The sequence below is a fragment of the Rattus norvegicus genome, chromosome 13 (genome assembly GCF_021556685.1).
Source record: "Rattus norvegicus strain SHRSP/BbbUtx chromosome 13, alternate assembly SHRSP_T2T, whole genome shotgun sequence".
Taxonomy (NCBI): Eukaryota; Metazoa; Chordata; class Mammalia; order Rodentia; family Muridae; genus Rattus; species Rattus norvegicus.
In genome coordinates this window covers 105,216,965-105,492,387 of record NC_141546.1, presented here as the reverse complement: position 1 = coordinate 105,492,387, position 275,423 = coordinate 105,216,965, and the positions used below count along the sequence as shown (strand labels likewise).

Below are 275,423 nucleotides of genomic sequence, written 5' to 3'. Positions count from 1 at the left end.
GGGAGCCCCACACCGGTCCAGGTTAGTTGACTCTGTTAGCTTTCCTGTGGAGTCCCTGTTCTCTTTGGGTCCCTCCATCTTTCTCCCAACTCTTCTGTAAGACGAGGACGACTTTCTGTAGTCTGTCCCAGGGGTTGAACTCCCGTGAACAAGGCAAGCCCTGGGCCACTGAGCCATCTCTCTACTGCGCTTCTTACTCTCTACTCTCTGCTGCACTGGGCCCAGCCTCCATTCCCCAGGACACACTTTTAGTCCTGGCTCTCAGGACCCCTTACTTCTACCCCCTTCTCTCCCAGCCTTGTGCTCTGTCTCCTCCTCCTGGTCCTACAAAACCCTTTTCAAAGCTAGCTTCTCTGTCATTTGTTCCCTAGGGGCCAGGGAAGTGGCCATCTCTGTCTCCTGGCTTTAACTACTGTCTCTGTGATGAGAGGCCGAACCTTTTAAGTTCAGACTCTATTTTGGAGAACCTGACCTAAGTTTGAATTCAGGTGAACTAACAGGCAGGTACCTAGCATTAGTTTCCAAGTTGCCCCCCAACAAAAACCCGACTGAGCCTAGCACCAATCTCTAGGCTAATCCCCAACAAGACCAGCATTTCCAGGTTATTCCCCCAACAAACCTGCATCCCCAGGTTACAAGCCCAACCCCTGCCTGATGACCACCAGTGCAGAGGGGAGCAGAAATTAAGTTTATGATGTGACTCCCAGCAGCAGCCACAGTAGCTTTCCAATGAGATGTTTGCACACATATGCCCTGCTTGTTGTTTACCATACAGCCTTGCCCCATAGACATTCGGGGCTACCACCACCACCAAAACCATCCTGTGTGATGGCAGTGCATTGGGGGGAGGGGGGAAAGCTAACTCAAGACCCTGCTATGAGTAGCATCAGATTGGCTCCTGTTTTTTTTTGGGGGGGGGGCACTAATATTTTCCTGGCACTACAAACCTCGAAAGTCATGTAATGAGTTTATGTCCCCTCAAACTATTTGGAACTATCTCAAAAGGTGACACTGTTGGAAATAGAGTCATTGAGGATTTAATTGGGTGTAAGTAGAATGGGGTAGGTCTTAATCTGATGTGATCTGTGTCTTTATAAAAAGACGGACGGTGTCTTCGGTTGCTGTGATAGAACAACATGAACAAGGCAATTTATAAAAAGAAGCATTTAATTTGGTTTTCAGTTTCAGACTTTAGCGTCCATGATGGTGGGGGGAAGCTCGCATCTTGATCTGCAGCCAAGAGGCAGAGAGAAAGTTCTGAGGGTTCATGAGCCTTCAGAAACCTCAAAGCTCACTCTCAGTGACACACCCCCAGCAAGGACACACATTTTAATCCTTTCCAAACAGCTCTACAAACCGGGGACAAAGCATTCAAACGTATGACCCTGTGGCAGACATTCTCATTCAAACCACCATAAACACGAACATGATCTCAAGACCGGAGGACACCCTGGAGTGGCACATCAGCAAAGCCAAAGTGGCTCTCCAGTCACTCAGGATGGCTGCAGGTCTCCCTTCCATCGTGGGCCCTGTGTGCCCCAGGCCAGCTATGATCCCCATACAAAATCACAAACTTACTTAAAACATTATGAGATTGTTTTTGTAACCAGGTTGCATATATCTCAAAAATGAACTTTGTAGATGACAACATCCTGTCATGATCCAAGAGATCAGACACATCCCTAAAGTTTCCCATTTGTGCTCCTTCAGTTCAGTGGCCCTAGGAAAGTAACCCTACTTCCGAATACAGGGAGCACATCACTGCCAGCTCTCTGAGGCCCTGGCTTGTGTCTTAGTGAGGGTTGTGTTATGCTGTGAAGAGACACCATGACCACAGCAACTCTTATAAAGGAAAGAATTTAATTGGCACTGGCTTACAGTTCAGAGGTTTAGTCCATTGTCATCAAGACAGGAAGTATGGCAGCCTGCAGGCAGACATGGTGCTAGAGAGGTAGCAGAGAGTTCTACATCTGGATTCATAGGCAGCAGGAAGGGACAGCGAGCCACTAGGTGTAACTTTAATTTTTTCAAACATAATCTTAAATGCTTTAACCTCCCTTTAAGCCCACTACCCACCAGGGGTATTGGAAAAGAAAGGATACGGGGAAGTGGACCTGTTTAGGAAGGTTCTTTGGAGCAAATCCTGTCTGCATCGTCTGGAAATCAGCAGTTCAGTTCACCGGTCAGCAGCGGCAGCTCGATCCACTTGCAAACACTTCACAAACACACCAGTAGTCTAGTTCAGTAGTGTCAGGATAGCAAACACAAATCAGCAGCTGTGACACTACCTAGCAGAAACAGCCAGGCCTCAGCCTCAGCACAAGTCAGCAGGAGGGACCAGGAGGAACAGCAGAGAGCACCAGTTCTCAGCTACGCCTCTTTCAGCGAAGTGAAGATCAGTGAAGATTCAAGACCAACAAGCATTGCACAGCTGACTCCATACACAAGCCAAGCTCAGCCTCTGTCACTGTCCATCGAGTCCTACTTATACCCTCCAAACACCACACGTCCTCCATGGGTCTTGTCTCAGCACATGTCTTGCCTTAGTCTATAAGTCTGTCTCAGCTGACATCACTCTGTCAATCAGCCCACGAAAACGACAAGAAGCCATACCACACCAGACCACCATAGTTTCTCTCTATGGAGTCCCAACAATTGGAGCTCAAATACACTGTAAGGCAGACCTATATATGTGTGTCCTTATAAAGAATCCTTTATCACGTGTCCTTTTATGTGTTTGTTTGAACAGAACATCCTTTCTCCTGTATCTGCTTCAGTTAAACGTTCCCTCACCAGTCATTTAGCGTCTCACTTGTGTCCGCTTCAGGAAAACACTCCTTCACGTGTTTGCCCCAGCAAAACACCATCCAACACAACTGACTTCCCTTAAAGAACCCTTAAGTTTCCACTTCAACTAAGCCGGGCTTGAACTCCTGAAACCTCAAGACCGGCCCCCAGGAACGCGCTTCCTCCAATAAAGCCACACCAGCTCCAGCAGGACTCACCTCCTAATAGCGCTACTCCCTAAGGGTCGATGGGAAACACTTTTATTCAGACCACAACTTGTATGCCTGGCTGTCTAGGCCATTTCTCCACACAGAATCCATCTAGGAGCACCAGGGGGCAGCTAGTGAGGTTGAGAACCTGGTACCCTGACACCCAGTTCTATCTCGGCTCTGCGCTGCGCCCGTTATCTTCGTAAGGTCGTTTAACCTTCCTGTGCCTCAGTTACCGTATGAGCAACATGAAACTATTGGTACCTGTTTGTGGCGGTTGATTTTGATTGTCAACTTGATTGAATATGGAACCCGAGGGCATTGGCGAGCACTCCTTTAGGTGTGTCTGTGGTGCTTTTCCAGACAGGAGAATACCTGTCCCAGATGTGGATGGCACCATTGCACAGGTTGGGGTCCAGGGATGAAGAGAAATGGTGAAAGAAAAAGTGAGCTGAACACCAGCATTTTCTTCTCCCTTCCTGATTGCTGAGGTGTGGACAAACAGCCTGGTCCTCACTCCCGGGTGTTCCCCTGCTGTGGGATGATATCTCCAAAACCGTGAGCCAAAATAAACCTTTATTTCCTTGTTAAGTCTCGTAAAGCATTGTTTGTGAATATGGCATTTGTTACTAGTACTAATTAGTTATCAATTAGCATGTCTGTTACTAATTATCAATTAGTTACTAATTGACATATTGGGTACTACTACGCTGTTCACAGAGCTCAGGGGATAAAATGAGCCATCAGAAAGTATTTAGAGCAGAGTTTCCACTGCATTCAGTCAAGGGGAAGTACTGTCTGAGATTGACAGATCCAAGGAAAGGGAAGGGCCAGGAGCCTCTGCGAGTCTCCGTTCTCTGCCTTACATCACCTACATCACTGCAGCTATCAAACTCCAGCTTCCCTCCCAAGATTCCAGCCTTGATTCCAAAGGCCTCTTATTTCATAGCTCCAGCCAGGTGAGCCATGCCTCCCCCTCCTGTGGCTGGTCTTCTCTGGGTGGCCTCAGCCTCTCTGTCACCTGTGTGGCCAGCAATCTGTATTGTGGCCCTTCTGCTTTACTGTCGGATACAGCTAAGAAGTAAGTACTAGTAAACATTATTGGAAAACAGCTTCTATTTTCTTTTTAAATTTTATTGAGTGTTTTGTATATGAGTGTATACAGTGTTTTGCCTGTGCACCATGTTCATGCCTGGTGCCTGCAGAAGTCAGAAAGTTTGTCAGGGCCCCTGGGACTGGAGTTACAGATGTTTGCAAGCTACCATGTAAATGCAGAGAACCCAGGCCCTCTGGAAGAACAGGCAGTGCAGTTGGTGGGTGTGGTCAGTAGAAATTGCAGGAAGAATCTTGGCTTCAAGAGGGTCCGGACACACAGGCCTGCGGGGGTGGGGATGGGGGGGGGGGCTGGAGCGGCCAGAGTGCTCAAGGCCAGAGATATTGTCGAGATGTGTGAGGCCTCAAGGAGGCAGTAATATTTCACCCTGCGAGTTAGAAGGGCCTCTTTAACCTTCAGATTCTGTGACTTGGTGTAAAACAGATAATGTGTTGTGAATTTGGCACAGGCTTCAAAGCCATAATCTTGTTAGTTGAAACACAGTTCTATAAAAGATCCAGCCTAGGAGGATCTCTGTGAGAATGGCCTTGGGACAGAGTCAGCCTGAAATACAAAATGAAAACCTGGAAGGACAGGAGGGGGAGGGGAGGAGGAGAAGAAAGGGAGGGAGGAGGGGAAGGAGAGGAGGAGGGGGAGGGGAGAGGAGGGAAAGGCAGTGGAGAGGGGGAGGGGGAAGGGAGAGGAGAGGGGAGGGAGGGGGAAGGGGAAGGGAGGGGAAAGGAAAGGGGTAGGGGAGTGAGAAGGGGGAAAGGAAGAGGGGAGAAAAAAGGAAAGGGAAAAAGAAAAGAAAGAAAGGGGAGAAAAACAGATGGGGAAGTGGGAGGGAAGGAAGGAAGGAAAAAAGGAAGGAGAGAAAGATGGGGGAAGAGGGAAGGAAGGAAGGAGAGGGAAGGAGGGAGGGAGGAAGAGAGGGAGGAAGGGAGAAAGGGGGAGGGGAGAAAGTTACTCCACTAATCTATAATTCCAATTCTCTGGAGGCTGAGGCAGGAGGATCGCTGCCAGTTCAAGAACATCAAAGGCTACGTAGTAGGACTTAGCCTTAGAGAGAAAGGAGGAGAGAGAAGACATTGATAAGGCTGGATCCTGTCTTACATGGCCCCTCCCAGGTGCCGGCCGCGCTCCGCCCCGCCGTCCTCCCGCCTGCTCCTCGCTGTCCATGGCGCGCCCCGCGCCCTGGTGGTGGCTGCGGCCGCTGGCGGCGCTCGCCCTGGCGCTGGCGCTGGTCCGGGTGCCCTCAGCCCGGGCCGGGCAGATGCCGCGCCCCGCAGAGCGCGGGCCCCCAGTACGGCTCTTCACCGAGGAGGAGCTGGCCCGCTACAGCGGCGAGGAGGTAGGCGGCGCGGCCTGGGCCGGTGGTTGTCCCGGGCCGGCTGGTGGCGGGAACCCACGCGAGGCCCAGTGGAGGCTGGGCGTCGCCCTCATGCCCCACCCCGCGTTTCCGTCGCCCCGCCTTGTTGCTGTGGGTCTGATTTTAGTGTGAGTGTGACCTGGGGCCACATGGCTGACGGTTTGTGCAAAGTGACCTGCCTGAGCGCGCGCACTGAGCTAGGGGGCCTGGGCCCGACGATCCAGGCCTTCTCAGCCCTCACTTTTCCTGCTCTGGTGTCCCAGGCCTACTGAAGCTCACCCTTCAGACCCCATTTAGTGTCTGGGCCAGTGGGGATGAATGCAGAGGGGGAAGCAGTGCTCCCCAATACGGGAGCTTTAGACGAGGAGGATGCTGGGATCTAGTTTGGAAGAATCGGTTCCATGCCATTGCAGTGATTCCAGGAATTAACCCCCTGCCTATACAGAGAGGGAAACTGAGGCACGCGCCCAGTGATACAGGAGGGAAGGACGTTGCTTTGCTGAATCTATGTGTCCTGTGCTCTCTAGCCTCTGTGTTAGCGAATCTTACATAGACTTTACATACATGCGAGGGTCTGTCCAAGCAGATCATTAGGGATGAAAGCTTAGGCCAGTGGGTCTCAGCCTGTGGGTCCTAAAGATGAGGTAGCAACAGAAATAATTTTATGATATGGTTGGGGAATACTATGGCACGAGATACTGTATCAAAGTGTTGCAGCATTAGGAAGGCTGAGAACTACTGGTTTTGACCCACAGGTCCATAAGAACACAGGGATAGGAACATGACAGGATGTGACAGGGCTGTTAAGGGACAGTGGAGGGAACTCCTGGTGTAGACCACACTTAGCAAGGCAGGCCTGCAAGGCCATTCATTCCTTACTGATGCAGGCTTCTCACTGCCTGCACTGGGTGTGCAGTGTGCTTTATGTGGAGTACTCTGCGTGGGGACACCCAGACGAGCTGAGGGAGAACCCAGGGTTTCTAGTGGGTAGAGAACCAGCTCTTGATCGTTTACTGTTGGGGAAAGAGATGGTGAGAATAAACTGGGAGTGGATTCTCCTCTCCTATGCGTGAGTACAGCCCTCTGCAGAGCTGTTTGCTTTCATCCATATATGAGGGGGGGGTCAAGGCCCCCCCCAGCACAGAATTCAAGGAAAGGCACTCGCAGAGCCTGCAGAATTAGGACGGAGAAAAGACCCTAATTTTCATATTTCATATTGTAGATGGAGACTTAAGGATGAAGAGCCATAGGGGTTGGGGATTTAGCTCAGTGGTAGAGCGCTTGCCTAGGAAGCGCAAGGCCCTGGGTTCGGTCCCCAGCTCCGGAAAAAAAGAACCAAAAAAAAAAAAAAGGATGAAGAGCCATAAACTTGAGGTGGGAAGAACCGGGGAAGGAGATATCTGGGGCAGAGGAGTGCTGTGGGCAGAGTTACTAGAGTGTAGCGTTCTAGAAATAAGTCTGGTATGACTTCAGTCCTGGGAAATCACCCCCACCCCCGCCCAGTTAGCATCGTGGTTTGTGTGATGTGATATTTGGTCACTCTTAAGCTTATACCTTTGAATGGTACCCCACTTGGATTGATTCCTGCTGTGCTGTGTGGTTTGGGCCAAAGTTACTAAGCACCATGGTGGCCATCTTTTCAACTGTATGGTGTTGGCATCAGAGAGAGGGAGATATTATTACAACAGTTTGCAGATGGTGGGGCTGCCTGACTAGGCAGGCTGTACCAGCCAGGAAGGAGGCTGGAATTCTCCCACAGAAGGGCTGGCTGGCTTGCTTTCTCTCTTTTTTTCTTCCTTCCTTCCTCCCTCCCTCCCTCCCTCCCTCCCTCCCTCCCTTCCTTCCTTCCTTCCTTCCTATCTACCTGAGTGGTATTGAGACAGTGTCCCACTATGTCGTTCTGGCTGTCTTGGATTCACTATGTAGACCAGGGTGGTCGAAGAACTCACAGAGATCTCAAAGCAAGCACCCTGTGCCCTGCTAGGGAGTTTCTTTTTCCTCAGGGAACCTCTTGGCCTTTCAATGGATTGGGGCGGGTCACACCCACCCAGACTGTGATAAGTTCCTTCATGTCAAGTCACCTGGCTGCAGATCTCAGCCTCGTCTGTCACACCTGGCTGAGTACTGATAAATTCTGGCTTGGTACTCCCCCTCCCACGGTTACAGGGAGTACCTCCTCTACACAGGCGTCTTGTAAAGACGGATGGGGGACACACAAAGTGCTTGGCACAGCGACCCTGAACCAGCATCAGTGCCTGCTGACCTTATTATAAAAAATTAATTGAGAGTGTGTTGAGGAAAACCTCCCACTCAGGCACTCCCATTTTCTTTCGAGTTCTTTATTTTCTCCCATCCCTTTAAGTCTGTTGATAAATCCCTGTCCCATGACCCTGAAATAAGTCAAGAGTGCCACCTGCAGTTAGAACAGGCCCTCAGAGCAAAACAAAACAACAAACAAACAAAAACCTAAGCCAAAACCAAACCAAAACACCCACAGCAGGTTTCAGGCGGGCACAGAGAAGTGGTCAGGCGTGGCCCTGGGCCTGCTGGTGACGGACAAGAGGGCTGGCCAATGTCTAAGCCCTCCTGCCGGCTGTGCCCATGCTCCACCTACTTCCTCTCTGCCCACTGCTTCCATGGTCCTGCATTAGAGTTGCTGGAGCACTTAGCATTGACCACTGCTCGGCCAGAGGCAGGCAGGCAGGGCAGATGTCGAGGCCACTGCATGTCCCGGGTGAAGGACAGTGAAGGTTTTTGTCCTTTCCTGCCGCGCATATGCATTCCTGGACCCCTCAAGTTGAGTGACTTTGGGGCCCTACTCACTCCTCTACATCCCGGGAAGTTCTCTCTGTGCTAAGGGCGTCCTCTGGTGGGCAAGGGAGAGAAGACGAGCGGAGCCTTAGGTTCCAAAGCTCCGAGTTTGGTCCTGCCCCCTTACCCTACCCCACCCCACCCCCGCCCCCATTCAGTCTATGACATTCAACCTCCTTGGGTCCAAATAGTCTTACTCTGCAGGGTATGGTGGGGCAAGCCTGGAATCCCAGCCCTCGGGAAGACATTCAGGAGAATCAATCTCTGTCTCTCTGTCTCTGTCTCTGTCTCTCTCTGTCTCTGTCTCTGTCTGTCTCTCTCTGTCTCTCTCTCTCTCTCTCTCTCTCTCTCTCTCTCTCACACACACACACACACACACACACACACACACACACACACACACACACACACACACACACACACAATGACAGGGCATCTGATCTCATTACAGATGGTTGTGAGCCACCATGTGGTTGCTGAGAATTGAACTCAGGACCTCTGGAAGAGCAGTCTGTGCTCTTAACCATTGAGCCATCTCTCCAGCCTGATTTTACAAGTCTTAAAACTTTTATTAGGCTCTTCCGTTTTGTGGTCATCTCTCTTGAGTGGCAGCTGCCAAAATGATGTTCAATTCCTTTGTAGCTTCTGACCAAAGCCTGAACTGGAAAAGGGATTCCAAGGTCTCTTCCTAGATGTGGAGGGAGGCCATGTCTTTCCCTCTTTCTGGAGGGCAGACAGAGAAGTATAATGTTCCATTGACGTCCTTTGAGAGGGTGGCAAAGGGTGTGTGAGGCCACCACAAAGGTCCAGGTTCACAGGAAAAAGGACACTACAGTCCAGTGTTTTGTGATATAAGCTGCCCTCTGCACCAGTGACTTCCTCAGTACCTCAGGCCTCTCCCCTGCTTTCCAGGAGGATCAACCCATCTACTTGGCAGTGAAGGGAGTGGTGTTCGATGTCACCTCTGGGAAGGGTAAGTGGCTTGTCACTTCTGGGGAACTCGGGGCCAGAGCAGGTGCCTGGAGGGGCACGGGTACTGTCAGGCAAGGCCTTTCCTTCCCTCTGAAAGGCCGGGTGGAGCTAGTCCTTATCAATGTTTCACCAAAACATGTCTACATGCTTAGTATTTCCTACTGATGCCTCGTTTCTACTTGAAGGGCTGTGGAATTCAGTTCAAACCCCGTGGGCATGCTGTTGGAAGCCAGAAGTGTGTCCTTTAGCTAAAAATTGCTGTTATAAAAGTTACAGAACATTTCAATACCATGTCATAGCTTCCCTGCCTGTATCTACTGTACATCATTAATCCTAAGTCCATGTAGAAGACTTGGCTTCATAAGATGTTTAAGGCCAGAGGCTCTTCTTGTCTATGTTTGTTCATCTACATGCATGCATACATACATACATATATACACACACACACACATACACATATATATGGAGAGAGAGAACACAGACACACACACACACAGAGAAAGAGATTGAGAGAGAACACACACACAAACACAACACACAAACATACTACACAGACACATACACACACACAACAGACATACATACACTCTATAGACACACAGACACACTACACACATACACACACACAGCAGACATACAGACACACACACACACACACACACACACACACAAAGGATTCAACCCAGGACTTTATGTACCGATGACCCACATCCGTAGTCTCCCTCCCCCTTTAAGAACACTTTTTTTGAGTCAGGTGCAGAACTCACAATCCTCCTGCATCAGCTTCCTTTCTAGCTGTGACTACAAGCCTGCATCATTAGGCATAACTTACCTTTTAATTTTTTAAAAAAAGATTTATTTATTTATTTATTTATTTATTATATATGAGTACACTGTTGCTTTCTTCAGACACACCAGAAGAAGGCATCACATCCCATTACAGATGGTTGTAAGTCACCATGCGGTTGCTGGGAATTGAACTCAGGGCCTCTGGAAGAGCAGTCAGTGCTCTTAACTGCTGAGCCATCTCTCCAGCCCCCTATATTTTAATTTTTAAAGAGACTTCACTGTGTGTTTTCTGCAAACAATCTCTCAGATGACAGGTGCAGCACCATGTGTGTACCTGGGCCTCCCATCTGCCCTGTTGAGTCCATCCTCAGAACTACAGCCTTTCTAAGAACTGGGGTGTCTGGATAACCCTCAACTCCTGGCTTCTGTCCATGCACACCCACACTCTTCCTTCCTTCCTGCTTCAGAGTTTTATGGACGTGGAGCCCCCTACAACGCCTTGGCCGGGAAGGACTCGAGCAGAGGTGTGGCCAAGATGTCGCTGGATCCTGCAGACCTCACTCATGACATTGTAAGCCAGATAAGCCTTTGTCAAAACACTCCGTTCCCACTCTGTGGGTTTTGTTCTTGGGTTTTGAGTCACGGTGTTACTATGAAGCCCTGTCTAGACTGGAACTCTCTAGGTAAGCCAGGCTGGCCTCAAACTCACAGGACAGCTGGAGACCAAGGCAGTTTGGAACTTCCTGATGTGGGTGCTGGGAACGAAACCTGGGTCCACCAAGCCATGACTCCAGACTTCTAAGTAAGATCTAAAGAGAAAGGGTTTACTCTGGGAGCTTCAGTCCATGACTGACTGATATTGTGGCTAGAGTACGCAGCAGAGACAGCCCTTGCTCCTTATGACCAGGAAGCAGAAGAGAAAATGAAGTGGCCTGCCCCACAGTTCCTCTAGAGGGCACACTCTCAACGGAAGGACCTCTTCCTAGGCCACACCCCTTAAAGGCGCCGTCACCTCCCAGTAACTTCGCCCTGGAGACCAAACCTTTGACACGTGGACCTTTCACAAAGAGGCATCCTCAATCCAAATTACAGCAGATGGTGTACTTACGTGTTTAATGACAGAGAGGTGGACAGGCTGCAGTGCCGCCCACCCAAGATATCTCCTGTATCAGCTGACCGGCAAAACCCATGAAGCCATTGCTCCCCTGCACCCACACCCAGCTACACCCTGCTCTCACAGGGCACACGCAGACTCTGCTCACACACCCTGCATACACTTTGCTCACACACCTCACACACACATCCTGCACTCACGTCCTGTAAACACCCCTCCCTTACCCTCTGTGTACATACCCTGCAGACCTAAAGCTGCTTCTTTAAAAGTCCATTGTTCATTCTTTGATTTAAGATGGAGGGTTTTTCCCCCCCATACTTTTCTGGCAAGAATGGATATCATGAACACAAAAGCAGTTTCCCAGGGTGAGCCTCATGTGTTTCACTCCAGACGTGCTGACCCTGCAACTTAATTGCATAATCTGTGATGGGGAGGACTGTGCTCTCCTAAAGAAAGTTTTCGTTTTGTTTTATTTTAGTCTGTTTTTCTCTTGCCCTTGAAGTCTGGGGCTGGAAAGGCAGGGGCAGAGAGAGGACAGTGTCAGACACAACGTGTCACATTCAATCTGCTCATCTCTCTCTCTCCCATTTCTTCTGCCCAAGTCTGGTCTCACTGCCAAGGAGCTGGAAGCCCTCGATGACATCTTCAGCAAGGTGTACAAAGCCAAATACCCCATTGTTGGCTACACGGCCCGCAGGATCCTCAACGAGGATGGCAGCCCCAACCTGGACTTCAAGCCTGAAGACCAGCCCCATTTTGACATAAAGGACGAGTTCTAATGTCTAGCTGAGAAGCTGGTTCTAGGGAGAGGTGAGGGGACAGGAGTTAAATGTCCCACGGAACAAGCAGGGGAAGCCTCTGAGTGCTCTGCATCTGAATAAAACTGATATTTAACTGGGAGACTCTTTGTATTGTCCTTGGTCCCTGCTGGCCAGCACACGGGGTGGTGCTCAGCTATGACTAAAGGCCAACATGGCCATGTGGGCAGTGGGCTGGGAAGGGCTGGGAAGGACTCCTGATGCTACATTTGCTTCTATATTCCCCACACTCCCTACCCACAACCATGTTTCCTTAAAACAAAAAACAAATACCCCGGGGGTTGGGGATTTAGCTCAGTGGTAGAGCGCTTGCCTAGCAAGCGTAAGGCCCTGGGTTTGGTCCCCAGCTCCGAAAAAAAGAAAAGAAAACAAAACGAAACAAAAAAAACCCAAATACCCCATTGCAGCAAAAGCGTTTTCCTGTCTGCTTCCTACGCACGACTTGCAGGGGTGAAGTTCCTATCTTGGTCCTGATGCCCATGTAAGCAGTGGCAGGGACCGACTGCAGCCAGGATGACTCAGGGGACTGGAGTCTACCGTGGCAGAGCCTGGTCAGGGGCCACAGGGGACTTGGATGTCCTTCCCAGCACACACATGGTGGCTCACAGATTTACTAGTCCCAGAGAATCTGATGCCCTCTCCTGGCCTCTGTGGGCACCAGTATGTACACAGTGCACAAACTTACATGTAGACAAAACACCCACAAACGCTAGATAGATGGATGGATGGACAGACAGATAAGAATATGGGCTGGAGAGATGGCTCGGTGGTTAAGAGCACTGACTGCTCTTCCGGAGTTCAAATCCCAGCAACCACATGGTGGCTCACAACCATCTGTAATGGATCTGATGTCCTCTCATGGTGTGTCTGCAGACAGCTACAGTGTACAGTGAAACAAAAGAATCCTGTCTCGAAAAAACAAACAAGTTATATGCGTATGTGCATGCATATGTATGAGCGTGTCTGTCTGTCTGTCTGTCTGTCTGTCTGTCTGTGAGAGTGTGTGCATGTTTCAGTGCTTGCAGAGGAGCAAGTGGAGCAGAGGCCTGACTAGCAAACTCAGGTCCCTAGAGGTGACGGTCATGAGAGGTCACCCAACCCAGCCCCCAGCCTGACTCCTGGCTATAGACTGGAGAGGCCAGTGATCCTGCAGGGAGGGGGGAAGGATGTAGCAAGTTGGCACCATCTCTCTGGTGGGCGTCTGAACCCACAGGGCTGGGGAAAGTGCAGTCTCTGTCCAGGACATCAGATGTCACCGTTGCCCGGACACGTTTGATTCCCTGTATCTGTCTGTTCTCTGACTTTCCACCCCACACTAAGCAGTCTGTCTAGTTGACTGTCACACATGTAGCTTCTGCATCTGATTCTGCTTTCCTCTCTGGGCTCCTGAACCATGCCAGGGCATTTGCAGCAGGCACAAGGCATTAACATTCGGGGGAGTGTGCAACCCTCAGTACTGTGGGGTTGGAAAGACAAATCCCCCACCCTCGAGAGGCTCCTTCCTGTGGTTTCTGGGAAGATCTCTGTGTCCAGGCTCAACAGCTCCCTGGACAGCGGCAATACCCAACTTCAAAGAATGAAAATGTCTCTGCCCATTATTTCAGTTTGCAGCCCACAGTTCCCATTCTATTGCCTGTGGGCCAACAGCAAGGCAGGTGGTGGCAGGTAGGGTGGAGTGGAGCAAACTGTTCACCTTGTGGTAGCCAGGAAGCAAAGCCTGTGGAAGGAAAGGCCCCTTCAAGGGTTCCCCTCAGACCTAACTTCCTCCTGCTTGGCCCCACCCCTTCCCATGGTTCCACAGCCTGACACACGAGCTTTTCACACATGCACTTTTCAGGGACAACCTGGACCCAAACTACAGGGAGCCCCAGTTGCTCACTGTGGTACCCGCTAAACAGTACAGCCCTGTGCTGGCTGAGCCTCTGAGTTCTGGGACTGCAGGGGCATCTCTCTGCTTCTCCCCACTTTACACACTTCCGGTTCAAGTTAGTAAACCAACTGCCCCACATCCACCTCCACCGCCAAACTCGGTGTTGTGAACCTGCCATGCTCAGAGTCTCTGTGAGCTAATAACAATGGAATCTGTGAGTCTGTCCCACGAGTGTGTGTGTGTGAGAGAGAGAGAGACAGAGAGACAGAGACAGAGAGACAGAGAGAGAGAGACAGAGAGAGACAGAGAGAGAGACAGAGAGAGACAGAGAGACAGAGAGAGAGACAGAGACAGAGAGAGAGACAGAGAGACAGAGAGAGAGAGACAGAGAGAGAGAGACAGAGACAGAGAGAGAGAGACAGAGAGAGACAGAGAGAGAGAGACAGAGAGAGAGAGACAGAGAGAGAGACAGAGAGAGAGAGACAGAGAGAGAGACAGAGACAGAGAGACAGAGAGAGACAGAGAGACAGAGAGACAGAGAGAGACAGAGAGAGAGACAGAGAGACAGAGAGAGACAGAGACAGAGAGAGAGACAGAGAGACAGAGAGAGACAGAGAGAGACAGAGACAGAGAGAGACAGAGAGGGAGAGAGAGAATGAGAATATGAAGGAGCCTTCCTCCCTCACAGGCTCACTCACTTTTCTGGCTGGCGATGTCACTGGCTGACTTTTCTTTTCTGTGGATGACTTTTTCTTTCATGATCTGGAGACAGGCGCCATCATTTCTACTCTTCATGGGCCCCACAAAGTCTCTCCCAAGGTCAAGGGGCATAGGTTTAGGACAAGCCCAGCTCTCTGTGGTCTCCTCCCTCGTGTCTCCTTAGCTCTCCTGAGATGGTACCTTGTTGTCTTGGCCTCAGGAGCACCTGACAGGCAGTGGGTGTTTGTGGCCTTGTAGAGCTGGGTTTCAGAGTCACACCTGTGTCTGACCTCTGACTGCATCACCGCAGGTCTGGTGAGGCTGGTTAGGGTCTAGGAACTTCAGTCTCTTAATGTTCCTAATGAGGGTAAAACAGCCATGTCACAAAGCTGGCCTGGGACTGGGGGAGGCAGGTGTGTGCCTAGCTGGTTACTGGCACCTGTGGGTGCTGTGTTTATCTACGTTTTTCCTCCCTCTGTTGCATACCACTCCACCTTCGAGGCCAGGAAGCAGGGGAATGGCCACAGGCAGGCAGAAGACATCTAGGTACATGCCTGGAGTTGAGGCAGTAGGATGTGATTTGGAGAAAGGGTGGATGGCAGTGACTGGGCCAGAGCTCTAGCTTGGCTCTCCTAGTGTCATCTCCAGGCCCTCAGATGCCTGTGGAGCCCCCAAACCCCCATGTCTCACTGGTAGTGGGGAAGCCTGACTCTCTCCAGGGAAGACCTGAGCTGCATTTTGCTACCTGGGACCTCATCACAACTGTTTCGGTGGTCCCACATCATCTCATTCCCCAATCCCTCCCCCTGCCCTCTGCACCCCATTTACTGGTTCTTGGTGAGGCTCCCACTTCACCCAGGATTGGGCATACATTCTGGAAGTGCTCTACTCAGTCTCCTCTGGAAGTGCTCTACTCAGTCTCCTCTGGAAGTGCTCTACTCAGTCTCCTCTGGAAGTGCTCTACTCAGTCTCCTCTGGAAGTGCTCTACTCAGTCTCCTCTGGAAGTGCTCTACTCAGTCTCCTCTGGAAGTGCTCTACTCAGTCTCCTCTGGAAGTGCTATACTTAGTGTTGCTGTAAGTTATAAAAAGGGGGCTGTCTTTTACCCCCACTAGATCCAGCACTGCAGTGCCCTAAGATGTCTGGTAGATTTCTTGCCAGAAGCACACATCCCGATTCTGTGGCAGCCCAGTGTCTCTGCTGCCACACGCTCTACCAAACTAAATTCTCCACAAGAAAGAACACACAACACAATAACCTCTGATCCAGTTGATAAGATATAATTGCCCACATAAACATACAAAGCCCTATACACATCCATCCCTTAAGAATATTCATAACAGGGGTTGGGGATTTAGCTCAGTGGTAGAGCGCTTGCCTAGCAAGCACAAGGCCCTGGGTTCGGTCCCCAGCTCCGAAAAAAAAAAAAAGAAAAGAAAAGAAAAAAAAAGAACATTCATAACAACCTGTAAACACACAGAGTGGAATCTTAACATCAGCCTCCATGTTCTCTCTGTAGCTTCCTCCTCTAGTCTCTTCCAGTCTGCCCTTTTTTCCATTCCAGTCTCCTCTTCCCTCAGACTTTTCTCCTGCCCATCCTTCCTTCTCATCCAATGATAGGTCTCATTCTATCTTGTACCTGCCTCACCTGTATGACACCATCCCACAACACAGTCTGTTCTGGAAGTGCTATACTCAGTCTCCTCTGGAAGTGCTATACTCAGTCTCCTCTGGAAGTGCTATACTCAGTCTCCTCTGGAAGTGCTATACTCAGTCTCCTCTGGACCATGTACATGCTGCTCTCCCCTTGTCCACTCTGCCTTCAATAATCTATTTATTCTTAGATACTTCATCAGGGAAGTTGTTCAGTTACCTTTCCTGCCAAGATGGGAACACGATACCCATGTGGTTCTGCGATGGCCTGGAACCCGCAGAACTGTACCTGTATTTTATGCTAGCTTCTGGGGCTGGGACACCCTCATTCGGTTTGCCATATCCACGCAGTTAGCACAAAGTCATAAGCCTTGAATGTTTGATCCTATGTACACAAGGCAAAGAACATGTGAGAATGAATGAACAAGGAATGAACTGGTACTCCTGTCTCTGGGCACAGCCTCTCCCAGCCACCCTCTCCTGTCCCACACTCAGGGCTGTGTGGGTGAAATGTTGAACCTCCCTCTTGCTGACAAACTCTCCTCTCTGGCAGAGCCTATTGGAGTATCACCTGTCAGACCAACCTTGCCACAGTGTTTCCACAGCTCATCACGTGGGGCCTACATGAAAATAGCAATCGGTCCCCAGGCAACCACAGCAGCAAGTGGTAACCAGCCTGGGTGGTGTGCAAGGAAAACAAACACTGCCCTTGCTGCTGATCTTGGCTGCCCAGGGAGCCAGCTGGGCTGCCCTTTGTCTCGGACCACCTGCTCCAGAGTCCCAAGGGAAAACCAGGCAGGAAAAGACTTCCTGGAGCCAGAACATCCATCAGTCCTGGGGTTGCTGCCCTGTCCTCTCCCTGTGGGGTCATCAAGGGTGGTGGCTTCTAGATACCCTGCTGTCCAGGGATCTAGCTAGGGAATCAGGATGTTAGCCATTACGAGCAGAGGACAGACACATCTTGTTGCTCGAGTCTCCTGATGCTTTAGTTTCGGCTCAAGCCTTCAGTTCCCTGGTTCTAGACCACCGTCCCTGCTCTCCAGCAAGGCAGACAGCCTGGTTCTGGCCTTCTCTTATGTAGGATGTGGAGAGAGGGTGTGGGGGTATTGTCCAAGGTGCTGGAGGTCCTGGGGCAGGTTGCGAACTGAGGCAGTTATTAGAAAAGAAAGGTTAGAGTAAAGCAGTGGTGGCCAGGAGGCAGGGCTCTCGTTAGCACTGCCGGTCCCAGGGTCTGTTTCTGCCCTCGGGGTACCCAGGCACAGTCGAGCATGGGGCTGGACCAGAAGGAATGGGGCTTAGCCAGGTGGGTGGGTTAGACAGGAAATTGGTTAGTATGAGTGTGGGACAAACAGCCTTCTCTGGAGACAGTTGTCAGTGAAACAGCTCTCTTTATTGGGAAGGGGGGTGCACAGGGGCTACATAAATCTTGGGGAGTGGGTAGGGGTTTTCCGGGTGAGTATACAAGTTGGCTGAGGCTGAGGTGCTGGGAATGCTTCCTTTGCAGGAGGAATTTCAGGTACTTGTCCTTATAGGGAGAGAGGAAGTTTAACCTGTAATTTGGCCACCAGGTTCCCTGACTATCTTAACGGTGGCAGAGGTGGGGGTGGCAGAGGTGGGGGTGGCAGAGGTGGGGGTGGCAGAGGTGGGAGTGGCAGAGGTGGGGGGCATAAGGCTTATGTGCCCTGGGGCACGTAGGCTCAGAGCAGGGAAGAAGCAGTCCTACTCCTGCTGGTCTCAGGACAAGGTTTTGGGTGGTTTGGGCACGCCTCACTCTTGCTGGGGAATGGCTCCCCCAGTCCCACAGCTTCCCAACCTCATGTACCACGGGGGCGGGGGGTGGGCGGGAGAGCATCTGATATCTAAGCTGATCTGGAGCCTGGTGCTCACCCTGGGCTTGTGGATCTTGGCTCTGGTTATCTCTTCCCCTCAGGTAAGATCAGGCTCATTCAGGATGCTATAGCTGTCAGCACTTCTGTAATTTCCAGTTGTGCTCTGGCCTCAGCTCGTCCTGTTAAGCCTGTCTGAGTCTGCAGCATGGCTGGATGGTGGTTACAATGATGCCTGGCGGTGGAGCTGTGTGGGTCTCTGTATTTGCTACTTTGTATAGGAAGGTGCAGCTTCCACTGCAGTCCTGGCTCAAGCAATGACCCAGAGGACATAGCTTGGGGTGGGGGTCCTGGTGGCAGAGACTCTGGATCCTGGGCAGGAAGATGTCTTGAGACCCTGCTCCCCGACCTCCTTCCCATAGTTTAATCCTTAATCCTTTAGTCAACAAATATTTGCAGTGCTCTGGGCTGCCTAAGAATTCTGTAGTGAATTCAGTGGATGGTGTCCTCTGAGAGACTCCTTGAACCAAATCTGTGATACAGACTTGGACTACTGGGCCCCATGGCATCTTCAAAGGAAGTCTGTGGGGGCCAGACCCGCCAGGAGGAGCTCCTAGCTGATGGTGGCAACCAGAAGCCACCACAAAGACATAAGACAAGGCCTTGGGGACCAGTGGAAGCCAGGTGGGAAGTATCTGGGGCTCCTGGACCTCATCTTCCCCAGGCTCCTGGTTCTGTGCTTGGGGGCCTGAAATGGAGGGTTTGGTCTCAGTGTTAGGGAGACTCCTAAGGAGTCCCCAAACACTCACCCAGTGTCCCCCTGCCTGATCCTGCCTCTGCCGTCCCCTTTCTGCTTATCCATGGTCCTGTTCACCCTCAGCCATAACTGTTTCTCTGATTCAATGTGTTTGATTTCCCCACCACTCCATCAAAATGCAGGCAGCTTTTTGTTAAATGAAATGTGGGGCTGGGGAGGTGGGAAGGTAACAGTACCCGCTGACAACTTGGCAACCAAGTTGGATCCCTGAGCCTCGGAACCCACGTAAAAGCTAGACTTGGCATACATCTACAGTTCTAGCACTCCTGTTCCACTTGGGAGGTGGAGATAGGAGAATATCCTGGAAGCTCATGGCCAGCTACCCTGGAGTGTGCAGAACAGCGGGCAAACAAGAGATCCTGCCTCAAAAGGGAGGCAGAAGGTGAGAAACAATACCCCAGGTTGTCCTCTGACCTGTGTACTATGGCATACATCCGTGTCATACACAAACACGTATCCTGCACACATGTACCTCGTACACAAAACATGTACCCTACACTCATGCACCTCATACACAAACATGAATCCTACACACATGCTCCTCACACATAGACATGTGTCCTATACACACGCTCTTCACACACAGATACGTGTCCTACACACATGTGCCTCATACACAAACACATATCCTACACACATGCACCTCATACACAAACAGGTATCCTACACACATGCACCTCATACACAAACAGGTATCCTACACACATGTTCCTCACACACAGACATGTGTCCTACACACATGTGCCTCATATACAAACACATATTTTACACACATACACAAACATAACTAAGTATTTTTAAATGAACTAAAATACATGGAAGGCTATTAATCTATTAACCTGCATGGAGCTCCTGTGCTGAGTTCCCAACAGGACAAACCAAGGTAGAACCAACCCCACATGCTAACTCCACACCACCAAACCAAAGCCCAAGATCCACTTTCACAGAAGCAGGAGAAACGATAGACCAATCCCACCGAGCAAGAAGGAAGGGAAGAACTCCCTAGAAGGAAGGGAAGTTTAAGAAGCCTGGGACCAGCACCTTCTTTTTCTCTCAGCCTTCTCTGCCTGTGAAAGCAGTTCTCTGACAGGCCCACGGGAACCTTCCATCTTCTAGGTTCTGGTGGAAGCCAGTTAGATGTTTACAACTGTTAACATTTTGTTCTTTGGAGCTGCTCCCGATTTGTTAACTACACATTGTGCATATCCACCTGTTGAACACCTAGATGTGTATTTCAGATTTCCTAGGCAGTCAGGCCTGGGATCGGTTCTGAAAAAATCTAGGACAAGAAGATACAGGAACCAATCTCTGAGGGGTCCCCAGGGAAAAGAACAGTAGGCTGAATTGCGAAGTGGTTTTCCTAGGTCCTGTAGTTGGTGGTCTGTGGGGGCCCCTGCACAGAACCAGGAAGCTGGGGTGGCAGGTTGCTTACTGGTCTGGGTTTTCCTAGGAAACCGCAGGCCCACTGTGGGTCATGTTCCAGCACCTGCACAGGCAACAGTGCCCTCTGGTGGTCAGGTCGCAACCTCTCCAGCTGCTGTCTTGAAAGCCAGGAGGATTAAGCTTTGCTCAAGAACTTCTATTTTTGGTTCCCAGTATTTCCAAAATGTAACACTAACAGGAGGGGCTGGACGGCTCCATGCTGCCGGGTCCTTGTTCTCTGTTCCCAGGGTTTGATCTGCTCTTGGATCCACAGGCTTTGATGAAAGGGTCCCAAGGGTGGTGGCTTTGCTGGTCGCAATCTGGCTGCAGAGGCTGTGTGCACTCTGGGAGTGACGTGTTGGAAAGAACACCAGATCCTGGGTCAGGAGGCCTGGGTGAGCAGCACACGTCAGCAGCTGCGAAGTGGTGAGATAGAAATTACAATAATAGCCAGCACGACTCACTAGTCACTGTAGGCCAGCTCAGCGTGGGAGTCTGACACTGCCGCCATTTTCTCAGTGAAGAATCAAGGCTGAGGAAGGCTCAGTGTGCAGCAGAGGCAGGGCCTGGCCTCCTGTGTTGGACCTAATGGTGCTAAAACTCAGCGCATGGACCGACACAACCATGTTTAGGGTGTCCTTCAGCCTCAGTTACCCCATAGAATCACCCAGAGGTCTGTCTCCAGGATGACTGCAGGTCCTGTCAGTCGACAGCGCTAACCGTCACACCTACGATACTGTTTCCACAATCCACTTGTCAACTCCTCAAACATGTTTGTGGCCTTTTGTGGGTCTCTGTGTGTGACGCACAGCGTGGAAACTGTCACCAGAAAGAACAGCATGGTGCTGAGTTGTTTTGGGTTTTGATATGAGGTCTCGGGTAGCCCAGGCTGGCCTTGAAATCAGTACGTAGCCAACGGTGGCCCTGAGCTCCTGATCCTCCTGTCTCCACTCCCCCAGCACACATGGCAGAGTTCATGGCATGCGCTGCTCTGCACAGCAGATCTCAGCATTTATCTCCTTTTCGTGACAAGAACCCTTTATTCCTGTCTTTTTCCCATTTCTCATCCCCACCCCAGCAAACGCTGTTCTGCTACATGCTTCTTGGTGCATGCCCTTGATGGGTCCCAGGGAGTCAAGTGTTGGAGAGGATCACAGGTAACTTTTGACGGGTAAACATATAGCTGTGGCGTCTGTGTACCAAGGGTGGCTGTATGTCAGCGGTCCGTGTGCCTGGGGTGCGTTGGCCTCACAGCAGCTGGCAGTGGATATAGCCAGGGTGTGCAAGGTGCCAAGGGTATGCAAGGTGCCAAGGAGTGTGAGTGTGGCACTTCTGGGGATTCCAGACAGCTGGTACCACCGATGCCTTGGATCCAGGCAGGCTGCACAGACACCATGGGCTCTGGGCGGGGATCCTGCCTCAGCTCCCCCGTCAACTCTGATCTTGGAAATCCTCCTTCTCCAGGCCCTGCTTCAGGATTTAGACCTGGTTTTCTCACAGGAGTTGATTTCTGAGCAATAGGTTGGCTCTCAGCCTCGGGCACAGTGGCCTCTGCCATACCTAGGTAGATACATGGGCAACAGGTACAGCATCAGCCCCCTTTATTCCAGCAAACCTCCTCTAGAGCCCTCCCTGGGAAAGCTGAGGAACAGCCTCCAGAGTCTCTGCTGTGGCCCAGAGAGCCCAGCTGGGGGTAGGTGGGGGGGCTTTTGAGAGGTGGCTGCTTTTAGGGCTCAGAGCTGATGCATTGGATGCTTGGGTCACAGCCTTGGGAACCACTGGGGAGTTGTGGAATGTTTAGGTCATTGAGTCATGCCCTGAAGGGACTGTAAGATATTTTCCCCATTGCCAGCCTAAGAGAGTGGATCTGCTCCATCACGAATCCCTGCCATGGTGTATGCCTACCCTGGGCCCCCGGGGTGCTCACTTTTACAAGCTCCAGCTTATCAGTAAAGTTACAGTTCAAAAAGAAAAACTCTGGGGCTGGAGAAATGCTCAGTGGACAAAAAACTTGCTGTGCAAACACAAGGACCTGAGTTGGAGCCTCAGCCCCCACACAACCAGCATACGAATATATGTAGCCCTGTATACACACATACATACACATACATACATACACATGCACACACACACATACACACACTTACATATACATACACATGCATACATATACTCACATACATCCACACACATACATATACACAACCAGCATATGAATATATGTAGCCCTGTATACACACACACACATACACACACAGAGACACACACACACATACACACACATATACACACATACACATATACACACACACATATACATACATATACACAACAGAATCTGGGGGCCCACTGGCTATCGAGTTTAGTCGATCAGTGAGCTCTGGGTCTGTCAGGGAGGCCAACCCAAGTAGCCTTTGAAGGACTGCCAGGCCTAGACAAGCCTCCCCAAGGCAGGGGTGTGTGTCCAACCAGGAGAACCGGGGCACGGGTCTCAACCTGCAGTGAGCAGAAGTCTCTCAGGTGACTCAGGCCTGTAGGTGCGAGGCTACCTTGAAGACCCAGCCTGGCACCAAAACCTATGTCTGAGTAGCTCTGTTGACTAGATCAGGCTGTGACCTCTGGGAGAAAGAAACCTTGTGCTAACAGAACCTGAAGCTGTGTGTGTGTGTGTGTGTGTGTGTGTGTGTGTGTGTGTGTGTGTGTCTGTCTGTCTGTCTGTCTGTCTGTCTGTCTGTCTGTTTGTCTGTCTGTCTGTCAGTGTCTTGTACCTGGGGCAGGAGCCACACTTGCCTTCAAGGGTCTGTGGTCTGAGCCCTTTGCCTACTCACTGACAGTGGGCAGTGGGGAAGGCAGTGCTCAGGGTTGTCAGTTCTTGAGGGAGTCACATGGGCAGGCTGAGACTAGAGACTCTGACGATGCCCTGTCCTGCCTAAGAAACACAGGGATCCAGGTGGCCCATACACGCCAGGCACAATCTGTGACCTGCTGGGACCCTTGAGGAAGGACTCAGTCTTTGCCTCCACAAACATGGAGGCACCACCCCGACACTCCATTGGGGTTCTGCTCTGAAACTGTCAGTGTGCTTTGAAAATGCCCCATGCCGTGGACACCCGGTGCTTCCCCAGCCCTGGTGCTGTGGCAGGAAACTGGAGAGCTGTCCGTCAGCTGTGGTTGGGATTCACTCAGCGGTCAGCTTCCCCCTGCTCTGAGTAGGTGTCTAGGGTTTGTGGGAATGCAATGGGTGACCTGGATACCTGGCTCTGAGAAAGGCTGGGCTTTTCTGCTGGACACAACCCACATTCTTCTGCCAAGCCCGGGGCTTGATCCAGTTTCTTCCAGTGGAGCAGAGCCAGCATGGCCTGTTTAGACCAGAATGGTCAGCAGAGCACGAGGCTCAGAATAGGGTGCCTTCCATACCTGGGAACTCAGTAGTGCTAGGTCGGAAAATGTCCCCCAAGGGGCTGAAAAGAGGCAGGTGGCAAGTAGGGAGCTGGACATGGTGTGTGAGTGGCCTGCTAAGGTGTGTAAAAGAACAGGTTTGCAGCACCATGGCGGGAGCTTGGAACAGGCAGTTCTGTTCTCCACTGTTCTTCTGACTGCCCCACCGGATCTCACCAGTCCCTCTCTCCCACTCTCCCTTCCACCAGGGCCAGAAGGAAGGCCTCTAGCTCAGGGGAAGGTGAAGAAGTGGCCCATGTCCCTTCTACCAGCAGGCGCGTCTGTGCAATTCCTCAGGGCAGTTCCAGTCTCCAACTCTAAGTACATAAAAGTATTTGTTGCACGTGGGCTCCAGTGACTGAGATTCTGAAATAATCCTCAGCCAGGAGCAACATCAAGTCTTGGAGCACAACTGTACTACCTGGTTTTATAATCGTGTGTTCAGAACAGAGTTGTCTTCCTAGATAAGCAAGGCTGTGGATTGACATGGAGCTGAGCTGGATTGACAGATCCTAGTGTCCTAGCGCCGTCAGTGGGGTTGGGAGGGTGTTTACAGGGAGGCAGGAGAGTATAGAAAGGGTGTGGAGAAGTGAGCTGGCACTGGGCTGAGTGAAAAGGAATGATCTGAAGGGCAGGAGCCAAGCCATTGTCTCCTTTGGATAGAAGTCTTTTTCTCTGGGTTAATAAAAACCTATTTGAAGGGCTGTGGATGTGTAGGAAGGGCTAGGGCTCTCTCTCTCTCTCTCTCTCTCTCTCTCTCTCTCTCTCTCTCTCTCTCTGTGTGTGTGTGTGTGTGTGTGTGTGTGTGTGTGTGTGTGTGAGTCAGTCAGGAAGAAAAGGAATTCATACACACTTATGCCTCAGCTCACATCCTCCAGGGCCCCTGCCTAGTGTTCCCACAGTAGACCCACCTTTCCACCTCCATTAAGGTAATCAAGACAGTCCTACCTCCCACCAAGGCCAACCGGATCTAGAAAACCGTTCACAGAGATTCTTGCCAAGTTAGACTACCTTGTATCATTTTGACATTTAAAAAAGTATCACAGGGCTCAGAGATAGCTCAGCTGTTAAAGGCTAGGCTCACCTCTGTGTTTGTTCTTCTTGGTCTCATTAATGTGTGAACACTAACATCCTCCCTACTGTGCTGCTCTGTGTATGTGAAGGGCAGTGCTGGGCTGGTATGGAACATTGTATCCATCAGCACAGCTGGCCCACACAAGTGGGGTAGGGTTCTCACTAGTGGCAGTCACCTGCAGCATCCTGCTTTATATCTCTGGTTAAGATTTCCTCATATATAAAATGGGACCATCACACTGTCACCGACGGGAATGAGGCAGGGTCTCACTTGTCCTGGGTGCCCTGCCCTCTCTGCACTTGGCCTTGAAAAGAACTGTGTGAGCAGTTGCTCATATTGGTGGGCTGTGTCTCCTCTGTGCTGGAGACCCCGGGTGTGATGTAGAATTTAGAGCATAGGACCACATTCAGCCTCCACCTGTCAACCTCTTCTCCAAATTCTCCCACCCTGATTCTTGACCTGATTACCTATGTCCCCAGAGCTGCCCTATAACCTCCTTGGTCACCTGTCAGCCACTTGGGACAGAGGCAGAGGGCCCCTTGTTCCTCCTAGGAGGAGCTGGGTCTGCCCTGGGAGGGGGATACCCCATGCGTCACTTAAGTGCTGGGCTGCCCAGCTTCAGGCCAGTGTATGCGAGTGCCCATGCCAGGCAGGCTCAGATGAATCACTTCTGTTCCATGTGGTCACCCTGGCTGGCAACAGAGGCCCTGTGTGCTTCTGTGTGTGGTTTCTTTCCATTCCGTGAGTCAGAAGGCACCAGTCACTGGCCATGTGATGCCGTAGTCTCCTGCCAAGGAACAGTGGCAAAGAATTTCTGGAAAACCCTGGAAGGATGGGGAGGGCAGCTCTGGTTGCCAGAAAGGAGCCTGAGCTGAGAGGGCTGGATGCAATCTCGTGAGGCCAAAGGCCCTCGCAGTTGGCAGTAGCTGCTGGGTGAAGGGTCAAACCAGGTTTCCCTGTGGTGGGCTAGCATGACCATTTGGTCTAATTATAAGCAGAAAGCTTTTTTTAAAATGTAAAAACCTTGGTAATTTAAGAACTATAAAAAGGAAGAATTGTCCTCAGAAGACACTTTTTATTTATTAATTTCTTTAGTATTGGCCTTTATAAAAAAGGATAAAGAAAAAGGAGGAGGAGTGGGAGGAGGAAGGGGAGAAGAAGAAGGAGGAGGAGGAGGAAGAGGAGGAGGAGGAAGAGGAAGGGGAAGAAGGGGAAGTGGAAGAAGAAAAGAAAGAGGAGGAAGAAGAGGAGGAGGAAGAGGAGGAGGAGGAGGAGGAGGAGATAATGATTAGACTGTCTTGTTCTGGAACTCACTGTGTAGACCAGGCTGACCTCAAGCTCACAGAGATCTGCCTACCTCTGCCTCCTGAGTGCTAGGATTAAAAGCATGGGCCACTACACCTGGCTGATTTATTATTTCTTTAATTGCGTGTATATGTATGGGTATATGCACATGTGTACAGGTGATTGCAGAAGTCAGAAGCATCAGGTACCCCAGAAAACTGAAGTTACAGCCGGCTGTGGGCCACCTGGCATAGGTGCTTGGAGTTGATCTGTAGTCCTCTTCAAGAGCAATGTTTTCTTGCCAACAAGCCAGCTCTCCAGCCTCTAGTTTTTTGGCATTTTGAAATAGGTCTTACTGTGAGCCAGGCTGGTCTCAAGGCTACTACGTAGCTCGAGCTGCATGTCCCTACTGAGAGTGGGTATGGAGAGCTTCTAGACTCCGTTTATGGAGTGCTGGGATTACAGACCTGCACAACCACAGACACTGTTCCGGCTTACCAAGATGTTTCCTGTGCATACTGAGTGTCACCTGCTTGCCTCTGGACCATCATACTGCTGGACACTGCCCGAGTCTGGTCTTGATCCTGCCTGAAGCCTGGGATACTGTGACTCTAGGTCCCTAGGATGGCAGTCAGCAAGTCAGGGCCTCGGTTCCTGTGCTCCCTGGTCCCTGGAGGTATTTAAAAGGCTAAACGAGGGGTTGGGGATTTAGCTCAGTGGTAGAGCGCTTGCCTAGGAAGCGCAAGGCCCTGGGTTCGGTCCCCAGCTCCAAAAAAAAAAAGAACAACAACAACAAAAAAAGGCTAAATGAGTCTCAACCAAATAAGAGAAGACCCTTTGCTCAGAGCCCCAGGATTTACCACACCATCCCTGAGAGTCTATAGGTGTCTGGTTCCACATAAGGACTGATGGTGAGGACTCACATTCTGGCATTCTGGCCTGGGGGTGGTATTCCTTAGGGAGTTATGATAAATGAACTACCCAGTCTATTCCTTATTTAACTGTAACTGTGGCCATGTATGTATGTGTGTGCATATGTAAGTGTGTGTGTAGTATCTTGTGTGTGGTGTGTGATAAGTATACGTGGCTTTGTTCATGTGTATACCTGTGGAGTACGTGTATCTTTGTGGTATGTGGTATGTATGTGGAACGTGGTGGTTTGAGGTAGAATGTGTGGGTGAGGCAGGTATTTGGGGGTTTGGTCCCCGGTTGGTTGAGCTGCTTGGGGCGGCTCTGGAGCCTGTGGGTGGGTGGCAGAGGACTTCTGGGGGACGTCCATTACTGAGTGGGCACTGGGAGTTTCTAGCCTCACTGGCTCTTCTTGCCTTGTAGCTACTGTTGAAGATGTGATCTCTCCACTTCCTGTTCCTGTGGCCATGCCTGCTGCTTGCTGCTGCCCCTCCCTGCCAGGCTGGACTCCAGCCCTCTGGGATCGCAGGCTTAAACAAACCCTTGGTCATGCTTCTATCCCAACAACTAAAGGTTTTGATAACAGGGTTACAGTACAGAACAGTATTCAGTCCTTAGCGGGGTTTTCTTCTTGTTGTTTGTTTTACAAGATAAGGTTTTTCCACGTAGCCCTGGATGCCCTGGAACTCACTCCATAGACCAGGCTAGCCTCGAACTTCAGAGATCTGCCTGCCTCTGTTTCCTGAGTTGTGGGATAAAGATGTGCACCACCAGGCCTGGCCAGTCTTTAGTGATTAATTAATCAATCCGTTGGCCAGTTCAACAAGAAAGCTGCCCACACAATGAGGCTTCAGCCATGGCTGATGATGTGGTTTAAGGTTCAGGATGGCAACAAGTAAGAGGGGGACAAGGGTGACATGGGTGACAAGGGTGACAAGGGTGGGTTTGTATTGTCAATTTGGCCGGATTTAGAATCACCTAAGAGACGTGCCTCTGGGTATGGGTGGTATTTCCAGAGTTAAGAGTGGACTGAAGAGACCCTGAATGTGGGTGGCACCCTCCATGGGTTGAGGTCCTAGACTGAAAAAGGGAGGGAGGGCTGGGGGTCATTCTGATGCCTCCTGATGGTCGGAGGGAAGTAAACAGCTGCCCCTGCCTCACTGGTATGTCTTCCCACCACAATGGATGGATCATTTCTTAAGCCACAGGGACAAAAACAACTCCTGCTTCCCCTACGTTGCCTTTTCAGGTATTTTACAGAGGACCTAACAAAGGTGCACAAGGAGAGTGAGTGTTGAGATCCCAGATCTGCTGTTGGTGTCCTAGAGCAAAGAGGACTCCACAACTCAGACAGCAAAGTGGAATTGCAAACACTCCCTCCCGAAGTCAAAGGGTCTCCTGGCTGCACAGTGCCCATAAGTGAAACTTGAGACCCATCATCATCTGCATCCTATCTGCTAATACATGTGCTCTCTGGGATTGCAGCGGTCAGGGCAAAGGGTCTCACAGCTGGTTCATCATCCTTCACCCACGACCCTCCATCCTGCCTGGTACAATGGCACCTCCTGCAGGTGCCAGGGAGAGAGAACACTGTGGTCGGGTGAGTGGAGAGCAAAGGTCCTCTCAGGACAAATCCCTTGTTTGCAGGGTTCTTCAGGCCTCTCACAGGATGCAGTAAAGCTTGATGTTACCAACCCTGTCTAAGTCCTCCCTATCTCTGCAAATGACCATCAAGAGTTTGGGGTAGCAATACTTGGGCAGGTCAGTAGCTTCCTCCCACGTGGTTCACAAGGGTCAGGCTGGGGCCAGGGCACAGACTCACAATCCCAGCATTCCATACGGTGTTGTTATGTGTAAAGGAGGAAAGAACAAACCGCAGAGTGGACGTGTCCTCTCTTTCCCCGCTGCTACAGCTCAGGCAAGGCCTGTCCTCCCTACCCCCTGTCCTGCCTGTCCAGTCCAGCTCCCACAGAGTAAAAAGGCTTTGCTCCAGGAGGACAGGCAGCACTGCTGCCCAGGACTTAACACCTTTGCTCGACCCCAGAGGGCTTCCCACTGGCTGCTGCGCACTGCACACTCCTGTCCTGTCATTTTGCACTTGCTCTGCCAGAAGCCACTCTACATTCTCAGAGTGAGTCTCCAGTTCCAAGTAAAAAGCCCAGCTTTTCACCCTGTTGTTTTGCTGCCCATCCCTGCCCAACAGGGACGCTGGCCATGCCTTCCTAGAGAGCTCTTCCCAACCTCCTGTTGTTGACTGTGCTGAATGTTTGACAGCCATCCTAGATATCTGGCCACTAGGGGGCAGTGGAGTATGGGGTGCTCAGGTGATTCCAGAAACACTCCACACATCACTGGCAGGACGAGAGCCTATTCTCTTTCTGCTCGCTCCACATCACTCATAGTAACCCAGCTATTTCTTTTTTTTTTTTTTTTTTTTTTGGTTCTTTTTTTCGGAGCTGGGGACCGAACCCAGGGCCTTGCGCTTCCTAGGTAAGCGCTCTACCACTGAGCTAAATCCCCAGCCCCTTAACCCAGCTATTTCTATTTTCAGTATCTGGTTTACTAAGCAATGCTACAACTTCAGTAGGAACTTAAAAAACAAGCTTACGAATCCACTCCTAATTTTCTCTTTGCTTATGTTTGCTTGTGTGTGCAGGCGGGTGTGTGTACACACCCACCCACACACACGCACACGCACACATACATACACACCCACACACACACGCACACACACACACACATGCATACCCATATGCATTTGTATATTTGTTGGTGAGCTCAAGTCATAAATACAATTAGGACTGTGTTGGGACCATGGACTCTTTTCAAGTTGCCATTCTGGATGTACGACTACCAATATTAAGTAAAGTTGGTTTGGTTTTCAAGGGCTCATGGCCCACCTATCCCATCAAACCCTGCTCCCCTGGCTCCCAGATCTGCTACTCTTTGAGGCTGGAGTAGTGGCCAGGTCCCCCTCCTTTTGTCTGAATGCACAGTGCTTCTCTAGATGCCCTACACTGCCTTTTTCCTCCCTTGTAATATGGTTCCCTCCAGACAGCTGCCCACACTTCGTTCCACTAGAGCCTGAGCCCCACACTCAGTGGCTTTCTTTTCTCTATATCCAGTGGCTCCCTTTTCTCTATACCGTAGCACCTGCTGCTCTCTGGAAGTGGGGAGCTCAGGGAGGGTCAGGAAGATTACCAGCAACAGCAAACTTAGGGACTTAACACAACAGGAACTATTCTGGTTCCAGAAACCAGAAGTGTGAAATGAAGGTATCACGGGCTATGTGGACGGCAGTGTACCTAGGCCCTTGGCTTCCTTCTATTTCCCTGGGCTCCTCTGAAGTTTGATGGTATGGTCTGCCTGTGTGACATCCCACCAGACCCTTTGTGTCCATCGGCCTTCTCCTGGGTACGATGACATCACCTCCTGAGTCACTCTTGTTTGTAAGTGCTCAGGCTTGTTAGCAACTGCTCTACCATTTTTTTTTTTTTTTGGTTCTTTTTTTCGGAGCTGGGGACCGAACCCAGGGCCTTGCGCTTCCTAGGTAAGCGCTCTACCACTGAGCTAAATCCCCAGCCCCGAAACTGCTCTACCATTAAGTTAAACCCTGGCCTCCCTGCTTCATACCTAAAAGCACATCTGTCTCTGGGCCACTAAGACCCACATTGCTAATCTAGGCTCATCTTCTGCTTCAGGCTCTTAACTTAATTACATCTACAGAGACCCCTCCAGGCACCCAGTCCAGGTCTTTCTGAAGGGTGCCACTCAGCTCACTACAGTCTCCTGTATGAAGCTGCTCAGAACTGGTCCTCAGATCCACATGAAGGCCTCCCAAACCCAGCAAACCATCTGTACTGGCTGGTTTTATATGTCAACTTGACATAGGCTGGAGTTATCACAGAGAAAGGAGCCTCGGTTGAGGAAATGCCTTCATGAGACTCAGCTGTAAGGCATTTTCTCAACTAGTGATCAAGGGAGGAGAACCCTGTCTATTGTGGGTGGTACCATCCATGGGCTGGTGGTCTTGGGTTCTATAAGAAAGCAAGCTGAGCAAGCCAAGGGAAGCAAGCCAGTAAGCAGCATCCCTCCATGGCCTCTGCATCAGCTCCTGCTTCCTGACCTGCTTGAGTTCCTGTCCTGACTTCCTTTGGTGATGAACAGCAATGTGGAAGTGTAAGCTGAATAAACCCTTTCCTCCCCAACTTGCTTCTCGGTCATGATGTTTGTGCAGGAATAGAGACCCTGACTAAGACACAATCAAATCATGGGCGGGAATGGCATTTAAGAAAACACCTCAGCTCAGACCACATGGGAATTCTGGAGATCTGGGCTTGTTCAGGGTTATTAATCAGGGCTGGGTGGGTCATGCTGCAGTAGCAGCAATCCCAACACCTCAGTGGCCTAAATCAATACATGTGATCAATTCCGGGCTGATCATCCGGGCTGTGATTGTTCCTCCTTCCAGGGGCTGGCTGATCAAGCAGCCACTTTCTCAGAAACTCTCTGGCCTTTGTGGTAAAGGAAACAACAGCAACAAGAAAGCACAACTGTGGTGACTTAGAAACCGGTGACGGTTTTCATTTTGTTCTTTTTGTTTGTCCATAGTGCACACCTGTTGGGGACCGCTGTCTATTCACATCAGGAGAACGTGAAAGGATCGCAATCCCTTTGGGTTGGATGACCTTTCACAGGGGTCACACGTCAGATACCCTAACAGACATTACATCACCACTTACAACACTAGGGAAGTTACAGCTATGAAGTAGCAACAAAGTAAGTTGCCAAAGCACAGACTTGGGAGTCGCCACAACCTGAGCAGCTTAGGGCTGCAGGGTGAGGAAGGGTGAGAACCACTGCTCCAGAAGGACAGATGCATAAATGTACATTTTTCAGAAAGCAACACAGGTTTAGGAAGCACAGGATCAGATAACTTTGTGATGACATCATCTGATGATGTCACCTGGGTCAGTTCACTAACCAGGACGCTGGCTGAAAAAAAATTTTTTCAACAAATGTACTTGACAGACTATCTTAGTTAGGGTTTTACTGGTGTGAAGAGACACCATGACCAACGTAACTTATAAAGGACAACGTTTAACTGGGCTGGCTTACCCCAGTTCTGAGGTTCAGTCCATTATCATCATGGCAGGAAGCATGGCAGTGTCAGGCATAGTGCAGGAGGGGCTGAGAGTTCTACATCTTGTTCTGAAGGGCAAACAGAAGACTGGCTTCCAGGCAGCTAGGAGGAGGGTCTCAAAGCCTACTCCCATAATGACACACTTCCTCCAACAAGGCCACACCCACTCCAGCAAGTCACTCCTCCTAACACTGCCCCTCCCTGGGCCAAGCATATACAAACCACCACACAGACCTGATTGGCTTTAATAATGCTGTATCAACCAGGCAGCATCCCGCTCAAATTGAGGATGCCCCACTTTATAGTGGGGCTTTGTAGCACAGCTCAAGCAGGAATGGGAGACAGAGTAACAGCAAGGCAACTGCCTAAATCAGTCCAGGGTAAACAAAGCAACGGACTGCTTATCACCCCAGCTCAGAGGGACCCTCTCTGGTGAGCTGCTCTGGCACTCCGCTGTGGGACGATCTGGTCTGTGGGGGATTCTTTGCTTGCTTGGTTTCTGTTCAGTTGGGTGGCTTTTCATACAAGTGACTCCATTTTGGTTTGCTTGGTGTGGTATAGAAACCCCATATCCCTCTACACATCTTATTCAATAACAACACTGGCTGGAGGCCAGGCAGCTGGAAACTCATAGCCACTCTGTTTGGCCAGGGGACCCATGTCATGGCTGCTGTGACATTAGCGATTATTTGCTGAAGGAAGCTGGACCAGAGCCACAGCTTGAAACATAAGCAGCCGTGGGTTAAGCCTGGGACATGCATGAGCCCAAGAGGACCATCTGCATCCTGTGAGAAGGTGCCCTTGGGGACACTCCACACAGGGAGTAACCCAACACGAGCAGTCAAAAGTCAGCACACACCCTCTCCTGAGGCTCTCCCTCTGTCACCAGGGATCACCTATCAGGAAGCCACTTGACCCTTGATGCTTTTCTGGGGAGAGAGAGTAAAGCCAGGAAGGTGTGGTTTTGACTGATCACCTAATCAGCACTGATCTCCTGGACCCACTGGGATCTGGGGCAGGAGGGAGAAGGAAAAGCAACTACAGGAAGTCTCCACAGGAACAGGATAATGGCAATCGCAGTGAGGAAAGAGTGAGGGTATCTGCATTTAGCCCTTAATCCATGGGCTCTCCATAATTCTAGGTAGTATCACACAAATTAAGATAATCTTGGTGGTACAGGCCTGTAATCCCAGCTACTCTGGATCTTGAGGCAGGAGGATTACCAAGTACAAATTTACCTGGGCCACTTGGGTGAAACCTGGAGAGTTGGCTCAGAGGTTAAGAGCATTTGCTGCTCTTGCAAGAGGAACTGAGTTCAGTTCCCAACACCCATGCTAAGACAGCTCACAACTGCCCGTAACCCCAGTTCTGGAGGATCCAGCACTTACCTCTGGCCTCAGGTACTGCACATAGAGGTGACACATACAAACGTACAAACAAAACACCCAGGCACACAAAAATAGAATCTTTTAAAAACAAGCAAAGAGGGCTTAGCGTGTATCTCTGCAGTAGAGCGCTTGCCTAGTGTGCAAACCCTGAGTTCAATCCCTAGAACGGAAAAAAGAACCCTAAAGAACACACAGCCGCTGTGGAAGTTGCATGAAACCCCTCACACTTGGCTTTAGAGTAATTTGTAAGTAAAGAAACCTGCCAAGGCCCAGTCTCGGCTGGGCTAGGGGTCCTGAGGGAGGGGTGTTTGGGAGTGGCGAAGGGACTTGAAGTCAGTGAGGTGGGGGTGCAGGCTGACAGCCTTGTGTTCTGCTCTCCAGAGATTTCCAGTTTTGTTCTTGCTAGAAAAAAAATATTCTAAAAATGCTGTGTTCGCTCTCCAAGCAGATCTCTCTCTGGGCAACTCTCTCTTGCTTACCAAAGCCCAGTCTTTTGCCTACCAATTCAACTGTTCGCCCCAGATTCCCTTTTGACTATCCCATAAATTAGCATTTTATGATCTTAGCCCCTTGATGCTTAGAGACAGCAAGTACATAATTTTTAGAACATAGCAATGAATTCAGAGAGCTGCCTGCCTTTGTAAGTAAGACCATAAGTTAGCTGGGTGGGATCCGGCTCTGAGGTCACTACTCCCACCCTGCCTGGGCCTAAACTAGCTCTGTCCCAGGCTGGTCTTGAACTCAGGAATCTGCCTGCCTCTGTAAGCACAAACAATAAACTTAGCTGGGTGGGATCTTGCCCTGAGATCACCGCTCTCCAAATCTCCTTATCTCCTTAATATCTTTCTGACAAGCTGGTTCACAGTGCAGCTGCCTCTATTCTTTAAGGGCTGTGAAGCCCTCATATAATTCATACTGCATCCTTATATTTTGCGTAGTTGAGAGATGGCTCTCCAGTTAAGAGCTTGTGTGGTTTGCAGAGACCTTGGTTGGCTCCCGGTACCCACTTGGTGGCTCACACCATCAGTAATTCCAGATCCGAGCAGGGTGCCTCACCAAACACTGACCGGTGTGGGACACGACTGGTGGCGTGTGGCTTCACGTCCTACAGCATGCCTCAGAGCTGGCTGCTCGAGGTATCCAAGGACCAGTGTGCACTCACGTTCATTAGGAGGAAGTGGGAAGAGCTGGGCATATACATATGTCACACGGTGCTACACGTGCCACGGTGTGCACGTTTGGGAGTTGGTTCTCTTCTACCATCCGGGCCTCCAGGATCAAACCCAGCTGGCCAGGCTTGTTCACAAGCAGCTTTGATTCCACAGGCCAATCCTCACGACTTTTACAGAGCCCCCAGTGGTGGCTTGGACACTGTTTCAGACTGAGGGGGTTAAACTAGGGGAACCATCCATTCCCCGGGGCACTCTTCCTCTTCCTCTTCCTTTCCCCTTCCCCTCCCTCTCTCCTTCCCCCTCCCTCTCTCCTTCCCCCTCCCTCTCTTCTTCCCCCTCTCCTGCCCCGCCCCTGCCCCTGCCCCGCCCCGCCCCCTCCACGCCATGCCCCTCCCCTCCCCGCCCCTGCCCCTCCCCTCCCCGTTCCTTCCCCTCCCCCTCCCCCGTTTCTTTCTTCACGTATATTTGAGGAGGAGATGGAGTCAGCATGGTCCACAGGTGGTGGTGGCACAAGAGGTGGGAGTGAGTCAATGATTCAGGCCCCTGGGCAGAGCATAGAGCATCAACAGTGAGCACAGCTCTGCAGAACCAAGGCCGACCAGATCTGGCTTTGACCGGATCACTGTCATGCACCGGGGTGCAGCAGCCAGCACTGGCTTGCCCGAGCTGTCTTTTCTTTCTCTTACTTTGATAAGGTGAGCTGGCAAGTCAAGTCCCTGAGCCTGGGATGTTAGGGGGGTTTGGGTGGAGGGGAGAGCAAGGTCCAGGAGCCACCTTCGGCAAGGTGCTCTACACTATGCCCCAATCACAGCCAGTGACAGGAGCACGGCAGACAGAAGGCAAAGGAGCTCGAAGAAGGAAAAGGAAGTCCAAAGGGCAACGTGCAGTCCTCCTTAGCAACTCCCAGATAATCACCTAGCAGGACACTGGAGGAGCTCCAAGGTGGGGTGGGGCTGTCAACCGAGGAAACAGGAGGACTAAGATGACATTTCTCCTCTCACAGGGGCTGGCTTATTGTCCCCTTGTCCTTTCTGAATCATCTGAAGAGATGAATTTCCTTTCGGGGAGAGTCTGTTCTGAGAACTGAGTCTGGCTGTCAGGGAGCGCTGTGGACCGGCCCCCTGATGAAGGAGACAGTCATAGGTTCTTTACCAGGCGTAGAGTGGGGCCCAGCCATGGTCACACTGTGTTCAGGAGCGTGAGTGTGACCAAGCCATGATGGGCTCAGACATTAGTCCTGTGGGCTGTGAGCATGAGGTTAAGACAGTTTCGTGGGAACCCAGATCAGGCCCAACACCGGGGATGAACAAGCCCACCACAAGTGTGAGGAAAACAAGAACATGGCTTCTCCTGCTCCCACTGGGAGCCCAAATTAGAACTCTGCCCTTTGTCCCTGAGGAGTCCAGGCAACTGTATGTGGGCGTCGTGACCACAGGCCTTTGTTCCTCTCACCCACACAGGCCCCTCTGTCACTGTGCTCTGGCCTGCAGCCCACATCCTGGCAGACCAGGGCAGCTGGTGAGGTTGACCGTCAGCCTTGTCAAAGGACCATGTCAAGAGCACACAGTGCCATGCTGGCCGGGGGACCTGCATTCACCACCAAGCCCAGCTGGGATGCAGGTTTTTAAGTGTCGCTAACCAAGGTTCGGGGTGGAAACCCGGGTACCATGTGTGTGTCAGATGCTCTCCCCTCGGACCTTGGCTCTGGCTCACTAGCCTTCTTTGGGTTTAGCTATGGGTGGCCTGGTGGGACTCAGGAAGGAAGGAGAGGCAGGCAGGATGTATTTCCTCACTGGATGCTCAGGTTGTCTTAGGTTGACAGCTAATTGTCAAAATACTCTTTCAGCACTCTGACTCTGACATGTAGTCTGCTCACCTGTGAGATGGGATAATATAGCCCCAGCCACAGCTATGTAACGGGTGATGCTAAATGCTCAGATCACAATGTGCTACCTGGAGGCTCAGAGGACCACTAAGGGGGTCCAGGTTTGACTCTCGAAACCTAAATGGCAGTTCACAAACACCCTCTTCTGGCTTCCTTGGGCACTGCATATATATTGTACACACACATATAAAACCAAAATCTGATTTGTATCCATGTAGCATGTCTATGTGTATATACATATGACACATATACAGCAGAGAGAGAGACAGAGAGACAGAGACAGAGAGACAGAGACAGAGAGAGATAGAAGAGAGATAGAGAGGGAGAGAGACAGAGACAGATAGAGAGGCAGAGACAGAGAGATAGAAGAGAGATAGAGAGGGAGAGAGAGACAGAGATGGAGAGAGAGACAGAGACAGACAGAGAGGCAGAGACAGAGAGAGACAGAGAGATAGAGAGGGAGAGAGACAGAGACAGATAGAGAGGCAGAGACAGAGAGAGACAGAGAGATAGAAGAGAGATAGAGAGGGAGAGAGAGACAGAGATGGAGAGAGAGACAGAGACAGACAGAGAGGCAGAGACAGAGAGAGAGAGAGAGAGAAGACACTGAGGAACTAATATGTGGCTACCCTACAAAGCCTTCTGGGCCCTGTTCTTTGTGGTGTTTACAGATAAACACATCTCACCCACTGAATTAGTCTATGACCACCTTTCATGGTCTTCATGCACAGGGAAGAGATCTCTGCTTCTTGGCCAGCTCTGTAGGGGACAAAAGCGCACACAGGGGTCAGCACAGGAAATGGCCTGGGTCCCTCTGTGAAGGGGCTGAAGGATGTGGGTCCCCTTGGTGTCCCATCTGGACTTCCCAGAGAAGATACCAGGATGGGTGGGTTCCTCTGCAGTCACTTATCCCCAAGGTCCCAGAAACCCAGCCTGGTTAGATGTACGGGCTCACTGAAACCCAGCGTGCATGTGACACAGTTGTCTTGACCTCTCCTGGTGAGCACCCACTAATGCAGGGCCAGAGAACCTTTCTCTGGTAGGGAAAGCCAGCGGCCAGCACAGCCAGAGAGCTATTGTTAGCAGAACTAGCAAGTAGCTGTGCCCAGCACCAACCTGGGTGTTCTGCCTCATGGTCACCTCTTGCCGACACCACCCCGTGTCGACCCATGGAATCTCTTGCACTATTCTCTCATGTCTGTGGAGCGAGGCCTCTTTATTCTATGCAGTGACAGAAGGAGACGGCTGTGGTCTGAATGTCCCTCCACCCCAGGAGAAAATGTGTTGGAAACTTAATCCCATGTCCATGTTTCAGTGGTGTCTGGAGGTGGCCCCTGGTCTGAAGCTGAGGCAGAATGGTATGGCCAAGGTCAGGCAGGCAGAGTGAAGGAGGCCCTGGAAACCGTCTGGGACCACATGCTGCAAGGACAGAGTCTGTACCTGCCTGCCAGCTCTTACACCTGTCACTAATGTCCTTCCCCACTCTGCTAGCCAGCCATAGGGCTGAGGGCTCTGCTCAGTATGTGAGTACCGGGTACATGTGCCTGTTGACTACCATGGGCAGAGGACTAGCTCTCGCTGAGGAGGAGAAGCCAGTGGGAGCCTCAGTCTATAGGGAAGTGACTCTATGGTAGCGCCAGACCATGGCAGGGTGACTCAGCTGCCCACTGGCAGAAGGACGTCAGTCTCAAACTCGGCCCTTCCCTTTTCTTCCAGGGACAATTACAAACCCTGCTTTGGTTTCCATAGGAACTAGAAAACACTGGGTAACAGAGAGCCTCCAGACAGGTGGGCTATCACAGCAATCTTTCCCTGTCCCATTACCCAGAATTCCAGGTATCTCACAGGCTTGGAGCAGGGTAGGTGAACAGCCAGAGCTTATCTGAACTCGGAAGGACGGGGAGTCACATGTCTGCCCATCACATCTAACCTGAAGTCCACTAGGAAGGAGTGGGATTTCTTACAAGAAATGGGAGCTTAAGAATCCGGTCCAGGGGACCCGAGGACCCAGTGGGTGCACCTGTGTGGATCCTGTCCTGCACTCTATGGAGAGTGGACAGGAAAGGGCACGGCTGCTGGACCCCATGCTCAGGAAGCCCCAGGGCAGGGCATTCATGGAAAAGTCCTGTCAGGGAGTCAGGGAAATGTCAGAGCAGAGTGATGCGCTTTCTGGGAGGAGGCAGGGTGCTGTGTAGTGGATCGGAACTCTCCACTCCCCAACCAGCCTGAACTGAGTGTGGTGCCACTCTTGCCCGCACATGTGGGGCTGCGGGCTTGCCCGGTGACAGCTAGGGCCGTCCTGGCGTGACCTTCTCTGCCTGATGCTTTCTGGTCCTAAATCTTCACCCTCAGCCTTCTCTTGTCTTCATCCTAGGCTTCGACCAGACATCATGACCAGAAGCAGATCAGGGGAGAAATGTTTACTGGGATTACAATTCAGGTGACAGACAGTCTGTTGTTTCTGGGAAGTCAGGGCAGACACTGACACCCACAGTGCAGAGCACAGAGAACATTGCTTGCCTGCTGTCCCTCTTCTAGCTTAATATTTTGTTACTATGAGAGTCTGTTTTGCCTGTATGTGTTTCTCTGTAGCCTTTCAAGCCTGGCTTCCTCTGGAAGAGCAGTCGGTGCTCTCAACTGCTGAGCCGTCTCTCCAGCCCACTCTTGGATCATTCTGTCTCACATAGCGCAGGGTCCAACCCGTGAAATGGTGCTGCCCGCACGTGGGCAGATCTTCCCGCCTCACCTAACAATCAAGACCATCTCCAACAAATGTCCCACGGGCCAACCTGATCTAGAAAATTCCTCGCTCAAGACTCTCTTCCTAGGTGACTCTAGGTTGGGCCAAGTTGACATTTAAAACGAACCATCCTGGGGCTGGAAAGAAGCTCGGTGGCTAAGAGCACTGGCTGCTCTTGCAGAGGACCTGAGTTCAGTTGGCAGCACCCACATGCAGGTGCACAACCATTCCCAATTCTAGCTCCAGGGGATTTGAGATCCTTTTCTGAATTCCGCAGGCACCAGGCATGGACACGGTGCACATACACACCGTGCATCCTAAGATGCTCTGAAGGCAATGGCTCGCACATCTTTTATCACTACTAATTGGAAAATAACAACTGTGCACATGTATTATACAGTGTAGCGGCCCAGTGCACAGCACACTGTGGAATGTTCCACAGCAACCTCACGTGATGTCTGAGACTTCTCTAGCTAATCAGGTGCATATCCAAACTCCTCACCGAGGTACACACTCGCCAAATACCTCCTCTTCCCTAAAATATCAACATTATTCCACATTTAAACGCCATCCTTAACATCCAAACTACTGCCAGCACAGGAGGAACATCGAGTGACAGCTCACACCTTTCCCATGCTTTCCCACAGCCACCATCCTGGGTCTCTTGCCATGACCACTGAAGCTACCTTCTGGATGTTCTCATACCACCCACCTTCCACATACCCCTCCCCCACCCTCCACACAAACCCCCTCACCCTCCACACACCCTTCCCCCACACTCCCCCATCCTCCCACAACCCTCCCCACCTCTCAGTCCCTTTGCCTCCATCCTAAGACCTCTGGCTAGTGACAGTCCCCTCCTGTCACTTTGCAGGCACACTGTGGCCTTTAAGCCCCTCTTCTCCTCCCATGGACTCTTCCCATCCTGCAGGATGGTTTTGCCCTCCTTCTCCATGTTCAGCGACACAAATCTATATCACACTTGTGTTGCAAACAGTGAGCTTATCACATCGAATGATTCTAATCGTGTATGTGCGCATGTGGTGTGTGTGTCTGTTTACATGTGTGTGCAGGCCCGAGGACGTTAACCTTGGCTGTCTTCCTCCTTGGGGTCCACCTTATATATGTATTGAGGAAGGGTCTCTTGGTGGAGCTCAGAGCTCACTGATACAGCCGCTCTAGCTGCCAGCTTGATGGGGGGGTAGGGGGAGGTCCCCCCATTTCCACATCCTGAGTGCTGGGATTGTTTGTGTGAGTGCCAGAGACCCAAACTCTGCTTCTCACGCTTGCACTGAGCCATCTGCCAACACTTGGATGATGTTGTTGTTGTTATTATTGTATGAGTTGCACAATGGGGAGGAGGCCATGTGCCAGGGAGCACTGAGAAACGCCACAGGTGAGTACAAGGGAGAGGGGCCAGGGGAAGGCCCTGTAGCCCTCAGACCATGCAAAGAACCAGACTGAAGGCCATAGCAGGGAGTTGCTGGAGTGGGTAAGGCAGAGAATGTAAGAGTATTGAGCAACTGGTGCTGGAAGCGTTCATTCCTATTCCTGTGATGGTTCACTTTAGAGGGAAGGTTGGCAGCTGCCCAAGTTCATATGCAATGAGCAGGTTGAAAAGGAGAGTTCTAGACCGGAAGACCCGTGGCAGATTCGAGCCTCACCGGAGGCCACGCCTCCTCCTTTGCTCCGCCCATCACAAGTACAGGCCATCAGGGAGGGGGAGGGAGGGCACCCAGACAGCCATGGGCAAGTTGAACTCACAGGTTACATCACCTGAGAAACTGCTAGACACGTGACCTCTCTGACCCCACTTCAGACCTACCAAACCGTAAACTCAGGCGCCATAGGGGTCCCCAAGCTGTGTCTTCTTGAGCTCTCTAGGGAGTTTTGTGCAAACAGAGGTTTGAGACTCTCCGGAGCCTCTGTCACAGGCCTACCTGGGCTGTCTGTGACTTAGAGAATCAGTCTCTTGTCTGCCTCTCCTTGGGCTAAGAAAGGAGGAGGCCATGCAGTAAGGCAGGTTAACTGGCCAATTCAGGTGCTTAGGGTGGGGGTGGGGGTCACTGCACCAGACTCAGCCTCTTCTACATGGAGGTGGGGGGGTGGGGGGTGGGCAGGGAGGGGGTGTGTTTCTCTGCTGACCCAGCCCAGCCCAGCCCTGTCCTGCAGGCCTATGAAATGATTCACCCGAGGGCTATAGCAAGTGTATTTGCTGTCTGGTTGCCTTGACAACTTTTCCTGACCCCATTCCAGCTTAATATTAACCAAAGACAAACAACTTAAAAGCCAAGTAACAGAAGTGATGCAACTTCCGTGTGAGCCCCGGGAGGCCACGGAGCACCTGGGCAAGCCTCAGTGGCAGTGTGATGTCACACAGAGAAATGCCTGCTCGTGGGCAAAGGTAACCACATGACCTGGCTTGAGTGCCTCAATCATATGAGGGGAGGGGCTCTCCACTGAGCTGGGATTCCTACCAGAGCCGAGCACAGACAGGAACTGTGGCATCTTGAGGAAACCCTTCACTCATGTGACTGACAGGACCTTTTCTCTCGGCAAAGTTTTTGTTTTAGACCAAAAGCTCAGAACAAGTCCTGGGATCTGAACCAGGACGTGGGCCTGCCCTTTGCTGGGTGGCTTCAGACAGGTTGTCCAACTCTCTGAGCCTCAGTCCCTGATTTATAAATAGAGACGGAAATGTCTGTCTCTCAGAATGGCTGAGAAAATGAAATGGTAGTTTTGAAAGAGACGGTGAAAGCCTCCATATTGTGACAGCTCCCTTTGTTCCTGAGATGGGACACACGCTTTTCTGCGTTTGGTCTCAACCCCAGAGCAGATTAAAGTGGTAAAGCAGCAGGCATCATGGCACGCGCCTCAATCTTGGGAGTCAGAGGCAGGTGCATCTCTGTGAGTTCGAGGACAGCCTGATCTACGTAGTGAGTTCAGGGACAGCCAAAACTATGTGGAGAAATCCTGCCTCAAAAACCCAAAACAAAACGAAACAGAAGTGTCCGGGTGAGAAGTTCTCAGGGAACGTTCAACATAAACATCTGAGTGTGAGGAAGACAAACAGACAGAAACAAACAAACAGAAAACCAATGGGTAGGTGTGGGAGCGGAGGAGATGATGGCAGAAACACAGCTGCAGGAGAGGCAGGAAGGAGCCACGCACCGAGAAACACCTCTGAGCCGACAGCTAGAGACTGTCGTCGTTGTTACTGTGGAGACGGGGTCTTACCTGGCGTGGAACTTAGAGAGACCCTCCTGCCTCTGGCAGAGTGCCGGGATAAAACCCCTGGACCCCACACCCAGCTAAGCTCAGCACTTTACAAAGTGAGTTTGTAAATTTAAAAAGTGGATTTTCAGTTGTCCAGGAAACTCCCATGTGACACTTCTAATGGATCCTCTAGAGATTTTTTCTTTAAAAAAAAAATTACGTGTGTGTGTGTGTGTGTGTGTGTGTGTGTGTGTTATGCATGCGTGTATGAAGGTAGGAGGACATCCTACAAAAGCTGCACCTCTCTTTCCCCCATGTGAGCCCCGGGATTGAACTCAGGTCACCAGGCTTGGCAGCAAGCACCTTTACCCGCTGAGCTGCTTCGCTGGCCCCTGGCTGTGTTGTTTCCACTTCTCATCTGTCAAAGCGAGGTGCAGGGTTTGGAGCTCCACACCCGATCGGACAGCACTGGAGCGCAGGTCCTTCCATTCCATGGTTTAACATTCTGAGCATCACCTGAGGTCAAAGATGGGTCCAATTCATCCTGAAACAGAAAGGATGTCCAGCCCTCCTCCCTGCCAACCCACTCCTTCTGTATTTATTGCGACACACCATTAATAATGACTTCATTATCCACCGCAAACATTCACAGTGAAATTAGTGTGGTGGGGAATCACACGTTTCGTTTTCTGAAACAGGCTCTGCCTATATGGCCCAAGCTCTACATGGCTTTAAGCTTCCTACATAGTCTAGACTGACTTTGAACTCACAGCAATCCTACTGCCTCAGTGTCCCGAGTGCTGGCATTGCTGGCATATGTCACCACACCAGTTATTAGGACCCAGAAGTCGGGGCTTACATGCAGTCCCTGACTCAGGTCACCAGCCAGGCGTCATCAACCTTTTGATACCGCAGTGTGGTGTTGTTATCTACAAAGTTTATGCTCAGAACTACACAGTCGAGTCATAGAGAAGGACTCATAAGTCCCTCATAAGGTCTTAAAGTAAGTCTGTGGTCCTGTGTTGGGCCACATTCTTCGCTGTGTCACATTGGATACGGGGCTGCAGCCTGGGCTCGACGGGAATGTGGAGTGAGTGGAGATGCCTCAGTCCCTCTGCATGCAGTACCAGATGCTGCCCCGAGGGGGCGCTCAGTCACAGCCGCTGTCCGGCCACAGACAGAGCGGTCCAATCCCTGTGACTTTACGCTTTCCTTTACTCTCACACTTGTGTGGTAGTGAGCCGGGGATACACTTTCTTACGATGGACCCTTCGGTAAGGATGTGACCGCAGGGTACACCAATAGCCGCAGGACAACCAGAGTCTGTTGTTGGCTACCGGCCCTGGGCAAGGACGTACCCAGGACTCGATCCTCATGGCTCTTAAGCAATGGCCCGTTTTGCTGCCTTGCCCTCGGGTTCCCTGCCTTGCCCTGAGTCTGGGGTCTCAGTAAAAAGGCTCTCAACCTCTGAAAATGTCCCCTTCCATTTTTTTAGCTTGACATGTGATTTTTTTTTAAGGTATAAAATAGATTAAGTTCTTTTCAAAATGAATCCTTAAGTAAGCTCTTTGTTTATAAATTCCAAGTCTGAGCAACTGAGACTGTCCCGAGGAGACCTGGGACAGGTCAGGAGAGTGTTCTGAGAACCCCTGAGAGCTGTCTTCGAAGCGGCCGAGCTGGGCAGGTGAGGCCTGCAGGCAAGAGGAAGCCGGGTAGATTTGAGATAATGAAATCTGGACTCCACTGGGAGATCCCAGGTGAGTCACTGGGTGGCTTTAGGTTTCATTTTTTTTTTCTCTAAACTGGAAATTGGAATTACTCCCTTAATTAATTAGCTGCCCCTTCCCGGATTGCACAGCACGTAATTAAGGCCTGTGGTAAGTGAATTCCACGGGCACCTGCCTCATCCACAAACTCCATTATTTCAACTGTGATAGTCTGCAGCCGTACTACTCTAGACACGCTCCATCTCATGACCGCCCTTGCCTACTCAGCCCTTCTCTTTATTAGACACATCCATTATTTTCTCTAGGGAGCGATGCTCCAAGGCAAGAAACTACATTTCCCAGACTCACTTGCAGGCAGGATGCTCCTCGATCACTGGTGTGGTCACTGAGATGGAAGCCGACGTTGCTCAGGGGGCTCCTGAGGGAGCACTTCAAGGAAGTTCAGCTGACAGGCAGCTTTGCCACTACTTTCCTTTCCTTTTTCGGGTCTATAATGAGGACATGATGAGTGATGGTGGCCATGCCATAACCATATGGCAACCTTGACGATGGAAGACACACCACACCCTAAGTGTGACAGTAAAGAAAGCTAGTAGTGTCCTGGGAAAGGGAACCCATGGTGGAGGGCCACTACACAAGCCCTGGCCCATCCACTTCAGGCTTTAGTGTCTCCGCATGTGGTAAAGCCTTGCTCCCTAGAGTGGTGCCCATGGAAGGCTATGGAGCCTTTAAGAGGCAGGGCCTAGAGAGAGGTCTTCTTTTTTTCTTTTTTTCAGAGCTGGGGACCGAACCCAGGGCCTTGCAAGCGCTCTACCGCTGAGCTAAATCCCCAACCCCCCAAGAGAGAGGTCTTCTTGTCACTGGGGGCATGTCTTTGGGTGGGGTATTGGGAACTCAGCTCCTCTCTCCTTTTCTATTCCAGGCAGGCCCTGCCACCTGATCCTACCACACTGCCCCTCTGTCCAAGACCCTAAAGCGAAGGGCACCAGCCATGGACTGGAGCCTCTATAAATACAGGAGGGGATTAGACAGTTTGAGTGACCACGCCAGCAAACAATCACAGTACACCGTTCTAACGGCACAGATAAAACAATTCACATCACTGATACAGGTAAGCAGCACCAGTCTCTACCTGTGGGTCCCACAACTGCAAACCGAAGCTCCTTCCAAATCCCATCTGTCCTGAACGGGCTCCATTCCGTACACAGTGGATTCAGTAACATTTACACAGTGTCTAGGCTGCACTAGGCATGAGTTGTAACTGCGAGCTTTTCTGCCCGACCTCTTCGTTCCCAGAACAACAACTCTGAGACCCAATTGTTTATGAATGAATGCCTAGGCTTTGGCTCATTCCCCAACTAGCTTGTAATGTACACAACCTGTGTGTTCTAGCCGATGTCGGGCACAGGCTGGTTACCTCGCCTCGTTTTCTTGAATCCGACTTCCTCAGAGTTGGGGCAAATCTCTCCACCTCTCACTCTCTCCCAGAGTTCCTGCTGGATGACCGTCCCACCTTCTAATCCTGCCTCACCTCGGAAGCTTTTTGTTGTCAGGTGATTGACAGGTGATGCTTCCCTGCAGTGCACAAGAGAGTCTCTCTGCAGTAAGTGCCCCAGAGAGGCCCTGCAGTGTAGGACACGTGGGCTATATTCAAATGCCAAACCATTTCATATAAGGAATCTGGAGTCTTCAGGGACTTTAGTATTCTCTCTGGGTCCTGGGACACCTCTCTTTCCTGTAGACATCAGAGATGACAGTATGTGAATTAATGAGTGCGTGGGTGAATGAATGAGTGAATGAGATGGAATGGGCCTTGCTGTGGAGACACAGATCCATCTCTTGACAAGCACAGCAGTGACTATTTTTAGCAAGAGACGTCAAAAGAAACAAATATCTGTGGGAAGAAGTATGATGAGAAGAAGGAAGTTTGCATAATGTCGGTGTCTCCTCATGAGACACTTAATATAGCAAGGGGAAGGTGGTGACCTTAGAGTGGAAAGGCTTGGTGGACCCCACCTGAACCAGGTGGCCAGTTACCATAGCAGTAACCTGACACACAATCTCTTGCCTTGACACTCTGGGATGGATCGACATAAACCATGATGCTCCAGCCAAAAGTATCTAATGTGAGCAGACAATAGCCAAACACAAATTCAGCGACGTTCAGCGAGCCAGGCATGGTGGCACATACCTTTATTTCCAGCACGTCGGAGGCAGAGGCAGGCAGATCTCTGAGTTCAAGACCACCCTGGTCTACATAGTGAGTTGCAGGACAGCCAGGGCTACACAGAGAAACTCTGCCTTGAGAAAACAAAACCAACCAAACAAACCCAATGGACCAAACAAAACCAGCAACGAAAAGGACATTCTAGAAACGAATGGCACTTTCCAGAAGTATCAAGGTCTCAAGAGTCAGCTGTGGAGTCCTCTCAGTCCAGAGACCACGGAGACATAGAGGCTGAATGCCCTGGTGATGTCTGCTGGGCTCCCAGGCCAGACCCAGACACCAGTGGGGCAATCTGACAGAACTGGGATGTAAGTACGGGGTACAAAGTATGATATAAGCTGGCAGCTTATGTTAATCCTGGTATTGATGACTGTACAGTGTTGTGGAAAGAGAAGAAAACTATCTGGGAATTGTTCACACTGTTCATGCAACATTTGCCTAGGCCTGTGTCCTAGTTAGGGCTATTACTGCTGTGACCAAACACCATGACCAAAAGCAAGCTGGGAAGGAAAGGGTTTATTCAGCTCACACTTCCACAGCACCGTTCATCACTGAAGGAAGCAAGATTGGAACTCACACAGGGCAGGACCCTGGAGGCAGGAGCTGACGTAGAGGCCATGGAGGGTGCTGCTGACTGGCTTGCTCCTCATGGCTTGCCCAGACTGCTTTCTTACAGAACCCAGGACCACCAGTCCAGGGATGGCACCACTTACAATGGGCTGGGCCCGACTCCATCAATAATTAATAATTAATTAAGAATTAAGAATTAAGAAAATGCCCCACAGGCTTTCCTACAACCTGATCTTTTCTTGATTTAGGTTCCCCTCTCTCAGGTGACTGGAGCTCGCGTTAAGTCAATGTACAACTGGCCAACGTAGTCTGAAATCATTTTGAAAAACAGAACAAAATTCGCCCACAGCCCACTTCACTTCTCGCCATAGTTACAGATCGCCGCTTACTGAGTTGGTCTCCTGAATCCCAGAAGCCGCCACGGATACCTCACTTTCTCCTTTGGCGGCCCCACTAGCGAGTCTTGTGAGCTTCATTTTCTCTGTTTTCTGTCGCTGCAACGGCACGCCAGAGTCTGGTTATTCTACAGCTCTGAAGGCTGGGAAGCTCATGGCTGGCTCGCCCCATCTTCTGAGGTTCTCATTGCTGGTAAGGCCCTCACTAGAGCAGTGGACCTCAACCTAATACAGTACCTCATGCTGTGGTGACCCCCAACCATAAAATCATTTCTGTTGCTACTTTATAACTGTGACTTTGCTACTGTTTTGAATTGTAATGTAACAACGTGTGCTTTCCAATGGCCTTAGGTGACCCCAAAGGGGTCACAGCCCACAGGTTGAGAAACACTGCTCTTTAGCATTCTAGATGGCATAGGGGATCACATGGCAAAACGGGGCATCCTACAGTGCACCAAACTGGCTTTCAAACGGACCTGTTGTGAGGGGAACTCATTGTTATGATCTAGGTAAGTGTCCCCCGAAAGCCTGTGCCTAAAAAGCTGGGTCCCCAGCTCACGGGGCTCTTGGGAAGGGGTATGTCCTTTAAGAGGTGGGACCTAATGGGAGGTCATTTGGTCACTCTGGGAACCCTCTCAAAGGGGATGTTAGCAGCCCTTCGCTCTGCCTTCTGCTTCTCGGCTGCCATGAGGTGTGCTGCTCTGCCCCGCCCTTCTCTCCCCCAGATGCTCTGCCTTGTCACAGGCTGGAAGGCAACGGTGTCTCAGAGACCATGAACCCAGAGAGATGGAAGGAAGCTGACGGACACTTGAGCCCATGGATGGGCTAATCTATTCATGAGGACCAAGCTATCATGACCCAGCTCTGCGTGCTCCCTCAGAACACTTTATGGAGGAGTTTTAGTGGGGACATTGGGTCCACAGCAGCCATGTTCTCCTGGAATGCATTACCAACCAGGCTGCTTCCCACCACTCCTCCGTGGTACACACATCGAGCCGTCATTTCTAGGTGACTATGACCCTTGCCCTCCTGCGTGTTCGCTTCTTCTGTACCTTCAACTTCCAAAGGGGAAGGAAGGCCTCATGTCACTGTCACAGGCAGCTCGCATCTGTTCCCCCCAAACCCCACTCCCGCCCCTGGGAGCTTGCATGGCAGTCCCCATTGTCAGAACTTTGAGTCCCACCTTCCCTCACTGAGAGTCTGACTGCCCACAGCCTGTCTGGGTGGCCCTTCTAACCGGTGGACCGAATGCTCTTACTGCTGAGCCTTGGATGACTCTGCAGAGACGCTTCCTGGGAACTTGCTGTGGCCTAATCCTGTGTGGCAATGGGCTCACGCAGCCATCTCCAGAGAAGCCACTCAGTCCTCTTACTTCCTGATTTCATACTAAAACCGGAGCTTTCTTTAGACACTTGTGCTGAGAAACCAAACCAGCAGGGCTAAAAATACCCCCTCCTCACACCTCATTCCCTTTCCTAGACGTAGAACTCTGGAGACTAACCTCTGACTGTGAGCAACAAGAGGATTACGAGGCAGACTGAGAGCTAGGAGTCCACGTCAGTGTGCTGTGCTGTTTGGGATGCTTTTCCTGTCGCTAGGCCTGGGTATCAGTCAAGGGACCAGCAGCTGAACTTGATGGTCTGAAGCACATTTTCTCTAACTATTCCCTGGCATCCAGTTTGATACAGGACAAACACACCCCTCCTCCTAGGAAAGCTGACTCAGGGACATCTGAACCATTCTCTCCCGTCCATCCCTTCACTTAAACATAGTTACTGGGCACCCACAATGTGTCAGATTAAAAACCTATCCTCTCAGGAGCTTCCACTCTATCAGAAAGACAATGGAATAAAAAGTATATAGTATGTTCATCTGGGGTAAGTGTCACAGACAAAAAGAAAGGACAAAGAAAGGGTGGGGATGCTAGGAAGAACTGAATAAACCCAAAGGTGCACCTGTGCCAAGCAGCTGTGCTGTGCACCTGTGCCGTGCACCTGTGCTGTGCAGGTACTTAGAAACATGTTCCAAGCAGAGAGGAGGCTATTGTCCAGGCCTGGAACTGGGGTACACCTGAAGTACCACAGTGCTAGGAACTACACAGGCCATTGAGAGGACACCAGTTCTTACTTAGAATTAGGACATGATACCATCAGAAGGCTCTGGGCTGAGGAGAGGCCACTGCTGACTTCCCAGGAGAATGGGGCTGCTGAGTTAGCTGTCTGAATTACAGAGGAAGCCAGCGTATACCAGGAAGCAGGGAGACATTAATGTCAACTGGACAAAGCAGGCAAGGGCTGTGTGGTTCACAGCAGAATGGCAAGAGGAGCAAGTGTCCAAATCTGTTGGCAGGTCGAAGGGGATGCAGGCATGAGGAACAGAAGTCAGCTGTGTCTCCGGTGCGGCCTAAGCAAGGACAGCACAGCCGTCACTGGCTGTAGGAGCCAGAGGGTACTGGAGGTTGAGTGATCTGATCACTCAGGAGGGGCTTGCGCTGCTGCAGCCCATGCTGGCATAGAGCTAGACTTGGTGAATTCACCAAGATGGTGGGGGAGAGGGAAGGCTAACTAAGCACTGGGACACAGCTGCATTCAGAGACAGAGGCACAAGGGCCAGCCAGGAAGCTGCCCTCTGTGGCTGTGCTCAGAGCTCCGTGCACAGATTTGCAGTTTCTGTGCTGATGTGTGACACTCTTAATTTACAGCCCTGGAATTATGACACAGGGCAATGTGGCCAAGGAGAATGTCAAGAATTCACAAGGGCAAAGGTTACTGAGGAGAGCCGGAATCCTGTGATGTTTTGAGCAGAGAGGGAGAGCACACATCCATGAAAACAGCAGAGATGACATTTAGAAAGAGGAAGCAGCCCGCACAGAGCCTGGAGACGAAATTCCAAGGAGGAGGAAACTGAAGGGTGGGGTGTAGAAGACAGCAAGCCATTCTTTCTGGCTGATCCCTAAAGGAGAAAGCAGGCATGAAGCTGACCAGAAGACGCTTTGCTGTTGGGGATTGATTCTAATGCTTTGCATTAATCCAGTCTCCCTAATCAGGAATCTGCCCATCCAAATGCTGAAGGTCCTTGTCTCCATTTGGTTTTTGATTGAAGAGCCAATGACCAATGTCTGGTCAGGTAGACTGAGGCGGGATCTTTGGATTTGTACAGGCCAGGAACTAGAAGAAAAGAGAGGAGAATCACCATGATTTGGAGGGAGACAGATCAGTTAGAGCTGCAGAAGGAAACTCATCTGAAATGTAGGTGAGAAGGAATACAGGGGTCCCCCCCAGAAGGGTTGCCCAGAAACGTCTTGGGCAGCAAAGACTAGGGAGCCACCCAGACAGAGCCAGGACAACAAAGATAAAGTATAGAATTAGAGGTCGTTAAGCCAGGAGTACCAGAGGAGAAGTGTGCACGCTGGGGAAGGGTTAGGAATGTCCAGCCTTTGAGTTAGTCCCAGCATGTCAAAAATGAACTAGCGTGCGTGTCTTTCTTTCAAGAATCTAAAGAGCTCCAGGGCAGGTGTGCATGTGCGACTCACCAGGAGCCAGAGCGGTTTGCAAGCTACCGCTACACTTTACCAGAACAAACTTATAGCGCTGAGGGTCTTCATGGGGTGGCCTCACATTTGGGGAGCCATAGGATGGAGGGCATCTTACCCAGGCCTTGGTGCTCCCGAGAACAGGCTACAGGTTGTAACTGACTGGGAGGAAGTGGCTGGAATTGGTGGTGCTGTGACCTGGAAATGCAGGAGTGTAAGTGGAGGGGCAGTAGCAATGGGCTATACTGAGACGAAAGGGGTCAGAGGGCACCATGATGGAGAGGTGGAACCAGAAGAAGGGAGCAAAGACAGGGCCAGGCTCTGGAGCTTCAGCAGGGGCTAAAAGAACTACTAAGGAACTGCTCTTCCTGGAACCCCTCTCAGCTACACTCTTCTCCCCAAAGCGAACCCAGGCCCTGGTGCAAAGCACTTGTGAAAATGCTGTGAGCAGAAAGGAACACGCAGTGTTTAACCACAGGGCCAGTGGGAAAGATTCCAGGCTGCCTCTGGGCATAGCCAGATGTGTTTCCATGTCTCTCCACATACCCGCCCCAAACAGGACCTTGTGGTGTTGGTCCACAGCATGGTTCTCTTTCTAAAGGGGACATATCCTGAGCCATGTATGGGTGGCCACAGCCCAGGAACATGGATTCAGTTTGTCCTAAATGACCTGTTTTACCATGGATGTGGTTACACAAACTTGTTTTGTTTGTTTGGTGGAGGCTGCCCTCCATCCTATGGCTCCCCAAATGTGAGGTCACCCAGTGAAGATCCTCAGTGCTGTAGGTTTATCCTGGTGCTTGTAAGTTCAGGCTGTCTTTGAACTCAGTACGTAGCTGAGGATAACTTTAACTCCTCCAGGCTCCACCTCTCGTGTGCTGGGTGTGCATGTGGGAAGTTTTATGTGGTGGTGGGGACTGAAGCCAGGGCTTCATGCACGTTAGGTGAACACTTTACCAACTGAGCCATATCCCAGCCCTACATGAACCTTTATTATCACAGATAAACACATTTAACGGGGATAGTGGGTTCCGGCCAGGGCAGGTATGGGGTGTGGGGTGTGGGGTGTGGAGTGTGGGGTGTGGGGTGTGGGGTGTGGGGTGTTTCACTCTGCTAAGGTTTCAGTGTCATTGGATGTCATGCTTAGCTTTGGGCTTGGTGGAAGCTAGTGTCTTGCTAACACGTCTCAGAGGTTTATGGTATGACAGTCAGACTCAGGCAGCTGACAGATGAGTGTTAGGGGAACTAAAGAGCCCCGAAATGATTTTGGCTTTGGAGTCACAGCATCTCCACTCTCCACAACCGGAATATTCTGACCAGTGAGTGAGTCTGCAATCCTTATGGATGCTGCTTCTCTTAGGAACTTCGGTTCATGGTGGGGAGGGGCATTCGGGGAACATCTCTGTTTTCACAGCAGCAACTTCTCATCCACTAAGCCTGTTTCCCTTTCTTCAATGTCTTAATTCCTGGGCCCTGGCTCTAGACCTTCCAAACCGTGGGATAGGCTGGAGGGAGTGGCCACTCCCAGGGCTGCCCAACCCGGGCTTCTCTGCAGCTCTAGTGTCTTGGTCTGCTAGTTCGATGTTAGTTCCCAGAGCGGGTGACCTGAACTTCCTACACGCAGAGCAGCCCATCAGGACCTGAGTGGCAGGGTCTGTCTGTGACTGTCCTCGACAGCCAATGAGATGAATTAAGTTAAGCCACTTCAATCTAACGGTCTGAGCACTGGCCTTCCTCATAGAAGGTTTCTGAGAACCAACACAGCAGGGGGCTGTAATGTATTTCATCCTGTTTGAAGGTTTAAAACCTGATGTTTCTGGTGCTGAAGGACCATTTGGAAGGCCCAGTAGGGACAGCTGACACTGAGCAGGGTTCTAGGACCAAGGAAGGTTCCCTTCCCACTTTTCCTATCGGTGACTGTACAATCAGAACCCCCTACTCTGTGTCTGGGCCTCACAGAGCCAAGCCAAACCTGGGGCCACTAAGAACCCTTTCCACACTGTGCAAATGACAACCCACAGGGTCCTGAAGGACGTTTCTGTGCACTGTGCATTCAGATGCTGACGACTGTACCTGGACCCGGTGGTGGTGCTGACTTTGGTGCTGTCGTTATTCTGAAGCATCTCCTGACTTAGCGTTTTGTAGACGTTGTTCTCCATTGCCATCTTATTGGTCAAATAAAGAGCTGAACAGCCTATTGCTAGGTAGGAGAGGAAAAGGCGGGACTTCTGGGCCCAGAAGACAGGGAGAGGGGATTAGGTAGGGACCAGGGGAGTCACCACATGGACATGAATGACTAAGATGGCAGGTCTGGGCCATGTGTCTGGAAAGTAGTCCAGGCTAGCATTGTCAGGTTAGAATAGCTGAGTATCTGTCCCACTGTAGTGCCCAAGCTTACAATAAAAAGGTCTCCGTGTTGTTATTCAGGAACAAGGGAGGGCACAGAGAAGTCCTGTGCTTTTACAAAGGGTATCAGCTTGCGGTAGCTCTGTCCTCCTGGTCCCTGTGCACACTGGCCATGATGACCACTGGCAGGAGAGACAGTGATGTGTCCCAGTGGTACATCTCCCTACCCACGGTTCTGGGCTTGACCGTGTGGTCTGAGTCTTATGCCTTCTTGCTGCTAAGACCCTGTCTGGTCTATGAGAAGACCGGACCACTGATAACAATGACAGGTCACCCCTGCAGTGTTCCCTATATCCCAGCTGTCTTCGAAGGGCAGTACGTCCCTGGGGGAACACTTGGCCACAGTGGAGAGACCTTTGGATTTGCTGTTGAGAGCTTGTGGGTGGAAGTTAGGGATAGAGGTTCCGTGTCTGACAATGGCTAGTCCTCCACAGGGACTTGCCTCACCCTAAAGGTCAGTAAGGCTGGAGTGAAGAAAGCCTGCCTTAGAGAACGGCCCCAGCTGGCTTCCCCATAAGCACAGCACAGTGAGCGAAGCTCTGTGGTACCAACAGGAGAGCAGCCCCCTGACACCAGGCTGAATTGTGAGGAATGGTGACTGTCGCACACCATCATGTTTGGGGGGAACTTTATGCAACAAAGTCTGGAACTGTATGCTTGGCTGGGGTAGTCATGGCTGGATATGTACACACATCTGCACCTACTCTATGTGGCCAGGAATGCAGGGGTGGCTGGTCATATGTCACACAGTCTGAGCTGCACAGAGGGAATTTCTTAGTATGATTTACAGACATATGCACACACATACATATGTTTACATATATACACATTTATTCACATATACAGACATACAAACACATGCACACACATACACATGTGTATGTGTATACACACACATGCACACACACACGTACAGACACACATGCACACAGCATGTGCCTGTGTGACCATGCATGCACTGACATACTACAGACTAATAGCTCCTCTAAGTTCTCCAAAAGTCTTAGTTCAGTTAACCCTTATGAAAACCCCGTGAGATATCATTCCCATTTTACAGAGGAGAAACTGAGGCTCAGAGTGATTAACTTGCCCAAGATCTCATGGTCACTAATCGGGATTGGAACTTTGCTATTAGGCCTGGAGTCAACATACGTGTCCTCTTCTTTGTCCCCATGGCCTGCCAGAGCTCTTGGCTCTGTGTGTGCTTAGTCCTCACCAGGCTCAGCTACCCTTCCTGTCCCATTGTCCTCCTTATTTGGACTGTTGTGGCTGGTCCTTGTGTGCCTCTCTCATGACACAAATGCTTTAAAAATGACTCTTCAGGATTGTGACCATGGCTGGGGTTAGCAGCCCACTCAGAACCCAGATCAGATGCTCATCCGGAGTGAGACCTTGAACAAGTTCCTTAGTTTCTAGGGATCCAAGTTTCCTTTCTGGCAAACAGAAGCAGATCGCCAGTGTCCAGGAGCAAGAGAAATCCGGGGCAAAGTCCTTGAAGTCAGTGACACGGCAGTGGGTGCCCAGGGTCACTGGTCTCTCAGAAATCACAGTACACAGGGAAGGGAGACAGGACAAGCATGGAAGAGAGGGGGCCAAGTTTCACTGCCATGGCGTGACTTTGCACTCTCCTTCCAGATCCCAGTGGTGGGTGAAAGACAGGGATTGTCGGTAAGGTATGGGCAACCTTGAAGGCCTCCAGAAATAAAATGCAGCTCTTTAGAAGTTTGGCATTTCAGCCACGGGTGTGCCCAGTCAGGGGAGGGTGGAGGGCATGGGGGGAGCTGAGCTCTAGTGGGCCCCCATCCTTCTCTCTGAAGACAGCTACAATGCTGTTTCTGCCATCGCTGTGTAGTGGCTGCTAACCCTCGGCCAGAGGCCTGGATTCAAGCTCCTTGGACCTCCTCTTCCTCAGGGATAAGAACTGACTGACCCTGTCTCACAAGTTCTCTCTGAGAACTGAGTTAACACTGTCATAGAGGACTGGAGAGATGGCTCAGCGGTTAAGATTGCTGACTGCTCTTCCAGAGGTCCTGAGTTCAATTTTTGGTAAGCACATGGTGGCTCACGACCATCTGTAATGGGATCCGATACCTCTTCTGGTGGGTTTGAAGACAGCTACAGTGTACTCACATACATAAAAAATATTTATATATATATGTGTGTGTTCATATATTATTTAAATATATTTTAAATATAAAATATAAATATTAGTATATACATTATATTATATATACATTTTCTACGTCTGAGAGTACATTGTCACTGTCTTCAGACACACTAGAAGAGGGCATTGGATACCATTACAAATGGTTGTGAGCCGTGTGTGTGTGTGTGTGTGTGTGTGTGTGTGTGTATGTGTGTGAGTATGTGTGTCTGTGTATGTGAGTGTGTGGGTGTGAGTGTGTATATCTGTGTCTGTGTGTCTATGTGTGTGTCTGTGTGTGTGAGTGTGTGTGTGTCTGTGTATGTGAGTGTGTGTATGTGTGTGTGAGTGTGTGTCTGTGTGTGTGAGTGTGAGTGAGTGTGTGTCTGTGTGTGTATTTATGTGTGTGAGTGTGTGTGTCTGTGTGTGTGAGTGTGAGTGTGAGTGTCTATGTGTGAGTGTGTGTGTGTGTGAGTGTGTGTGTGTCTGTGTGTGTGTCTGTGTGTGTGTGTGTAAGTGTCTATATGTGTGTCTGTGTATGTGTGAGTGTGTGTGTGTGTCTGTGTCTGTGTGTGTGTGTGTGTGTGTGTGTGTATTATGGAAGTGCCCTCTGCCTTTATTTATTGATTTTTAACTTTATATAGTTAAGTATAGATGGGTATCTTTTGCGACAAGGACTCACAGACCCAGACTCTGGTTGCCAACAGCCTCAAGCATCCTTCTAAGAATTCTAGGAGACAAAGGGACAAACCTTGACGCTGAAGGCAGCTTCTCTCTTAGGAGTCCTGGAATTTCCTGTCTTTGGATTCTGTACCTTTGGGCATCGAATTATGCTGCTGAGGAGGAGGAAGAGGAAGAGAAGGAGAAAGAAGATGAGGAAGAGGAGGCGGCAGAGGCGGAGGAAGAGGGGGAGGATGAGACAAAATTTCTCAACACAGCCCTGGCTGTCCTGGAACTCACGAAATACACCAGGCTGGCCTGGAACTCATAGAAATCTGCTTTGCTCTACCTCCTCCCTAATGCTGGGATTAAAGGCGTGCCCCACCATACACGGCTACATTGTTGCTCTTAACCCAAACTACAAAGGGAACATGTGTCACTGTGGACAACTGGAAACATACTGAAAAGACAAAATCAAGCTCAGTTTAAGTCACATTCTAAGAACTGTGGCTAACATCTTTGAGTACATCCCCTACAGATTCCCAGGTTCAGTTGAGGAAAATACTTGAGAGATACCTATGCACACATATTTAAGCCAGCTCAGCACTCAGCCTCTGGCCCCAGAGCGGCTGAATGGGGCTCAGAATCACAGTGGGCTGCTCAGAGCCCAGGCCTCCAGGAGGTCAGGATCCGACCCCTCTGCCTGATTCTAGCCCTCAGCTTGGCCTGAGGCAGAACTCTGCACGCGATGTCCATGCTTGGGCTGCTCCCAGTCCGCATGCATGGGGCAGCTTGTTGTGTGGGGTGATTGTGTCGGAAAGAAAACCTGCAGGGGATGAATTGGGCTTTTGTGTGAAAGCCACTCCACTGTGACCCAGCTTCTGGTAACCCACGATGAAAGCTGAGAAATAACCAGGAGGGGCTAGCAGCACTGGAACTTATGACCACATCGCGCCGGTGGCGCCTAACCAGGCTTTCAACCCCTTCTTCCCCCTTTCTTCAGGCTTCTTGGATTCTTCTAACCCTAAGACAGTAGAATACGTTGTGACTCTCCCACTGAATTCCCCGCAAATCCCGACAGTCAGAACGCCTATGATTTTCTGGGTACATATTCTGTCCCCGCCCCTGTACAGAAATTACATGTAATCCTCACCTTGCTTGGTGAGACAGATAAAAGTGCTGCTCAGCCAGTGACTTACTCAGGCCCTGCTGTCACTGAGGGGTAGATGCTGAGCCCAGCAATCTAGCTCCGGATACCATGCACTTTACCTTGGCGCGTGCGTGTGTGCGTGCGTGTGTGTGTCCTTTTGATTTTGAGGCAAGGTCTCATGTGTCTCTGGCTGGTGTTAAACTCACTATGTAGTCCAGGATGGTAGTGTACCTGCAGGAAGATTTCCCATTCTGCTCCTCTTGAATGCAGAGACTGCAGGCATGCACCGTCACACCGGGTCTAAGGGGCGCCACGGGTCAATCTACTCCGGGGCCTCTCATCATTTCCCTTCTCTCAGAAGCACTGGACTATAACTTCCTCAGCCATGGTCAGCAGCGTGTTCCCTTACCCACCTGTTTATCAGAAGTCTTTCCTGTTCAGCGGTTAGCACGCTTACTTTTCCTCATCTTCTCAGCTCACTGGCTTTGTAGTTTCGTGATTAGTGGGCAGGATGGAGTTTGGGAAGTCCTATGGCTTTCGGATAATGGAATCCATCATTTCCCTCGATGGCATGGCTGTTGACAGGGCTCACCTGCACACGCTGTATAGCTGGCGATGGGAGGGAGCCTCTCTGGCATCTGGTGATTGCTGTTGTCCAGGAAGTCTCAGGTCTTCTCGTTGCAGCCTACCGCCACCCATCAGCTCTGATAGCTTCTGTAAGGGGTGCTTACGGAGCAACGTGACAAAAGTTAAACACACCATCACATCCAATAAACTCCACTGCTAAGAGCAAAGTGTTTCAGACTGAAGACTTTCCTCTTGACGGTGGGTGAGTACTGTAAAGGGTCACGTGGGACACTGGGGTGTTTCTGCAGCTTTCACCACAGAAAGCCTATGGGAGAGATGTGGAAGACCAACCCCAGGAAAATCAGCTAAGTTTGTCATCTCCCTGTGCTCTTACCCTTCTCCACTAGAGTCTGTGTCCTAAACACTAACATGGTTTTAGAATTTTGCTCATCAGGGCTGGAGAGATGGCTCAATGATTTAGAGCAGTGGCCGCTTGTGTAGAGGACCCAGGTTCTGCTCCCAGCATCCACACTGTGCATAACTCGAGTTCCAGTGCATCTGATGTCCTTTTCTGACCTCTTCATTCAGCAGGCATACATTTGGGGCACACACATTACACACAGGCAAATATCCATCCACATGAGATAAAAATAAATAAACGCTGAGACCTGTGCTAACCCAATCCCCTAGTCCTAGGCAGTAGTAAGTGTATACACGGTGAGAGTGTGCCAGGGACAACAGCACGCTGCTGTTCATCGAATGGTTGGAACTGAGAAACTTGGGTTAGTCAACCATGGATAAATATATTCTCATTCCTCAATTTCTTTATTTATAAAATATGGCTTTGTGACCTGAAATCAACACAATGTCTCAGCCCAGGTAAATGACCAACCAATAAATAGTACTACTACTAGGTGATTTCTGTCTAACTGCTGAAGACAAAACTTGAGAACAAGATTCTGAGCAGTTGGCACCGCTGTGAGAGTCGAATGAAGAGTGGCCAACACAGGGCACAGCCCATGTTTGTGTGCTTGCCTGCAACAGGTCACAGCACATCCACGAGGCTTGGCCACAGCCAGGGCTGAGGCGTGAGCCCCCAGTACTGTATCCAGGCTGCAAGCTGTGGGGGTGGGGTGGGGTCTGCTTCACAAGAGGGAAACCGGCAGCAGCAAGGATGAACAGGCACTGAGTTTGCTTTCAATAGCCCCTCTCCCCCTCCCTCCGGTGGCCAGCTCTCAGACGCCCACACCTCTCATTCGATGATACTGCAGGGAACATAGGACAGGTGAGCATGCACTTAAAGTATGTTCATATTTTTAACTAAGCATGTAGGTGCAGGTGCCCATGGAGGCCAGACATGTCGGATCCCTGTGGATCTGGAATTAGAGGTGGTTGTGAGCAACCTGAAGTGGGTGCTGGGAATCACACTTGGGTCCCTTGGAACAGCACTCTGGTAGTTTAAATGAGAAATGTCCTCTGTAGTCCTCAGGTGCTGATGCTATTTGGGGAGGTTGAGCCTGGCTGGAGGAAGTAGTCGCTGAGGGTGAGTTTTGATGTTTTACTTTGATGTTTGATAAGCCTGGCCCCTCATCCTGTTCCCTCAGATTTCTGTGTGATCAGCGGCTTCCTGCTCCTGCTGCCCCGCCTTCCCCGTCATGATCAGTTCCATCCCAGGAGAACCAGATGCCATCACAAAGCCAGCTTCCGCGAGCCCTGAGTTCTTTTGTCAGGACCTCCTACCACAGCCAACAGGAGAGTGGCCAATATGAGTAGGGCGTGGTCTTGGACCGGAAGCCCCCCCCCCCCGCTCCCTGGTGTAGTCCCAGCATGCACTTCTCCCATTCGCAGCTTGCGTTAATCTTCTGAGAGGTCTTCCTCCAAACTCTCCGTTCAGCCTCACAACTCTAGGGCCCTCTCTCTTCTAAGGTGTGGGCTTCTAGTGTGGTTTGGGTTTATAAGTAACATTGTGATAGAATTATGATTACAGCAGGGAGACACTGGGATGTAAGAAAAGTCCAGATGTTTTCCTTGTCTGCTACAGGCGTGAGCTTCACAGAAAGTGGCACGCTACCCCACAGAATGTGCTCAGGGCTTCTTTTGGCTTGCCAGCTTTCACCCAGTCTCTCTTATGTCCGTTTAAAGTATCTGTCTGCTTCCGAAGTCCCTGCCCACGGCTCCCAAAACAAACTGGGGAAACTCTGGCTTGCTTGGAGAGCTGCAGGTATTTCTGAAGGGATGGCTGGCTGTTCCTTGGGATGCTTCCCAAGATGGTTTTTAGTGGCTGCATCTGTGACTAACTCTTCAGGCTACAGCTTTTCCCACAAAGATGGTGTTGTATAATTTTTAAGAGAAAAGAACAATCCCAGAAGAACTGTAGTATCCAACTGGATCTTTCTCAGTTTAATGTGTTTTTTTTTGCTTGTTTGTTTTTTTAACATCTTCTGACTCAAAGGCAGAACAAGACATTTCCCTCAGGCTCTGGAAGATCCATTGACTGGCCCATCCCATGGAGGGCAAGCTCAAGCCTCTTGGGACACAAGGGAGCAAACAAAAAAAAAAAATAATTCTGGACCCCACCTGGCCAATGTGAAATTTTTTTTTTCTTTTTTTCGGAGCTGGGGACCGAACCCAGGGCCTTGCGCTTGCTAGGCAAGTGCTCTACCACTGAGCTAAATCCCCAACCCGCCAATGTGAAATTTAAACAAATCCATTTTCTCCCTAGCTGGCCAGTTTCCCCCTCCTTCTCCTGTTCCCACTTACTCCAGCCATAGGTGGGGAGGAACAGAGTCAGAGCCAGGATGGGGGGGGGGGATCAGCTGAGGGCTGCCCTCATGCATGCTTCTCCACAGTCCGATGGTCTGATGACACACTCAAATGAGGCACCATGGATGTCATCCTCATAGCACATTTATCACAGAGCTGTCCCAACAGTTCAGCAGAAGTGGCAGAGGCATTCCCAGTCCTTAGTCCCCTGCTGAGTTCTGCTGAGTGCGGAGGGCCACCGTAACTGGATTTGGCAATGCTACAGAAGAGGGTGTGGGGTCACAGAAAGGCCACAGGAAGAGGATTTCTGCCTCAGACCCGGGTAAACAGCACCGAGGATTGGGGTCGTAGGGGTGGGACAGGACTTGGTGGCAGGTAATTAGGGTTCAAACCCTGGCTTTGGGCAGCCTTAGGCAGATTTCTTAACCTCTTTAGGCTCCCTCTCCCTCATCTGTGAAGATAATGCCTGTAATTTGGGAGGTTTTGGCTTTGAGCAGACGGCCAGCACAGAGCAAGTGCCCCCGTTGGCCTTGCCAATTCCAGCCAGTGCCACCAGCCTTTTTGGCTCACTGCCTACTTTCTCTCAGCTCCTGTCCTCACCTCCTGACCAACCCCCTTGCTGTTTCTTTTGAGAGGTGGATAACAGCTTATTCTCAGCTAGCACATGAACCTGTCCCTACTTGACATCATAAAAACTAAGGCAAACTGGGCCATTTCTTTCAGGCTCAAGCTGTGGCACTACTGGGCTTTGAGCTTGGGCAGAATCTAAAGTTGGTCCTGGACCAGCTGCCACCAAGGGAGACCTGGATGTGTCCAAGTGTTCCTGTCACCAAACTCTTCCCCAACATTTCACTCCCTGGCCTCTGGACAGCTGCCAAAGGGGAAGGCCGAAGACATCTTTCACAGGGTGCAGACAACACAGTGAGGCCTTGAGCTGTTGCTATGTAACAGCCTCCATGCAGGTCCTGAAGCTATGATATCCAACACTACTAAGCTGCCCCACCCCACCCACCCACACTCTCCAAGCACAAGGGCCCTGCCTTGTTTTCCTGAGTCTCCTTCAGTCACAGCAGGCCCTGTCCCTCAATAACATCTGATTGACCGATTGACCAACAGCCAGGTCAGAAGACCAAGGTCCCAGTGAACACAGCAGGACTTTGCTTGGCTGCTGAAGCCTGAGAGGAACCAGACCCTGGCCCAGGAAGCCTCCTGTGGACAGCTGGGGTGGGCTGCAATTGGCTGATGGGAACAAACCGGTAGCACAGGTTGGATCCTGTGGAAGGCTGCTGTCAACCAGGAAGACCCTCATGAAACTGTTTAGACAAAGGAGCTAGATATTGGGAATATTCCGCTTGGCTCCCCCAGATCCCATCACAGCAGAAGGCACCAGCTCTGCCAAGATGTAGCGTCTCTCAGATGCCTAAACAGACGGCTTAGGAGGACCGAGCCTGTGCAGGAAATGTCCCTGCTCCTCCCTGCTCACCCTCTCAGCAGGAAAAGCCTGGCCTCAGCAGGAAGGATGTGGACGACAAGGGGATTAAAGGATGGGAAGGAGACTGGTGTGGGGACAAGGGCGGAGGCAACTCAAGTGTCAGCCAGAGGAGGAAGGAATGAGGGGCAGGCAAGGCAGCCATCTCTTCCTGCAGTTGTAACAGGACACACCCCCTCTTCCTCTGAGCCTGGGCTCTGTCCTCCTCCCTCCACCTCTCTCCTCCACTGTGCTCTGCTCTCTTCCCACTTCACTTTATCACCGCTAGGCTCCTCTAGCAGGCCACACACTCTGCCAGGCTCTACAGACAATGGGCTCAAGTGGGAGGGAAGGTCTGTACCCAGTTGGCTGTACCCCAAAGCCATGGAGCTGCGGGTCCTGTGCGGCACATCAAGGGGCAGACAGGCCGAAGCGTCGAGAGTTGTCCAGCCTGCTCCAGGAGAGGGAACGCAAATCAGGGGAACACATCCAGAAAAGAACGCAAACGCAGCCAAGGCTCTGGGTGTAAGCTGCACAGTGGTTAGGAAATGGTGGGCAAGTGGGCTCTGCTGGAACAACAGCAGAGAGCTGTGCAATAGAGTGTGGGCGGGGCCGAGCAGCGGATCCCACAGGAGAGCGCGGGCGCTCGGGTGCGCGCGCGCGGGCGGGCGGGCGGGCGGGCCGCAGTCTGGCTCTCCCTGTGCACAGGTAACAAGTGGTATGAACCAATCAGCCACAGAGTGCTTGCCTGGCCACACTGTGCCCTGGGTTCTCAATCCCTAGCGATGCAATAGAACCAGGCATGACACTACACGCCTGTAATCCCTGCTGGGGAGGTGGGGGCAGGAGGATGAGGAGTTCAAGGTTATCTTCAACTATATGAGTTCAAGGCCAGCCTGAGCCATAGGAAAACTCTTCTCGAACAAACAAAATACCAGCACCATCAACAACAAAACCAAATCCAGAGTGCTTCTTGGTCAAAGAAACTGAGTGGCTGAGAAACCAGACATTCTTGGTTGAAAGTGATTCGCCCCAGAGGACATTAGGCAAAGTGATAGGTAGGACTTTCCTATTCTAACCTGGGGTGGGTGCTGCTCCTTGCCCCTCTGACACAGGCACGGGCAGCCAGCTTGTCCTGCTCTGTCTGTGGCTGGCTGCTGTACTGTGCAGTGCAGGCTGGAATGCTGGTTTTACGTGGTCAGGACTAGAGAAACAGAGGAGAAAATTGCTGAGAGAGGACACTCTGGCAGGGAGACAGAGTCTACCTGGGTGAGCTGAACTTTGGCTCACTGGGACACGATTTGGGAGTGAACCCAGGGGGTCTTTCTATATGGTGGTGCTGACCGTGGGTTGCCAGGGTGTGGGAGTCAATCCTGAGGAGTCCGGGCCCCAGCTGGGCGCGGGGTGCTTGCTGTGTGGGGCTGAGGAGTGTTTATGTGTTTTATCATGTTGATAAGGTTAGTGACAAACCCACTCTGAGCACATCAGGATGTCCTCCCTGTGAGGGCCAAGCCTCTCCTCTGTTTTCTTCACTGCCAGGTACCCAGTGGTTGGCACTGACGTGCTCAGCTAGACTTTTGAACGGGGCCTGGAGGGACAGCTTGTGGCTTCTTGGCTCCATTCGCAGCTCACAACTGTCTTTAACTCTTGTTCAAGAGGATCTGATTCCCCCGTCTGCTCTCAGGACGCACCAGGCACATGTGGTGCATACAATTACATACATGCAGGCAAATTCATATACATAAAATAAGAATAAATAAATATTTTAATGGGTTAGATGAGGACCTACTGAGTCATCTCAGCAGGTAAGGGCGTTTGCCAACAAGAATGACGACCTGAGTTCAGTCTCTGGAACTCACGTACAAGAGACCCTGGATTTTACAAGTTCTCTCTTTCTTCTCCCCCCCCCACACAAATTCAATTAATGTAGACTTAAAAATGAGGTTGACTCTGCTCTCCAGCCAAGGGTTCAGGTACTGGGGTCACAGGCTACGGTGACAGCCCCTCCTCTAAACTATCAACAAGACAGATGTTTCCCTACTAAAATGTGCGGTCTTTTTCTCATCCACAGTAGTCATATTGAAATTGCTTTGGGGAAGATTTGTAGAATTCCATCCTCACCCACGATTGTTCCTGAAGGCTATGTATAGCACAATGGAGGGGTCAGGGCAGTGTGAGGCAATGAGGCAGCCATCAGCAGCCAAATGGAATTGCAGTCACCTGATAGGACATGTCGTGAGCAAAGGGCTCGCTGCCTCCAGGAACCGCTGCCCAGCACTGTGACACATGGGCTCATCCAGCAGGACTGCGGTGCAGGCTGAGGCCACGCAGCTGGCAGGGCTTCAGTCACTGCCTGTTTGCCTGAGGAAGCCCATTCATCACAGCACTGGCCACCAGGGCCTGATTACACAAGGGAGCAAGGACTCAGCCAGACAGCAGATGCCGAAAGGGCCCCCTGGAAACAAATGCAAGAAAATACACACGGCAGGAGCATGGGTCCAGGCCCAGCCAGTCTTACCCAGCAATTCTGTGTTGGCAGGGATGGGTGGACAGTGACAGGTGTAAGGTCTGTTTACCCCCAGAGTAGTGGCCCATGAGGCATTAGTGTAAGCTGGGGTTCATGGTTTGGGCTAGGTAGAGCAAAGCTATCAGTCAGACTCTTGGGAAGTCTTAGTTGAGCTGTAAGCTGCCAGCATCAAGGCTGCTGGGGCCAAAGAGAGCTCTTACTGTCTCTCTGAGCTGTGGCAGCAGTTATGTCTGACAAAAATTTAAAGAGCCAGGTGGAGGTGTCAGTCACGTGGGATGACACTGGTCCCAGCACTTGGGATGCAGTCAGTGAGTTCAAGGCCAGCTGGCTCTCTATGGCAAGTTCCATCCCGCCGAGGCCGCATAGTATGGTAGGTTGGGTGGTTACGCAGTGAGTGAACATCCTCACTGTCTAAGCATAAGGACCTGAATTCAGATCTCCAATACTTAAGTTCAAAAGCCAGGCTTCAGGCCAACACATGAGAACACGTGCCACTGACCCTGACAGCCTGGGTTAACTGCTGAAGCCCACAAGATCAAAGGAGAGGACTGACTTCTTGTTCTCTGACCTGCACATGGACCACAGCACGTGTGCTCCCACATGGATGGACGGACAGATGGATGGACAGACAGACGGGCGATAGAGAAACACCAGGGCCCACACCCTGTAACCTCAAAGATGGCAGAGCCAAGGTCTCTAGGGAATAAGGTAGAGAGGATTTCCTCCTCCGGCCTGCACACACACACACACACACACACACACACACACACGCACACGTGCGCGCGTGCACACACACAGAGGCTATTCTGCACCTTGCAGGGCATGGGCGTTCATTCACAGCTCTGGGGAGGCTGAGGGATACATATACCATGTGGTGTTCGAGTCAGGTGAATTCACAACCATTCCATGATCAGGCAGTTTTCTTCTACTTGTAAAATTCTTTAATATAAATGTAATCCTTAAATAGAAGTGAAAATTCAGTATTATTATTCTCATTTTATGGAGGCATGGGAAAGGCTAGGTGAGCTCCCCAGTTGTACTTTGGCCTGTACGCCAGTGGGCTCTGAGGCCAGGCCTCTGTGGCATCTCCTATTAGACACACTGTTCCTCTTCATAGTCTCTGTTCCCTTTGCTTCTGGAGTCCGCTTGGGTCCACCTCTGTGTTGGTGCTGCCAAACACCCTCTCCCGACAAGTCCAAGCAGTTCCCTGTTTCTGAAGTGGGCAGCCTGGGTTATAGAATCTGTCAAAGCTAATTAATGTTCTGGGGTTGGTCTAGACAATTACCCAAGCTGCTGTTACTCCACAGGTAGCTGGAAGACCAAGCATCTTGTCTCCCACACCTGCCCCGGTGGCCTGTGACCCTGAGCAAGGCAGACACTCCAATTCTGAGGTGTGTAAGCTACCTGAAGAGGTGATTTTTGACCTGCCCCTAGGTGCTCATGGATGGAGGGATGAATCCCAGTGCCTTGAAAGAGCTTTACCTACCTCTCTGTGAAGTCTGCATAGGGATTCTGCATGCTGGGAATCAAACGGAAGGAAGATAGCTTTAGTCTATAAAAAGATTAAGATACTCTCTGACTTTTGACAGCTTACATATCACATATTACCGATTAATTTCCTATCTAGTCCACAGTTAATCCTTACAGTTTAAACAACCTCATGAGCTGTTATTATCTAAACTTATTTGTGCATGTAGATATACACATTATATATATATACACATATGTACATATATACCTATATGCACACACACCACACACACACACACACCACACACACTACACACACACACACCACACACACTACACACACACACACACACACACACACACACACAGTTGTGTGCACTTTGTGTGAAGGCCAGAGGAAAGCTTTGGGAAGCCGATTTCACTTTCTGCTGTATACCCTTGAGACAGAGTTTCTCACTGAACATGCAGCTACAGTGGTGGCCACTGAGTCTCAGGATCCATTTGTCTCTGCCCACAATCAAGCGGGGTTACAGGTTTGTGTGGCCACATCTGACTACTTCTATGGTTGCTGAGTATTTGAACAGCAAGTGCTCTTGCCTGCTAAGCCTGCTCTTTATTCCAGTATTAAAACTGGACTGGAAAGATGGCTCAGTGGTTAAGAGCATGCACTGCTCTTCCAAGGAGCCCAGTTCAGCTCCCAGCACCCACATCAGGCAGCTCAAAACTGCCTGTATCTGCTCCATGTGTTCCTACACCATCCCAGAGCTTAATCAATCTGTCTCTGTCTCCCTCTCTCTCTGTCTCTCTGTCTCTGTCTGTCTGTCTCTCTCTAACACACACACACACACACACACACACACACTTAAAAACAAAGTCATCTTTAATGCAGGAAACTGTAGTTAGTACACAGAGTGCATAGCTTGTCTGGTGTCATAGGCTGGCACTCAGTGAAGCAGAACAAAGACTTATTTTATCCGTTAGGCCCAAGTCTTCCCAGATGGCAACAACTCTCCACGGACAAGAAGTTAATTAACAGAAAGATTGATTAGAGCAGGGCCTTTGAATGGGAATCTTCTCTAACTTCCTGTAAAACTGTTACTCATCTCTTCTCCAAAACTCAGAGGCGGGATGGCAGCCTTTGGGCAGCACCGCAGCCCATGAGTCAACATCACCGCACTTGGAGGGAATGAAGCCACTGTTGGCCATTAAGGCCATAGGTGCCCAGGACTCGGACTTCCAGATGCTCGGGCTGGCACTGCTTCGCTGAGCACCACCTGGCAACACTGGGTCTTGGGCCTTGATGCCCAGAGGAACGGAAAAATGAATGAGAATCATTCCCCATCTTCAAGGAGAAGGTGGGATTTATCATGAAATCTTGAGTGGTAACAGACAAAAAGGAACACTGGATTAAGGGTTCATTGACAGATGCTTGTCTAGCACGCACAGCCTCCCGGGTTCAGTCCCTAGAGCCATGTAGAACTGGACATGAGAGCACCTTCATCCCACCATCCCAGAGGCAGAGGCAGGAGGAGTATAAACTCAAGGTTATTTCTGGCTATACAGCAAGTTTCAGGCTAGCCTTGGCTACAGGAGATTGTCTCACAAACAAAAATGGCCCAGAATGAAAACAAATGTCCATTTATTTGGTACAAAGCTCCAAAAGGCTCCACAGAGAAGGCGGCTCTGCTAATAGCATTTGAAGGTTAGAGAAAGTGTTTTCAACTTGGTGAAGAATGAAGGTCCAAGCATCAGGCAAGTGTCGGAGGTGCTCAATTCCCACCCACCTACCCTCCCGGAGATGCACTGTATACACTGTATATAGTGTGCACACTGTATACACAGAGCATGCTGTACCAGGGTCGCTGTGTAAGCCAGCGTTAACACAGCTCAGCCTTTGCACCTGCCCCCTCTTCTGAAATGGCCTACCCTCTCATTTCACTGTCCTCCTATCTCCTGTACCCCGGCTACCTTCTAAACACTTTGCTAGTGTCAGCTCTCCCTCATTTCCTCTCTGACACTGTCTCTGGACCCCTGCAGGGCTTTGCCCTATGCATGGCACTGGCCAAGTGGCATAATGACAGATCTGGGTGCCGGGGTTCTCTAGAGAAACAAAACTGATAAAGTGAGTATCTACCACAGTGAATTAGGCTGGCTAGTGATGACATCTTATATGTCTTAGCCTTATTTCCTTCAAGTCTGTGAGACTGAGGCCTGAAGAAGGGTCAGTAGGAGTTAGATCAGAGCAGGTAGAAATGTCTACAGAACAGCCCTGGTGGGAGGTAAGACAGACGTCCAGGACAGACAAGTTAACAAAGCTAACAGGACACTGGCAGAATCTAGAAAAGGAAAGAGAAGAGGCTTCAGAAGTGGGGGAGGAGGGAGCCAGATCTCAGAATGAAGAACTGTTTCCCTGTGAAACTTACTGGAACCTTCCACTTGAACCAGGCACACTGCGAGAGTTTTGCTTTGTAGATGAGGAGGCCCCAGTGGGAATGGAGAGAGCGGGAAGAGCGAGATGAGAAGCTGGGAGACCAGGCTGTGGCAAGGACTGAGATGGAGGGCGGTGAACATGGATGGGGGCTGCAGATGAGGGGAAGCAGAGCCAGCAAAGAGATGTTGGGACTGGTCATGGAGCTGGGCATGGGGCCCATCTGTGATCTGAGAACCCAGGACCTGATGCAGGAAGACTGCCACAGATTTGAGGCCAGTCTGGGCTAGACAGTGAGTTCCAGGCCAACCAGGCCCACAAGGCAAGACACAGCCTCAAACAAAGGCAAACTAACACACTAACAACAAAAAGGTAACAATTTTTAAAAACTGAGGAACCAGGTGGACCATCACTGAGATGAGGCAGTCTGGGAGAAGGAATGGTGACTTATTCCCAAGGATGGCGGCAGATATGGGCTGTGTCTTGAAGGGCTAGGTTATGTGATCTGCAAACCAAGCTATGCACCCATCTAGATGAAAAGCCCTTCCCAGTGAACACAAAAGCTTGTTAACTATGGACACATCATAAACAAGATGCTGCTGCCTGCCCAGCTTTCCATATGCTCTGGGGAGGTGAGCTCTGTCCTCCTGCTTGGAGCTGGTGCTTTCCCTGCCAAGTCATCTCCACATCTCTAGTCACAAACTCTTTTGTTAATTCTAAAGATTGTTTTACTTTGCGTATGTGTGTGTGTTTGTATATGTGTGTATGTGCATATGTGTTCATGCATGTGCAAGTGTCTGTGTGGTATGTGCATGTGTGTGCAGGCATGCATGCATGCGTGCATGAGTGTATTAAAGTGTAAGTGTGCTTGTGTGTTTGTGTGTGATGTGTGTTGTGCACATGTGTGTTGGTATCTGTGTGTTGTGTGCATGCATATGAGCATGAAAGAGTGTGTGTGTGTATATGTGTGTGTTGGTATGTGTAAGTAGGTGAGTGTATATATATATGTGTGAGTGTTGGTATGTGTGTGTAGTGTGTGTGTGTATGTGTGTGTGTTGGTATGTGTAAGTAGGTGAGTGTATATATATATATGTGTGAGTGTTGGTATGTGTGTGTAGTGTGTGTATGTAGGTATGTGTAAGTATGTGAGTTCATGTGTGTGTATGTGTATGTGAGTGTGTGTTGGCATGTGCACGTGAGTCTGGGGCCTATGGAGGTCAGAGTCTTCATATTCCCCCTAGAGACCCAGGAAAAGGGCAGCCCCAGCCAAGTAGTAGCCATGTGTAGAAAGCTTACAAAAGATCAAGAGTCCTGAAGGGACCTCCTGACACTGGGATGAGGGACAAGTTGAGTAGGGGGAAAGACCTGAGACCAGAAAGGCAGCCTGAAGGAAACTTTCCCAACTGGTTGGGAAGAAAAAGTGAGATTGTATCTTTGAAAGTATGTTGTAATCTCAAAAGCTAAATACCAATTTCCAGGAACACTATCACCCACAGGCAAACTTGAGGCTCAAGAGTCTCCCTGGTCTTTGAAGGAGTGGAAAGGTGACCTTTCACTACAGTCTCTTTGGCGCCAATTGAACTATTTGGTAATGTTTCTTAAATTCTGTAAATCCTAACCAGGCATGGTAGCATACTCTTTAATCCTAGCACCTGGGAGACAGATGCAGGAGGATCTCTGTGAATTCAAGGTCAGCTTGGTCTAGAGTGAGTTCCAGACCAGCCAAGGCTACAAAGTAAGACCCAGTCTCAAAAATAAAAACAAAGTAACAATGATTTTAGAGCATCTATAAACCCACAGGAACCAGCTCTTTCATGCACTCACTCATTAGCAGCAGTGGCAGGAAAGTGAATCTGATTTCTGGAGCTTTCTGTCCAGAGAGAACCAGAGGAAGAAAGGCAGCAAGGAACCTCAGTGACTTTATTCACAAGTACAGAGGGGTGTATCCAATACAGCCGTGTAGCAGTGGGAAGTGCTGTGCTGGCCAAACTTGCCAGAGACCCAAGTGGGTGACAGGACTGATGGATGAGCTAGGTGACAGTAAAAGTGACACATTTCCTAAGGGAGGACAAGCTTAGATGTGAGGATTTAGTGACAATCAGTTCAGAGACAAGGCTCCCTGGTATGAGTAGAAATGCCTGTGTGTGTATGTGCATGTGAGCATGTGTGTATATGCATGTGTGTATATGTGTGAGCATGTATGAGTGTGAGCATGTATGTGTGAGTGTGTGTGTGTGCATGTGTGTATGTGTGAGCATGTGTATGTGAGTGTGAGCATGTGTGTGTATATGTGTGAGCATGTGTATATGCGTGTGAGCATGTGTGTATGCATGTGTACATGTGTGCAGGTATGTGGGTATAAGTGTGGTGTGTATATATATGTGTGTGATTCCCACTCATCCTTGGAAGAGGCCAGGCTCTGGGGACCAGTTGTTGTATAGCACAAACAGTCATGTACAAAAGCATGTGATCCGAGGTCTTGGTGATCTTGGGCCACAGAGAAGACCTCTAAAGACTCCTTGTAGAGATGAGACACCTTATGTGAATGAGATTCCACACCACTCTTGAGGAAAAAGCAAGCTCTACATACAAGCTCTCAGAACCTCTAAAGCTCTGAGTCACTGTTGTCATCGCTATGACAAAATGCCTGGCAAAAGCGACCTGAGGCAGGGCAGGCTTGTTTTAGTTCATGGAAGTGCACAGAGTTCTCTGGCATCCAGAGGGTGAGGTGTCTCCTCACACTGCTATCAGGAGGAAGAAGGATGAATGTTCCTGTGTAACTGGCTTCCTCCTTTTCCCTTTCTTATTTAGTACCACAAGAAAGTCAGACTGGAGAGAGGACAGATTAAATGTCTGAGACTCTCTGGGTGGCTGACAACAGAACCTTCAGGTGTGATGCCAAAGCCTGGCCATCCCCAGGTTGTCTTGATCTCATCTTCTTAAGCATCCTCTGGTGAAGGGTCTTGATGGCTGGAGTGTAAAGCAGCTTCACTTACTAACAAATACTTAACAAACACGAAAGCAGCGAGCGAGTGCCAGGCTCTGTGCCAAAGCCTGGCCATCCCCAGGTTGTCTTGATCTCATCTTCTTAAGCATCCTCTGGTGAAGGGTCTTGATGGCTGGAGTGTAAAGCAGCTTCACTTACTAACAAATACTTAACAAACACGAAAGCAGCGAGCGAGTGCCAGGCTCTGTGCTATACCACTGTGCTGTGTCATTTATTAGTGAACTCCTTGGCCGGGACCCTGGGGCCAAGAGGGGCCAGTGATGAAGCAAGGGGACTGAAATGTGGATCATACCTGCAATCCCAGCACTCAAGGGGTAGAAGCAGGGGAGTTCTCTTAGGCTGACCTGGGCTACACAGCAAACCTTACCTCAAAGAAAACAAAAAAGAAATTAAAAAAATTCTACTTTATTATTCTTTGATTCAGATATCTGAATCCAGTTCTATTAAATCATAATTAATACAAGAAGTCAGGGCTGTTAGCCAGCTGTGGTGGTGATAACCTTAATATCAGCACTCAGGAGGTAGAGACAGGTGGGTTTCTGAGTTTGAGGCCAGCCTGGTCATAGAGCACTTCCAGGACAGCCAGGGCTAACAGAGAAACCCCATCTCAGAAAGAGAAAAAAAAGGGGTTGGGGGTCAGGACAAGAATGCAGCCAGTCCTCAGAAAAACAGGCATACTTCCCACTTTGTCTCCTCTCTTTTCTCCCTGAGGTCAACGGAAACTCCTGCGGGGCTCATTGTAACAACAGCCTCTCGATCTCCTATATCAGAGTTACTGACTGGGAAGATCTGGGGACAGTTAGACTACAGTGTGGTAGGGAGGACATGTCCAAGTGAGAACTTCCCTCCCATCTCGAGCCTGTCTGGTGCACCAAAGGCAGGACATTACACCTTCCTGACCACCTGAGAACTGGGAATTCCTCGTGGTTCTCGAACGTTAGGTCTAGTGTCAGGATATTAAACCAGTTAAGAAGGATTTCCTCCTCTTCCAGTCACTGCCCAGAAGGGCTCCTCCATTCCAGGGAACAAGCAGAGACTCTGGGGAAGTCCTGGTCACCAGAGGCCTCTGCAGGATATGGGAGGCAGTGAGGTTGGGCCCAGCCATGCATTAGGTTGCTCCAAGGGTTATCAGAGAATTCCAAGAGACAGTACAGAGGAGAATGCCCTGTAATGTCCTGGGGGAGTCTCACATCCTCAATAAGTGCTCCAAAGGATTCCTCAACTAAAACTAGGAGACACCAAGTACCTCATGTCCAGCCTTTGATTTAATCTTCTCTAGATGCCTGTGATATAGTGTAAGTACTGTAGATCTATAGCCCAGGTAAAGAAACTGAGGCACAGAGATATGAGACTATTTGCCTATGCGCATTCAAGCTACTAATCACTACCCTGCTCTGAAGAGAAAGCCAAGAAAGGGTAGAGTAGGAGAAAACGATATATACATTCCTCAGGCCAGTCCTTGACTAATGTGATTCCAGGCAAGGATTATTAACCTTGTGTTTTGGGTGACAATTCTAAGATTATGAGAGAAGCTTTCCCAATGTGCAGCTCCAGGTTTGTAGGCCTCCAAACCTGAACTCCCCTGACTCTAACATTCTACTTCCCAAGAATGGTTTGGTCCAAGGACCAACAGGGAAGGCTTTAGCCTAGGAGTAATAAAACTAAACAAGCAAGGATTCAACAACAAAGATGGTGACCAGGTGGGCCAAGGCTAAAGCCTCGGGGTGTGAAAGCACAGGGCCTTGTGACAGACGCACAGGACATGTCTAATAGAGTTCTCATTGGATGGTGGTGTAGATCTGACCACTTTAAGATATAAACTCGGGGTTGGGGATTTAGCTCAGTGGTAGAGCGCTTGCCTAGCAAGTGCAAGGCCCTGGGTTCGGTCCCCAGCTCTGAAGAAAAGAAAAGAAAAAAAAAAGATATAAATGCGATGTCAAAATAAGACACTTTAAGAGCCCAAGAGACAGAGCCATTCACACTCCGACTTAGTCTGGCACATACGTGAGTGTTTGAACATGTGTGTAGGCACCATGTTAACATACATGTGTTGTTTATTTGTTAGAGCTGGGAGAATGAACCACTTTGTTAGGTGGATTTTTGGGACATCAATCTCATGATTTTTATTTTTTCTATTTTTTTTGACTCTTGGTTTTCCAACATAGTAATCTTGTCTTTTATAACCATGGAAAGAAACCTCACTTGCTTATGAAGGTGCAAGGTGCAGCCTCTTCCTTGACACCATCACCAGGGACAGGAGAGAACTCACCTCATCCTGCTCTGGCAACCCTCTTCTATCTCTGTCTCACAGGTGAATTTCCAAGACTTGCCATCTGTGTGCTCTCCTGAGGTTGGCTTTGCCACTCAAAAATAACAACTTTGGTGTGGAATCTGCTCTGAAGACTCTAGCCACACCCGGAACATGTGGAACGTGTACACTGGAGCCCTGTCTTCACAACCCTTCTCCCACACACCAGGACTCCAGCACCTCAAGTCTTGAACAGACTTCTGAGCTCCACCTGATTTCTACCACAGTTCTGCCTTGAAGCACCGCCTGTATAGAGACGGCCCTAAGACCCAAGTCAGCGTTTCTGTGGTCTTAAAGGCTTTTGACCATCAAACCTGGGACTCAATGACATAAATTTTAAATATATTTTCATTTGCATGTATTTCCGGTTGTGTCTTGGAAGAAACTGAACATAGATTGTTGTTTTAAAATTTTAGACTTGGTAAAAGGAAATTGCATTTTAAAAAAAAGGAGAGAGGGGCTGGGGATTTAGCTCAGTGGTAGAGCGCTTACCTAGGAAGCGCAAGGCCCTGGGTTCGGTCCCCAGCTCCGAAAAAAAGAACCAAAAAAAAAAAAAAAAAAAAAAAAAGGAGAGAGAGAGAGAGAGAGAAGAAGAAGAAGAGAGAAGAGAGAGCACCAAAGATCAAAACAACGCAGTTTCCATGTTTCTATTTAAAAAGTAATCCTTGGGCTGGCTTTTTTTAATGGTCACGACAAGGTACCCCTCATTCCCTCCTCTCACTGTTTGAAAGACTTTTGAAATCTAGGGAAGATTTCTTTCTTCCAAGTCCATTTTCAAAGTAAGTTCTGTACTTTTAAAGGTGACACAAATTTAGTAACCAGAAACTGGTCTTGGCTTGAAACATGCCCCAGTTCTCATAAACATTTCACCGCTAGTTCCCTTCATGATGATAAAGTCTATTGATTGGCTCGGATCAGCTTGTGACCCAGCAGAGGTATTAGACATTGGCTATAAAGCATTGCCTCATGAATTTTTCATTGGCTAGAGCATCTGGAGAGCCGGGCAATAGCCTCTCAGAGCGCTCACTCTCCCTCCTCCTCCTCGTGTCTCAGGGCTGATGATGCCACCCTGCAGGGCCACATTATTGGATCAAAACGATTACAGCCTGATTTTCTGAGCACAATCCAATTTCCTTTGCTTGTGCGATGGGCTTACGAGTAGTCACGTGCTTTTTGCTGAGGATGGCATCACAGGATTACTAGCAGATACAGTAAGCTTAGGTCATTTCCCGTTAAGTGTGTTCTTCATGAGACTAGGACAATGTGTCACTCCACTAGCCTCCTCCTGGTCCTCAAGACTTTCCAGGAGATGGGAGTGCTCCCGGCAGCTGGAGCACTGTGGGAGGCACTCCCAAACCCCAACTCGCAGTTCCCATAATGCACTGAGAAGGAACATCAGCCCCTCTTCCACGACAGTAAGACTTGAAGTGGCCAAGTGTCCCCAGACACTCGTGGGCTGGTCCAGCTCAGTGAGGCAGTTGAGAAGATGAACCCCCTGAATTCTGTCCTCATCTTGTAGCAGCAGAAAACCCCAAGACCCACTTTCTTTTAACAAAACAGGGAAAACTTTCCTCAGAGCATATCGAATCTCCAGATTTGGACAACATGAAATAATTCAAGTTTTCCTGCATAGAAATGGTACTTTTTTCCCAACAGGTAAATCATGTTGAAATAAAGTTCAAGTACCAATTGTTTTCATTTTATTAAAGATTTATTTATTTATTTTATGTATGCGAGTACACTGTTGCTGTCTTCAGACACACCAGAAGAGGGCATCGGATCGCATTACAGATGGTTATGAGCCACCATGTGGTTGCTGGGAATTGAACTCAGGACCTCTGGATGAGCACTCGGTGCTCTTAACTGCTGAGCCACCTCTCCAGCCCTTGTTTTCAATTTTTAAAAATTTTATTTACCCCTCCCCATGTGTGTGTGTGTGTGTATGTGTATGTGTGAGTGTGTGTGTGTGTGTGTGTGTGTGTGTGTGTGTGTGTGTGTGTGTATGTGAAGGTACACATGTGGAGGCCAGAGCACAACTTGTGGGAGTTGGTTCTTTTCTACCACATGGGACTCATGGGGGCTGACACTGTCAGGGACACTGGGGACAAATGTCTTTCCCACTGAGCTATCTCACTATCCCTCAAGCTATCTCACTATCTCAATATCTAAAGCAGCAGTGCTCAGAGGGATGGAGAAATGGGCTGTGTGTGCACATGGCCTTGACTTGAATTGTGTTCTTTTTTCTGGTTCTGTTTCCTCCATAACACATGGAGAAGCCAGGAGAAACCCATCGACAGAGAGAGGGAGTTCTGGGTCTCTACACTGTGGCTGGCTATTGCCAAATATTGTGTTGTTTCTCAAAGGAGAAAGAAAAAAGCCACAGAATCAGTAAATTCCATGTTATAAATAAGACAAGAAATCTTCCTGGTTTCTGTCCCTGCTAAAGTAATGGAGACCTCCTGGGAATTGTGGTTCATGTGTATGGTGCACCCTCCATCTTGTCCACAACCTGAGACCGTAGTCCAACAATGAGGGTGGGAGAAATCATCTTTATATCCACAGTGCTTACCACATAGCTCAGCCACAATACAAACTGGCGGAGAACAGAAAGAAGCAGACAGGTGCAGATGCTGGAGTGCCTAAGACTGAGTTTGACTTTGTCTCTGGATGTTGGGATTTTTCTTAGAACTTCCTCCTGGGTTTATGGGTTAAAATTTCCAAAGGAATGTAGAGAACTTACAAGAGTTAGCCACCAAGTCAGAGCAGGCAGTGTGGTGTAGACTGTGATGCTGACCAACCCTTCACTGGAGCAGACACTGTGGTATAGACTGACTCTCACCAACCCTTCACTGGATTGCTTCTCATTTCTAGACAGAAGCTGTGGGTGCGTCCCTTTCCCAGACATGGGGACTACAGGATCCTTTGCCACTCTTTGGCAAATGCTCCACCAGCCCTACAATTCCCAAGCCCATGGCTTTTCCTGAAACTTTGTATCTATTAGTGAACTTCTAATCAGAAATATACAATTCCTGCCTTAAACTGGAACCCTAGGCCGCCAGGGATGACAGCAGCTCCCCTCAGTCCTCTACTGTCTACACTGGGACCTCCAGACTTGGTAAACATCTTCTCTTTGTTATTTATCCTGAGGAAATATCAACCCACTGAGGAACACCATAAAGCTGTTCATAACCGCTTCCTTCTTATGCTCTTGAAATCTTATTTTCCCTGTCTTTTTTTAAAAGCCCACACTGTGCTGGGTCGGTCTGTCTGTCTGTCTGTCTGTCTGTCTGTCTGTCTGTGTTTCCTGCTTGTGGATCAAATGAAAGCTCTCAGCTACTGTTCCAGTGTCATACTGTCTGTCTGCATTCCACCATGCTCTCCACCATGATGGTCATGAACTCACCCTCTGAAACTCTGAGTTCCCAATCAAATGTTTTCTTTTATAAATTACCTTGGTCATGGTGTCTCTTCACAACAATAGAACAGTAAGACAGGGGCTGGGGATTTAGCTCAGTGGTAGAGCGCTTGCCTAGGAAGCACAAGGCCCTGGGTTCGGTCCCCAGCTCCGAAAAAAAGAACCAAAAAAAAAAAAAAAAAAAAAAAAAAAGAACAGTAAGACAAAGACAAAACTTGGAAAAGATCTTAGAGACTACTTGGTCTAATCACAATATTAAACTTGAAGTGGCAATGCCCTGTGTGGTGGCATGCACCTTTAATTCCAGCACTCGGGAGGCAGAGACAGGCGGATCTCTATGAGGTCCAGGCCAGCATGGCTTACAGAACAAATTCTAAGACAAAGGGGAAAAAAAGTGACTTGTTAGGAAGGAAGGAGGGAGGGAGGGAGGCCTAGGGAGTTGGAGAGATGGCTCACTGATGGTTCCAGAGAACCAAGTTCAGTTCTGTGTGGTGACTTGGAATCACCTGTAATTCCAGCTCAGGGGAGCTAGCACCCTCTCTGGACTCCACATCACCTGGGCTCATTAGCATGCACACCCCCACCACCACACACACAAGTTATTAACAACAAAAATCTCTTTTAAAAAGTCTAGTGTCAAGTGGGACTAAGAAAGTCAAGGTTTCGTTAGTTTCTTCACATGAAACAGAGCTTGAGTCGCGTGTGTTTTGATCTCATGCCTAGTCTCATGACCACAATGACATCAGATTACAGTGATCTAGGAAGGCTGTTTGCATCCTCCTGATCACACGAACACTACGGATTGTGAAATTTTATTTCACTATTTTGGTTGGAAATGTTTCCCTAACCACTGGTGTGCTGGTGACATCCCTGGTACTTCATACCAAGGGTGGTGCCTCTGTGGGTCAGTGACTGTCTTTCAGGATCCCCTCTATGACGTCATCGTCTCCTAAGGCTCCACATCAGAGGCAGTTAGGCCAAGGCCCTCGGGAAAGCAGCCCCCAGGCCTTTTCTGTCGTTAAGTGTGTCCCACAGTTGAAGATTCCCATTTCCCCACTCTGTCTCATGCAGGCCAACTTTAAACTCATCTTAGTGATCTCCTCCCTGCTCTCCCAGACCCAAAGGGCTCCAGGTGGGTGCTGTTCAGGTGCTGCTGGGTAAAGCCTTTCACCTTGCTCCTAAATCACTGTTTCTGTGAAGCAGCTGAGTACATCTCTCTCTACGCTTTTGTTACATATATGATCTCTCCCACACGCCAATCCCCACTTACTCCAAATAATGTTCTAGAAGGTCACCAGCGTGTGTGCGTGCGTTTGCTTATTGACTGATTGGGCACATGTCTGGAGGTCAGAGGACAGGAGGTCAGCAGGAGTCAGTTCTCTTCTTCCACCATGTGGGTCCCAGGAACTAATCTCAGATCATCAGCCTTGGCGGCAAGCATCTTCACCCACAGTCAGTCATCTTCCAGTCTCCACTCGCATCCACTGACTAGCTATTGAGTATAGAATACACCAGGGGAAGATGCATATCACACAGATCTGACACTCATATGTGGTGTACTTTACCTAGCCATTTACTTAACGGTGTCTCTAAAGAAACATACCCATACCCCTCTCTTCTCTGCTTGCTAAATTTCTACTGCCTTTCTCCTGTACTTGGTAACCTCCTACTTTCTCTCCAGCATGTGCTAGCTCTGAACTTGCCCGTGCTAACTGCCAGGTGTCCTCTTCCTAAGGATATTAATTCAGCTGTTGACTGCACTCCTCAAAATCCTTGGATTTGCAGTGATCTCACACAGTTTGCTCTCAACTTTAACTTGTTCTGTGATTTCCTTTCATCTTCTACACCTCCTCCTTCTGGATGTCTCAAATACTCTACTTCAGTTAACACCTCCATGAAGCAGCTCCCAGACTTTCACCCTTTGTCCAACTTATCTAGAGTTCTACTTGCATACTCTCCCTTCACCTGGATAACCCACCTAGTCTCTCAAACACATCTAAATTCAATGTGTGCACTTAGGAGGCTGAGGCAGGAGTTTAAGGAAAGCATGGGCCACATAACGACATAGTAAGACTCTCAAAGACAAATGGATCAAAAGGGGGTAAGTGGATAAAGAAAAGCTGGCAAGATGGCTCAGTGGGTAAAGGCTCTTGCAGCCAAGCCTGATGCCCTGAGTTTGATCTCTGGGTCCCACAAGGTAGGAGGGAACCAACTCTATCAAGTTGTCCTCTAACTATGGCACATGCACACAATAAATAACAAATGTAACAAAGAGAAAGAAACAAATATTCTTGTCCCCCAAACACCTCCTCCTAACTTTCCTATTAGTATTTACACATTTTTAATGTGTTTGTGTATGCAGTATTATGTGTGGTGTGTGTTTGGTGTATGTATGAATGGAGGCCAGAGGTCTTCCTCAACACCTTATTTTTGAGACAGGTTCTCTCACTGAACCTGGAGCTCACTGATTCTGCTGGACTAGCTGACCAGCAGTCCCAGGATCCTCATATGTAACCTTAGTATTGGGATTTCAGATGCATGCTGCTAATTCAATCTTTATTTGGAGACCTGGAGTCTAAATGCAAGTCCTTGTCCTTAGGTGATAAGCCCTTCACTGACTGAACCATCATCCAGCCTTATTAATATCTATAAAAGAAAGCATGCCATTAACATTAAAATATAAATGTCTCAACAGAACATCTCTCTCTCTCTCTCTCTCTCTCTCTGCTGTCTCCCAGAATCCTACATTGCCAACTCGATATGTGTTCACTAAATGCCTTCTGCGCCATACCTCAGGAACGTGGTGTGGAAAAGATGAAGATATAGAAAGAGGAGGAGGAGGGAGGGAGGGGAAGGGAAAGGAAGAGAGGGAGCCGGGTGTGTGCGTGTGCGTGTGTGTGTGTGTGTGTGTGTGTGTGTGTGTGTGTGTGTTGCTTCTAATGACAATGTCCCCGTGGGCTCAGGTGTTTGAACCCTTGCTCCCCAGTTGGTGGTGCTGTTTGGGGAGATTTAGGAGATGTGGCTTTGCTTCAGGGAGTCACTGAAGGCAGGTTCTGAGGTTTCACATCCATGCACCATCCCCAGTTTGTCTGTTTGCTGTCTGAGGTGTGAACTCTCAGCTGTCCCTACTGTCATGCCTGCCATCTGCTGCCATGACTCCCAGCCATGCTGGACTCTTGTCCCCCTGAAACAATAAGCCCAAATAAACCTTCTCCTGTACACTCCTTTGGCTGCTTCTGTGTTTTATCAGAACAGAAAAGTAGCTAAAACGAAGGGCTCTTGTTGGTTCCTAGTTTGAGGTACAATCCAGGACAGTGGGAAGGCATGGCAGCAGGAGCCTGAGGCATCTGGCCCTATGCTCTCCATGATCAGGTGACAAATGAGAGGTGATACTCAGCCTACTTTCTCCCTTTTATTGATTTGGGAAACCAAATCGAGGGGTTCCTCCCTCCTCAGTTAAAGCTGTCTAGGGGCACCCTCACAGACTTTCTCAGAGATGTCTCCTAGGTGATTCTGCGTTCTGTCAAGTTGACAGTGTTAGTTACTACACGTCCACATTTTGCCAACCTGAAACCCGGTATATCATTTTGAAACCATAAACTCTTGTTCCTATATGGTCATCTCAAAATGAAAAATGTATTTAGTCCAACTACAAACTACTGTAGTCTTTAATAGTCCCAATACTGTTCAGAATTCCCAATGCCCCTTCTGAGAATCAAAATACTCCTTTACCTGTGAACTTCCAGGCCATCAAAAGACTGGTTATATACCCCACACACAACTGAACAGAATAAACACTCTAGTTATAAAAGGGAAAAGTGGGAGCATAGCAAGGAAAGATTAGGTCAAACCCTAGCAGGAAAACACCAAACCCTGCAGCTCCGTTCAGATATCTGGAGAGTGTGACACAATCACCCATGTTCCTGCAGCTCCGTTCAGATTGTCTAGAGACTGACAGAATGGTCTAGGTTCCAAAGGGTAGGCAGCCTCACCCATCCACCACTGCCACCTGTAGCATATATGGCTTCTCCCTAGGTCAGCTCTAGTCTGCCTACTGACTTCCTTGTCATATGCCCCATGACTGTGATGTCTCCAATATCCTGGGGTCTCTACTATAACCTAGGCTTTACCTTCATACCTCATCCATTAGCCTCTCAGGGCTCCTTCCACGGACTCTGACACTGCTATACCTTGCCTGTCCTCAGCGGTTCTCTGAATTAAGATTCTATGAACCTTAATCCTGTATCTTTTATGCCTATAAAATCAGTACAATGCAGACAGCACTGCCATAGCTGCCGTTAGCTTTGGGATGGCCCCTGGCCCCTGACCACAGTTTTACCAGCTCCTGTTCGACCTCATGGCTGCCCTTGGGGAAACACTTCTGCAGTTAGCTGCTTTCAAGCAGGGAAGCTCTCCACGATACTCTCAGGTTAGGCTGTCTCCTTTCAAATGAATTTTCGATGTCAGAAGAGCCTGGATGGGTTGGTTGCCATCTTTCCTTGGGGCATCTTTCTGTCATTCCAGTGTCTTCACTTGCCCTGTCTGTAACCTTAAGTTCCCTCTTCTTTGTGTGAGTCCTGTGTATGTACACGTGTGTGTGTGTGTGTGTGTGTGTGTGTGCATGTGTATTCATGAGTTTGTTTGTGCATGTATATATTCCTGAGTTTGTGTATGCATGTGTGTATGTTCATGAGTTTGTGTTTGTGCATGTACATGTGTGTATGTGTGTGCATGTATGTGTCTGTGCATGTGTGTGTGTGTGTGTGTGTGTGCGCATGCTTGTCTGTGCAGCCAGAGGTAAACTTGAATGTATTTGGTTATTACTCTCTTTCTTGTTTTTTGAGGCAAGGTCTCTTTCCTGAACCCCACCTCTCCTCTTCCCTGTTTCAGCTAGACTCGCAGGCCAGTGAACCCCCAGGATCTTCCTGTCCCTCCCCACTCCCTCAGACTGGGGCTACAAGCCTGGCTTTTATGTGGTTACTAGGGATCAAAGCTCAGGGTTTCCTGTACAAGTACTTTACCCACCGAGCTGTTTGTCCAGCCCCTTACCCACACTCTTTGCCTTATCAAACAGCATGTATTTCTCCTCCTCCTTCTTTTTCTTCAACTGCTGTTTGCTCTCTGTCTCTGTCTCTGTAGAGCAGAGAGCAGTAACCATGACACAGGCTGAATGCTATCTGTTCTTAAGATTTCTCCACCAAACAGATTAAGCCATTACTGTTAAATGCAGTCCTAGAATTATATGCATGAGCATTTCCACCACTGCTCACATACAGTGGTAGGGCCCCTGAAGGAAAATAGGAAACAGACACAGGGTGGGCAGTGTCTTCGTGTGTACCTCAGCTCTGCCACAGCTCTCCTAAAACCTTGTCCCTTCCTTTCCTCCACATTCCAACTATCCTTAGTCTACCTGTCCAGTAGTTTAAAAGACCCAGTCAGAATGTAAGTCACTATGCATGGGAGACCAAAAATCCAAGTGTATAAAAAGCTCTGCTCTGTTATGTTTCAGGCTCTGCCTTTGCGGCTCTGCCTTTGAGGCTCTGCCTCAGAGGAGCTTCAGTAACCCAGTTCCCAGGGAGCCTATAACAGAACAGCCCCAAGGGCCTGTTTTCACAGAGAGGTGCTACGTATACACTACGTGAACATTGTCAGTAATAGTTTCTAGAAGTTTTTCATGCATTCATATTTTGGAAGTTTGAAAGGACTCTGGCTAGCTCAAGTGTGGAGGGCATGCCTCTGGAAGGTCTTTCCCTTCTCCCATTCCCTCTGCCTTGTTAAAACCCTTACATTACACTCCTAAGGCTAGCTACCCAGGTCTATTCCCTTTTTGGACGTTTCCTCCTCCTGAAGCTGACCACAAAAATCCAGCTCTCAAAGTACTGAAGTCCAGCAATCAAAAGCCTCCTTCTGCTCACCTAAGTAACACGTCCACTTAAAATGAAACAGTCACCCTAACACAAGGCTTTGTCTTTGTAAACTGCTGGTTTCCTGCGTGCCAGGTTTGTCTTCTCTCTACCCAGTCAGTCCTTTGTCCCACTCTGGGACAAACACCCCTCCCCGCTCTCCTCTGTTTCCGTCTCCTTCTCACTCATCCTGTCTTTCATTCCCTGCTCTCTGTCTCTCTGGGGCAAACAAGTCTCTGTGCTGAAAACTTAGTCTTGGGGTCCTGAGCTGATGTCGTTCCATCTTCAAGAGCAGGGAGGTCAGGTGTGGTGCACACATCTTCAATCCCAGTACTTAGGAGGCAGAGGCAAGGGGATCCTGGGAGTTCAAGTTCAAGTCTGGCCAAACAAGGGGGGTTGGGGGGGACAGGAACAGGGGAATTCCTTCAGTGCGTTTACGTAGTTATGTGATGCTCTTGCTGGCCTGGAATGTATTACATAGCTCAGGCTGGTGTGTTCAGAGACTACAGCCACACAATATCATGGCTAGTTCATTATATCATGTTTTAGTTTTCTTATCTTATTGCACTGATTCAAACTCCCCAGTTAATATTTTAAGCAAGGGGAGAATGAGGCTTTTATTTTTCACTGGAATTTTTTTTCCTTAATAGTCATTATCATGAAAGGTAGTAGCTCATACTTTTTTTGGTTGTTTACTCTAAATCATATATAATCTTTCTTTTTTATATTAAAATTTTATTTTCACCCTGATCAGGTTTTGCTCTCAAGGTGAACTACAGAACTCAAGTGAAGTGGGTATTTGGCAGCTGTTCAGAGATAGGATCAATTACAGAGTGCCAAGCCAGATGATTTATATCTTAAATCATGAGTCATCTAGTCCATGTTTAGTGTTGTCAAGAGAACTATGGAACATACATTCCAGACTTGTGCTACTCAGGCTGGAATTCTCTGGCAAAGTGCGGGAAACAATTTGCTCACTTAGGGCTGCTATATGCCAGATACTCCCCGCCCCTCAGCTGAGCTGCAAGAATGGGAAAAGGTTGCTGTTTTCATTGTAGACAACAAACGTAATGTAAATGAACCAATGAGTTAGCAGGTAGTCAGGCATGCATTAAAGATGATACATTACAGAGCAGCTGAAGGAGAAGGACAGCTTCCGCCAAGTGATCATAAAAAGATGTCCACGGAATATTTACAGAGAGACCCGGGAGACAAAAGGAAGCCAACCATACAGAGATGGCAAGACACTGAGGCTAATCAAAGAGCAAACACAGGAACCGAGGTGAGCTTTGGAACTCTGCAAGAACTGAGAGTGCCAAGGAGCAGTTGGCGGAAAGGGTACGGACATGAGGTTAGAGTGGTGACAAGTGTACTCATAAGTAACAGAGATGAGGATAATCATATATTTGATAAGCTGAAATGCATTTATAAGACTCACAGCCAACATTATAAAGGAAATACTGTGTGTGGGGGGAAGGGTTAGGCAGTATAACAGCTTCCTCCAAGATTGAAACATTCTATCCTGTAGGGAAGCTCCTTAAACAAGAAGGTAAACAGCTCAAGTCCCTGAAACAGGAAGTCCCTGAAACTGACCAGATTCACTAAGCCCCTCCCTGTCAGAGTAAGCAATAAAGACTGAGTCACTCTCAGACAGCCAAGCTGCAAAGAAGACTGAGATCAGACCAGCTGCTTGGGAAGCAGAAACCAGCTGAACTGCCTGTAGGCTGTGCAGTGTGCTTCATTCAGTTTTCCAACTTCTGTGAGCTACAGTCATTTTTGCTTCTATAAGTGACCCTTCTCCCATATCTCTATAAGTAACCCCAATCAAACTCATTGGTTCACCAAATTGGACTCAAGTGGTAATTATACTTTGGTCTGTCACAGGCTACCAATATATTTGGGGTTGTGTCTCCCCAGGAAGTCTTGTCACGCAACAGTTGGGAGATGAGATGCAACCAAAACTAAGGACTTATCGAAAAACTAAAAGGAAACCAATACTTTGTAGGCTGATTAAAATTTTAATTTAAAAACAGTTTGAATAGAAGTAACTTGAGATGTCCCAGAAACCACAGGCTATGAAATGAAAATCTGTGTGAGAGGAAAAATACCTCCCTATGAGTTGCTAGCCAGCCCTTGAAGCTCCTTAAACAATACAGGCAACTGTCACTGTCCTTGCTTACCAGAACAAGATGGTGAGACTCCATTGGCTAAAGATCCCACGTTCCTTGGTTACGGGACAGAAAAATAGAACTGGAACTGACCTATAACCTTTCTCCGTGTTTTCATGGTGCCAGAAGCTGGAAAGAAAAGTTAACAGTCTTAATCAGGTGTGAAGGCTGTGTGCTATGCTACTAACCTGACAGGTAAGATGTGCACACTAATGCAACAGTGGTATGACTGTTCAGGGGCAACCAACTCTTTCCTGATTGGATTTCAAACCTGCTCCACAGGAGAGAACTTATTTCTGGCACTGTAAACCTTGGCCAAAAGCCTGTGTCAGGATAGTCCAAAAGCCCTAGTGGGGAAGATATTACTGTGTACTACTGTGTCTTTGAAATAGACACATTGGATTGGGCCCATCAAACCATCTTCTGGGTACTTAAGTTTGTGCCTATAGATTTGTGTTCCTCTAAGCTGTGCTCAGAGAAACTCCCCCCGCCCCGTGGGCAGCAGTTACTACAGAGATTTATAACCAATTAAGGCTCCGAGAATTAGTAATTGCTTAACCCTAAAGGACAGATCAAATCACCATCTCCAAAGCTCAGAGAACAACATATAAAAGAGGTTCTGAAAGAATACAAAGGGAAGACTATGCTGGAAACTGTCTTCCAGTCATTGTCTCACAGCAGCTACACTTATGTGCATCAGCACTGGGCCTGTCAACACTGAGAATCATGGATAGGAGAGAGGCTCATGAGGCCCCACCCTTGTCTGAACCCTGAGTTACTACTGGCAGTTAATGGCTGAGGGAAAGGGAGACATTTTCTTCAGCTGCTAAGTTTCAGATGCATTAGTAAATACTTCTACACCTGCTAGTTGGAAAGAAGGAGGGAGGGGAGGGAGACTAGAGAAAGTAATGGGGGAGTATTACTGAACAGATTGTATACAGGTGTTAAATTGCCAAAATAAAATTGTACAAGAAAATCTTAGGGGCTTACAAAATTAACTCAACATCTTAAATATATATAAAGCCTAAATAAAACAAATATACTCCTTTTTCATCCCATCCCATCCCATGGAAAATTCTCACTTACTAGAACCTATTGAAATGTTAACTTGATTTATAGAGAGCTAAGTTTTCTTAGGAAAGGTTGTGAAGCCAAGAAGTTTTTGGCAGTTCAGTCAGTCAGATGGACATTACCAATCCAATCAACTGGTGATGGGCTTTCCAATGCTAAGGGATCGCATCATCAGTCCCAGTCTTTGTGGTAAGCTAAACAAAGCCACATGACTTGGCTCCTGACTTTGTACTCTTGTTTGGAGGGAAGAACCAGCAAATGAAGCACTTTCAGTCCCACTAAATTTATCCAAAAATAACGTATGTAGCAAGTGAGTTTGGGTGACTCAGGTTGGTCACTCTCTACCCGTCTTGATTTAGACTCTGGGCTATTTTTGGTTTTCAGAACTAGTTGGTTGGTGCGGTCTCAGCTAGGCTCAGCAAATTGGTCAAAGCATTGCTTTGTCATAGCACAGAAGCTTGTGACAAAAATCCTGATGTTTTTCTGTGTGAAAGGGCATTGAACTCCACTGTGGTCAGACTTTGCTACAAAGGCCTGCAGAGGCCTGGCTGGTCTGCTACACTGGAGTTTTTAACTCTCACAATGACTGTGGGTTTGGACAAACTGCCAGTGAAGTCACTGGCATTGAGTTGGCTTTCATGGCAGTCTCCTTCCCACAAAGGTTACCAGCACTGCTCTGCTCAGACAAGGCAAGCTCGTGGCACAGACAGTAGGTCTCAAGCCAACAGTCACCGGCTTATCTCTGTACTCTCCATACATCTACCCTCCAACAGACTCTTCAGGTAGTCCAGGGCTAAACCAAAGAATCAGTGCATAGGATTCAATTAGGCCATTTTTACTAATCTCCGACAAAATGAAAAATTAACTTAGTGCACACAAGTGGGGCTGTTGAGTAGCATCTCTGTTACTTCCTGTAGATGACTTTACAATGACACTTTTGTGCTTCCTATCAGGGTTTTAATGTCGGTAAGTTCTTCCTTTTAGTAAGAATTAGTTGAGAAGAGGAAAGATGAGAGGGGAGAGACAAGAGAGAGTAATGAGGGTAGATATTAGCAAAATGTGCTATATACATGTATCAAATTTTCATAAAAAATGTGTGCGTTCCTGTGTGGTGTGTGCATGTGTGTGCCAGTATGGCTGCCTGTACGCAGTACCCACAGGAGGACATCAGGTGTCCTGCTCTATCACTCTCTACCTTATTTCTCTGAAACAGTCTCTTACTGAACCTGGATCTGGGCTAGGCTCAGGAAGCCCTAGCAATCCTGTCTCTGCCCCCAATGGTGCAGGTGTTACAGACACGGCACAGCCAAGCACTGCGTCTGTCCTTACACTTGCACAGCGAGCGAGCACCGTGAGTCATCCGCTCCTCTCTCTTCCTGAGCACTGTCCCTTTTGTCTTCACTTGGCCTAAGATAAAGGGTGGCGTTTCAAAGCCAATCCCTGTAACTTTTTGCAATTTTACTGAGCTCAGAGCCTTAACTCTGGAACGCACACACACACACACACACACACACACACACACACACCACTCCCACCACCACCCCATCCCCCACCCCACCCCTCTGGATGTTTAGATCTTGGATTGGCCTTTCTGGTCCCTACTTGATGATGTGATGATGATGACACAGGTAAACGCTCAGTCAAGTCTCATCCGTAGATATCTTCCCAGGTAGCATCACATCCCTACTAAACCCAACAAGAAGGGTTGAGAGAAAGCAGCAATAAGCATTAGCAGTTACTACTGCTATCACCACCAGAGAACAGGAGCAAGGAAAACACACAAGCCAGGTGCAATGTTACTGCCTGTAATTCCAGTACACGCAAGGTGGAGGCAGGAGGATGGAGGATTTGAGGCTAGTCTAGGCTACAGAATGAAACCCTAACTCAAAACCAATACTGGGGTGGGGCATATCCTCCAACAACAAAATATAGATCTTTATAATATAGTTTTTTAAAATACCAACTTGTGAATAATTTGTCTTGTAACAGAAATGTTTTAAATACTCAAAGTTTCACAAGCATAGTGAACAACCTTATGTTCAAGAAATATTGATGCCGGGGCTGGGGATTTAGCTCAGTGGTAGAGCGCTTACCTAGGAAGCGCAAGGCCCTGGGTTCGGTCCCCAGCTCCGAAAAAAAGAACCAAAAAAAAAAAAAAAAAAAGAAATATTGATGCCAAGGGGGAAATGTAAATTTTTGTTTATTTATTATTATCCCCCCCCCTTTTTTTGGTTTTAGACAGGTTTTATCTGTGTCACCCTGGGTGTCCTGAACCATGCAGACCAAGCTGGCCTTAACTCAGGGATCCTCCTGATTCTGCCTCCCAAGTGCTGGGATTAAAGGCATGAGCTACCACAGTCCAGCTGCTGCTGCTTCTTTCTTTAGACGATTTCATGAACTCCAGGCTGGCTTCCAACCTGCTATGAAGCTAAAGGTTACCTGAAGTGCTCTACCTTGCAAGTGCTGAGGTCATAGGTGTGCACTGCCATGCGTAGCTTATGTGGTCCTGGTGCTGGGGATAGAACCCAGGACTTCATACTTGCTAAACAAGCACTCTACCAACTGAGCTCCATCTCCAGCTCTTAATTTCTATAATTGAGTCAGTGTTTAGTAATACTTCATGATACAGATCATAAATAAGAATGTGAAACATCTCAGTCTGTTATTCAAGGTATCAATGAAAGACAAAAAATAAATGGGGGGGGGTTACCCATGTCTTAGAAAGACACCTAAATAACTATGACTACCACATTGTCTTCTTTTCCTCACAGTCCCCCAGCCCCTTTTTTCTGAGCTGGTGTCCAACTTGCTTTGTATTTGAGGATAACCTTGAACTTCCAATCCTCCTGTTTCCACCTCCAAGTGGTGGGATTACAGCTGTGTGTCACTAGGCCATTTTCATATGCTTTATGTCCTTTATAATAACCTTTTACAGAGGCAAAATTACAGGGTGGTGTGTGTGTGTGTGTGTATGTGTATGGCCAGCAAGCCCCTGAGGTCTTGTCTGTAGTTACAGGTACATACCAGCACACCCAGCAATTACATGCATTTTGGGGATCTGAACTCAGATCCTCATGCCTGTATAGCAAGCATTTTATTTAATGAGCCATCCCCCAACTCAACAGAATTACTTTAAATTTACGCTTCACAAAATACGGGTTTTGATAGCTAATTCCCCATAGTAGTAAATGCCAAGCCGGGAGTCCCTGGAACACAGCAGCTCAGCTGTACCCATGGTGCAGTGTGCATCCCTCTCATTCTAACTCCACTGGCTAGGAAGTGTGTATTTCTCCCTTCTCCCAGTCAGTGAGGGAAATGCTTTCCTATTTGCTCCTCTGCTTCACTATATAAAGAATTTTTAATGTCTCCATCTTCTGTAATTTTACTCTCATTTCCTGGTTTGGGTTTTCTGTGGTTATCACTCTTTGGTTCTGTTCTGCCTCATTCCTCTTGTAGGCTTTGACCTTTGTTCCAGTTTTGGTATGTTTTCCTGTTTTGGTTCCTTCTATAATCTATGCTTAGTATTAAAAAGCTATTACTCTGTGTGTGAATGCACATGAAAGTTGGAGGGCAACTTGGAGGACTTGGTTCTCTCCCACCACGGCAGCTCAGTTGCGTGGCAAGCACCCTTACTCACTGAGTCACTACACTAGTCTCTCCCCATCCTTGTTAAGACACCCCTCACACACGCACACACACACACACACACACACACACGTGCGCGCACGCGCACACACACACACACCCCGCACACATACATCCCTCACACACACATACCCCTCACACACACACCCCTCACACACACACACACACACACACACACACGTGCGCGCACGCGCGCACACACACACACACCCCGCACACATACATCCCTCACACACACATACCCCTCACACACACACCCCTCACACACACCACACACAAACACACACACACACACCACACACCCCTCACACATACATCCCTCACACACACCCACACCCCTCACACATACACACCACACACACCCCTCTCACAGATATCCCTCACACACACACACCTTACACATACATCCCTCACACACACACATCTCAAGTAGCCCAGTCCATCCTCAAACTGATATGCAGCTGAGGATGACCTTGAACCCTGATCCCCCCCCCCTCCCGCCTCTGCCTCCACGTTACAAGTATGAGACATTGTATCTGGCTAGGAACTTTTTGTTCCCATCTTTGTCACTAAAGATTATCTAGTTGTCCCATTTTTAAAATATAAGTAGCTGAAAAGTGTTTCACTCTAGATTAGATTTCAAAAAGAATTTTCTGAGCAGGCTTATAATTCTAAGACTATGGAGGTTGAGGCAAGAGGATCACTAGTTAAGAGGCCAGCCTGGGCTACCTAGGAAGACCTGACTTAAAAAAAAAAAGTTATGGGGTTGGGGATTTGGCTCAGTGGCAGAGCGCTTGCCTAGGAAGGGCAAGGCCCTGGGTTTGGTCCCCAGCTCCGAAAAAAAGAACCAAAAAAAAAAAAAAAAAAGTTATGGTCCAATATAAATGCTATAATGTATTTGAACATTGTGTTGAAAAGGTTAGTGACAGAAGATGGTTAAGATACTATGTTGCTGAGTTATCCCCCACTGATTATATTTTAGAGACTGTCTAATGTATATGATTTGAGAACACAGAATGAAACTTCTTTTTTTTTTTGGTTCTTTTTTTTGGAGCTGGGGACCGAACCCAGGGCCTTCAGAATGAAACTTCTAAATAGAAACAATCATTATTTTTTAAAAAGAAATATAGAAACAATCATAGTAGGTTTTTTTTAATGGCCCATTACTTAATGTGCTTTTCATTTTTGTTGTTAGAAATGTTCCTGCCTCTGTCTACCAAGCACTGTGCACTCAAACTCTGTCATGAGGAGTCTGCATTCTCCATGGCTCGGTGATCAGGCCATCAGAGCACAGCACATGGAAACAAAGGCAGCACTGAGCAGCTGGGCACATGATTCCCAGCAAGCTCTGTCTTCTGAGTCGTTTCCTTACTGATGTAGTGAACGGAAGGATAGGAGTCATCCCAACTTCCTTAAATGGCTTATAGTTCTGATGGAAACCATTTTTAGCTCCAAAGTGTAAGAGTTTCTCAACAGTAAAACTGAAATAAATAATAAAATAATAAAAAGGCAGTGCAAGGTACAATTTAGTGTAGAATACAAAGAAGCCCTTGGTTTAATCCTCAATAGCATATATAAAATATTGGGTCAAGAGCAGGGTTCTCAACCTGAGTCAAGACTCCTTTGGGGGCAGAACTACCCTTTCAGGGGTTGCATATTAGATATCTTGCATATTATATATTTACATTATGAGTCATAACAGTAGCAAAATTAGTTATGAAGAACAAAAATAAATTTTTTGGTGAGGAATTACCATGGCACAAACTGTATTAAAGGGTCACAGCATTAGGAAGGTTGAAACACTGGTCAGGAGACAGAGATTACTATATAAATACCAATATTGGATTTTAATCTTCAGGTCTTTTATTTAATATTTTTATTTTATGTACATTGGCATTTTGTCTGCATGTAGGAGGGAGTTGGCCCCCTGCAACAGTTGTGAGCTACCATGTAGGTGCTGGGAATTGAACCCTGGTCCTCTCGAAGAGCAGCCAGTTCTCTTAACTGCTGAGCCATCTCTCCAGCCCAACCTTCAGATCCTTTAAACTGGTTAAAGGTGGATAACTACTGGGACTAAAGCTCTAAAATGCTTGCACATCCGTGTTTGCATATGAACACTTTCCAGCTCACAAGAGTTGTGTTTATTTTTGGAAAGCAAATGAAAAGCACACCAGATTCTCTCATTCCTGACACAATCTCTCTCCATGATTAACCTTTCTTTTAAAAAGTTGGGGGAAGAGGTTGGAAAGAAGAAACTGAAGCACCCAAACAATAGACACCACTTTTATCATTAAACAAGTTTCCCAATACCATAAAGGCTTAACGGCTATCATTTTACCACTTATACAAAGACGATCCACATGAAACCTGAGGAGCCCTCACTACCAGAATGCAGGTCACTGTGACATGGCAAACGACTCCGCATGTCAAAACAACAGCTCACTTTCTGACGACAGGGCTGTGGTGCCAATTGTACAAGGTGCCTGGCATTCATTTCTTCAACACTAAACTTTTAACTGGTTCCCGATCCATAGCAAATCTGGAACACCAACCCTCTCAGTTCATCCTCATTTGAAATGGGAGAGAGGGTGGGGTTCAGTGTATCTCCTATCTTCAAAGTGGAGCTGATGCAAGTAGGTGCACCAATTATGTCTTCTTCCCAATCTAACCACACATCTTTGACCTGGTTACTCTGGATGAGACATGTCATCCTGCTCTCCTCACAGACTTGCAGGAAACCAATATTGAGTTCAGCAGGGAAGACGGAGACAGGGACAGTCTCAAACCCACGTTTACTCTCGCTCTTCACAAGTTTTCATTGCAACACTACCTAAACCTACACTGTGATAAGTTTCACCCAACAGAGAACTTTCTGGAACTTGCTTCAGCTGAAAGAGGCGTGGCCCAGGTGCCACACCTTTCTGACTGGCAATTGTCTGGACCGGCAAAGCAAGGCTGTCCACACACTCGCGCTTGGCTGCCCCGAGCTCCACCGGCCGACCCCACGGGTGCACCTTACGTGACCCGGTGACCCGGGGAGGACACCGCACACTACGCCTCACCTCAGCTGAACCTGGCAACCCAGTCCTGAGGAGACCCGTGTCCAAGTTGTGGGGACCCTGTGCTGTCATTTCACGTGACCTTAAGAACCCGCTCACCAAGAGGATCCCCGCCTGGTCTTGCCGCCTCACCTCACACAACCCCGACCTCGTCGCGAGGGGACTCCTACCCAAACCCATCACGACCCGCTTCACCTCACGTGACTCCGGTCCCCCCAGTCCAGAAGGGACCCCCACACCTGAGCATGCCGCCTCACAGGGTCACCCGAGGACCCCACCCGAGCCCGTTGCGACCCCGCCGCCTCACCTCACACGACCCTGACACCTCAGAGCTAAAATTAGACCGGCCGAGCTGCGCGCTCACGTGCGCGCGGCCCGGCGGGGCGGAGGCCCGACTGCGTGAGTCATCAGCCCCGCCCCTTCGCGGAGAACGCTGTGACGTAAGCGCGCTGCCGAGAAGCCGGGATAGAAAGTTCGAGTTTCGCTGTCTTAAAGGAGCCGCAGCTCGCACTGCTCCCGTTCGGCCACCTCAGACAAGAAGTATGCTCCCCAGGTCACAGAGCTGACCTTTGACAAGCTCTTAGTCATTGCCACCGGGCTGGCTCCAGAGTTTTCATTTTTTTGGTGCTTAAGTTTAGCTGACCCTAGGCCCAGCCCTGTGGAGCCTACGCTTGGGTTTTCTGGAACTGGAGAGGTTGTGCTTAAGAGACCTGGGCTGGCACACCAGGGCCAGAGGTGTCAGAGGCCGACCTTGCTTTTCAGTCCTGAGCCATTCACTGTGAACATGGTCATACCAAGAACAGCTTCGGAGAAGTCGCACCGTAGTAAGGGAGTTCAGTAGGACAATGGCAGGTGTCATCACTGGCTGTGGGTCTTCCCTAAATACCACAGACCTGTCTCCTGGCGACTCATACCAGACACACGGAAAGTCCTCTACGTGGCCATTTAGATTCCTGTCCTTAGTCTCCATGTCTGTGTGCCCTGCCCATCATGCTTCTGTGATTTGTTTCCCCGCCCCCAATACCTGTGGAGTCTGGATTCTTGGTGCGATCTTACCTTCATGAAGTTCAGGGGGGAGATCACCTGCCTGAGACCCTGTGGCCTGTGAGAGATAGAGGGTCCCAAGCAGTTCACGAGCGAGCGTGCGCAAGCACACACCCCCCTCTGATAAATCTGGGGAGATTCTAAGTCAGCACATCACAGAGACACGTTTATACCCATGTTTATCGTTGCACTATTCACAGTAGCCAGATAAGGAGCCAACCCAGATGTCCATCGACAGATACATGGTTAAAGAAGAGCTGTTCTGGGGTTGGGGGATTTGGCTCAGTGGCAGAGCGCTTGCCTACGAAGCGCACGCTTGTTGACATTTTTACCTGCTGAGCCATCTTCTGGCCCCCTGCGGTGGAATTTTGCTAGGCAAAGAATGAAAATAGGGGGTTGGGGATTTAGCTCAGTGGTAGAGCGCTTGCCTAGCAAGCGCAAGGCCCTGGGTTCGGTCCCCAGCTCCGAAAAAAAAGAAAAAAAAAAAAAGAATGAAAATAGCTGTGGGGAAATGGATAGAACTGGAAATCATTACATTAAGTGACCTAAGCCACACTTGGGGAAAGGATAGCATGTTTTCTGTCATACGCAGAATTTAGATCCAACCTCTGGTCTCTGCAGATACTGCACTCGTGCACACACCCACACAGATGTACACATACATAACTTAAATCTTCAAATTAAAACAAAGGGAGGAACTCGGGATGAAGAAGAATCAAAGCAGCTAGAGAGGAGAGAAGGCAGAACTGAGTGCAGAAGGAAGAACTGTTTGGGCAATAAGTGGTGTGGGGCTTAGAGGACAGTCAAGAGGAGAATCAGGAAGCATAAGGACCTGTGTATGAACACATCACAGTGGGACCCATTACTTCGTATGCTAACTGAAGAAAATAATTAAAAGATGGGGGAGGGGAATAAGAAAAACACCTTTAAGAAAAAAGACCCAGGTATGACAATGGGCTCACATGTGCCTGCAAACTGTCAGAGGTCAGACATGTTGCATAGAAGGCCATGGCGTAAACACAGGCTTGAGATCATAGGAAGGACTGGAGACATAGTTCTGGGGACTGCTGTCTCTCCCATCTTGTGTCTCTTACCCAGCTTCCAGAAAGGTGACCCAGGGGGTGACTTTCCCTGTGGAATGACACCGTGAGGTCCTCTGCTGTTTTTAAATCTGCAGTAACCAAGATCTTGTGTCATCTCAGGGTTTGATTTTCTGAGCTTCCAATTTTCACTCCCGACTGCAGAAGCCCCATTAAATGTCAGGACGAGTCATCAATGCAAAAGCCACCGCTAATGTGGAAGGATTGTGCTCTCTCTCCGGCAAACAGCCCTAGCAAGCAGAGAGCAGGAACCCTTGGACCATTCCCAACCACATCGGTGACTCACTTGGTGACACAAGCACCTCACGGAATGGAGAGTGGCCCCCTGGATCCAGCTTGGTAAAACTCAGAGATTCCTGGCTGAATCTGGCTCAATTCTCGAGCAGTGGTGTGCTTGTGAGCCATGAGCTCTGTCCTAGAGTATTCCTGTTTCACACAGCCCTCCTAAGATAGCTGGGTAGGATTAGGACACTGCCCTTCTCACGGGTCAGAAACGCACCCTGCTTATTCCTACCTCCCTGTATAACTTGTACATCTGCACCCCCAGGAAGTTACTGGAAATTTTCTTTATTTATGTTGCACCCCTGCCAGTCCATTCAGGTATTAAGTAGCTTCGTCGTTCATGTAAGAGGGTAGGTCTTAAAAGAGGAAAATGGATCTGCTATAACAATAACAGCAACTCTGTAACTGTTACACATAAAATAATAATTGTAATTTAATGATAATTTTCATCACATTTATTTGTGGTTATCCTGTTTGTAGGGATCAGAGGACATCTTGTAAAGATCACTTTTGTCCTTCCACCACATCAATGCTGGGGACTGATCTCAGGTCTTCAGACTTAGAGGCAAGCCACTTCACCCACTGAGCTACCTTAGTGACCCAGAGGCTCTCAAAGACTTGTTACTTACACTTAATGTCTTCATTCTCTGCTCACATCTGTCTTCACCTTCAAACAAGCATTGATGGAGGGAGGAGCTGTGAGGACGTAAACTGCACAAAAATGTGTGTAAGCTGCTTCTGAGTCCTCGGAGGCCTTACCCTCTCTGGTCACATGAGGTAGGTGCTTGTCTTAGCTAGGTCTGTTTTTATTGTCAACTTGACACAACCCAGAACCACCTGGCATGAAGAAACCTCAAGTAAAGAGTTACCTCAATCTGATCGGCCTATGGCCATATCTGTGAGGAATTGTCTTGTTCCAAAATTGGTGTGCTCCAAGGGCCTAGGCCACAGTGGGCAGCACCATGTAGTCAGTGGTGCCTGGGCTGTACAAGAACATTAGCATAGAGTAAGTCAGAGAGCAGAGCAGTAAGCAACCTTCCTCTTGGATTCTGCTTTGAGCTCCTGCCTTGGCATCCCTCAGAGAGGGAGTGTACACAACCTGTAAACACAAATAAACCCATTCCTTCCCAAGTTGCTTTTGGTCTCAGTATTCCCCACAGTAACAGACAACAAGCTAGAGCAGCTCACTTTCACAAGTTACCGTGGGGCAAGTGACAGGCATGCACAGCATGTGTTTATTTCCCACAGTTCTGAAGTCTAGAGAGTCCATGTCCAAGGTGCAGGAGTTCCAACTGCTGGTGAGGCCCAGCTGCCTCCTTCCTGGCTGCCTTCCTGTTGCCTCTTCATGTGGCCTTCCCTTGGTGTGTGTCCCTGGAGGATAGGCTGTGTCTTTTCCTTTTTTATAAGAACACTAACCTCGTCAACTGCCCGAACCTACTTACCACCTCCCAAAGTTTGCTCCAACATGATCTGGTGGTTCTCATTTGTAATTTCAGTCCTGAGGAGGCTAAGGCAGGAGGATTATTGCAGTGGGTCCTGGGCCAGTCTAGGGTACACAATGAGTTTCAAGTTACCAGGACCTATGCAGGGAGACCCTGTGTCATACATACAGACCCATGCCTCCAACACTAGAGATAGAGCTTAAGCCTGCAGTGTTTCTTTATTGGGGTGTCAAAAAAGTCCAAGAAAGCCTCACTATATCGCTTGGAACTCACAATCCTCCTGCCTCAGGCTCCCATGTTCTGGGATAAAAACGTGTTCCACCATACTTGGCAGCCGCATCCAATGATCCAGGGCAGTGCTCAGTGAATACCAAATGATGGGTGGATGGCAAAGGGAAGAGAGCTCTGTGTGGTAACTGGATCGTGCGTGTGTGTGTGCGCGCGCGTGTGTGTGTGTGTGTGTGTGTGTGTGTGTGTGTGTGTGTATGTGTGTGTGAGAGAGAGAGAGAGAGAGAGACAGAGACAGAGACAGAGAGAGAGCACTGTCCTAATCAGCCTAACACTCCCTCCTGGTGAGTCCACCAGCTACTTCCCCAGCTGCTGAAATAGAGCAGAGAAAAAGAGAGATGCCAGGAAGGGCACACCGTGCCCAGGTCTGTGGGGCAGGCAGTAATGAGGGGGTGGAACAGGGTCCAGAAGAGGAATATGAAGCCCTGAGGCCATCTCTGTCTTCAGTAACATTCACACTAGAGCCATGAGGGGTTTGGGGCAGGAAGTTGCTTATTTGCTTTGTTTTGTCTGTTTGTGTCAAGGTCCCTTTAGTGTAAAACAGCCTCCATCTGTACTTAGGGTGGCCTCATGATAATCCTCCTGTCTCGGCTCCCCAGGTATGGGGTCACAACACTCAACTCAGAACCCTGTAGATAAATGAACAAACTATGGCAATCCAGACAATAGAATATTATTCAGGAGAGAGAGAGAGAGAGAGAGAGAGAGAGAGAGAGAGAGAGAGAGAGAGAGAGAGAGAGAGAGAGAGAGAAGCTGTTGAGCCCTGGAAAGATAAACTGGAACTCAAATGTCTGTCAGCGAGTGGAGCCGATCTTGGAAGGCTTTCTACTGTGCAGTTCTGGATCCAACTATAACATTCCGGAAAAAGGCGAAAACAGTAAAAACATCAGGGGCTGAGAGGGACGGGGGAGGGATGGTCAAAACACAGAGGCTTCTCTTTCCCTCTTCCCTTTTTCTCCCCCCCCCACCTTTTTTTTTCTTTTTAAAGAGAGAGGGTTTCACACAGCCCAGGTTGTGATTGTCAAGCTCAATATATGCAGCCATAGATGGCCTTGAACATCTGATCCTCCAGTTTCCACCTCCTGAGCGCTGGGATAACTGTGTCCAGGGCACAGTGAAAGGACTCTCAGTGGCACTGTCATGGGTGGTCCTAAGCCAAGTGTGGTGCTACACCCTGTAATCCCAGCACTCAGAAGGTTGAGGCAGGAGGATTGCTCTGCTTTGAGTTCTAGTCAAACCTCGACTACATGGTGAGTTCAAGTACAGAGCAAGACTATCTCAAAAAATAAAAAAATAAAAAAAAAAACCATACACACGCGAAAGCTGTTTTAACCCAAACTCGCAGAATGGGTACACCATCAAGAGTGAACCTCAAGGCAAATACGGACTCTGGGAGATGACGATGTGTCACATAGAGCTATCAATCGACCTTTCTGCCAGGGAATATGGATAACTAACTGGAATGGTTGTGCCCTGTGTGGGGATAGGGAACATTTGAGAAATCTCTACACTCTCTGATTCATTTTTACAGAAAAATAAAAGTATAAATTTCACTACAAGTCTATTAAAAACCAAACAAAAACAAACAAGCCAAGCAGCATGGCGGTGCCTCCCTGTGGAGCTCAGTGCTCTGTGGAGTTCCACAGAGGTGGACAGAGATCTAAGCCCCAGTAACAGTCAGCTCTGGAATCTTGGGAAAGTCACTCCCAAGTCCTACAGTCTCAGTTTCTCCAGCTAAGCTGGGGTGGTACTGGCTTCCTCGGGAATTTTTGATAAAGAGTTCTATCACAGAATGTGGGAAGTGTCTACAACCCCTCTTCCTGGCTCAGATTATCATGACCTCGGATCTAGTGACTTCACACTCAGTCCAGGCTACCTGGACTAAAGCTGTCTTTAGGAAGGAATCTGCATGTTGGGGTGTCTTGTTCCCAGATGCTCAGGGGTGCAGGGAGAGCCAGGCATCCACTTGAGCCCCAGAGTCAGTACTGAGCCCCTCACTCAGTTTCTTCCCTGAAAAGGTCAGGATGACAGACGTCACCATATTTAGCTGATGGCTCGCAAGTAAGCCTCGGTGGGTTAGTCACCTATGATATGACCTCACGTTGCCACTCAATAGAGTAACAGCTGTTAGTTGCTTTGGGGGGCAGGGGAGGGGTCAGCCCCAGACAACCAATCATGCCTTGAGGATAAATTGGGTCGAACCAGACCAGACAAGAGTAGGAAAGAGAGACTGCTCTAAACAGGATCTCCCACAGGGTCCCGAGGAGTTCCAGCACCTCGCCCCAAAATGTGAGTCCTGTTTTTTTTTCTTTGTTTGGGGAACCAGTGGGAGCAAAAGCATACTCAGGAACCTTCTAGCTGGGGCAAGTCCTCTATGGCCAGACTGAGGAGGTGCTACCCTGAGTAGGACAGGAAATGTCAATTTCTGTGAACCAATTGTATGGCTCCCCATGGCACCCAAAGTGATGGTGTAGAAGGTGGGGAGTGAGGGAGGCCCAGGATGAGAGTGTTGTGGAATTCCCAGGCTGGGGGAGACTCCACCTGCCCTGCACAGTTTCCACAACAAGATGGGGCTGGCTCAGTCGTTGGTGTGATAGTGCAGCCTCATCGTGAGGCAAAGCCCTTCATCCCATGGCATTCTCCTTGGCATCCGTTTTTCTTGTGGGCCCCCGTGCTTCAGGAGTTACGAATACTTCCTGTCAGCAGTTTCGTGGTCTTGACGAAAGTACACTCTGCCAGCAGTTACACTGAACTAAGTCCAGGATGAGCAAGTGAAGGTTTCAGCATGCAAGAACTGGAGGGAGGGAAGGAGCTGTGTTTGGAAGCCTCTTCTGCTGCTGACATGGTTGTGTGACCTTGGTCAGGTCATTGTCTCCTCTCTTTAGATTCCGCCTTGACCTCATGAGATAAGATGCGCACTTAGGGTCCTTCCACCCAGTTCGGTCCTGTCCAGTTCTCGCAGTGGGAATCCAGCTGTTTTGCTTTGGCCAGAGTAGAAAGAGCGCAGGACTGGAGGGGTCTGTTGCTTGCTGTGCAACTTTGGTTGGTGGCATGCCTTCTCTGAACCTGTTTCCCTATTTATAAAATATGGTTGTGAGGAGACCTGGGTGAGAGACTGCATTGGAGTCTTTTCTGAGGCAGTGTAAAATGTACTAAGTGGGTTTGACTGGGATGCCAGGTAAAATTGGCTGAGGGGGGTGGGGGTGGTGGGTGACTGGAGTTACTGGGGGGTGGGTGTGTCTATTGACCAGGGATAGAGCCATGAGAGTCATGGTCAGCCAGGCTGTGGGAGCTTCCTCCTGGTCCAGACCTTCCTGGTTCCTGCTCCTTCCTCAGAAGCTGAAGGAAAGAAGACAGTTTATACATGATACCCAGAGTAGATAGCCAGGGAAAGTGGCTGACTGTTGTACTTGATACCCAGGTGGGCTCATCCCTAAAGCAAAGAGGCTGGGAAAGCTGGCCAGGGCTGAAGTCCCCTCAGTAAGGAGTGGCCTAACCGGTCTTAGGGATACCCACAGGGTTGGTCTTGGGCCAACTGCTTGGGAGCCCGAGCCACAAATAGGAAAACAATGGAGGAAACCGTGGAAATAACATCTGGAGAATGGCTAGTCCCACCCACCCTGAGACAGTCACAGTGTCTCTGTAGGAATTCCTCACTCCAGTTTTCCTTCATTCCAATAGGCGACACTCGGGTTAGAGGTGTCTCAGCCGCTCTCCCTTGTGGTAGGGTAGCGACAGCAATTGGCAGCTTTTCAGAAGCTGTTCTCGGAGCAGTCAGTCTGGTGTGGGGGTGGAGCTGGGTTCTTTTCCCTTCTGGTTCTCTCTGTTTTGAAGCCCCAGGTGCCGAAGCCCTCAGGACTGGAGGAGGTGGCCAGGGCAGAGCAGGGCTGCCCAGCGGCTGACTCATCTGACATTAACATAATTAAGGCGATTTTCAAACTATGAGTAATGCACTGTGCTAGAGAATGTTAGAGAATGTTTACTGAGCACCCCCAGCAGCTGCTCAGAGCTGAATCTGGCTAAGGGGCAGGAAAGTGCCCCTGGGGCACCTCCAGCCTCAGCTGGCAGGTGACCTTGGACCTCCAAGGATAGAGAACACATCTAGGACTACTGAGTCCAGTGTCTAAACAAAGCACGCACAAAAAAACAAAAAACAAAACAAAACAAAAAAAAAACCCCAAAAAACTAATTTTATCTAGCTCTAGGAAAAGATATGTTTAAAATCTTTGGCTATTAGCTGGGCATAGTGACTTTACAGTTAAATTCTTAGCACGTGAGAGGCCGAGGCAGGAGAATTGCTGTGAGTTCCTGTTCAACCTGAGCTATGTGATGATTCTGTCTCAAAAACAACAACAAAAAAACAAAACAAAAAAAAACAAAAAAAAACAACTTTGAGAATATTATATGTAGTACATGTCGTTTTTCTATCTACTTTTTATGATTTATTTAACTTAATTTTTATGTTCATTGGTGTTTTGCCTACATGTATGGCATGTCTGTGTGAGGGTGCTGGATCCCTGGAACTGAAGTTACAGACAGTTGTACACTATCATGTGGGTAATAGGATTTGAACCAGGGTCTTCTGGAAGAGCAGTCGGTGCTCTTAACCACTACGTCGTCTCGTTAACCCCTGTCTATCTATTTTTGACATACTAGATATTGAACACAGGTCTTGAATGCAATACTCTACCACTGAGCTGTATCTTCCAGTCCTTAAAAAAGAAGCTGTTGGGGTTGGGGATTTAGCTCAGTGGTAGAGCGCTTGCCTAGGAAGCGCAAGGCCCTGGGTTCGGTCCCCAGCTCCAAAAAAAAAAGAACCAAAAAAAAAAAAAAAAAAAAAAGAAGCTGTTTTTGGACATGGTCTCATGTAGCCCAGGCTAACCTCAAGCCTGTTGTACAGACCAGGATGACTTTAAATTCCTAACTCTCCTATTTCTTCCTCCCCAACACTGGGATTATGGGTGTGACCCTAGTTTATTGGCAACCAGGTTTTCTATGTGGCAGACTAGCACTCTAATTAAGCTACATTTTGAGCCCCTTTCAAACACTTTTTATCTGGATAAAGGGTCTTGCTGAATTACCCGACTGATCTTAACTCATTCTGTAGCTCAGGGATGCTATAGGCAGACTGTGAAGTTGCCATCCATCCTCCTGCCTCTGGCTCTGACTAGAGGAGGTTATATGCCTGTGCCATGTGACAGGACCTGGTTCATTGTGTCTCTCTTCTACTAATTTTGATATTCTCTTTCTTTCTTTCTTTCTTTCTTTCTTTCTTTCTTTCTTTCTTTCTCTCTCTCTCTCTCTCTCTCTTTCTTTCTCTCTTTCTTTCTTTCTCTCTTTCTTTCTTTCTCCCTTCCTTCCTCCCTTCCTTCCTTCCTTCCTTCCTTCCTTCCTTCCTTCCTTCCTTCCTTCCTTCCTTCCTTCCTTCCTTTCTATATATGTGTGTGTTTGTGTCCAGGTTTGGGCACCTGAAAGTGCAGGGGTCTAAAGAAGCCAGAAGAGGGGTCAGACCCCTTGGTTGAAATCCCAGGTGTCTGTGAACTGGCATATGGAGGCTAGGAGCTGACTTTGGGTCTGCTGAAGAGCAGCACATGCTCTTACCTGTTCTTCCAGACGCATAGAAAGACAGACAGATGACAGATCGACAACAGCAATGCGATGTTAATACTTACAACCCAGATGTGCTGGCACACACCTTTAGTCTGAGCACTTGGAAGGCAGAGGTAGACAGATCTCTGAGTTCCAGGCCAGCCTGTTCTACAGAGTGAGTTCCAGGCCAGCCTGTTCTACAGAGTGAGTTCCAGGGCAGACAGGGCTACACAGAGAAACCCTGACTTGAAAAAACAAACAAACAAACAAACAAACAAACAAACAAACCAAAAACCAATTTTAGTAGTTGTCTTGGGATGTTCACAGAAGCAGCTGCATCTAAGACAGGATGAACAGCATGATTGTGATGATCCTATAGGGACCTGCGCAGGGCTTGGCAGCTGTTTAAAACCTGTGCAACTAAGCTATGTGCACATCTGTAATCCTCCCATTTCTACACAGAGGCAGGAGGATGGGAGGGCCAGCCTGCATTACATAGTGCAAACTTTTCTCAAAATATGAAACAAAACAAAACAAAAGACAAAATAAAAACTGATGTTAACATTCAGATGCACACTTAATAGTAAAAAAAAAAAAATGGTTTTTAAAAATCAATGCTGGCAAAGAAGTTGCAATTAATTGTATCATTTTAATCCGAAAATAAACAGTTCTATATACAAGGGTGAACCATCTTAATGTCTCCTATTTACAGCTACAGCTTTTTATAAAATCTTTCTCTCTGCGACAGGTTACTCTATCCAATTTTTATTTTATTTTTAAAGGTTTGTTACACTGTATTTTGAGACGGGGTCTTGATGTGGCTGGCTTCAAACTTGTCACTGAGTTCTACTTTATGGCGTGAGCCACCCCACCAAAATAGCTCTTAGTCTGAAAAAAATAGTTCCACAGCAGCCATGTTCTAGGACATGAATTTTAAGGTTACAGAAGAGTCCTAAGCGGGTTCAGTATCTTTGCACTGTGACTCACAGAGTCTGATTCACCCGTATTCAGATAGCGCACAGGAGACCCTCTTGGAACCAAATCTCTGCAGAGCCTTCTTCCGTACGTCAAACACAATTGATTTTGGTTTTGTTTTGTTGCTTTTATAGGAAAGCAAACATATATCTTAAATATAAATCAGAGTACACAAATCGGAAACCCCCTTTGTGTATGATACTCAATATAATTTTAATTTAGACTTTGGTAAATACAAAAAAATCCTATCTGTTAGCAAGTTTTATTTTCTGTGTATACATTTTATATTTAGTCTTTATCTATATGTCTGTGTCTGAACATTTGCAGCAATTTAGAACTTTTACCTATATAGAAATATATATACAAATACTTCCCTGTCTAATATTTGTAACATAATAATAATTTCCTAGCTTGATATTTACATTTTAATATTGGTTATATTAATACATTTTGGCTAATCGATTTAAGCAGCTATATGTGTATTATATAAAATATTTTTGTATATCATGTGTAAAATATAATATAAAGATACGTTAAAACTCACTTAACATTTTTTATACTTAAGGTTTTTTTTTGTTGTTTTGTTTTTTGAGACAGGGTCTTAAAGTAGTTCAGACTGGCATTAATTTTGATCTGTAACAAACATCTGATCCTCTTGCTTTAATCTCTAAAGTACTGGAATTTTGGGCACTTTTTGCTTTTTAAGACAGTCTTGTCATGTAACCCAGAGTGGCCTATCACTCGTGGCAACTCTCTGCCTCAGCCTTCCAACTCCTGGGACTGCAGGGTCCATCCACTAGACAGGATCTTAAGGTTTTAATAACTAAATACTTTCCTTTTGAAAAGTGGGCTTTCCTATCATGAACTTTGAGAATTATTTCATATTTTCTTGTAATAGAAAGTCTTGAAAGGTAAAATCTACTCATTTTACATATGAGAAGTAGACAATTTTTAAGTGGATCATTGGGCTAGCCTTGGTGGATGCCAGATGCATTAGACCTCTCTTGTCATACACATGCTGAGAGTGTGAGTTTCTTTTTCTTTTCCTTTCTTTTCTTTTCTTTCCTTTTTTTGCACAGTATCTTGATATGAAGCTGGCCTCCAGCTTTTAGCAATCCTCCTGCTTCAGTCTTCTGCTTACTGGGATTATAGGCCAGCAGGCACAAAACCTAATTCATGTATCTTTAAATATATTTTTCAATGTATATCTTGATAGGCTCTGCTGGGGGCCTCTCTTCAGAGACAGCCAAGGTTTTCTGTTTCCCTACAGCCCAGGTATTTTAGACCTTATCACCTCAGTCCAGAGTTTACGGTCAGCATGGAGGTTTTGAAGCTGGTGTGCTCAGGGTTTTGTGTGACATTCTGTTTCCATAATTACGTTTTCACCCCCCATGAAATTTCCCCCCCTATATTTATGGCTGACTTGTGGCGCTTCCTCTTTCATAGATTGCCATATATGATGAAAGCTGAGAACATCTACTTTTTGGTCCTGATGTGAACATCTGTTTGTAATGAAAGAATGTGTTTCAGATTCTGAAAATCATCCCTTTGTGATTTTTCCATGAACTCTGTCAAATGAGTCTGAAAAAACATTGACGCTATTGCCAAAGATTTTAATGCTCAAATTTTCTGTATTTCTCAGTAACATTCTAGAGTTAGCTTTATCTGAGTCCATCACATTTTCTTTGTTTTTTGTTGTTGTTGTTGCTGTTGTTGTTTGTTTGTTTTGTTTTGTTTTTACTACAGGCTTTCTCTGTGTAGCCCTGGTTGCCCTGGAACTAGCTATGTAGACCACACTGGTAGAGATCCAATTGCTTCTGTCTCCTGAGGGCTGGGATTAAAGGTGTGTGCCATCACTCCCTGGCTTGAGTCTGTCATGTTTTCATGAGAGTCATTCACAGACATCTCTGATGTCCTTACTGTTGACTTTTGCTACGGCAATGTGACCTTTCTTAAAATCACATTTTCTAAAAACAAAATAATAATTAGTAATAAAACTGAATTTTTCAACTAATAGTATTCTCATACAGAAAAGCACAGAGCATGGTGATCCACACCTTTAATCCCAGTACTCGAGAGGCAGAAAACTGGAGGAGTTCTGTGAATTCAAGAACAACCAGGACTACATAGAAAGACCTCTGTCCAAAAAACCACACACACACACACACACACACACACACACACACACACACACACACATGCGGGGGGGGGGGAGCAAGAGGAAAGGAAGAAAGAAAAGAAAGGAAAACAGATATTTTCTGTATAAGAGATCTACTAGATCTTTAACATAAAAAGTAATTTTTTTTAAATTCTGAAAAAACTATTTGCTATTTTAATCATTTCTGTATCTTTGGATCCACAGTTTTCTAGAACTCCCACATGCCAATTGGAATGGATTTTAGTTGGAGTGCTCCTTTCAGTTTCCAGAAATAGAATAACGACATTTATTACTTCCTTTTAGAAATGCTCTATTTCATTGATCAGAAATTCAAGATCAAAATACATATTCTTTCTGTTTTTACTGATGGTGCTTTGGTACTTACTACATTTTAAAGGGGTGACTTTGACTGCTTCTAGTATGTATTAATTTTCAAATAAATGCTAGTGACAAAATTCTCTGTGTCTGTGGAGAATATCATTGACCTTCAGTTTTCTTGTGATGCTGGGCATTGAACCCAGGGCTCTGAGTGTGCCAGACTCAAATATTCAGAGTTAAAATATGGGGGATTTTGTTTTGTTTTGTTTTGTTCTTAGTTGAGCTTGGATGAGTCTTGACATTTTGTAATCTGTTTTGATTTCTTTCCATATATATAAAATTTAGCAACCTCTTCTCCTGCCCTCAGAGTTTGCTATTGGGACTGCAAGACAAATTAGACAGGTTTTCATATTTTCCAGATTTTTGAAATAATTATATATGAGAAATGTGACTTAAATTTCTAAGAGCTTTTCCCTGTGAGGTTTAGGCCTGCATGCTTCTCTAGAGACATCCTCTCTTTCCTTTTCCAGTTGCCTCTTTGTGACTCCTGTATTCAGTCTTGTATCATTAATTTGACGAGATGTATACTTCTAGGCTGTTCATTTCCTTGGGTTTTCAAGTTTATAACATAGTTTCGAAAAGTATCATCTTACATTTAAGATATAACCTTTTCTGGTGATGAAGTTATTCCTTTGTAATTTTATTATCTACAGTTTTAGTTTGTTTCTTATTTATTTTTTTAAATTGGCTATTTTAAAATTGGAGTAATTCTATAACTAATCCTTGGATTAATTCTATAAATTTTCCTGGTTCAGTTTGGGTTTTCCCTTTCTCTTTTCTGTGTTCCTGATTCCTTAGGAATTTTGATGTTTCTGTGAATGTTGGGGTCAGATACTTTCATTTTTGCTTTGCTTGAGAATTATTAAAACATGAACGAACTATGCCTTCACAACTTTATGCCTTCATAACATTTCACAACTTTGACACCTTGGGCCCTCAAATGACCTTCTCGCTGCTGTCCTTAGACTTTTCTCTAATTTGCTAATATTTCATTTCCCCGTTGGATTCTACATCCAGCTCTGTTGCTTGGGATCAAAGGAGCTTATGTAATTTCTGTTTCTTTTTTTTTTTGGTTCTTTTTTTTTTTTTTTTTTCCGGAGCTGGGGACCGAACCCAGGGCCTTGCGCTTCCTAGGTGAGCGCTCTACCACTGAGCTAAATCCCCAGCCCCGTAATTTCTGTTTCTTAAAATAGCTCCCCCTCCTCTTGTCTTTTGTTTGTATTTTGTTTTACTCAGTGCTTTCGTGCCTGGCACGTCCATTCCCTTTTCCATACCTGGCTGCTACTGTGTTTATTGTATCCCTTTTGTGAATCTCTTTTTTTAAATCTTAGTGCTTACTTTATTGTTTGTATATCTGTATATCACATAAGAAACCATTCCCTACTGGATGCTAAAGTGTATTCTCTTATATTTCTTCTACAAGTCCCCAAGTTTTGCTTTTCGTGTTTTTACTTTGATTTCTATGGTTCATGTGAGCAGGAAGCCCTTTCTTTTTCCTCCCACATAGATGAGGTGTTCTCCAACCTGCCACTTCCCCAGTCACCTGCTGATGCCACCTTCATTCTATCTCCTTTCCCTGGTATATGTGGTATTTCTGAGCTTTTATTCTGTTCCATTCATCTGCTGTGCTCTCCCGAATCAATATCAAGGGAACTTTTAATAAGTCTAAATGTTTAATAGGACAGATCCGGCCACTTTCTTCAACTCCATCAACATAACCATCTCTTTGGGGCCCTAACACATGAATTTGAATCACATATTCACACATTTGGGGTTTTCAAAATGAAGCTTGCCTTGTCATCTAGAGGAAACTGATGGCTTTGTGTTGTCACTGACTTTTCTAATTGGCAACTCAAGGTTGCCACTTATTTCATTGTTGCCATTATTTAATTGATGAATTCACTGTTGCAACTCATTTAATTGTTGCCATTTTTGTAATTGAGAAACTCACTGTTGCCACTTATTTGTTGCTATTTTTCTAATTGGCAATTCATGGTTGCTACTTCTCTACTTTTCCTTCTACTGTCCCATTGTTCCTCCAGAGGCTTCACATAGATTTTAACAGATCTGCTCCTGACCAGCATACAGCATAGCTACATAAAACAAATCATATATAACTTCAAGCATATAATCTATGAGTGTAAATATTTTTCTTTTATATTTTCTAGTTATAACCATCGAGAATACCATTGATTTTAGTGTGGTTTCTGGTCCCTTCCTGAACATTTTGCCTTTTCTTGAGTCCTTTATTTTGAGAGTAGTTTTCTCTCTTTCTCTACTTATGCTGCACCAGCAAAGACCTGCAGGGTGAACATTGGTCACAGTCTCCTTAGGTCATTCCTGACTTTAACAGAAATGTCTCTAAAGCATCCCCAGATCTTAAATGTGCTTGTAGGATTTCATTAGTGACCTTGTGCCAAGTAAAGGAAGTCATCTTTAGACCTGGTCTGCTTGGGATTTTGTTTTTCTAATCACAAATGAATACTGCAGTTTGTCAAATATCTTTCTGTGTTTTCCGAGGTGTTGCTTAAAAGATTCTTCTTCTTCTTCTTCTTCTTCTTCTTCTTCTTCTTCTTCTTCTTCTTCTTCTTCTTCTTCTTCTTCTTCTTCTTCTTTCTCCTTCTTCTTTCTTCTTCTTTCTTCTTCTTCTTTCTTCTTCTTCTTTCTTCTTCTTTCTTCTTCTTCTTTCTTCTTCTATTTTTCGGAGCTGGGGACCGAACCCAGGGCCTTGCGCTTCCTAGGCAAGCGCTCTACCACTGAGCTAAATCCCCAACCCCGTGAAACAGATTTTTAACGTTTGAATCACACTTCGATTCTTTAGGTTAAATTGTACTCAGTCATATTTTCTTTAAGATTTTTATTTGCTTGAAAATTGAGATTAAACTGTTACTATCTTTACTAATCCTGCTTGACTGGCTGTCGTGTCTCCAAAATTATTTTGGGAGAGGTCCTCTTGCTTTTACTCCAGTTTCTGAAACAGCTCTTTCTCTGGAGCAGGGTTTACGGGGAGGGTCTGGAAAGCCACCGCTCACTGCCCTTGCAGATGGGAGAACATTTGATTAGCACTGTAAGCTTTATCCTAACGTCATCTGAATAAGTGGTCAGATTTTTATTTTCTGAAAAGTTAGCCACTTCTTCTAAACTTCTGTATTTATTAGGATACAGGAAACAGTAGGTTTCTCTTTTGTGTTTTAAGTCTTCTAGTTTCCCCCTTTCTGTTTCTTTTTTTATTTTTGAGTTTTTCTCCGTCAGCTACGCCTAGAGTTTGTTTCTGTAAGGAGTGGTTTCTTAGAAACAAAGACGCTCTGTGCTTTGGTTGTCTTCTGTAAAGCAGCTTTCCCATCCCCTTCTTTGTTGTTTATTATTTTCTTCCCAGTCAGGTCTCTCTGCTCGGGTTGAGCACCTCGCTTACAGGCTGTATACTTGCTTAGTTTTTTCATTTAGCTCTTCCTGAGCATACAGACTTGGCTAAGTAGAATTTTCACTTTCTCCTTGGCCAGAACAAGGGCTGCTGTCAGCTAAGGCCTGCTCTGCACCTTCTTGTTGTCTTGGGGGACAGCCTTACCCCTTTTAAATTAAAGTGAATGGGGAATTTTTAAAATTGGTCTAAACTTAATGCTGTTGGTGAAAACATAATAGCCTTCTCTAGCTCAGAGGGGCAACCTGTGGCTGTTACGCTCTTGCTAGGGGTAGGGGGGTCTGGAGAATCGTAAACAGAAAATCACATCCCCTCAGCACTTTGAACTTTACCTATAGCATCTTCTGGAATCTTCTGCTGTTTAAGTGAAGGCGTCCATCTGACTGGTTTTCATTCCTTGGTAGGCAATCCTTCTTTATCTGTTAACCTTATTATCTATGATCTATTCTTTATCTTTTTATCTATCTCTCTTCATCTTTAGGATTCTGCGCGATCTTCCTACAATATGTCTCAATACGCGCCTATTTGTAATTTCTCTGATCTCAAATGTAGATTTGATCTTTTCATTCTGGATATTCTCTCTGTCTCTCTGTGTCTTCATGTCTCTTTCCCTGTCTCTGTCACTTTGTGTCTCTCTGTGTGTCTCTACCTCTCTCTGTCTCTGCGTCTCTCTCCTCTCTCTCTCTCTCTCTGTTGTCTCTATCTCTTTGTGTGTCTCTGTGTGTGTCTCTCCTCTCTGTCTCTGTCTCTCTACATCTCTGCCTCTCTGTCTCTGTCTCTCTGTGTCTGTCTTCTCTGGCCGTTTCTCTCTCTTACTCTCCTCCTCCTCTGTCTCTCTGTCTCCCGCTTCCTGCACTAAATCAGCACCATCTTTCTAAATATTGCTTTGCTGTCACCCCTTCTCCCTTCAGAATATCCCTACAAGCTATGGCCCACGGCATTTCCTGGGATGGCTTGTGTGAGCAGGATGGATGGACTTACTTAGCGAGGGCAACCTACTCTACTCTGTCCTTTGGTGCTCTCTCTTCTTGCCTGTACCATGATGCTCCACTACCACCCCTTCCCACTCCACCTCTTCAACTTTACCCAAGCCAGGTGCTTCCGCATTAGATCTATAACCAAGCTATTCCTCCAGCTAATAGACTTTTAACTCCAATATTCTCAACGTTTCTATTATTCATTTAGGAGGCAAGGCATCGGCCCTTTTTAACCTTTCTTCCCCCTCACCATACTCCTACCTCCCTACCCCCACCTCTTACCCCTCACTCTGGCAGGGTCTCCTATAGCTTGGGCTCCCCTCAGATTCACTTAGTAATTGAGGATGATCCTCCTGCCTCTGGCTGGCAGTCTGAGGCGTTGCAGGTGGGCACCCCCACTCCTCATTTACTCAAGGCTTAGCCCTCAAGGAACAGAGCAACTGGCCAGACCCACCTGCTGTTATTTGCATCTGTTTTCCCTTCTCTTGTCTGTGTCTGGACATTTCAAGTGGACGGATTATAAATGCTTTGTTATGCCGATCTATAAAATTAACTTCAATCTGGAGTAAAGCTCTGATCTAATTACTGGCTCTGTGGCCCTTCCTTCTGAGTGCTGGGTTTCTTTGTGTGTTTTGGAATTTGCATTCCCAGGCTTGTCAGAAGGAAGCCTAGCTTGGTTTCCTTCTCGCCTCTCCCTGAGCTGCTCCTTCCTGTCCTCCCACCTTGCAACCCCAAGACCTCCATCTCTCAGCCCAGAACCACAATGTCTTATGGCATTTAAGGTCATTGCTTCAGAGTGTGGTTCCCAACAGGAGTAACTTATTCTCAGCCACCATGGTGCATCTGTGGCTTCCAACTCCTTCCCCACCATGCTCCCCACTACCCTCTGCCCCTGCCCTGCAGCTTATAAGAGCCACAGCCTTGGGTAATCTGGGGAGCTTTTCCAGACTTTCTTCCCACATTGGAAGTTTCAAACCAATCTGCCACCCCATCACAGACCCACTCTCTCCACAAGGAGAGGGAACTGGGTGCGTTCTGGTCTCCTGTGTATAAGACAATGTGAGCTCATGGTCAGCTGAGCAAGTGAAGGCTGCTGAGATCAACAACTGGGCTTCGGGGTTCCTCCTTGTCTTGGGGAACTCATCCTTGTCCTAGCATCCTCTTTACAACCGGTCCCCCGAGAAGATGTCTGCCACCTTGCACACTGCTGGGCTTCTCTCTACAGAGGGGAAAAGACATCTGTGCAGGAGTGGGAGCTCTGGGCTTGCTGTGGGCTCGGTCTCTGGCCCAGCGAGCTCACTTAGCCTGACTTTCCTGTGCTCCAGAGGAAGCACCCTGAGGGAGGATAACCAGTTCACCATTCCTGCCTGGTGGGTCAGGAAGAACAGAGCAGACCCACAGCAGATATGCGGCAGTGTGGACCAGAAGGAAATGCCATGGTTCCAGGGACTGAGGCTTGAGGGTTGATTATCATCACTGCAGGAGCTGGGCTGGTTAGCCTGCTTTCTACCACTATAACAAACGCCTCAGGTTGTCTGCTTATAAAGAGAAAAGTCCTATTCTGGCTTAGAGTTTCGGAGGTTCCAGTTTACGGTTGCACTGTCCTCGCTTTGGGTCTGGGACAAGGTATGGTGTGGTACAGGGATGAAAAAGTCCTGATGCTTGCCTTGTGTATTAGCTTCTTTTCTCATTGCTGCCATAAGATGCAGGGCAAGAGCCACTTAGGAATGTGATGCTACCACCTGTCATGGAGAGAAAGGCAAAGTGGGGGAGTGTGAGGAGGTGGCCAGGCACACGCTGCTCAGTGTCTAGGAAGTAGAAAGAGACAGACGCTGTGCTCCCACACCCCCACCCCCGTCTGTCATTCCCCTTTTAATCAATCTAAGACCTCACTGTATAAGTTGCCCAGGCCAGCCTTGAACTCTCTGTGTAGCCCAAACAATCCTCAAAATAGCAATGCTCCTGCCTCAGCCTCCTGGGTTCAGGATTATAGGTGTTCACCTCTTCACCTGACTCTGAGGCTTGATTTCTCATGAGAAGAATCCAACAAAGACCAACACCACCACCAGGCAGGGCTTTGGGCTTTGGAGATGCTGGGTGCACGGTGGCTGTGGAAGAGATGGCCAAAGGTTCCCAAGGGGGCGCAGTTTGGTTGTTCCCTACAATGCTCTTAAGAACTCAGCTAAGGAAAGGTTGTTGTTTACTTTTTTGAGGTAGTCTCTCTCTCACTCTGAGGCCCAGGCTATCCTGGAGCTCATATAGCCCAGGCTGGCCCGAATTTACATCAGTCCTCCTGCCTTTCAAGTGCTGGGATTAAAGGCATGAACTACCACTCCTCAGCATAGATATAGTGAATTCTTTTTCGCTAAATCCAATTGACCAATTTATAAAGAACATATTAGATTCTATGTGTGTGTGTGTGTGTGTGTGTGTGTGTGAGTATGAGTGAGTGTGAGTGTGTGTATGTCTGAGTGTGCATGTGTGTATGTGTCTGAGTGTGTGTGAGTGTGAGTGTGTGTGTATGAGTGAGTGTGAGTGTGTGTATGTCTGAGTGTGTGTATGAGCAAGTATGAGTGTGAGTGTGTGTATGTCTGAGTGTGTGTGTATGAATAAGTGTGAATGTTTGTGTGAGTATGTGTATGTCTAGTGTGTATGTGTATGAGTGAGTGTGAGTGTGTGTGAATGTGTGTGTGAGTGTGTGTATGTCTGAGTGTGTGTGTATGAGTGTGAATGTGTGTGTGAGTATGTGTATGTCTAGTGTGTATGTGTGAGTGTGAGTGTGTGAGTGTGTGTGTATGTCTGAGTGTGTGTGTGAGTGTGTATGAGTAAGTGTGAGTGCGTGTGAGTATGTGTGTGTGAGTGTGTGTGTGTGTATGTGAGTGTGTGTGTGTATGTAGCATGCAGAGTTAAGGCTGATGTAGGGAATCACCCTCAGTTTCTCTTTCATTTTATTCAGTGAGGCAGGATCTCTGAATCAAGCCCACAAGGCTTCCCTGCAGGATAGCCAGACTAGTCTCCAGACATCTTGCTCTGGGGATCCCCTGTCTCCACCCTCTGAGGCTGGAGTTATAGGCAAGCTGCCAGCCCCTCCAGGCATTCCTAGGAGTCTGAACTCCATCATTATGCTAACATGGTAACCACATAGGCACAGCCACCTCTCCAGCCCCAGTGGTTTGTAAGTACACTACAACTTCCAAAGTGAAAAGCAGGCCCTTGTGAACGGTGGTGTCTTAATCTGGTGAGATAGCTCTCTTCCCCATCTCTGTCACTTCTGGAATTAATCAAAGAAAAGTACCCAATGTCTAGGAAAAATGCATAAAACTGTTTGTTTTATGTGATCAAAACAAAGTATTCTCACTTTAAGTATATACCAAATACTGCAAGGGACATACTTACCCTAAAAACCGTTTGCTGTTTTTCTGAAATCCACACTTATCAGAACATCCTGTACAGTGTCTGGCAGTCTTTACAATCTTGCTATGCAAACAAACAAACAATAAATAAGATTTTTAAAAGTCTTGGTTTATAGTCCTGGTTGCCTTGATTTCATGACACCCCTCCTTTTAAGCTAAGGTTTCAAGTGCGCATAATAACTCCTGGCTGTACTATGGTAGGTTTATGGTATTATTATCTGTTAGAAGAAATTCGGCTAGTCTATGTCCAAAACTCCATAAGTTTTTCATCAGTTCTTTTAAAACCTTTTTTCACTTTTTTCCTTTTTTTTTCTTTTTTTCTTTTTTCTTTTTTCTTTTTTTTTTTTTTTTCGGAGCTGGGGACCAAACCCAGGGCCTTGCGCTTGCTAGGCAAGCGCTCTACCACTGAGCTAAATCCCCAACCCCCCTTTTTCACTTTTATCTAGTGCACACATGTGTGTCTCCGTGAGTGCAGGTGCCCAAGGAGGCCAGAAGAGGAGTCAGGTCCCTTAGAGCTGGAGTGCACGAGTTTGTGAGCTCCCAGTATGGATGCTGGAACTGGTTCCTCTGGAAGAAGAGAAAGTGATTTGCCCACTTTCCAGTGGGCAGCCCTCTCCATAGCCTCTTATTTGTGGGTTCAAGGGTCAGGGCGCAATTTAGTGGGAGAACATTTGCCTAGAGTGCATGGTCCTGGTCTCATCCCCAGCAGAGGGGAAGGAAGGAGGAGGGGGGATAGAGAAGGGGAAGAGAGGGGAGATTCATAGGCACTCTGCACTCCAGCAGGAGGTTTCTGCTTCTCCTACAGAACAGGCTTTAGACATAGCCATTGACTCTTGCTCTAGAGGAAAAAACTCGGGGTCTTGAGAGTCATCTTCTGTCACATGACAAGACAGCCATGAGATGGACAAAACTGAAGTTCTGAAAGACTTAGGGTTGGGGGAAGCTCATCCCTGAGTAGAGGACTCTGGAAACATCCCCATGCCATTTTAAAAAACATTTAAAGCAATCAAACCTCCTGTCAATTCTCCTTCAACACCGATTGAGCAGTAGTTTGTAACATCAGACTATGACTTCAGGCAGGTTTTAGGGATTGCTATGAAAACTGAACCTGAGGAGTGGATGGATGGATGGATGAATGGATGGATGGATGGATAGATATGGGACTGGTCAGGTGGCTCAGTGGGCGGAGTGCTTGCAGGACAAACATGAGGAGAACCTGAGTTTGGATCCACAGGAGCCACATAAAAGCTGGTTGTGGTAGCTATACCTGTAATTCCAGTGCTGGGACTGTAGGGGGCAGACAGCAGGGACAGGTGATACACGCACACATCATACAGACACATGAACAAAGTTTTAAAAGTGCAGTAAAGATGTGACTGACTATTCTCAGTAAGAGTTTGTCATCCTGCCAGAACCACTGTAGAGAACACGCCAAGCCAGACAGAAACTGAGGCACAGGGAAACAAGCTAACAGGAGCACCAAGCTCCCCATGAATCTTCAACAAGGCAAAAACCAGGCAATTTTGGTGATGATCCCTCTAAATTGGTTGTTTATTCCTGACAGTGGTGAGGGGTCTATTGAGGAAGACCCAATTCCCAGTTTTGCTGCCATTGCTGCAACTTCCTCAGGAAAACACAATAAATGTCGTTTTGTTGTGACCCTGGGGCTAGACCACGGGGCAGGAGCCTTCTGGGTAGAGCAAAGCACACTGGGCTTTCTGACTATGACAAATGAATGCTCTCACTGATTCTGACACAAAGTTCACTTTTTTTAAAATTGTAAGGTAGAATAAGTTAAGTAGGAGAAAGAATATTATGTCTTTGACAAAGGGGATTCTGGGTATGGCGGCACATGGTTGTGGACCCCACACCAGAAGAGGAGGCAGGTTGATGACTCAAGGCCATCCTCAGCTACACAGTGACTTTGCTCTGGGCTGTGTGAGACCTGTCTCTGCATGAAAGTACAAAAGGAACTGAGATGTTGAAGGTAGAAAGGAACAGAACTCAAAACCTGAGGAGGGGTGCTGTAAGTCAAAACACACGTCCTTATGTTCAATAACGCTTGTGGGTGAACACAATATAGATACGGAATATTTGTATCCGTAAGCTTGGTCTGAGTTAAGCGCACTTTGGACAGCTTGACGCCAACTCAAACGTTAGAGTGTTTTGCCTCCAAACAACCGTCTTGCAGACAGACTTTTGCAGAAGTTGAGGTTGCTTCCATGATGCAATCCATGAGGCCTCTTGTGACCAAGCCACGTGCTCAGGAGCTAGCAGATGATGTTCAGCCACACGGCTGACATGCGAGTAGATTACCACAGCAGATGACAGGCAACGGTAAATAAGACCCGTCCTTTCCCTTCTGAAGTCCCTTGCACCTTCAACTAAAGTTGAAGTGTCTCAGGGTTTTACTGCTCTGAACAGACACAATGACCAAGGCAACTCTTACAAGGACAACATTTGGGGCTGTCTTACAGGTTCAGAGGTTCAGTCCATTATCATCAAGGCAGGAACATGGCAGCATCCAGGCAGGCATGGTGCAGGAGGAGCCGAGAGGTCTACATCTTCATCTGAAGGTTGCTAGGAGAAGACTGACTTCCAGGCAGCTAGGATGAGAATCTTAAAGTCCAAGCCCACAGTGACACACCTACTCCAACAAGGCCACACCTACTCCAACAAGGCCACACCTACTCCAACAGGGCCACACCTACTCCAACAGGGCCACACCTACTCCAACAAGGCCACACCTACTCCAACAAAGCCACACCTACTCCAACTGGGCCACACCTTCTAATAGCGCCACTCCCCGGGCCAAGCATACTCAAACCATCACACCAAGCATTGGTTACTTTTCCATTGCTATGAGTAAATACCTGGTGCAAGCTCCTGGGGATGGGTGGGGGTGCAGCTCACAGTTCGAAGGATCTAATCCATTATGGAAGGCCCCAGCAGCAGGAGCATGAGATGAGAGCTGGCACTCAGCTCACTTCCTTTTATGATTGGTCTAGAACCTACCATGTGGGATGGTGCTGCCCACAGGTGCCACCCAGATTTAAGGTGAACCTTCCCGATTCAGTTAACCCAACTTGAGACTTCCTCCTGGATGAGCCAGGTTTGCTGGAAGAGTGATTCTAAGTCCACCGAGATTAATCTTGTACCAGGCTTGGCGATGCTCACATGTCATCCCAGATCTAAGGAGGCAGTGACAGGAAGATTGTCATGAGTTCACACAGTGGGACCCTGTCTCAAAAGCAACAACAGCAAAAGTAACACTAAACAGATTTTTTACATCCAAGGTTTTAAATTACAGTCTGAGCTGGGTATGGTGACCCACACTTATAATTCCAGTACTGAAGAGGCTGAGGCAGGAGGCTCACTGTGAGTTTGAGGCTATCCTCAGCTACGTAGTAAGCTTGAGAACAGCCTGATCGCAGAACGGAGAGTCTGACTCAAAGCAAAGTAAACAAAATAGGAAATGGCTCTCGAATGCAGAAAGGACAGATGGGCGGATGGCAGCAAACTGGAAGGGCCAACAGACTTGTAAAGTGGAAGGCGTGGGCTCAATGCCATGATTAATTCAGCGAAGTGCACAGGTTATTTCACGGGACAGGAGAGGCAGCTCAGCAGTTAGGAACACTTGCTGCTCTTTGAGAGGACCCCAGCACCCATGCCAAGAGCTTCGCACCCCAGTTCCAGTGAACCATTGGCTTTAGCCTCCATGGATGCTAGCACTCACACGCACACGCTCACATGCAGGTATGAGCCTAAGCACAATTTCAATAATAGCGCCAACAATAACAATAAGCTTTAATTTGGTAAAACAGAGTCAAGGAAGGTGCCTGCAGGGAAACAGCCCCTTTGCTGACCCAATGGGACTCAGATGTGGGGTGAAGAAGGGGTATTGACACCGGTGTTCAGTTCCAACCAAAAGAGGTGCCTGCCTCAGTGACTTCCTTTGCAAGCTGTAGTCAGGTGACCCCTCCCGCCTGGAGAAGCTTGGTTCTCCATCACTGTGGTCTTGGGGAACGGGGAAGGAAGACCATGGAGTCTTGACAATGGGAAAAACCCAGAGGACAGTGATCTGAACAGGACTGGAGATGTAGCTCAGTTGGTAGGGTGCTTGTCTAGAATGATAAAACCCTGCCTTACATCTCCACAACCACCTACAACTGGGTGTGGTGGAGGGAGGAAAAGGATCTGGAGTTAAAGGTCAACTTCAGACTCCTAGCAGTTCAAGGATAGCCTGGGCTACCTGAGACCCTGTCTTTAAAAAAAAAAAGTAGAAAGGAAGGGAGGGAGGGAGGGGCCAGGAGGGAGGAAAGGAGGAAGGAAAAAAAGAAGTGAGGAAGGAAGGAAGGAAGGGAAGAAGGAAGGAAGGAAGAAACAAGCAAGTCAGCATCTCGGCAGCCTGACTGTAACCTCAGACTAGGAGTATCTGACCTTCAGCCTTCAGCCTTCACAGGTCAGAGCTCTCTTGGGGCAATTCCTCAGTCATTCCATCCTTTAGTTACCATCTGAAAAACTTTGAGATAAACCTTATGAAGAAAAGTAATTATGCCCAATATGACCCTCTCTGCAGCTACTTTAGCCCAGGGTTAGTTACTAGAAAATTCCTGAGGAAGAGATTGGTAGGAGAATTGAGCAAGTAGGGGTGCCTGCCTGCAGCCTGAGAACCTGAGTCAGATCCAAGGGACCCACATAGTAGAAGAGAACCAGCTCTCTCAGGTTGTACTCTGAGCTGTACACACATGCACACATACACACACATACATGTACATATACACACATACACATGCATACACATATGCCCTCTTTCCATATATAGACATATCCACACACATACACATGCATACACACATACACACATATACACAAATGCACACACACATACCCACACACATACACATGCATATATACACATGCATATACACACATGCACACACATACACAATGCACACACACATGCATATACACACATGTACATGTACACATACACAAACACATATATACATATACACACATACACATATACACACACATATATACATACATACATACACACATACCCATACACATACACATGCATACACACACATATACAGCATATACATGCATACACACATATACATGCATACTCTCACATATATACACATACACACATACACATGCAAACACATGCGTACACACACATACACATGCATACACACATACATAGAGACATACTCATACATACACACACATACACACATACACACATACACACACATACACACACACACACACACACACACAGAGAAACACATGGTATGCAGAGCCCCCAAAAGAAAAAAAAGACAAAAATCCTATTTCCTGTACTCCAAAACATCACTGCGGAGTTTGCAAGGACCCTTGGGCTTGGAAGCTGAGGCTGGTCCTGTTTCTCCTTCGTGGCTGACCTTGATGTCATCATCAGGGAGTAGGACATGAGCTATCCCAAGCTGATTCTGTTCATTCTGCATGTGTGTCCAGGGCAAGTCAGTGAATACCGACATCATTCCCTTCATGTAGGGCTGCAACAGGAAACCACTCCTGGACCTGGGCTTCACACACTTCATGCTTCTCCTTGCTCATGTGTTTCCACTGAGTTGTCAACCGTGCCTCCCGTGGTCGGCACAGCAGGGGAGCTGCATGGGGAGGGAAGGGAGGGTAAGGATGTTTTTACTAATTTGCATTTTTCAAGTTATATATTTTACATTTACATCCATATGAGCGGTGCGGTTGAGCACGTCCGCGCACTGTGTCCCTTCCCTTTCCTCCTTTCTTCCTCTCTGTCTGTCCCCTTTCTTCCCCTGAGCAGTTTCACTTCCACTTTCCCCGCCCTACACACATGTGCGATTCTACAAAACTATCCAAAGTCTAGAAACCACAAACGAGAGAAAACATGCACCATTTGTCTTTCTGAGACTGACAGTTTGCCTAACCATTCTCCCTGTTATCTCTGTTTCCTGCAAATGATATGACTTTCATTTCTCCTCATGGATTTAAAAGAAAAAAAGAAAAAAGTTTGGAGACACAGGGCCTCAGGTAGCCCAGGTTGGCCTTGATTTTCTCATCCTCCTGCCTCTACCTCCCAAGTTTGGGGATGACAGGCCTGGTCCACCATACCCGACTTACAAATATGTTTGAAACTTCAATTCCGTTTACATTTGGAGCCACAGCTGCTGTGTTGTTTTTTCTTCATGATGGCAAACTTTCCTCAGAAAATGTGGTCCCAAGGCCCTCCTTTGAATGGCTACATAAGCTCAGCAGGCCTTCTGAACACCTTAGGAGGTTAGCGCTGGACACGGGCAGCATTGAGGAGCGGGATAATATATCTTCGCTGCTCTTACTGTTGGCTTTAAGGCATGTGTCCTAGGCACTTAAGCAATGGTGAGGACACTTCTGGGGACCCAGGAGCCCTCTTTGCAGTGGGTCTGATTGAGGGGCTGAGATCCGGGTTACCCGAGTAGACAGACCTTTCTTAATCTCCTTGTTCTTACCATTAAGCAATTGTGCTTAATGGTGAATCAAAGTTTGGGGTGTAACATGTACCCTTGAAGCCCATAGCCAGGTGCCTCAGTTGTCCAGAGAAGCATGTATTTCCCTCTATCAACCCAACTCCCGGTCAAACTTAAAATAAGAAGAAAGGGCTTGTTTGAATTTCTGACAGAGGATTGAGACCACTTCCATACCCTGACCAGGAAGGGCCCTCCTCTGTTGGGGAAGGTCGTCTTCCTCAATGGAGACTCAGAGCTCCACAACGACACACATGGAGGAGTGAGGAAGAAAAGGTATACCTGACCGGCCAGCCAGATCAGCAGAACAAACCCTGTCAACCGACGGGGTGACAGATGTTAAAGCAAGATTACACTCACATCCAAGTGTCCATCTTACAAAGAATGAGACCGCTGATAGAGTCCCAGTTTGTCACAAGATTTAAATCCATAGCAAGACAGTCAAGGCCATTGGCAGCCTGACCTCTGACCTCAAGTGGCTCTCCCAGACGCATCCATCTTGCCTCTGTGTTCTTACCTGGAGACGTAGGTTTCCTCTCCCTTCCTGAAGAGAGCCCTTTTCCTTCATGTCCCACACCTTTGTAGGACCTACTTCCTGTGCTTGGAAGGGCCCACTCCATTCCCACCCATCTGTTTTTCATTTTTTTTATTTCAGACAAGGTCTCATGTACTGAGACTGAGTGATCACAGACTCACTATGTACTAAGGACAGCCTTGAACTTCTAAACTTGAACTTCATGTCATCTTTGTTCTGCCTTCCAAGGGCTGGCATAACAAATGTGGACTGCCCCACTTGGTTTCTTGAGGTGCTGGGCATGGAAGGAAGGTCTTCATACACACCGTGCAAGCTCTCTATGGACTAAGCTACACCCCCCAGACCACCCACCCTTTTAGGACCTATCTCTAAGGAAGCATTTTGCCCTGCAGACTCCCTAGGCAGAGAGAATTCATCACACAGGTCCCTTGACAACATCCAACATTGCTACTAAGACACCATCACAGCTTAGCACCTACAGGGAGCGTTGGGTCCTGTCTGTCAGAGCACACGATCCAAAGGGCATCCCACTGGGTGAGGGAGTACACAGAGCTCCTCTGCTGACAGAGTTGAGGGTGGGACTTGGAGGTGAGAGCTTGCCAGCCAGCAAGGGCCTGTGCATCAGTCATGGTGTTCATCGCTCCCCTGCTCCAGTGGTAGGCTTTGTCGGGCTTGCTGGAAGGTCTTCAGTGCGTTCATTTATCCTTGGTAGTATATTCTTCATAGTCATTCTAAAATAGGCTGGTCATAAGAAATCTCAAACACAGGGGTTGGAGAGATGGCTCGGTGGCTACAAGCATGTATTGTTCTTGCTGGGTACCAGGGTCAATCAATTCCCAGCACCCATGTTGGGTGGCTTAAACTACCTGTAACTCCTGCTCTGGGGGTGCCTGCGCTTACACACATGACCACACACCAACAAATATACCTAATTAAAAGTCATTTTAAAAGAAACTTCAGTTCTACAAAGGGAGTTCCAGGACAGCCAGGGCTGCTACACAGAGAAACCCTGTCTTGGAAAAAAGAAGGAAGGAAGGAAGGAAGGGAGGGAGGGAGGGAAGAAGGAAGATATGAAAATCGCCTACAGTCCTTGTGCTTGGGAAACAGGCACAAACATAAAGAATGCAGAACCAAGTTTCCCTGCACAGCATGTTTGGAGACAGAGTCAAACAAAACCAGAAAGCCAAAGAGATTAAATATTGGGAAGGGTGTGTGTGCATCCTGTGAGTGTGTAAATGCACCGTGTGCGTGTGTACCTGTAGAGTCCAAGGACAAACCTGCATGTCCTTCCTCCCAATTCATCCACCTTACCTTTAGATACAGGGTGTCCCAGTGAGACCTGGGGCTCACAGAGAAAGGGAGGCTTGCTGACCAACAAGAGCCCCTCCCTTGCCACTGTCTTCCCCACCTCCCTCCGCTGGGTTTACAAACACAAGCCACCACGCCTGGCTTCTCACATTTTCTCTCTTTAGAAGGAAGGGTAGGAAGAAATGGAGAGCGAGAGTGAATGAGACAGAAAGGCCACAGGTGAGTGTGGCAGGAGAGAGGGGGTCTACAGACAGAAGCAGAGTCCAGGATGCTGAACTCTGGGTCACCTGCAGAAGTCATAAAACACAAATCGTAAACAAGAGCTGGCCGCATGTGTATGATGTTTAATGTTCTGATTATGATAAGCACGTATGGTCCAAATGATTTAAAGCCTAAAGAGGAGAGACTTACCCCACCTTGCCACCCAGAACCCCATGGTAGGTATGGCGGCAGCCCCGCCTGATAGTGACCTCTGCACTTTTCACCCAGTGCCAGGCTCTTAGCTCCTTGGGTTTAAGGGTTCAGATCCAGCAGGAAACCTGGGTCCAGTCTTAGCCTTATGCCCCCAGTAGCTTGTCAGCTCTGACTGAGTCCAAAGACACCCGTGATGACCCTAGAATGATATGCTCTGACTGGTTACCCGCTACTCATGAACCAAAATGGTGCTGAGTGCTGCTCTCCCAGGAGGCCAAATGGGAAGCATTGCTCATTGGCTCCAGCGGAGTGATGGATGGGGAGCGGCCAAGAAATCGTAGCTACTACTGAAGCCACAATCCAAATACCACTCTGAAACGGGGACTCCACATTTACATTTTGTCGTGAGTCCCTGAAATGGCATAGCTAATCTCACTGAGTTCACAAGGGAGTGACTCTGATTGGGGGAGGTGGGGTAAGGGTGAGGTACGGGCTGTTCTACACTTCGGTCTCTAGGTAGACAAGGGGAATCCTAGTCTCCTGTGCACCCTAACTCTGTCTCCATGCGCTGAGATTGCAGGTGTCACCACCATGGCCAGCTTAGAGTTTGAAAGGTTGAACTAGAAACAAAAGTAGCAGTTTTATAGCTGGAGAAGTTGGGGTGGCTGGAAGGAGGAAATCCCAGCTAGCAGGAAGAGGATCTTAGAAACACAGAAGCGCCCCAAGTGGTTGGCATTTCACAGTGCAGCGGACTGTGGTCTCCACCCTGCAGGAAGGACAGAGTACAGACAATAAATACTTCTAGAAAGAATGGGTAAACAAATGTCGGGCGAATTATTGTTAGGAAAGAGTATATTTTAAACTAGATTTCCCCCCTCAGCAACCATTGCGAGCTAAATGCCCCATGTCAACACGGTTTTTCCACCTCGAGGCTGACTGTGTGAAGTGAGGTTCCCCGAACCTTATCGCCAGCTGTTAGCAAAGAGTTCCACCTCTCTTACCTCACCACGCAAGCGTTTATGAATCAGAGAGATGTTTCTAAGAACATGTTTTGTAATTGTTTACTGTACAGTAATAGCCTTCTTTAATGACGGGGATGACGTTTCTAAAACCTAAATAGAGCGCTCCTCAATTGTGTGGGAGTTCATTGCTTTGGTGATAAAAGGAAACACGGTGACTCAGGTGGAACATTGGTTTCCTTTTCAGTGTGTTTCTTTGGGCTCTGCATGTTGGGACATGTAATGAGCCGGTGCAGAAGTGCACTGTGGGCTGTGAAAGTTAAAGCTACCTGAACCTGAAATGTCACACACACGTGCACACACACACACACACACACACACACACACACACACACACATGCACAGAGAGAGAGAGAGAGAGAGAGAGAGAGAGAGAGAGAGAGAGAGAGAGGGAGAGAGAGAAACTTGCTCCTTTGGACCGAGGCAAAGGGCCTCATCTTTAACACAACAGCCTGAACTGTTTCCACTTTCTAAATTGGGTTCCATTTTCTAGTTGGGTTTTGTGATTCATTTGTCCCTGGATTTCCATGTGGTCTTTCTTTAGGGTCAAGTAGAAAAGGAAAGCTGTCGAGGGCCACCTGCTGAGTGGCTCTTGCTGTGATCCCTTCACACTACAGTGTGTAGCAGGCACTCAATAAACACAGGAGGGCTAAGGAGATGTGGTCTTCCTCATAGTAACTCTCCACAGCTGGGGCGCTTTTCCGATAAGCAAAGTATGAGTGTCCCAGATTTGGGAAAGAGAGGCCAGACCCAGCCAGGCAAGTACGTCGGAGACTGGGACAGTACGAGTGTCCTGTGTGACTTTACTATGACTAGCCACATGTCTCTAGCCGTGTCAGAACCCTGGATCAACAGGGAAGGTCATGGACAAGGGCTTCCTTCCTAAGGTACCATCAGCAGACGGTAGGGAATTTCAAGAGTTACGATCGAAGATGCTTCCACTTACTGGCAATTTTCTGTGTTCCAGCATCTCTTCTCCATGTGTCCTGTCATTTTGGTAGCTATGCTGACTTTTTGTTGTTCAATTATCATGCTTATAACGTACATATCTTGCTACTTTACTTTTTTAACTCTCACAGTATAGACCAAACAGGCCTGGAACTCACTCAGGCTGGCCTTGAATTAACAGTAATCCTCCTGCCTCAGGACCCCTAAGCACTGACACTGAGTGCCTGTGCCTCAGTACCTGATTTGCATCTTGTAGCCCTCGATGGCCTGAAACTTACTAATGGCAGCTTTTGAAGCGGTGCAGTAAAGAAACTGCTGCCATGACTCGTCCACCGTTAGGGAGGTTCTGATGGTGCTAAGAGAGAAAATGTACCAGGAAGAGTCCAGAACAGAAAGAGAAAAAGGACTGAACATGGAGAGCAGACTGGACGAGGCAGGCCGCAGGAAGTGGGGTAGCAGATTGGACATGGCAGGCCGCCAAAAGCTGGACATGGCGGGCTGCGGGGCTGTGGGCCGCGGGGCTGCGGGCTTGGCCGCAGGAAGCAGAATAGCAGGAGAGAGTAGTGGGGAAGCAAGATAGAGACTAGAGCATAGCGAGAGAGAATACGAGAATAAGAGAGAAGTTCAGGATAGTAGAGACTAGCCGGTTAAAGGAGGAAAAACGGCTGAGGGAAGCAAGGGCCAGCAGACCGGCTGCATCTCACTTAATAAACTCCCATCATCCCTAGGGTTTCCCTTTTCTCTCTCTGTGTGTCTCACTCTCCTGAGTCAGCCCTGTCACCGGAGGCATTTCTACTTCCATTTCAACGCTCCAGGCCAAGAAATGCTAGAGCTGAGGACCTGCTGCCTTTGGGGTTGTACCCTGGTTAACACAGGGCCAGCCTGAGCCTTGGAAGGTTTCCGAGATTGTTCCGTCTGAGTGGAAGCAGGACCTTTGCTGGTGTCCGTGTAGATAAATGCACCTATGATCTATGGCCTTGGGCCGCAGGATTAGCAGGACGGTTACTTTACTAAGGATTAGACAGTCCACGTCCTCTCTTAGAAATGGCTTTTCCTCATATGATCCTTCTCGTCCCTGACAGCCGGCAGGGGTTCCATAAATGCGTTCATTGAGCCAAGATTCTGTCTGGGTGGAATCTCAGCTCTTTCTTCCAGGCTGGGCCAGTTTGCAATGGTGTTCTCTGAAAGCCACCGGTTTCATTTCTTTTACACTCATCCTAACATACACTTCTGTCTTTGATTCACAGATACCTTATTCCCGCTATAGAACATATGTCAGTTCAGAAATCTCTAAATAGAGGAGGGGGAAAAAATCACCGGCCTAGGAGAATGAGAGTCTGTAATAATTAGGGCATCTTCTTAATCTTGTTTTTATTGTTCACTAAGGCTTTTGTTGAGTCCCAACTGTTCTGTTTACAATATATTGTCTTGCTTTTTAAGCCTTACATTGTTCCCACCAGCATTCTCTAAGTTACATTTATCTTTCCTTTTGTTGTCTTGAGACAAGGGCTGACCTGGAGTTTGCACCCTGGCTCCCTGATGCTCTCAAATTGACCTTCTCCTGCTGGGACTTTCGGAGTGCTGCTATGTAAACAGGTTTTGAGGAGTTTTTTGTTTTGTTTTGTTTAGTCTGTTTTGAGACTGGCTGGCCTCAAACTATCAGCAATCCTCCTGCCTTAGCCTCCTGGATACTGGAATTGTAGGCTTGCATCACCATGCCCAGTAGTAAATAGTGGCAGAGCGTTTAAAAAAGAAACAAAACAAACTTTTAACTATTTTCCCCCAAAAATAGGGTTTTCTGAAGCCTAACTGGCTTCAAACTCCTTTTGTAGCCAAAGATAGCAATGAACTCATCATCCTGCCTCAGTTTCCCAAGTACTTACAGGTACTGCCACACCCAGCAAAGAAAGTCTGTTTGTAATCTTTCTGTTAACATGTATCAATTGCACATAAAGGTATAATCTTTCCGTTAACATGTATCAATCACACATAAAGATGGGCCTTGCTGACCGTTACTTAAATTTCCACTTTTTTTTTTTTTTTTTTTTTTTTTTTTTGGAGCTGGGGACCGAACCCAGGGCCTTGTGCTTGCTAGGTAAGCGCTCTACCACTGAGCTAAATCCCCAACCCCAAATTTCCACCTTTTCAAACTGTCAGTTCTCCTGGTTCCTTGCTGGTCAATTGCATTGTCCATTCGTCACAACCATGACAATGGTTCTGCCAATCCTCAGGAAAACCCAGTGCCCAGCTTGGTAATTAAGAGTAAATTTCCCAAATCCCCATTCTGGTGACCCACTCTCCCTGACCTCCTTCTTGCTTTCTGTCACTCTGGTATCCCCAAGATGGTGCTGCTCAGAGGCTGTCCCTTGGTCTGTTCCCAAGGACTAGTGTCTTACCCTTAGCCTGCACAATCCCCAGTCAGCTTTCTTTGCACACTTTGTATCTCTCGTCCGAGGCCGGGCATCTGATGCTCACACCTAAATCCCTGAATCCCCTTCTGTTCACATCGACAAGCACTGCAAAGTGACTCTTCCAAGGTTCAGCTTTAATGATGGAATCCTGAACTGTAAAACAACAAGATCTCAATGGGGGGAGGGTCCACGTTAAATTTCAGAGCATAGTGGAGCACTGCTTTGTGGGTAATTTTTATTTCATCAGAAGAGTGCACTGCAGTGGGCCCACTTTCCCCTTCTTCCTGGCCTTGAATCGTCACCTGTCCCACATGTAGCAGCTAGCTAGTATGCTAGCTGCCCCGGGCTAGGATGTTTGTGCATATTTGCTACTGGAAGACCCTATGATATCCCCTGCCTTCCAACATATACACATTTGACCCTGGGGACATAGTTCAGACTGATTATCAAATGCTTGTTGCTCTCTAATAGCTGGTCGCCAGGTCTATGTCCTTGGAACTTTCTTCAGCTCAGCCCCTGAGTCCTGTTCTCCATGCTGGCCTCATGTCTTCACAAATCTTTGTTTCCCTTCATCGTCTGTGCAGATTTGTTTGTGTGGAACTGGACAAGGAGCTGGGACTGGGCAGAGACAAGCCAGACACCCATGGAGTTTTGTACACCTCTGTCTGGGACACCCTCTCTTCTCCTCCTTAGCCTAAGAAGACGTTCATAAACCACTCATTTACCAATGCTTGCCAACTTCCCTGGATACAGAGTCTGTCCCCCCAGCCCCACTCCCCAGTCAGCCGGAATGGCTGAGGCTGTCACTACTTGTGGCCAGGCCTGTCTCCCCATGAGTGCCATAGAGCTAGGGTGTTTCACTGTGACTCTGAGCTCAGGCGCAGTGCCAGAACACAGTAGGTGTTCGTTAAAATACTGCCAGACGCTGCCATTTTATATGCTAATTTGCCACCTGAAGATTTTAATCTCCTCAAGGTCAAGGAGTGTTTCTACCCTGTGAGCACACTGCTGAGAGCAGTGTCTGGCAATAGGACATGATTTGATGGATTGATTAATGAGTCTCAGCTCACGGGAGTGACTCAGTCCACCCTCAGCCACTCCGGTTTCAAGTACGAGCTCATCATCAGATGACTTCAGTTTGTCATATTTCGGGAAACAGAATAAAAGTCTAAAAAGCCCTGCTTAGCTTACTCAGTCAATAGCAGAGCTTATGTCTGTGGTTAAAGCGAATTAGGGAATAATGGCAAATTTGGCAAGGAGTTCAGTATCACAGAAGGCACAGGGAGCTGCTGGCACTTTCCAAGTGTGAATCTTCTGGAATTTCAGGAGTAAGATTTTTCCTGGTAAGGTCAGCAAGCATCTAGCACTCAGGAGGCTGGGGAAGAAGGACCTGTTTGAGGTTGACCACACAGTTTCGAGAAAATGAGCCCAGGAGAAGCTCTCTAGGATCCAGAGGGCAAGGATGCTCAGTAGAAGTCTTAAAGTCCACCAGACCTGTGTTGGACCCAACCATCGACGAGCAGTTTTCCTCAACCTTTCTGAGCTTCCGCTCCTCATCTATAAAACTGAGAAAATAGTACCAGCCCGACAGAATAAGTACGAAGATCGAAGAAGACACAGTATTGTTGAGAGTTCTTACTCTGTGCCTCGAATGTAACGTGTTCTGAGTAAATAGTAATTGTGACACATACTGATTTTTTAAAAAAAATATTTCTTTTTCGAGATGGAACTTTCCACTGGAGTCTGTAGACATTCCTGATGACTTTGGGGTCTATGAGACTAATGCACAAAGGGAGGAGAGAGAAGCTGGTGTGCCAATGCCTTCCTCTAATCCCCACACTCTAGAGGCAGAGGTAGGTGGATCCCTGTGGTTTTGAGGCCAGCTGGGTTTTCTGAGACGAGGACTGGAACTGGCCTGGGCTTCTCTGTAACTCAGGCTGCCCTAAGCTTACAGTAGTTCTTCCATTCCAGCCGTCTGAGTGTCGGGACTACAGCAATTACTCACCAAAGAAGCTTGCAAATATCATCTGAAGAGAATTAAAAAAAACCCAACCCAACAAACAAACAAACAAACAAACAAACGAACGAACGAACGAACGAACGAAAAGCAAGCAAACCTCCCCAGGGCTCTCCCGTCTGACTTCCAGGAGTGCATCCCAAGGCCAGAGTGTATTTGATATCTTCTTGTTGTCCTCAAACACCCTCATATGACTGAGATTGCAATTCAGCACATCCACACCTGTGTGTGGTAAAACAGCGATTTAAGCACCTGCTGTATACAGCAGATGCCCCAGCTCGTCCTGCCTTTGCTCTGAGGCTCTGGTGTAGAGCCCCGTGCCTGGGTTTGGGACAGACGGAAGCAGATGCCTTCCAGAGTCCTTTTAGACCTGGTGTTGCGCAGTTGTGGAAACCAGTGCCACCTGACTCTGGCACTGGCTCCGGGTACAGACCGAGGAGGGGACAGCTAGTCTGGTTGTTATCCATGTCACTATGCTGGCATAGAGGTGCCAGGGCTACAGCATGGCTTAGCCACAGTGAGAATTCTGCAGGAAGGCGCAGGCAGAAGCAGTGCCTGTTGGTCCTGCCGGTTATCACTCTCTCATGCTGCAAACTCAGTTTCCTTTTCCATAATGGGCACAGTATCAAGGGGTCTCAAAAGTACCACTGGAAGGGTCAAAGGGCGTTCTCCATGGGAAAAGCACCTGCACGGGGTTTTCTTTAGATGTTAGCAAACAAGGAAGGACACACAGGTTGTCTCTGGCTCCTGGAATCCTTCTTTCTTCCAGCATGTGAAGACTGAACCAAGACCCTCTCCTAACTCCATTTAAGTAACCCAATGGAAGCTGGCAGTTGGTGTCTTTTCCCATCAAAAAGACTAAAGTGTGTCTAGCATGTTAGCAAAATGTTGGTAGCACCCCAAATACTAAGGAAGAGTAACAACTGGGTTAAGTGGTACAACACCCATGAGGTCCCACAAACTATGGCAAGTCAGGGCATTGGTTCCCACTGGGAGGCAGGAGCAGACAGCATCAGGAGGATCGTATGTGGGCTTCTAAACACTGGAGGTGGCTATCCGCTTACGGTGATAGTCCTTAGTATATTTTATCATTTAAATCTATGTCTACCTGTTCTGTGAAACACTGGTATGTATCCTCTGTCTTACAATAAAGTGGGCATAATTTAAAGAAGAAGAAAAAACGAAGGTAATATATTATCCAGAGGGATAAGCAAAAGAACAGGCCCGAAGGTTGCAAGAATATAAAACCAAAACTGTATCTTAAAATCATGTATATAGTAAAAGAAAAAAAATAAACCATAAAAATAACTCAAAATACTGACAGTGTTGGGATTATACATACTTTTTTTCTTTTGCCTTTCCCCTAATTCTCATAATGGTAAAAATTCTTGTAAGAGGCGTTTGCTTTTGTTTTAGAGACAGAATCTTGCTGTGCAGCCCAGGCTGGGCTCCAGCTGCTGTGCCTTCCAGGTGGCCTCAAACGTTCATGTTCTCATCTTCACTCCACAAGCATGCAGGACATGTCCAGCCAGATACCTGTCAGTGTGATTTTTTTTTAAACCTATTTTCGACTCACCTCCATCATATCATCTGATACTTATAGCAATGATTTGCGGGGAAATAGTGTTAAATAATCTCATTTCGTGGATTGACAAGCTAAGGTAGTACATTTATGACTTGCACAGCCATCCCGTTGCTGGAGGTCAACCAGTGGGCAGGTCTCAGACCTACTATGTCCTGTAACACCCGGGCTTCTCGGACCTCATCTCAGATTTCTGGGGCCCTAGGATCTCCTCTCTGAAGGAGGGGACAGCTGCTACCTAGCTTTGGCCCTGTGGTCTATAGTGGATGTCTATATACAAGATGTCCTCAAAAGATCCAGTCCCTGCCTTGGGTAAGCCCCTCTGTGACTGGGTACCCACATGAGTTAGTGTTTGGAAGTGTTGAGAGGGAAGCGGGGAAATAGAGGACAGGCTATGGTGTCCTAGAATCTGACCTGACAACGCTTCTCAGCTTAGTGTCCAGAGAAATGACTGCAAAATGGGTTAGTCACTGGCTCATACAACAGCTTTCCCCAGAGCGGCCTCTTGGCTCTAAGAAATCTACAGGGCAGTTGGGTGGTTTGGGAAAGAGAGTATCCATTTCAGGCCCCCCTCAGTCCAACTCAGGGTCCTCTACAACAATACAATGGAAACCCTGGGAAGAGGACCTGCCCTTCTCAAGATAACAAAGGCAGAACCAGAGGAGCACTGGAATCCCCAGCCCAGCCCAGGTTTGCCGCCAGCATCCGGCACCTAGAAATCCAGCGTCTGATTAGTTGCTGTGGATGGAGAACAAGGTTTACTCCTGTTGCTTTTTTCTGGGAAGCCCACCTCATGACTGTTACTCTGGGTATTTCAGATTCTCAATGGTGAAGGGGACAGAGACTATCCTAGAAAGCCTTCCTGATCTACAGTTCTAGACACCATTACTGAAGACTCCTTTGTAAGGCATGAGGGTCTACTGTTGGTACACCCTTTTCAGTGTGGGAGAAGGCTTAAACCTGGGGATAAAACCAGAGGATGGAGCTAGGGGGCCATGGCCACTGAGTGCTGCATTCACAAACCAATCAAGGGTCTTCCTTACTTGAGTGTCCACTGTGTGCTGTTTTCTTTCCCTGAGGAGGTAAGGATGTACTTTTAGAGACTTACATTAGCAATTCTCACAATTGGCTTGGCCGAGAGCATGGATTCGGGAGAAATCCACCCGATTCTCTTTCCAAGGTCAAGACCTGTGCACAGAGAGGCCATCGGTCAGCTCAAGCTTCCCCGGAAGCCTTAACTGTTTCTAGAGTTCTCTGAGCAAATACAGCCTCGGAGTCTGAAGAACAGAGTCAAAGAGGCACAGGAATCTAACAGGACGGCCCTCTGAATTGCAAAAACCTTTAAATATCTCTGAACTTTCTTTTTTCCTTTTTTGCTTTTGGCTCCCTGTAATGTTTTTGTGTTTAGTTTTGGTTGCCACGAGGGGACTGTTTTTAGCTGCCTGGTTCCTTCTCCTCCCCTTTTAATTTTCCCACTTCCTTTGGTACATGCTTCAGCATGAAGTCTCCTGTTCTTATCTCACTCAGCAAAACAGACCAGCGCTGATCTGCAGGCGGGCTCCCCGGGCGGTTCATTCAAGTTTCTGCTTAACCCTCTTTGACTGGGGATTAACCCCTGAAATCCCGTTAGCCAGGGGCTTCCTGCTCCGGCTGGACAGGCGTTCTTTTGCCTTTGTGTCGGGCAGCGATTTGGGCGCTGGGAATGTTTCTTGCCCCTCTGCGTGGCGCTACCCGTGCGTATGGGCGACTGCGCACGCTGCACACTGGGGGCATTAAGTCAGGGTAAAGTGGGAGGCGAGGAGACTCAGATGTTGACAACTTCCTTTGGTCCAGACCTTGGGGCTCTTCCTTCCCGTTTTTTCCTCAGGCGCTTTATGATTCTCTTGGGAGCCTAGGGGACTGAGTCCGGCAGAAAGTGACTTTTGTTTGCCTAGGATAGGCGGTTCATCCAACCTATAGGGGGTGGGGGTGGGCAGACTTCTCCCTGGAGAATCTTATCGCTTTTAGGGTTTCAGTAAGAGGGAGGGGATGATGTCGGACTCGGAGCTCTGTAAACAACTAAGAGTTTCTATCTAGGTGCGACGTGGTGACTGAAAGCTAAAGATTAGAACAGCAGGGAGACGGGCGTGGGGGAGGGCACCACGGTCATGACCAGATGCCCACAAAGCTCTGCGGACTTCTGTCCACGTTACTCTTCACGGTTCTGAGGGAACTGCTGGCCTTGCTGCTTGGGTTCTCAAGGCTGTCCACTTGAAGACAGGACCCACTTCCATAAATCTGGCTCGAGTATTAGCAGAACTCCGGTTTAATCCGTAAGACAATAAGGATTTCTGTAGAGGTTCCCAGAGGCTTGGGGGCAGGGTTCGTGTGCCCCCCCCCATCTCCCTGTTACACTGGATAGTGGTGTTTATTTATTTACTCCAGGGCAGCCTGTTAAAGAGATGGGGCAGGTACGAGGAGATCCCAAACAACTTTCATTTCTAGGCACCTGGCATTCTTCGGGGTTGTGCCGACACGCCCCGGGTTTACCTTAGGGCAGGTCGGCTGGAGGGCGGGCGGTGGAGGTGTGGAGCAGGGTGTGGGCGTGGGAGATGGAGGGTGGGGCCCCGAGAGCGTTACCAAGGCAAAAACCAAAGCAAAACATTTGCCTGGCGCTTCCCGCGCGACGCTGCTGCAATCCCGTCAGATCCTGGCAGGATCAAAGGGAATCCCGGGGATGGAACCACCCCAGGCTTCCAGCGAGGACAAGGACAGAGAGATTCCGGGGCCCTGGATGGAGGGCAGGGGCCTGTGAAGGTCGAGAGTCGGCCTTGGACTGAAGGAACCCGGGTGCAGAGAACTTGATTTTGCCCGAAGTGTCTGTCTCTGGGTACGGCGTAATACCGTGTGCGACCTTTTCCGTAACCGTCCGGGTGGCAGGTGCTATGGGGCAGCAGCACGGAACAATTCTGCGTCTCACCCTAAACTACCACCCTGTGACCTTCTGATCGCCTTCCTCTCAAAGGCAGGTGTTAGCAGGTGCCTCTGCCTTTACACCTCGGCGTCCAGCCCGGTGTGCGCCTACGAACGCCTCCCAGGCAGGTGCGCGACTACTGGGCCGCAGCCGTGTGCAGGTCTAACCCTTGATGAGCTATGGGGACCAGTCCGGGGTCTTGCGCTCAGCCCAGACCGTCGGAATCACTGGATCAGAATCGGGAAACTATTTTCGAGGTTCAAACCCAGGTCTGCTGAGGTCTTGGCCTGAAATCGAGCCGTACGCGCCCAGCCTTCCCAGCCACCAGATTAGGGAACAGAGGGCCCGGTGTTCCGGCTTTAAGCGGTGCGTGCTCAGTCCCCGCCACCGGGTCCCTAGCACAGCCCTCTGTTCCTGCATACAGACACTCGAAACCTGGAGACGGTTTTTCTCTAAGTATTTCCCGACGTCCAGGCGGACCCCCACCCCCGCCCAGGCTGGGCGCGTAGAGATCAAAGCGTCCTCTTTCCCGGACTGGCCGAGCCGCCTTTTTCCAGCCCCTTCTTATCCCTGCGCTAGGTGGCCTCTGATCTCTCCAAATCTTTCCCCTTTCTAAGCTCTTGCTTTCGCGGAGAATTCCCTGTTCATTTAAAAACGTTTTGTGGTTGTTATTAAAAACAAAAATGAGCTGACAGCGACCGGTCACTGACACCTTGGGTTCCTGGCGGGTTCTGGGGCCCCTGCGTGTGCACGGCCAGGGCGTGGGAGCACGAAGCCGCCGAATGTCTACGTTAACCCACAGCTGTGAGCGGGGGCCCGCGGCAGCGGAGGTCACAGGGGCCGGTAACCGTGTGGATTCACCGGAGTGTAACTTTGGGTACCTCCTTCACGCGGGATATCGTCTCCGCTACCCCTTCCCCGCCTCCTCCTTAGGCTAGGCCGCTGGCCAGAGAAGGCGCCTTTTCCTGAAGTTTTAGAAAAATGACCACGCATTTTAGAGAAAGGTCGTGCCCGCTTCCCAGCCTCACCTAGTCTGGGCCACTGCCAGGACCCGCCTCCCAGCACCCCTCCCCCACCCCCATCCCAACCTAGCGGAGGGAGAGATGCCAGGGCGGTGGAGTCATGCCGCTGGCTTGGGCACCATTGGCTCATGCCTGGAACACGCAGCGGCGAATACGCACATCTGGCGGTGCGCCCGGGCGGCTCCCGGCCTGATATGGAGATAGAGGGCGGGCGGGTGTGTGTGTCCCGGGCGTGCGAGGCGCGTAGGACGCGCTGTGACCGCCCCTTCTCGCACTTGCATCACCAAGTCCGCGGTCTCCACCCACCTTTTGCCCCGCCCTCGTCCCTCCTTCACCCCTCCTCTGGCCAGTTCTCCCTGGAAGCTATTAATAGCATTACGTCAGCCTGGGATTGGTAACCAGGAGTTAAGCGGGCTCCCTGCCAGCGCGAGGGCTTTAAAAGGGGTGATGCAACGCGCTCCCAGTCACAGTCTCACTCAGCGAGACGCGCGGTGCACGGTGCTTCCCCGGCGGAGCCGACCGACCAACCCGCGCTCCGGCAGAGTCCTTGGCGCTCGCCTGCCGGCGGGACAGACAGCCCGCCTCTAGCCGCTCTCTGGACCCTGGCCGCCCCGAGCGAAGACTGGAGGTGAGCATTAGAACCACGCCGAGGAGCGCTGCCCTCCCCACCCTAAGTTCCCCTCTGGTGACCATCCCCCGGACCCTTGTGCCACTGGGGACCCGAGCCCTAGTTTCCGCACCACAGTCGCTCGGCTGAGCTGTTCTTCTCCGCCGCCGCTCCCGGCTGGGGAAAAGTTTCTGGTAAAGTGAAAGAACGAACTTTCTCTTTTGACTTGAGGCGTGAAAGATGCCCTGGGAGGAGATCGCGCGCTCTCAGCTCGCAACTAGGAGAGGTCCTCTGGGTGGGTGGTGGGTGCTGGTGCGCGGGGGTGACCCACACTCTGGGGGTCGCGGTCCTCTCCTCCGTCCATCACTTTGTGTCTGGGCTCTGGAGTAGGAGTGGGTCCCTCCTGAGTCCGCGGAGAGGTGTGGTGGCCCTGGCTTGTGGAAGCGCTGCTCCGGGTACGGAGCTAAATGAATGGAGAAGGAACACTCGGTCGGAGGTCCGCACAGCCGCAGGAGGTCGCCTTGCGCTCCGCGGAGCAGAGCTCCGGGCCGCAGGATCTCGTAGAGGGCTGGGAGCGAAAGTGAGTCGGGATAAGTTTGGAGGCGGCGAGCGCTGGTGTGGCGCTGTCCCGGGGCTGAAGGCAGAGAGGTCTCCGCACCCGCTAACTTCGGTCGGCTGGGCTTGAGACGTCACTTCCAGCCTCATTCGCTGTTGTGAATTGCTGTGCTCTGGCTGACTTTTAACTGGTCCTTGGATTTCTTGGTGTATTCGAAGTGAGCCGAAGAAATCGGATCAAGCGGGTGGAGGGACCAGGGTGTGGGACCACTTGTACTTGTTGGAGGGAGGGGTCCGGGAGGAGTTGTCTTGTGACAGGGTCTCACTCTGTAATCCAGACTGCTCGTAAACTCCGGGCAATCCTCCTGCCTCAGCATCCCAAGTGCTGAAATTACAGGCCACTATGCCTGACACCTCTCTGCCTGTGTGGGAGCCTGCGCTGCGTGGTTCAGATAGCCAGGTTTTGACAGATTTGTTTCTCGAGTGAAATAATTGAAATAAAAGGAGTCGGGGTGGGGGGAATGCTGAGTGAGGGGGCTCCCCACCCAGCTCTCCTAACGGGTCTCTGAGACAGGGCAGGAATGGGGGCTTCTCCTGCATCTCTGTCTCCTAACTCTCTCCCATTGGGTTGCTTCCCTGCTCCCACCCCATTCTCATTCCCAACTCCCATTTCTGTGTTTTCCTCCTAGCCATTTTATTTTCTTTGATTTCATCACACCAGCTTTCTTATAAACTAAAGGAGTTGCCAAGTCCAATAATTTAAAACGTTTATTCTCCCCTCCCCTGGTTCCACTTTTTTGAGACAAGGTCTCCCCGTGTAACCTGGTCTTACTTTGAGCTTACGGAGATCTTCCAGCTCCAGTCCCCAAGTGCTGAGAAGAAGAGAGCACATGTTTTGCATGTTGCGTTTACTATGGGATAGTGTTACCACACACAGGCTCTTGCTTGGGGGTGGGGCTGAGGCTGGGGTGGGGGTTACTGTTGCTTCTATCTGGAGGGTTCAGAGGCTGCTGACCAGGTGTCCAGAGTGAAGAAGACATCGCCCAGCATCTGTGGCTATCTAAATCCCTTCTCAGGCACACCCGTTTCTTGTAGCCATTCTGTCAGAGCCTCTTCTATGACGGGGTTGGGGGGGGGGTGCAGGACTCTTCAGCCCATAGTTGCCTACCTGGCTGGCAGCTCTGTCCATGATTGCTTACTTGGTTGATCTGTTGAACTGCTGGGTCCTTGTGGTAGTGCAAATCGAGCAAGGGGTGGGTGTGAGCAGCTTGGCTGGACCGGACCACACCCATCTCTGTGAGTTTAGACAAGTGCTACCCCTTCCAGGACCTCAGTTTACTCAATGACAAAATGGGGATTTGATCCAGATAATTCTATGTTCCAGGAGTCTGTGATTCCTTAAGGAACTGGCAACCGGGGGTTCCCCATCACAGGAGGAGGGACATAGTCAGGAAGCCACAGAAACTTCAGGAGAGAAATGGTTTTCTATGTGAGAACTCTCAGTCTCTGTCAATCCAACTATAGTGGAGGAGTGCTGATGTCAGCAAATGGGGTGTAATTCGCCCTGTGTCTTGGGAACTCAGGGGTCAACCACCAGCTTGAAATTCTTGATAGTTCCAGTCAATTCCTGATCAATAGAATTAAACCGAACTGAACTTAATCAGGTTCCCTGAGGGGCTGGGGGGAGGTGGAGTCAGAATGGACATGTGAATACTGATTTTCTAATGTTTGTGCATGTGATGTGTTGTCCCCCCCCCACACACACACACAACCCTGGGAGGGAATTGGCAACCTTGATCACAATTTTCAGATAGGAACTAAGGTCAGAAAGCATCCAGCTCGTAAATGGATGCTCAACTAGTGGGGACCAGAGATAGAACTGGAGAATACTGTCTCATCCCACCCTGAAGCAGCCTCTGCCTCCAGCCTTCAAACAGGAAAAAGAACAGGATGTGGAGTTAGGAAGGCAGCTACTGATTCCCCAGTACTACAGGACGGTTTGCAGACAGCTGGGTGGAAGGAAGTGGAAATCAAAAGTGAAAATTCAGAGCCATCATAAGCTACTTGGAGATAAAAATCTAGGAGCCGAATTTCCAGCTAAATAAGGGAAGTTTCATTTTCTTGAAAATGACGAAATTGCCAACCGTATGTGACATAATTTCTGATTGGTAGTGATGAAACAGAAGTGGAATCTGGAAGCAAATCTGGAAGAGAGTTTTATCATCAGTGCAGAAAGTTAAGTCAGCTCATTCCCAAACCCCCAAACACTCCCTTCTCTGGGGCCTCAGCTTCTGGAATCAAGCTGAAGTTTTAAACTTTCTTTCCCTGGAGGGACACAGCCTGACTTCTAGTCTGACTCTCTGGAGAACTCTGTGCAAGACAAACCAGGAAGGACAAGAGCCCAGATCTTGCAGAGTATGCCCCACGATGATGGGAAAAGTTTTCTTAATGGCTTTTACAATGCAATTGTGTCCCCAAGTGAGCCCCACCCCCCCCCCCAGCTTTTCACAAAAACATTCCACACCACCACCACCGACATTCCTCGGTTTCTTCCTGAATTTACACTAAGAATGTTGTTGGGGGAAGTCCGAAACAGCAGACTTTAACCTCAAAGGGCTCATTAATAAACGTAACTGGGTGGCTAAAAGGGACATGCTCAACTGCTATGGCTCAAACCAGTTAAGTATAGATGAACTATTCAGTCCTACAGATTGGACGGCCAGGCCAGTGGCAGCTCTGATCTGTTTTCCAGTAAAATGGGGAAGGAGAGTGTGTGTATGGGAGGACGCTGAGCCCCTGACTTCAGAAGTCAAAGAAACAGCATCCCTCAGCCACAAGGTTAAGAGACATTCAGTCCTTGCTCCCGTCTGGGAGAGCATTGAATATACATTTCTCCAGTTCTTTTGACTCTGCAATCACTACCCTGGAATTTCTGCCTCCACCGGGGGCATTAATCTCCAGGGAAAAGCAATCCTGAGGAAGGGCTCCTAACATCATAGAAGGTGAGCAGACCCCAGGGAGTCTCCGAGGGAGAGCAGCCATCCTTCCGTGGGAGTTCCTGGGAGACCCAGTGTAGTTCCTGGTCTAGGCATTTCAAGGCATTTCTTGTATTATTTCCCAAGCTGCTCACCACTCTTGGGGAATTAGGGAACTCATTACCAGCCGTCCTTTGCAGAGGAGAAAGCCACTGGGGTACTGTCACAACACATAACTGAGTGGTCCTCAAACCTCGATTTAAAAAAATAGATTCTGGTGTGGAGATTTCATGGATAAAATGGCTCGTTTAAACTTAGCTCTCTCCGGTGTAGGCAGTAGCTGAGTGTGGACCTGATACACAGAGCAGAGCTCAAAGTTCCCTGGGAGTCTTTGCTCCCCGCCACTGTTTCTGCTTTAGATCCCCCACCTGCTCCTCCTCACCCCCAACTTTTGCTGGTTTTGTTTGTTTTGTTCAAGAAAGTATTAACATTTGGGTTTGCTGTGTATAAATAAAGGCTGTGAGTTCTGAAACCACGCAAAACAAATCCCAGTGCCCCGTACTATATCCCACGATAATGTGATCTGTCTAAATCTCAGTTAATTCCTGTCTAAAATGAAGCTAGTTTTTACAATACTAGCCATTAAAACTCACAAGCCTCAAGGGAAACAAGGTAGATAGATTTCTCCTTAAATGTTAGAGATTTGCCAAAAGGCTCCCTGCCCTCTGGGACTTGGCCGATGACCGGTATAGCCGGTGCTGCTTCAGGAAGAAGCCGGTGGGGGTCACTGGGACAGCAAGCCCACACCTGAGATAGGCACCAGAACATTCTTTTAGATCCCTTGGTTCTCCCCTGTCGCCCCTGTGGGTTCGCCGACCTGAAGAGGGATGAGGCGTTTGCTGTAGCCGCCTCAGCTCCACTCTGTATGCAGTTGTCTAACTGGTCAACAGGCTTCGTGGGCCAGTGGTTTGCTGCCTTTTTCAGCCAATTTCCATATGGTGACTGAGTCCCACAGGGCCACATTACCTGCTCCTTCATGGACCAGGGCCATCCTAGGTCCCCCTCTGCCCATGTCCCAAGCCTCGCTCCTTGTACCTCAGAGCTAAACAACACCCTTATAAATCCAGAACGTTGGCTCCTGGCTTTCGCCTGCCGAGGTCCTTTGCTTTGCCAGCCTTCTCGTTAAGAAGGGCTCCGTGTTCCTGCATGACCTGAGTTACCACCGTCACCACTCCTTGCCAAGGACTGGGGCAAAGTAACACACCCCACTCCTCTTACCTTCTTCATTCCCAGTGGTGGACTCAGCTTCCTCCAGGAGAAAGCTCTGTCATGAAGTTGTTGAATTCAAGGCCCCAGCTTCCGTCTGCGTTCAGGAGTCTTTCCATTTCTTTTTGAAAAGGAGACTGAACATGGGATCAGAGAAGGCGCTGGTCTTGGTTTTTTAATGCTTTTTTCTTTTATGACTGAGGCCACATTTGCATATTCTGTGTCCCAGCCACAGAAGATCCCAAGAAGACAATCCCCCTGAGCTTAGCTGAGTCTCTGAGCTGTGTGGTTTTTTTTTTTTTTTTTTTTTAGTATTTTATTTATTTAATGTATATGAGTACACTGTAGTTGTCTTCAGATACACCAGAATCCATCGGGTGGTTGTAAGCCACCATGTGGTTGCTGGGATATGAACTCAGGACCTCTGGAAGAGCAGTCAGTGCTCTTAACCACTGAGACATCTCTCCAGCCCCCTGAGCTGTGTGTTTTAAGGATCTGTTTTACTCACAGTGAGGATAGCATAACATTTTTTTTTTTGATGGTCCACTGAATTTACTTAGTGTTGCTTACACAGTGATGGGGTTAGTCATTGGCACATGGGTAACTTAACTACTGAAGAAGTGACCCCTTTAACCGGCAGGGTTCACTGCTAATAGCTCCTGGGTTAGGGTTGGGACCTCATGCCCTCCCTCCTCTGCAGGTCCTGTGCAGGTAACCAGAGCTGCTATGAGTTCATGAGAGGAACAGCTATGTCGTGTCCGGAGAATAACATTTCCCAGGGCTCTCCTGTCCTCCTGCGTTTACCTCCTTGTAGCCCTGGTGTTGTCCCCTGAGTGTGTGTAGGGGTGCTGTTTAGGATGGCACACTGAACAGCCACTTACTCTCAGCCCAGTTACCCCATAAACTGCTGTCTGTTGCAAAAAGACGCTGACCAAGGTTAAGGGTACCGCCAATCTATAGGTCAGAGCATAGATATTTAGGAGACAGCTTGACAACACACCCATTTAGCAAAGCAACACTAATATGTTCTCCTGTAATATTTCCTGTAATTTCTCCAGTCATGGGCAAGGGGTGGTCACGAAATGGAAATAAACCAGAAGCCCCAGGGCTGATGGGACTTGTAGGCTGTATTTCGGCGTGGTCGGATCCCATGCCCCAGGACCCCTGATGCAGTTTGGGCTTAATTTTTTTCTTTCAGCAAAATGATGCTTCAACATCCAGGCCAGGTCTCTGCCTCAGAAGTCAGCGCGACCGCCATCGTCCCCTGCCTCTCACCTCCTGGGTCACTGGTGTTTGAGGATTTTGCTAACCTGACACCTTTTGTCAAGGAAGAGCTGAGATTCGCCATCCAGAACAAGCACCTTTGCCATCGGATGTCCTCTGCGCTGGAGTCAGTCACCATCAACAACAGACCTCTGGAGATGTCAGTCACCAAGTCTGAGGTGGGTTCTGCCATCACGTGACCATTCCTTCAGCACATGCTTATCACACACTCTCTACATTCCAGCACATTCAGGAGGCTTAGCCTTGGGGATAAGAATCAACCAAAGCTCTGCCCTCTGGGAGCTTAAAGTCTATTGTCTAAAGATAATGGAGTAAAGCCTAGAATTCGTGCATGAGCAGGTATAGCACGCACCTGTGTGTACATGTGCGTGTGCGTGTGTGTGTGCGTGTGTGTGTGTATGTGTGTGTGCGCGTGTGTGTGCCTGTGTGTGTGCCTGTGTGTGTGCGTGCGTGCGTGCGTGCGTGAAAAGAAGCTGAAACAGGAAGGTCAAGAGAGTGATGAGTTTGAGGGCAATCTGAGGTACATATCAAGACTCTTTAAAAAAGAGAGAGAGAGAAAGCTGGTAAATAAATAGCTTGAGAAGCAGGTAGAGAGACTCAGCAGTTAACAGCACTTGCTGCTCCTGCAAAGGACACAGGTTCAATTCCCAGTACCCACGTGGTGGCTCACAGCTATCTGTACCTCCAGTTTCAGGGAATCCAACATCTTCTGCAGGCAACTGCATAAACATGTCACAAGCGCATAAATGCAGGTCGACACTCATGCGTGCAGAATAAAAACTAAGTCTCTTTTAAAACAACAAAAGGGAGACAGAAGCAGGCAACCGCACAAATGCAGACGCATAGGCTCGTGCGCGTACAATAAAACTCGGTTTTTAAAGAGGAGAAAAGGGTTCTGAGATTAGCTAGGGGTGAAATTTTCATTTTAGATTAGGAGACCAAGGAAAGCTTCCCTGGTCATGGCCTGTTAGCTAAGACTTGAGGAGAGGGAGTTGTGTGGGAAGTGTTCTCCATTTAGGAGGAGAATGTGAATTGGGGCAGGTCACACAGAAGCTGCTGCATTGAGGGTAGAAGTCACTGGAAGGCTTTTGGACAGAGAACTAGTTGATCTGACACATGTTTATGGGATTCCCTGAACACTGTCTTGAGTGACTACTAAATGAGTAAACTGGAGAAGTATGCACAGAAATGAAACTGAGACCAAGCACTTACACAGGGGAAGCCAGGTAGGCTAGTGCTAGAAGGTTGCTGGCTTCTGGATGTGAATCTAGGGCAAGGCTGCCTGACCTATGACTATGTTTGTGTCTAGTCCTTTTGCTATATGACTTGGTACTGTAGAAGGACATGTGGGACAAAAGCAGAACCTGTGTCCTTGGACGATGTCAAACAGGCAGGCACCAGATATGAGCTGGGAGTCCTGGGCCAGAGATCCAGGGCTGGAAAACATCTGACTATGGATGGTGCTTGAAGCTCTGAGTTTGGTGAAGCCACCGTCTGTGCAGAGACTTTCTAAAGAAGCGAGGAATATGGTGGCGATTTTCATCACCCAATGATTCCAAGGACCAGGAGGTTAGCCCTAACTTTCCTGGCAACAATGCTCACAGATTTGGTACCCCATGTGTTTGCTCTGCGTTCACATATGCTCACACACATGCACTGTTCTGTGTTGAGAAACCTTTCCATAAGACACCTGGAGTAACAGACATGGTTACTGAGTGGTGGTTGCTGGTAACTATGGTTACTGAGTGTCAGTTGCTTGTAACTATGTTGTCTCAAGAGCATCAGAGGTGAACATTTGTAACTTTGCTAGCCTTTCCTGGTCAGGGTTATTTTAAGTTTACTTAATGGGTATGATTGCAGCCGTGGGGCAAGGAGTACAACTAGCTCAAAAGATGTGAGTTTGAAAGGAACTTGAGGACTGGGGTTGCTGGTCAGTGGTAGTATTGGTCGATGGGACTGACATTTGCGGAAGATCTGAGGGGAACCCTGCTCATAGCATTTGGCAGATGAGGATGGACTATTTATGATGCTGTTGCCATGGATGCCATTAGGGGCATTAGCTGTGATTCCAGCTAGCTCAGAGGAGGTCAGAGAGGGTACCACTAAACAGTCATGGGTATCAAGTCCAATACTGGAGAGTGTAGGCCAGAGCCTGGGACATTCTGGGAGATATTTTTTTCTTCTAATGATATAGTTTGAAATAAGATACAGTAGTAGGGAGTTTGTGTGAGTGAGTGTGTCTCTGTATATATGTGTGTCTGTGTGTGTGTATATCTCTGTGTGTATCTGTGTCTCTGTATGTATGTGTGTCTGTATGTCTTTATATGTATCTCTGTGTGTGTCTGTGTCATATCTGTGTGTCTGTATCTGTGTCTGTATGTGTGTGTGTCTGTGTATCTCTGTATGTGTTTGTGTCTATGTGTGTGTCTCTGTGTGTGTGTGTGTGTGTGTGTGTGTGTGTGTGTGTGTGTGTGTGTATGATTTTTATATTTTTCTGGGACTGTGGCCCTGAGGCATGAAGGATAGAAATTCAGGGTTAGATTCTTTGGGCTTTGCCTCCCTAGATTGTAAGACCTCCATCTCAGTCCATCGTGTCTTCTGATTCAAAAGCATGGGAAAAGGTCAGGAGTGGGTCAGTCATGGCATCCCAAAGCTGGCAGGGTCTGACACTGGGCAGACCTCAGGAAGGTTCATCCCAGATGTACTTTAGCAGAGTACATGGCTGGGTGAGCTCACTGCACATTGGTCCATAGACGGTCAGGATCAGAGTGAACATCCATGGAGGAGCATAGTCCCCAAAGTTGAACATGGCTCTGTCCTCTGAGTGCCCCAGACTTCTGTGACTCAGGAGGCGGCACAGGAAGTCAGTATGATGTGTTGGCTGAATCAATGGGTGGTTCAGGACTCTACCCACCAGTAGCATCCAGCTGTGGGCTTATTCATACCATTTGCTACTAATAATGTTCTCAAGTCCCTCTTCTCCAGGAGCTCACTGGCCTCATGGGAAGGGCGTACCATGATGCTCCTGGTAAAAACACAGATGTAATTTTTCTGTAACTGTGGTCAAATGGTTGACAGAAGCCACTGGAAGAGGTTTGTTTTGGCTCACACAGTTGAGGAGATACAATCCATCCTGCAGGGAAGACAGAGCAGCCAGAGTGGCTCCATGCCCAGTGGTGAGGGCTCGTGTCCAGTGGTGAGGGCTGGTGCTCAGTGGTGAGGGCTGGTGATTGATGGAGGGCTTGTGTCAGTGGTGAGGGCTTGTGTCAGTGGTGAGGGTTTGTGTCCAGTGGTGAGGGCTTGTGCTCAGTGGTGAGGGCTTGTGTCAGTGGTGAGGGTTTGTGTCCAGTGGTGAGGGCTTGTGCTCAGTGGTGAGGGCTTGTGTCAGTGGTGAGGGTTTGTGTCCAGTGGTGAGGGCTTGTGTCCAGTGGTGAGGGCTGGTGCTCAGTGGTGAGGGCTGGTGCTTGATGGAGGGCTTGTGTCAGTGGTGAGGGTTTGTGTCCAGTGGTGAGGGCTTGTGTCCAGTGGTGAGGGCTGGTGCTCAGTGGTGAGGGCTTGTGTCCAGTGGTGAGGGCTGGTGCTCAGGTAAGGGCTTATGCCCGGTGGTGAGGGCCTGTATACATCTTTTTAGCTCAAGAAGCAAAGCTCAGATAGATAAAGTAGGCTTGGAGTTCAAACCCTCCAACACCCATTTTATGCCACAATCCACCCTTGTCAGTCATGTTTCCCACCCCAAAGGTTCCACAACCTCCTCAAACAGCACCGCTCTCAGGAGAGTGTGGCTAAGGGGCAATGTGGTCATTTCTGATTCTAGCTTCAGTGGTTAATTAATTCAGTGGTTATTAATTTAAAATTCAAATTCTTGTTTCAAAGTGCAAATGCATTTTAAAGGCAGGTCTTGTGTCTTTAAAGCAGACTTTAATTTACTAATTTCAAATATAATTCCATTTTACTGAACAGGACTTAGATTTTGTTACTCACATGTGTGAATGCACATGCGTGTGACGGGAGATCATACAAAACCCTCAGGCCCGAGGCCGGAGAGATGGCGCCGTGGTTAAGAGCACTTCCCGCTCTTCCAGGGGACTGGAGCTCCCAGCATGTGCAATGGGTGGCTCACAGCAGCTGCTGATGATCCAACACTGACTTCTGGTCTCTGAAATCACCATGAATGCACGTGGCAGATATATACACAGACAGCAGATATACAGACACACAAGACCCCACAGCACACAAGACCCCACAGCCTTGGTATTTAAATGTGTGCCTTTCGGATTTTATAGGTGGCCCCTGAAGAAGATGAGAGAAAAAGGAGGCGGCGGGAAAGAAACAAAATTGCTGCTGCCAAGTGTCGAAACAAGAAAAAAGAGAAGACAGAGTGCCTGCAGAAGGTGAGTCCCGCCTGGCCCAACCTCCCCTGAGGGGAGGGAAATGCCAGCTGTAGGCAGAGGGTAGAGCAAAGCTATTAGCAAGGTGGAAGCAGGGGGGGAGGGGGGTGTTGGGGATTTAGCTCAGTGGTAGAGCGCTTGCCTAGCAAGCACAAGGCCCTGAGTTCGGTCCCCAGCTCCGAAGGAAAAAAAAAAAAGCATGGTGGAAGCGATTCTGGAGATGTATATGTGTACACATACATACACACACATGTATAGGCATATGTGTATATATATATCCATTTATATATACATACACATACACACACACACACACACACACACACACACACACACACGGCCAGCAAGCTGGCTCATGAGTAAAGGTCCTTGCAATGCATATGTGGCACCCTAGTTTGACACCCAGAACCCGCTGTGGAAGGAGAGAACTGGTTTCTAAACGTGACCTCTGACCTCCACATGCATGCTGTGGCACAAATCCCCAGCAGTTTCTAGACTTGCGGGTCACACCAGCCTATTTAAAGAGACTTTACTCATCAGTTTTAACAAATACAAACTGCAAAGCCCTGCCACTGCCTTTGGCTCTCAGGAAAAGCTTGCATTAATCTCTTCAAGTTACGGTGCTGAAGTGGTGCTTACAGTGCTCCTCCCTGGATCTGAACCCTCCTCTCTACTCCATGCTTATCCAGCACTGAGCACCCTGGGAGGCTGACACCCCACACCAAGCACCAGGGGTACAGCATGGGTTCACAGGCAAGGCAAGCTACAGAGCCTGGAAGTCTTTGCAGGGGCCATGTCTGCTCTCCCAAGTGTGTGCAGGGCAGCTTCTCAAAGAGATGTAAAAGCCTGGGTTGTCTGCTCGCTACTTCAGGGTCAGTGAAAAAAAACTTGGGCAGCTTTGGTGTTTCTGAGAATACGTCTGTGGACATGGGAGTCTTGGTGAGATCAGAAATTCAAAGACAACTCCACACCACCCGTTTGGGTTCCTCGATAGCTCCCACGATCCTGTGGGGCCCAGATGCCTTCCCCACGGGCAGTGAACTAGAGCAGCTCTCTCTGAGCCCTTGGTGCAGTTCCATCGAGCATGGGCGCCCGGCTCGGTGCTGTCCCTAAGCTTTCTTTCACGTCTCCCAACTTCAGAGCCCTCTACAGGAAACCCTGTACCTTCCACCTTCCACCTAGTTTGGTCCTCCCATCCTTGTGGTAGGACGGTTCTGCTAGCAGGTCTCAGTCTGGGGAGCCCCAAGGATTCCAGGTGGCCCCCCATCTCCCTGCCCCTTGGCTCCCTCCATAATGCTGCTGTCTGTTGATCATCCCTCAGGAGTCAGAGAAACTGGAGAGTGTGAATGCCGAACTGAAGGCCCAGATCGAGGAGCTGAAGAATGAGAAGCAGCATCTGATTTACATGCTCAACCTGCACCGGCCCACGTGTATCGTCCGGGCTCAGAACGGGCGGACGCCGGAAGACGAGAGGAACCTTTTTATCCAACAGATAAAAGAAGGAACATTGCAGAGCTAAGCAGAGGTGGCATGGGGGCAATTGGGGAGTCCTTACTGAATCCTCCTTTTCCACCCCAAACCCTGAAGCCATTGGAAAACTGGCTTCCTGTGCACTTCTAGAATCTCAGCAGCCACGAGCTGTTGGGTCAGGAGGGCCTGCGGTGACTACTGCGTTGTCCCACTCTGTCCCCGAGTGAACCGTGGAGCAGGCAGGAGCATCCTTTGTCTCACCGGCTCCAGGATTTAGGCCTTACCATCCCGGCCATTCTCAGATGACCTAGCTGGCCCCAGGCTGGGGTCCCATGCAAAGCAGGATCGCACTAATGGGATGCAGGCAGAAGTGTCTACCTTGACAGGTGGGGTGGGACCACGTCCTCCACTGCGGCTGACAACATCCCTCCTAGGGAAGATGGAGTGAGAACATTCATCATTGAAGTTGTCCAATGGCCAGGGTATGCTTTCTAGAAACTATGCTGTTCTGTCCTAGACTGACTGTGCATAGGGCATTCATTTCTGAGCCTGGTGTTGTGCTATTTAGATGTTTGTCTTGCACAACATTGGCGTGATTTTTTTCCGGGAGTTTCATCAGACCTGATTTCCGAGAGTTTGGGGGTCTGCCACTGTGGACAATATCCCCCAAAAGTGTTTGGGTGGCCATGTAAACTGGCTGATGACCAGCTGTGCTACTCTGTGCTGACCGAGGACTGATGCCTCCTTCCCCTGTACCCACTGCTGAGGAAGAACCCGGGCACAGCAGCTGTCCTTGGCTACAAACTGTTACAATGTCACAGAACGAAGGCACAAAGTCCCGCTTTCAAAGGGCGTAGGACTCCACACTCAGTGACAGGGCAGGAAGAGCCAAGGATTCTCCGTTTTCCCTTCCTTCCCACCAAAAACCACAGCCCGTGGAGACTGGTATTTGAAGCCAGGAGTGGGGCAAGGAAGGTGTCTGCACTGTGGGATGTTAACTGCGCTTTTGTCTTGAAGCTATTTTGAGATGCGGTCCAGAGTATTTCAGCTGGGAGGTCCCTCCCACTGGCCACCAGGGCTCTGGCTACTGTTAAAATTCTGATGTTTCTGTGAAATCCTCAGTGTTCAATCCGACTCAGTAGTATATTACAGTTTTCTGTAAGAGAGAACGTTACTTATTTATCCCAGTATTCCTAGCCTGTCAACGTAATAAAATATCAGAATGAGACCTGGTAAACCTTAGCGTGGCACTGGTTTCTGCTGAGTGTTGAAATGGTGATGATGCCTTTCTGTCATGGGGTGGTCAGCACTGAGTGTTTGGGGACGGATGGCTTCCTTCGTTCATGGGGAGACCACTAGGTAGGGCAGTTAGTAATTCATATTTTATGTGTATGGGTATTTTGTCTGCATGTATGTCTGTGTGCCACGTGCATGCAGTGCCTGGGGAGGCCAGAAGAGGAGGGCATTGGGTTCCCTGGAACTGGGGTTTCAGAGGGGTTGCAAGCTACCATGTAGTTGCTGGGAACGGAACCCAGATCTTCCCCGAGAGCACCAAGTACTGTTGTTAACTGCTGATCCATCTCACCACCTCCATTTATTTTTATTTATAATCGTGTGTGTGTGTGTGTGTGTGTGTGTGTGTGTGTGTGTGTGTGTGTGTGTGGTGTACATGAATGCAGTTGCCCACAGAGACCAGAAGAGCTCTTAAATACTGAGCCAGCTCTGCAGCCCAGGTGGGTGACTTCCCACTCCGTGCCTCTCATTGACAAACCCCGAAACAACGCTACAGGTGTGTCCTTCAAGCCACCTGTTTGGTGCTAAGATAGATTTTCGTTTGCTTTGAGTCAGGGTCTCAGTATGTAGCCCTAGGTGACCTGGAACAGAGTACACAGGCCAGACCGTTCGCTGATCTGCCTCCGGAATGCTGGTTCAAAGGGGTGCACCACCATGCCTGGCTTATGATAGAATTTTGATATAGAATCCAAACTGCTAAGTAGTTCAGCCGCCAGTTTCTCTGAACACAGAAATACACCTAAGACATGCACTTTTTTTTTAAAAGATTTATTTATTATATAAGTACACTGTAGCTGTCTTCAGACACACCAGAAGAGGGCATCAGATCCTATTACAAGTGTTTGTGAGCCACCATGTGGTTGCTGGGAATTGAACTCAGGACTCTGGAAGAGCAGTCAGTGCTCTTAACTTTGAGCCATATCTCCAGCCCTTTTTTTTTTTTTTTTTAGCTTGAGAGATTTTTACAAATTGTGTTTAGTTTGGAAGCAGATGGGGCATATGTGCGCTAAAGAGAACAGCTTGGAATCAATCTCTTTCCGCCATGTGGGTCCTCGGAATTGAACCCGGGTCATCAGGCTTAGCAGCTGCACCTTTCCTGGCTGCACCGGTGGCTTTGTCTCAGCTGGAATCTATTGAACTTCCCTAAATGAGTTTCAGCTTGACTTAGACATGTTAACATCTGTTAGCATCTGTGCACCTCATAGCACATACGTATTTCAAATACCAAGGATGAAGAGGGTGGGGAAAAGAAGGCGAGAGAACAGTCTTGGACAAGATGGAGGGTGGGTAGGGTTGTTCCAAGAACGGTAATTCTAATTTTCTGGAATTTCCTGGCCCAGTGATTTCTCCCTTCCCCTCTCCCTTGAGACTTCTCCCTCACTTTGCAGTTCTGGGGATATACCTAACCCTCCCTTCCCTGGCAAACCACAGCCCTTGAATGGAGGACTGGGGACGATATCTGAGAGTCAGTTCTTTATTTCTAGTCACATGAGTCCTGGAGAATCAACTTAGGCCAACAGGCTTGATGGCAAACACTGACCGGCCAGCTGAGCCAGCTTGCCCTGCCGGCCCATGTGTCTGTTTATTTGAACCGTTATGTGATGCCTTTAAACTATCGTATGTCACAGATATGATTGTATGTCTGGCTGTTCCTAATCAGTAAAGAGCCACTCTTACTCTTTAGCCACTCTGTATCTTAATAGAGGGGAGGAACAAGCAAAACAACACAACATTGTCTTTATCCCTTGGTTGTGGGTAGAGGTTCTACTATGAAGCCAAGGCAGTTTAAAAACTGCCACGGAGGGCAGTGGACTAGATAGGAGGCAGAGGGATGCTTCCGGTGGTCTTTAAAAAGAACTGCATGGACGTGTGCCAGCCACCGGGCCTGTGACTCCCGTGCTTCAAGTTGAGGCAGGCAGGCTAGGTATCTGAGAGAATAAACTTAAACAGGGCCATATGGCCCGGTTGGCCACATCTTCATCTCTTCAGCTGCCTCCTGCAGGGCATGGTGACATCTCACTGGCAAGGCCCCGGGAGCCACCCTTCTTCCTCTGCCTCTTGTGTTGTCCTGGTATCTGTCCCAGTGTCTGCTTCAGAGTAAAGATTTGAAAGGTTGAGACTCAGGGCTTGAATTCCACTGTCATCATTTCATATTCTGTCAAGAGGCAAATGCTTGTTTCCAATGTAGCCAGCTTATCACCACCACTACCATCACCACTACCACCATCACCACCACCATCACCATCATCACCATAACCACCACCACCACCATCACCACCATCACATCACCATCATCACCATAATCACCATAACCACCTCCACCATCATCACCATAACCACCTCCACCATCACCACCACCACCATCACCACCACCTTCACCACCATCACATCACCATCATCACCACCACCTCCACCATCACCACCACCATCACCACCACTACCACCTCCACAACCTCCACCACCTCCACCACCACCATCACCACCACCATCACCACCATCACCACCTCCACCACCACCATCACCACCACCTCCACAACCATCACCACCATCACCATCACCATCACCACTACCTCTACCATCATCACCAGTACTACCACTACCACCACCACCACCACCACCACCACCACCACCACCACCACCACAGCGCTTACCCTAGAGCTTTAAAGGAGCCTTGGATCACTTGCTACTCTAACCTGTCTGAGCAGCTCTTCTGGGTCAGGGGCTGCTGTCTTTGGATCTGGGTCTGCCTGAAGGAAGGCCAGGTTTACACACCAAGCCTTCTTCCGGGTTCTCATGGCTCTTAACTCCAGAAACTTCCAGCCTCACTACAAATTGGTCTTGGGATCAGACTAGGTGGTGTGTGCCTAGTGGATCTCTGGTCAAGGTCAGCTAGTCTACGTTGTGATTTCCAAGCCAGCCAGGGTCACACAGTGTGATCTTGTCACACAAATATAGAACTAAAGTAAGTGTGCTTGCGAAGAAATTCACACTGAGCTGCAAAACTTATTGAGGCTGATTGGATGTTTGTAAGAGCTAACATTCATCTCCTGGGACAACATGCTCAACATTGCATGTATCACATCATGTATGTAGTGTTCTGTCATTGTAACAATACCTCAGATAAACAAAAAGAAACTGGGCTGCCGAGAGCCTCAGGGAGTAAAGGCTTTTGCTGCCAAGTCTGACCGGAGTTCAGTCCCACACAATGAAAGGAGAGACTCAACTCTCACAAGTTATCCTCTGATCACATGTGTACTGTGGCATGTACATGCACCCAACACACACATGCACACACGCACACACACATACATACACACACACACACGCACGCATGCATGCACGCATGCACGCATGCACGTACGCACGCACACACGCACACACGAAGTGCAAAAATATTTTAAGAGAGAAATAGGGCTTCAGGGATAGCTTAGTGGTTCAGGTACTTGCCAGATGAAGACCTGAGTTTGTAACTTGTATAAATGCCAAGTGGACATGGTGGCCTCCTGTAATTCTAGATTTAAGACAGAGATGGGCATCTCCAGAGCAAGCTGGCTAGCCAGACTACCCACATCGCTAGATCTGGTGTGTCTGAGAAAAGTCAACCTTGGGCCTTCATGTTCATGTACTCATACGTGAATGAAAACAAATTGAAAGAGACAAAAGTTTATTTTGGTTCATGTCTTAGTCAGGGTTTCTATTCCTACACAAACATCATGACCAAGAAGCAAGTTGGGGAGGAAAGGGTTTATTCAGCTTACATTTCCACATTGCTGTTTGTCACCAAAGGAAGTCAGGACTGGAACTCACACAGGGCAGGAAGCAGGAGCTGATGCAGAGGCCATGGAGGGATGTTCCTTACTGGCTTGCTTCCCCTGGCTTGCTCAGCTTGCTTTCTTATAGAACCCAAGGCCACCAGCCCAGGGATGGCACCACTCACAATGGGTCCTCCCCCTTCATCACTAATTGAGAAAATGCCTTATAGCTGGATCTCATGAAGGCATTTCCTCGATGGAGGCTCCTTTTTTTGTGATAACTCTAGCTTGGGTCAGGTTGACACACAGAACCAGCCAGTACAGGTCAGTTCAGAAGTGCCAGTCCTTGATGGATTCACCTTGTTCCTCTGGCCTGCACAGATACAACACAATCCTGGTAGGGAATGTGTGAAGGAGTAAAACCACTTCACAACCAGGAGGCAAAGAGTGGATGAGAAAGGCGGGGGCGGGGTCCCATGATTGCACTTAAAGACACACCCTCTGCTACAGGTTCTCCCATGGGGCCTACCTTCCAATAGCTCAGGGCCTCCAAGTGCCTCTAACACAGTGGTGTGGGGACATTCGATCCCTAGAAGCATTACTCAGCCCCCACACGAGAAAGCAGGGGCTCCAGAGCTTGTTCAAGGTCACATAGTCAAGGCAAAGTTGAAGGCCACCCTTTAAAACTAACCGCAACGTTTGTGAGCAAGAGTTCTAAAGGTAAATGTGCTATGTGTGTGAATGGAAACACACAGCATACTATTTAACATTTGAATGTTCTGTGCACATGCATGATGCTGTATGGCCACCAATGAAGGGTATCCACAGATCAGTCACTCCCCAGGTCCCACATCCAGCATTTGGCAAACTTCTCAACTGTTTATTCTCCAGGCTTGTCCGGTGGCTTTTTGTGTCTGGCTTCTTTCACTTAGTAAAGAGCCAAGGTCCACCCATGTTGAAGAATGTCAACACTCCACTCCTCTTCGAGGCTGAGTAATAGTGTGTCGAACGGAGAATCTATATTTTGCTCATCTGCCTATCAATTAGTAAACGGAGGTGTGTCCTTCCACGGCACGATAGCAGTAGCCTTGTCTATAAGGAATAGGACAAGGAGTAAGACTTCATCAAACCAGCTGGGAGAGCCTGGAGTAGGGGTCCAAGTGACAATAATTTGGAAATTCTCAGTCTGGCTATGTGGCTGTAGCAATAGGCAGAGTCATGAGGACAGATGTAAATGAATTTCTAAAGCTCTCCCCCACAGCAGGGCTGTTAGGACAGAAGGGCTTGGATGGGCTCTTGGAATTTAAGGACCTCTGTTCCTTACGCCTGGCCCTATACTGTGCATTTCACTGAACACAGTGTGGAAAAGTGGGAAGCAGACCCCAGGGTCCTTAAGAGAGTAAGTGGTCCCTCGAAAAAACAAAACTGACCAGAAAAACAATGTGGCCCCTGACTCACTAACCCTCATTGCCTCAGCTCACCTGTTGTCTAAAGTGGTTGTCCTCCTTTATCATACTCTACACACACACACACACACACACACACACACACACACGCGCGCGCGCACACACATGCATACACATACATACACACACGTGGGCACATACATGCATACACACACACATTCACACACACATTCTCACACACACACAGGCACACACATGCATACCCACACACACACACACTCACACACACGCACATGTCAGCATGCATGCACGCACTCCTATATACAATTTCCCATGATGTAGTGAAAACAAATCAGTCTAGTTTGAAAACATTTGACTAGCCCAAGGTTCCCTCAAGAGGCAAAGTCATGTGGTGATTTAAAACAAGAATTTTGGAAGATCAGCAAGACCTGGATTTGAACATCATCGTTTGTGGGTGCAGGTGATTCACCTTTAGTGTCTTTGCCCTGTGAACCAGTGCACATCTGTGGATCTTCCACTGATATGTGAAATGTCACACGCAGTACATCGAGAGTAAGCAATATTCTCAATTAGCAGAGGCCAGAGCTGTCCTGAAAGGTTATCAGCATCAACATGTAGTGAGGTTTCCTGGACGAATCAAGAACAGTATCCAGGCTGTCCCATAACATGAAACCATAAACTCGGATGTTTCCAGGCTCCCCACCTCCTGGAATTCCCACAGGCTTTGAATCTCTTCAGTCTGGGCTAGAAGAAGAAAGTACTCATATACAATGTTCCCATCTGACACCTCTTCATGTTGGTACACACCTGGTCCTGTCCTGGAGAGTGGCTGGGGATGGGACAAAGGGGGATGTGCCAGTGACAGGTCACAAAGGGAGAAGGGGATAAATATGGCTGTCAGGGGCTTCAGGCTCTAGTGTCACTTCTCCTAGTAGGGCTGCAGTTTGTAGACTCTCAGGGAGTTTTCAAAAAAAAATCACAGGTGGAGGTCGAAGGGGTTTTAGACCCTGGAGAGAACCTCCCTGGAGTCTACCCTGCATCTTTGGAGAGGTTGGACTTGGGTCCAGGCACCCAACAGCACCCCTTGCCAATCATCTGTGCTCCCACCCCCAGCCCAGGCCTCTTGGAGGCTCTGAGGCAAACTGGGGGCTTGTGGGGTGGGGTTGAGAAGACCTGCTGTACGTGCCACCTCTGTGACCCAGGAGCACTGCAGCTCCCCTCATCTGCGGAGACCAAGAAAGACACAGAAACCCACCTTGCCAGCGAACCTTTCTTGACAAAAAAATGGACAGGAAGAGTGAGTCTCTGTTACCGTATTATACAGCCCAGAACGGTTCTGGGGTTGGCATGTTCAACACCACCATGGGGAAATTACAGCGGCAGCTACACAAAGGAGAGTATGACATATTCAAGTACGCACCAATTTTCGAGAGTGACTTCATCCAGATCACCAAACGTGGTGAGGTGATTGACGTCCACAACCGGGTCCGAATGGTGACTGTAGGCATTGCATGCACCAGTCCCATCCTTCCACTCCCCGACGTCATGCTACTGGCCCGACCAGCACCGTGCGAAGATGTTTCTGGCCGTGGTCTGTCCAGCAACAAGGGCAAAAAACGCAAGACCTTGGAGCTCACTAGGCTCCTCCCTTTGAAGTTTGTAAAGATTTCCATTCACAAACGTGATAAACAGCAGCTACGCCTCAAGTTCGCTACTGGCCGTTCTTGCTACCTGCAGTTGTGTCCCCCTCCCGAAAGCAAGGACGATCTCTTTTACTACTGGGAAAAACTGATTTACCTCCTGAGACCACCCGTGGACAGTAACAGCAGCACCTACGCCATCCCTGCAGGGGACATGATGAGCATGCCTCTTCTGGATGAAGAACATAAGATAACTCAAAAAGCAGACACCCAAGGGAAAAAGGAGCCAGACCAGGTCAGTGTCAAAAGCCTCACTGTCGCCACAGAGATGAGTGAGATCAGCTCTTCTGCTTTTGCTGGTGGGGAGGGAATCCATCATGACTCTCACATAGCCACTGTTGTGTCCAGGGTACCCACACCCAAAATGAACTCAAAAGTCCTTTCCAGAGAGTCAGTAACAGGGGCGATAGTGGGTGACCTAGTGGGCACTTTCAGCTTGCCAGCAAACAGATCCATAGGCTCTGGACATAAAAACAAACCCACAGCAGGGGAGACCGTCATGGGAGCAAGAGGAAGTAAAAGCTATTTGACCATCACAAGTGCTGGCAAGATGTCACCAAAGAGCATGAAGATGGCCTTGTCAGGGGTGGCAAGCAAGTCCTTGGAGTATATTCCCAATTCATCCTCCAGCCTCTCCCGAAAAGAGATCATGACCATAACAAATTCAAGAATAGAGACTACTGGAAAGCCTGCTGGGGAAACAGCAAACGAGCCAGTCCCAGTCATCCTTTCCTTGACCGTGCCAAGCGAAAGCCACTCGAGTGAAGACAGCAGTCATCGGAAAGCCTACACAGCCAAAGTGCGTAAGGAAAGGAGAACAAGAAGGGACCAGAGAGCAAAGGAAAGAGTTAGCAGCAGGGGTGAGCATCACCACAGGACAGGAGAAAGTCGCAAGACAGCAGGGGACAAGGAGTTTCGAAAATCAGTCGGCCACAGAGGCGGCAGCAATGACAAGAAGGACAAAGGGAGCAAGCGCAGCAGGTCACACAAAGGGGTCAGCCACATCCCCATCACGAAGGAGTCCCGGAGCTCCCACAAACTGGGCCGGACCCTCTCCACTGCCAGCTCTGTCTCTACGAACAAGAGGATGGGCAGAATCAGCTTGTTCCTGAGAAACATCAGAGCCAACCTGGCCGCAAAAGGCCTGGCACCACAGCGTGGCCAAGACATAGACATCATATCCAAGACATTGGAGAAAACCGATGTGAACGCCGTCATGGAGACAGAGGATGGCCAGGGCCTGGAAATCATTGATTCCGTGACATCCGAGGTCATGGAGACAGTGACCTTTGAAGCTCATTAAAGTACAACTCAGAGCCCAAAACGGCAAAGAGGAGCCCCTGGAGTCCACTCCAGCTTCCTCAGTGCAGTTTAAATAAAGAACCATTCTGCCTGGAAAGGGCGGTCTGCATTTCCATACCCAGAAGTTCAGGAGTGACCTCATAGTGAATTCTGTGATGTCATTGTGAGACTCCTGGCTGCACCTGGATGAGAACTCCCTCTCCTTGATGTGGCTGCTTACAGCTATGGCTGCTGCTGTACTTGTGTTGTGATAAGGTCTGGGTCTAACTGGGGCTGGGAGAAAGGATCAGCACTGGCTAAGACGGCCTGTACTTAGCAATTCTGCACACACCCCTGCACCTGAGACTCACACGTGTCTGCACTTGGGTGTTTCTGTCAGGAATATATGTTTTGAGAGGAAGCTATGAGAATATTCCTAGTAGAATGATTTAGTATCCCAATTCTGAAAACAGGCCAAATAACAAAATAAGAGTTTATACTTATGTACTAGGTGGGTTATTCAGGCCACGCAACATGGGTACACTTTTCTCATAATGTAGAAAAGGAGCAAATCAGACAATAGGGTATCATTTCATTGATAGGATAGTTCAGAAACAAGACAAGGTGAAGGCAGAGCAAAGACTTGGGAGTAAGATGGATTCAAGACTTTCAGAGGGTGTGTGTGTGTGTGTGTGTGTGTGTGTGTGTGAGAGAGAGAGAGAGAGAGAGAGAGAGAGAGAGAGAGAGAGAGAATATGGTGTCTGTGTTTGTGAGAGAAAGAATATGGTGATAGAATGTGTGTGTGTGAAAGAATGTGGTGTCTGAGAATGTGAGAGAAAATATGATGAATGTGTGTGTGTGTGTGTGGGGACTGTTTGTGTGTGTTGGGGGTGAAGTATGGTGTGCGTCTGTGTGTGTTTTTACACATCCATGGTCAGCATGTGGAGGTCAAAAGGACAACACTTTTGGAGACTGGTTCTCTCTTTCCATTATGTGGGTCCTGGGGAATCAAACCCAGGCCACCAAATTTGGTATCTGGCACCTTTCCTGGCTATATTTAAGGAGTGAGTGCATTGGTGATTGTTTTTAAACTTTATTATCTCAAATGTCAGCATTGTAATCAAGATTTCCCCAAATATATCTTAAATCTTTTTCCTTATGTAGCAACCTTTTCTTAAGATTCAAGAAACCATAACTGGTTATTAGAAAAAGAATGTGAGGGAGGTAACTATGTCATTGTTCAGTGGGACCTTTGCAGGACAGGTCACTCCAGTCCATTCCTTAGGCAGAGTCCTATTTGAGGAACAAGAAGAATGGGTCCGGTCTAGGCTGGCCACCAGACACTGACAGGGAAACTCAGGAGGGATGGGCACTATCTATTGATCAAGAGGAGAAGGGGATTGTGGGGTCACAAGATTAGATATAGCCTGACCGTGTGCATTGGTTTTTGAACTACAATAGAGTCTCAGCTGCTAGTGACCCTGTCTAAGAAGGGTCCAGATCACCCTTTAGGCTGCCCCTGGCCTGGGTTTCTGTTTCCCAGCCCTGCAGCTATAAACAGACCTCCTGCCTGGAATTCCAGACCTCGGTTCCCATCTCTCAAGCTACTAATTAACTCTTGAAAGGCTGAGCAGAATTGTTTCCTCATTACCAAATCTTCCAAATGTTCTGTAGCTTAAAAAAAAATTCTCAAAGCTCTGTCTGGGAGACTATGAGCCTCCAAGTTCAAATCCTTAAGGCCAGCACAGACTTGAGCTTTGAGTGGGAAGAGTACGGTGGGCATGGGGGTTGAGGGCTTGTGGCTAAGAAGGGAAGCTCGCTCAAGACCAGTCCACTCCAACCATTTCCTCTAGCCAAAGGAGCCTCTTGATCCCAGTTCAAGAGACTACTGGAGTGAGTCAAGTTTTTCTCAAGAAAGGAGGGAGCATGCAGATTAGACAGGGCAGCTACTCTGAGGAAGTCAGTCATGGAATCATTAACCCAGAGCTCCAAGGAGACTGAGTAAACGTCCCGAGGGAGGTTTACTCTAGCCATCCTATCCCTCGACTGGAAAGGTGTGGAATTTACTAAAGTCACATCACACCTCTCTAATTTGAGGATTTCTACACAGGTTAAGTGCGAGTCTGCCAGACAAAAAGAAAAAAACTAAAACCTCACTATTTGAGTAACTCTCAGCTAAAATGCTCCCTAGTGTTCTCGCAATCCTCCACCCATTCTCGCAGTCCTCCACCAATCCTCGCAGTCCTCCACCCATTCTCGCAGTCCTCCACCCATCCTCGCAGCTCACCGGACACATCTGCATTTTGGAGGACTCTTCCTGTGGCCTGGGGAGCCATGTGAACACTCAGGGCAGGGCCTGATAGGGAGTCAGATCTCGGTGGCTCCAGGGTATAGAGCTGAGGGCCCGGGCTGGGGGTGGGGGTGGGGGCTGGGGCCTAGCCGGAGGATCGGGATCCTATAGGGAGGCTGGCTAGAAAAAAGGAGCCCGGGGCTGCTATGGAAAGAAAGGTAGAATCAGGATACATAGCGGAGATGAAAAGGCAATTGTCCTGTTCCCAAGACTGAAGGCCATGTTTTAGAACTGTGCTACACTCATCTAGAGTCAGCAGAGTGAACACTAGGGGTGTCTCCTCCCTTAGCGGGAGCCTGTAAAGGCTGCAAGACAGGAATCTCCATATCGTCAAGGAAGACGTGTGTTAGTGGATAAATCAGCTTGGGGGTAAAATCAAACAAACAAAAACCCACGTAGGGCATTAAGAGTGGGGGGATGAGGGCTGGTGGAGTGGTGGTGGGCTTTGGAATCTACATTCCTTGGAGAGAGGAGAGACGAAGAGTTAGGGAGGAGTAGGGGCAGGCTAGAAGCTCCAGCAGCCTCCAGGGGTGAGTTGCTCAATAGAGCCCCTTGTGGCCATATGCTGTTACTGCCCCTTGGTGCTTGGTTTAGGGGAACCAGAGTGGTTGTTTGAGTGACAGCCACCTTTCCCTTTACCACACCACAATTTACCTAATGCTGATTCACTGGTAATCGGCCCGTCCATCAGGGGCACCACCCCTGCAGCAGGTAGCAGCAGAGGTGACACTGGGGAAGCTGGCAAAGAGGGTGTGCCTCGTCCAGGCAACTGCAGGCTCTGGACCCCTGACGGGGATGGGAGAGTCCAATCAATAATAGGCAGGGTGGGGTTAGTGTTACGCTCCCTCTGCAGCCTGGAAATCATCTGAGAAATGATTATTGAATACCAATTATGGGCAAGATGGGAACCACAGAGATGGCCCAGCACACACATGGTAAGGTAACAGCAACCAAGCCGGCCTGAGGCGTAGCTCAGATTAGAGTATTTGTCTGGTTTGTTCGAGGCCATTTCCAGCACCGCAAAACGAAACAAGGTGTGTAGTGGTGGGCAGTTTCATGGGAGGCTTCGGTGTGAAAGGGAAGCTTGAGGGAGGACTGGAGCGCTCTGCAGAAGCAGCGGCCTGGCAAACAGAAGGATTTGAGAGATTCCTGTAGATGGCAGCCCATGGTGGTTGTGTGTCCGGGCTTAGGGTGTGGTGATCAGGGTGTGAGCAGTGCGGAGAGATGAGATTCATCTGGAGCAAGGAAAGGCCTACACCCTAGGGGAGAGCCCAGAACACCTCACACCTGGCACCCCCCCCCCCCAATCGTCCCGATCACAAATATGACCTGTGACCCCGGAGTAGCACAGCTGGCTTCTTCAGGATCAGAAAAGCACAGGAATCCCAGGTTCCTTCCTCTGCCAATTTGGAGAGTTTGACTGCGCTGCGGAGGTACGAATCTCCACACATGCTTCTCCACAAGGGATTGTCAAGGTACTGACACCTCTTATCCTGAGGGCAGCTGAAGGACAAGGCCTGTCAATGCCAGGAACCCCAGTCTATGTCCAGTCTATGTGCCATTCCAGGACTGCACCTCGGTGGACAGGCACACACAGATGTATGAGGCTGACCCCCCTTCACCCCATTCTCTTTCCCACTGACACCATAATGATTCAGGAAGAAATGAGGAAACACAGCTTTCTCCTCAGCCCTGGGGATTACAGGCCTTTGTGTGTGAGAGTCAACTGGACCGCATATACAGCCTCATAAAAGTTTTTTAAAATGTACATTTGGGGTTGGGGATTTAGCTCAGCGGTAGAGCACTTGCCTAGCAAGCGCAAGGCCCTGGGTTCGGTCCCCAGCTCCAAAAAAAAAGAAAAAAAATTTACATTTATGTGTGTGTGACTTTCTGAGTTTGTGTGCACCACATATATGCAGATTTTTGTGGAGCCACAGGGCATCAGGTCCTCTGGGATTAGAGTTAGAGGTGGTTGTCAGCCACCCAACATGGGTACTAAGAGCTGAACTGGGGTCACACTAGGCATGGTATAGCTTACATGATATCATAATGTATAGAAGATGTATAGCTTTATTGTAATCCCTTAGTGGGCAAAATTAAAAGTTGGCTTCCAGGGATGAAGATTTGGCTCATGGGTTAAGAACATTGGCTGCTCTTCCAAAGAACCTAGTTTTGATTCCTGGCACCGCTGAAGAGTGGCCTACCTAGAGTCAGCAGGCAAGACATTCCATACCTGAAGAGTCCTGGATAGCTTCAGTCACATCCAGAGCCTTGAGGGAAACGGCTAACAGGGCGATTGTGTGTGGTTAATTTGGCTTCTGTGAGAACATGTTTCCAGGTCACCGAGAAGCTGTTTCTGAGTGTGTGTGTGAGACTATTCTGAAACATGCGGTCCTGGAGAAAGGCTCATTAAGACTTAGGAAGGCATGACAGAGAGATGGGTCAGAAGAGAAGGGCACTTACCGACAATCCCCACAACCTATGTGGTGGAAGGCAGGAAGGGACTCCCACAGGTGGTCTCTCTCACATCCACACATGTGCTGGGGCATGCTTCCTCCCCTAAGTGAATAAAGGAAGGAAGGAAGGAAGGAAGGAAGGAAGGAAGGAAGGAAGGAAGGAAAGAAAGAAAGAAAGAAAGAAGACAGACTTAGGAAGTAGACAAAATTCACAGGCTCAGGGAGTAAAGCTTTGAAATACCCGTAGAATCTCAGTATTTGAAAGACCCCTACCTAGTGTGATTATACTCAGAGACAAGAGCTGAAGTGGAGGGTCTCAGCCCACACCAGCCGCCTGCAAGCTGTGTAGAGAGCTCCAGGGACACAGGCAGCTGTGGCAAGAGTCCACCCAGGCTGGAATGGGCCGTTCAGTGAGGCAGCTGGTTGAGTCACGTGGTCACTGAGCTTGGGTGAACTGATTTCCTTCGTCTGTCATCAGTGCCCTATCTGGAGTGAGTAGACAATTGTGTGTATTTCCCCAGAAAAAGTCACACAACACTAACCCAGCTTTAGTCCCCTGGAACAACTCCCCCCACATTTTGTTGCCTGGGCAATTCATAACATCAGGCCACCACAGGGACAGCCTGGCTTCTCAACAGATATGACCTCCACTCTGGCTTACCGAGAGGCAGGAGGACTGCTCTGCTCTTTGTAGAGAAATGGACAGGTCACGTGGATCCCGTGGGTCGGGGAGAGAGCACTCTGGATGGCTACATTATTACTACTCTGGAAAATACTATTTGCTGCTTCCAGGTATGAACCCTCCCTAATGAGGTGACTCTGGCCTGGATGCAACTGACGACCCTGGGGTAACTACAAGGGTCATCTTGAAGTTCTTCTCTCTTTTACTCCTCCTCCTTTTCACTTCATTTTCTAACTCTTCTCCCACTTCTAGATACGTCTTTCCTTCCCAGGTCCACCCGCCCCTTCCGAATCTTCAAGTGCTGGTTCTTAGGAAGCTGAGAGATTATTGGGACACCAAGACCACAGTACATCAGTCCTGGAAGGGCTTGACTAAGCCCAGATGTGCTTTATGTAGGAGGAAGCTGGGGCTTAGAGAGGGACTTTCCCGAGGCCCTGCATACAGCAAAAGCTTAGTGACAGTAGATCTCCAAGGTCTGCAGCTTCTGTCCACATCGGAACCAGTACCTGGAACCAAACCGGCTTTGTTTCAGTTTGCGTCTGCTATCTTACCATTGTAGGATTCTTAGCTTCTTGGAACCAGTCCCAGCCCCAGACTCTAGACACAGATGGAGGATTATGGGTAGAGAAAGTGAGGAACAATTCAGTCACCTCATGTCCCGCGCTATCGTCTCGCCAGCAAGAACACACGCGGACACCAGGATCCTTCTGCAGCAAAGTGTTTATTACATCTTGAAGAGGAGAGACTGGGGCCCAGAAAGGTGCTGCTTATAAAACCCTAGCACGGCGCGTCCACACCTGATTGGTCGCTTACCCATGATCTCACTGGCACGCCCCGGGGTGGGCAAAGACTTGGCGCTAACACACTCTTGCACATGTGCACACAGCTAGTTTCCTGAAAGGAAGTCAGGCTGGCGCAGCGGAAGCCAGCGCCATCTTGTAATGGCGAATGCTATCCTGGCTTTCCACGTGGGGCGCAGCGGAAGCTAGCGCCATCTTGTGATGGCGAATGTTATTGCGGCTTTCCGCAACCTCATTTCCGATTATTAAATCCAAGGACTTGAGTCTCTAACATCAGCCAGCAGCCCATAAACCAGCCTTGCAATCTGCAGGGATCTCGGGACGCTGAGTGTGGCTCTTGCTGGCCTGAATCTAAAACGATATGGTAATCCATGAGGCTGATTGTGTGGCTTAGCCGAGAGACAGCGTCTGTTAGGATAAGGTCCGTGTCTCCTGAAAACTCCCAAACTAAGCTTGGCCAACGGTGGGAATTCCAGGTTGGGCCACCCGATGTCTCAAAGCATTGAGCAGTTGGATCCTTGAGAAAGGTTATCTTTGTGTAGTCCTGGCTGTCCTGGAACTCACTCTGCAGAGCAGGCTAGACTTGAACTCAGAGATCCACCTGCTTCTGCCTTCAAAGTGCTGGGACTACCACATCCAGTTCAAGCAGTCCTTGGATCTTACAAGGAAGAGCAAGTGTGGGCTTGAGGCAGGGGTGAGAGCACAGTTTAGCGGTTGACTGGATAGTTAACCTAGAGAGGGACCGGCTAAGAACCCTCTCAGTGGTTTCCTAACCTCCTCAGGTACAGCTCTGCAATGCAGTAACCAGCAGGCCAGACAGGAGGACGCTGTCCAGAAGGCCAGCAGCCATTGGTTAACTGGTGTCTTCCTTGCTTTTCTGTTGCTGTGATAAAAAGGCATGAATGAATGAATGAATGAATGAATGAATAAATGTGGTTTTTGGAGTACACTTTGGCTTGTAATTCCAGAGGGTGAGTGCACACCTTGCTGCCGCTCAGGCTGCTTCATTCCGGCAACAGTAGGGTAACTACCACAGAGCTCAGTGCTAGACAGCGGATGATTGCTGTGAAGAACCCAGCCGTGCTGCTCTCTAGAAGGATGTGGGAGATTTGGGACTTCTGGACAAGGAAGGGGCCTGAATGCTGTGCACAGAACATAATAACCAATCTGGTGGTGCGGTGGGGAATGCGGACCATAGCAACCTGTCTCGTGGGGTGACAGAGGGAAGCTGGAGGTCACTCCTGGGATGAAAGAATCAGTCTTTTTACTGCTCCTGCCCCAAGAACTTGCCTGAAAAACTAACTTTAAAAAGCAGTGGACTAACTTATTTGGTAGAGGAAGTTTCAGGACAGTGTAACGTGAGTCTGTGGAATGGTTATTACCAATAACTCTTATGCAGTTCTACAATGAAAAAGAACAAATGGGTCGCTGGGTGGGGGTGGGAGGGAGTACAGTTAGAGAGAAAAACAGAAGTAGGAATTTTGATGCAGAGAGAGCCAAGCTTGGCCAGCGCTGAAAGAGAGACTGCTATTGTGAAGTAGATTATCACCATTAAAACGCTCTGTGGCCTGAACTGGGACAAGAATGATGTTCCTGGGGTCAAGACCTGATCCAACGAAGCTTCCAATGCTTGAAAAGGAGACTAGGGGCTTTCTGCTCCTAGAAAGTGTGAGCATGCAAAGTGGCCACAAATGTGATTCCAGGGGACAAGCATTCATCCCTGGCTGGCAGCTGAGCATGGCAGTCCTGTTCCCTGGGCACCGGATTTTAGAGCCACAAAACTCAGGAGGGGGTCATGGAGTCTGTGGTTCCAGGGAGCCACTGAGGCCAGGAAGTGTGTGGGTTGACATCATTATGCAGGTGAAGGCAGACAAGATAAAACAAGGCCTGTCATTGGACGAGAAGCAAGGGAGGTGGGAATAGAAGTTTTAGAAGGAAAGGGAGGGTTGGGGATTTAGCTCAGTGGTAGAGCGATTGCCTAGCAAGCACAAGGCCCTGGGTTCGGTCCTCAGCTCCAGGGGGGTAAAAAAAAAAAGGAAAGGGAGAAGCAGAAGAGAAGGAGTTGGGAGAACATGGCAGCAGATGTTAAGATTCTTCTCTGTGCATAGATACAGGTGATTATGACTATTTTTAAGAGATGGGTGTGTATAGGATTTTGTGCTGTCTAGATGGGCAAATTATATCTTATCAATTGGATCAGAGGTTATTGTGTGGTGTGTTCTTTCATGTGGTAACTTAATTGAGTTCAAGAGAAGGTGCGGTGGTGGGAGGCACCAAGCCCGCCACGGAATTGGGATGTGTGTGCCCGGCGTGGTAACAACCCACCAAGAGAACTGTGAGTGAAAGCTAAGCAGCGTGGCAAGGTGCCACACTGGAATGGCTCGTGGACCTCCCGGGTTAGAGAGTACCATGGAGGCCAGCGAGGAGCTGCTGAGATAAATTAGCGCTAGTTCCTACGGCCCTCCAGAGCTGGAACTAGCAGGAGAGCAACCGCCCAGGCACGCAGGAATGGTCGCACCGATTTTTTAATGATTATTGCGACAGAAGTGTGGCAGGGATGTCTCTGAATGAAGCCCCAAGAGGACATAAAGATCTGAGAAGCCTTTGCACACAATGGTGACGGTGAATGTTGGACATGTTTGGAGAGCTCGATAGATGCTGAGGATGCCAGAGTCCAGGTGTCTGCCTGGAAAAGCTGCATACAGGGAGTGGAACCTGCCGGTGAGACGGGGGCGGGTATGTCAGGCAGCAATGCTGGGACTGCACAGCCACCTAAACGTTTTGAGGTTTAGGATTTGGGATTTTCCCTCCTGGGTTTCAGTCTTGCTTTGATCCAGAATTTCCTCACTGTTCCTCAGCTCCTCCTTTTAGAAAGTGAATGCATCCTGGGCCGCCCACTGTAGGCGGGGAAGTGTGTGATTTGCTGTGTCATTTTGGGGGAGGAGTTACAATGAGAATTCTCACTGAATCTCCAAAGAGACTGGACGACTGGACTTTTAAACTTGTCTTGAAAATGTTACAGCTATGAGGATCTTTGGAGTTGGGCTAAATGCATTTTGTTTATGATGTGGCTATGAGCATATGGGGTCCAGGGAGTGGAATGTGGTCTGAATGAGAACTGGTTTCCCAGGTGGTGGTGCTATTGGGGGAGATTTAGGAGGTGAAGTCTTGCTGGGGGCAATTGTTTGTTTCTGTCTTAATGGGGCTTCCCTTTAGAATAGTCTTACCTCCCCGTGAACATCCTGTTGGTTTACTTTCCCCTTATATTCTATCTTTAAAGACTTCTAGGCCTGGAGAGATGGCTCAGTGGTTAATAGCACTAACTGATCTTCCAGAGGTCCTGAGTTCAATTCCTGGCAACCACATGGTGGCTCACAATCATCTGTAGTGGGATCCTATGCCTTTCTTTGGTAAAGACAGTGATAGCGTACTCACATACATAAAATAGGTAAGTTTTTTGTCTTTTTTTTTTGTTTGTTTGTTTGCTTTGTTTTTTTTTTTTTTTTTTCTTAAAGAAGTTTTTAAGTTGGAAAGTCCTAACCCGGGAGAAAAGTGCCACATGGCCTTGAACTTCTGATCTTTCTGTCCCAAGCTCTCCACTTTATGAGGTCCTGGGAATCGACCCAGAGCTTTGTGCGTACCAGGCAAGCACTGTACCAAGACACAGCCCCACCTTCCTGAGTGTCAACTCACTAGCACCTGGCAGCGTGGCTGTCATTTAAAAGACATCTCAGTCATCCTAGGGTGGAGTCTGGGCCCCAGCAAAGACCAAACCAACCAATCAAAAAACAACCTAATGCTCGCCCAACCAAAGAAGATAGGAATGGCTCTTGGGAGATTAGCAGACCAGATCCTCTTGCTTGAATCTCACACTCCCTAGAAGCCACCTCCCCTGCTCATTTCAAGCAGCCATGCAGTGCTCGCACACCGGCTTACCTCTGTACCCAGCTCTTGTTCCTTTGCAGCCCTCCGGCGTTTCTTACCTTCCTTCTGTCCCATGAGCTGCCTTGTCTCCCACCAGACACCTTCCTTCCTCCTTCCACATTGCCCGCCACCCGTCTCCAGCGTTCCCTTACTTTCATCCAGTTCTCTTCTCTTTCCCGGCTCACTTATAGCCTCTACTCAGAGTTAAAGATCTCTGTTCTGATCAACGCCTCCTCCCGACACCCAGCTGTTCTTCCCATTATGTGACTCTATGCCTCTCCTAGGCTCTCACGTGTCAGCATTGAAGCCTCAGATCCAGACGATAGAAAACCACCTCTGGCTGCCTTCCCAGTGGATCCAGGAAGAGGATTTGCAGGCCTGGAGATGGTTCAATCTCTTGCTGACAACTGAAGACCAGGGCTGCCCTCATCTGCTACTTCTTGGGGGCACAAAAGCTGGAGTCCGTTTACACTGATGCCCTAACTTACTTGGACTTTGGAGGGCCAAACTGGGCATGCTAATTTATGCAAACTAGATGCAAATTACCACGACCCTGGATTTACTGAAAATCTGAGGCTCCTCTGCTAGGAAGACTTAGGGAAATTTTGGAATCTACTTCCCAAGAGAAATATAAAAATAGAGTTGCTTTCCGCTAGGGGTGAGGGGTGTGGCTGGAAGCTATTGGAGGAAGGTGCAGAGGGTAGCTTCCGTCTCGGGCTCTACATCACCCAACAGCAGAGGAAGTAAAAGTATCACACCACCAAGCCTCCCGCCTTCTCTTTCAGTTCTGAATTATAAGTCAGCTCCAAATCCAGTCACCCCAGAGAGGAGAGCACCTTACCCCAGAGTGTCTGCATCTGTGGGAACAGGAGATTTTTACTGAGGTCCTATTTCTCATGATATTAGCTACTCCTCCTCATGGGCATCTCCTACATATATGCAGAATCCTTTAGTGTGGCTGGTCAAACCAACAGTATGTTCTGGAGCCATGCCAGAGGGAACAGGATGTCTGGATGTTTCTATAAGGAAGACCTTAGAGGGTAGCTCTGGAAGACCTTAGAGGGTAGCTCCGGAGTGAATCAACTCAGGTGTGAAAGAGTCAGGCCCCTCAGTTCCTGAAGTAACTCTAGCCACACTGGGCAGGCCGAGGGAATGATGAGATAAAAGTCCACATAGCATATGGCATGATGTGTGTGTGTGCGCGTGTGTGTGCGTGTGTATGTGTGTTGCATGTGTGCACATTTGTGTAGTACAGATGCATCTGGAGTCCCAAGATCGATGCCACACAGAATCATGTTCTTCTACTTCATCCAGTCAGGCGGGGTCTCTCCATCAGACCCAGAGCTTGCTCACGTAGCTAGCTTTAATGGGCAGCTTGCTCTGGGGATCCCTCCTCCATCTTCCAAGGCTGTGGAGCACAGCAGGGTTTTACATGGGTTCTGGGCATCTGAACTCCTGTTATCACATGTGCATGGCAAGAGCTTTGGGAACCGATCTGTCTCCCAACCTTCTTGTTTATTGTGTGAGCTTATGTTGTAGTGCAGTCATGGAGGTCGCAGGGCAACTGGTGCAACAACTTGCAGGTCTCGGTTCTCTCTGTCCACCAGGCTGGTCCCAGAGAACAAACTCGGGTCTTCAGGCATGGTGTCAAGTGCATTTGCCTGTGCCTTCTTGCATGGTTGACTATTCTCAACTAAGTCACCATTTGCTTGTATTTTCTGTGACTTTCAGAAGAACTGTATCCTTGGATTTTTTCTGACTACTCAGTGGTCTCAGAAGGCAGTCATAAAAGCTTAGTGTTGAGGGGATAGCACCGCCCACAGTGGACTGGACCCTCCCACATCATCAATCAGTAATAAGAAAATGCCCTATAGACTTACCTGGATAGTCTAATTATTTTAAAGATTGATTATTTATTAATTTACTGGAGTACACTGTAGCTGTCTTCAGACACACCAGAAGAGGGCATCAGATCCCATTGCAGATGGTTGTGAGCCACCATGTGGTTGCTGGGAATTGAACTCAGGACCTCTGGAAGAGCAGTCCAAGGCATTTTCTTAATTAAGGTTTCTGTCCTAGTCAGGGTTTCTGTCTTACACCATGGAGCTGTGCTTCAGACTGGGGCACACTCACAGCTCCTCTATGATGTTCGTCCTTGGAAGAGTGGACACTCAGGACACGCTCTCCTTGCAAGAAAGCTCAGGAGTTGAGTCACACAGCAGAACACTCAGGTCCTCTGCGCCTTACTCTCACACACTGACACTGGTCATGAGAGCCAGCATCACGGTGTGAGAATGAAGGTCAGTCCCACAGAGGGAAAAAGGAGGAACACCCGTGATGGTGAGTCTCAGTGTCAACTTGAGATCTAGAATCCCCTGGGAGAAGAGTCCCTCCGCTTGTCTGTGGGGTCATCGTCACTGCAGTCACTGCAGTGGGAACAGTGGGCGGCACCATCCCCAGGGCTGAGATTCTGGACTGAGGAAGAGAAAGTAGGCTGAGCACATGCTCCTCCTCCTCTTTCAGGTCCATTTAATCTTTATGCAGTGTGTGTGTGTGTGTGTGTGTGTGTGTGAGAGAGAGAGAGAGAGAGAGAGAGAGAGAGAGAGAGAGAGAGAGAGAGAGAGAGAACTGGCTTGTTTTATGTGTCAACTTGACACAAGCTGGAGTTATCACAGAGAAAGGAGCCTCCCTTGAGGAAATACCTCCATGAGATCCAGCTGTAAGGCATTTTCTCAATTAGTGATCAAGGGGGGAGGGCCCAGTCCATTGTGGGTGGTGCCATCCCTGGGCTGGTGGTCTTGGGTTTTATAAAAGAGCAAGCTGAGCAAGCCCGGGGAAGCAAGCCAGTGAGTAACATCCTTCCATGGCCTCTGCATCAGCTCCTGCTTCCTGACCTGCTTGAGTTCCAGTCCTGACTTCCTTTGGTGATGAACAGCAATGTGGAAGTGTAAGCTGAATAAACCCTTTCCTCCCCAACTTGCTTCTTGGTCATGGTGTTTGTGCAGGAATAGAAACCCTGACAGAGAGAGAGAGAGAGAGAGAGAGAGAGACAGACAGACAGACAGACAGACAGACAGACAGACAGACAGACAGACAGAGACACAGAGACAGAGAGACACAGAGAGACAGAGAGTCAGAGAGACAGAGAGACAGAGAGACAGACAGAGACAAAGAGATTTGTTTGCAGATGGCATCTGAGTCCCTCTGATCCTGCCCTAGTTTGCTTTCTATTGCTCTGATAAACACCATGACCAAAACACCTTGGAGAGAGAGAGAGGAAAGGGTTTCTTTCAGCTTACAGGTTACACTCCATCACCGAGGGAAGTTAGGGCAGAAACTCAATGCAGGAACGAGGAGGCAGGGACTGAGGCAGAGGCCACGCACAGAGGATGCTCTTTACTGGCTTGCTTCCCATGGCTTGTTCATCCTGCTTCCTTATAGACTCTGGGCCACTCCCAGGGATAGCGCTGTCCACAGTGCACTGGGCCCTCACATGTCAATCACTAATTAAGAAAGAGCCCTGCATCCATATATATACAGCCACCAAAACTAGATAAGATTGATGAAGCTAAAAAATGCATGCTGAAAGGGACCGGATATAGATCTCTCCTGAGAGACAGACACATCCAGAGCGTGTCCAATACAGAGGTCAATGCTAGCAGCAAATCACTGAACTGAGAACAGGACCCCCTTTGGGGGAATTAGGGGAAGGATTGAAAGAGCTTAAGGGACTTACAACACCATAAGAACAACAATGCCAACCAACCAGAGCTTCCAGGGACTAAACCACTAAGCAAAGACTAGACATGGACTAACTCAGGGCTCCAACAGCATATGTAGCAGAGAATAGCCTTGTTGGGGCACCAGTGGAAGGGTAAGCCCTTGGTCCTGCCAAGGTCAGACCCCCAGTGCAGGGGAATGTTGGGGGGGGCGGTAAGTAGGGTGGATGGGGGAAATACCTGTATGGGGGAGGGGGAGGGGGAGGGGAATGGGGGGCTTATGGGCAGGGAACCGGGAAAGGGAATAACTTTGAAATGTAAATAAAAATATATCTAATAAAAGAAAGAAAGTGCCCTGCAGATTTGCATACTGTATAGTTTCTGTCTTAGTTGGGGTTTCTATGATAAAACACCATGACCCAAAGAAACTTAGGGGTGGGGGGGGGAAGGGTTTCTTTCAGCTTATAGTTCCGCATCATAGTCCAACACTGAGGGAAGTCAGGACAGGAACTCAAACAGGGCAGGAACCTGGAGGCCGGAGCTGATGCAGAGGCTGTCATGAGCAGACCGTGGTGCTGCTCACTGGCTTGCTTCTCATGGCTTGGCCAGCCTGCTCTCATAAAATCCAAGACCACCCTCCAGGAGAAGCACCACCCACAGTGGTCTAGATCCTCTTATGTCAATCACTAATTAAGAAAATGCATCACAAACTTGCCTACAGGCAAATCTTACAGGATCATTTTCTCAGGCGAGAGTCCCTCTTCCCAAATAACTCTGTTTTGTGGCAGGCTGCCATGAAACCAGCCAAAACAGTTTCTTTTTTCCACATGGCTCTAGTTTGTGTTGAGGGAACAAACAAACAAATGAACAAACGAGCACAGATCCCCCTGGACCTGGAGTTATAGATGATTGTGAGCTGCCTGACATGGGACCAAATTCAGGTCCTTTGGAAGAGCAGCAAGTGGTCTGTTCCACCTTCCGGTGCTGAGCCACCTTCCGGACCATTGTCATTTAAAACATTAGAGTATCTTTTATTTATTCGTTGACAAGTTCATGTATGCACATAAGGTATCTTGAGCTTATACAGCTCTCCTCACTTCCCCATGGATGTTCAGGGTGTCCTCCTTGCCCCTTTATATCTGTTCCTTTAGTTTTGTTCTAACTAAGGACCCACTGAGTCCCCTTGTGCCAACTGAACTTGTTGACTTGATCGAGTGCAGGTGACCACAGCTGCAGGGAGGGTACCATGCCTACCTCATGCCCTGAAGACAGCACTGCACACCTGGCCTCCCCATCCTCCAGCTGTTACATTCTTTCGGCCTCTCTTCCGCAACCTTCTCAGAGCCTCAGGGACAAGGGTTGATACTAATGCCTCTTTTAGGAGCTGAACATGAAACAAACTGATTCTCAGCACTCGGGCCAGTTATGAGCTTCTGCATTGACTGGGGACCACCGCAGGCAGACACTTCTTTGCTAAGGTTGGCAGCAGCCCTGACCTATGGCTGTGAGCATAAATATTCAGAAGGCAGTTGACAGTGTGCCCATATTAGCAAAACACGACAGTAATAGGTTCCTCCCTAGGTCCTGCGACCTCCTGAGCCTGGGACTTTTGACTAAGTTTACAGTCTTAGGCCTGAATTCCTTTCTTGGGAGCAGGCTTCAAACCCAATCCCAAAGTAGTTAGTTCCCTTTGTGGGGGTCCCTGCAGGTGTCCTGGAAGGCAGGGAAGGAAATGAATCATGCAGAGGTGAGTATACAAACCAGGTTCAGCCTGACTCATCCGGCTGGATCAAACTTCTAGAGTCTGTCTGGTGGTTTATCGCCAGCATGTTTAAACTCGGTACCATCTGGGGAAACTTTCCTGGTCTAATACAATCCCCAGTGCACAAGAGAGTGTAATTACATAGAAATTCAGCTCAAAGTACATGTCATCTCTTCCAGGAAGATGAGTTGGAGAGGTAGGTTCTTGTATTAGCTTAGGAGTCTAAGAAAGGATCTGGTCTGGTCTTGATTATGACAAATACAGAGGTCATTTGGGTTATTTTGTATCTCTGATGCTGGTTAGGGGGTTTTGGGGGAGGCCCTGGCCATATAGATAATGTAAGGGTCATTTAGACTACTAGACATCTCCAGTCCTGATTGTGAGAGCTTGATGTGTCCTGGCGAAACAGAAATCACAGGCCACCAGGCTATTAATCACCTCCAGTTCCCAGTTTTCTGGATGGAAGAACAGGTTTTATGCCCTTTATTTTGAGAGTTCAGTCCTGTGTGCTTAACATTCCTGGTTTCTCTGGAGATCTGTGACTGCAAGGACAGTTTGCTCCCAACATGCCTCTGTAACCTTCATATTCCTACTGTCCAGTTGTCACATCATGCTAGGAAAGGCAGTATTGTAGCACATAGGGTTGACTGAGGGATACAATTGGTATCTGCTCTCAGCTAGCAGCTGGCTTAGCACCCAGCAGGCCTGGTACTGAAGCTACACTTGACTGTAGATACAATGTAGCCAGCTGCTGCGGCTTCCCCACCATCATGGACTGAAACTTCAATCTGTGAGTCAAAAATGAACCCTTCCTCTCTTGTGTTGCCTTGGCCCTGGTACTGTGTCACAGTCACAGTAATATGAAGAAAAACTAGGACACACACATCCATGGGGACACGCAAAAGCAGTACTACCAGAAGAGTAAGGGCAAACTGCACTCCCATAGCTACTCTCCCAGTGATGTTTTCTCTAATGAGGCACTTTGCCACCTCCCAATAGCCTCTTCAAGTCTGATCCAATCTCCACTGGAAATGCCTTCACAGACAGACGCATCTGTAAGTGTACTTTGCTAACCTAGTTGTCTCTCAGTCCAACAAAATTGGCCACAAAGATTAATCCATCTAGGCATCACGTGGAACCACTGTTCCTAGGCTATGCCCTGAAACCCCAATCCCGCCTGTGAATGCTACCCAGCAGGTGGCAATAAGACAATTTGTCCTTGTCTTTGCTCCCATTTCTGTGGTCACCCCAATACCATACACAGGCTTCAGAGGTTCTGATAGCTGTCCTCCAAAGAGGTGAGAGGAAAGACCAGCTGTCTGCCTTCCTTTCCCACGCTCTCTTTGAGGGCTTGGCCAGTGTTTTAGCGCCGCCCACATACCCAAGAAAGCAGTGGCAGTTCCCCGAGTGCTGTGTGATGAGACAAGAAGGTATTTCCTGAAGTCCTCCTTGGACTTCAGAGTCCACCTCCCAGGATTCACACCCAGAACCCTGAGGGTTTGAAACCCCTCTCCTCAGCACACCCTCCACATGAGTGACACTTCGGTCCACATCTTCTCATTTTCTTTTGTTTTCAAACTCTGGAAGCTGTGGGCTGCCAAACACGCTGGAGGTGAGATGCTTGCGTTCCCACACACTGTCTAATGCCAAGACTCCACGATGAAGCAGCAGGAAGCGCCGAGCTGTTGCTTTTTGCTCACCTGGTAATTAGTCATGGTGATTTCAGATAAACGTGACCTCTTCCTTTGTAAGGGAGTGGGGTCTGATGTGGAGGTCAGAGGACAACTTCAGGAGTTGTTTCTCTTCCCCTACCATGTTGGTCCCAGGGATTGAACGCAGATCATTAGATTAGAAGCACCTTGACCTACTGGGCCATTTCTTGAGCCCTTTTTATTGTTGGCAGTACTGGGCTGGAATGTAGCACTTTGCCTGTGCTGGATAAGCACCTTGGCACTGACCCATGGCCCTAGTTCATTACCTCTTGAGACAGGGTTTCACTGAGTTGTTTAGACCTTTAACTTGTTTTGTTGCTGAGCTTTTGATCCTCCTGCCTCAGCCTCTGGAGTAGCCAGAATGATAGGCTTACACCATCAAACCCTGGCTCAACCCAGGCTCACCCCAAGTCCTGCAGAGACTGCAGATAGCTGCATGGCTTATCTGTCTACAGCAACCGACCGCTGTTTCCTGTTGGGGGAATCTCCCATTATGTGAGACATTAGTGGGCGGCCCCACTGCAGATTAACAAAACCAAGGCCTTCTTAGGTCTGACCCAGGTCTGAGCCCCAGACTGGGCAAGGACACATTGTGTCAGACTTTAATTCCTGAAGTACTGAGCAAAGTTTGGAGGCATAAACATTCTTCGAGATGAGGAATCTAAGCCTGACTACATGGTGTTTATTGCACTTCCTGTCTCTTTCCTGTTGTTTCTTCCGGTCTCTCCCTGTGCCTTCCTTTCAGTACACCTCCCTCCCTGGTTATCGACACACACACTGGATTTCTTGTTCTGAGGGTGCTCAGTGTAGCAGGACAAGACTATTGATTACCTATCAGCCAGTGGCTCCCTCTTTATCTATTGCTAAGAGAACCCTGGTCTTTCATTCGCTCACCCATTTTCCTTATGCACACTGACTGGTCAGTCCGATCCCACCATCTGACAAAGTTGGTGTTGTGATCTAGCTGTGGCCAGAGATTGCTGGAAGCCATACTGTGCCCTGTCCCCTTTCTTCCTGCTTCAGGGGGAGCTTGGAGCTGCAGCAGTCATCTTGTTACCAAAAGGAAAATGCTGCAGCTTTGAAGAAAGCCCTGAAAATGAGTGGTGATGCCTTGGTCCCTAGAACGCCATGTGTTTCCCAGACTCCCTCCCTCTGACATGCAGTGTCTGTGTGGATTGTGCTGTCTGGTTCTTTCATTTTCTTGTTCTTTGCAGCTAAAACACTCTGATAAACTGATTCACCCGACTTCGTCGTTTTCACAAGTAATTGACTGGCCACTGTAGGTCCCGGGAGAGGCCTGGAGGATCTGGGAGACCGAGGTGGGTGCAGAGATAGAATCAGGGACACCCTGGGCCTTTTGGGTTTCTCCCTCAACCCCCAATCAGTCTCACCTCAGAGCAGGAGCCAGGGGCAGAGCCTGGATCCTGTCCCCTCACAAAGGGACAAAGGAAAAGAGCAGAGAAGCCTCAGTTAGGCTTGGGTAGGGCTGTGGTCAGGGCTGACTGACAGGCAAGATGTGTCCCGGCAGCTTCTGCCAGAGCTGCTGGTGTTCTGTGTGAGCGTGCGTGCGTGTACACATGCGCTCTGTAGCTTGGCTCCATCCCAGCCTGGGGATAATCGTGAGCTTCTGATCCTTCTGTCTCCCCCTCCTAAGAGCTGGGATTACAGATATGAGCCACCACAACCACCGTATCCATAGAAATCACAAACCCAGGGCTTCATGCATGCTGGGTAAGCACTCTGCTGAATCCCCAACCCTCTTTATGCCTTGTTTGTTTGTTTGTTGAGACAAGGTCTTACTATGTAGCTGTAGCAGGCACTGGATTTTCACATACATGGTCATGGCCTTGAACTCTCGCCTCGCCACATGCAGTTCTTTATACTCTTAAAGTGTGTTTTGTGATCCTTCACGGCGGCTGAAATTGAGAAGAATCAGACAGGAGACACCTAGTGTAGTGAGGATGGCGCCAAGAGAAGATGTGCTTGCTCTCTCTGTCTCTTTCTGTCTCTCCCTTTCTCTCTGTCTCTGTCTCTGTGTCTCCTGTCTCTTCCTTTCTCTGTGTCTCTCTGTGCCTCCCTCTGTCTGTCTCTGTGTCTCTTTTCATCTCTCCCTTTCTGTGTCTCTCTCTCTGTGCCTCCCTCTGTCTGTCTCTGTGTCTCTTTCTGCCTCTCCCTTTCTCTCTGTGCCTCCCTGTCTCTGTCTCTGTGTGTGTATCTCCCTGTCTCTGTCTCTGTCTCTGTCTCTGTCTCTCTCTCTCTCTTTCTCTCTCTCTCTCTGTCTGTCTTCTGCCCACCCCCATAAGCCTGCTCTGATAACTAAGCATGCACTGAAGAGTCGAGGATTGTGAGGATAGTTAAGGTCCTCCCAGGAAAAGAATTGGGTTGAGGGAACAGTGGGAAGAGGGCATCGATGTACTGAGTCCATACTGTGTAGAATACTGGTGTTAACCAGGCAAGGAGTAGGTTGTTTTAGTAGCAGCCAACAAGTAGTCCTATGATTCTAAAGCCAAATCTAGTGGTGCCTGTGTAGAGACTGAAGAGGGAGGGATTACATGAGAGACAATATATAATTAATATAATTATGAATAGAGGCCTGAATATGGGCTGGTGACCTTGGAGGATGAAGGACTGTGGCATGGGAATTTTCTGTAGTTCTCTAGTGGCTTCAGGTTCAGGGTGAGAAGAGGAGGGGCTACAGAAATAGACAGGGAAGAAGGAGCAGGGGGCTGAGGAACTGGGAGGCCAACAGCACAGTCCCAAAGGACACATTCAAGAGGGCACAGCCCAGGGGGCACAGCCCAGAAGGCACAGCCCAGAGGGCACAAGCCAGAGGGTACAGCCCAGAAGGGAAGCCCAAAGAACACAGTCCCAGAGGGCACAGCCCAGAAGGTACAGCCATAGGGCACAGCCTGGAGGTTATAGCCCAGGGCCAGAGGGTACAGCCCAGAGGTTATAGCCCAGGGAGCACAAGTCAGAAGGTACAGCCCAAGAGGGCACAGCCCAGAGAGCACAGTCCAGAGGTTATAGCCCAGGGGGCACAGCCCAGAGGTCACAGCCCAGAGGATACAGTCCTAGAGGGTACAGCCCCAGAGGTACAGCCCCAGAGGGTACAGCCCCAGAGGGCACAGCCCAGAGGTACAGCCCCAGAGGGCATAGTCCCAGAGGGTACAGCCCAGAGGGCACAGTCCCAGAGGGAACAACACAGAGGGTACAGCCCAGAGGGCACAGCCCAGAGGTACAGTCCCAGAGGGTACAGCCCAGAGGGTACAGCCCAGAGGGCACAGTCCCAGAGGGAACAACACAGAGGGTACAGCCCAGAGGGCACAGCCCAGAGGTACAGCCCCAGAGGGCACAGCCCAGAGGTACAGTCCCAGAGGTACAGCCCCAGAGGGCACAGCCCCAGAGGATACAGCCCAGAGGTACAGCCCCAGAGGGCACAGTCCCAGAGGACACAGCCCAGAGGTACAGCCCCAGAGGGTACAGTCCCAGAGGTACAGTCCCAGAGGGCACAGCCCAGAGGTACAGCCCCAGAGGGCACAGCCCAGAGGTACAGCCCCAGAGGGCACAGCCCCAGAGGACACATCCCCAGAAGCCCTCATCTCCTCTCCATCCTTACCTGCATCCACCAACCCCCTGTTGACCCTGGACTTCTGGGACTCTTCAAATATAGCCAAGAACAAACCTTAGGGCTTGTGCAATGGCTCAGCATCTAAAGGCACTTGGCACCAAACCTAACAACCCGAGTTCAATCCCCATGCCCAGATGGCTGAGGGAGAGAGCCAATTCCCACATGTTGCCATTTGACCCCCCACAGGGTGCCACAGCATGCTGGCACGTGCACACAGAGAGAGAGATATAAAGAAACTCCAGCTGGGTGAGGTGCCTCGCCTCTCCAGGTGAACTCTGGCTGGCCCCTCTCTGATGTCTCAGGCAGGCAGCTCCTCCTCAGGCTCAGTCCACAACCCTGCAGGAGCTACTTAGGCTTAGCCAGGCTCAAGAACTTCTCTTGCCTCTCCCACACCCAAGGAGGAGGCACCAGGCTGAAAGGCTCACAGAAGAGCTTCTGGAGAAGCTCTGGAGAGCTGGAGCCTGCAGCGGGAGGGCGGGCATAAGGATAGGAGTGGGGTGGGAGGGGCCGGGCATGAGGACAGGAGTGGGATCAGAGGGGGCAGGCATGAGGGCAGAGGTGGGGTGGAGAGGTGTGCCTTCATCCTGCCCCTTTAAGTCTCTCTTCCTCACACCTAGAGGGAATTCCTAAAGTCTAGCACACCACAGGTTACCTATGCCTACCCAAGGGAAACTCAGGATTCTGGGGTTTGACACTGAAGAACTTCAGGACCAGCCAGTATGACGCACAGCTGGTATTAAAAGAGATTTTAGTGTAGATTTCAAGCAGGAGGGTTAAGAGCAAGAGGTGCCTGGGAAGAGGCTATGACACACCCAGGAACACAGATGTGGCAGCTGGAGGGTCCCCACCTCACTGTCCTCACTGCAGCCACCTACACCCTCTGGTGGGGTTGGAAGCTGTTATCTTCAAGGGGGTGCTGAGAAGCCTAAAAGAGACCGAGAGGTGAATCCTGAGGGCACCAGACAGGATTGCAGCAGATAAAGTAAAAAGCTAGATCAGAGGGGAGCCAGACAATAGGGTTTCTGTACCGTAAACAAGTCAACAATCCACTTGAGATTCCCAAAAAATGTCTGGGAGAAAGATGAGGCCTTACCTCTAAGTTCATATATATTCAGGCCTTAAGACTTCTTCATAGATCTTAGCATTCAACATCTATACTTGAAGGCTATCATCTGTATGTTGGCGACCTTCATGGCAAATGCTATTAGCTAATCCTGCCAGCATTTTGGCTTCTCAGTCAACCAGAGGCTGCAGCCAGGCTCTGGGTCAGAAGCCTCCTTCCCATAGGCCTGTAATTCTGCCTGTTTTTCTAGGCTGCTTCTGACTAACTCCTACCGAGACTGTGCCCTGGAGTAAACCACTTACATTTCTGAAAGCCCTGGATCTGCAGGCTGGGTATCTGTATGCACGTCTCAGGATGGCCACCATGACAGCGTCTGGTGATCAAGGCAGCTCCGAGAGACACATGGACGAGATGAAGAGACCGCAAACGGTGAAGATCCGTTGAACTGAACTGTTCTGATTGGTTAGATCGGCCGTTCTCAACTTGTAGGTGGAGATCTCTTTGGGGGGGGGATCTCATATCAGACATCCTACATATTGGATATTACATTACAGTTCATAACAGTAGCAAAATTACAGTTATGAAGTAATAATGAAAATAATTTTATGGTTGGGAGTCAGCACAACACCTGGAACTGTATTAAAGGGTCACAGCGCTAGGAAGGTCGAGTGAAGTGAAACTTCTGGTTTCTTTGGGAAGTCAGTTGTGTCAGATGGTGTTTTGCTAGGGCAAAAACATGAAGGAGTGTTTTCCTGAAGCGGACACAGGCGAAAGGATTTTCTGTTAAAGCAAGCACGTGAAAGGACACCTTCACTAATGACAGGCATCTATTGGTCCGCCTTACGCTGCATTACTGAGCTCCCTCTGTCATGACTCCACGGAGAGAAACACACCAGAAGGCTCTTGGCAGTATACTGGCCACTTCTTAACCACTTCTGAAGACTTGGGTCAATCAGCAGAGTGGTGTCAGCTGACACAGACTCACAGGGAGTTTTGCTAAGGCAGACTCACATGGTGAGGCAAGCCCGCAGGAGGACGCATGTTTGGAGGGAGTATAAATAGAACCCAATGGCAGCTCGCAGAGCTAGCTTTGCAGTGCCTTGTATCTTTGCTGATCTTTGCTTTGTTGAGAGAAGCATGTCAGAGAACTTCTCCTGGCGTCCCGTCCCCAGCGGTCCTGGCCACTCCCACTGATTCCTGTCAGTTTGGCTGAAGTCTGGCTGTCTCTGCTAGGTCGCGCCACCACTGCTGATTCCTGTTTCCCAGCTCTGCTGGACTGGATGGCTGATACATTTGTGAAGTATTTGCAAGTGGATCAAGCCGCTGCTGACCTGTGAACTGAACTGCTACTTTCCTGACAACACAGAAGGGATTTGCTCCAAAGAACCTTTCTAAACAGGTCACCTCCCCATATCCTAATAACCTTTCATTTCCATTACTTCTGGTGGGTGGGTGGGCTAGAAGGGGAGTTAAAGCACTTAAGAGCCTCGTTAAAGTTAGGGTTGAGAAAAATTTAAACTTACAGTTGAGAACCACTGGGTTAGATCCCACAGCCTTCACTTAACTAGATCTGGGTGAGCAGCTGGTGTTCTCTCTCTCTCTCTCTCTCTCTCTCTCTCTCCTTGATTTTTTCTTTATCCCCTTTATCCAGTCTCTTTATCCTCTTATCACCCTACTGTGCCCGCCGTACTTAGTTCTGTGGGTATTCTTTAAGCATATTTATTTTTTATCTTATGTGTATGAGTGTTTGCCTGACTATGTCTATGTACCACGTGAAAACAGATGCCTGCAGAGGCCAGAAGAAGGCATTAGATCCCCAGAGGCTAGAGTTACAGATGGTTGTGAGCCACTGTATGGATCCTGAGCTGAGAGTAGCAATTGGGTCCAGAAACCGGCCAGTGCACTTAATCACTGAGCCATCTCTCCAGTCCCTGGTTTTGTTGTTGTTGTTTATTTGTTTGGGGGTTTTTTGGGGGAAGGGCGGATAGGGCCTCATTATGTAGCTGGATAGAACTGGAACTAAGTATGACCCCCTGCCTCAGCCTCTGGAGTGTCGAGATTAACATAACAGCAAGCTAATTAGATATGACAAATATTTAGTTCTGTGATGACCTCTTTTTTTTTTTTTTTGGTTCTTTTTTTCGGAGCTGGGGACCGAACCCAGGGCCTTGCGCTTCCTAGGTAAGCACTCTACCACTGAGCTAAATCCCCAGCCCCCTGTGATGACCTCTTAAACTGGGAAATAAGAAGGTGTCTTTGCTTCTTTGCAATAGTCTCAGGGTCTCCGTCTGTCTACCTGTGGTAATAACTGAGTGATGACATCACCAAGGATTTTGCATTCTTAAGACTGCAGGTATTTTTCCAGACTGGGCTTTGCAGTAAACCTGCCTCAGGGCCTTACTGTAACACCCTTCACAGATGAGCACCCTGAGGCCTAGGCAGGTCAAAGGCTACGACTCAAAAACAGGGCTCTGGCTCGCCCCTCTATACTTATGCCAGTCGCGTGGGGGAGTGTAGTTCTCAAAGCCAACCCTGGTTTGTGGCCTGGAGCTGGGGCACCCAAGCCACACACACCCTCTGGGCCCTGGCTGGGCCAGATGTGTCCGCCAGAGGCCACCAGGGGGCGCTGCAATGCCGGCGACTCCCGGGTGAGGTCCACGCCTGTTCCACGGACCCAGCCTCAGCTCCTGGAGCCGGCAACTTGAGGCGGACAGGGCAGAAGCTGGGAGATCGCTTGGCCCCGGGCAGCGCAGACCTCAGCCGCAGCTCAAGCCCTGGTCCAGGCAGGCTTCTCGACGCTCGGGGAGTCGGGGTACTGAGCCTCGGAGTCAGGGGTGCTGCGCCCCGGGCAGACCTCCTTCCTCTTTTCCAGTCATAGGCTCCGTATGTGAACTCGTTTGCATCTCTGCGGGCTTTAAATGTTGCACAACTCCACGGAAGAAGAAACTCTGCCACAAGGCCCGTTCCTATTGGTACGTCCACGTTCATATTGGATAAATTATTAGAAATGGGCTGACCCTTGCACGAAGCCCCGGGTTTCTTCCCCTCTCTCCCCAAACAAACAAGCAAATAAGAGTAAAGCTTTGAGCCAGCCTGCTGCCTTGTCTCCCAAAGTCCTCCATCCTGGCGCTTCATCTTGCACTGACCAGTGAGTGCAAGGACTTGGTGCCGCTCTCCCTGCTTCCCAGCTGAAGGCAGTTCTGAAAAGAGCTGCAACATCCCCCCCCCCCCATGCAGGGGGAGAACACAGGCAGATTCGGGGGTGAGGGTTAAAACATCAGGTTCTGTTTCTACTCAGCACAGGAGAGACTGCGCCCCTGCAAAAGCAGTTTGCACAGAGTAGAACTCAGTTTACCATAGAGCGGAATTCTCACTTCTGCTGTGCAGGGGTCCCACAGGGAAAGCGCAGATGCACATGGGTGTGTGGATGTGCATGTGTGTGTGCCTGTGGGGTGTGTGCATGTGTGTGTTCCTGTGTGTGTGTGTGTGTGTGCTATGTGACTGCCAATGCACGTGGGTGTGCATGCAGAAGTCAGAGATCAACTTTGTCATCCTTAGATACTGTCCAGCTCTTTAGTTTTGTTTTGTTTTTGTTGTTGTTGTTGTTTTAAGACAGAATTACTAGCTGGATGGATGGATCCCAGAAATCTATACTGACTGGCCAGCTAGCTCTGAGGGTGGCCTCCCCATGCACCCATGCCTCTTACACCTTGAGGTCTGGTTCTCCCTCAGCATCCCTGTCTTGCACTAGCCTGTGTCTGGCTTGCAGTGTACAATCGTGCTGTGTATGTTGACCAGTCAGCTGACACACTGGCTCTCACACTGTATCACACTGTACCAAGTTGAACCTCAGCTGGGTCTTAAAGGGAGCAGAATCACACTGGATTCTGTCAGAGGGCCATGCTGAGGCTCATTATAACGCTAACCACATATGCAAATGAGCATCGGAGGTGAGGGTAGAAAGTGCCTCTGGTTTGTCTAGTAAGGCTTCCTGGTGGTCGGGTGAAGGGCTCGAGCCTTCACGAAGCTGGTGAAGAAGCGGGGTAGGGGTGGGGGTGGAGAGTGTGGTTTCAGGCCATGGCTCACCCTTTACTGGTTCAGGTCTTCACTTGAGTCATCCCAGAATTCCCCTGACAGCCACTGGGAACATTCCAGAGTGTGACATCTCTCAGGAAACAAGCTCAATTCCTGGAAATGTCACCCCACCAGTCTTTCTTAGAAACCATACATGCCAGCAGCTGGGATGAGTGGCAGAGGTCAGGGTAATCCGCCGGGGTCTACAGAAGCCTGGCTCCCGACTGCCTGTCAGAAAGGTCCCTCAAAGACTGCTCCTCGGGAAGCCACAGTCAAGTGAGAAATGTGTGCTGCCAGGGACAGTAGGAGTCCTGGCTTTTCCATGGCTGAGCCCACTGATCTCTGAGTTCCTAGCCTTTCTTCTTCCCTCCAGGGACCTAGAGAGGGACATTGAAGCCAGCAAGGGTTCTGACTCATTTACTGTGAACTCATCGAGATGTTTGGCAAGAGCCCGTGGGCGTCTTGGGAGAACTCTTGGTTCACCTTTATTTCTTTCTATTGCGCTTTTTTTTTTCTTGAAATAGCAAGTCTGGTTTTACCAAAAATAGATGGAAAGACCAGAGTATTATTGCATCAGAGCATCAGAAGAAACAAAGAATTGTCCTTTGTTTCCTGCTTTTGTGTGTGTGTGTCTGTGTGTGTGTGTGTGTGTGTGTGTGTGTGTGCAGGGATCCTGCTTCTGTCTTCTATTGAATGATAGCATTTCTGGCACACATGGCTTCTTTTATTTTTTAAAACCTGGGTTCTAGGGTTTCACACTCAAGTGCTCCTGCTGGCTCAGCAAACATTTTACCAACCAAGGCATCTGAGATCTCCAGCCCTAGTCTCTTATTTTAAACTTTCATAGGAGCTGGGAACTGAGGAGAGACAAACACAGAAGGTGAGAGCTGAGGCAGTAGAAACAGTGTGAGGGACAGGAATTCACAGCTTGGCAGAGAAAGGTTGAAACCCAATTTCAAAACTGCCTTTAGGCAGTGTGTGGTGACAGGGCCTTTTAATCACTGCATTTAGCAGAGGCAGGTAGATCTCTGTGAGTTTGAGGCCAGCTTGGTCTATATCAAATGTTTCAGGTAAGCCAGAGCTACATAGTAACTCTCAAAAACAAACAAAATGACAACAGCCTCCCTTTGTGTTTTCTTCTTTCCTATTTCACAGCAAAGCCCCATGTCTTTGAGATGTCTGTTTCTACTCCACCACTCTCGGCTGAGGCCATGTGAAAGCTTATGTGAGCACCTTGCATCACAGGATAAACACGAGGCTGCTCTCTGTCCCTTCAGGACGGTGAGTGATTGACTGATATTCAATCTCCGGGAGGTCATGTCCACCAACAATAAGCTATCTGCCCAGGAGGCCAGGAGAGACCATCTCATTTCCTCCATTTGCACTGAAACCTCAGGCATTGCGGTGTGGTTTCCATGGAGCAGAACAGTGGTTTGCAAACAGAGCTCAGAGCCAAGGTTCAGAAAAGATGGGCCAAGAGGCAAGCGGGGCAGGGTTGGCACATATATTTATACTATGGTTCTAGAAACTTCCTGAAAAGTGAGGGTGAACTTGAGGGACAAGTTTATTTATTTACTTACTCCCCGCCTAGTTCAGAAATGGCTCAAGGTTGTGTGCAATGTGCAAAATGCAGCTAGATTCTTTTTTAAAGGAAAAAAACCCAAACAAATTAGCCGGGTTGGTGGATCTGAAAGACTATCAGTTTGGAGACTATCAGTCTGAGCTACACATTAAGACACGTGCACACACACACACACACACACACACACACACACACACACACACACACACACATACACGGTGGGAAATAGAAAGAATGTGTTATGATTAACCTTCATTGTCAACTGGATTCTGGGAGACTCACCTCTGGGCGTGTGTCAGCGTTTCCAGAGGGGTTTTACTGAGAAGGGAAGACCTCCTTTCTTGGGTGGCTTCAGTTTGCTTTTGTCATGATGAGAAAAGCAACTCAAACAGAATGTAAAACACTGATTGGGAAATTCGGACGTCCTTGTGATAAGGTTCAGGGGGAAAGCCAGGCTTGAAAGCAGGGTTGCAGCTGGTGGGCAAAGTTCGCAGAAGGGTCAAGTGGGCCAGTTGCTTCTCTCAGAAAGCAAGGACACTCTGGGGAGGGCCCTGAGCTCTCTGTGGATGTATAGTCTTCTGGAGCAAGCACATTCTCCTCCATCTTGCCACCATCCTTGTCCTTACAGGCTGCACGTGGCCACACATCCTTTCCACATGAGCAGACACAGTCTACCCCCTTTACCCTTTAATAGTAATTCAGTCAGCTTACCTAGATGGAAACTTGCCTAGGAGATCGGTGAGGCACAGTTGAGTGTTTCTGGTGAGTTTTCAGAGGTCATGAAGGTTAAGAGGCCGTTACCATCAAGGCAAACATGGTGGTAGCAGTGGCTTGAGAGCTCACAGCTCAAAGTGCAAATGGGGAGCAGAGGGAATGGGGATGTCAAAGCCCACCTCCAGGGACACAGTTCCCACAGCAAAGCCATACCTCCTAAGCCTCCCCCAAAGGCCTCACCACCTAGGGATAGAGAATTCAAATACTCACTCAAACCACACACTCATAGTGTGGACAACTTTTCTTTGTGCAAGACCTCCCTGCCTAAGCTACTTGGGTCTGGCCAACATGGATGGAGCCTTTCAAACTGAGTTAAAACACATCTTTCTTCCTTTTAATTTTTCTCTCATATGTTTTGCTCACAGCGATTACAGGAGTAACTAATGTATCCACCTCCCCACCCACCCCCAACCCCGCCTAAAAATATCAAAGGGAGTTGGAGAAATGTGGCAGAGGTTAAGAGTGATTGCTCTTGTCCAGGACCTGAGTTCAACTCCTAGCACCTGCATGTCTATTCACAATGATCCATAACCCAGTTCCAGGATCCACACGGTAAACAAACACACAAATGAGCAAACCATTCATAAAATAAAATTAATAAATCTTAAAAAAGCAAAACAAAGAGTGTGTTGCAATTAATGATTAATGGTAGATACTTAGTTGGTTAGGCCCCCAAACATTGCAAATATATATATATAATATATAAACAAATATATATATTTATATTTATATATATTTATATTAACAAATATAAATATATATTTATATTTATTTATATTAACATATATATTTATATTATATATATATGTTATATTTGTATATATATTTGTTAATATATATATTTATATTAACAAATATAAATTATATATATATATATTAACAAATACAAAATTTCACATTCAAGGACCTGTGCTCCTTAGAGAGGCTAATGTTCCATCACCTGAGCTCTGTGCCAGTCACTGATAAGGTCCAGGAAGGAGGAAGGTCAAAGGAGGCTGTGGGGTTAAAGGATTTTGAAGATAAATATTTTACTTGTCAGCATGGAGGACCAAGCAGGCAGCTGCTGGCAGGCACTGAGGTACAAGCTAGCACATATAAACTGCATAGGCAGGCACAAGCTCATGTATAGATCAGGACGCAGGCCCCATGGAGGTGGGCACACAGCCTTACAGGCTGTCTCAGGTAGAGGCTCCTGACCTCATGGCCACATTTGTATAGGATCACATAAAAAAGGCATTTTGTCAAAAAATAGTTATATTACAGATTTACTAGTGTCAATCATTTGGTGCTGACCAATAGCCTCCTCCAGTGTCCAGGGTCAGCTATGCCAATATCCAGGGTCAGCTATGTTTTAGCTGATTTGTTCTGGATATCTCTGTCAGTGCCATGCTGTCTAAACATGCTGACCCTTACCACCACTACCTGTTCCTAACAGCTCAGCTCTTTGTGTGCATGTGTGGTGTGTCTGTGTCTGTAATGTGTGCATATATGCATATATGTGTGTAAGCATGTGTGCATGTATGTGTGTGTAATATATGTATGCATGTGTGTAATATATGCATGCATGTCTGGGTAATGTATGTATGCATGTGTGTGTATGTGTGATGAGTGTATGCATTGTGTAATTCATGCATACATATACAGATACATGTGTGTAATGCATGTGTGTGTGAATGTGTGTGCATGCCTGTTTGAGACTGGGCTTCTGTTTCTGAAGAAGGCTTCAAATTATGTAGTGGAGGATGACCTGAAACATCTGATCCTCCTGTTTCTACCAGGATCATAGTCATGTACTCTCTACCTGGTTCATGCAGTACTGAGGATTGAACCCAGGATTGTGCATGCTAGGCAAGTTTTCTACCCATTGGGACAGCCTCTTTCCAGTTCTTTACACATAAATTCCTTTTACCAGGAAGGGGCACTATTTGGGAAGGATTAGGAGGTGTGGCCTCATTGGAGGTGTGTACCTGAGGGTGGGCTTTGAGGTTTCAAAAGCCCATTCAAGACCCAGAGTCTCACTTTTTCTCTCTTGGCTATGGACCAGGATGTAGCTCTCGGCTATGACTCCGACACCATGCATGCCGCTATGTTCCCAACCATGATAAAAATAGACTAATCCTCAGAAACTTTAAGCAATGCCCCAGTCAAATGCTTCCTTTTATAATGGTCATCTTGGTCATGATGTCTCTTCACAACAATACATCAGTGACCAAGACAGCCATCAAAATGTGTAAGGCTAATACTACTGGTATCTGATTTTTTTTTCCAGTTCTTTTCTGAAATAGGATCTCTTTGTGTAGGCTGCAGCTGTCTGGGAACTCCCAGAGATCCACCCACCTGCCTCTGTCTCTCCAGAGCTGGCATTGAACACCGCACCACCGCACCCGGCTTAGTACTTGAGTTTAACAGATGAAGTCATGGAAACACAATGATGTTAAGCAACTTGGCCAAGGTGTGCGGCGTTGAGATTTGAATGCAGCTGTTTGGCTGTCTGTCTGTCCTTTGATGCTGCCTCTCAGTCGCTGTCACATGACAGCTTCTGGCCAAGGCTGGGAACCTTTGCTAATCCAGGGCCAAAGTCCTATTGCTGCACAGGAATGTCCTTCTAGCCAAATTGCCACCATCTTTAGGAGTTCTGCTGGGTCTTCACAGCTTGTCCTGTTGAGTATTTACCTTCTCTTACAGAAGGAGCGGTGGGGAAGTCACAGGACACTCACCTGAGGATCCATCCACTCCCACCACCCAGGTGAATGTAATTCTGCCCTAACTGTGCATGATCTTGGGGGAGGGGAGTTCCATTTGTGAAGCTGTGGGGAAGTCGTCGTCTCTGTCTGGTGCTTCAATGTGCCTGCTTTAAGGTCGGTACCCCCCCACCTCCATCCTGCCACGGCTCTGGAAGGAAACATTGTAGCTGGTCTTAGCTACTTTGTGGGTTCTTTTTCTTCCCATCCTTATGACCCCACTTCACCCCCTAACACTAGATAGCAGAGAAAAGAGGAAAGAGTGACCTCTGAATCCAAGTTCTTGCTTTTTTGTTTCTTCTTTCTTGTAGCTTGTCTTTGCTACTTTGTGTGTTCTTTTTTTCATCCTTTATCACCTGCCTCCCATTTTACCTCCTCTCACTAGATAGGAGAGAAAGAAGGAAAGAGAGAGAGGGGGGGGAGGTATCTCAGAATCTAATTTCTTTCTTCTTGTTTCTTCTTTGAACATAATTATTAGCAAACTGAGACCAACAATCACCCACCCTGCCTCTCCCGGCCCTAGCATTTATAGACCCTCTGAAAAATTCCCAGAATTCCAAACATCACACAATCACAGGAACTATTTACAGCTGGCAAAAACCATGTCTCTGCAAGAGCACGAGGCAAATCATAGTCAGCTGCTGCAAAGCAGCCCCATATCCCCACACATGAGATTAAAACAAAAACATATTCTTATAATATTTCAGTGTTTTTTTTTTAAAGAAACCAAAATTCCAGAATTCTCACTACAAAACCTAATAAACTCATTGGTTCCCTAGTGAACTTTGGTCAAATAGCATCTCAAATTATTGTCAGGGCCTTAGGAAGGGGAAAGAATTTTAGCAACACTTACAAAGCCGCTTCCTGGTCTCTCCCCTTTGGGGGCTTCCAGTGGCACCTTGTGCTCGGTTCAGCAACTCACTGATACGGATAATTCCAGGGAAAACCCACAATGGACAGTATAGCCAGGAAGCTGAATGTGCCCGAACCATGTGGTTGGTGTAGAGCAACGATGTGGTTGGTATTGACAGAAAGAATCATCTGAAGACGGGCCTGTTGCAGGCATTCCGTGGATATTACCCTATCTAACCCTGACAGTGACTGAGCAAGGCAGCTATTCAGGCCTCACTATTGCAGGAGGGCACAGACACAATGAATGCCCAGCCAATCCTCTTCTTATGCTTGGTCTGGCCCATTTGCACGAAAGTGTTAACTTCAGGCAGAGATGGCTGTTTCCTGGCTGTCTTTCTGTCTCTCTCCTCCAATGACAAAGAGCATATGAAGTTCTTTGTAAGCCGGGCCCTAGTTACACACTCTGACTTTGAAGCTAGGAGTGTGTTAGTGACCAGCCTCTTCCTGGAAAGGTAGAATTGAGGAACTAATTAAAAAGAAAGTCCCTGATTATCCTGGTGAGCATCAGAGGTCAACTTGACATGGCCTAGTGTCATCTGAGGGAGTCTCAAGTGAGGGATTGTGTGGGTCACTTTGGCCTGTGTCTGGGAAGATTGTCTGGATTGTGGGATGATGTGAGAGGGCCTAGGCTAAGCAGGTGGACCTGGGATATGTAAGAAGCTAGCAGTGCATGAACCTGGGAGTGCGTCAGAGAGCTAGACTGCAAACAGTTCCTCCATGACTGATTTTGCTTGAAGCTACTGGCTGGAGTTTCTGCCTTGACTTCCCCAGTGACAGACTCTGTCTTGAAAGTATAAAACTAAATTAACCCTCTCCTCCCTACATTGCTTTTGGAATGTTTTTATCATAGCCACAGAGAGGAAACCAGCTGGTTCCCTACTCCCAACAGTTCCAGACTCCACATAAACACAAAGCAGGACCCTCCTAAAGGAAAGTCTCCCCAGAGAGCTTAAAGGAGGTCAAGCATCTCCCTATGCAAACAGGGCAGTGCAGTACAGGCTGGTTGCTAGGGCCGTTTGTGTCCTCTCATACCCAAACTGAACCCAAATACTGGCAGGAAACTCCCTTGCTCTAAGCTCACGCCTGCCCTGATGACCCAGGAGGAAACCACAGAACTATTTACTTAGCAGCCTTTGAAGTTGGCTTTTCCCTTCCCTGCCATGCTGCCCGTCCCTTCCAGGTCCAGCAGCAGTGAGTGACCAGAAGCAGGCCATTGCCAGGTATCCTTGAAGGGCAGGGAGTCTGTCCAGCCACGCCCAGGAAAGCACGCCCGTCCTGGAGCATGTTCGGGTGTGGCCTTGGAAGGTATGTCTCTGAGCTTGGTTTCATGACTGGGGAGATGTCATTAGTCTAGACCGTGAGGAAACGTGACCATTTAGCTTGGGAATTCTAGGAGGGAGCTGGTGTCTATGCAAATGGACTTTCATTTGCCCCCTTTCCTCTATGTGTAGATGGCAAAACACTGAACAGGAGATAGAAATGCCTTGGGAAGAAATGAGATGCAAGTGATTCACTTACTCAAAACTCAAATTGCCAGGGAGTGAGGCCTGGGCAGAGGGCTGGGCTGTAAGAGCGTTTGCTCTCAAGCACGAACACCCAAGTTCAGATCTCAGTGCCCAAGTTCAGACCTCAGTGCCCTTTAATGCCTGCTAAATTCAATCCTGGAACCTACAGGGTAAAAGGAAAAAGCAGACTGCTGCGAGCTGTCCTCTGACTCCTCATGCATCCCATGGCACAAGTGCATGCCCTTGCAGTTATCAATCAATCAATCAGTCAATCATCAATCAATCCATCATCGATCAATCTTTTGATCATCAATCCATCATCAGTCAATCATCAACCCATCATCAATCATCAATCAATCCACCACCAATCTTTCAATCATCAGTCAATCCATCACCAGTAAGTCATCAATCAACCCATCATCAATCAGTCAGTCAATCATCAATCAATCACTATTTTTTGAAACAAGGTGTTGGATCTGACAGCTGGCTCAGCAGTTAAGAGCATTTATCTCTCTTACAGAGGACCTGCCTTTAGTTCCCAGCACCCATCTCAGGTGGCTCACAACTACCTCTAACTCCAGTTCCAAGGGATTGGACAGCCTTTTCTGGCCTCTGTAGACACCAGCACATATGTGTTACACATATACACATGCAGTCACTCACACATCCACATAAAAATCACTTTTAAAAGTGAGGGATGGCTGCACATGCCTGTGACCCCAGTACTATGGAGTACAAGGAGGAAGGTTGTTGGGTCTTACTGGCTGACAGCTTAGTTCTAGGTTCAGTGAAAGACCTTGGCACAAGAAAGTGAGATAGTGATAGAGCACACATGCACACATGCACACACATACATGTTCACATACATGGATACACAGAGATATACTTGCATACATGTTCACATGCATACACATGCACATACACACACGTGTACAATATACACATATTGACACACACATATGCATGCATGTTCACATGCACACACATGCATGTTCACATACATGGATACACACAAAGATACACTGTGTATACACACATATATATGCATGCATGTCCATATGCACACACGTTCACATGCACACAAATGCACACACTGACACATACATACACATGCACACATGTTCACATGCACACATTCACACACATATGCACACATACACACATGTTGACACACACATACACATGCATGCAAGCAGGCAAAAAACAAAACAAACCTGCTAAAACCTGGCATGATGCCTTTAATCCCAGCACTGAGGAAGACTCATTCCAGTCTCGCTCATTCAGTTTGAAATGTGACTTGGTCTCATTTATATTGTTCCCCACTTTCTGGACTCTCTCTCAGTCAACTGAGGACTGTTCTTGTGGAACTGTCAGGGGACAAGGTCTCATGAGACTCTTGTGGGTTTCGTGGGTTCTGGGATAGGTGAGCATTTCTGAGAGGCAGGTTCCTCTCCTGGCCTCAGGGCCCAGAGCCTCCATCTACCAACATTCATCCCTCTTATCTCCTACCATCTGCTTTAGATATGCAACTGAGAGCAGAGGTCAGAACAGAACCAGATCAGAAGGGCTTTGCTTGGCCAGGCCGTTTGGCTCTGCAGCACACCTGGATCCCATTCCTAGACTGTCCGGCTCTGATTGGTGCCCACTGCAGGCTCCGCCTCCAGCTCTTTGGATGAGAAAATATGGACGCCTGTGTTTTAAGAACTGAAACTGTGTAGGTATGGGAGACGGTGGCAATCTGATTGGGCTTCTGAGCAAATGGTTCTAAAGACAGAGGAGGGAAGAGCAAAGGAGAGAGAAGAGTTGGACGAATAATGAAGGTCAAGCTCAGGCGCATCACTGAGCATGTGCGGCGGAGACGCTAATAAGCGGGGGAGGGGAGGGACTTAGGAGGTTCGCCGAGGGGCTAGCAACCCTGAGGAGCTGTTACCACGGGAAGGACAGACCTGTGAGCCCAAAGAAGCAGAGGGAGAGAATTCACATCCTGGACCAGGGGGAGCCCCTGTGGGAGGAGCGTCGGGCTCCAGGACAAGTGTGCAGTCCTGGAAAAACTCAGTGTTGTCACACGAGGGCACTGGGACAGAAAAGAGAAACGAGAAATGGCCAGACTCCATCCTAGCTCCATCCCCCAGTCTCACAGTGCTGCCTCCCACAAATCCAGCCCATAGGAGTGTGACGGCAAAGGGTAGAAAGTGGATCTGGTCAGTGTGGACCTACAGGCAAGTGAGGTAAGCCAGGAGGTGTGTGCAGAACACTGTGTGAAGCACTGTGGTGACTGAATCTGTGAAAACCCCAAAGTCCCTGTGTCCCAGGTCCTCGCAAACAAAGTGTGAACTGAGTAAGCTGGACCAGGGTACCCAGGGTATCTTCCGGAGAGTCCTATGGCTGTGACATACTGGAGTTCACCTCCACCAGGTTCATACTGAACTCCAACCCATTCAGTCAGGGGTGCGAGGGCCAAGGCCAATCTGAGGTGGGTCCTGGGACTGGCCAGTGTCTTGGAGTTAGCCCTGGTGCTCCCCTCTTCCAGTGAACCTATAGGATGCCAAGAGTCAACAGGAGGGGACTTTCTCAAACGTTCTTTTCTCCGCGGTGAGGAAATTCAAAAAGAAAGAACAATGTATTCATCTCCAGAGAGCAGTGTCTTGGCAGAGCTGCAGGGCTGCATCTCACTGCCCTGCCCCCCAACACACACTCAGTTCCTGATAACCAGAGGTGAAACCTGAACAGCAAAAGGGAAGTCTCCAGGCTCCTACGGGGCATCAAGTCCTGTTTCTAGATGGTTTCAGTTCTTAAAGACACAGGCGTCCATGTGTTCTCACCTAATGAGCAGGAGACAGAGCTGTGAGTGACAGCCAGCCACGTCCGTCTGCATGGCCCAGGGGCGAGATGAAGATACACCACAGAGGCTGCCCAAAATTCAGCCTTAAAGGGTCCCTCTAGTTGTGAAAAGTCTCATCATTCTTATTAATGTAAAGACACTGTCTGGACAAGCACACAGATTTGCACAGTCAGCTCAGGGCTCTGTTTGTGCCTCGAGTTTACTCTTCTAATCTACAGGGTTCAGATGACTCAGGAAAACCCAAATAATGGCTTTCATTGGCGGTGGGAAGGCTCAAACACACACCCTCAGAGTCACTTGCAGGGTGACCTCAGAACGATGCCACTGTCCTTGAAGTGTTCCCAGAGCACCCGTGGGTCCTTGGAGAACTGCCAGAGGTCTTGCTACCTTCTTCTTTTTTTTTTTTTTTTCCTTTTTTTTTCGGAGCTGGGAACCAAACCCAGGGCCTTGTGCTTGCTAGGCAAGCACCAACCCCCTTGCTACCTTCAAAGCATTTGTTCACAAATATAAATTCTGTTTTGGTTTCTGGTATAGAACAGAGGAAAAAACAGAAGATGAAGCAAAAAAAAAACAAACAAAAAAACAAAAAAACAAAAAAAAAAACAAAACAAAACAAAACAAACAAACAAAAAAAAAAAAAACCAGGAGGGAAAGATGGGCCAGGACAGGAAGGCAGGAAGCACGGGAGGTGGTTCGTGTAGCCCTTGCCACACGAACATGAAGGCCAGAATTCAGATCCCAGAAACTCATGGAAAATGCCAAGTGGTTCACCTATAGTCCTAGCCCAAATAGGAGAGGGATCTACAGAGCAAGTGGGGCTCCCTCCATATCAGTGGGCTCTGGCTCCAACTGAGAGACCCTGCCTCAGAGAAAAAAGTAGAAGATCAGTGGAGGATATTCCCAAAATCAACCTCAGATAGGGGGCAACACCAGGCTCTCCCGCCTTCCCTCAGGGCTGTGGTCAGAATTCTGAGCCAGTAGCCTTGGGTCTGATCTGTGATGACATTTTTGGTTTTTATTAGGAATGCTGGATTAGCAAATATCACGCTGGAACACGCAAGGGTATAGGCGAGCAGTCTCAAGGGACAAGTGTGCCCTGAGCACTGCCAGAACTTGGGATAAGAGCCCATCAAGGAAATTCCACCAACCTCACTATCACTGGCTACAGAGAGACTTTTGTCAAGGGTCAGAAATGAGGATGGTGACAATGACAGGAAGCTGTTAGCCACGCTTCACTCTATTGTCCCAATGGATAGGGAAAATGATTCTATTTTCTAGTAGCTATGACCAAGTACCTGGCAAGAAGCAACTTAAGGGAGAAGGGTTCATTTTGGCTCCTCGGTTTAAGAAGGGACAAGGGGCCTACTAGATGGCTTAATGGGCAAAGGGGCTTGCTGCCAAGCTTGATGACTTGAGTTCAATCCTTGGGATTCATCTGGTAGGAGATACCACCCCCCACCTCCATCTCCACAAGTTGTCTTCTGACCTCCACATATGCACAGGGACATGCATGTGCCTCTCCTCCCACAAATAAATAAATGAATGTAAGTTTTAAAATAAAAAAAAAAAAGGACTGGAGAAATGGCTCAATGGTTAAAATGGCTGCCCTTTCAGAGGTCCTGAGTTCAATTCCCAGCAACCACATGGTGACTCACAACCATCTGTAATGTGATCCAATGCCCTCTTCTGGTGTGTCTGAAGACGGCACCAGCATTCTCATAGACGTGAAATCGATCTTTTTAAAAAAAAACTTAAAAACAACAAAAGAAAGGCTGTGGCCCATCATGTCTACTAAGGGATGTAGCGGGAGGAGGGGCAGCTGGCCACATTTCTGCTGCATGAGGAAGCAGAGAGGAATGCCGGTACTCAGTTTGCTTTCTCCTTTTTCTTCAGCCTGGGACCTCGGCCCACTGGAGTTTGCTGCCACATTTAAGGTGGTTCCTCCCAGCTCCGTTAATTCCATCTAGAGAGTACCTCACCCACACGGACAGGTTTGTCTCCCAGGTGATTCTAGACCCTGTCAAACTGGCTGTATTAAAGTGTCACGTGCTGGTTGCTGTAAGGACAGTCCCCAGAAGCTGCCTTCTCTAAGCACCCACAGTGCTGAGACTCTGGCCTTGACCGCTCATACTTCAAGTTGGGCTGCATTTCTGAGAGTTCTGCTACAGGGGCATGGCTGTGCTCTCCCGGGGCAGGGGCCTCCCCAGGTTCAGAACCCTTGAATCACCACTATCTATCTCCCTCTGCCCTTTTCCCTCCTTCCTGGCCCCCTCTCTTAAAAACCTTACTGTGCGGCATGGAGAACCCCAGCAGGAGCTCCTGCAGGGAGAGAGAAGGCACACTGGTGAGGAAGCTTGCTTCTTTCTCAGCTGTAGCTGGGGCCAAGCCTACAGCCTCTTGTCAGTAAGTACACCCAGGGCTGCAGAGAAAGGCCCCATCATTGGGAAAGAGAAGGGGCTTTCAAGTCTTTCACTTTCCTGTCTGTCATTGTTCTTAAAGTTTCAGGGTAAAACTAGGGCCTAATGCAGCCACGAAACACCCGAGCTGTTCAAGGCAGGCCTTGTGCAAAACGCTGCAGGATTTCGGACAGGAAGTTGTGTGGCTGTGTGGGCGTGAGGACCAGCTTCCTCCCTCTCTGACACTTTCTACGCTTTGGGGACCTTGCTCAGCAGTCTCCCCTCCCCCAAGCCCAGCAGACCCTCCTGAGGCCTCACACAGCCTCTGCCCCAGCAAGAGTGAAAACAGCAGGGTGAATCCCATCCTCTCTCATCCCTGTCCCTCATCTCCCCTAGACACGTGACCATTTCTGACACCACACAGGACTTTCACTTCTTCAGAGTAGAAGCACTTGTAGAGTGTCTGGTTTTCGGAATACTTGTCCTACCCTGCTTTCTCAGAGGAGGCTTGATCTTGTTATCCTTGTCTGGGTTCCTTGCCTCTGAAAGCATAGTTTCTAGGTAACAAGCAGGGGCGGTCTGTATACCCTGTAGCTACGGAGGGAGTCTCAGGAGTTCAGAAGCTAATTTGAATAGAGTTATTGATAGTGGATAGAGCAATTTGCATACTGGAACTAAGTGGGTGGCTCTAGGATGTTTAGGAAATGACCCACAGAGTCTGTAGATTCTGGGGCTCCAAATCCATTTCTCACAGATGGGCTACCCTTAACTGCAGTCCCTGCCAACATTCTGCTACAAGAACATGTCAGATTCAGATTCCAGTAGCAGGAGCCTGCCCTGATCAGCTGCTGGGAAGGCACTGTGGCCCAACTTGAAGAACTCTTGAATTAGTGCCTCCCTCTCCTGGAACCTGAGAGCCTTGATCTACAAACTGAAGGGCAGAAGGCATGACTTTAACGCTTCACGGACTTAAAATGCTGTATCCTGTGATTCTCCCAGCAGACGTAAACCTTGTCATCTAACAGCAGCCTTCTTCAGCCTCAGAAAGGAACTGTGCAATTTTAGCCCTTGCATGTTAAGAGACCAGGAGGAGGGGTGCCTTCCAAGGCAGAGGGGCTTGCAGAGTAGCCAATATCAAGCCCTTCGTCCAGGAAGGGCTACAGTCTATTCTCTTTCTTCCTGTTGCTTTTCTCCTTCTCTCAGACTTTGTTAACATGTGCACGGTATGTGTACACATGTTCTTATGTACCAGCACGTGTGCATTCGTGCACACGGAGGGCAGAGGTCAACGCTGGAAGTCCTCCTCCTCCAGTGCTTACCCCTGCTTTTTTCTTCTTCCTCCCTCTTCCATGTCCCCCAGACAGGGTTTTCAACTAAATCCAGGACTCACCATCGAGCTGGACTGCTGCCTGCTGGCTTCACCTGCCTCTCCTCAGCAGTGCTGAGGCTGCTGGTGTGCCCCAAGGGTACCTGGCCTTCACCGTTTACAGGGATGACGGGGATTGGAATGAGGTTCTGCATGACAAGCACTTCACGGGCTGCGTGATCTCACCATCGGAGCCTCTTTCTCTTCCCTTTTCTCTTCTTTCGTTTTGTTTTTTTTTTTTTGTTTTTTTTTTTGCCTCCATACTTACAACAAAGTCCTTTCCTTTCTGTCCCCGATTCTTGTTCCCGTTACAAGAAGGTTCCATCTAGCCAAGCCGTGGTGGTGCACGCTTTAACCCCAGCACTTAGGAGGCAGAGGCAGGTGGACCTCTGAGTTTGAGGCCAGCCTGGTATACAGAGTGAGTTCCAGAACAGCCAGGGCCACACAGAGAAAGCCTGTCTCAAACAGCAACTACAACAACAACAACAGCAAACAAGAAACAAAAAAATGGCTCCAACTTCCACAACATTGAGAGTCCAGGGAAACTTCGAGGAGGGCAAAGGCTGCTCTCCTGGGTTTTCTTACAGCTTTACTTGGCCTTCTGGTGTGTCTGCAAGAACAGGTACTTGGGAAAGAACTGCGCTTCTCCTCTCTCCAAATGCTTGTTTACTTAAAGGAAGGGACAGCTCATCCACTGATCCTCTGCTGAATGGGCAAACGGGGGCACTTGGGAGGCCCAACCAGAAACCAAATTCTCAGGGCTGAGAATCAGCCCAGCAGTTAGAAGCATTGGCTACTCTTGCAAAGGACCTGAGTTTGGTTCCCAGCCCCCATGTGGTGGCTCACAGCTGCCTGTAACTTCAGGGGATCCAACATCTTCTTCTGACGTCTAGGGACTCCTGTTATTAAAGTGTGCAGGGCTGGTTTCTGGATGTGCATAGACATGCCCTCAGGCATACATATAAAATAGAAATATTCTTTTAAAAAGAAGAAAAGAGGGGCTGGGGATTTAGCTCAGTGGTAGAGCGCTTACCTAGGAAGCGCAAGGCCCTGGGTTCGGTCCCCAGCTCCGAAAAAAAGAACCAAAAAAAAAAAAAAAGAAGAAAAGAGAAACATTCCACCCATGTGCTGTAATTCCAGCATTGGAAGGCAAAGGCAGGGGGAATTCTTTTAGTTCTAAGCCAGTCAGGGGTACAGAGTAAGATCTTGTCTCAAAGACAGACAGACAGACGGATGGATGGATGGACGGACGGACGGACCGGGCGGTCGATCAATAGATAGATAAAACAATTCTATGGCTGAAATGAGGTAAGCTATACCAGATGGAAGACTGGGTAACATGAACAGGCGTGAGCCACAGCCAGCTCACTCTCTGAGACCAAACTGGGTCAAAGACTTCTGGGAGCCTCAGTGGCAAAGGAAATCCCACAGTCTTAAGATCTGCCATAATCACAGGCACTTCCCATCGACTGTGGATGAACACGAGGGGTGCCGGCAGTAGGATGACCTACCCAGAGGAGGAACTCTATGAGCCCTACACCCATTCCGAGAAGATGGACAAAGGAAACACGGTAACAATCTTTATTTTCCAAATTCTAGATGAAAAGACCCTGCCTAAGGACAGGACGGGCTAGCTGCCAAAGTGAGGGGGGAGCGACTCACAGGGCCTTCTCACTGGGGCCTCTGGATCCGCCCCACCACGCTGAGGCCGGAAGTCAGGTGCCCCAGAGCACAATGCTGAGCCCAGGCTAGCCCCACAGCTCCCTGGAGCGGCAGGGCCACGCGTACCCCTGGACACAGATGTGTAGAGAAACTCCTGAGTGTGCAAACCAAGGTTCCGAGCCAGATAAAAGAGGGGTGATCTGGGGCATCATCGTGGCAGACAGCTGGCCACGGGGTCTGGCCGAAGCTGCACAAAGTTCATCGGGCAGAGCAGCAGCGGGCACATCTTCTCGTGCTCCTTCAGCGCCTCACTCAGGTGCCGCAGCTCCTCCTTCAGCTTCGCGATCTCCCTGCGCAGCACAGAGTTCTCCTGCTCCAGACTCTCATGTTCCTGTTCAAGAGAGAGGAGAGGCGGAGGCAGGTGGGAAGGTGTCCGGCCCTGGTCCCGCTCTTGGGAGGTAGAGGCAGGAGGGTCAAGAGATCAAGTCCAGCCTGGGCTACCCCAGACTCTTCAGATCTGTCTTTCCACAAGAACGAAACTGTTCTAAAAGCGCGGCCCTCCTTTCTGAGTCAACACCACTGAAGTATAACGCACGTAAAATGTGTCTATACTGACTGTGATTCGGGGCATTATGACAGAAGAACCGACCTGTGCTAACACAGAGAACATCTCCACCATCTGAGGTGGTCCCTCCTGTCTGTCAGCATCAGCCCTCCTCCCCCAACGCCTGCTTTGGGAAGGGTTCTGGTGGGCTCACAGCCACCCCGACAGCTATCCCCACACTGGAGCAGTACCCAGAACGCCATGCCTTTGGCTGTCCTAACAATGCACGGATGCACGCTGTCTCTTTTTCCTACCGCATCAGGCTGCAGAGGCTCGGAACTGAAGGAGGTCATTCCCCCAGACGTGAGGAACTCCTCACATGCAGGGCTGGTTCACACATCCACCTTGGGATGGGCATCCATCTTCGAGAGACGGTCCCTGCCAGCTCTGCAACATTCCATCCTCTCTGTCCTGAGAACTCCTCTCCTACACATCTGCCCACTGAGCTGGGCTCTGCCTAATGGAGCCACACAGGAAGAAGTCAGTACTTTGTAACCTCAGCTGTTGATAGGTGATAGACTCATCCCTCCCCCTTAGAAGTTCTTCTGGCCTCTTGGTCACTGTCTGTGACACCCTCCAAGTTGCCAGGTTCACTGAGAAATGTTGCCCCCAGCATGCAGTGTGTGGCTCTTGGGAGCATGCAGGGGGCTGAATCGGGGATCATCCTCCTCACGCTGGACCTAACCCGATGTAGACTTCCCTGAATTTGCAGGAAGCTGAGTTCCAAGTGCCTGAGCAGCTTGAGGACAGGGCTTCCCCAACCACTAAGTCCTACTCTGTTCCTTTCTGAGATGCCACTGTGTCACCTCACGTACACGAGCTGTCACAGAAGTCTACCTCATCCAGCGACTTGGTAAACAGTCTTCCTCTCCATCCAAGTCACTGAAAACATCTACAGCACACAGCCAACAGCAGATCCGCATGGCACGCCATACCAGCGGCCCTCTCCAGGCCGAGAACGTCTAAACCTTGCTGAACCATTGTTTCCATTCAGGCCTTGTTTGATGAGACTGTGACTCAAGCATACTGGGCCCTACCTGAGCTGAGGGCCCAGCCTCATTTTCCATCACACCTTCTCTATTACTAATCATTTTTAATAAACGTACCTAAAGAAGTCTGGCCTTTCTTCCCCCTAGGACACGTGTACACCCTCAGCTGGGCCTGTGCAATTCCCCTCAACCTGACTGATTTTGTCCTTTTCTCTGTCAGCCAAGCATGAGCTTGCCACCTCCAGGAAGGCTTCCCTGATCACAGCACATACAGGTCTCTCATTCTGAGATCTCACTTACATAAGTAATGTCTCTCCCCAGAGATCAAAGACGAAGAGCCCCCAGGAGCTTCTACCACTCTCTTCAGAACCAGCTCATGTGGTCCAACTCTTGTGTGCTACACCATCTGTTCCCCCCTCACCTCTAAGACCCTTTCTTCCTTTCGGGGACCCAAGAGGGACTGCAGACAGAGGCCATCTCCGGAAGGCCACTCCAGAATTCTGTCCAGGGCAGCGGCCTCCTCTCCTCCCTCCTGCAGGCTGTCCTGGATCAGTTGGCCTCACACGTGCAATGACCCTATTCGGTCTCCCGTTGCCCTGGTGGTCCACCTGTGACCTCCTCTACACTCTAGCCAGGTGAAGTCCTGGTGTTCTGATCCTGTGCCCTACACCTGCACACGAGACAGGTGACAGAAACGAGGAGCCCCAGCAAGCTCCGTCACTGGATCTCAGTTTTCACTGGATTCCACACTCCACACAGCCTTTCTATAGTGCCTGAGTCTGTAGCAAGATGCCCGGCGCTGCTGAGCTCTGCCTCTGGCGTCGAGGGATGCTCAGCCTGACTCTACCCTGAGGTGGGTGCCACAGTTTTCTCAGGCCACTACTCAGGGTCGTTTGGCACCTGCCTCTCCCAAGTCTCCTTCCACACACATGCATCGTGCAAACTAGAGGACTTCATCACGGCGTGTGGCACGTACTCTATGGCTCCCCCTCCCCCACCCATCCCGTTCCACATGCCTCTCCTGTAGTCCCTTCCTCTTACCACAGGGACTTTCTTTCCTGGAGTTTACGTTTTATTCTTAAGTCAGCTGAGGGACTTTTACTGAACTGGTGGAATAGGGGGAAAAAATTAAAAAAGAAGCAATAAAAACATCCAGGTGGGACTGATCTTATAAAGAAGAGGCCCTGGGAAGGGGTGGAGGGGGCCACAGAACACACACACACACACACACACGTATACATATAATTATTGTATATTATTGTATATATCTGTATATTTGTATAATATTGTATAATTATGTTATTGTATATATTATTGTGTATATGTGAAATATATACAATATATATTATATGTATATAAATACTAGGTAGGCCTCAAAACCTAAGTTGCTTGGGCTGGGAACCTGGCTTGCTTAGCACATGCTTTCCTAGTGTGCACAAAGCCCTGGGTTCGCTCCCCAGCAAAACATACAACTGTAAGCCTAACACTGAGGAGGTAGAGGCCGGAAGACCACAAGTTCAAGGACAACCCCAGCTACATACAGGGTCTGATGCCAGTCTGGGCTACACAGACTGTCTTAGAAGAGCCTGGTGTTATCAGATGCAGCTGATTCTCCTGCAGTTGCCCTCTGACCTCCACACGTAAGCCATGGCACGCAGGCGGCACTCAAATGCACACAACCAATAAATGCAGATGTAGTGAAGCAGACGTCATCTGAGGACGTCCGAGGATGTGTCACCCTGCTTGTATCCACCAGACGAAGCTGGGGACCCTGCTCAGTACCTGTCAGGGCCCAGCCCAACACCTACCCAATGCACACAGTAAGGGAGGAAGCCAGTGCCAATCATGCTGCAGTTGGGAAGTCTTGTCTTGGGGTTTCTTTCTAGGTCAGTGTCTTTGAGGCATAGGACACAAATGAGGACCTACAGAGCTAGTGACGAACGGGGAGAATGGGGCTTCAGGAGAACATGGTCACAAGTGAGACAATAAGCTCTGAGAGGCCCGGAGACTCAGGACCCCACGCCCAGTGTCAGGGTGAACCCCAACTCTCATGCATCACCGATTCCTCCTCCTTTTGGCAGAGTGGGCCCAGATTTCCCCACAGTAGTTACCAGAATGGAGATCTCGGGGCTGTACAGCTGTTCTATACGAAAGCAGTTCCAAACAGAGAGAGCTTCACCCACTGTGTCAGTTTCTAAACCACGTGTGTCCTTCCTTGGCCTTCTCTGCGAATGTGCAGTATTGACAGCCCCATGACAACACTTACCACACTCACACTGCTCAAGTCAGTTGTCAGCTTGTGACATTTAAGGCTTTCAGGGCTGCCGATGTTTCCACCCTTGTCTGACTCAAAATCCTTTCTCAGTCTGACATCTTTGGTGTTCCGTCAAATCTGACCCACTTCTAAGCCACCCTCAGTGTAACACAGTCACTCTTCAGTTTTATCTCCACTGCCGTACACTCAACCTAATGCTGCCCGGAGAGAAATGCAGCCCAACGTCCTAGATGAGGCACAGACACTGAGGGTGAGGGGCGTGTCCCATCACCTCAGCTCTCAGCAGCTGTGACCTTGAGGGAAATTCCTAGTAGCCAGTCAGCTTAACCCAGCTCTCAGCTTGGACTATTCTATCTTGAGGGATAGGACACAGGCTTGGTAATGGACAACCAGGAGGAGGGAAGGAGCCAAGGAACTCATGAAAGTGGGAGGTCAAGGTATGTTGAGCTCATGGGTGACCAGAGTGAATGAGGAGCAGGGAAGAGAAGGGGCCATTTTGAACAGTCTTCATCCAAACACTCCCTACTGCCCCTTTGTGGTGTTCCTAGAAGAGAAGCACACAACCAGAGCTTCTGAGACATTCAGAACATTGGGGGTTCTACTCTGCGTTCTAGGAGAGAGGAGATGACAAGGAAGCGCCCAGGTCATAGGCCACTCCCCTCACAGCATCAGGCAGTCCCAGTTAACAGGTGTGAAGTCTCCATTCATGATACCCTTTCCTCAATTTAGATGTGGCCTGGGAGTCCGACAGGTCCCCCGGGCTTTTCCCTATGATCTACAGGGATGTATTAAGTGTCCTGCACCCTACCACTGGATCTCAGTGACAATACTGTGTACCCCACTTTCCACCAGCACCCCACCTCCACAACGCAGAGTTAATCAACCCAACATAAAACAAGGACTCCCCACTGCTAAGGCTCCTATGGAAGGAGGCTGGGGGTACCAACCGGGGATTCCCCACAGGGTGCCTTTGGGTCCACCAGTCTTTCCGCCTTTTCATTTTCCCAAGACAATTTCTTACTCTCGCATGTCCCCTGTGACCAGTGACCCTGACTGTAGCTACTGAATGAAGCCAGGTCCAAGGTTCACTGTGGCTCATGTGCAGACAGAGCCCCAGCCCTGTCCCACCTGACACACAGAGGTGGTTTTCCTGACCTGCATCTCTACCCCCAGTGAGGAAGAGGGGACTGGCTTGTGAGTTAACTTTCCCTGTTCTGGAAAAGGCACATCTGTCAGGCCACACAGACATCAGGCAGAAGAACCTGTCAGGGCCCTATGCAAGTGTGTGTCACCCCTGGCTTACAAGGGACAAGGCAGGCATAAAGGCAGCACTACTAAGGTCCTGGTTCCCTTGGTTATCACGCCCAGCTGAGAGACACTGAGAGAGAGAATGAGTGTACCCTTTGCATGGTACCCATGTGGTTACGGGTTTCCACCTGTGGCAGGAAGAACTCTGCCCCCTAAAGATGCTTCCTGCAAAAGGGATTTTGCAGGTGAGACTAAGGAACATGGAATCTGGGTGATCATCCATGCTGGCCCAACAAAATCAGGGCCTTCCTACATGGGCGGGAGAGGAGGCCATGTAACAATGGGACCGGTATTGCTTTGAAGGTGGAAGACCCCTAACCGAGGAGCTCCCTAGATACTGACAGAAGAGTGGAAATGAATCCTCTCAGAGGGAGCACAGCCCGTCAACATCCTCATGGCAGTGCAGTGCAATGCACTTGGACGGCTCCCTGCCAGCTGGAGAGGATAACGGATTTGTTGGGATTCATTCCAGCAGCAGTAGGAAATGACTCCTGTGTTTCCTGAGGACACACGTGAGGTCTTTTTTTTTTTTTTTCCTCTTTGAGATTCCACAGCAAGACTTCGCCCCCAGGAAGTGCCTAATACGTACTTTGGAGCTACTGGACTCTGCTGCACAAAAAACCTTGTCTGAGACACTTGGTTATGTCTGCACACACGGTCACTCAGGACTTACAAATAACAACACCTGATTTGGACTAGGCGGGGCTGGCTGTCACTCATGACCAGAATACAGGGCTAGACATCAACTAGGAACCCTTGGTCCCCTGAGAAGACTACCTGGCAAGACAAAATGACCTTAGAAACAGGAAGACCTTTCCTAAAGCTCATGTGGAGACCCCAGCCTCCAGGCCTCAGCCCCCTGGCCTTCAGCAAAGAGTGACACGGTGCCTACCAGGCTGTGGGTTCCTAACCCCGAGTCTCAGCTCCCTAGGGCCTGTGCATTCTAAATGTGGTCGGACTGCAGTTTTCAGACACCTTTCCCCTCTCCTAACTGCTGACTGACTGAGCTGAATCCCCTGACCAGCTCTGGGGAAAACACCCAGGGCAAGAGAGCAGGAAAGCACTGCAGGGCCAGAGGGAGCTATGGGAAATCTTAACTCTGCACGCCAACCCGTGAACAGTAAGAGTAGAAGCCATCACCAACTCCTCGCCAGTCCTGGCTGTGTGGCTGTGTGGCTTTCAAACGTTGCTCAAGCAAAGCAGAATTCTGGGGTAAGTGGCAGAGCCAAACGTGTGCCCCACCCCCACCCCCAACTGGCTGGCCTGAAAACTCGTCCCCAACACAGCAATTTCAGGAGGGAGGACCTCAGAGGGATGAGTCACAGATGTTCTGCTGCCTCAAACAGATGAAACCATTAATTGATGGATGGGTGGTGACTAATTGCGGAAGAGAGTTCTCTGATTCACTTGCTGTCTGTCCATCCTGCCGCCAGCATGTGACCACACAGCACGAAGCCCTCGCTAGGCGCTCAGCAGATGAGGCCCCCCATGTTGAGACCCCGAGCCAAATGTCTTCTTTATCAATTACCCAATCTGTGGTATTCAGTAATAGAGAAGGCAGACTCAGATACAGGCTCCCAGCGAGAGATAAGAAGGTGGTTAAGCGCCATCAGCTACCACGTGAGAAGAGAAAGTCCAGGGTGAAGAGACCACAGCCAACCTCAAAAGTGCATCCTGCAACAGAGCCCCGGAGACACACAAGCAAGAGGTGAAGGCCTGACACTAGCACTGGGCACTCCTGGAAGCAATGAAGGGATTGTTAGGTGCAGACAGCAGGACAAGCTAACAGAGAAAAGATGAACAGGCAGCAAGTGTCACACCTTAATCCATACCAACATTTAAGAAGACAGAAGGAGGAGGGGGAGAAGAGAGAGGGGAGGGGAAGGGGAAAGGGAGGAAGAAGAGGAGGGGGAGGAGAAGGGGAGGAGGGGGAGAAGAGAGGAGGGGGGGAGGGAAGGAAGGGGAAGACAGTGGAGAAACTGGTGGCAGGTACCTGTCATGGCACTTAGCAGGCTGAGGCAGGATTGAGACTGAGGCTAGGCTGGGTTACACAGTAACACTGTGTCAAAAACAAACAAAAACAAAGGCAGGGGTAGAAAGGCGAAGCCAGGGGCTGGGGATTTAGCTCAGTGGTAGAGCGCTTACCTAGGAAGTGCAAGGCCCTGGGTTCGGTCCCCAGCTCCAAAAAAAAAAAAAAAAAAAAAAAAAAAAAAAAAGAAAGAAAGAAAGAAAGGCGAAGCCCGCAGGCATGGAACAGTAGCTGAGATTCTTACAACTGATCCACAAGGCATAAGGCAGAGAGTGAGAGAGCTAAGTGGGGATGCCGTAGGCTTTGGGAACCTCAAAGCCTGTGACACGCTTCCTCCAAAGGGGCTGTACGTCCTAATCCTTCCCAAGCGAGTCCACCAGCTTCCACACTGAACATTCTATGTATGAGCCCACAGGGCATTCTCTTTCAAACCACCGCTCGCAGGATGAGGCAAGAATCTGAGAAGGAATTGAAAGTGTAAAGAGCTGTTTTGCTTAGCTTCTTCCATTTTTAGTTTTGGTTGGGAGGGGTCTCAGGTAGCCCAGGCTGGCCCTAAATTTACTATGCAGCCAAAAATAACCCCCACAAGTACCATCTAACCCAGATTCATTCATTCATTCATTCATTCATTCATTCATTTTCTTTCTTTTTTTTTAAAGACAGAGTTTCACTATGAAGCCCTGATTGGCCTAGAACTCACTAGGTAGACCAGGCTGGCCTCAAACTCAGATTTGCTTGCCTTGCTTGCCTCTGCCTCCGGAGTGCTGGGATTAAAGGCATGTGCCATAATGCTCAGTAATCTTTTCTTTTCTTTCTTTTTTTCCTTTTTTTTTTCCTTTTTTGAGACAATACCTCATGTAGCCAAGGCTAGTCTGAACGTACTCTAAAGACAAAGTTGACCTTCAAACATCTAAGAGCTGAGATTACAGGCATATTCCACCATGGTTTATTTACACGGTGCTGACCCAGGGTATCTGTTGGTATTCTGTCTAAGCTCCACCCCCACAGCTACCTGGCAACAGCCAGCTGTGTCTGACTATAAAGCAGCCCCCTCCTCTCCCTCTTACTCCTCTCTTGCTCTCTCTTTGCTCTTCTCTTCCCTATCCCTTCTCTCCCCATTCCCCTCCTTCACCCCACATGCCCATGGCCGGCCTTTCTTCTCTTCTACTATTCTTCTCTCATTAAACCTCTCCACATGGAACCATGTTGGTTTGGTGTGCTTTGTCTGGGCGCAGGCCAAGATTTAAACCCTGACATTGGTCCCAACGGTATCTTTGTGCATATTAGGCAAGCGCTGCACTGAACTGCTCCCCCAGAACTTTAAGTACTGTTAGCATTGTTATTGTTGTTTCTTTAGACAGTTTCTCTGTTGTCTGAAACAGCCTCAGCCTAGGTACTCTGTCTCCACCTCCCTGTTTCCATCCAGCTTTTGTTTGAGTGCACAGTGAGAGAAAATCAAGTGTGGGAAGAACCCAGGGGGCTGGAACTGAGAGGAAGAGGCCTGTGAATACATAAGCAAAGCAGTAGACTGGAAAGACCCAACAGAATCAGACTGGAAGAACTGGCGATGGCCACAGTGCTGTCATCATGCCCCATCCCCTGGGTAGAGGATGACTGGCTGTCCCTGTGGCTGTCCTGTGAGAATGGCTGTCCCTGTGGCTGTCCTGCAAGGATGGCTGTCCCTGTGGCTGTCCTGCAAGGATGGCTGTCCCTGTGGGTATCCTGTGAGAATGGCTGTCCCTGTGGCTGTCCTGCATGGATGGCTGTCCTTGTGGCTGTCCTGCCAGAATGGCTGCCCTGACCGCAGGCTTACCTCGTGAAGCTTGTCAGCCTTCTGTGTCTGCTTCTTTCGGCTCCTCTGAGCTGCAACCCGGTTTTTCTCTCTTCTTCGAACCTTCCTGTCATCATCCTTGGGGCTCTGGGGATGACATGTGGGGAGGTGAGACTCTCAACCTTTCTCGATTTGCTCACAGAGCTTTCATCTGGTGCCCTGGATGGGGTCCCCTGCGGCCCCGTGGGCTGCTGAAAGCCTTTGTCAGGAGGACCCTTTCTGTGCTGGGGCTTTGCTACATTGATCTCCACTCCCATCCTGGAAAGTGCACAGAACGACTGTCGGTTTAAAATGAGGAATAAGAGGTCTGGGTGTAGCTCAGTGGCACCATATATGTGTGGGATATGTGAGGCCCCGGACCACAAAAAAATAAAAACACTAAGAGACAAGGAGGAATAAGAAACTCAGGTTAGGGAAGTTCTCCAGGTATCATGGCCAGCATGAGGGTGAGTGGGAAGTGGAACTCAGGTCTGCTGGTCCTCAAACCAATGCTCACAAGCCTCTGCCCTGCAGGGCTTCTGCCTGGAAGAGCGCTACTGTCACTGTTCATCCACTAGTGAGAAAGACCGGGGTATGTGCTCTCTAGAACTTGCTGTGCACAGCCTTTAACGACCGCACACTGTCGAGTCCTTCTGAAACTGTGTACAGACCATAATTATGCAGTTAGTACCAATCTCAACCACACAACTCTACCAGTACATGGAAAACTGTGGAACACCAATGACAACATGCTCTCTTGAACAATGCCTGGCTGACATTTTCTTTTCAGGGGCCAGGGGCTATCCCAAATGCAAATCTGTGATTCGTCTTGAGAGTTCTTAACCAAACATCCAAAAATTCTTCATGAGGTGGCACAAAGTGGGCAGGCAGAAAAAATGCCCTTGTCACAGTGAGGGGCTTACTCAGCGGAAAGGGTTTGCTTTCCAGAACTGCATTAGACACTGTCAGGGGAGGAAAAAAATTGTCTAGAAGGTGTCTAGATGGGGAGGGAACTTAGCGACAGGCTCTTGCCTGGCCAGGTGAGGCTCGGTATAATCCCAAGCCATGATAAAACCCAGAGGCTGGTGTACAAACCCAGGGCTTCAGCCAAGAATCTCCAGCATAGGTAAGAAGAGACATCAGACTCAACACTGGGGGTGGCATGGAGACATCATTCAGGAGAACACAGGTGTCAAAACATGTCTCCCAGAAGTCCTCCTCCTCCCCTCCTCCCCCTCTTCTTCAACAGAGACTCATGTAGCCCAGGTTGGCCCTTCCCTTTCCTTCCTAGCTCTGGGATTCTATTTCTGCATCACCACACCCAAAAGGTCTTACAAACATATGTGGAGCATCCGGGGGACATGCCACATGAACAACGTAACCAGCTTTACACCCTCACAAACCCTATTAGATGCATGACCCCCAACCTTCCAATGTATATAGTAACTGAGATCCTGCCCTGCACTCAGGATACTGCTCCCCTAATATAACCTGAGATTTGACCTCACTGTGCTTGACAGGAAATAATGCCTCTTTAGTCTCCAAAGCCGACAAGTCTGGGAGCCTCCTGTCCTCTGGGAGCTGTCACTGTAAACTGGACCCATCACCTGTCACGGAGGATCGCACCTCCCCACTCAGCAGGAATGTCATATGGAGACACAAATCACCCATCGCTCACATAACCTGTGTACACATCCTCAGGAGAGAGATGCTATAGAGTTCATCTTATAGATGGGGAAACCGAGGCTCGGCTAGTCAGAAGCAAATAGTAGTACAAGGCCACCCCAACTACTTGGCTCAGACTTCCAGGGTCGCCCTGGGACACTACACATCAAGTAGAGAGTTGGGAGTCTTTGGGGGAGTGACTAAGAAATATAAGACCTGGTCTGGATAAAGGTGGCCAAGAAGTGTTCCAACAGTGGTCTCAAGTTGGCCCTCGATTTGGTCTCAGCTTCTTGTGACTGCAGCTTTGAAAGTTAGGGACAGCAGGGAGGGCTGATCGTATTGGGGCAAGGAGTTTCCACCCGTGCTGGGGGTGGAGTCTGCCCACTAGAGACACAACCCCACACCCGCAGGTTGACCGGTCCGATGTTCCCCATACGGATCTCAACCAGTAGGTTGGATGCAGGGACGAACCGCCCCTTTGGGCTGAATTCGTAATATCAGAGCTCCAGGCTCCCTCCCTCCAGCTCCCACAGGAGGCAAGGATGCAGCGGCCCCCAGCAGCGCGGACCCACGTGTCCGGCGCCGAGTCCGGAGCGGCTGCAGCCTTTCCAAGCGCTCGAGGCGCACCGAGGGGACTCACCTGGAGCTCTGGCCTCACCCTCACCCGGTCCCCGCACCCGGCCCCCACGTCCACTACCTGCGGCTGGTTCCCAGGCGCCGCCACGCTGCTCTGCAGCACGCCGCCCGCGGGGGGCCCTTGCGACATGCCGCGCGCTCGCCACACGGGGCGCCCTGAACGCGGGGCTCTGCTACCCGCGCTCCGCCCGCATCCCCGCACCTGCCGCCCCGCCCCGCTGCTTCCCGCTCTCCGGGCTTGGCCGTGCCCGCCTCCCCACCCCGCGTCCAGTCCCGGCCCGTCCCCGCCCCCTGCTCCCACCCCGCCCCTGCTTCCTCCTCTCCCCGCCCTCTCGCCGCACCTCGGGGTCCAGGATCCCACCCAAGTCGCTGCTTTCCGCTAAAGGCCAGGCGCTTCGTGGAAGTCACGTGGCAGCACCGAAGCCCACCCACGGAGGAGACCCCGCGTGGGTGGGGACGAGGTGCTGGCGCGGCGCCGCCTTGGACGGTCCTCCGGCCGCTCCGGGGAAGTTCGGACGAAGTGGCTTCACTGTCCCTTCGCTGCCTCCCCTCTACTCCCAAGCGCGGGTTACCGGCGATGGGGGGCATTTCTTCCGGGCGACGTGGCACCTGGACCGGAGGCGCCAGTGGGCAGGGACAGCGGCGGAGACCCTCCGCGCGAACGGGGCAGCGGGAGCCTCAGGGCTTTTCTACCGCAGCGTCGTCCGGTCCAGTAGGAGGGAGGGGGCGAGGTGACTCGGAGGGCGGATTCTGATGGGGGTTGGGGGAAGGCGGCAAAAGGAGGTTGTGAACTGAAACTGTGAAAGGTGTCCTCCACACTAGCCGTCCATCCTCACGTATTCAGGGATATGGGCAGGCCGTGCTGCTTCTGCTTCTTAAGATTAAGGTGATACCTACTAAAGACTAAACTACATGGTTGCCACGTTTATGCCAGACTAGGTAGAGACATATCTCACCCCTCTTCACCTGCCTGCCGGGTTTTAAAATACCAAGTCAAGATGACTGTGCCCAGCAAAGAAAAACAACACACAAAAAACCCTAACAGGTGCAGACTTGTGGTCTGTGCTTAGGGGAGAAAAGCTAACCGCGAACTGGGGGGACAGGTGAGAACCAGACAAGTGTGGCCTTTCTCACGTGTTCATTTTGGCCTTCTGGCTTCTGGGCAGTGGGAGAGGTGACCTTCCTGAGTCCCCACCCGGTGCGCATGGCTCTGTGCCAGGATTTAAGACCTCAGCCTGGAGAGAGGAACTTGTTTGAACCTGCCTGGCTGGCTTCAGGCTCGAGGAGAGATGGTCATATGTGTTAGTAGGTCATAGCATAGCCAGTGTTCATGAACCATGCATTAATAGAAGAGCCTTTCCATGCTATGAGTTCCGCCCAAATCCCTCTTCTAGCAACAACATAAAGAGTGTGTGCGCGCGTGCATGTGTGTATGTGTGTGTGTGTGGGTGTGTGAGAGAGAGAGAATGTGTGTGTGACTGTATATGTGAGAGAGAATGTGTGTGTTGTGTATGTGAGAAAGAGAGAATGTGTGTGCGTGTGTGTATGAGAGAGAGAGAGAGAGAGAGAGAGAGAGAGAGAGAGAGAGAGAGGGAGGAGGAGGAGGAGAGAGTGAAGAGACAGACAAGCACAATTTCATCTCACACAGTATACAGGAGCACACAAAAGACCTCTGTCCTTAAAAATTGAAGGACCCTGTTGGCTGTGGTGGCCTAAGCCTACAGTTTCTCCACTCAGAAGGTTGAGGCAGGATTTCCACAAGTTCCACTCACTGTATAGCCTGGGCTATAATACAGTAACAGCCAGGCTAGCCAGAGCTAGATAGCAGGACAGGGTCTCAAAGCAGCCAAAAACAAGCAAAATAATCAACTTTTGGGGCAAGCGGTCATAACTGTTAAACAGTTTCCTCCTCCCATGTTTGAGAATGGGGGGAATCCTCCACCTATCAGTGTACAGTGGCTCCTTTCCTGTTCTTTTTTTTTTTTTTTTCTTTTTTTCGGAGCTGGGGACCGAACCCAGGGCCTTGTGCTTGCTAGGCAAGTGCTCTACCACTGAGCTAAATTCCCAACCCCTCCTTTCCCGTTGAAAAGCTGCACCACGTTCTAAGTCCTCTAGGGTCCTCCCCACAGAGCCTGGGGCTGGGGCCAGCAACAGACTTATATTGGCTTAGTCTACTTATGGGATTGTTTCTCTTTTCCTTTCTTTCTACCCCCCGACCCCCAAACGCACTCATACACACATTGGGTTCTCTGTGTACAGTCCTGGATGTCTTTGAACTCACTTTGTAGACTAGGCTAACCTTGAACTCAGACATCTGCTTCCTGAGCACTGAGACTAAAGGTGCATGTCACCATGCCCAGCATCGAATGATTTCTTTCCCTTCATATAAATCTGCACACCATATGAGTATCTGGTCCCAGAAGAAGGTGTCAGACCCCTGGAAATGGAGTTCTGGATAGTTAATTGTGAGTCACCGTGTGGCTGCTGGGAGTGGAACCTGGGTCTTCTCCAAGAGCAGTAAAGTGCTTTTCACCCAACCGGTCATCTTTCCAGCCCCTAGAATTGTCATCTATTTTGCATGCTTTCTTAAACTTCTTGAAAAGGTTGATGCTGGCTTCTTTACACATGCCACGTTTACAAAACAACATTCTATTTATTTCTGTTATCCCCACGAAACTATTACAGTATGGCGCTAGGTTCATTTGCCACACTAGAGTGCCAAGATGAATGCCAGCTTGGTCTATATATAAAGTTCCAGGCAAGTCAGAATTGCATAGTCTATCAGATAGACAGACAGACTGACAGATAGACAGAGTAAACTGGGTGTGGTGGCACACAGCTTTGATTCCAGCATTCGGAGGCAGAGGCAGATAAATTTGAATTTGAGGCCAGTCTGGTCTACATAGTAAGTTCTGTCTCAAAAACACAAAATGAATGAATGAAAAAGAAAAGCAAAACAAGCTTCAAATCTCTGTTTTCTTTTAATGTGTTTTCCCTTGAACTGGGAGGAGATCTGGTATGATTTGTCAGGTTCCTATTTATACCACAATGACTCTGAGTTGTGTCTCTGAGGGGTGGGGGATGCACTGTAGGTTCAGGACTCCGTGAGGAGATGTAACAGGTTCAGAGCTTGGCGATCCAACGCTCTGCTGGTTCATTTCACCAGAAGATGGTTCTTTCCAATAACAAGCCGCTTAGATGCGTGAAGGTCCTGTGAGCAGTTCACTCCTGCTGTTCTTTTTTAGGAAACTGGTCTTCTAGTAAATGTCTTCTCATGGCTTTTCTCAGAAGACGGAGTCCTGTGGGCCTCTGGTGAGGCTAGGGAAGAGAAAGCCAAAGGTAGAGACCACTGTACTTACCAGAAATTGGCCACTGTGTGTCAGCCACTGTGGGCAGGAGAGCCACACGTCAGGGAACTCCCTGTAGATAGTCAGGCAAACACTGGAGTACTTTGGATGTGGTCTATCTCCAGATGGAGTGTAAAAATAAGGGCTGGAGAGGGCTGGTATGTGGATGGTGTTTTCAAACAGGGAGCTCAATGAAGCTTCTCTGTAGGGCTGTGGAGACACCTGGAGGATGTGGTCCACGCTGCACCAACACAGAAGTAATGTTCTTGTGGAAGTGCCTGGTCATTCAAGAAACTACAGGAGACGCCAGGGTCTAGAGTGGCCTGAGGGAGAGACAGGGCACCTCGAGATGAGAGCAAGAAGGGAGTGAACGCCCCTACTTCAGGGCCACCTTTTACTTGACATAAGGTGGGAAACACAAGGCATCTGAGCAGAGGTTTGGCTTGATCTGGCTTCAGATGCTGTGGGGCCATGTTGGTCACCTCACAAAAGAGACCAATGGAGACCAAGCATCTAAAACAGGAGCCAGCAGACTCCCTCCCAAACAACGACATTTGCAATGGGATATTTAAGTCTCAAGAACAAATTGAAAACAACAAGGAGACCCAGAAGATGAGGGCCATGATCCAAGTGACCTGGGGTAGGGCTGGGAAGACTGTGGAGGGCCAAGAACGGTCTACTGGGAGCTTTTGAATGGAAGGTTCTCAGTGCCTCACTACCATGGCCCACCCTGACCCGGAGTGGCCTTGCTTGTGTCCACCTGGTGGGTGACCTGTTCACGAATGCATTGTTTGCTTTTGTCACAGTGAACAAAATCCTTGTCAGAACACCACAAGGGACCTGGGGGGATGGTTAAAGTGAGAGGCAAGCCATGGAACTGGAGTTCAGAGTCCCAGAACCCTTGTAAATTCAGAATGGGCGGGGTTGGGGATTTAGCTCAGTGGTAGAGCGCTTGCCTAGCAAGCGCAAGGCCCTGGGTTCGGTCGGTCCCCAGCTCGGAAAAAAAGAAAAAAAAATTCAGAATGGGCGTGGTGGCCTATGTGTAGGTCCAGCTTTCTGAGGCAGAGACAAGGGAATCCCCAAAGAAAGCAGGCTAGTAAGATAGCTATTTTGTTCACTGGGATAATGATCAAGATTTGATTCTCTACATCAACCTCAGGCCTTCATGTGGCCCCACACATGGAGAGAGGCACACACACACACACACACACACACACACACACACACACACACCACAGAGACCAGAAAATGGACTAAGGGACATGGGCAGGGCAGGAAGAAAATACTACAAGCCTCAGAGGTTTCAGTCGGGCAGAGCACAAAAAATATAGTGACAGTTCTGGCAAGTGGACTGTTGACAACTGGCTGGGAAGCAGGGTCCACCAGGGTGACTCTACCTTCTAAAAGTCCTATGGCCTCTCGACATAGCACCACCTACTGGGAGAAACATTCACACAGGAGCCTGTGAGGACCATTTTCAATAGTCAATGAAACTTGGGAAAGTGAGATATTTTAACCACAAGTGGGCAAGGACATTGTCTCTTCTCAGCCCATCATCCTGTAGCCCCCTCGAGTCTAGTGGTGTTGAGGTGACTTGAGGGACCCCAGAAAAGGCAGACTTAGCCAGGCAAGTGCACACATGGGGCCCTGCATGTGCTTCACAGACGCTTGTGTGCAGAGACAGTTGGTTTTTTTTTTTCCCAGTTGTATGACCTCCAGGAATATCTCCACTGCCCTCTGTGCTGAACTGTGCAATAGCATATGCTCTACAAAGACAAAAACACCTCCCACACAGCCCAGCGCCAGAATTATGTGGGTGGTGGAAGGGAAATCAGATCTAAACTGAACGCCCAAGCCTCCGGTCTGAAAATCCTGTGTCATCAAACAGAGCCGTAAGCATCTGAGTCTCTTCTTGTTTATAATCCTTCAAAACAGAGTCTGTTCCCTTCAGGAATTAAATGCACACACAAGCGCTGAGGGGAGCTCAGGATCTTCTTGTGTGTTTCTTGTTAACAGGAGCAACACTTGTAACAATATTAATAACATTATTATTATTATTATTATTAATTTTAAGTGTGTGTGTTTTCTGTCTGCACTCATGTCTGTGCCTGGTGCTTGGAATGCCAGATCAGGTTGTTGGGTCTTCTGGACCTGGAGTTACAGACGGTCGTGAGCCAGGAACCTTGGTCCTATGGATGGGCAGCTGGTTGATGAGTCACCTCTCCAGCCACTTGAATATGACATTTCAGCTGTTACTTGGAAACACACTAGAATATTTCAGTAAGCAAGTTAACAGAGGTAAACTCCTGATCTGTCCTTTTGTGGAGGACAGAGTGCGTGACCTTCTACCTTGTTTACATGTTAACTGAAAATTTTAAAATGTGTGAAACCAAGGAAAGGTGGAAAAGGTAACTTCAGGGACTTTGCAGCCAGTGGCAGTGTCACCTAAACACAAACCAGTTGTGAGGAATCTCAGACGACACCAGAGAAAGTGGCTCAGTTAGAGGGACAGACAGATCGGTGCAGCTTGGACTGTCTCATGGTCCCGGCATGAGGTAGAGTGGGCTGCAAAAACATGAACAAATGACTCGGCTCTCCCCACCGCCACCCAGAACCCGGCTTGTAAACCACCCGTTCTAAGAACTTCAACATGAATCACAGGAAAAGAAATCATGAAATGTCCTGAAAAATTACAGCTTAGATGCTTTAAAAAAAAGTAGGGACTTTTCTAAGTCTGTCAACTCTTTAAAATTACATGACATGACCTCTCCCAAATACATACAAATGTCATGTGGAATATAAAAAAATTTAGCCAGGTGTTTCTTAAATTATGCATTCACATGGCTGGGTTATGTTTTTAGTCTCCAGAATGAGGTACTAGAGATCCTTAACACGGTAAGCAAAGCAGCTAGTTGGAAATGTATACAGAGTGATCAGCAAAGCAGCTAGTCAGAAACACAGTGATCACAGAGGCACCAAGAAGTTCATAAGATACAGTGTTTCCTTGAACATAGCGATCTTCTTTCTTTATATGATGAGCTCTGCCTTGTTTGTCTTATATTAACACTTTTTAGACTTATTTTGCCTCCATGTATGTATGTGTGCACCGGGTGCATACCTGTGGCCAGAAGAGGGCATTGCATCCCCCAGAACTGGAGTTACAGACAGTAGGGAGCCACCATGCAGGTGCTTGTGACTCAAGCCTGGACCCTCTGGAAGAGCAGCCAGTGCCCTCAGCCGCTGCGTGGTCTGTCCATCAGTCCTGCCAGCTGAGTTCTACATCCTTGCTGATTTGGTTGTCCTGTTTGTCACGTTCATTTTTCCTGTCTAGTAAGTGCATAATTTTATTCACCAATCATATTAAATTTGCCTTTCCATTCATTTTGGTGAGATTGATCATGAAATTTAACGTTCTCTTTCCTTCCTGATTACAGGTCAAACATGTAGTAGTTTAAAATTTTCCCAATATCAAATTCCACGTGTGTGTGTGTGTGTGTTTCACGTGTGTATGTTCACATGTGTATGTTCACATGTGCACATGCATGTGGAAGCCAGAGGTGTACCTCAGATGTAATTTTCAGGGGCCTTCTGCCTTGTGTTTTGAGACAGGATCTCTCAATGTCCTGGAGCTCAACAAGTAGGTCAGGCTGTCCGGCCAGTGAGCCCAGGAATCCTCCTGTCTCATCTTCCTCAATGGTAGGATTACAAGTTTATGTCACCACTCCTAGATCATCAAGTTTGGTTCTTCTTTCTCACAAGGCACCACTGAGTCGCTGTTACTCAAATTTAACCCTTTATGAACTCTGCTTTGGTTCCTGTTCTGGAAGAGGCCTCTGCTGATGTGGCCACGCTCAGAAGTACCTTCCAACCCCTATGTCTGTGTGCAACTCTCCTGCCTGTCCCCTGCCACACACACACAGCAGAGTGCACAGCCAGCACACGTGTGGGCAAACAGCCTTCTTTTTCTAACGGGTGTGATCTCAAATGTTTGAGGACTCTGCAGTGTCCTTCCGGGTTATCTAATTTATCTGGGTGGACGCCCACTAGGCTATAGTTTACAGCGCTGGTGCTGCAGTTTCTCATCATTGTTTTGGCCCCACATGTTCTTCAAATATACTTCCTCTTACTCTCCCCTCAGTGGATGCAGAAAGGCTCTAGCCAGCTGGCCCTTCTATCTGCCAGGGACCTTCACAGAACTGAGCATGCCCAGTCTTGGGCGATTTGTCATGCTCTCTCCTCCGTGTCTGAGCCCCGTTACCCAGGTGTGTCACTCTGAGGCACCCCTTACGTGTTGTTTTCCTAATAATCGCTCTCCTAGGTTATTTGAGATTGACCTCTCTGAAAGCCGGGAGCTACATCCCATGGCTCTGGGATGTGCTCTCTGGCCTGACTTTATGCTAAACCTCTGACCTGGCTTTGGATCATCTTGTGGCCAGCTCTTGCTGAGCCTTACAGCCTGTGACTGAAGCATGAACTTCCTGGTAAAAGTCATAGAGAGCTACCCAGATAGTTCCCAGAACTGGCCACTTTCTCAATCTATGGGGAGTGGAGAAGGAAAAACAGTACAGATTTCCTGTGTTTCCAGCCAGGGCTCCTCCCAGACATCCTGGAAAGCGTGGTTACAAAGAACAGGCCAGGGGCCCCAGCAAGGGACAGCATGCATGACTGAGGACCATGTTCTTCTGGGGCTCAGGTGGGAAAAGGCTTGTGAGTGTCCTCGTTTCCTTTCTACTGCTCTGATAAAACACTAAACAACCTGGGGAGGAGAGGGCTCATTTCATCCTACACTTTGCAGTCCATCCCTGAGGGAAGTCAGGGCAGGAACTTGGGGTCGGGAAGTGAAGCAGAGACCATGAGGAATGCAGCTCACTGGCTTGCTCTCCGTGGCCTGCTCAGCCCGCTTTCTTACAACACCCAGGACTACCTGCCCAGGGTTGGTGCCAGCCAGGGAGCCGAGCCTTCCCCAGTCAATCATTGGTCAAGAAGACGCCCTGCAGGTCTGCCCTCTGGCCGGTCTGATGGGGGCAATTCCTCCATTAGGGTCTCCCTTCTCAAGTGACTCCTCTGTCAGGCTGACAGGGGGTAGCCAGAGCAGCTAGCATGCTCTCGACCCTGGGCTCAGCTCCCAGCGCAGAGTAAGCCAGGTGCGGCGCAGCCCTGCCTGCCGTCATGACCAGGACTTCTGGGTCATTTCAGCTACATAACGAGTTTACACCATTTAACCCGAACTCCTACCCCCACGACAGAGAAGCTCTGGTTTCTTGGGGCAGCCTAGAAGCTCCAGGAAGTTGACGTTCACCCAAGTTGGTCCCTTCTGCTTCCTCATTTCTTTCCAAGCCACTTACTTCTAAACGTGGGGTCACTGAAACTGCTCAAGCTTCCCCGGGTGCCAGGGAAGCTGAGAGACACAGTCCTGGTACCCTGTGCCTCAAACTGGATCCTGCAGGAGTGTGGCTGGGAACTGTGTGCACAGAGCCCTGGCAGTGATCTGACAGCCAGGACGAGTCCCCTGCTGGGAGCCCAAGGCACCTGATGGTGCTAAACACATGCAGAAGGTGACTGGGTAGTTCTTGCAAATACTCACCTGACTGGGGCGGGGGTAGGAGGCACAAGATATCCCTGGTTTTGGGCAGCCTCCCAGAACCTTGTTTGGGTCTGTTGGTCCTACTGCAGCGGGGAACCGTGTTCCCCACCAGAAACCACGTGGAGGGCCATGATCTGTGCTCCTGCTGACCGTGAAGAGCACTGATACCGAGGACTGCAGAGTGGGGAGAGAGGGACGAGGTAGGCTTTTGTGACACACACCCCACCCCACCCACCCCCACCCCCACAGAAGCCACCAAAGAGAACTCTCCAGTGTGGGCTGCACGGACTGTGCCACCAGAGGAGCTGGCATGGAACTGCTGAAGTACAGCGTGCTCAGACCCCAGGAACCCCAAAACTCTAGATTTAAAATCTCACTCTGGGACGGCAGGAGAGGGACTAACTCCTCCTCTGTTTTTCCATGCCTGCCTTGGAGCATGTGACCCAGCGAACCCAAACAGGCGATCACAGATAGTCATGTAGCCCAGCACCTGGAATTCTTCCTCCATGCTACTGCGTCATCCTGGACATTCTCACCCCTTTCCCCCAAACTAAATAACCCTTGGTTCATCCTGAATAAAGTGTCTGCGTATAAGCCCACCCTGAAGAAAGGTATATGCACAAGCTAAGATGGTCTAGGAGCTGTTCCGTTAAAGATGGCCAGAGAAGGCCTGAAGGGGCTGTAACACTGAGATCCTTGGGGAAGGCCTTCTCTCCCCGCCCCACCCCACTCCCTCTATGCTCCCCACCCTGCCCCACAGCCTTCACTCCCAACTGGACCAGCATCCTGCCCACTTCCGACTCCACTTCATCCTTGGAGCCCAGAATGCTGCAGTGTCCGTACACCCTTAGAGGAGAGGCGGAACCCCAAAGCACACTTAAATGTGAAGGAGATGAAGTGTGGCTCTCCACAACTGACGGCTTCTGGTGGAAGTACAGGAGGGATAGACTCCATCTAAAGGGCAGGCCACTGAGAGTTTGACCATGCTCCAGTGAGTAGACAGAAAACAGAGTGGATTTGTTTCCATTTTTTACTTCTTTTGTTGGGGGCAGGTCCCAAGGGGGGTGACAAGGAAGAACTGGAAAGGGATTGTGATACGAAACTCCCAGAGAATCAATAAAAGTGTTATGTGGGGGAAAAAAATTCCCAAAGTGGCCTTCAGTCCTGTGGGAAGGGTCGTCCACCTCTTATTACTGTCTGGCTTTGGGGCTCTGCCCTTTATCGATCTCATTGTTTTAGTCTCTAGCTCACACCTCCTTCCAAAATACCCACAGGGGCTTTTGGATCCTCCCATCATTCAAGAGGGAAGCCACCTCTTCAAGGAAGTCTTCCTTCAGGCCCTCAGTGTGATCAGCCCCTGTCCTCCTAGAGCCCCCCACCTCCCTTCTCCACAGAATGTAAACTCTGCAGTTTACCCGGCAGCTCACCATGTCCCAGATTATAAGGCTGTAATCTTAGGGGATGCCTCCTGAGAGGTGGGGGGCATGTAACTGATTACTACGGGGTACGGAGTGGCGAGGCTGCTATAGAAGACACCAGACTTCACCAGTAGCCGTGCACACTTCGCCCTTCAAACTGAAACTTGTGCATTTCTGGTGAGCGTAACGGTGCAGCACTTCACCAAGAGCTCCAGCAGTATTGATCCCACACGTGTCCGACCAGGGACCAGCAAGAGGCATGCACTGGGTTAAGTGCCTCGGAGGGACTCTCAGTGAAGTTTGAAGCTGGGGGAGCTGTTGGCTGCTTTGTTATTTTTGAGACAGTCTTACTAGGTAGCACAGGCTGGCTTCAAACTTATGACCTCACTGACCTAGCCCGAGTGCTGGGGGTCATGCACCTTAGGTCAGGACTGCAGGGCTAAGTTGGTTTTTTCACATATTTTATTTTATGCACGTGGGTGTTCTGCCCACGTGTATTTGTGTACCACATTTGTGCCTGGTACCCGAAAGTCAGAAAAAGGTTGGATTCCTTGGAACTGAAGTTTCAGACAGCCATGAGCCGGTGGGTGCTGGGAATTAAACCCAGGTCCTCCGGAAGAGCAGCCAGTGCCGGTGCTCTTGATCACTGAACCATCTGTCCAGCCAGTCTCCATGGCAGCAGTAAGCCACTCCAGTATCCATGCCTTTGTGTGGTTCCCTGCCTGACCCTGAGTCAGGGCTGGCTTGTGAGCTTTTATTAATGGAGCGGGGTGGGGCTGGAGAGACGGCTCTGTGGTTAAGAGCTGCTATTACATAGGACTGAGGTTTAGTTCCCAGCACCCATGCGGAAGCCCACAACTACCCGGAGCTCCAGCGTCGGGGGCTGTGGGCCTTTTCTGGCCTTGGTAGGTACGGCATACACGATGCACATGCATACACGTGGGCGGAGTGCATTAAGGTAAGTACATTTTTAAACAGACTAGATGTGAGCTGTCATTAGAAGGCTGCTGGGCCTGGGCTTTGGAGATGGGGCTGACGGAGCGGGAGCCGGTCCCTAGAGACCGGACCTGGTGCTCACACTGCATCTTCTGACAGACCCGTGCCAGTCAGCCTTCACAGCTCCTGAGACTAGGCAGGGTCAGGTCAGACAGTAGACTGACGTGACGATCAGCAGGCCACTAAAATGACAATTAAAATTTCTGTTTCTTGGGCTGGAGAGACGGCTCAGTGGTTAAGAGCACTGACTGCTCTTCCAGAGGTCCTGAGTTCAATTCACAGCAACCACGAGGTGGCTCACAACCATCTGTAATGGGATCTGATGCCCTCTTTTGGGGTGTCTGCAGACAATGACAGTGTACTCACATACATAATATAAATAAATAAACCTTTAAAAAAAAACCTTTAGTTTCTCCAAAGAGAAAAGGTGATGGATTAAATGTGTGGAGTAAAGGTATGGCATGGGCTGTTGTAAAATGTGGCGAGCCAGTATCAGGAAATCGCTGGAAACTTTATTAAATCAGCTCAGTGATTCAGTGTTTCCTGTGACTGGTATCTGAGCGGTGAGCTCTTCACACCCCGGCTTTGGCGGCTGGAATATCACAGACAGCAAAAACGCATTTGACCCGAGGAAACCTGCTTTAAACATGTTTCCTTTTGTAAACTGCCCCTACTCCTTTACACTAGCCACGCCTGATGTGTGGGAAATTCAGAAAGTTTTCTTGTCTGCCATTATTGAGAACAGTCAGGAGGGAGAGGTGCAAAGCTGAGGCCACCCGAGACCAGACTCGGTCTCAGCCGAGAGCCAGGCCTCTTTGTGCCTGTTCAGATATCCGCTGGAAGGCAGCAAGGGGCTTAGCCACTCTCAGCTCCAGCTCCTCAAGACAGTGGGGGTGATGCTGCCCCATCTCAGGAGGTCTTAGCAGCATGTGGGAATTACTGGTACTTTGCAAGCACATGGGCTCAGTGGCAGATTCTTGCCCATTGAGGCTTGTCCAATAAGGCTCCCCCACAGATGCTTGCCCACTGAGGCTCACCCACTATGCCCAAGACCTTGGCTAAACAAGTTGCCAGCACTCCCAGATGTAGTGGTAAGGGGCTAGGAGTTGGACAGATCTCTGAAATGAATTAGACAGAAAGAGGAGACAGGTTCTTGCTATGTAGCCCAGGCTGGCCTCAAACTTGACATCTTCCTGTCTTAGTCCCCGTCTAAAAAAGAACAGAAACGACAAAAGACCAGCCTGGACAGCACAGCCAAGACCTATGTAAATAATCTTAATTATTTGCAAGTTACCTTAAACAGCGCTGTTGTCTGAACTCAGGGCCTTGAATATTCTAGGCAAGTACTCTGCCACTGCACTGAGCAAATCTGTTCCTGCAACATTTTAATGAGATTTCCTTCTGGGAGGCACGAAAGAGGAAGTGAATTTCATTAGGAAAATTGTGTTTTCTGAGGATTCAAATTCTGGCTTGCCATGCTAACAGTCATGCAGCTCTAGCTGAGATCTCTGTGGGGGAAGCCCCTTTCACAGATGACACTGAGCGAAGCTGCTCACAGCTCTTCTGCTGCCTTAGCTGACAGGCCCTTGGTTCACTCTGTTAGGGACCCAGCATAAGCCTCCAGCTTGAAGTCACTGGAGTCCTGAGGGCAGGCCTGGGGGTGCTGGGGTTGGGCTGGGGACGCAGACCCCATCACCCCAGGCAGAGGGCAGCGTTTGTTTACGGACATCTTAGTGCTCCACTGCAGTTTCTGGAAACAAAGCCATTTCTTGCAAACAGTTAATTCCACAGAACTTGCCAAAGCTCGAGCGAGTTTCACTCTCATGTTCCCTCCAGAGGTCAAAGTGCGAGGGGCTCTGGCTCCCGGCCTCCCTCAGATCCTACTTCTCTCTAAAGGAGCCTCGGCGACCGCAGATGTCACGTAACTGGAGCACACTGGACAGGTGGGGGATCTCCGCCCAGCCCCGAGGACCTTGCTGCTGAGTCAGCAAGTACGTGTGGCATGAGACATGCATGACTCCTGCATTCAAACTTTGATTATGAAACTTTCCAACACATAAAGGAGTTCAACTACAACCAACAACTGACATCTTGTCACATTCGTCTCCTCCTTTTGGTTTTGTTTTGGGGGTGTTTGTTTGTTTGTTTGTTTTGTTTTGTTGACAAGGTATTGTCAGGCATCCCAGGTTGGCCGCAGACTCTCAATGCTCCTCCTGTCTCCGCCTCCCAAGTGCTGGGGCTGTAGGCATGGGACTTATTTGTCTCACCTTTTGAAAGCATTTCCTGCTTGATCATCACATCTAAACTCCTTCAGTCTATGACTACAAGAGCTTCACGCAGCTTCACCACACTGGGGCACACAGCACTTGTTCCATCCGAGTCTGTGTTCCGGGCTCGGCTCACATTTGGCTGCAGAACAGACTCTTTTATTCCCTTTAAGGGGAGCGTCCAGGAGGGCTCAGAACCTTCAGTTTTTGATGAAGTCTGACTCTTCAGCACCTAATTCCCAGTCTGTTCGCTTCTCAATACAACTGTCCAGATTCACCGAATTCTGATCAAAAATACTGTCTGCATCAATGTATACAGTAGCTGAGGCTCCTTTAGAGAGAAGTAGGATCTGAGGGAGGCCGGGAGCCAGGGCCCCCTGCACTTTGACCTCTGGAGGGAACATGAGAGTGAAACTTGTGGAATCAACCTCTGCCTAGGTTTCCTTGGTAACCTATCAGCAGGCATGGTTACACTTCCTTCCTTGGATAAGTAGCCTACTTACTGCTTCTAGTGCACCTGCTGCCCGCTCTGTGACCTTGCTCAGGGTTCTGGAGTCCCAGAGCAGGGCAGCTTCGGATGAAAGCCACATTCGTGTATTTACCCTGGAAGAGCAGAAGAGCCAGTGGGTTCGTGGAGAGAGGCCCTGCTGAGAGAGGGAAGGCTGAGCCAGGAAGTCAAACAGCTCCTGTAAGAACCACGCTTATGGGGCTGGGGATTTAGCTCAGTGGTAGAGCGCTTACCTAGGAAGCACAAGGCCCTGGGTTCGGTCCCCAGCTCCGAAAAAAAGAACCAAAAAAAAAAAAGAACCACGCTTATCCCTGGATGAAGGTAGAGTCCTCACGGCATAATCACCTCCTGAAGGCGCCTCCCACCACCTCTCAGCCTATCATGTTGGGGTGGCTGCCTGTACTCATTCCACATCCACGACCCTTGGTGTTGCCCAGGCCCTTTCTGCTTCTCTATGTTCCTCTTTTGAGATGCGTGCCATCACCACCCACTCCACCGCCTTTTGGGTGAACCACTCGGTGGCTTGACTATCCTCACCAAGAAGCCAACACAACTTCTGTTTAAAAAACATTTCATGGCTGCCCATGGCAGACATGTGCCTCTAATCCTAGTACTTGGGAGGTAAAAGGAGATGGGTCTCTATGAGTGCAAGGACCTGAGGACAGCCAGTCTACAGTGTTCCAGACCATCTCGAAAATGAAAAAGTGGGGGGGGGGAGAGGGAGGGGGGAGGATAGAGAGGGAGAGAGAGACTGAGGGGGGAAGGAGGAAAGGGGGGCAGCACTGCACACAGTGTGCATGTAGAGGTCAGAGGACAATTTGTGAGAATGTGCTGTCTCCTCTAGCATGTGGGCCCAGGTGGCAGGCTTGGTGGCAGGTGCCCTCACGTGCTGACCCATCTCCCCAGCCCAGCCCTCAACTGTTGCCTATGGGATCTGCAGTCTTCTTGAGGCTCTCTCTTCCTGGAACTTAGATTTGACCTTTTGTTTAAAATATGCTGACAGATTTTTTAAAAATGTGTATGGGTTTTTTGACTGTTATGTCTGTGGACTACATGCCCAAGAAATCTAGAAAAGGGGATCAGATCGCCAGGACTGGAGTTACTGAGTTGCGAGCCACTGTATGGGTGTTAGGAGTCAAGCTCGGGTTCCCCACCAAGGTCTCTTAACTGCTGAGATCGCTGGACATCAGAGTCTTAAGACCCTCTCCAATTCAGTCTTCCTTTTCCAACAGAGACAAAACCTTTTCAGTTTCTCCCCTCGGGCTTCAATATTTCCATCTTGCCAACCCACGGCCTCAGAGCTTTCTCCCTTTGTCACAGTGTTGGCCCAATCCAAACGCTGTCCACTCTGCTGTGCTTGAGGGCAAGGCTGGGGTTCCCAAGACTTAAAGCCTCATCTGTCCACTGCTTCACAAGGAAACTAACTTTGTGCACACACACACACACACACACACACACACACACACACACACACACTCACACATACTTCAAGCTCAAAGTTAATGTTATATCACAGAGGTTCAACACCATAAACATTTCTTATACATTTGCTTAATCTATCTGTCCCCTTTCTTTAAGGAGCAAATCCCAGGATATGATGTCATTTAACTCTACCAACACATATTCCTTAAAACGCAATAAAAATGCAAATGCAATTAACAAGTCTTTTTTTATTTGTGGATTTTTTACATGTATCCTACAGTCTTGTTTTATATAAGATCATACACTGCAGCTGACAATGTGGTGATTGGACAACCAAGACAAACAGCACTTCCCAGATTGGCTGTAACAATCACCCCACACCATGCTGCTGGTGTGTTCTCCCTCGGCAGGCTTCACCACCACAGCACAGCACCGCACAGCACAGTCTCAGGATGGATGGTTAGACAGCACAGCATTGCTGTCTCAGGGTGGATGGTTAGACAGCACAGCACCGCCGTCTCAGGGTGGATGGTTAGACAGCACAGCACTGCCGTCTCAGGGTGGATGGTTAGACAGCACAGCACTGCTGTCTCAGGGTGGATGGTTAGACAGCACAGCATTGCCGTCTCAGGGTGGATGGTTAGACAGCACAGCATTGCTGTCTCAGGGTGGATGGTTAGACAGCACAGCATTGCTGTCTCAGGGTGGATGGTTAGACAGCACAGCATTGCTGTCTCAGGGTGGATGGTTAGACAGCACAGCACTGCCATCTCAGGGCGGATGGTTAGCTGTGCCAACCATCGGGACAGCTATTCTCTAGACGACAGTGATTCACCCCTACCTCTCAAGCCTCTGCCACACACCTTAAGTTACAATAGGCAAAGCCATCTTCACAGTTACCACAGGTCTGCCAGGAAGGTAACCCTCATTCAGAACTCCTGTTGTAAGTGGGCCCCAAGGGTCCTCGGGGTCCTCCATCGCCCAGCTTCTGCACTCAGGACGAAACACCTCTCAGAGCTTACTACTACTAAGGGGCTGCTTTAAGCCACAGGCTCAAGTCCCATCGGTGTTGCAAGTGTCGGTCACTCCAAACTCCTCTGAGCTGACCTCAGAGCCCATGTGTGACGAGGCCTTTCCCAACCTGACTCCACAGGTCCATCAGAATCTCCTCGGGGATGCCCCCAAGCTCATTCCCCCAACTTGCTGTGTAGCTCTTGCTTCAGTGGGATCCACCATACTGCCACCCAGCCTGCTGTGCTAGCCTTATCTTACTGGGCACTTCTCACTCCAGTGCCAGGAGCAGCCATCTTCTGGAGTCACACAGTGACCTTAGAGCAAGAGCCAGTTCATCCTGAAATGCAGAGCCCAGCCTGCTCTCCCACAAAAGCCACCACCAACAATGCCTTGTTAGCCAAGATTTTGGTCTTTGTACATTACTTAAAAATCCCAACACTGACCCATATAATTATTAACACTAAATCAAATCAAATTTTAACTAAAACGGAATCTAAGTTCCCTAAAGCAGCATCTCCATCAAGACAAACCACGATGTTTATGATCATTAGGACAACGAACAAAAACAACGTGGTTTTTCCAAGTCGCCATCAGTGACTCTGAAGTTTTGTCCTCTGAAAATGGACAAAAGTATAATCACCCAAAAGGGAAACAGACAGCAAGCTCGACGGCCCTGCCTCCCATGCCTTGGGTAAGACACAGAGCAGGCTGTAAGGGGCTGTGTCCAGATCTCAGTGTAAGCTTGCTGACACCACCGAGTCTGACACTCTCTCAGATATACACCGTCCACAACTAGAGCAGCTTACTCTGCTTAGGTCTGTGGTAAGTGACATGGCAACCAATCCTAAGACACACTTTGAACTGGAAGGATCTATTTGGAAATAAGGACTTTAAAAGACACTAACAGTTCCCAGTCCAATTATGTTCAAAGACCTATGAAAGTGAAAACGCAGGCAAGAAATAGAGGGTCTGTGCCCTAGGTTTCCTTTTTAAGGGTATTTCTTGCCCCAGTAATAGCCTTATTTATCTCTCAAAACTTTAAAGCCTCAAATCAACTGCCCATGGAGCAAACCTAAAGCCAGGCCCACTTTCTGTGCGTTCATCTGATAGACTGCCTAGGAATGTACAGAGCCAGCCCAACTCTCAGGCCGCAGGGACCACCTCACAGCCTCACACAGAGAGAGCTGTGCATCAACAAAACCCTTCCTGGGGGTGCCTCGATAGCTGCAAGGCAGCCAAGAGCTGGTGTCATCTGAGGCGGCTGACAGGTCTGTGCGACCGGGAAGTCTTTTCTCCTACTGCCCACTCAAGTGAAGAGGCAGGGAACTCCACCGAGTTCCAGGACACCAGAACGGTACACAGTACCCGTAGAATCCGTTACTGTAAATAAAGTCACCCAGGCACCAGACTGGGACCCAATTGTTGACAACATTGACTTTCAGCTCCCCAACAAACAGCGCTCACATATCGAGATTTATTCTCTTCAGCCGCAGTGGGTAGCACTTTCTCTGGGCGCAGTCTGTGGCTTTCTTTCTCTTTAGCACAATGTTGGAGGCCTTCCTGGCTCCAGTCTCAGTTGGTGTGGATTCTACGTGTGTCCCACACTTGTCAGGCTTGAAATCTGCTCTCCTGCAAAGGCTGGAGAAGACTTCCTGGCTGATCCTCTGCAGTTGGATGACAGGCTGCATCTTTAAGACCTGGGAAAAGCCGTCTCCTTGTTCAATTAACACAGGCAAAGCCTTGGGAAGGAAAATCTCGGGTTGAAAGGTGAATGCAGACATAGGCACACTTCACACAGACATGAACATACTGCGTTTTAATTCTTCAGGTTGAGTCCACTGCTAAGCCCTGTTCCCTGGGGTTACGTGGCTCTGTGTTTTAAAATCCCACCTTAAGGGATCTTAATTAAAAGCTAAGACTTTGAAGATAGGGCTCAGTCCTACGATAGGTGGTAGCAATGTTAAATCTGACAGGAGTAAGAGAAGTTGAGAGACGAGAATCTAGTCTGAGATCTCGCTATTCGATGAGCAAGCTTTTGGCATCCTGATCATTGAGAGAAGGGAGAGGCACATTTTGACTCTGGTGGGTGGGACAGTGAGTGTTTTATACTTTGTCTGAGACTCTCTGCCTAAGACCTCAACCTTGGCCAGCCATGGTGATACATGAACGTAATCCTGGCACTTGGAGATTGAAGCCAGCTTGAAGCCAGCATGTGGAAGGCAGTGAGGCCCTGACCCAAAACAGAAGAACTCAGCTCCACTATCAGAACAGGAAGGAAACAGACAGGCAGGAAGTGAATGGTCCCAAGTTCCTGTAAAACTGTGCTTATAAAACTGAGGCAGGGGGTTGGGGATTTAGCTCAGTGGTAGAGCGCTTGCCTAGGAAGCGCAAGGCCTGGGTTCGGTTCCCAGCTCCCAAAAAAAAAAAAAAAAAAAAAAAAAAAAAAAAAAAAAAAAAAAAAAAACTGAGGCAGGCTGCTGCCTGGCTACCAATTCTTGATCAAGAATAGGATAATAGTAGTAAGTTGATCAATTATCAGGAAAACATAGAATTGATACAAAAAAAAAAAAGACACAGAAAGCAGGCAACAACACTGGGAAGGTTCTGAAGGAGTTTAAAAACAATTTCCATGAACCAGGGATTTGTTTTATGTTTAGGTAAAATAAAAGTCCCAGTGGAAACCATGAATGATGACCCTGAGGCTCCAGATGCAGTAGTGTATCAGAGTGATTAAGAGCAAACTTCCATGCCTGGGGAGCAGCTCAGAGTACAGATGCCCGACCTTGGTTCACACCCAGCACAAACAACAAAAAACAAGATCCAAAGCCAGGCACTGTGGTCTGGCTACTTGGTTGGGCCTCTGTTTTCTCATCTGTAAACTGGGGGTTAGCATACCCACCTTCTATGGTTAGAATGAGGACTACCCAGGACACCACATGCTCCCTAAGCGTTACAAAGAGCATTAACCCAAAGTGTCTGACAAGCTGCCAATACCACTCATAAAGCAGGATCTCACTAGAGAAGCCAGGTAGAACACACAGCTTCCAGGACCTGCAGGCAGAATGTGTGGCACCCAGTAGGCACCTGATAAGTGGAACTCTCAATTCTCCTGCGTGTAACAAATGCCCTCCGGAGCATCCCCTGTGCCCACAGCACTGCTGGTGAGCGCCAATCCTTCTGTGCTCGCAGCTTTACCTTCATGGCCTCACTCATTTCCTTAGCTATGGTTTCTCCACGGCATTTCAGATCTTCCACATGAGAAGCTGCAAGAAACCACCAGACAGCATTTTAGGTGCTCGATCCAATCAGCCAATCAAGAAGACATTTAGATGCAATTTATTAGAACGACTCGTCTTACTCTAATCTAAGAGCTCGGTTAGTTGTGACAGGGTTTTTCTGTGTAGCTAAGGCTCTCCTGGAACCCACTCTGTAGACTGAACTGGCCTTAAGCTCACAGGTTTCTGTGGCCTCTGCCTCCCACGTGGTGGTATTTAAGGTGTGTCTACCCGATCCCCAGCCTCAGAGCCTTGTAATTACTAAAGTCAGTTAATTTATGAAGATAAATGAGAAGTCCAGGAAAACACGGGAGTGTAACGCAGAGGGATGCACTTAAGACCGCCGACCAGATGCTGAGCAGTCGCGGCATTGCCCGGACAGAGAGCGGGCACCACCATCCAGATACAAGTGCTCACAGCTGCAGCCGCTGCCCCTGCACAGCATCGTGGGTTACGACAGTGAAAACCAAAACGTTTTTCTTAAAGGATTCTGAATGTTATAAAATCAAAACACAGCCCAGCGAAATGACTGTGGGCAAAGGAGATTGTGAGGAGGCCTGGGAAGCGGTCAATCCAGGACCCAGGCAAGGCTTGGGGAGAGAGCCTACTTCTCAGAGTTGTGTTCTGACCTTCATGTGCACTCTGTACCGTGTGTAAACTCACACACACACACACACACACACACACACACACACACACACACACACGCAGTAAAAAAGCTCTTAAAGCAAAACATCATCTAAACTTAGAATGTAATCGCTCTGTATTAAGGCCATGTATAGATAGATATCTGGTGGAAAATTCTAGCTTTGGTTGCTAGTACTACAAATTTCTTTTTCCTCTCTTGATGCTTTTCCTGAGTGTGTGTGTGTTTATCTGTGTGTGTGCATGTTCACGTGTGTGTGCATCTGTGAAGTATGCATCTGTGTGTGCACATGCACAGATGCATTGGAAGGACACAGGTCACCATCAGGTGACATCCTCTACCACTCTCCATCTTGCTTCTTCAGACAGTGTCACTGGCTTAGCTAGACTGCCCGTCTAATATGCCCCATGTCTCCGAGTCTCCAGTTTTTAACCTGGGTTCTAAGAACTCAAAGTCAGGTTGAAGCACTTCATGAGTGAGCATCAACCAGGCCTTTTCTGATGCAGCGAGTCTCAGGCTGAAGTAGACGCTGGGTCAGTGCCTTACAGCCACAAGAAGACAAAGAGCAGCAGCGGAGCGGCATGGCTGATGTCAGCCAGCATGATGTCACTCATAACTTAGAAAGAAGCTCACCAAGCTCTCTGTGAAGCTATGATGCACGAAGAGACAATTGGTCATCACAGTGCAGGAGGAGGGCAGACCCACACAGGGCGGACTTCCTGTGCAGTGTGAAAGTAAAGCTGGTTTAAATCCTACGGTTATAACGCTGACATGTGATTGTGGTCTCTGAGGAAGCCACTGCCCTAAAAATTACTCAGAAAATAAAAGTGATATGCTGCAAAAAGGTCAAGTGAACAAAGGAGAAATGGAGGATGTGACTGATGGACAGAAGGATGTGACAGACAGAAGGATGTGACAGACAGAAGGACATGATGGACAAGAAGGACGTGACAGACAGAAGGACATGATGGACAAGAAGGACGTGACAGACAGAGGACGTGATGGACAGAAAGCATGGGGCAAAATACAAACACTGAGGTGGAGCCATGTCCTCCTGTCAGTCACAATGTAACTTCACAGTGTAACTATCAGTGGGTTAAACTTTGCTATTGAAAGGCAGAAATAGGGGCTGGGGATTTAGCTCAGTGGTAGAGCGCTTACCTAGGAAGCGCAAGGCCCTGGGTTCGGTCCCCAGCTCCGGAAAAAAAAAAAAAAAAAAAAAAGAACCGAAAGGCAGAAATAGAAGCTGGCAACTGGATAAAAAGACAAATGATCGATTAGATCACACCACAACTGCTACACAGCTACGGAAGAGCTGAGGGCGAAGGGAAGCGACTGTGTAAGGCCCTGAGTGTTACCGACCCTCCTGCTGCATTAAAGACCCGGTTACAAGAGAACATACTGATAAAAGGAGCAGCTCATCCGGAAGATCAACACCTTACTTCTTTTTAAATTCCAAACAGGTTAGTCTCAGAGACCCACCTGTCTTCCTTCCAAAGGCTGGGATTAGAGGCACCACCACACCTGGCAATCTGACAGCTGTGCACATCAGTACACCACACAGAACCCCAAAGTACCCGACACAGGAGCTGACAAAACCGAAGGAACAGTTTGACAGGAACAGTTGGAGACTTCACACCCATGTGCAATAAAGGACTGAAGAGTATCAGGAAGGAAACGGAGTAATGGACAACACCAACCGGCTCGGCCTCACACTCATGCAGATCATTTCACCAAACACAACAGTACACTATTCCATTGGGCCTAACACATGTATATAGAACATTTCACCAAACTCAACAATACACTATTCTAGTTTGATTTCTGATGCCCTGATAAACATCATTTTTATAGTGGTTTGAATAGGAACAGCCCTCATGAGCTCACATGTGAATGCTTCGTCATGAGGGAATGGTACTACTAGGAAGTGTAGCCCTGGAGTAGATGTGGCTTTGTTGGAGGAAGTGTATCAATTGGGGTGAACTAAATACTCAAGCTAAGCCCAATGTCACTCTTTCTGCTGCCTGTTGATCCAGCTAGAGAACTCTCAGCTCCTTCCCCTACACCATGTCTGCCTTTGAGCCAAGATGCTTCCCATCATGACAATGAACGAAACCTCTGAACCTGTAAGCCAGCCCCAGTTACATGTTTTCCTTAAGAGCTGTTGTGATCATGGGGTCTCTTCACAACAAAAGGAATCCCAACTTAGAAAATTACCAAAACCAACGTGGAGAGGGAAAGGCTATCTCATTTACACAGACAGGTCAGCGTCCAGCACTGAGGGAAGTCAGGGCTGGAGCCCAAGGACTGCCATTAGGGATGTACCGTCCACTAAGCCTGGGCCCTTCTGTATTCTACCAATCAACAATCAAGACAGTGCCACACAGTCATGGCCACAACCAACCTCATCTGGGCAACCTTTTAATTGAGGTGCTGGCTTCCCAGGTAACTCTGGTTGCTTCAAGTTGAGAATAAAAACTGACCAGCACACACGCTGGTCTCAGCGCCACAGGAAGGTGAAGCAGCACCAGCAACACTCGTCAGGCAGAGGAAGAGCCTATGACAACGCTGCACTTACCATGGGCAAAGCCACGCAGTCAGAATACAGCAGTCAGGATACAGCAGTCAGGATACAGCAGTCAGGATACAGCAGTCAGTCAGGATACAGCAGTCAGTCAGGATACAGCAGTCAGTCAGGATACAGCAGTCAGTCAGGATACAGCAGTCAGTCAGGATACAGCAGTCAGTCAGGATACAGCAGTCAGTCAGGATACAGCAGTCAGTCAGGATACAGCAGTCAGGATACAGCAGTCAGGATACAGCAGTCAGGATACAGCAGTCAGGATACAGCAGTCAGAATACAGCAGTCAGGATACAGCAGTCAGGATACAGCAGTCAGGATACAGCAGTCAGAATACAGCCAGCGCTTGCCCAGGACAGGGAGGGAGACGGAAGGACTCGATGGCTGTGGAGCTGCCTTCTGAGTAGTAAACTGCTCTAGAACCCCAGATGCACAACACTGGCTATCAGTGGGTGATGGGCTTTAAAATGCACAATGTGATAAACTTAAAATATTTATTTTATTACTATTTTATTTGTATGTGTGTGAACATGTCTATAGCGGCCAAAGGAGGTTGTCAGATCCCCTGGAGCTGGAGTTAGAGGTTGTGAGCCACCAGACATGGGTGCTTGCTGGAAACCCAACTCTAGCCCTCTTCTAAGAGCAGCAAGTACTCTTAATTGCTACGTCCTCTCTCCAGTCCCTACACACTAAGACTTCTGTGTATGTCTACAACTATGGCTAATTTTGGTTGTCAATTTGAATAGAGTCTGTGAGGGATTTTGCTGATTGGATCACTTGAAGCTGAAGACCCACCCTAAATCTGGACCACCTCTTCTGATGGCAGCCCACATAAAAGAACATGATAAAGGAAGCGTTTGGTCTTTGCCTGCTTGCCTTCATGCTTGCTGGCAAGTTCGTCTATCCTGCTGCTGAGGCATCCCTTCGTTGTTATTGAACCTACTTTTCTGGGATTTCAATTTAGACTGAATACCAGCAGCTCTCTAGAATTTCCCAGGATTCTAGCACCAGATGGGAAATTCCCTGAACAGCTATCTTGAGGTCTTTCTCTTGGGAGTCAGCCATAGTTGAACTACCCAGCCCACAGCCTGAGGGCCATTCTCATAACACTGCCCCTCACTCACGCTCTCATACTGATCCCACTGATTGTTCCCTCAAGACTCTTAATACAGCAGCAAAACATGAGCACCTCTGTGTGCGTTGCTGTTGTTGTTATTATTGGCCAGCTTTCAAGGCTCAGATGAGCCCACTTCAGTGCACTCATATGCATGAGGTACTTCCCTCTCTGCATGAGTAGTAACTTAGAGTTCAAGTAACAGCATGGTGGGTCCAAGATGAAGGTCTTAGGACAAGTCCCTCATGGATGGGCACTTTGTCATGACACTGGGAGAAACAAGTTGAGAGAGAACAGGAAATGGAGAGGCCCATGTCTTGAGGAACTAAAGCTCCTTCAACCAGGTTAATGACCTCAGAAACCACAAGGGATACAATATATGTTTACTGTTTTAAGTTGTTAAATTTTGAGGTAAGTTATTAAGTAACAGGTAACAAATCCAACATTAGATTTCAAATCAATGCATTTAGTCCTAAGTGTAAGTTAAAATTTTCAATGAGTGACTATCTAGAACATTCTAGTAGATCTAGAATGTTCCCCAAAAGCCAATGTGTTAAATGCTTGGTCACCAGGCAAGCCTTCTGGGAGGTCCTCAGGTCTCTGGGGATGTTTTCAATATATCTTGTTCCTCACTTTACTCTCTCCCAGATAAAATACTTCTGAACTTAAAGACATAGGCTCAATTGTTGACCTGAAGAAACACAACAGACTACTTCCCTTATGATTCCAGGTTACTCTGTTGTCTTTCCAGTATTCATGAAAACACGGTAAGACACGCTTGAACAGAGTTTAAAATGTTTGCCATCTGTATCTAGCCATCACACTTCTGTATCTTGATGGTGGCTTTCTAATATGTATGTATATATGTACGTATGTATGAATGCACGCATGATTTCATCAAGTTGTGTACTGCACATTACTCTGCATCACACACACACTCACACACACTCACACACACTCACACTCACTCACACACACACTCACACTCACTCACACACACACTCACTCACACACTCACACTCACTCACACTCACACACACGGAACAGTGAATCTTACCTCCATGTGTGAACAGGCAGACATAGTCTTCATCACACACACACACACACACACACACTCACACTCACTCACACTCACACACACGGAACAGTGAATCTTACCTCCATGTGTGAACAGGCAGACATAGTCTTCATCACACACACACACTCACACACACACACACACTCACACACACACACACACACACACACACACTCACGGAACAGTGATTCTTACCTCCATGTGTGAACAGGCAGACACAGTCTTCATCTCACACACACTCACACACACTCTCACACACACACACACACACACACTCACACTCACACACACACACACACACACGGAACAGTGAATCTTACCTCCATGTGTGAACAGGCAGACACAGTCTTCATAACTCTAGCTTTTACAAGCAGCTGCAGCTATGGTCCTTGACCTGTGACCTCCTGTGACCTCCTGTGACCCCCTTCTCGAGGCTTCTCACAGATTATGTTCTGTCTATGCCTAATACAAACAATTCCTAGAATACCTAAGCACCTCTTGGTTTTTGCTTTCCCACTGCTGAACAATGGCTGTTTCATCTGTTGTACAAACAGTGAGAACATGGAAGTCCAAGGGTGGTTTGGGCTTGTGTGTGAAACGGAGGTAGGCTGAAGGCTTGCACACTTACAAATGGACTTTCACACCCAAGTGTGTGACAGGATATTCTAATGGTGGGCCAGACACATGAGACATTCAGTATTCCTGCAGGGCTTACCTCCAAGCATCCTCCAAGCTCTTCAGAAGGGCCACTAGAGGGCAGTGTGGACAACAATGAGAAGCCTAGAATATCCCTAAGCAAAGAGAACTTCCTGGGAAGAAGCCCGGCTTCTCTAATCCTGGGATTTTTGGTGGTGATCACAGAACCTTAGAGTAGTTGCTCTAAAGCTATGACAGGATTCAGCCATGAGAGAGGACACGTCCTTAATCAAAGAGGCTGACATCAGCTCACAGGAGAACTCTATAACAGAGAATTAGCCTTAAACAGGGATCTGATGCCAAATGGAACAGGGAGTTCCAGGTTGGAGGCAGACAGACAGAATACACTCTACCCACATAAGGAAATACATCAGAAACAGGAGAAAACAGGAAGCAGGAAGCCTAGTGATCAGGGGAAGAGTGAGGAAATTCCCAGGATGGTGTGAAAAGGACAGACAGGACAACAGCTTGCTGCAGGCAGGGGAGCTGGTCAAGAGTGAACAGGAAGGCAGAGGTGAGAACAAGACTGATGGATAACCTCAAGGGTGTACTACACCCAGGAATTTATAACTCTGAGACAATCAGAGATATATAGGACAGAGCAGAGAGAGGGGGGCAAATGTCCCAGTAGAAGGGATGCAGGACAGCTGGGACTCCATAGAGACCTTGTCTCAAAAACAGAACACAACGAGAGTAAAGGCTGCTGATACAAGTGAGCCCTGCCTGTGAGGAGCCTGCCTGTCACAGTAATGAGGAGTCTGCCTGTCACAGTAATGAGGAGGCTGCCTGTCACAGCGGTGAGGAGCCTGCCTGTCACAGTAGTGAGGAGTCTGCCTGTCACAGTAATGAGGAGCCTGCCTGTCACAGCAGTGAGGAGCCTGCCTGTCACAGCAGTGAGGAGTCTGCCTGTCACAGTAATGAGGAGCCTGCCTGTCACAGTAATGAGGAGCCTGCCTGTCACAGCAGTGAGGAGTCTGCCTGTCACAGTAATGAGGAGCCTGCCTGTCACAGTAATGAGGAGTCTGCCTGTCACAGTAATGAGGAGGCTGCCTGTCACAGCGGTGAGGAGCCTGCCTGTCACAGTAGTGAGGAGTCTGCCTGTCACAGTAATGAGGAGCCTGCCTGTCACAGCAGTGAGGAGCCTGCCTGTCACAGCAGTGAGGAGTCTGCCTGTCACAGTAATGAGGAGCCTGCCTGTCACAGTAATGAGGAGCCTGCCTGTCACAGCAGTGAGGAGTCTGCCTGTCACAGTAATGAGGAGGCTGCCTGTCACAGCAGTGAGGAGTCTGCCTGTCACAGTAATGAGGAGTCTGCCTGTCACAGTAATGAGGAGCCTGCCTGTCACAGCGGTGAGGAGCCTGCCTGTCACAGTAGTGAGGAGTCTGCCTGTCACAGTAATGAGGAGCCTGCCTGTCACAGCAGTGAGGAGCCTGCCTGTCACAGCAGTGAGGAGTCTGCCTGTCACAGTAATGAGGAGCCTGCCTGTCACAGTAATGAGGAGCCTGCCTGTCACAGCAGTGAGGAGTCTGCCTGTCACAGCAGTGAGGAGTCTGCCTGTCACAGTAATGAGGAGGCTGCCTGTCACAGTAATGAGGAGTCTGCCTGTCACAGTAATGAGGAGCCTGCCTGTCACAGCGGTGAGGAGCCTGCCTGTCACAGTAGTGAGGAGTCTGCCTGTCACAGTAATGAGGAGCCTGCCTGTCACAGCAGTGAGGAGCCTGCCTGTCACAGCAGTGAGGAGTCTGCCTGTCACAGTAATGAGGAGCCTGCCTGTCACAGTAATGAGGAGCCTGCCTGTCACAGCGGTGAGGAGCCTGCCTGTCACACAGCGGTGAGGAGTCTACCTGTCACAGTGTTTAGGCACCCAGAAGGACAGACACGCCCTGAAGCCTGTATGGGCTGCTGTGCTCACCACACACCCTGTCCTTCTCACACCATTTCAGAGCAGGCCTCACAGTCTCCTTTTACAAATAACCCAGGAAAGGGAACTGCAGCGGGATAGAATGAGAATTTACATCTTTAGAATTCAATGTACTCTCCATCATCTCACTGCTGGAAATCACATACTGCCTTCCTGAAAGAGGATTCACAACTGGGCAAAACAGCTCCAGCATGAAAGTTTCTTGAAATAAAAAAATACGGTGATACTGTTCTATAATTCAATGTCTAACTATGAATTTATAATACCTCTTCTTTTTAATTAAGTAAGCTAAATAATTCCTATTCAAGCCTGACATGTATCTGCCGCCCGTGGCGGTGCTCGCCTTTAACCCCGACACTTGGGAAACAGAGCAGATGGAGCGCTCTATGTCTGAGATCAGCCTGGTCTGCACAGTGAATTCCAGGCCAGCCAGGGACACATGGTGTCTCAGAAACAAATATGAAAGAAAGACCAGACCAAACCCAAGTAATCCATAATTCCAGCAACAGAACTAAACAACAACTTTTTAACGATGAAGACAAAAGGGGAAGACAACACACACACAGAGACACACACACAGACACACACAGACACAGACACACACACACAGACACACACACACAGACACACACACACACAGACACACACACACACACAGACACACACACAGACACACACACACACAGACACACACACACACACACACAGACACACACACACACAATCTCTACAAGTTGAGCGAGGTGACAGACACCTGTGACCGCAAGACTCAGAAGGCACGTGCTTTAGGACAACACATTCCAGGTCATCCTGCACTCTACAGCAAGACCCTGTCTAAAAACGAAACTTGAAACTAAACTCATTAAACATGTGGATATACATACAAATTACACATACATACAAATGTATGTATAATATACATACTATACATACATACAAATTATTTTCTTGGCTGGCCAGAGTTCAGCAGGAAAAGGCACTTGACCCCAATCTTGACGACCTGAGCTTGATTCCTGGAAACCACGTGGTACAGAGAACTGACCTCTTCAAGTTGTCCTCTGACCTGCACACACATGCTATAGCATGCACATGTATGTGCAAAGACTCCCAGAATAAATTAGTACAAAATTTTAAAAAGTTAAAACATTTTCTACCACAAATATTTGCTAAAGAAATTCCAGAGCAGTAAGCTTTTGTGGCCTCCCTCGCCATGACACTGAGCAAGTCTGTCCTGATCCATAACTGAGAAGAGCACAGAAGCACTCCAAGTACATCTGTCAGCCTTTGGAGGTCTCAGTGCCCACGGCAGGCCCATAAGGCCATGCAGGACCAGGGATGGGCTCCCCTAGAAGTGTTCTCTAGGCTCCTCCTCCACACACTCAAGGACATCTGTATGATACCAACATGTACCACTCTTAGCAATGTCAACAAAAAGTTCCTAAAAGAGCCACCTCTCACAGGGAGCCTTCTCAAGGGTGACTGGCTTACCAAGTACACTGGGGAGGGGATAAAGTGTTTCAAGGTCAGAGCCTAAATGTCTGAGACACCTCTCCTGCTCTTCCCAGCCCTCCTTTGTAAGTGACCGAACATCTTTGTGACCCGTAGATAAATCCTTTAGAATGTATAGACCCCAGTTTCTCTCCACTGGAAAGCTGAATCTTTGGTCAGAGAGTGGTTGAGGCGTTTCTGTAGCCCCTAGCGACGCTTCCGCTGATGCACTTTGAATGTGTCCATCTCAGCTTATGATTTTCTGTTGTTAGCAGAAAAGGCTGTAAAACTGTCACATCACAGCATGAACTTTGCAGTAACCCTCAATCTGTACTCCCTGGCCACAGTCATATTTATCTTCAAAATAAACTCTCTTCCTCCTTAAAGTCCCATAGCCCAGACTCACAGGTAAACTCTGACACGGATGCTAACACCTGTTCTTATCTATGCACAGACTGCTCAGACAGTATTGCCAGGAAACAAGACGGGCTGCCTGAACTTGCAGGGCCTGCCCAGAACTCAGGAGTCCACTCCAGAACAGCCTGCGACACCTCGGCCATCACTGCTGTGTGATGTGAGCAGTGGGAAAGAGCTCTCCACGTGGGGACTTTACACTAAGGACTATTCTGGGCTGCTCTGACAAATGAGAACCACACCTCACCTTGCTGGTGAACAGTCAGTAGATGGGGGAGGGGCATTGCCCTTAAAAACGTGGAAGTTCAGTGGCCTGAGAACAAGCTCCCTGGCCACCCGTCCTCTAAAGCAGAGGGAAATGAAAAGGAGGAAGTGAAAGCCTGGGCAATGCACCCAGTTTGCTTCTGGATCACTGCACGGACTGGACAGGGGACCATGAGCCCCCAAAGCCCGCAGGTTCAGCAGAAACTCGCCAGCTGAGAGCTTCCCATCTGCTTCCCATGTGGCTCCTAAGCAAGCAGACATGCTCAGGGGACACGGTTCGCATTGGTTTCCAAGGACTGAGGAAGGAGGGAAATCAGCATTCCTGTGACCGACAGAAACAGGTAACTGATCTGTGACCCCAGCCAGGCACCTCATGACATGCAGTACCACGGTGACATGCAATACCACGGTGACATGCAATATCACGGTGACATGCAGTACCACGGTGTCATGCAGTACCACGGTGTCATGCAGTACCACGGTGTCATGCAGTACCACGGTGTCATGCAGTACCACGGTGACATGCAGTACCAAGGTGTCATGCCAGTCTCCTAAGTTTTTATGTGGCCTCGGCCAAGAGTCTGATCTTATTTCTCATCTTTTTTGATCCGTGGACTCGAGTTCATTCCTTGGGAGATTGGCTTAGGCTCTTCTGCTCTAGGGCTCCCTCCCTCTTGAGTGTAACCACATACCCTCCTATCTACTCACGCCACAGAAGCTCCCTCCCACCTGAACACACTGCCCCTGATGTCATGCTGCCCACCCAGCGACCGTGGTACAGCCCACAAGCTGCTTGAGTCGCTCTTGGTCACAGAGGACCGAACCGGTACAGCCCGATGAGGACTGGGGACAGCAGCTACAATCCCTGGAAAGTGAGGGAGCAGACATGCCTCGGCAGGCCAGGATGGGGGACCATCAGCTTCCCTTCTTACCATCAAAGTCTGCGATAAGCCACACTGGAAGTGCAGGGAGAGAAGTAACACCTCAGCCTGCACCACGTGCCTACTCACGGCCGGGTGGCCAGATGTACTATCTGCAGTACCAGATGCACTATCTGCAGTACCGGACGCACTATGTGCAATGCCGGATGCACTATGTGCAGTACCGGGTGCACTAGCTGCAGTACCAGAGTGTGCAGACCCTCTGCCGCCGGCGTGCGTAGGGCCCTTGTTGTGGGCTGCTCCTGACTAGGTGAAGGCAGCACCAACCGGAGGCAGGAAGCAGAGAGAAGAGGCAGAGCAATGGTCACAAGAGAAGTCAGTCCAGGGGGCTTTCAGACAAAGTTCTAAACATTCGAGGAAAGGAAGGCCATAGGAGGTAATCAGTACAGCTAATGTGAGAGGGAGGAGTTTACTGCAGACATGATGTAGTAACCAAGATACCCAGATCCTCAGAGCTGAAGGAACTCGGGCTATAGCGATGGCTCGTGGGGGAAATGACTCCTAGGCAGGCATGAGGCCTGCGTGAGGGTCCCCAGCACTGATGGAAAAGCTGTGCAGTAGCACCTGTTTGCAACCCCAGCACTGGGGAGACAGGACAGGAAGGGTCCTGGGAGCTCCTTGGTTAGTCTGACCAAACAGTGCGTTATCAGTGTGTGGTAAGTCTGACCAGGGTGTCCTAAGGGACCCTGACACAGGCTGACACGGACAATCTCTCTCTCTCATGAGGTGACAGTGTGAACAGATAAAGTGAGGGAGAGGCTCAGGCAGGTAGCTTCACACACAGGCCCAGTACGTGCTTGGTACAACTAGAGCAGTGTGTAGCATGTAAAAGTCAGGCTTCTGTGAGAAAGGTTTACGGGGGTGAATCACCAGGCCAAGAAGAGCCACACACAAAGATGTGCAGCTCGAGAACTCCATCACAACAGTCACTGTTTACAAAGAACCAGGACGGGGCCTGGAGAGAACTCAGCAGCTACGAGCGCCAGCTGCGCTTGCAGAGAACTGAGTTCAAGTCTCAGCATCCACACTGGGCAGCTCACAGCCACCTACCTGTAAGACAGCTCCAGGACCCCAACGCCTCAGGCCTCCTTGGGCCTCGTGCACATTCCCCCCCACACGTACATAATTTTAAAACATAACTTAAGAAATCTTTAAAGAAATTTAAAGAATTTAAAGAAAGATAATGAAGGATAATGTTCAATATATTCAACATGATGAAAGCAGACAGAATTGAAGAGCAAAGCTGAAATGGCTGGGCTGCTCCACACAGCCCTTACCTAAGGTGCTACAGAAGTACAGGCACGAAGTAAACCCAGGGAGAGGCGTAAAATTACACAAGAGTTCTTTCAGAACTTTGAAATTTTGATATATTTATCTAATTAATCAGCAAGTATAAAAGAGTAGCTACTGAGTAGGACTCGGTGGTTCATATCTATAATCCCAGCACTCGGGAGGTAGAGGCAGGAGGATTGTGAGTTCAAGGATAGCCTGGGCCACATAAAACAAAAACAAACCAAAACCAAATAAAAAGCCCACTCAGTGGTGAGCACTTGTCCAGCAGGGACAGGGCCTATGTTCTATTCTCATCGGGACAATAAAAGTGTGAATTTTATCATTTTAACAGGAAGAACTAAAATTGACAGTAAAAACAGAGAACTGGGAGTGGGGGTGTGCGTACTCAATGGGCAGAGGGCACAAAGGTCTATTTCTTGCTCAAAAAGAGTCTCACAGAACTGGATAAAGTTGGATAACTTCACTAGAGCAGTAACAATTTTACAGGAGACCTTAAAGGAACAGAACCACAGTATGCCACTTCAAACTGGGAGCCAGACAGAAAGAGACTAAAGGACACTGACTCCACACAACAGAAGGCAGCAAAGGCAGGCTTGCCGCAAGAGGACTGGGAACCAGGAAATGAGCAAGTTCTGCAGGACAAGATTACAGTCTGCTTCTGAAATGGGACTTACAAACTGTGGCCTTAACGGCATTTAGCAAAACTTACTGAGCTCAGTGTACCCAAGAAGATTAATGTAACAAGAAATGTACAAAACCAGGCAGAGCACATTAGAGGTAAAACCTCAAGTTGTGAAAACAAAACACACTACATGGAAGAGCCCTCCAGCGGAGCAGGAGGAAGAGCGGTGCCTGGAGGAGCAGACGCAGCCGTGCAGCCTCGCTTGCCCTGCAGCATCTGATCCTGAGCCTGTACCCTCGAGGGGGGAGTGCGAGGAACGTCAGACTGTTGTGAAGTCTCAAAACAAGTGCCAGGCACTGACGGTAGAGGAGAGGACACGCAGCGAGGAGCTCACAGGGGTGCCTTCATCTTCAAAACATTCTGAGACTGCTTACCTGGGTCAGGGTCACATTTCAGGTCCAGGGGAGGCACGACAGGGTGATACTGCTTCTAAACACAGCACAAATTAAAACATTTAGTTTAGACACATAATGCCTCAGATAGCTAAGCGTCTCTTTCAGCTGGTGTGAGCACACAGTCAACAGTGCTGCTTCAAGGTTTTTCTCTGTTTAGCCCCTGAAGGCTGTGGGGCAAATGTCCTAAGGTTTGAAAACCTTCAGTGTACTGCCCTCTGCTGCACACAGTGAAAAACAGCACTGTGAAGATCGCAGTCAGGAAACAAGGGAAGGCTGTTCTAAAGTACAGGGTCAGTGTGGTGACCTTCACTCAGGATCAGTATTTGGAACTCACAATTCCTATTTCCACAGAAGCTTTAAAAAGTGGCTGAACTACCATAGCAACCCTTTACTCTCCACACCAAGGCGCACAAGAACAGCTGGACATGCCACAGTCAGGCGAAAGCAAAAGGGAAACGTTCCTTCTTGCTGTTACCCAGTGACAAGGGCACACGAACGCTCTCCAGTCCTGTCCCTCCACCTTGGCCTGACTGACTAGTTTCAGGGTTCTCTTTAGGGAGGGCAGGGAGCTAACTTAGAGAGAGGCACAGCACAGTCAATGCCCGGCAAGCATTTTTCCCTGCAGTGTGGGAAGGGCTTCCTTTAAGGCCAGTGTGTGAGAGAGGGATGTCCTCAAGGACTTCTTCTTCCCATCACAACAAGATTCACAATGTTTAGATCGAGTGCAGGCCTCTAATGCCCCAAAACGTTACTGAGGAAGACACGAGGGTCACATTCACAGTCTGCTGACTCAAAACAATAAAGGCAAAGACGACAGCCGACCTAAAAGCTGCACGTGGTCATTTCACGGGGCAATGGCACCCCAGCAAATCTCCTCAGTGTTTGCCTCAGTCTAAACTGCCTCAGGTCTACACTACCTCTGACCCTGCCTCATTTGCATTCGTTCCAGTTTGAATAAATCTGAGGAGTTGGCATGAGAGAGGCATGGTGACTGACTGATCCCAGCTCATGAGAGGTGGAGGTTGGAAGACCGGCCTGCACTATATGGAAGGTAAGTAAACTAATTCTTTACTGTGGTAAAATACTATGTAAAGATTTACATATAAACGTCTCACCAGACTCGCATGCTGTGCTTTCAAGGTTTTGACAATGCTCTCCAGGATCCTTCTGGGATACTGCCTCCGTTTTGTCGACACATCTACTATGAGCTCATCAAATTCATCTTCAAGCACTTTGATGTCAGAATCTACTTCAGACAAAGTCCATATTAGTGTGGAAATATGATATAAACATAATTCACAGAATAATTAAAGAGAACAAACACGGCAGACTAATGAAGCCCTCTCATCTCCACACTGATCATCAAGCGCTTCCAGAAAACACAAAGCACGCAGCATGGTCCCAAGAAACAGACACTGGATAAATGCAACAGGGGCATAGAGATGAAGGAGACAGAACAAGGAGACAGGATCAGTGGGAGCTACGGAAACAGCATTCAGGTCTGATGCAGGTGCGAACAAAGGCACTGGGTGGAAACACTCAGGGAGAAGTACCTGTGGGAGGAAACTTTAATGACACAGAGCCTTGCAAACAGAAGCGGCGTGAATAGATTACAGGGAAAAGGGCAGAGGTGCACTCAGTGCCAGAGCATGTGCTTACAACAGGCAGGGCCTGGGCCAGTCCTCCGCCCTTCCCCACCAATAATTAAACTGTAAAAGGCATCTCATACCATGGACAGAGTCACTCTATTTTGTGCCAACCCAACCTGTGACAGCAGTGAGAAGGGCGCCCCTGTGAGACCTGACTCCCCTGGGCAGGGAAAGGAAAGACATGGTGACTTGGGGGACTCTCTCAGACTTCGGTGGCAACTGTTTTCTCAGGTCTTCCCTCCGTTGCAGACAGTGTTTTTGAGCTCAAGCACAGGGAATGACTGCCAGGGATCTGTTACCAGTGTGTAAATCTGGACTCAGAAGGTCTAGGATAGGGCGCAGAAACAAAGCATCCTGGAAGAAGTGACTGCGGACAGACGCAGTTGGCCTCATTTAAAAAAAAACAAAAAACAAACTTCAGAGTAAAGATACTGGCATGGGGAAGGGAGCTCAGTGGTGAGAGCTCTGCCTGGCATTGGCAAGGTCTGCACTCAGTCCCCAGTACTGAAACTGTTATGAGCACTGAAGACCCAAGTCCTCTGTTCAGTGGCTCACACCAGGAGCTCTCCTGGGCAGTCGAGGCTAATCTCAATGACTAAAGCTTTACTAGGTCGAAGGCTGAGGATGGCACATTTTCTGAAACGTTCCGACAGCTGGCTGGTATACGTATGTCAGCATTCGCTCGTCAGAGTTAGACTCAGGCTGTGTAGTGGGTGCAGTCTCTCACTCCTGTAGCAAATGCTCATCGAGTCTACTCAGCGGCTTCTTGGGAGGATGTCTAAGGAGGTGTGTGGGACTCTCTGAAATAAGGGGCTGTACGTTTTACTGTGTCCGTTTGAAAAGTGATGTCACCAGCCTGCAAAGAACAGCACAGTTTTATAAAAGCTGTTTTTATGATGGGGAGGGCACACGCACCACAGCATGCTCTGCATGTAGAGTGTTATGAGCGACTGAGGCAGTTCTTCTACAGGAGCTCCCAGGGAGGGTACTTCTCCCTGCTGAGCCAGCTCATCTACACAGTAACCTCCCATGCAGGGAAAGGTTTCTTAGCGCCACCCAGGGGCAGAATCTGCAAAGCTGAAACATTCGAACAAATGTACAAAAGCTTGATGGGTGATATCTCACTGAAAGACACCCTCTGCTCTTAAGGAACCATCTACACGCTTGCCTGACTGAACTGACAGACGAGAGGAAAGAAGCTGCTTCTCACAGAGTCTACCCATTCTTTCCAGAGTGTTATCGAGGGCAGAAACTGGGAAATCTCAATAAACAAAACCAATGAAACCTCTGTCTAGCCCAGTCGGGGGCACATCTTTAATCCCAGTGCTCAAGAGGCAGAGGCGGTTGAGCCTCTTGATCTGAGTTTGAGGCCAGCTCTACAGAGCATGTTCCAGGACCACCAGGCTCCACAGAGAAACCCTGCCTCCAAAACATGAAAAGACAGCAAAAACCAATCTGCTCCTTCGCTCCTGTGAAGCCTCTGTTCTGCTTCTGTACCTGTGTCTGCCTAGAAGCAAAGCCTAGTAAGTCTGTTCACACAGTTCTTACAATTCTCACCTGGGACGGGTAAACAGATAGCAGGCACAGTACTCACCTGGTTTAAGTGAGACATACACACACACACACACCCCAAAAAGACCAAACCCCCCAAAACAAAACCTCCCATAACTCCTCCAAGACCACATGATAAAGTACACATCCCTTTGTACTGTGTCACCTTTGACACACTTGCTGTTATTTTTCCCACACACATCACTGCCTTGTGCCTCGTTCCCTGACACTTTGCATCAGATAAAGATCCCTGCAGAGCTGTGTGGTGTGGGAACTGTTCCTGCCTGGTTTTTATATACTCTACTAATCAACAATTATTGCTTTAATATTTCACAAAACCGAAGCTGGTGGTTTTATCCTTTTATTCTGTAAACCCAAAGTCTTGGTTTTGGTAATTCTGAATAGACAGCTAACAAACAAGAAAATCTTCTGGGCACAGCACTCTGCCATTGTTGAGAAGAAAAGCTGTGAGCACAGAGAGTTGCTGGTGTGCCTGTAACCAGCTCATACGACGGGCGACGTGAACACGGCAGTGAGTGCTAGTGTTGATCCTGGTCAGCCCTGAGTAATGTGGCTTGTCAGGAGATCCCTGCTCTGGACAGCATGGCGGGCACAGGGACATGTGCCTCTTTTCTCAGACCGATTCTTCCCTTCTATTGCTGTTTCCTTCCTATTCTGACTTCTGTTTTTATTAACACTTTGCCTTCTTTAGGCATGTCAGCAAGGTACAATCATGTCTAAGTTGGGTGTAGGGGCCTTTTAATTCCAGGATTTGGTTGGCAGAGGCAGATAGATCTCTGAGTTCAAGGCCAGCCTGGACTACTGAGTTCCAGAAGAGCCAAGATGACAGAGATGTTGTGGTTTGCCCTGGAGTAATCCCTTTTTGATGATAATTCCACTGCCCCAAGGACAGCTGCCTAGTCACTACTCAGGAATCAGGTGACTTCACCAAAACCTCCCCATTGAATTTGTCAAATACAGGTGAGGGGCAGGTACAAAATAGAAGGAGGCCTGTCATTGGAGGAGAAGGAAGGATGGGTGGGAGAGAAGTCTGAAGGAAGAGGAGGAGACTGGAACAAAAAGGAGGGAGACAGGAGAGAAGCCATGGCAGGACAATGGAGGCTGACGTAAAGATTCCGCTCTCTGAGTACTTACAGGTTGTTAATAATGTTCTCAAGGGATGGATGGTACCGGGCTTTGTATGTTTAAGTGGGCAATTATATCTTATCAATTGGGTCAAAGATTATTGTGTTGTGTGCTCTTTTATGTGAGGGTTTCAGTGTAAGAAAGTGTGCGGCGGCAGGAGACACTGGGCCACCGAGGAGTTGGGATGTGTTTCCACCAAGATATCTAGCAGATATCTTGGGGCACTGCGGTGCTGGACCCAGTGAGGTAAAAGACAACAACACAGAGAAGCCCTGTATCAAACAAGACAAAAATAAAGTATGATTGTTTGGAGTAAGGAAGCATTCTTAAGAAGCTGAGATGGTTTGTATAGGCTTGGCCCAGGGAGTGACACATTAGGAGGTGTGGAATAGGTGTGTCACTGTGGATGTGGGCTTTATTTCCTTTGTCCTAGCTGCCTGGAAGCCAGTCTTCTGCTAGTTGCCTTCAGAAAAAGAGGTGGAATTCTCAGCTTCTCCAGCCCCATGTCTGCCTGGACATTGCCATGCTCCTGCCTCGATGATAATGGACTGAATCTCGGGACCTGTAAGCCAGCCCCAATTAAATGTTGTCCTTTATAAAAGTTGCCTCGGTCCTGGTGTCTGTTCACAGCAGTAAAACCCTAACTGAGATGGAGGTTATCTTCAAATGTGTGACATCCTCTGCATGATAATGCATATGGTTTTAAACTTAACTTTAAATATAAAACACTTCATTATCCTTTCTAAGTATTATCTAAGCAATGCAAACATACAACGGGCTTTATAGGGGAACTCAGGGATTTTTCTGGACCTGTTTCTTTAATTGGGGACAATTGTACAATACCCTCCAAGAGCCCACTGCCCAAAGCATCTAAGGGACAGGTGAGAGACCTTTAGGAAGTCATACACCATACAAGGTAGATCAAGGTACCCACTGAGTTTCTCTTGGGCTATGACTTCAATAATCTACATTACTTTCTTCTTATTCCATAATAATTGTCTTTTAAAATAAATGACAGAGGCCATGAGATGGCTCAGCAAGGAGGAGTGCTCACTGCCAAGTCCAAGTCCCTGAAGCCCACATGGCAGAAAGATCAGAACAGCTCCCGAAAGAAAGCTGTCCTCTGGCCTCCAGCTGTGCCTGTGATATGTACGTCCCACCCAATGAACCTTTATAAAAAGAGTGGGTGTCTTAGTCACTGTTCTACTGCTGTGAAGAGGCATCATGGCAAATGATATAGCAGAGAGGTATCCTGGTAAGGAGATCCACTTAGTCACACCACACAACAAACCTCACACAAGAGATTTATTGAAAGGAAAAGCACAGGAGGGAAGCAGCGAAGAACTGAGCAGGAGGCTTTATGTAGGGTTTCTGGCCGGGGAAAGGCATGAAGGTTCCTAGGGTGCCTGTGAATGGAGGGACTATGTGGGGCACAGTCTTTTGAGCAAAGTCAGGGACTAGTGGGCTTTCTTTCTCTATATGATGGGGCCTGTCCACTCTCTGGTACCTCAAGGGGTTTACAATCATGACTAAGGCAACTCTTATAAAAACTTAGTCTGTTATCATCATGGTGGGGAGCATGGTGGCATGAAAGGCACTGGAGTAACTGAGATCTACAGTTGGATCCACAAGGGGAAGAGGGTCCCACAAGATAAGAGAGACAGAGTTAGACAGAGACAGACAGAGTTAAACAGACAGAATTAAGACAGACACAGAGAGAGACAGACAGACTGAGACAGGGCATGGGAAACCTCAAAGTTCACCCAGGTGATAGACACACTTCTTCCAACAAGGCCACACCTCCTCAAATAGTGCCCTTCCCTGCTGACAGTGAAGTCGGAAGAGATGGGCCCAGGGAGGCCATTCTTATTCAAACACACAGACAAAGAGAACAGGATTTGTAAAGTAGCATCCAAAATAAAGACAGCCTCAGAAATTTAACCACGGAAGAAAAACTCAAATCACATACCCATAAAACAATGATCTGTAGCTTCCTCCCAGACCTGTCCGTTAATGCTGACATTCTCCTGCACAGCCGACTCAAAAGTCTGCAATAAATCCAAATAAATCCACAGCAGCCAAGTCAGCAAAAGTGACTCGAATACAGAATTCAAACAAGTTACAAACAAGAATGGACTGTCTGTGGACTAGAATGGGAAGAGTGGGAAAACTATTAGGAGGGGGGCTAAATACCATAGCACACAGTAATGACTGCCCTGGCTCTATCTGTAACACCATCAGCATGACCATATAAGCAACAAACAACAGAGAGTGGTAAACTCTGAAGAAGTGCAGAATGCTCTCCAAAATAGTAAGTTATTTCCAGAAGGGGTTCAGGTCGAATGGGGACATCAAAGAGGACTAGAGGACTTAACATACAAAATTGTTTGAAAATGTTTTCAACGGGTATGCCTTCTGTATGACTAAAATATAAGTATAAATAAATGTTTGATAACTGTGAGCTACAGTACATATAGTACATATTCTATACACTTAAACTACGGCTAGTACCAAAAGAGATGTTTTGTAAAGCATAAGCCATCAGATTTGAAAGCTTACAATGGAAGCAAAATGTGATGTCTTGCTTATACATATAGTGCTTTACATTTTCAAGCTAATACCGCCTGTTTCTTAAGATTACATACATGTTCTCCCTGTATGCCCCGGGATAGGAAGCACACAGGTTGCACTAGCATCTTAGTTGACTTCCCTGGCATTTCCCAGGCCAGTCTGGGACATCATTCCATCTGCGGAGGCCTGACACCGGCCCAAGCCAGAGCCAGGCTGAGTGGGATGAGGACTAGGAAAGAGGCATCCGTACCCACTGCGCGTCCCGCACGGCGAGCTCGCGGACGTCCTCCGGCAGCGCGGCCCCGAGCTCCTGCACAAAACGACCGCACATCTCCATCACTTCCACCACGGCCCTCTTTAAGGTGCAGCGCACTCGGAAGTCCTCTAGGGGAGAGGCTGCTGCCGTGGCCTGGGAATCTAAGGCGGCCTGGGCATCTTGATCCTGCGGGGCGGAGACAAGTACTGTTTCAGGAACACCCGCCATCTTCCAGGTTTAAACTAAGGCGGGATTGCTGAGACCGGAAGGATGCTTCCCTCCCTGGAACTCTCCTGCACCGGTCCGACCGGAAACCTGATCGACTGCAGCCGCAAGGTTCCGCCTCGACTTCCGCGCCCCCAGAGTTCCGCCCTCGTTCCGGTCGAGAAACCTTCAGGAGTAGCTATGGGTTTGGGGTTAGTGGACTGTCACTGCCATCTCTCTGCCCCGGACTTTGACAGCGTATGTGAGGGCGACTTGGGGCTTGCGGGAGTCGGGAGGGACGCGTCATTTCCCGCAAGTTTCTTGCCCCTCCCCCGCCGAATCCTCAGGCCGTACCTAGTCTATCCGGACCCTTCGAACCTGCATCGTGGATTGTTCTTCCTAGATCTTACATAGCCGTTAACTATTTTCACGAACCTTGAGTTTGTCCTATCAATAGTCCTTTCTTCTACCATTCCTGAGATGTGCTGGTCCAACCTAGCCCTTAGCAGGGGTTCTAGTTCTGGCCAGGGAGAGGGACAAACAAGAATAATAACACGTGATGGGGCGAGTTTGTAGGGGTGGAAATAGGTTTTACCGGCTACGTCGGGAAAAATGAAGAGAAAGGAGAAGTAGGTGCCTATTTCTTAGGAGGTGTCGCTTATGGTGTGAGTTACGGTAGTGATGAACACCGGCGGGTTGTCCACCCGCATACAGCATAGAATATGGCTTATTTTAGTTAACCAACAGCTGGGAACAATAAAAGAGAACTTTCAAAGATTGGGGAGATTTTCCAGGAGGTGGGAAAGGTAGGTCAAGGTCAGTAAGACATTCGAATTGCATTAGATGCACAGTCTTAACCCTTTAAAATTTAAATACAAACCCATTTTTAAAAAAAAAGAGAGAGACAGAATATTCTGAAGACAAATCTTCTGCCGAGTGGCCAAAAGGTGGGGGAGAGAAAGCCAGAGCGTTTGGGAAACGTCTCAGTTTACAGACAAGAGTTGGTAGAGGCCGATAAGGTGAGGACAGCATGAGAATCAACATAGATGTACTCAACATATTTTAGGAATAACACAGACATTACATGCAGGAGCCTTGGATGCAAACAGCAGAGGGAGGAAGAAATCGAGCATGACTTAGATTCTTAGTTTGTGCTTACTGTAAGGAAGACGGTGATGGCCTTCGCTGGGGTGAGGAAGGAGCAAGGTTTGGGATCAGAGTGAGGAGGTGGGTAGACAGAAACCTAGTGGGGACATATTGGTTAAGTCTAATCTCATTCAAGTGGAAAGATTAAAGTACATTAGAGTACATAGTCATTTCAAATGCGAGTCATGGGTCCAGGAGAGATTAAAAACTCGGCAAGCTGGAGATTCAGCATGATATCTTAAAAGAGGAGAAGGGGAGGATGTAGCTTAGCAGTAGAGACCTTACATGGTGTGGTCAAGGGTGCTAAATAAACAGAGAAAGACGGCATCCCTCAAGGCAGGTGCAGAGAGAACAGAAGAGCTTAAAGTCACAGAAAGGACAGAGAATCAGTCAAGGAGACTGAAGAGTAACCCATCATTGAGGCTGTGAAAGCAAAGCGTGGGGGGAAATGCCCAGAAACTGCTGAGAGACAGGGTGAGGGAGGGCAGAAACAGCCGTGTGTGTTTGGCAGCAGAGGTTTCTGTTTCGGTGTAGTGTGCGTCAGAGAGTAAGCAGGAGGTCACTTCATTCCCTGCCAACTTGTTCCTTGCTAACAGCGTTGTCCTCCATGGTGCCTCTGTGCACAGTGTAGATGACCCAGGGGCAGTTGATCATGTAGAGTAAGCGTGGTTGTCTCTGTTTGTCGTAGGATCTGGATGATGTGTTGGAGAAAGCCAGGAAGGTAAGCTAGAATCCATAACTCCCCCTTTTAGTTCCCCTCCTGTTCTCACTCTATAGACTATTTTTAGGGACTGTGTGGACAGACTCTGCACCATTTAAACTCTCACTCTGTGCCAGCCAAGAGCTAAGCCCCACTGAACTTTAGATCACTTAAAGCCTCGCCTTCTGAGGAAGTTACTCTTTTACCGTCATATCTTCTCTGTTTGATAGATGAGGGATCTAATGTCTGAAGGTTAGTAACAGGGCAAAGACATGCGCTAGTGAAGTGCTAGAGACATGCTAGTCTGGTTTGAAAGCGTGTCCCTACAGCCACCATGCTTAGCAGCACTGTGGAGTGGGGCAGTCGGTCCTTCACGTCTGAAAGTCACATTGTTTTGGAGATCTAGGATATATTACACATGGTCTTCGGAAACACTTTGATTGGCTAGAAAAAGTTATCAAGGGCTAGAGAGATGTCTCAGAGGATAAAAGCACTTGCAAATCTGTTGTCCCAGACTCCATCCCTGGAACCACAGTGGAAGAACAGAACTGACCCCAGAAAGGGGTCCTCTGATTTCAACAGGCTCACCGTGGTGTGCACCCACACGTACATGCACACGCACTCACACATAGAGAGTAAAAGAATGTAAAAATAAAAATTACAGAATCCTGGAGGTATTTATGGAATTACTTGTATACTGATATGTGGCAGCCTAACTGGCATGTGGACTTTGGGGTCCCATAAGGACATGGATGCCTTCCAAAATGCTGTCCCTGTCCAGTGAATTAAAGAAATGAGTACCTTTGGTCTGTGTAGGTTGATGAGGTGACATTAATATCCATTGAACCTATGGCCTGCAGTAATAAGAATTCATTTTGATTATATTACTGGAACCTGACTAGAAAATAATGATAAAATGTATTTAAAAATGTAATATTTCCCTTAATTTACATTAAATGTGCATATTGTTTGGTATTCTGTTCTTTTGTTTTAGGCTAATGTCATGGCCCTTGTGGCAGTTGCTGAACATGCAGGAGAATTTGAAAAAATTATGCAGCTTTCAGAAAGGTTGTTGTTGTCGTCGTTGTTCTTGTTCTTGTTCTTCTTTTCCTCCTCCCCTTCTTCCTCCTCCTCCTGTGTGTATGTGTATATGTGTATGCCGTGGGGTGTGTATGTGTGTGTGGGGTGTGGTTGTGTGTGTATGTATATGTGTGTGGTATGTGTCTGTGTGTGTGGTGTTTGTGTGTGGTGTATGTATGCGTGTGTGTGGTGTGTGTGTATGTGTGGTATGTGTGTATGTGTGTGTGGTGTGTTTGTCTATGTGTGGTATATGTATGTGTGTGGTGTATGTATGTGTGTGCTGTGTGGTGTGTGTGTATGTGTGTGTGCTGTGTGTGTGTGCTGTGTGTGGTGTGTGTGTGTATCTGTGTGTGCTGTGTGTGTCTATGTGTGGTGTATGTGTGTGTGGTGTGTATGCATGCATATGTGGGCATGTGGACACCCAAGGCTGACATTAGATATCTTCTTTATTTATGGAGGTTCCCATCTAAACCAAGAGCACTCACAAAACCACTGATTTGGGCTAGTCTAGTTGTCCTGGCTTGTTCTGGGAATCCCCTGCCTCTGACTCTCCCTCTCCACCTCTCCACTTCTGCTTCCCCAGTGCTAAGATTTCGGGGAGCCACCGTAGCTGCCAGCAGGGGGCAGAACTCCTTCCCTTCAACTTTATCTGTTGAACCGCCTCTCCAGCTTTGACATTACTTTTAATTAAGCTCGTTAATTAAATGAGGTGTTGACCTCATGACCTCAAGAAGCTCTCTCCGCTTAGCCTTCTTAGTGATGACACCAAATCATAGATGCTACAGCTGCTCTACTGAAGGCTTTAAAGACTTACGAAGAAAGGTAGTCTTGTCCAGTTCACACACTAGCAAAGAATTGTTTGTTAAAGAATGAGAACCTGGCAGGATAGCGCACATCTTTCATCTGCCTCGGAGGCAGAGGCAGGATGATCCCTGTGAGTTTGAGACCAGCCTGTTCTACAAATTGAGGCCAGGCCAGCCAAGGCTACATAGCAAGGCTTTTTTCTCCAAGGAAATTAAAAAAAAAAAAAAAAAAAAAAAAAAAAGGAGGAGGAAAATCATCTTAGCCCTAAAGGCAGGGCATTTCCTTTTGTTCTTTACGGACAGTGCGGTCTCCTAGCTGGTCTCCTAGCCGACTGTTGTTTTCTTACCTTTCTGCATTTGTAGGTATAATGGATTCATCCTTCCATGTCTGGGAGTTCACCCAGTTCAAGAACTTTCACCAGAAAAAACAAGAAGTGTGACATTAAAGGTAAACGTCACATAGAATAAGAGGCACAAGTAGTGTAACTGACTGAGTCATCACCCCACACTGCTTTCTAAGTTCCAGTTTTGGGATGTGGGGATGGGAGTGCTAGGGGTTGGGTCTGAGGCCTCAGAAAGGCCAGGCAAACATTCTGCCACTGAGCTGTAACCTCGGCCAAGTTTTTCATTCTCAGATAGGGTCTCATTGAATTTTCCAAGCTGGCCAGACAGGGCTTGAACTCGTGATCCTCCTGTTTCCACTTCCTGAGTTGTTAGAATTGCAGCCTGTGCCACCAGACCCAGCTTCTGATTTGTATTCTAAGTTAATAACCGAAAACAAAGAAATGGGGCCTTGGATCAGGTCAAGCTTGTGTGATGTGATGATATGGTGGAATTATGGATTCACTCTCTCCATACTTTTTAACTATGTCTTACTGCTTTGTCCAGTGCCCTGCCCCCCAAAAATGATGGAAGGGCTGGGGAGATGGCTCAGTGGATAGAGTGCTTGTTGCACAAGTGTGAGGCCCTGAGTGTGGTCCTAGACCACATGCAAGATAACCATGGGTATTGGTTTACACTAGTAATCTCAGTGCTGCAGAGGTGGTAACCGGAGGATCCTTAGAGCTCAGTGGCCAGTCAGCCTATGAGCTCCAGGTCCCAGTGGGAGACCTTGTCTCAGAGTGAAACTATCAACATAAAAATCACAGAGAGAGATGGGCTCAGTGGAAGAGTGTTTGCCTGCCATATATGAGGTCCTAGGTTCAATCCCCAGTTAAAACTTTAAAAGGCCAGAGGCCAGAGAGATGGCTAAGTGGTTAAGAATTCATACGGCTTTTGCAGAGAACTCAAGTTCAATTCCTACCACTCTCCTCCTGTAACTCCACCTCCAGGAGACCCACTGCCTCCGACCTCTGAGGGCACCTCCATGCACACGATTTAAAATAATAAGTTTTAAAAACATATGAAGTGTGTTTGTGTGCATTAAGTAAGTAGTGTGAGTCAGGTCACAGTCTCAGTCTCAGTACTCAGTCTGAGTACTGGGATTACCTCAGTTTACCACCTCACTTGGCAGAAACCCTCGAGTCGGTTCATTAGACGTCTGAATAGGCTCCCCCTGAGTTTAGCCTATTCTCTCATAACTAGAACACACTCTGGGAGGTGCACGTCTCTGCATCCAATCATCATCCTTAAGTCACAGCCCCTTTCTGGCTGAGACTTTGTAAGTGAGTTATTTCTCCCTCTCTTCCTGGGTCCCTGGTCCCTGGGCGTCCACTAAGGAAGAGGCCTTGTCTGATAGCTACCCCAGCGCTTGCCACACAGCTTGCCACTAGGGGTCCTACCTCTAGCTCTCTGGGTCAGTGTGAGTTCTCCCTAAGTCTGCTGTCTCTCTCTAAGTTACTCTCCCTCTATCCATAAGCATAAACCTCCCCTTCTCCTGTCATTTGTTTCCCTCCTTTCTGTGGCTCTCTCTTATTCTGATTTCCCTCCATAGAAGAACTTTACAGTTTATGTATTCTGAAACTAATCCACCAGACGGTTTAAAATGTCCCACAGGGAGCTGAAGAGATGGCTCAGTGGTAAGCACATACCACCCTTGTGGAGATCGAAGGTTGAACTCCTAACACCCACATCAGGGTGACAACCGCCTGGAATACCTGCACACACATGGCGCATGAAACTCACTGGAACCCATATGTCATATACACGTACAATAGGCAACTTCTTTGTTTTGTTTCTTTTAGACGGGGTTTCTCTATGTGTAGCCCTGGCTGTCCTGCAACTCACTCTGTAGACCAGGCTGTCCTCGAACTCTCAAAGATCTGCCTGCCTCTGCCTCCTGAGTACTGGGATTAAAGGCCACCACTACCCAGCTAACAATAAACAAATCTTTAGGGGTTGGGGATTTAGCTCAGTGGTAGAGCGCTTGCCTAGGAATCACAAGGCCCTGGGTTCGGTCCCCAGCTCCGAAAAAAAGAACAAAAATAAATAAATAAATAAATAAAAAATAAACAAATCTTTAAAATCTTATCTACAAGCAAATTCTAAATTCTGTCTTCACCTTAGAGATACCACAGGCCAAATTCTCTTAAGCATAATATCACTGAATTAAGGGAATATCACTTAAATTAACAGCCTACCACTACAGCAGTTCCCAGACAAGCTCATATGTGAAATGCATTGTTTATATTGTTGAACTCTTCTTAAGATCGACCAAGCAGGGTTATAAAGACAAATCAAGGCAAAGAGAACAAAGGGAACATGGGTCTGCCGCCATTATAAGCTGACGAACCACTGCCTAGGAGGAGACAGAGCCGTGTGTGTGACATCCATGGAACTCCAACTCCTACCTCTCTCCTCCTGTAACTCCTGTCTGAGCAGAGGACCATGTGTAAGTGGGACCTTCACAAGCCCGTAACCAGAACACGGTGGATGTTCCTACCGAGATGTCTACTTAGAGCTGCTGGTGTGGTAGAGGTGATGATTTCTATGGATAGGTTGGGTAAATAGACTGAGGTGTGTGAGGTGAGAGTGGCATAGGCCTGGCGCGTGCCAGCTGAGGAACTAGCATCCACACTGAGGACATTGACAAATTTCCCTTCTTTTTCTTTCAGGATCTGGATGTGGCTTTGCCTATTGTTGAGAATTACAAGGACCGGTTGCTGGCGATTGGAGAGGTAAACCCATTTGCTGAACACATGACATCTAATTTAGGCCTCCATAGGATCTGCGTAGTAATCCTTAGTTCAGTACTGGTGATCATAACAGACTTGGACAGATATGCTCGCCGCCGTGTTCAGCCTGCTAATAATGTGATACTTCAGTGGTAAGCAAGACCACTTGGGGACAGAGCAATAGAAGCCTTACTCTAGGCTTGCCTTACTCTAGGCTTGCCTTACTCTAGGCTTGCCTTACTCTAGGCTTGCCTTAATGGTGATGTAATGCATTTTCTATTTACAGTGATGATGCAATAATATTTCTAAAAACACTGCTTGTGCTTAAGTGTGGCCATTGCTCTGAGAAGCTAAGACAGCCTGTAGAGGGAGGGCCCTGAAATGGTTTAGCAGAAAGCACTTGCCACCAAGCCTGGTCCACACAGCGGGAAGAGAGAACTGACTCCTGGAAGTTGTCCTCTGACCTGCACATGTGCACTGGGGCGTCCATGTGTGACCCTCCACCCAATAAATGTAATTTTTAAAACTAAAAGAAAAAGACAACTTCATAGGTAACATAAAAGCATACTTTAGCCTTGAGTTTGTGATTTAAGACCGTGCCACTCAAATTATTTAAAATGCTAGAGAATTTTTTATCACAGTAAAAAATAAATTACCTCTGCCTGTTAAATATAAAAAATAAGAAGATGCATTCTGAATGGAGTGCACAGAGTACATGCCCAGGTAGCAGCAGTGGGAGTGGTCTTCTGTAATCTGCTCTGCTCACAATGCAGTGAGCCCTCCTGACTTCTGAAAATGTGCAGGGCTGCTGCACCAAGCCAAGAGGTGCGGCATAACACAGTGAATGTTAACGCTGTAGTACCCCACAAGAGGAATAGAAAACAACTTAGAGGTCGGGGTGCTTCAAATGTATTATTACGTTAGTTTACATCTGCTTGGCTGACACTGTGTGCCGACTCATGGTCTTACATCTGCTTGGCTGACACTGTGTGCTGACTCATGGTCTCACATCTGCTTGGCTGACACTGTGTGCTGACTCATGGTCTCACATCTGCTTGGCTGACACTGTGTGCTGACTCATGGTCTCACATCTGCTTGGCTGACACTGTGTGCTGACTCATGGTCTCACATCTGCTTGGCTGACACTGTGTGCTGACTCATGGTCTCACATCTGCTTGGCTGACACTGTGTGCTGACTCATGGTCTTACATCTGCTTGGCTGACACTGTGTGCTGACTCATGGTCTTACATCTGCTTGGCTGACACTGTGCTGACTCATGGTCTTACATCTGCTTGGCTGACACTGTGTACTGACTCATGGTCTTTTGGACTCATCACACACAGACACGTGATTCTCCTTCATCTTTCTGCTGCAGGTGGGGCTAGACTTCTCCCCCAGATATGCAGGCACTCATGAGGAGAAGGAAGAACAAAGACAAGTCCTGATCAGACAAGTCCAACTGGCCAAAAGACTAAATGTGCCTCTGTAGGTGCCCCGTCTTTCTGCTCACAACTACAAAGCACATCCCATAGCAGTTGGTCCTCTTGAAATGAGTTCTGTATCTCTTTTCCTCTGAGTTATTTTTTAAAATTCATTCTCTACGCCTGTGGCTGTTTGCCTTCATGTGTGTCTGTGGGCTGTGTGTGTGCAGTGCCCGTGGGAGCCAGGAGAGGGCATGGTACTTCCTGGAACTGGCTGCTGCCATGTGGGTGCTGGGGACACACCTGACCCTCCGTGAGAGTAGCTGATTCAGCTCCCCAACCTCCTGACTTACTTTAATCTAACAAAGCAGTGTTTTCCTATTTAAAAGTCTACAAAGGAATTTTGTTGTTAAACAGAAATGTGCACTCACGCTCAGCCGGAAGACCCACCATCAGCCTCTTACGTGAACAAGGTACTTATGTCCCTAACATTCAAGCGTCACAGCATCACAGCTCGGGTGGAGGGTCTAAGGAGCAAGTATGTTTCCCGTTAATCCCTTAAAGACAAAGACTGCACGGAGAGGGGAGAGCCCACCAGGGCGAGCCTGTGTGCCTGTGTCAGGCCAGCTCTTACGAGGTAGTACAGCTGTGCTCACCCCTGGGCAGGGGGCCCTTGGCCTCCACTGTGGCACGTGTACTTTTGCAGGCACATACAGACCGTGAGTTAATTATGAAAATAATGAGTAAATAACAAAGCCGTATGGCCGTGCAGATTGTGGCCACCGTGTGTAAAGAGCATGCTCGCCTGATCCGGCCTTCCTAACCTGAGCACAGTTCTCTTCCGAAGGTTAAAATGCCATCCTCAGTAAGAGGTAACACCTTATTTACCTTATTTCTGTGCAGTAAAAGGTCCATCAGATGTGTAAGAAGCAGCACATGTACAGTTAGTCTACAGTTGTGTGTGTACAAAAACCACATTGGTTGGTTGTGCCCTACCCAATAGATTTCACAGCTAATTTATGATCATAATGAGTATTCGCACGACTGGAAACTCAGAGGATGAAGTAATGGGGCTCCCTGCAGTTAGAGATGTGGCCAGTGATGGATTTGTCAGTGTCGAGCCCTCTGGAGTCACTGAGCACATGGTTTATGCAGGCTGAGCCGCTAGCCTGTAGGAGCTGGGGTCGGTGTGAAAGGTGTGCCTTAGTGGTAGGGTAAGGCCTGGGTTTGGTCCTCGGCCACACACGCATGCGTGCACACACACAAAAACACATGCACACACACAGATTAGGGCTTGGTTTTATGAGCCTTGGCCTGTTCGTGAGTCCTTTTGTTCTACTAGTTTTTTTTTTTAAAGGAAAATTGAAGGGTTTGCCTGAAACCCTTCTCTTAGAAATAATAACTTGACATCTCACAGACATAGAAAAGACCTAAGACCTAGTGGTGTAGATAGTTTAGATGATTGCTTTAAAAACTGCATTTCAATGTTATTCAACTACTTTATTCTGAAGATTCAGAACTTATTTTTCTCCTCTCTGAACATTACCTGGTTACTGAAACTTTAGAAGCAATGGAATCTGATCTTTGCATCATGATAAATATTTACTTACAGTTCAGATCTCTGTCTAATTTGACTAATGGGAAGCTATTTGTTAGGAGAGAAATGAACTGTGATTTGTGTTTGCTTTGAGAGGTGCAGAGAAGGTTCTGCTGCATGCGTTTGACGGCCGGCCATCTGTAGCCATGGAAGGAGTGAGGGCTGGTTACTACTTCTCCATCCCCCCATCCATCGTACGAAGTGGACAGGTAAAGTCTCTGATTAAAACTTACTAGACTCGTTGTAAGATACAATTAAGCTAAGCTTTGGGACAAACTTGTGATGCCATTATAGTTACATTTTAAAAGTTAGTCTTAAGTCTACTCAAACATTTAAAAAACTTAACTTGGGGTTGGGGATTTGGCTCAGTGGCAGAGCACTTGCCTAGGAAGCGCAAGGCCCTGGGTTCGGTCCCCAGCTCCGAAAAAAAGAACCAATAAATAAATAAATAAATAAATAAATAAATAAATAAATAAATAAAAACTTAACTCAAAAAGGAACCTTCAAGGGACTGGAGAGGTGGCTCAGTAACTAAGAGTTCTATGGTGGGCGAGGTGGCTCGCACAGTTAGAAGTGTACACAGGATGTGTAGGTGCAGATACAGTTAGAGCATGGCTTACAGGATGTGTAAGTGCACATACAGTTAGAGCACGGTTTAAGGATGTGTAGGTGCAGATACAGTTAGAGCACAGTGTACAGGATGTGTAGGTGCAGATACAGTTAGAGCACAGTGTACAGGATGTGTAGGTGCAGATACAGTTCAGTGATAAAAACAGAAGCCTGACTGCAAAACCCACAAAGGGTTTAAGTCTGACCGTGGGAAGCAGGGTTCACTGAAGAAAAAACACAAACAATGAGTTGGTACCAGAAGAGAAGCTCAGCATTGTTCCCTCAGGAAAATTCAGAGCAACACTACTCCACATTACTGAGTCTGCGAGTTCCCTCCAGGACCAAGCGTAGAATTATTGCTATGCACGGTCTCCACCCTAATTAGATACTCCCAAAGGAAAAGAAATATCCTACCACACACCCAAACACGGATGCTCACGGGCACTGTGTGATATTCACAGAGCAAAGACAAGCTAGAAGGGGGTCTACAGATGGATGTCAGATAAACAAAGCATGGTCTCCCCATCCAATGGAGTGTTACTCAACCGTGTCAGAGCATGGCTGAACCTTGGAAACACTAGGAGAAAGCAGCCAGACACAAAAGATACCATGTAAGATTCTGTTCAAATGAAATGTGCAGACTAGGCAAATCTGTGGAGACAGAAAGTTGGTTGGTGATCGGAGGGAGGAATGAGCAGTGACTGGAAAGGCAGCGGAGTGAGGGACTATGGTGGAGGAGTAAATGTTACATACGTGTATTCACACACACACAGCCTTGTGCATGGGAGTGCAAGTATGAAGCCTCATGCCTCAGACACATTAGGCAGTTGTCTCTTAGCCTGACCTGTGTATATTTAAAGAGTAACTATCGTGTCATATCAATTACAGTTCAAAGTCTTTAAAAGGCAACCTTGTGAATGTCCCACATCTGGTCACTCTCAGGACACTCATTCTTCATGCTCCAGGAGATGGGGATACAGATCACAGCCAGGGATGCTTTCGATCCTGTGAGACACATCTGAGTCACTTTTTTTTTTTTTTTTTGGTTCTTTTTTTTCGGAGCTGGGGACTGAACCCAGGGCCTTGCGCTTCCTAGGCAAGCGCTCTACCACTGAGCTAAATCCCCAACCCCCTGAGTCACTTTTAAAACCCTAATGTAGGTTCAGAGTATAGATTGGAAGTCCACCCAAAGGGTTTTAGATCTCTCCATGAGCAGCTGTTTGTCATTTGGGTTGATTTCCTATGGGGCAGTTCCTACGTTTACTTGATTGCATTTGGTTCCCTGAAAGCTTTGGGTACTTTTTGCAATGTTAGGCAATATTCCTACTTTGAAGTGGTTGTGTGGCCTCAGAAGGGGGCTGGTGAAGACCTGATAGCTGTCCAGCAAGCCCTGGTGATAAATATGGATGTTCGTGTTCCCCAGGACAAGACTCATCCACATGTAAGTTAACGCTCTTCCACCTCCTCCTGTTTTAAATGTACTCTCATTTTTCTCTAAGAAGCAGAAGCTTGTGAAACAGCTGCCTCTGAGTTCTCTCTGCTTAGAAACAGATTCACCTGCACTAGGACCCGAAAAACTGGTAAGCAGGTCTCTGGTTCATGGCCATGCAGACGCCTTTTCATCCGGGCTGTGTGACTTAGCTGGGACTGGCTGCAGGGCTGCAGGACTCGAACGCTAGGTTGAGAGTCTTTTCTAAACACTGCTTCTGAGAATGTCATTTGACTGGGAACAGGCTTCCATTTGTGTATCTCTCTAGAAACGGGTCGGCCACTGTGTCTATATGTAGACACACACACATCTCTCTAGGATAGGATGGGTTGAACACAATCTATCAGACCTTCTTTCACTAGTATATGTTAATAACGTGCTTTCCTCAAAGTGTTTTATTTGCATCAGTGTTCTGTCTGCGTGAGTTTTCTGTGAGGGAGCTGAGTCCTCTGCAGCAAGAGCTGTTGACAATTATGAGCCGCCTTGTGGGTGCTGGGAACTGAACCTCAGTGCTCTGGGAGAGCAGCCATTGCTCTTGACCACTAAGCCATCTCTCCAGCCCCCAGAGTGTTTAATGACCACACAGTGTTCCACTGCTACAACTTGTTAGAGATGGGAGAGATGGTTCAGTGGTTAGAGCACTGGCTGCTCTCCCAGAGGACCTGGGTTCTATTCCCAGTATCCACAGGACAGCTCACAACCATTCATAACTCCAGTTCCAGAGAACTCAGTGCCCTCTATGTCTCCATAGGCAACAGTCAGGCATGCATATACATGAAGGCACATAAAATAATAAAAAAATCTTTGTATGTCATAAATGTATAGGTGTACCCGTGTGTGTGTGTGTGTGTGTGTGTGTGTGTGTGTGTGTGTTTCTGAGACAGGTCTCATGTAGCCAGACTGATCTCTAACTCAGAATGTAACCAGGTTTGACCTGAACTCCTGATCCTCTGCTTCTGCCTCCTGGGTACTGGGAATTCAGATGTGTGCCACCATGCTCAGCCAGTCTGAGATTTAACCACTTGTGATGGACAGCCTTGAATGTGAATCTTTGACATACTTCTTATTTTGTTAGCCTGCATTATCAAGGGTTTTTGCCTTAATAATTTTATTCCTCTTATTATTATCCCAAGTAGCCACTTACTAATAATTACAGAAATGTTTTTCATTGTGTCTAAATGCTGTTGATTGCAGAAATGTTATTTTTTTTATCATTAAAAAACACAACTAAGAGGCTGGAGAGATGGCTCAGTGGTTAAGAGCACTGACTGCTCTTCCAGAGATCCTGAGTTCAAATCCCAGCAACCACATGGTGGCTCACAACCATCTGTAATGGGATCTGATGCCCTCTTCTGGTGTGTCTGAAGACAGCTACAGTGTACTCATATAAATAAAAAAAATAAGTTGGTCTTAAAAAAAAAAGAAAGAAACACAACTAAGGAGAGATGGCTCTGGGGTTAAGAGCATGGACTGCTCACTTCCAGAGATCCTGAGTTCAATTCCCAGCAACCACCTGGTGGCTCACAACCATCTGTAATGGGATTCGGTGCCCTCTTCTCCCTCTCTCTCTCTCTCTCTCTCTCTCTCTCTCACACACACACACACACACACACACACACACACACACACACACACACACAAGAAAAAAGAAAAGAAAAGAAAAGAAAAGAAAAACACAACTGGGAGCTGGAGAGATGGCTCAGTGGTTAAGAGCGCACTGGCTGTTCTTCCAGAGGTCCTGGGTTCAAATCCAGCACCCACATGGCAGCTCACAACTGTCTGTAGCTCCAGGATCCGACACCCTCACACAGACGGACATGCAGGCAAAACACTAGTGTATATAAAATAAGCAGAATGTTTGTTTATCTCACAGATATTAAAGTGGGAGGGATGTGTCTTAAAGTCAGCAAGCTGGCAGAACTTAACAGAGCAGTCTTTCCAGTCCTTGGGGCATTTGAAACCACACTGGGCTGTTAGCCTTTGAGGTGAGGGGCCAAGCAGAGTACAGTGACCTTTCCCAGCACTCATGCATGCAGCAAAACAAGGGACAGTTAATCCTTCAGGCTAGCCGCTCTCCCTGGGTTCTGCTGGTAGACTGCTTCACAGGCTGGGTGCTCAGGGTTTTGGCTGCAAATGCCCCTGAGTTCCTCCTGGAACTGCATAGACTTGGAGTTGCCCATGCCTGCCAAGTTCATCACCCCACTTCAAAAAGCACTAATAAAGGAATGTTAGCTCCTTCACAGAGTAGAAAAGGAGTTCATTCTCTCTCTCTCTCTCTCTCTCTGTGTGTGTGTGTGTGTGTGTGTGTGTGTGTGTGTGTGTGTTAGCTACGGTCTCCAAGGATCTCCACACTGAGTGTCAAACTCTTCTCTTTCAGACACGGAACGAACCCTGCAACATTTCCATCGCAGCAGAGTTCATTGCCCAAGTGAAAGGGATCTCAGTGGAAGAAGTCCGAGAAGTGACAACACAGAATGCATTCAAACTGTTTCCCAAGCTTCAGTACCTACTCCAGAAATAGCTTCAGAATCACCCCCTGCAAGCCAAGTCAGCTCAGGGCAGCACTGGGGAAAACAAAGTGTTCTCTCGCTTTAGTGGCCTGAAATGAGGAAGCCATTTTATGTGGCTAGTGGTCACAGTTTTACAGATATGTTCCTCTTAAAAAACAAATTTGGGACTGGAGAAATGGCCCAGCTGTCAAGAGCACTCAGTTGCTGCTCTTCCAGAAGACTCTGCTCAGTTCCCAGCAGCCATGTTTGGGTGATTCGCAACTGCCTGTAATTCCCTCCAGCCCTAGAAGACTCAACACTGGCCTCCTCTGGCACTAGCACACATGTGGCATATCTCTACACAGACACACTTAACATAAATAAAATAATTTCTAAAAACTATTTTAGAAAGAAGTTTGGATACACAAACCCTGGGTTCTGACTATAAACATAGGCTACTTCGAATAGCTGAGTCCTGGAGTGGACTGGGGCAACACACAGTGGCTTCTGGAGTTCTTGTCCACTTGAGGGAAGAAAGCCTCAAGACACCCACCCCCGCCTGCCCCTTCCCCCACTTAACAGTCAGCTTATAGAGCTCCATGGGCTTTCGTCTTTGAATGCTGACCAATGTGTGTGCATGGCAGATGTCCTTCCAGCTTGGCTGTCAGTGGGCCTCATGGGTTATAAGAAGACAGCAGTAGTAAGAGTACTGAGACAGCTCCTGTCCTCCCCCATAAGGAGACAAACCTCACTATGTTGCTTAGGCTATCCCCAAACTCCTAGGCTAGCAGTGCTCTCTTACAGCACTGACTAGTAAAGACATACATAGCTTTAAGGAACGGAGCAGGCCTCTTGTGACCTCGTGATGAGATACGTTTGGCTGGTTTCATTGGCGGACACCATAACAGGAGGAGAGAGACTGGCCCTGCTTGTCCTCATGCTTGTTAATTGGTTCTTGAAATTAGGAAGCCCAGGACCTTGTGTTTAAGCACACACCACGTTTTTTGCCCCAGATAGGAGGCTTAAGAGGGGTGACCAAAACATTGCACTAGCCCTGGCATCTTGACAAGAGTAGAGGTATTTTTAAGGATAAGGTAGAATCCATCTGCTGCTCCGGGCACAGTATCTGCAGCAGCTCTTCCCCTCTCACAGACACTGACAGGCACCCTATAGGCACACTGTGTACACCTCACCAACAGACTGGATCTTGGAACTACATTCCAGGATCTCATCTGGGGGAGTGAGTTACCTCACAGGGCTACTGGCACCCTGCTCACACCCTTCGTTGCCTTTGCCTGGGAATCAGAGTCCAGCGGCAGCCGGCTTATGCTGTGAAAACTCTGGCTGTCCCCACAAAGGGGACTTTCTTTATAAGAAAAGACTCCCACTTCTGAGACAGTGACAGGAGTCCCACTTCCCCTCTTCAGAGTCCATGTTATCTGAACTTTCCTCAGAACTTCCCCATGCTGTTGCCTGTCTGTGGTATTAATATCCCAACCGTCTGTGTCCCCTTGAACCTACATCCAAGACCCTTCATTGTTCTGAAGAGACACCTGTGCCCCTCCTGTTGTCTATCAGATTATTAAATCAATTATATAAATCAAGAAGTTATCATCTCCCTCTTGGAAAAAGAAAGGCTTTAGTCTGGTGCCAGCCAGAGAAGGACTTTGCCTCCCAAGAGGAGATTACACAGCTCTAACAGCTTAGCAGATCACCTTACAGGACAGACCAAGAGTCTGGACAGTGATGGGTGGGTAAGAACACTTCTTGACCAGGACTACTTAGTTACACGTACATTCCTCCTCTATTTAAATCTAAATGTCACGGAAATATCATAGTGATGGCCTTGACTTCTTCCCAATGTGGCCACAGTAATTGTTTTTATTGCTGCCCCCTCCACCCCCGTAAGCCTGTCTGGCCCGGAACTCACAATGTGTACAAACCATGCTGGCCCTGAACTAACAAACACGCCCCTGCCTCTGCCTGCTGAGTGCTGAGATGAAAGGAATCCCAACACTCCAGCCTACTGACAATGTCTGAGGTCCAGACTGTTCTCTATTACCTGCCTCATGGTCATGAAGGAGGAAACACCTACCAAAGGGGGCATAATATAAAAGAGCTTTTCCAGCAAAATCCCCAAGAGGTTTGTCAGATTCCCTGGTCTCCGCTCCTAAGTCTCTTCTTCACACAGCCCGCTCACGCTGAACCATAACCCAGCCCTTACACTGACCCAGACCCTTGTTCAGAGGCCCACTTAGACGGTCAAGGTCGGTTGGTTCTGACTGGCCTCTGCCTCTGCTACCCCCTCTCTTAAAGCACCTTGCTGTGCTGAAGAAGGGTATGGATATCAGTAGGAACTCAGGGAGAAGGCATCGACTGTCTATGGCTACAGCGGCAATGCTGCCACACTAATGTACCCTCCAGAGGATCCGGGAAGCAGCAGGAGTCCTGTGTGCACGCAAGTGCACACTACAGAAAGCCAGGACAGAAAAGAAAAGTGCTACCCCATGCCAACTGGTGGGAGATAAGAGGCTTGGAGCCTGCTGTCTCAGGTAGGGTCAGAGTCCAGATACAACTGTACTTCTGAGTTTCTGGCTTAGCTTGAGCCTGCACTAGGGTATGCAGGGCAAAGTAGAAATGTCTAATGGGCAGGGCTGCAGGAAGGTATAGAGGAGGTGGCATTTAAATCACAGGCAGGGAAGGGAGCCAAGAGACAACTTCGACCAGCTAGAGGCAGGGGCATACCTACAGGATGGGGTCAGAGAAACTCGGGTGAGGGGAGTTGACCTCTGTGTGTAACCTGACACTCATAGCTCCGTACTCAACCAAGCCTCGGCATCGGCATCTCCGATTTGGCTAATTAGGATATAAACTCTGTGAATCCAGTCCCCCATTTCTGTTCAGCCAGAGAACAGAGGCTCTGATAGCCCTGGGGCCAGGAGCAGCTCAGAAGACAGAGATAAGAGGTCCCTCTGAACAGAGGTAGGCCTGGCTCCATCACATAATAAAGATAATATCTCCTTATAGGCAAAGGCTGGGTCAATCATGCTCAGCAAAGATCCTCCTCTGGGCAGCCCAAGTCTGTGTGCATCTACCTGACAGCTTTGCCCTAGCTCTGAGGGTCCTGAGGCAGTGGACTGGGGGGCGAGAGAGTCAGCTAGAGCCTAAGTTCTTTGGCTGTGAACCAAGAGTCCCGTGTCCCCTGTCAATGCCCATGGTCATGGAAGGAGCCAGCAGCTCTTCAAGGTTCTGGAAGCTAAGTATCTACTGTTGGGAAGTAAGCTTAGCTCTAGTGAGCTTATTCTTATCACATGTCCTCAGTCTTTTAGGGACAAGGTCCTGAGACATAGCCCAGCCTGGCCTGGAATTCACTGTCCCTAAGTGCTGGGCTTACAGGTGTTCACCATGACACCAGGACAATTTCTTTTCTAGTTAATGTTTCTAAATAATTCACAGACACTGAAGACTGAAGGAAGAGAGTTTATTGGTATGTCTCTGGAGATGTACTTTATCCAAATATGGCATGATCTGAAAGATAAAAAAGTACATTTATTGGGCTGGTGAGATGACTCAGCTGTTAAAGGTTAGGCTCATAATCAAAACATCAGAAAGAAATGCGTTTCAGTAATCTAATCTATTGCTCAGTTTCAAGAACAACATGAAGGGCAGAGAGGGTCATTAGTCTTTTGCTTGTCCTTTTCTGTGCTGGGATTAACTGTAGTCACTGGGTATTTCAGACAGACAGATACAGAAAGAGAGAGAGAAAGAGAGAGAGAGAGAGAGAGAGAGAGAGAGAGAGAGAGAACACAAAGAGACACACAGAGAGACAAAAAGACAGAGAGACAGAGAGAGGGAGAGAGACAGACAGACTTAGAGAGAGACAGAGAGTCAGAGAGAGACACAGACAGAGAAAGAGAGAGATGGAAAGATGGAGAGACAGAGAGACAGAGAGAGACAGAGAGGGGGGCACAGAGAGACACACAGACAAAAAGACAGAGAGAGAGAGAGAGAGAGACAGACAGACAGACAGACAGACAGACAGACAGAGACAGGGACAGAGACAGAGACAGAGAGAGCTAGGAGAAGAGCCAAGTTTCCAAGGTGGGACCCAGCCTGACATGTCCCAGAAGAGGAAGAACACAAAGGCCAGGAGCCTGGGTGAGCAGAGAAGATGGGACAGACAGGCCGGGTCTGCTCATGGAGACTCATGCAGCAGAGTGGGAATGTGGGTTTCATCCTCAGTGTGGTGGGAAACCACAGATGAGTTTTGTGTAGCAGGTAACAACACATGTTCTGTGTTCTCCAGCTGTCCTGTGAAGTAAATGTGGGAGCAGAAGTGCCAAGGGCAGCCTGAGGCTCCGATACACTTCTGTGAATACAGGCTGGGCCAGGGCAGTGGCAGGGCTCAGATTCAGGACTTGCCGACACAGCGAGTATGGGGTGTGAGGACCAGAGTTCCACACGGGTCTTTGGCCACTTTCCCAGGTGAAGAAGGTGAGACTGGGTGGTGGTAAGAGATGTGTTTGGTAACAGGGATTTTTTCTCAGCAATATACTAAACTGCAGATGACTTCAAGTGAGGTGGCAGTTGTGACTGTACAGTTGGCCGAAGGTCAGAAGAAAAGTTGGATATTAAAATGTGGGGTCATCAGAAAAGAGATGAAACATAAGTCCCCTAGCAGTTAAGTTTGAATGAGAACATCCCCATAGGCACTGGAACACTTGGTCCCCAGTTCATGGTGCTGTTTGAGGAAGTTTAGGGTGTGGTCTTGCCGGAAGTGTGTCCTGGGAGTGAGCTTAGAGGGGTTAACACTTAACTCTCCTTGTAGAGAGCTCTCTGCCTGTGCTCCAAGTTCAAGACGTGAGCTCTCAGCATCCCGCTCCGGCTGCCATGTCTACCTGCTGCCTCCACTCTGCCATTATGGTCACCAACCCTCTGGAACTGTACGTCAAATTCTTCCTTCTATAAGTTGCCTTGGCCATAGTGCCCTACCACAGTGACAGAAAGTAACTAAGTCTACCAGCTGCATCATGAGCCGCCCTGGAGAGGACCAGGCGGGCAGGTGTTGTACTGCCTCATACTTCAACATTCAGAGCACAGGGGACCATTGTCTTCCAGAAAGAAGCTGTTACTTTGTAGCAAATGTTGTGTCTGACTTCGTATGCGGTGAAACCTACCAAACTGATACCTTCATTGAGCAGTAATGTCCCAGCTCCTAATTTAACAAGTGAGAATTTTCTCTGCACTGCTGCTTCCGGGGCTCTCTCATTTGTTCTCAGTCTAGAGCAGGAGTCTCCATCCTGCTCCGGGAACAGGTAATCGCTCTTTAGGGAAATAAGAGGTGGCTACTCGCTACTCTTGGTGAGTTTCTCCAGTAAAGATTTGGTTTTTTTCAATAACAAAGCCAATATTTTTAACTCTATCTTATTTCTCAGTTGATCAAAACTCAAACCAAAGGTAAAAGGCTTTGTAAATATGTTTGGGGGTTATCGATTTACAGTTTGATGCTATGAAAGTTAGTTATGGGATTGGGCATGCTAGATTCTGTATTGTATGAAACTATGCATGTTGCTTAAAGCTGTATTCTATGTTTGTTCAAAGAGGTAGATTTTCTCTCCACCAGCAACGTCCTGAGAACTGACACAATGTGGTTCTCAATAATTTTAGCAGACTGAAGCACTGCAGTATTTCTTTTACAACTAAGAATGTCAAAGCCTTCTTTTTTGTAAAGATGGTTGGGTTTTGTTTGTTTGCTTGCTTTCACAAAAGGAACACAACGGTTACTGATTAACTAACGGTCACAATGCAGTGTCTGGACTTTCATGTCATACTGTACCACCTCCCTATATCACTACCTCAGGTCACTGGCCCAAAGCAAAGTTAGAGCTACATAAAGGCCGATGTGGACCATTCTTTGTAAACAAATTAATAATGTATTGGCTATATTGAATGTAAGTGCATATGCACACTCTCTCCAAATAAATGAGAAAACATTATCAGTTGCCTGTCTTAACTACTTAACAGATATTCACAATCAATCCATATTTTAAACAATACCAGACAACCACTCCCCTCCCCCTGACCACTCCCCTTCTCCAGACCAGACCACTCCTCCTGACCACTCCCTTCTCCCTGACCACTCCCCTCCTCCTGACCACTCCTCTCCCCCTGACCACTCCCCTTCTCCAGACCAGACCACTCCTCCTGACCACTCCCTTCTCCCTGACCACTCCCCTTCTCCAGACCAGACCACTCCCCCTGACCACTCCCTTCTCCCTGACCACTCCCCTCCTCCTGACCACTCCTCTCCCCCCACCACTCCTTCCATATTTTTTATTACTGCTTCTCATGGCATTAACTGTCACATTTGTCATTAAAGCTCCATTTTACTTCCATTTTGAACATAAAACTCTGTAAAGCACAGAAATTGTGAGACAGGAGGTAACTGAATGCAACTCTCAAATGTAATTATCAAACCATCAGCAGCCGAAAGCCACCTCAGTCTGCTGGCAGTGCAGACTGCAGCACCCAAACACCAAACTGCTGAACCACCTGGCCTGTGGTAGGACTTGGGTTCCTACAGACAGACGAAAATGAGTCTCTGGTCTGTTGTGGGCCTTATACCAAATAATCTATTTTTGCCTTCAGACACATTATCACCTTCAAAGACTCCCAAGGGCAAGACCTTGGAACCACTTTCCACCCAGAAAGTGTGTTGAGTCTTCTCTCTATACTCATCCCTCCATATACAGGTTGGTAGGAGTCTGGCCACATTATCTTACTTTTTGGCACAAAGTGCCTCTTCTCCTTGTGCACAAAGAGATCCCGTTCGATCCAGGAGGTCCTGCTACTTTCGGGAACAGATTCTTTGACATTCATGCTCGATAAGGACTGGTAGGCTTGGCTGAAGTGCCTCTTCTGAACTCGTAGCAGGCTGACCCGGTTGCTTCTTTCCACCAGACAGTAGGACTCTCTCTTCTCGTTCAGCTCTTCCAGGAGCTGCTTCCTGCTCACCCCCTGTTTCTTCGCCTCACCGCCTTTGTTCGTGGATGTCATCGTACGAACACACACCAGTTAGCAGCTGGTTCTTGCGGTCCTGCCAACACATCGAGCTAATTAGTTTTCCATCCACCTCAGAAGCCAGCTTCGCCTCGAGCCCGTCTTTACCAGGGCTTTCTCCTTCTGCAGGACTGTGTTCCAAAACAGGGTACAGAACCAACTCAGGCCATTAGTGCCCCCCGCCCCCCCAATACTGCAAAATTCAGCAGTGTCCAACCATTCCTGCTGTATTTTCCGGCCACGATAGCTGGTGACTGGTCTATCTCCCTGACTAACACACCTTTTCCATTTTATCCATCCACTTTGGGAAGTCTGTGAGCTTAGAGCTGTATCTTTCACAATGTTAAACCGGGGTTTAAACACGGTATAATGAAGGGGCCGTTAAACAGTTGGCCCTGGGTAGGTATGGTGCTCACATCTGTGATCTTTGCCTTCAGGAGACTGAGGTAGAGGGACTGCATTGAGTTCAAGGGCAGTCTGGGTTACAGAGTAAGTTCTGGGCCAGCCTGGGCTAGAGTGAGTCTCTGCCTCGGAAAACAAAACAGTAATAAAAACACATACAAAAGGTAATATAAAAGCTACCTAAAATAGCCTGCTGGTCGTCAAGTGACTTAATAGGTCTCTTTAGATATCTATTGCAGAAGAAAAAAAAATCCTCTCAACATTGGATTTGGCAATTTTTAACTAAAGGAATTTAAAATGTAGAATAATCAACGAGTATTTTTGAGTTGCTTCAGTAAAATCGACCATTCTAAGTACCAATTAATAATGTGACATGGAAACTATCAAGAACAATTTACGTGGGTGTGATAGTGTCTACCCTGTGCTAGGGAGGCAGAGACAGGGGAATCTCTGTGAGTTCAAGGCCAGCTTAGTCTACATAGTGAGTTCTAGGACAGCCAGGGTTATGCACAGAGACCATGAATCAAAAATGAAAAACACAAAACTAAACAACCCAGATTGTGGATAAACCCACAGTTAGCTCAACTACCTCACTAACCAGCAAATTTTCTCTTACTGAAGGCAGTAATTCATAAGAAATTAAACTTTAAATTCTACTGCCTTTAATACTTCTTGGGGATGCTGGGAATTGCATATTCGAGGCAAGAACTATACCGCTGACTGACATTCTCAGCCTATCCTCCAGATAAGTACATATCAAACACAAATGGCGACAGGACCCATACTTTGTTAAAAGCCCACTTTATAAATCTACTGCAAAAGGTATACCACGGTTTGAGTATTCACTGGGATCACAAAATCAAAACTTTCCTATCACCTACGAGTTAGAACCCAACACTCGGCAGTAGAGTTTAGCTGTAAAACCATGGATTTGGGGTCATTTTGGTTACATGCAGGCTATGCTACCAACTGTGTGTATAGCTTGAGTGACCATAATTTCCTGACATAGTCAGTGAAGACATTACCTGGGTCAGACTGAATGAACTGGCACTTGTGAAACCTCAACGAGTGGTCCCCCATCCATCACATAATCAGGCACCTTGAAAGGAAGGGTTTACTCTATCTGATAAGTAGGCAGCACACCTTGGTCTCCCCGATTACTAATCTCTTTTGCACGTGTTGTGATGAGAATGGTGGGATCCAGTGAAGCCAAAACTGACGGATCCTTACTTTAAAAAACCAGTTGAGACTTTCAGGAGGCTGAAAGCAGAGAACCGAGGCAAGTCTGAGGCCCTGGTGAACGCCAGCCCGCCACTGTCTGCAAGCCTAGAAAAGTGGTCCTGTGTGAGTGGCACAGAACAGGTCAGTTTCCACAGCTCCTTCTCTCAGTCTCTCAGCTCAGTCACAGGGCTTTAGAAACCGTACGTGCAATCTGTGGTACTGAAGATACTTGGAAATGTGAGGATGGGCACAGCAGACTTTATTTGCAGAAGCTATAGTTTAAGTTTCCCCCTCGTTAAGATCTAGAAGCCAAGGGGCCAGAGCAGCACGAAGGCTGTGTGTCATGATGTCCCTCCTCCCCCAGGAGGCTGTCAGGAGGATCATCTGAACCCATCAGTTCAAGAACAGGCTGGGCAATATCGTATGATCCCATATCAAAATAACAACAAGCTACAAACATACGGCTCATACACTGGCTGGCTGACCAAAAGCTTCTAGGAGCTTAAGTCATCTAAGAGACCGGTTTTTCCTAGTTCAGTGTTTACAGTGTTTTTATGAATACAAACTACCATGACAACAAGAATTGACTATACACAGAGAGAAACAGCAGCAGCATTCCTACAGGAACATCCATTAGAAGTTACCTTTAGTAACACCAGCCCAAAGCCGTCTGAAGTCCACAGTGAGGATCAGCTCACTGGACTGTCGCCCTGGTGACAGAATTTCCTGAGCTCTGCCACCTCTGATCGGCTCTGTTCTTAGAACCCTGGTTAACAGAGGAAGCCTTGAGCCGGAGACCACTTACTTCCTAACCAGGTGTCCCTGGATGAATGACTTGGCCTTTGTTTTTATTATCAGTAAGGTATTAAGTCACCAGTAAGATGGGAACAAAGACACTCGTTAAGTCTTATATCAGATGATAGGGCAGCAGCCGGGATTACATATGGCCATGTGTGAAACTGTGTGCTGTGTCTGCCTTCCACTCACTTTGACTTAATTTCTCAAGCACTCATTCTGAGCCTGGTGCTCCTGGGGGAAATGGTGACAAGCAAGGGCGTGCTTCCACCAAGAGAACTGCTAGGAGCTCACTGGAGTTTTAAGCTCAGGAATTTGGGACCAACTTAAGTAACGTATCATCACATGATCTCATCTCCAAAAGAAAAAAAAAATTACCTTCGTATTTCACACAGAGGACTGTTCAGATATCTGTAAGCAAAACCAAACCAAAGTCTCATTGTGTAGCTCTGGTTATCCTGGAACATGCTGTGTAGACCAGGCTGGCTTCAAACTCACAGAGATCATGTTCATCTTCCTCTTCCTCTTCCTCTGCCTCTCTACTTCCCTGCCTCCTCCCTACCTCTGTCCCTGCCCCTGCCCCTGCCCCTGCCTCTGAGT

At 48.6% G+C, this 275,423-nt stretch overlaps 7 protein-coding genes and 5 long non-coding RNA genes across 34 annotated transcripts; 8 read left to right on the top strand and 4 right to left on the bottom strand.

Annotated features, from left to right (window-relative positions):
- Positions 1–5,247: 5,247 nt before the first annotated feature.
- Positions 5,248–12,042, top strand: Nenf (neudesin neurotrophic factor). Its single transcript, NM_001002851.1, is given in 4 exon segments — positions 5,248–5,440; positions 9,182–9,242; positions 10,498–10,601; positions 11,747–12,042. Coding segments are annotated over 4 exon segments (516 nt in total). The 5' UTR covers positions 5,248–5,266; the 3' UTR covers positions 11,924–12,042.
- Positions 12,043–36,137: 24,095 nt separating this feature from the next.
- On the top strand, positions 36,138–49,281 carry LOC102555129 (uncharacterized). Of its 2 annotated transcripts, XR_015635812.1 has the most exons (10): positions 36,140–36,326; positions 38,259–38,330; positions 38,917–38,982; positions 44,085–44,255; positions 45,148–45,336; positions 45,714–45,828; positions 47,271–47,610; positions 47,819–47,926; positions 48,143–48,425; positions 48,897–49,281. It is a non-coding gene; the product is annotated as an uncharacterized LOC102555129 (long non-coding RNA). The 2 variants fall into 2 exon arrangements; XR_015635811.1 differs by lacking the exons at positions 38,259–38,330; positions 45,714–45,828 and having other exon boundaries at positions 36,138–36,300; positions 48,897–49,240.
- A 1,127-nt stretch (positions 49,282–50,408) lies between these two features.
- Positions 50,409–93,506, bottom strand: LOC102555043 (uncharacterized). Of its 6 annotated transcripts, none has more exons than XR_015635806.1 (5): positions 93,415–93,506; positions 85,345–85,461; positions 57,722–58,034; positions 56,250–56,334; positions 50,409–50,584 (listed from the first exon to the last, which is right to left on the bottom strand). It is a non-coding gene; the product is annotated as an uncharacterized LOC102555043 (long non-coding RNA). The 6 variants fall into 6 exon arrangements; XR_015635805.1 differs by having other exon boundaries at positions 57,901–58,034; XR_015635808.1 differs by having other exon boundaries at positions 56,250–56,331; positions 57,901–58,034.
- A 5,975-nt stretch (positions 93,507–99,481) lies between these two features.
- On the top strand, positions 99,482–148,695 carry Atf3 (activating transcription factor 3). Of its 2 annotated transcripts, none has more exons than XM_087580071.1 (4): positions 99,482–99,552; positions 141,515–141,758; positions 145,884–145,991; positions 147,310–148,695. In XM_087580071.1, the coding sequence occupies exons 2-4, from the start codon at positions 141,519–141,521 to the stop codon at positions 147,505–147,507; spliced, it is 546 nt and encodes a 181-aa protein (XP_087436197.1). In that variant the 5' UTR covers positions 99,482–99,552; positions 141,515–141,518; the 3' UTR covers positions 147,508–148,695. The 2 variants fall into 2 exon arrangements, with proteins under 2 accessions (XP_087436197.1, NP_037044.1); NM_012912.2 differs by lacking the exon at positions 99,482–99,552 and adding an exon at positions 135,389–135,541.
- Positions 148,696–154,844: 6,149 nt separating this feature from the next.
- On the top strand, positions 154,845–157,025 carry Garin4 (golgi associated RAB2 interactor family member 4). Its single transcript, NM_001109084.1, has one exon. The coding sequence runs from the start codon at positions 155,215–155,217 to the stop codon at positions 156,931–156,933; it is 1,719 nt and encodes a 572-aa protein (NP_001102554.1). The 5' UTR covers positions 154,845–155,214; the 3' UTR covers positions 156,934–157,025.
- A 78-nt stretch (positions 157,026–157,103) lies between these two features.
- LOC148001882 (uncharacterized) lies at positions 157,104–167,883 on the top strand. 2 transcript variants are annotated; one of them, XR_015636267.1, is made up of 3 exons: positions 157,104–157,187; positions 166,480–166,647; positions 167,408–167,883. It is a non-coding gene; the product is annotated as an uncharacterized LOC148001882 (long non-coding RNA). The 2 variants fall into 2 exon arrangements; XR_015636266.1 differs by lacking the exon at positions 157,104–157,187 and adding an exon at positions 163,315–163,620.
- A 12,244-nt stretch (positions 167,884–180,127) lies between these two features.
- On the top strand, positions 180,128–198,262 carry LOC148001881 (uncharacterized). 9 transcript variants are annotated; one of them, XR_015635802.1, is made up of 10 exons: positions 180,210–181,188; positions 181,281–181,360; positions 181,880–181,979; positions 184,237–184,362; positions 187,738–187,889; positions 188,123–188,183; positions 190,271–190,395; positions 192,117–192,309; positions 195,331–195,428; positions 197,194–198,262. It is a non-coding gene; the product is annotated as an uncharacterized LOC148001881 (long non-coding RNA). The 9 variants fall into 9 exon arrangements; XR_015635797.1 differs by lacking the exons at positions 187,738–187,889; positions 195,331–195,428; positions 197,194–198,262 and having other exon boundaries at positions 180,128–181,188; positions 192,117–194,531; XR_015635796.1 differs by lacking the exons at positions 180,210–181,188; positions 181,281–181,360; positions 187,738–187,889 and having other exon boundaries at positions 181,687–181,979.
- Positions 198,263–198,768: 506 nt separating this feature from the next.
- On the bottom strand, positions 198,769–210,352 carry Batf3 (basic leucine zipper ATF-like transcription factor 3). Its single transcript, NM_021865.2, has 3 exons — positions 210,239–210,352; positions 207,880–207,984; positions 198,769–199,252 (listed from the first exon to the last, which is right to left on the bottom strand). Exons 1-3 carry the CDS (start codon positions 210,305–210,307, stop codon positions 199,070–199,072), a joined length of 357 nt encoding a protein of 118 aa, NP_068637.2. The 5' UTR covers positions 210,308–210,352; the 3' UTR covers positions 198,769–199,069.
- A 15,600-nt stretch (positions 210,353–225,952) lies between these two features.
- On the bottom strand, positions 225,953–250,947 carry Nsl1 (NSL1 component of MIS12 kinetochore complex). 2 transcript variants are annotated; one of them, XM_087581448.1, is made up of 6 exons: positions 250,689–250,943; positions 249,837–249,915; positions 244,637–244,770; positions 243,501–243,555; positions 229,929–229,996; positions 225,953–228,472 (listed from the first exon to the last, which is right to left on the bottom strand). In XM_087581448.1, the coding sequence occupies exons 1-6, from the start codon at positions 250,920–250,922 to the stop codon at positions 228,194–228,196; spliced, it is 849 nt and encodes a 282-aa protein (XP_087437574.1). In that variant the 5' UTR covers positions 250,923–250,943; the 3' UTR covers positions 225,953–228,193. The 2 variants fall into 2 exon arrangements, with proteins under 2 accessions (XP_087437574.1, NP_001102553.1); NM_001109083.1 differs by having other exon boundaries at positions 226,879–228,472; positions 244,637–244,767; positions 250,689–250,947.
- Positions 250,948–251,053: 106 nt separating this feature from the next.
- Tatdn3 (TatD DNase domain containing 3) lies at positions 251,054–265,748 on the top strand. 6 transcript variants are annotated; one of them, NM_001105987.1, is made up of 10 exons: positions 251,054–251,156; positions 252,733–252,765; positions 253,739–253,812; positions 254,991–255,075; positions 257,681–257,743; positions 259,117–259,226; positions 259,580–259,635; positions 260,856–260,968; positions 262,868–262,948; positions 265,235–265,748. In NM_001105987.1, the coding sequence occupies exons 1-10, from the start codon at positions 251,100–251,102 to the stop codon at positions 265,376–265,378; spliced, it is 816 nt and encodes a 271-aa protein (NP_001099457.1). In that variant the 5' UTR covers positions 251,054–251,099; the 3' UTR covers positions 265,379–265,748. The 6 variants fall into 6 exon arrangements, with proteins under 6 accessions (NP_001099457.1, XP_087436568.1, XP_087436567.1 ...); XM_087580442.1 differs by having other exon boundaries at positions 251,056–251,156; positions 260,862–260,968; positions 262,871–262,948; XM_087580441.1 differs by having other exon boundaries at positions 251,056–251,156; positions 260,862–260,968.
- A 3,062-nt stretch (positions 265,749–268,810) lies between these two features.
- Positions 268,811–274,729, bottom strand: Spata45 (spermatogenesis associated 45). Its single transcript, NM_001109085.1, has 3 exons — positions 274,673–274,729; positions 272,129–272,442; positions 268,811–268,874 (listed from the first exon to the last, which is right to left on the bottom strand). The coding sequence occupies exons 2-3, from the start codon at positions 272,400–272,402 to the stop codon at positions 268,855–268,857; spliced, it is 294 nt and encodes a 97-aa protein (NP_001102555.1). The 5' UTR covers positions 272,403–272,442; positions 274,673–274,729; the 3' UTR covers positions 268,811–268,854.
- Positions 268,986–271,336, top strand: LOC148001880 (uncharacterized). The gene is made up of 2 exons (XR_015635795.1): positions 268,986–269,504; positions 270,175–271,336. It is a non-coding gene; the product is annotated as an uncharacterized LOC148001880 (long non-coding RNA).
- Positions 274,730–275,423: the final 694 nt, after the last annotated feature.

Excerpts from the sequence above, each read along its gene's own strand:
- Atf3 (XM_087580071.1), top strand. The coding sequence starts at position 141,519 with ATGATGCTTCAACATCCAGGCCAGGTCTCTGCCTCAGAAGTCAGCGCG. Across the intron at positions 141,759-145,883 it reads TGTCAGTCACCAAGTCTGAG|GTGGCCCCTGAAGAAGATGA; the intron begins GTGGGTTCTGCC and ends CGGATTTTATAG. Across the intron at positions 145,992-147,309 it reads AGACAGAGTGCCTGCAGAAG|GAGTCAGAGAAACTGGAGAG; the intron begins GTGAGTCCCGCC and ends ATCATCCCTCAG.
- Nsl1 (XM_087581448.1), bottom strand. The coding sequence starts at position 250,922 with ATGGCGGGTGTTCCTGAAACAGTACTTGTCTCCGCCCCGCAGGATCAA. Across the intron at positions 229,997-243,500 it reads GAAATGTGACCCTGACCCAG|CTTCTCATGTGGAAGATCTG; the intron begins GTAAGCAGTCTC and ends GGTTTCTTGCAG. Across the intron at positions 228,473-229,928 it reads AAATGAGTGAGGCCATGAAG|GCTTTGCCTGTGTTAATTGA; the intron begins GTAAAGCTGCGA and ends TTCCTTCCCAAG.
- Tatdn3 (NM_001105987.1), top strand. The coding sequence starts at position 251,100 with ATGGGTTTGGGGTTAGTGGACTGTCACTGCCATCTCTCTGCCCCGGAC. Across the intron at positions 255,076-257,680 it reads CAAGAAGTGTGACATTAAAG|GATCTGGATGTGGCTTTGCC; the intron begins GTAAACGTCACA and ends TTTTTCTTTCAG. Across the intron at positions 259,636-260,855 it reads CAGCCTCTTACGTGAACAAG|GTGCAGAGAAGGTTCTGCTG; the intron begins GTACTTATGTCC and ends TTGCTTTGAGAG.
- Batf3 (NM_021865.2), bottom strand. The coding sequence starts at position 210,307 with ATGTCGCAAGGGCCCCCCGCGGGCGGCGTGCTGCAGAGCAGCGTGGCG. Across the intron at positions 207,985-210,238 it reads CGCCTGGGAACCAGCCGCAG|AGCCCCAAGGATGATGACAG; the intron begins GTAGTGGACGTG and ends TGTCATCCCCAG. Across the intron at positions 199,253-207,879 it reads AGGCTGACAAGCTTCACGAG|GAACATGAGAGTCTGGAGCA; the intron begins GTAAGCCTGCGG and ends TCTCTTGAACAG.
- Garin4 (NM_001109084.1), top strand. The coding sequence starts at position 155,215 with ATGGACAGGAAGAGTGAGTCTCTGTTACCGTATTATACAGCCCAGAAC.
- Spata45 (NM_001109085.1), bottom strand. The coding sequence starts at position 272,402 with ATGACATCCACGAACAAAGGCGGTGAGGCGAAGAAACAGGGGGTGAGC. Across the intron at positions 268,875-272,128 it reads GAGGCACTTTGTGCCAAAAA|ATCATGCCATATTTGGATAA; the intron begins GTAAGATAATGT and ends TTTATCTTTCAG.